Source organism: Malania oleifera, chromosome 10 (genome assembly GCF_029873635.1).
Source record: "Malania oleifera isolate guangnan ecotype guangnan chromosome 10, ASM2987363v1, whole genome shotgun sequence".
NCBI classification, from domain to species: Eukaryota; Viridiplantae; Streptophyta; class Magnoliopsida; order Santalales; family Ximeniaceae; genus Malania; species Malania oleifera.
The window spans coordinates 28,320,550-28,576,016 of NC_080426.1; the positions used below are offsets into that span (position 1 = coordinate 28,320,550).

Genomic DNA, 255,467 nt, shown 5'->3' on the forward strand with positions numbered 1-255,467 from the left:
AACTAAATACAGCTGTGTGGCAACATTAAGATTTAAAGTGCTTATACATATACAGTACATTTCATAACTCTAGAAATAATCATAATATTATACTGAATGATCATGTACTTTCATATTTGTTAATAAATCATAACATATATAAGCATCTGTTATCACTGTAATAACATACATAAAAACATCTGTTGTAACTGTAGTACTGAAAATATACTCAGGATGAATAGCTAGCTAATGTCATGTATTATCCCCTATGACGGGTTGTGCAGCCTGAAGGCGGGACCCGACAATGGTTGGCCGACCACTGCCGGATCAAATATGTCTGTAAGTACGATGGGCCCGCCACACCCTGGTCCAGACTGCCAGGTGGACGTCCACACTCTACTGAAAGTCACATCGACTATCCATCTCCCATCCGCTCGTGGGACGGTTAGCACTAATCTGACGTAGATATCTGATCTACACATATAGCTACGGTATCGAGCCCTGAACTGAACTAAACTAACATCCTGATTGTAATAACATATAATACATGAACATACATAATATCATCACGGCCTCGTGCCGAAAACATAGATACGACCTCATGCCAAAATCATACATATGGCCTCGTGCCAAAATCATAATAAATACGGTCTCGTGCCGATAACATAATAAATACGGCCTCGAGCCAAAACATAAATACGGCCTCATGCCGATAACATACATGTGGCCTCGCACCAAAATCGTTTCAGGTATTTATATTCTGAAAGCAACTCATTGATCATATATTCATCAAACTTAGTATAGCATAATTCGTTTTTTCAAAATACTTGAAAATATGCTTTGCTCGTAAAATCATTCATATCATGATTCGCTTCACATAAAAATAATGTTCATGCCACACATGTGCTGTTAAGTCTTACTTCATATTTTAAAATCATCATTTCTGGCATCTTATACATACATATACATTTTCATCACAATAGCAGTATTTTCCAATCATACATTTTGATATGTAATATACAAAGATAGCATAGGCTTTTCTGAAAATAAATGTGCTCATAATTAATAATAATATGCATGGAAAATTACTGCTTTAGTTTATTCCCTTACCTGGCTACTGAGAAAGCCCCCAAAATATCCTAGGCTAACCCCCGTATGACTTCCTGATCAACACCTTGAAACTCAAAACTCCCAGTATTAAACATCAATATTTTCATGCGTACGTCAATTTATATAACTACCATAAAGTCTAATTTGACTTAAAAACCTTACCTCAACTCTGGGATGATTTCCAACTTCGTTTCCCCAACGATCCGCTCCGGCAAACTTGTAGGGAACTTCGCCAGGAGCGTCGTGGTAGCCTCAGATCTTCGATCCGGCGTAAAACTAGGCCAAAATCGAAGAGAGAGAGTGAGAGGGCCAAAGAGGAGAGAGAGAATGAGAGAGAGGAAGCTTCAAATGAAATAAAAATCGGATTTTTCACATATATATATTTATAGACAGCGGAATTCGTCGACGAGCCCGATCTTCGTCGACGAGTTCTTCATAAATTTCGTCGACGAGACCCTGTATTCGTCGACGAAATTCAGGCTGCCTCCGAACCCCTCTCGGCATTTTCTCATCGATGAAGCCCTGTGTTCGTCGATGAAATTCCTAAAGACTTCGTCGACGAAACCCTGTGTTCGTCGATGAACTCAGGCAATCTCTTAAAAATTATTTTATTCCCCAAATGCAATGTCTACGACCTCCTTCTGTTTTTGTCTCTATTTCCCTCTCTCTTTATTACTCAATTTCCAATTTAAATTTGGGTCATTACACAACCGGTGTTAAGTCCGCCTACGGGCCGCACAACCTTGTTATGAGGGGTTAAATCATGATGTACAGTTTTCCATGGTTTCATCACAGATATTTTTATGTATATAGATTTAAAAAACAACATCAGATATTTTATAGTACTCGAATTATGAATAAATAGTACTCAGAGATGTCAATTGTATTTTTAAACTATATAAGTGTACGATGTATTATGAGATGTTTTACCAGCTAAATTTAGTTTCAATTATTTGTTAGTATAATATGTTTGTAAGCTTAGTTGTCACATACTAGTAATAGCATATTTCCTCTTATTGAGCGTTATCTTATCTTAGTGATTTAATATTTTTCAGGTGATCTAGTTAGACGAGCGGATCAGGCTCGCAGATAAAGAGAGCAAGTACACTACCCTATTTGTAGGGTAAGTTTTAATAGGAGATTGTATTTTTGAGTAGTAACCAAGAGTTTTGGGTATATGATATTGGGATGATGTGTAATTATGTAATTATGTTTTGGGGAAAAACTAGATTCTAGTATTATAAATGTGGGTGTATGTTTTTTATGTTTTCCACTATTTAGGTATGTAATATGAGTAGGGTTTCCTCAGTGCTCACTTGGGGCCTAGGAGGTTATAGCAGACAATTCAAGGGTATCAGAGTAAATAAAAAAAATGGTATTTTTGGGTCATTACATATAAGATCAAGCGAGATGGCAACAATCAGGTGGAGCGATATAGTGCAAGACTGGTGGTGAAAGGGTATGCTCAGAAAGAAGGTATTGATTTTAACGAGATATTTTCTCCAGTTGTTAGACTTACTACTATCAAAACTGCATTGGTTATGTGTGTTGTGTGACAACCCGAATGAAATGGAATTTAAATAATAAAGAGGAAGGGAAATGGGAACAGTAAAAGAAGGAGGAAGTCGACTTCGTCGACGAATGTGAAGCGTTTTTCGACGACATTGCATTTTGGAGGGAAAAACCAAAGGGAGTCATCAGGGCTTCGTCAACGAATACAGGAGATTCGTCGACGAAGGCTTAAGAGAATTAGTTGACGAAGACTGAATTTCGTTGACAAAGAAATACCGAGAGAGTTTTGAGCCGACTAAATTTCATCGACGAGGAAATTTTATCAATTAATTTGGTGGTGCTGGATATGCATAGGTTTGACATTATCTTTGGCATGAATTGGGTAGCAGTTAATTCTGCTATTATAGACTGTTGTGCAAGGGAAGTTATATTCAGACCTCCAAGGAAACCAGAATTTAGATTTACAGGGTCGCGAATGCAGTCCTTACCTTAGATGGTCTCAGCTGTTTAGGCAAGGAGACTGCTCCAAGATGGCTGTTTGGGATGCGTGGTTTTTGTGAAGGAAATGTTAGAAAATGAATTGAAGCTTATCAATACGCCTGTGGTGAAAGAATTTACAGACGTGTTCCCGGATGAATTACCAGGTTTGCCACCTGATCGAGAGATAGATTTTCCCATAGATCTACTTCTAGGTACAATGCCTATCTCTAAAGCACCGTACCTAATGGCGCCAATAGAGTTGGCAGAATTGAAAGACCAGTTACAGGACTTGCTTGATAAAGGTTTCATACGATCTAGTGTATTGTCGTGGGGAACTCCAGTACTATTTGTGAATAAGAAAGACAGGTCTATAAGGATGCGCATAGATTAAAGAGAGATTGATAAAGTTACAATTAAGAATAAGTATCCTCTACCCTGTATCGATGATTTGTTTGACCAGCTCCAGGGTACACGGGTGTATTCCAAGATCGATCTCAGGTTAGGCTATCATCAGGTAAAGGTGAGAGCGGAAGATGTATCGAAGAAGGCTTTCAGGACCAGGTATGGGCATTACGAGTTTCTTGTTATGCCATTTGGTCTGATGAATGTTCCTGCGGTATTTATGGACTTGATGATAAAGTCTTCCACCAATACCTAGATCAATTTATTGTTTTTTTTATTGATGATGTACTGGTTTATTCGAGGAATCATGAGGAGCATGAAATACATTTGAGGTAGGTTTTGCAGATGCTCAGGGAAAAGAAGTTGTATGCAAAGTTCAGCAAATGTGACTTCTGGCTCGAGAAAGTTGTGTTTTTAGGGCATGTTATCTTAGGAGACAGAATTTCTGTAGATCCTAGCAAGATTGAGGCGGTAGTGAACTGGGCTAGATTGAGGAACGTCCAGGAGATTAGGAGTTTCTTGGGGTTAGCTGGTTATTATCGTCGTTTTGTCAAGGGGTTCTCAGCTTTATCAGGGCCTCTAACACGATTGACAAAGAAGAATGCTAGATTTGAATGGAACGACAGCCGTGAGTAGAGTTTTCAGGAGCTGAAGCAGAGGTTAGTCACGGCGCCGGTATTGATCATCTCGTATGGGGTTGAGGGCTATACTATCTACAGTGATGCGTCCTTGAAGGGACTTGACTGTGTGTTGATGCAGCATGGCAAGGTAGTGGCGTATGCGTTTAGACAATTGAAAGAATATGAAAAGAACTACCCTACCCACGATCTTGAATTGGCTGTAGTGGTACACACATTGAAATTTTGGAGGCATTATCTGTACGGTGAGTAGTGCGAGATTTTTTTTTCCGACCACAAGAGTTTAAAATATTTCTGCCCAGAAGGAATTGAATATGAGACATAGAAGGTGGTTAGAGTTGATTAAAGATTTTGATTGTACTATTAGTTACCACCCAGGGAAAGCAAACGTGGTAGCTGATGCACTGAACAGGGAAGTCTGGAGTATCAGCGTTAGTAGCTATGGAGGTCCAGCGTCCGATCATGATGGATCTAGAGAGACTTGGCATTGAATTGATAGAGAGTAATACTCCAGTATGTATCGCCAGCCTAGTGGTATAGCCTACTCTGCAGGAAATAATTAAAGCTACCCAGAAAGAAGATCCAAAATTGGTAGAGGTAATGGACAGAGTGCAGAGTAGTCAGGGAGAGGAATTCTACATTTTAGATGACGGAGCTTTACGATTCCGTTCCAGACTGTGTGTTCCTGTTGAGGCTGATATCAGGAGGACTATTTTAGATGAGGCTCACAGATCTTTGTATATAGTTCATCCCAGAAGTACGAAAATGTACAGGGATCTGCGAGAGTTTTACTAGTGGAGTGGAATGAAGAGGGAGATTGTCGAGTATGTAGCCTAGTGCTTGACGTGCCAACAGGTAAAAGCTGAGCACCAAAGACCAGCGGATCAGTTGCAGCCACTATTTATCCCAGAGTGGAAGTGGGATCATATATCCATAAACTTTGTTTCAGGGCTGCCGTCGACATCGCATGGTCAGAATGTGATTTGGGTGATAGTAGATCGGTTGACTAAGCCCATTTTCTCCCTATCAAGATTAGCTATTCCCTCAGCCGATTGGCAGAGATTTACGTTCAGGAGATAGTTCGTTCTCATGGGGTGCCTGTATCTATTGTATCAGATCGAGACCCGCAATTCATGACACGATTTTAGAGGAGCTTGCAAGAAGCTCTGGGGTCTCAGTTATCGTTTAGTATGACATTTCATCCTCAGTTAGACGGACAAACTGAGAGGATGATATAGACACTAAAAGATATGCTCCGAGCATGTGTTTTAAACCTTGGGGGTAGTTGGACACAGTTCATGCTACTAGTGGAGTTCGCGTATAATAACAGTTATGAGTCCAGTATTGGCATGGCACCATTTAAGGCACTGTACGGTAGGAGATGTTGATCTCCTTTATATTGGGACGAGATAGGTGAATGGCGAGTTGTGGGGCCAGAGCTGGTACGACAGGCGTACGATAAGGTACGACTCATCAAGGAAAGAATCAGTGCAGCTCTGAGTCGACAGAAGAGTTATGCTGACAATCACCGCAGGAATTTGGAGTTCGATGTGGGTGATCGCGTATTTTTGAAGATAGCTTCGTTAAAAGAAGTTATGAGATTTGGTAGGAAGGGTAAGCTTAGACCTAGGTTTATCGGTCCATTTGAGATTTTAGAGAAAGTGGGGCCAGTGGCTTATAGGCTAGCTTTGCCACCCACATTATCCAGAATTCACAACGTATTCCATGTATCTATGTTGAGGAAATACGTCCTAGATCCTTCTCATATTATCAGCTATAGTGAGTTAAAGCTCAGTGACTCACTAGTCTATGAGGAGATACCAGTGCAGATTCTGGATAGGAGCGAACAGGAACTACATAGTAAGAAGATTCCTCTGGTAAAAGTTCTATGGAGGAATCATGCGATAGAAGAGGCTTGTTGGGAGCTCGAGGAGCAGATCAGATAGAAATATCCACAATTATTTCAGGAAGTTTAAATGTAATTAGAAAATGTGAGTAAATATGTAGTTTTCTTTTGCAGGTACATGTAATGTTTAGTAGTAAGAGGTATTTTGGTATGTGTAATCTCCCAGAACTTGAGTTGTAACCACGATATCCTCCACCATAAGTGAGGGTAAGTAATAAAGTAAGCAGACCATTTTTGCCTAATAAGGGATGATGAATTATGTGAATAGTAAATTTCGAGGATGAAATTTTATAAGGAGGAGAGAATGTGACAACCTGAATAAAATGGAATTTAAATAATAAAGAGGAAGGGAAATGGGAACAGTAACAGAAGGAGGAAGTCGACTTCGTCGACGAATGCGAAGCGTTTGTCGACGACATTGCATTTTGGAGGGAAAAACCAAAGGGAGTCATCAGGGCTTCGTCGACAAATATAGGGGATTCATCGACGAGGGCTTAAGAGAATTTGTCAACGAAGACTGAATTTCATCGACGAAGAAATACCGAGAGAGTTTTGAGTTGACTGAATTTCGTTGACGAGGACTGGATTTTGTCGACGAAATTATTGAAGGATTCGTCAATGAATTACGTGGCTCGTCGACGAATCCAATTCTATAAATAGAAAAATCCAGATTTTTAACTTCATTATTAAGCAATCTTCGCCCTCTCTCTCTCCTCTTCGGCTCTTTCTCTCTCTATCTCATCAATTTTGGGCCAATTTTACTGCAGATCGACAATCTGAAGTCACCACGACGCTCCTGGGGAAGTTTTCTCCAAATCTGCCAGAGTGGATCGTTGGTGAAAGTAAGTTGGAAATCATCTATAAGTTGAGGTAAGGCTTTTTAAGCTAAATTTGGTCTTACGACAGTTATAGGAAATGATGTACATGTAAAAATATTGAAGTTTAATACTGAAAGTTTTCAATTTCAGGGGTATTGATCAGGAAACCCTACGGGTGTGAGATTAGACTTTATAGGGGCTCTTCTCAGTAGTTAGGTAAGGGAATAAACTAAAGCAGTCATTTTCATACAAATTATTATTATTTATAAGAAAAGTTATTTTCTAGAAAGCATGTATAATAGCTACAGATTACGAAGGAAAATGTATGTTTGAGAAAATACTATTATCTGTTGAAATGTGTATATATATGTATGAGATGCCAGGAAATATGATTTTAAAATGTAATGTATGGTTTTATACAGCAAATGTGTGGCATGAATATTATTTTATATGGAAAATGTTATGATATGATAATGATATGAATGTAGTATGATTTGAGAAGTTATGAAAGTATACAGTACATTATCGTTCTAACAAATATATGATTAAATGATTATTTTCAGAATGATGCATTTATATATGATTTCGGCGCAAGGTCGTATATATGTATGATTCCTGCGCAAAGTCGTATTTATGTATGATTTCGGCGCAAGGCCGTATGTATGTATGATTTTGGCGTAAGGTCGTATTATGTATGATTTTGGCACAAGACCGTATTTATGAAATGTTCGGCACAAGGCCGTAATTATGAAAGATGCTATATTATCATGTACTAAATGTTATCAGAACCCAGATGTTAGTTTAGTTTAGTTTCAGGAGCTCGGTACCGTAACTATATAGATTAGATATCTATGTTCAGATTAGTGCAAACCACTTTACGAGGGGGTGGGAGATGGATAGTCGGTGTAGCTTTCAGTGTAGAGTTGTAGACGTCCACCTAGCAGTTCGGACCAGGGTGTGGCGGGCCCATCATACTTACAGACATATTTGATTCGGCAGTGGTTGGCCAGCCATTGTCGGGTCCCGCTTTCGGGTTGCACAACCCGTCATAGGGGGTAATACATGATATTAGCTAGCTATTCATCCTGGGTATATTTTCAGTATTACAGTTATAGCAGATGTTTTATGTACGTTATGAGTTATTAGCAAATATGAAAATGTATGATTATTCAGTATGATATAATGAATGTTTTCCGATTTATGAAATGTACTGTATATGTATAATTGCATTAAATATTCAAGTTGTCACACAACTGTATTTAGTTTATTTTCCCTTACTAAAAAATGTCTCACCTTCTAACTAAATATATTTTTCAGGAGACCCTGAGTGACCAGCGGGTCATAGCCGCTGTTGAGTTAGGGATATTACCCTGATAGGAGGGCAAGATTTTTGTACTAGGGTCAGAATTATTTTTTATTTGACCATAGAGTTATTTTGATGTTTATAAGGATGTATAAAAATACAGTTTTATGATGTGTAGTAAACTCTGGTATTATGCTTGATGGATGGATGATTTAAATTTTATGATTGCTGCTACTTAGGTTTCCACTGTGATTGATAGGTGTCCCCCTTACCCACGGGTTCGGGTTGACTTTTCCATTGATTATATTACATTTTATGTTAAGAAATTGAGGTTATTACATCTTGTGTTCGATTTATATTTTAAACAATTAGATGTTAAAATTGCTTTTCTTCATGGAGAACTTGAAGAAAATATTTACATACTCTAACTAGAAGTTTTGAAGAAAAAGGAAAAGAAAACTTAGTTTGCAAGTCAACCAAATCTCTGTACGGCTTAAAAAAGGTGCCAAGATATTGGTACAAGAGATTTGATTCCTTCATAATTAGCCTCAGATACAACAAACTCGATTCAGACCATTGTATGTACTACAAGAGATTTGGTAATAATGATTTCATTATTTTGCTGTTGTATGTGGGTGATATGTTGGTTGTAGGCCCTAACAAAGAAAGAGTCCAAGAATTGAAGGCACAATTGGTTAGGAAGTTTGATATGAAGGATTTGGGACCAGCAAACAAGAATTTAGTGATGCAAATTAATTGAGATAAAAAAGATAAGAAGCTTTGGCTTTCTCAAAAGAATTATTTGAAGAAAATCTTGCAACGCTTCAACATACACGATTGTAAGCCAATTTCTATCCCACTCCCTGTCAATTATAAGTTATCCTCAAGTATGTATCATAGCAATGAAGCAAAGAGGATGGAAATGTCTTGAGTACCGTATGCATCATTAGGGGGAAGCCTAATGTACGCTATGATTTGTACGAAACCGGATATTGCTTAGGTAATCAATACGGTCAGTCGGTTCATGGTGAATCGTAATAGAGAGCATTGGAATGCTATGAAGAGGGTCCTAAGATACATCAAAGGGACCTCAGATGCTGCATTATGTTACGAAGGATCGAAATTCATTGTTAGGGGATACGTTGACTCAGATTTTGCAGGTGATCTTAACAAAAGAAAATTCACTACAGGTTATGTGTTTACTATTGCAGGAGAAGCAGTAAGCTAGGTATCAAAGTTGCAGACTGTTGTGGCATTGTCTACGACTGAAGCTGCATATGTGGCAACTACGCAGGCTTACAAGAAGGCAATCTGGATTAAAAGACTATTGAAAGAACTCGAGCACAATCAAGAGAAAATTTCTCTATATTGTGACAATTAGAGTACCTTGCATATTACAAGAATTCGGATTTTCATTCTAAGACAAAACACATCAGAGTACAATATCACTTCATTCAAGAAGTTGTGGAGGAAGGAAGTGTGGACATGCAAAAGATTCACACCAAAGGCAACCTAGCAGATGTCATGACAAAACCAATCAATGCTGACAAGTTCATATGGTGTAGATCCTCTTATGGCCTAATAGAAATGTAAGTGGCATGGAAATGGCAAGACCAGAAAGGATGAAAAAAATGTATGAAAATGACTTGAAGTGGGAGAATATTGAATTGTAAAGTCACTAGCATTCAAAGTCCAATATGGTGGTTGTACTATTCATTTGGTCATTGCACTAATCATATGGTGGCTGCACTATTCATATGATGGTTGTACTATTCATATGGTGGCTACACTATTCATTTTATGGCTTTGAAAAAGAGACTTACAAACCCTTATAAATAGGATAGTGGTGGAGAAGGAAAAAAAAATCATCCCAAGCATCTCCAACTCCAGCTTAAAAAAGAGAAAAATCAAGTATTCTCCTGAATAGTGTCCCTATTGTAGCATGTGTTTTAGTTTCTCCTTTTTCTTAGGGAGATTTGCATACTCCTAATTCAAAAGAGAGAGAGAGAGTTATCATTGTTTTCTTCTTGTAATTAGAGAGAAGTTGTATCATCATTTTCATAGTGGATTCCTTCTACTTTACCTGTGGTTTTTCCCTCGATTTGTTTGGGAATTTTCCACATAAATCTTGGTGTCAATTCCTGCTTTCTCATTTCCTATTTTAGTTGTGCGATATTGTTCCTACCTATTCAATTTCCTAACATTTGTTTTATTATCCCAATTTCAGAAGATTTTAATATGTATAAAAATAACGTGAATCAAATAAAATGATGGCATGAATTTAAAATATAATTAAAATAAAAATACACATAAAGTTTGTAGAATTTTGAAAAAATAATAATAAGTTATTTAAAAATATTTTTATTAACATTCAAATTTCATGTGGAATAAGTTTGTTTTTTGTAACACTAAAAAATGAGTTTTAGTATATAATAAAGTAAAAATCATTATAATAATTTTTATTTTATTATAATTCTTAATTCCTATTTTTGTGTTTTTCTTATTTAAATCATATATTTTTAATTGTTACCGTTCAAGTTTTAATTCAACTTGTTAATTTTTTTTTTTAGCATTGAATTTCAATTTTTAGTTTTAGTGTGAGTTGTCATTACTTTATTGGATTAACTTATGAATAACATGATAGGTTCGATCTACCTAATAATTTCTCCACTCAGAAAGGTATGATCCCGACTTTCTAAGCGTGGTCTTATGCTTACTCACATGAGCGGGCCGCGTTGAGTTGTCGCGACTAGGGTGTGAGTCAAACTTACTCACTAGCTATTTAGACTCGACTTGTTCTCTAACTCGATTCAATTTGATTCTATTCGAGTTTGAGTTGAGTTTAAACTACTTGAATATTTTAACGAGTCGAATTTGAGTTCAATAATAGTACGTAAGTCGATTTTCAAGCCTAATTGAGCTTTTTAATTTTATTATTTTTACATTACATATGTCATATAATATATATATATATATATATATATATATATATTTAGTATTAGTTGAGTCAATTTCGAGCTTTATGAACATTTTTTTTTTTTTTAAGAAAAAGCCGAAAGCCACCCACATAGCGGGTCCGTTTCAAGTTTATTAATAACTCTTACTTATGGCGGAGAAATATTGTAAAAAAAAAAAAGGACACTTGGGGCTTAGATAATAACCAATAAAACACCACATGCATCAACCTAAACAAAAGAAGAAAACAAACGTATACCAAAATAAAAAATAAACTAACTAAACACACTCATATAAGTCATATTCATCTTATCTAATCTATACAAACATTTGATAATTCTAGAACGTTTACTACTATTTATAAACAAACTATTTCTGCTCATGTCAACTTGTCGAACCAAAGTATCTGTCACTTTATTCCCTTTTCTATACAAATGATTTATAGAAAAATATACTTCCTCCGATAAACCATTAAGCTGCTCTTAAAAATTTCACATTCGAGCTTTATAAACTTGTAGCTCAATCGAATTTGAGTTTAACAATTAAGAAATTAATTGAGTTCAAATTGAATTTCGAACTTAAAATACTTGAGCTAATATACCCCGACAAGTGGATAAATGATTTCCAAGTTTGCACACGCACATTGTTGTGGTTGAGAAGGAGGTGGGCTGGCTTTCTCAGCGCGCAGGGAAACATCAGCATTGAGCAGCGAAAGAGATTTCAGATGTTGACTCGGAGGAAGGATACGCAACGGAACCTCAAAACCTCATAAAGTAAAATTGAATGCATGCTGAAAACAGAGGAAAACGGATACACGTATCAACGCGTGTGAATTGAAGTTCCAACCACTCTGCTGCGAGTAATTAAAACAGGGCTGGCACTCTCTGTCGCCCCTTGACAGCACCTACGAGGATGAGTCGGTGAATTTAATTGAAAGCATGCGGTGCTGTCCCGGAAGCAATGCCATTGGAAACGAATTTAGAAATTAATTGAAGTGCCAAAAGAAGTCAACATGCGAGCTTCAGTTGGTATATGTTAAATTTGAAAAGTTAAAAATTGATGCAGGAGATATCAGAGCAGTGAAAGGCAAAACTATAATCCAAGGACAAATATCAGTGGTGAAGTTTTTGCTAATACGTGGTTTGAGGAGATGAGGCTGTGATACAATTTTTATAATCATGAGTAGCTGTAAAATAAATTTATAATAATCTGTTTTGTTTTCTATTTTATTTTACCAGCTCTTGTATATAAAATAGCTGGTATGTATTCAGTTTTTTACATGCTCTATATTCGGTCAAGCACGAATGGAATTCCGGTTCACTTCTTGATTCATTCAATAAAATCAGACAGTGTACTCAGTTTTTTACATGGTATCAGAGCTTCGATTTAGAGCTTGGGCTAGCTTAGAATCAATGATTTCCTAACCAATTTTCTTTTCATTTTTCTGTAAGAACCCAAAATATGAAAAATGGGTTTAAATATTAAGAGAGGGGCAAAATTAGAAATTGCCGCGTCAAAGGACTATAAAAAGAAATTTCATTTGCTTCCTCATTAAGAAATCTCAAATATTTCTCTCTCTCTCTCTCTCTCTCTAAACCTCTCCCTACTCCTTCTCTCTAGAATTCTTCGCCGATCGTTGACGGAATCGGAAAACGGAAGCTACCACGAGGATCGTGGAAGGATTCTCTACAACTTCTACGGATCGGAATCTCGTTTTAGAGATTTTCGGGTTTCGGCATAAAATCGAGGTAAGACTCGGTTTTCAATTCTAATCTGGTAGATTTATAGGTAACTGTCATGTGAACATATTCTGTACTGTGATTTGTAGGTTTTGGAACTCGGTTCGCTGTTTAGGGACCTTGGAGTTCGAGATTTGCTTACGGGGTTAAAGTAAGGGGAACTATATTTATATTAGTTATTTTTTAAATCGGACTTGGTGGAACTGTGATCCACGGTCCTATGTGTGTTTTGACTACTCATTTGGGGGATCTAACGAAAAAAACTATGGGTTTTTCATTATTATAGTTTTGGGAAAAAGGGGGCGACAGGCTAAATCCTGGATTTTGTTTGAAAATCGAGTATATGTGTGATTTATACTGTGATATTGGGATGGCCGTGCCTTGACTTGTTTAAACTGTATTTGTTTGGAAAACCATGATTTAGATTACCAAATGAGTGTAGTTTGTTTGGTTATATAAGCATGCATGTGTGTGTGATAAGTTGAAATGCTAGTAGGAACGCGGTTTCGAAATTGTTCCAGGTACTGAGAGTGTCCGGCTCTATATACGAGGGTGTGTTATCTCCTGCCATGTAGGCAAGAGTGTCTGGCTCTATATCCGAGGGTGTGTTATCTCCTGCCATGTAGGCAAGAGTGTCCGGCTCTATATCCGAGGGTGTGAGCCTATTTCGGCAGATTAGGCCGAAGGGTGTGGATCCACCAGTTTAGCGCTGGTACGATGCCATGGGAGTCGAGGACTAGTCATGTGCCAGTGGCACCGTGTTCGTGGGTTGGCTACGGACCAACGCCATATGTCGCGGGCCGGCTTCAGGCCGAAGAGTGTGACGACACTGAGAATTACTGATCATGTGTATGTATTGTGACGAGGTTGCATATAAATGGTCGTCATATATGTGCGTGTATGCACTGTGTAAATTAGTACTGAAATGCATTTAACTGTGTGTATGTTGTATCATGATAACACTCAAATGCCACACACCGATATAACTTGTGTTCTTCCTTACTGAGAGGTGTCTCACCCCTACTGTACATACATTTTTACAGGTCCTTCGAGTAACCGAAACTAGCGTCCTGGTATAGGGAGCGTAGTGTCTAGTGTACTGCGTTAGCACTTGGGTAAGTGTTAGGACTGTAGTTTTGTTGGGTTGCCATTTTGAGTTGTATTTGGGCACCCAGTTTGTACGTTTTGTTATAGTCATGTTTTGCTCTTGTATAGACTCTAGTATGGTACTGCATATGTTGATATAGAATGACTTTTTCTGCTACGTATATGATTATGATTGGATGTGTTTAGGGTGCCTGAAACCCCACGGGGTCAGGCCCTCATCCAGTGTACTGTATCTGTGTTGATTTGTATGATACAGGGACAAGTTAGGTTACAATTTTCATCCCTAGGTCCCATTTCCGGGTTCGGGGCGTGACATTTTCTGCTTGAATTTTCAATCAAGTTCTGGAGCATAATTCATGGCATCCTCCGAATCAAATGATCAAACAAATCGTATTACTCCACTGACCACTGAGACCAGTTCTTCAAATCTATATTTTCTCAATTCAAATGAAAATCCAGGTAATATCTTGGTTACACAACCACTGCTTGGAATGAAGAATTATCACTCTTGGTCAAGGGCTATGATATTAGCTCTCACTGCAAAGAGGAAGATGGGTTTCATTAATAGCAAAATTGCTGAGCCAAGTCCAGAATCTCCTCTTTATGAAGATTGGTTAAGCTGCAACACAATGGTGGTTTCATGGATGATCAATTCCATTCATGTTGATGTCTCGAGTAGCATAATGTACTGTCAAACTGCCAGAGAAATGTGGCTTGAATTGCAACAACTTTTTTCACAAGGTAGTTGTAACGACCCGAATCAAATGGTAGTTAAATAATAAAAGAAAAGGGATATGGAAACCAGAAACAAAAGAAGTTCGTCGACGACATTGAACTTTGGAAGGACTAACGGAAAAATGGGGGATCAGCAGGACTTCGTCAACGAATACAGGGGATTCGTCGACGAAGGTTTAAGAGAATTCGTCGACGAACACAGGGGCTCATCGACGAGAAAATACCAAGAGGGGTTTTGAGGCAGCCTGAATTTCGTCGACGAATACAGGGTCTCGTCGATGAAATTTGTGAAGGACTCGTCGACGAAATCCTCTGTTTTATATATACGAAAATCCGGATAATTTAATCTTCTCAAAGAAGCGAACACTCTCTCTCTCTTCCCCCTTCGGCTCACTCTCTCTCTCTCTCTTTTTTCGTTTTTGGGCTATTTTTACGTCGGATCGACAATCCAAAGTCACCACGACTGTAACGACCCGAATAAAATGGTAGTTAAAGAATAATAAAGAGAGGGAAATGGAGACTGGAAACAGAAGGATTGAATTCTGGACGGGCTAAAAGAAAAGAAGTAAGGGGGAGTTCAGTAGGATTTAATCGACGAATACAGGGGATTTGTCGACGAAGGTTTCAGAGATTTCGTCAACGAACACAGGGCTTCGTCGACGAGAAAATGCCGAGAGGGGTTTTTGAGCCAACTGAATTTTGTCGATGAAGGGTGGATTTCATCAACAAAATTTGTGAAGAACTCGTCAATGAAGGTCGGACTCGTCGATGAATTCAGCCGTCCTATAAGTATGAAAAATCCGGATAATTTGGCTTTTTAAAGAAGCCAATGCTCCCTCTCTCTCTCTCTCCCTTTCAGCTCACTCTCTCTCTCTTCGTTTTTGGGCTATTTTTACGCCGGATCAACAATCCGAAGTCACCACGACGCTCCTGGCGGAGTTCTCTCCAAATCTGTTGGAGCGGATCGTAGGAGAAAGCTAGTTGGAAATCATCCCAGAGTTGAGATAAAATTTTTTAAGTCATATTTGGTCTTACGCTAGTTATAAGAAATGTTGTGCGCATAAAAATACTGAAGGTTAATACTGGGGGTTTTCAGTTTCGGAGTATTGGTCAGGGAACCCCTCAGGTGTTAAACTTGAATGCTTTTGGGTGAAAACTTTCTACCCAATATTTGGGTTTTTGACAGTTGAGAAAAATATTGTATGCTTCAAAATACTGAACTTTAATTCTAGGATTTTTCATTTTCAGGGGTTGAGTTAGAAACCCTGCGGGTGCGGGGCAGTTTTATTAGGGGCTTTCCAGGAATCAAGTGAGGGGATAAACTAAACTAGTACTGTTTTGGAAAATGCTTATATATATAGTTATCATTTGATTTATGGAAAATGTATATAATTTTATATATATATGTCTTATATTTGCAAAATACTGTGAAAATGATCGTATGTTGAATGTGTGGAAAATTTACTGTGTGGCATGAGTAAAAATGTTGTGAAAGGTTGTTTTTTGGGAATGTGGATGAGATGGATTTTATAATGGAAAACCGGCGTATGGGCCGAGATGTTTTCATATATATATATATAGATGTGATTTGCCGGTGTACGGGTTAGAAGTGTGCTGCCATCGCCCCTGGTGTACGGACCAGTTTGGGTAGACCCATCGGACCTACGGACTAGACTATTGACTTGGCAGTGGTCGGCCAACCATTGTCAGATCCCGCCTTTGGGCCACACAACCCAGTCATGTGGGGGTAATACATGACAATAGTCAGCTAACCTACCAGGATTGTTTTATGTTATTATTATTATGACATGAGTTGAGATATGTTATGAAAATGCAGTATGTTCTACCATGTTGATTTATATATATATATATATATATATATATGTTTTCCCATATTTGATGAAACAGTACTAAATGTGTTATATATGATATATGTCGAACACGAATTACTCATGTTGCCACACACTAGTATTAGTTTATTTCCCTTACTGAGAGGTGTCTCACCCCTAAATCTTATATATTTTTTAGGAGCCCCTGATAGGAGAGCAGGAAAAGCCCCGCTGATCTAGAGTAGTGTTTGCCCTCTTTGAAAGGGTAAGTTTTTTGTAGGGACAGTTAGGATTTTTGTGAGAATTGTTCCTAGATTTATTTTTGGGATGTATATATACTAAGAGATAGTGTTTGTAGTACTCTAGTATGATGTATTGCACCTTATGATGAGATGTATATGATTTTATACTTTCTGTTGCGTAGGCTTCTGCTGTATGTTCTGATGTATCCCTAGTACCGACGGGTCCAGGTGGATTGTGACATGCTGAGTTGTGATGTTTGATGTTGGTATTATTATTATTATTATTATTAATATATATATAAGTGAAAAATGAGCGGGTCGTGACAACAACACTCCTAGTGGAGTTCTCTCCAAATCTGCTGGAGCGGATCGTGGGAGAAAGCTAGTTGGAAATCATCCCAAAGTTGAGATAAGACTTTTTAAGCCATATTTGGTCTTGCATTAGTTATAAGAAATGTTGTGCGCATGAAAATACTGAAGTTTAATACTAGAGGTTTTCAGTTTCAGGGTATTGGTCAGGGAACCCCTCAGGTGTTAAACTTGAATGCTTTTGGGTAAAAACTTTCTACTCAATATTTGGGTTTTTGGCAGTTGAGGAAAATATTGTATGCTTCGAAATACTGAACTTTAATTTTGAGATTTTTCATTTTCAGGGTGTTGAGTTAGGAACCCTGCGGGTGCAGGGCAGTTTTATTATGGGTTTTTCAGGAATCAGGCAAGGGGATAAACTAAGCTAGTTTCTGTTTTTGAGAAAATGCTTATATAGATATACTTATCATTTGATTTATGGAAGACGTATATGTTTACATATATATGTTTTATATTTTCAAAATACTGTGAAAATGATCGTATGTTGAATATGTGGAAAATCTGTTGTGTGGCATGAGTAAAAATGTTGAGAAATACTGTTTTCTGGGAATGTGGATGATATGGATTTTTATGATGGAAAATCAGTGTACGGGCCAAGATTTTTATGTGATTTTCCGGCATACGGGCCGTGCTATGTGACTGTGATTTGCCAGCGTACAGGCCGTGCTATGTGACTGTGATTTGCTGGCGTACGGGCCGTGCTATGTGACTGTGATTTTCCGATGTACGGGTCGTGCTATGTGACTGTAATTTGCCGACGTACGGGTCGTGCTATGAGATATGATTTGCCGGGGTACAGGCCGTGCTATGTGATTACTGTTTGCCAGCGTACGGGCTGTGTCATGTGTAGTTGGCGTACGGACCGAGCTATGATAAAATGTGTAATACCGGCGTACGGGCCGATGATTTTCATGATACATGTATATATGTGAAATGATATGATTGATGTGAAAATAAATGATATGAGATATTTATGTATCACAATTTTAGTATATGTATATGATATCACAACCTGGTTGGCTTGGTCTAGGCTAGCACTTGCACAGTACCGTTGCTATGTGTCCATGGTCCTCGTGATCATGATATTTGTGTTAACACCGTTGTACAGAGTGGTGTGAGATTGGATGGTCGATGTGGTTATTTTCAAGAAGTGTGCTATTATCGCCCCTGGTGTACGGACCAGTCTAGGTAGACTCATCTGACCTACAGACTAGACTATTGATTTGGCAGTGGTCGGTCAACCATTGTCAGGTCCCGCCTTCGGGCCATACAACCCAGTCATGTGGGGGTAATACATGACAACAGTCAGCTAACCTACCATGATGGTTTTTATGATATTATTATTATAATATGAGATGAGATATGTTTATGAAATGCAGTATGTTCTGCCATGTTTTGATGTACTTATGTTTTCCCAGATTTAATAAACAGTATTGAATGTGCTATGTATGGTATATGTAAAACACATAATACCCATGTTGCCACACACTAGTATTAGTTTATTTCCCTTACTGAGAGGTGTCTCACCCCTAAATTTCATCAACTTTTCAGGAGCCCAAATAGGAAAGCGGGAAAAGCCCCGCTGACATAGTGTGGATTATCAGCCCTTTTTGGAAGAGTAAGTTTTTGGTAGGGACAGTTGGGTTTTTATGGGAATTGTCACTAGATTCCATTTTTGGAGTGTATATACGGAGAGATAGTGATTGTAATACTCTGGTATGTTGTATTGCACATTATGATGAGATGTATATGATTTTATACTTTCTGCTGCGTAGGCTTCTGCTATATATTCTGATGTATCCCTAGTACCCACGGGTCCAGGTAGATTATGACCTGCTGAGTTAAAATGTGAGATGTGTGATGTTGATTTTTATTTTTATTTTTTAAAATATGTGAACTATGAGCAGGTCGTGACAGTTACTGAGTATTATACAAGATTCAAGAAACTATGGGATCAGCTGCTAAATTTAGAGCCATTACCAGAGTGTACATGTGGAGCCATCAAAGCTTTAAATGTTTCTCACGACAAGACTTATGCTATGAGATTTTTGATGGGTTTGAATGAGAATTTTGAGAATATAAGGACTCAAATTCTGATGCAAGAGCCTTTTCCTTCGATTAGCAAGATTTATGCCTTGGTTCTTCCAAAAGAGTCTCACAAGAATGTAGTACATGGAAGATTTTATACTGCAAAGCCTGATTCAGTGGCAATGTATTCAAATTTGAAGGGAAGTAACTTTGGTAATTTTACTTGGAACAATGGAAATAATAAAAATGAGAGACTTTTATGCACTCACTGCAATATGCTTGGACATACGATTGATAAATGTTACAAATTACATGGTTATCCACCAACATATAAACCTAAAGGAAGACCAAGTGCTAATCAGGTTATCTACAATTCTAGAACAGCACCTGAGAATGTTTCGATTCAATGTCCCATTTCTAAAACTCAGTGTGAGAAATTATTGACATTCCTCAATGCTGGATGTAACTCTGGTAAAAATCATCTTGCAGCCAATGTGAGTACTAGTAATGGATTGACTAGTTTGGTTTCTGGAGCTATTGATATGTGTTCATCTGCTGGTGTTACTGCTACTACTGATGTGTCAGCCATTACATCTTATCCTCAAACTCCTAACAATTACCTTGAAACCATGTCTGGTATTGTTTCTAATCTTTCTTTCAATCCAAATTTAACTCATTCCATTTTTTTAGCCAAACTGGTTAATAAAACTTGTTTTGAATCTGCTAAGTGGGTTCTAGACACAGGTGCTACTGACCATATAGTACATTCTGTGTCTTGTTTCAGCACTATAATTGCTACATTGAATTCTCATGTGAATTTTCCAAATGGTGAGGTAGCCTTAGTCACACATGTTGGGACTGTTAAAATTAATGAAAACCTCACCTTATATAATGTTCTTTGTGTTCCATCGTTCAGTTTTAATCTCATATCAGTTAGTCAACTTGCTAAATCTATTCAGTGTTGCCTTATTTTCTTTGGTAACTTGTGTTTCATCCAGGACCTTGCTCATTGGAGCACACTTGGTCTGGGTAAAGAGAGCAATGGTCTATAGCTGCTGGAAGATAGCAAGTCAGTTTCTTCTTCTGTTTCAACTGTTTCTTCTGCTAATAAAATTCAGCCACATATATGGCATTTGAGGTTGGGGCATCCATCAAATGCTAAGTTGAATTTACTCAAGTCAAATAATGTACAGATTGGTGATTCAAATGAAGATTTCTTTTGTGATGTTTGTCCTCTTGCCAAACAAAAAAGATTACCATTTAATGCAAGTTTACATATTTCCAACAATTGTTTTGATTTGATCCATTGTGATTTGTGGGGTCCATTTTTTGTATCTACCATTGACTCTTGCAGATATTTTCTCACTATAGTGGATGATTGCTCTAGATGTACATGGGTTTATTTTTTGAAACACAAATCACAAACTCAGTCCATATTAGAACAATTTTGTACTATGGTTGAAACTCAATTTTCTAGGAAAGTAAAAATCATTAGAACTGATCATGGAACTGAATTCATCATGAGTGATTTTTTTCCCAAAAAGGGAATTTTACATTATTTAAGCTGTATTGAAACCCCTCAGCAAAATGCAATTGTAGAGAGGAAACATCAACATATTTTAAATGTAGTAAGGTCACTCATGTTTCATTCCCATTTACCTTTACATCTTTGGGGACATTGTGTGTTAACTGCTATATATTTTATTAATAGAATTCCTAGTACACCTCTTTCTCACAAAACCCCTTATGAGATTCTTTATGGCAGTCTTCCTTCCTATGATCATTTAAGAATTTTTGGCTGTCTCTGTTATGCATCTACTCTTGCACATAATAGATCCAAATTTGCAGCAAGAGCAAGGAGGTGTGTCTTTCTAGGTTAACCTTTTGGCATAAAAGGTTACAAGGTTTTAGATTTATGTACAAATGCAGTTTTCATATCTAGAAATGTGGTTTTTCATGAACACATATTTCCTTTTGTTGATGGTAAAGCCCCAATTTCAGACCCATTTACTTCAATTCCTTAAGTTGATGATCTTACATCTTCCAGCTCAGGTAATAGATTTTTTGTCACTCCTCTTAATATACAAGATGAGTCTATTGCTTGTTCAGATTTTGTTCATGATCCTATTCCAGTTCAGGTTTCTCCTCTCCACTCAGATTCATTTCCTACAGTTTCTGATCCTACTATTCCTACAGTTCCTATTTCAGCCACATTTGAATCTGCTTCTCCATCAGTTCATGAATTACCATCAGCACCTCTCAGAAGATCATCTCGACAATCCACTAAACCAATTTACTTACAGGATTATGCTTGTGCTACTACTCATGCTATTTCTCATCCTTCTGGTGCACCTTATGATGTGGTTGATGGGCTCATTTATTCACACCTGGAGCCTTGCTATGAGTCATATTTGTTGACAGTCAGCATCATCACCTCAAGAGCCACAATCATTTTTTTCAAGCTGTTAAAGATCCTCTTTGGAGAGTTGCAATGGACAAAGGAATTCAAGCTCTAGAACATAATCATACTTGGGAGTTGACCACTTTACCTCCTAGTAAAACTCCTATTGGGTGTAAGTGGGTATATAAAATTAAATTGAATGTTGATGGAACAATGGACAGATATAAGGCAAGACTTGTGGCTAAAGGGTACACACAAAGGGAAGGCATTGATTTTCTTGAGACATTCTCTCCTGTTGCTAAGACAGTCACTGTTCGAGTTCTTCTTGCTTTGGCAGCTGTTAGATGTTGGCCTATTCACCAATTAGACATTAATAATGCATTTTTACATGGGGATTTAGATGAAGAAGTGTACATGTCATTGCCTCCTAGTTTTCACAGCAAGGGGGGGACTTCAATTGCTTCTTCTTCCTCACATTCAGCTCCTCTTGTTGTTTGTAAGCTACTTAAGTCTCTTTATGGTTTGAGACAAGCTTCAAGGCAATGGTATACGAAACTATCAAACATTATTCAGCAACTTGGTTTTGTGCAGTCCAGTGCTGATAATTCTCTCTTTATTCATGCTAAAGGTTCTTTGTTTACAGCTTTATTGGTCTATGTGGATGATATGGTAATCACAGGAAATGATCCCACTTGTGTAGCAACTTTGAAATCTGTTTTGGATGCTAAATTTGGAATTAAGGATCTTGGCTCACTTAAGTTCTTCTTAGGACTTGAAATTGCTAGAAGCAAGAAGGGAGTAAGCTTAAACCAAAGAAAGTTTGCTTTAGAAATTTTAAAGGAAACAAGCATGATGGGTTGTAAGCCTGCCAAATCTCCAATGGAACAACAGTTGAAGCTATCAAACGACAGTGGTGAACTTCTATCAGATTCAAGCAAGTATAAAAGGCTCATAGGTAAATTGATGTATATGACACTCAGCAGACCTGATATCACATATGCTGTGAACGGGCTAAGTCAATTTTTAGCCAAGCCAAGAGTTCCTCATATGCAAGCTGCAGCAAGAGTCTTGCAATATATTAAAGGAACACCTAGACAAGGGATTTTTTTCCCTAGTGATTCAGATTTACAATTAAAAGCATATTGTGATGCTGATTGGACAGGATGTCCAGATACAAGAAGATCTTTTACTAGATATTGTGTTTTTCTTGGAAATGCCTTGATATCATGGAGATCAAAGAAACAATCAATGGTGTCAAGATCTTCAGCTGAAGCTGAATATAGATCCATGGCAAGCACTACTTGTGAAGTAACTTGGATTTTATTTTTATTAAAAGATTTGCAAGTGAAGCATGAGAAATCAATTTTGCTCTACTGTGATAACCAGGCAGCATTGCAAATTGCTGCAAATCCAGTGTTTCATGAGAGATCAAAGCACATAGAAGCAGATTGTCACATTGTTAGAAACAGAGTTTTAGATGGTACAATTAAGACCTTTTATGTTGCATCCAAGAATCAATAAGCAAATATTTTTACTAAAACACTTGGTGCAGACAACTATATTGGAATGGTTAAGAAGTAGGGATTGATTAATATTTTTACTCATCAAATTGAATATCCAGAGTATATCATGGATGATCCAGCAGCAAGAGCCTTGCTCTTGAGGAGGGGTGTTAAATTTGACAAGTTAAAAACTGATGCTGGAGATATCAGAGCAATGAAAGGCAAGAATATAATCCAAGAACAGAATATCAATGATGAAGTTTTTTGCTAACACGTGGCTTGAGGAGATGAGGCTGTGATATAATTCTTGTAACCATGAGTAGCTATAAAATAAACTTATAACATTTTTTTTCCCTCCAAAAGGAGTGGGAATCTGTTTTGTTTTCTATTTTATTTTACCAGCTCTTGTATATAAAATAGCTGGTATATATTCAGTTTTTTACATGCTCTTTATTCAGTTAAGCACGAATGGAATTCTGGTTCACTTCTTGATTCATTCAATAAAATCAGAGAGTGAATTCAGTTTTTTACGGTATAAAAGAATGAGGTATAAAAGGTCCAAAAGTCCCATCGAGCTGCATCTGATTTGATTTGGGAACTTTGGATTCAACTTAGATTTTGGGGTTTAGCAAAATTTAACATCCATATCTAAGTTTGGAATCCAGATTCAAACACAACCTTAAAGTTTCAATTCCAACTTCGGGTGAGATCCCTGGAATGAAGAGCTATAACCCCAAGTCCAACCATAGCTTACCCAAATACAAAACTTCAAGAACCTGTGGAGGGACTGCTTAAGCATGTGGAGGAGGAGGAGGAGGTGGAGAGATCGTACTGCAGTTGGGTGTGCATTAAACATGATCATAAATGAGGATAGCGAAAGGGGATGGGGTATTCTTCTACTTCTGCCAATTAATTAAGACATGTGATTTCCCATTGCCAGCCTTGGATCAAAAAACTTTTACCCACAAAATTTGGGTACGTAGGTGACAAACACATGAAGCAGCCATATACATATATACACGCTTCTCACATTTCCTACTGTGCACTCTGTAGCTACATCTTGATTATTTTCTATTTAAAGGTTTCAAAGGTTGAGGGAAACTTCAGGACTACTGCATTTATGCACACACACACGCACACAGATAGATTGATAATACGGTGAGATTGAGCTCAAGCTAGCTTGCTTGCAACATGCGTCGATCCACAATCAATAATCCGACTTCCTTCTTCTCCATACTCCCGCCGGAATCCAACCAGGTAACTTACATTCAGCATCTCACATTTGGGGGATCATTGAACATGAAATTGAGGCTCAGTTCGAATTAAGAATTTTGTTTGAAAAAAAAAAGGAAGAAAAATAAAGAAAAAATTCATTTTTTATCATATTTTCTTTTACACTAACTATTATTAAGGATGAAAATTTGTTTTAATATGATTAAAAACTAGAAAAAATCCATTATTAATGATGTGTAAAGTTAAAATTTTGTTCATGCATTGATATATTTTAAATTTTTATTTTCTTTTTTACCTTTCTTGAAAATCAAACTTGAAAATGTAGATTCCTTGATATTTTTCTTTTCTTTCTCTTACATTTTTCGGGTTTCAAACCGAGCCTAAGAAAAACTGTCATCGATCTTGTGTTTCTACAGTCTCTTTTCCACTAGCTTCTTTGGATCTTTTCTTCTTCTTCCCCGTTGGAGGTTCACTTGGCTTGACCATACAATGGGAAATAACCCTTCTCTCTCGTCCCGCGGATACCTCCGAATACATAAGAGCCTCAATTTCTAACCTTTAATATTTTCTGTGCAACAATGTCACTTTCAGGTACTTTTCGAAGAAAATTCAGGTGGTCGAAAGGTTGTGCTAAATAGGACTCAAAAGCTGAATTGCCTCACCTATGACATGGTATTTATGCATTCATGCGTTCAACTTAATTGATTGTAAAGCCGAGCCGCTATGTAGGTGGCTTCTGACTCTTTTCAAAATAAAAAATATGTGTGAAGCCTTTTCATATTCTCTAGTCCTTATTTTTATTTATTTTTCAAATTCCAAATGGAGTCTAAAGGCTTGCCCGAAACTTGAGAAATATGTAGGAAAGCAAATGAAAATATGAATCAATCAACTTCTTCATGTTTAGTTACCAAGACGAGTGAGAATATAATAAAATACATAGCAAATTAATGAATAAAAATTTTGGAAATATAATAGAAAGAAAAATATTTACGTAAGATTAAAAAAAACATAAATACATATCAGAAACTGAAGTGTGGAAGGACCACTGTCCTTAAAACTGATTTCGCGCGCCGAATATTTCTCAGTGCACATATTCACTACACACATGACCTCCAAGATTACTCAACCGATTCGATTTTGTGTGCACTCACAAACACTAGAGTTATAGGAGATGTAGTGTCATTTAACTGTCTAACAAAATATAAATCTCAAGAAAAAGTAGAAGATGAAGTTATTTTAAAAAAAGAAAACCGTATCTTGAAATGAAGCTGAATCACAGTTTATATAGGTAAAATTAAATCTAACTTTTGGCATCATAAATATGGAAACGGTTAAAGTAGTAGTTAATATTTTAAAAGCAAGAAGAAATTGAGGGAAGTGTAAGAGCAACTCTTTCCCTTTTGGCCTTTTAATTTCCTGCTTAAATTGCGTTCTTAGATGATCAGAATGAGGACTATTAATTGACAGGTCTGTTGGGGTATCTGCAGATTTCTAAAATTTCAAAGGCTTTGAAAGAGTACGAGGAAGATCGATCGGTCAAAGTTGTGATCTTGAAGGTAGTACCCTACCATTAATATTTGCAAATTGGCAGTAGATTTTGTATAAATTCTACTTTAATTCAAATAGGATTAAAGCTATATGAAATAATTATACCTTTATATCGAATTATGCATTTGTTTTCTGTCATCTGTATTATTCTGAGTATTTTATTAAAGCAATTGTTCTACAATGAAGGGAAAAGGAAAAGCATTTTGTGCTGGGGGAGATGTTCTTAGTGTTGTGAGCTGTTCTACTATGGGTAATATTTATCTTTTTTAATTTGCTGTGTGTCACCAATATGAATTTGCTCGTGTAAATCAGTAAGAACAAACCCATGACTGTTTTTTTCATGTTTACAGAGTAAGTATCAATTAAAGTAGCTGCTTAATTCTTACTTCTTAATATGTTAAATGAATTTTTGCATCAGGGCATTGGAGCTTTGCAGCAATCTACTACAAGAAACAACTTCTCCTAGACTATTTAATTGGTACATATAAAAAGCCCTTGGTAAGAATATACCGCCTTACGGGTCTGTTCATTTGCAGAAAATAATTTTTTAACTTATACTCTTTGTAATTTGGAAAAAAAATAGAAATGGAATTTCTATTAAAGCATGGTTCTAATTTCTTTTTATTTCTCTCTTTAAAGTTAATTTGTCTCCTCTTTATTTTCATACATCTGTATGAGTATTGCTTTCGTCCTAATTAGTATAGTAATTATTTTGTCAAAGGTTTCGCTCATCAATGGAATCGTAATGGGGGGAGGTGCTGGACTATCCCTGCATGGCAGATTTCGGATTGTCACCGAGAACACTGTACTCATCGATTCTTTCTTGATGCTCTTTTATTCATAATCCCCTTGTCTAACCTAGCTTTTCCCGTTCCATCTAGGGTTTAATTGATAGTAAAATTATGTTTTGTCAAATATGTTACCACAACAATTGAAAATTATATAGTATGATTTTTAATTTTTTTACCACTGAAATCTTTAAGCAACTTAACTTATAAGCATTAATATACTTTGGTATGTAAACTTACATATGTGCAGATATTTGCCATGCCAGAGGCATCAATAGGGCTTTTTCCAGATGTTGGTGCATCACATTTCCTTTCCAGGCTGCCTGGCTCTTTTGGTAACATTTATTTTCAAGTCCTATTATAACTTCTGCTTCAAATATTAATTGTTGACACTTCATGGGAGGATAAAAAAGAAGAAGAAGGAGAAGAAGAAGATGAAAGATGAAGCATAAGCAGTGTTTGTTCCATGTCATATTCATATAACTCTTGCTGATTGCCATGCAGGAGAATATCTAGGGCTTACTGGTGCTAAAATAGGTGGATCAGAAATGCTTGCATGTGGGCTTGCCACACATTTTGTTCTTTCAAAGGTACTTCATAATTTGGAACCTAATTTTAGAAGTTTGAAGAAAGTTCAATATACTTATCCGGCGTTTGTAAAATTAAGTGTTAAGTGTTGAACACTGAATTTAAATATGATTTTATAAATTATTTATGAATTAAAGTTGAATCGATCATCCAATTCAAATTTTGATTTATTTTAACTTTTAAGTATCTAATATATAAATACGTGTTGCTTTTTTATTTTAACCTTTTTAATGCTCACGAACATAAATGTTTGATAAAATAATAAATAATTGTATCAGGTAAAGTTTTTAATTTAACATATATATTTTTTTCTTGTCATTTAGTGAGTTATTAATTATAAATAAAAAATATACTTTATTGTAGTATAAAAATAAAATTTATTATTTTAATTTTAATCATTTGGGTATTGAGTTGTTTGTCATTTTCTTTTTTCAATAAGAAATAAAATTAGAAAAGAGACTTCTAAATCCAAACTAGGTATGTTTTCATGTCTCATTCTATTGGAGGAATTTTAAAAAAATTTAGAATTGCAATCAAATACCCTAATATCTAATCGGTTCACTCACTTGGTCCCTGTTTGGGAGCACTTAAAAAATAAGTGTTTATAGCACTTATCACTTAAAATAAGTACTTTTACAAACAAAAAAAAAAAAAGTTGATGTTTGACTTATATTATAAAAAACACTCACTGTAAAAAGTGCTTTTTTAAAATCGTTTTTTTTAGAACTATTTAAATCAATTTTGAAAAGCAATCTAAGATAGCTTTTTGACCACTTATAAGTAACACTGTTCATAGACAGGGTCAATTTTATAAATATAAGAAAATTTACTGTCTATTTTATAATATAAAAAAACACTAGAAGATAATTATATACTTTTTATTATGTATTATAATATATTAATTATTAATGAAATATAATTCAATTTTGGAATGAAGAAGAAGAGTCATCCATTAATCCAAATTAGTATTAAAAATTTAAAATATTAATTTAATTAATTATATTATTTTAACATAAATTTATATGATAATCATATGATACAAATATAAATTAAAATAAGATTATTTTTAATTAAAAAATAATATTATATTGTTTTTACTTAATACAAATTTTAAATGCTAATTGAAAATAGGTAACAAAATTATTAATTAAGTTTTTAATTACAAATTAACCATATATTATTTTATTATGTGTTATAACCTATTAATTTTTTATATAATATAATTAAATTCTTAAATGAATAAAAAGAACCATCTATAAACTAAAAATTTTTGTTTAGTTATTAATACTATTTTTAACATAAATCAATGTGATAATCATATGTTATAAATATACATTAATAATAAGATTATTGTTAATTAATAAATAATAATATCATTATTATTTCAACTTGTAGAAAATATTTAAATTTTAATTAAAAATTTAATATAATTATCATTTAAATTTCTAATTATAAAAATATTAATACTTTTATTTAAAAATAACTATATATTATTTTACTATCTCATTATTATAATTCAATTCTGGATTGAACAAGAACTATTGATTAATTTAAATTGATATTAAATAAATTAAAATTTTGAATTTAGTTAGTAATATTGTTTTTATCATAATTTAATATGATAATAGTATGTTATAAATATTAAATATACGTTAATAACAAGATTATTATTATTTAAAAAATAATAATCTTGCATTATTTTCAATCAAAAATATTTAAATTTTAATTATAAGTAACTAAAATAATTATTAATCAAATTTTTAATTAGAAAATATTAATATTTATAATTTAAAATATGTTTTAAAAATAATCATATAGTACCATATAATAAAAGTAAGTATCCAAATACCATTTATTTTAAACACAATCAAATATCACTTATAACTTTGAGCATTTTTTGCAATTCAATACTTATTATCAATTCTTATTAAATTTAGTATTTTTTTTTTCTTTCTAAAAACCACTTCTTTATAAGCGATTCCAAACGATTCTTAGTGAACCAATTCAGACATAACCTTTATTTAGAAGTCATTCAGATTAAATAAAAGACTCTTTAATTAGAATGGGTACCAGTTAATTAGTTTTTATTTATTTTTAATTAGAATGGGTATCAATTAATTAGATTTTTTTTTATTTCTAAGTACTAATTTCTTAATTTGTCTTTGCAGGACCTTCATTTGTTGGAAAATGCACTATGTGAGGTGACATCTTCCAATATTTCAATCATCTCTAATATGATTGATAGATTTACACATAAAGTATCTTTGAAACAAGATAGTGCTTATGCAAGGTAGCAAATTGTGCCTTCATCAATAGTATTAAATTTATGTATATTTTACTTCTTTTTATAGAAATTGGGTTCGACCGTAAATTGGCCGACTACCTTCGGGACACTTAGTACTATTATCCTATCTAGGATTTTACACTCATAAGCTTTTTTTCTCGCAAAAAATCGAAATGGGTGTGCTTGAATTTATGGATTGACTTAGAATTTGCCCTTAGACTACCCTTGTGAGTAATCTTTTGGTAAACTTTATTGACTTATAAACCGTGCGATGGATTGGTGATGAAACAGATTGGACGTTATTAACAAATGTTTCTCAAGAAAAACAGTTGAAGAAATATTAGAATCCCTCGTAAGTGTACTTAATAAAAATTGTGACGTTACTTGATTTCTTAGAAAGTGTTAGCTATGATATATTAATTTCACTTTTTTTTGTAGGAGAATGAGGTAAAAAATGGAGCCCAAAAATGGCTTATTGCAGCAATAAGTTCCCTAAAATCAGCTTCTCCAATGAGCCTTAAAGTTACTCTTAGAGTGGTAAGAAAGTTATAAGTCCTCATCCCTTTTATACTTAGTCCCGATGAATTTGTAAATTTTGTCTTATTATTCAAAAAAAAAATAGATATCAATGATTTTTCATGGTGTGTAATTATGATTTTATTTTTTGATAGTAACTTTTTTTTTTGTTATTTTTTATTAGATTAGAGAAGGGCGAAAGGAAAGGCTAAAAGAATGTTTAATTCGAGATTATATTATCAGTAGCCACATGTTACGAAGAACTATCAACGGTGATTTCTATGAGGGCGCAAGAGCAATGCTGATTGAGAAAGACAAAAATCCTAAGGTAATTGAAAAAATAAAATTAGGTATTTCATTCAATTAAGGAAAAACTCCAGGGTAAAACTTATAACTCATGTGACAAAAGTATGAAAAATGTTTCGTTGGTTAGAGGTGAAGTTTGAATCTCACAACGGAGGATGAATTAAAAGGAGGTCCATCGCTGCTAGTCAAACCCGAAATGGGCTCAAATACTATTATTTACAAATATATATATATATATATATATATAATGAATATTATTTCATCTAATGGCATATTATCAACAAAAAAAAAAAGCAGAAGGTATTTCATGTACTTACCCTTTTCTATTTTATCAGTGGGAGCCTTCAAAACTAGAGCTAGTTAGCAAGGAAATGGTGGATCGGTGTTTTGTTGCTCCTGAAGATGATCATTGGGAAAATATGCATTTTCCTTATAGAGCTTGTCCAAGCAACATGTACAGACCAAGACTCTAAGCTTGTTTTTGAGTATGGTGCAAAGAAAAAGAAACAATGCTTGATTTTGTTCGAAGTTAATTTGATATTTAAATAGTAGTGAGGTACACGACCTAAGAGGAATACTCTATTACGTGCGTTTTCTATATGTATTTACGGATAAAACATTTGCACGAGAGTTCATTTATGTATGACATACATGGTAGAGGCGACCACATCGATCCAAAGATATTTTTTAGATTCTTATACGACCACTCTTAGGCTTTCAAAAGATATCTCTGGGGGAGCATTAGTATGCTGGAGCAGATCCCATGCCCAAGTGTGGGTCCGCTTCTCACCTAAACTTGTCTAGGATTCTTTCGAGAGAGTCTTTCGAAAAACTCATCATTTTTTGTGTTATAAATACTCATGTTGAATTTATAAAATAACATGGAATAAAAAGTGTGCTTTCATGTTTTCATTTACTAAGATGGAGATTTAAAGGGTAATTGAGTTCTTCATATTGTGCATTGTAAGAGTTTTTTTTTTTTTGGGTATAACTTGCATCTACTCCCAAAAGCTTGACTTGCATATTTCAATATCTTAATATCAATACATACATGTGCTTTCAATATACAAACTCTCAATCCATTCAATTTTGCTATCGCAACCAATGCAAAAGGTCCACTAATTTGAGCGGTCCACTGGTTCACCGCAAAGATGTCAAAAGTTAGGCATGCAAATGTGGCTCAACAATATATCACAATTAGTATGAGTTGACTTATAAGCACTTTATAACAAAACATCACTTTTAATTTTCTGTCATTTTCTTTTATGTTCATTTAAAAACACACACACACACACACAAATTTGTTCTTGACTCTCAAAATAATAAGGACAAGCTTGCATATTGAATCTCTTCAAGATCACGAAGCAAAGTAATACATCCCTTAATTAGGACATCCTAATTATTAGAGATAAGAAATTGCGCATTGGAGCTCTTGGGTTTGAACCTTGAGAGTAGGTGGGAAGAGGTAGGGAACATGAGATGGGTTACCTCCTATTGTTTAATCCAAATTGAGCTTATGATAGACCCAAAAAAATCTCTTTTTTCTAAGATGAAAACGAAACTCTCTTCTTATTTTGCATTTTTCTACTTCTTTCTTTGCTTCGCTAAAATGTTCTTACACACTACACAAATGTGACTAAATAATAAAGAGGGATTCTTTTGTTTCACTTAAATAGGTGTTAACATCTCTTTTTTGTCTTGCAACCCAATGAAAAGGGAACACTTTTTTTACTTTGCATTTCTCTATTTCTTTCTTTGCTTTAGTAACTTGTTCTTACACACTACACAAATGTGATTAAATAATAAAGAAGGTTGGTTAGGGTTGATTGTTTCACTTAAATAGGCATTAACATCTCTATTTTTTATTTTTATTTTTTGTCTTGCAACTTTCATTTTCCTTCAATATAAAATAATTAACAAATGTGCATAAACATATTACTTTAAAAGTAGGGGAACTCAAATATTCCATCAATGAATACGACAACAAATATTTAATTTTTTTAGTGAATATATTTTAATAAATCATAAATTTAAATTTAAAAATAAATGTATATGAAGGGCAGAACTTCTTGTTGTTTTATAATCAAGTGACATACAGTTGCCATCTTAAAATCATATAATATATCAAAAAATAGTGAGGAATGGAACTACAAATAATATCATTTTTGTTCTATCATCAACTCATTGTGTTTTGTGAGTCTGTTATAGTCTTGTAGACACTAGTTGACTTGTAGTGAGTCTACTTGTGTTTTGCTCAAATATGTTATAACCTATTCCAAGAACATTTCGCACATTGTAACACAATTTCCAAACAAAAGATTATCACGTTAAAGTTTTATAATCATCAAAGCAATATAAATATATGAATTAATCACCAAGAATGCATAAACACATTAATATGTCAATACCTCAACATGTCTAGAGATACAACATTCACAATACTTATAGTACACTTCAACAACAAAGTATCCAAATGGGTACTAAAGAGGGTTGAAATAAAATGATTTTTATGGTGAAAAACAACTTAATTGTGGAGCCAATGAGGGAGCTCAATTTGATTTGTGGACATTCTGGCAGTAGCATGTAGATTAACTTGTTCTAAAAAAAAACATAGTATGAGCTAGGGGTTTAAATGATGATTTCATATTCAGACCAATCAGCTTGGGAAGCCATAAGGCAAAGGAGTCAGATAGAGCAATGTAGTCTAGTTTAAGCAAGTACAACCAACACACTCTTTTATCTACCGATTGGCAGCATTGAACAAGCTTTTGACTAAGGACAAAATCCTTTCTTGGGGTAACATAACTTATGCTGATTGTGTTTTATGTAAGGATCTCATGGAGACTAGAGATCATTTATTATTTGAATGTAAGGTTGGGAGGACTATTTAGGATAATTCTTTGGAGGGCATCATCTTTAATATCAGTAGCCATAAATGGGAGGATACTTTGAAGTGGATTGATGAGATGCATGGTTGTTTGAGGTAGAAGGTCAACAAAATATGGGCAACCATTGTATATTCTTTATGAAAACTTAGGAATGATGTAGTTTTTAGGAGAGACAATGAGGGATTAGATAATTTGATAGACAAGACTATTGTTGAGATTAGAAGATACGGTGTGAAGTAGTGTTGTTGTAAAGTTTTGCAGTTTGTATTTGTATATTATCCTGCTTGGATTATATGAAGCTTATTGCTTACCCAAAAAAAAAAACTTGTTCTCAAAAAATAAGCCCTTGCAAGTATATGCTTTTCAAGTCAATAATTGCTTGAATTCAATATTAAAGGATTTCAGTAAGTTAAAAAGAAACTTTTCGAGAGGTTGTTGACGATTGTTAGAACCTTAAAAAGAGAAAACAAGATTTTGTGATAATGCAAGTGTAATGACTAATATTGAGGATGAACAATGATGAAAGTACAACTAAAAGCAACATTTTACAATTTAGTGCACTATTAATGATAGTAACAGTTGTCATCTATGTTATTGGTAATTGTTTATATTTTCTTCTCACTTAAAATATTTGTTAAGACAATATTATTTTTGAAAATAAATCTTACGAGAGGTGTTAGTAATGAAATTAATTTTTGAATGGTAGTGAGTTGATGATCAAAATGTATATTTATGAAATAAGTTATATATATATATATATATATATATATATATATATATATATATATGTAAAAGGGAATAATTGATTGAGGGATCATGCATGTGTACGTAAGATGTATAATGGTTGTGATAGTCTCCATAAATGTTTTTAGAATACCATAATATGCTCCTCACATCTCTATGAAGAAGAACACTCCTCCAAATAGTAAGAATAATCTTTATTATCAAAGTCCCTCCCTAAGTTAATTCTCCATTGCAATTACCATGCAAATTCCTAAGCTAAAATTATCCTCTCTCATCATCACAAAAGTGTTAACAAAACTTTTGTACATACGTATGTTATTATTCATATTACACTCTCGGTACCTAGAAAATGCACCATTCACATACCTTCTAGGTTTTGAAATTGACCCATCAATTCCTCGTATTTTAAAAAATATCTATGCCTACTTTATAAGAAATGAGTTGCAAAAATCATATTGTCGTTACTTAATTATTTTCTCCATGGACTAATCCTCAAAAGCATTTACATCCATGTTTAAAAATAAAAATTGAAATTTTCACTTAAAATAGTGTATTATATATATATATATATATGTATATATATATTTTTGCAGGACCAGATAATTGTTTCCAAGTGTGTGCTAGAAATAAAGTAGGCTTTGTTTGTAAATAGTTAGAAATTGAGGGATATAATTGGAATGTATTTTTTTCATTACATATACTAGTATAAATACTAATGTACTGTGCATTAACTTTACTTTTCGATCATTCTGGAATATACAATTTCTTTGTTTCTTTACATGGTATCAGAGAGCTCTCCCCCCAGCTCTCGCCAATGCCTCGCTCTGTTTATGTCGTGTCTCGTTACTCATTTGGTTTCTCACGTCCTCTGAGCTCTGATTTTCTCGGAAAATCAGTTCTCCCTGCTGCCGAGTGCTCCAAAACCAACTACCGGCTGCTGCTAGCTCACACGCTCCGAACTCGACCTTTTTAGAAGCACTTTGGCTAAGTTCTTAAGGGGCTTACAGAGGTCACAATTGGAGTATCTTCCGGTGATATTTTCATCTGCTTCGCAGTGTTTATCGCCGAAATGAGGAGAAGTTGAGCGATAACTCGGCGTTTTCTTGGGATATATTGGAGTTTCTGCATCATCAAGGACGGTAATAGTTCCCTAGGCCTCCCGCGTGTATCACCGGTTGCGATCTTCAGTTACGCAGTTTTCGTCTTCACTTCGCAGCAATTTTCTTCTTTGCCGGCATAGTTTTGATTTAATCGTCGGAGTCGAGAACTTTGATTTTCTTGAAGGCGGTGAGAAATTTCCTGGAATTTTAGTTTCAGATCTGTAGACACCCAATTTTAACTTGGTCGTTCCGACAAGAACTGGCATAATTGAAGTTGACTTTGTTCCTGCGAATGAGAGGAGTTCCGGTTATTTTCAAAAATAAGTCCCGGTTTATTATCAAAAATGAGTCTTGATTTATTGTCAAATGAGTGCCAGTTGTTTTAAGAAATAAAAAAGTAAGTCTTTTCGTTTTTAAATTAAGTCTTTAATCTTTAAATTAGGGCTTTTAATCTTTTAAAATTGAATCTCTTAAATTTTGAAATTTGATTTCAATTAATCCTTTTACTTTATTGAGTCCCTACAAATTGAGTCCCTTTTATTTTTGGAATCATTTTATTAAATTGAGTTCGGTCCGTCCATTGCCAGGAATCAAGTGTTTAAAACTTGAGACTTTTTGGGGAGGCAGAAATTGGGCAACAAAAAATAAATAATAAGAAATTCAAAAAAAAAAAGGAAAAAGCATGTGAATGATTCCTCCTTAACAAAAAACACGTGTAGGGAATAAGGGAATATTTTTTTGTTGCAATTTTTTTTTTTTAATTGCTGCTTCCCGCGGGCCATGCGCGCCCATTTTCACCACACCTAAGCTCTCTATAAAGAGAGAGTCTCGGCGCACAAAAAAAAAAATAGCAGGAGGGGGGATTCCATCAGCGCTATTCATTAACCACCTTTCCTCTCTCCATCCTCGCTTCTTTCACCCTGTATATCCTCTCCCTCTCAGATCTTCCATCTCCCATTCTCTCAACTTCTACTTCCCCCGCTCTCCCTCTCATTCTCACGCTCTCCCTCCACTGTTCACCATCATCCTCACCACAGCCACACGCAGATCTGGCCACCATCCAACGACCTCATTGGCACCCGAACACAGAGCTCCCTTCTCACCGGAATCAAGGCAAACCAGCGACTCCAAGTATATCCCAGTCTCCTCACTCGGTTTTTCTCTCACGATCTCTCATCTGTCTCGCATGCAACCACCCCTTCCACCTCTTATAGCCTGAGAACCTTCATCACAGCCAAGACACTGCCATCTCACCCTCGCGGCTCTCTCCCCATTAACTTCGGCCAGTTGAATTTGTTAACACACCTTCACATTAACACATATATCTACACATTCTCACTCACACACTGATACGCACCTTTACACGCACCCACTCTCCCCGCATCACCTCACAGCTGTCGTGCACTCAGCCACGGAGCATCCTCCGATCACTCGCACACGGAACATACTCTTGCAGATCCCACTCTCCTACCCTCTATTCTTTTTTCTCACACACTCTCTTTCCCTCATCCCTCTCCCCTGCAACCCATCTCCTCGCAAGCCCCCTTTCTGATCCTCTCGCCGGTATTATCACCGGAGCTCAGTCATCCGCCCACCATCACCCTCACGGCCTCCACTCTCTCGGATCTCACTCTCCCTCACCCCTCCGTGCTCTTCGACACCATCCTCCCATCATCAGCCACATCCACCTCCACCCACGCGCTCAAACTCGTTTCCACCTCACGAGCCGCTAGCAACAACGACAAATGCACCATCAAAGTCTCGGCCATGCACCACCACAATTCCCCACAGTCATAACCACCAACTTGCAAGCCACCACCCTCTTCCCTTTCTCATATCATAGCCGCGGCCGCCGCATCGCCAACCTCCAGCTCTAGCTAAGTGAGTACAACCATCAAAAGAAAAAAGAAAGCATCTGTAGTCATTCTTCCATACCCGAAGTTGTCGAACCATCGTGGACGCCGTCTTCTCAAATCTTTGCAACTCCGAACAACGTCTCTGGTGGATCGCTACCCACCATTCTTCACTCACGACCAACAAACACAGTAGCTTCGGCAACCCACAGTTCACGCATAGAACATGTGATACCTCGTGAAAGAAAAACTTAAAAAAGATTAGATGTTACTACTCATATCAATAAGATACAGCTTTCTTTTTGGGAGTTTTCCCATAAGAACTTCACGGTTAAGTGTGCTTGACTTAGAGTAATATTGGGATGGATGGGAAGTTTTCTTAAGAAGTGTGTAAGTGAGGACAAAACATACTGAAAAGGACACGCGTTGGTCTGTGGGTTTAGTCATTAGTCCGATAAGGCCCGCCCCCTGTTGTCTGGTCTAGGTGGAGGAAGAGAGATGCAGTGCTCCCTGACAAATCTAGGTTGAGGCGTTACACAATGGTATCAGAGCCATTACCCAACCGAAAGTGTGATGAGATTCACTTTTCCTGGGTTTGAAAATGTGGGTTCTCAATGAGGACGTTGCGTTCTGTAAGTGGGGGAGAATGTGATACCCCAAGAAAGGCTTAAAAAGTATTAGATGTTACTACTCATATCAACAAGGTGCATCTTTCTTTTCGGGAGTCTTCCCATAAGAACTTCATGGTTAAGCGTGCTTGACTTGGAGTAATCTTGGGATGGGTGACCTTTTGGGAAGTTTTCTCCGGAAGTGTAAGTGAGGACAAAACACACTGAAAATGACACGTGTTGGTTTGTGGGGCCAGTCATTAGTATGATAAGGTCCACCCCCTGTTATCAAGTCCAGGTGGAGGAGGATAGACGCAGTGCTCCCTGACAAACCCAGGTTGGGATGTTACAAAACAGCTCACGTCAATAGAGCCTCAACAACTCCAAACATAGTCCTCCTGCAGCCACCATCCTCTGTTTCCGGCAGTAGCTTCTTCACACCGGCCACTGGGAAACCTGTCACCCATCTCCTCTATGCACGGCTACCCACCACCAATAGCTTTGACCTCACTGTCGCTCCTAGTCGTCTGAACATAGCCTTCCCTTTTGCTGTGAGTCTCCTGCACACACACCTTTACAGCTACTGTTACACACACTCTTATACATACACAATATGCATACCATGAACACACCAAGCACACAACACAACCCGATAGCTTATTCTCTACACAACACAGTTTGGGAGCTTATTATGTTCACAGCACATCCCAAGAGCTTATTCTGTACATAGTACATTAACCCCTATTTCTATTCACAGCACACCACCCACTACGAGAAACAAACTGAGAGCTAGGTATACTCTGTGTTTTTTTTTTTTTGACTCTCTGATTACTGTGTTTTGTTGAATTGATGTGGATGATGGGTATCTGTTATGTGCCTATGGTCTTTCAAAATCTCAGTTCCTTTATACGTGTTCTTGGATTTCAAATCTCTACCACCTACTTGATAAAATGCTTGAACTAGACTTGTCTGATTATGTTTCTTTGGTTTCTATAGTGTTTGGCATTTTGGGTGCTTGTGCTTGTTCGGGTTTACTAGAATTGCTGCATCATATTTTAGTATGGTGGTCTTGATTGGGTTGGGAATGAGTAGTATAGTTTACAATGCCTCTATTGATGCTTTCAGAAAATGTGTTGATTCATATGCACTAATAATGTGGGAATTTGTCCAATGCATGTAAACTGTTTGATGAAATGCTAGAGAGAAATGTTGAGTTGTGGAGTTTGAGTTTGGCGTCACTTACACACATTCATGCACACCCTAGTCTTTACACACACTCATGTACACATTTACACTCACAACCATATGCATTTTCACATACCCACGTGCATATATACATACATCCATGCATGCGCACATGCATCATCATCCAAGACATTATTCAATCATGCATGTAAGCATATGTTATAACGACCCGAAGAATAATGGTATTTAAATAATAAAAAGAAAGGAAAATGAAAATCAGAAACAGAAGAAACGTTGCATTTTGGAAAGGATAATCCCGAGGAATTTTTCAGCTTCTTGTCGATGAATACAGGGGACTCGTCAACGAAGGTATAACAGGAGCTCGTCGATGAGGATAGGATTCGTCGACGAGAAGATACCAAGAGAGGATTTTTGGAAACCTGAAATTCATCGACGAGAGTTGAAGTTCGTCGATGAACTTTCTATAAGACTCGTCGACGAGGTGACATGGCTTGTCGACGAATCCCGCAGTATGAATAGGGTTAAACGAGAATTTTCAGTCATTTTCGTGTGCCGAATCTCTCTCTCTCTCTCCTCATACGGTTTCTCCTCCTTCTCACTAAGATTTTGGGTCGGATTTCCGCCGATTCAACGATCTGAAGCCACCACGACGCTCCTGGGAAAGTTTTCTACATGTCTGCCGGAGCAGATCGTCGGTGAGGCTGAGTTGGAAATCATCCCAAATTCAGAGTAAGACTTTCTACTCAGTCTTTTGTTAATTGACAGTTCTAGGAAGTGATATACGCATAGAAATACTAAACTTTAGTTCTGGGGAATGCTGTTTCTAGGGTGTTGAACGAAGAACCCTGTGGGTGCGGGATAGATTTTCTTAGAGGCTTTTCAAGAATTGGGTAAGGGGATAAAGTAAGCTAGTTCTTTAAAGAAAATGTATGTATATATATACCATTTGATTTCATAAAAGTAAATTTGTCTATATATATGATTTATATTTGAAAAAACACTGTTGAAAATGATGGTACGTTGAATATATGAAAAACTTGTTCAGTGTGGCATGAGTAGAAATTGTTATAAAATACTGTTTTCTGGGAATGTGTTAATGATAAGGATTTTTATAATGGAAAACTGGGGTATGAGCCAAGATTTTTATATGTTTTACTGGCGTACGAGTCATGTTATGTGTATGATTTGCCAACGTACGGGCTGAGCTATGTATATGATTTGCCGGCGTACGGGCCGAGCTATGGATGTAGTTTGCCAGCGTACGAGCTATGCTATGATATGATTTTCCAGCGTACGGTCCGAGCTATGGATGTGATTTGCCAGCATACGGGCTGTGCTATGATATGATTTGTCAGCTTATAGGCCGAGCTATGGTAAAATGTGTAATACCGGCGTACGGGCCGATGATTTTCATGATAAACGTAAATATGCAAAATGATATGATTGATCTGATAATTAATGATATGAGATATCCATGTATCACAGTTTCAGTATATGTTATATGATATCAGAACCTGGTTGGCTTGGTCTAGGCTAGCACTTGCACGATACTGTTGCTATGTGTCCATGGTCATCATGATCATGATATCTGCGTTAACGCCGCTGTACGGAGTGGTGTGAGATTGGATAGTCGATGTGGTTTTTAAGAAATGTGTGAGCGCCCTTGGTGTATGAACTAGGTCAGGCAGACCCATCAGACTTATAAACTGTACTTTTGACTTGGCAGTTGTCAGTCAACCATTGTCAGGTCCTGCCTTCGGGCCACACAACCCAGTCATGTGGGGGTAATACATGACAACAGCCAGCTAACCTACCACGAATGTTTTTGTATTATTATTATTATATGATATGAAATATGTTTATGAAAATGTAGTATGTTCTACCATGTTTTGATGATATATATGTTTTCCCAGATTTGATAAAACAGTTACTGAATATGTTTTGTATGGTATATGTATAACACGGAATACTCATGTTGTTACACACTGGTATTAGTTTATTTACCTTACTGAGAGGTGTCTCACCCCAAAATTTTATAAACTTTTCAGGAGCCTCAGATAGGAGAGCGGGAAAAGCCCCGCTGATCTAGTGTTGTTTGTCTACCCTCTTTGAAGAGTAAGTTTTAGTAGGGACAGTTGGATTTTGTGAGAAATGTCCTTAAATTTTGTTTTTTGGATGTATATACTGAAATACAATGGATATAATGACTCTGGTATTTATGATAATGTGATAAATGTTTTCGTATTTATAATATTATGATTGTATGTTTCCTGCTGCTTAGGCTTTCGTTAAGTGTTCTGATGTATCCTTAGTACCCACAGGTCCGGGCAAATTATGATCTACTGAGTTGAGTTTTGTGATTTTATAATATTAAAAAAATGTGAAAATTAAGCAGGTCGTCACAGTGTGGTATCAGAGCCTAGGTTGCTAGGTTCTGTAGACATTAGAATGCAGCGGAAACAATACCAGAGTTTAGGAAATGATTTGAGGTTTTGTTCTACAATCTAGAGGCATGATTTTCGTGGTAGTTTCTGTGTTTTTCCTGGGGTGACAATTTCAGGAAAACCATAGCAAGTTATTATCGGGTTGTGTTCCTCGAATGTAGGACTGGGGATTAGAAATAAGTTAGAAATGTTAAGATAAGTGGTGAGGATAGGTGGGTAAATTATGAGGATAGGATTATTGAGTTGCAACTGCTATATTTCAAGATGGATCCAGGAGGAAATAGTGTCCATGCAAGTGGCAATGATGGAGCAGGACCATCAAGTGCAGCTGGGACTGACTCTGACGTGGTATTACGTAGTGTCACTCAGCAAGTTATGGCTGAGATCGCTAGAAGCTCGAGGGAGCAGAGTGGTCCATCTACAAGCCATGGGTGCACTATAGAAAAGTTTACGAAGATGAATTCTCCAGCGTTCTCAAGTGGAGTTGATCCTGCAGCCGCTGAGAACTAAATGCAAGAGACTGAGAAAGTCTTGGCTGTGTTGCAATGTACTGAGGAACAGAGGGTTCTCTTTGCCACCTATAGACTGATAGGAGAGGCCGAGAGGTGGTGGACTGTGGTAAGACTATTGGAGCAGCAGAGGGTGACTCCGATAGCCATGACATGTAACCGGTTTAAAGAATTGTTCTTTGATAGATATTTTCCAGCTACTGTCAGGGGTTTGTGACTGTTGTAAAAGAGATGTCAGATAATGAATTGAAACTTGCTAGCACGCCTGTAGTAAAGGAGTTTACAGATGTTTTCCTAGAGGAGTTACCAGGCTTGCCACCCGATCATGAGGTAGATTTCCCTATTGATCTACCTTCTGGTACAGCGCCAATTTCTAAAGTACCTTATCGGATGGCGCCAGCAGAATTGGCAGAATTGAAAAATCAATTATAAGATCTGCTTGATAAGGGCTTCATACGACCTAGTGTATCTCCATGGGGAGCTCCAATTTTATTTATGAAGAAGAAGGACGGGACTATGAGGATGTATATGGACTATAGGGAGATTAATAAAGTGACAATCAAGAACAAGTATCCTCTATCCCGTATCGACGATTTGTTTGGCCAGCTCCAGGGTACACGGGTGTATTCGAAGATTGACCTCAGATTCGGCTACCATCAGGTAAAAGTGAAAGCAGAAGACGTCTCGAAGATGGCCTTCAGGACCAGGTACGAGCATTATGAGTTTCTTGTTATGTTGTTTGATTTGACAAATGCTCATGCAGTATTTATGGACTTGATGAAAAAAGTCTTTCACCAATACCTAAACCAATTTGTTGTTGTTTTTATTGATGATGTACTGGTCTATTCGAGGAGCTATGAGGAGTATGAGACGCACTTGAGGTAGGTTTTCCAGACACTTTGGGAAAAGAAGCTGCACACCAAGTTCAGTAAATGTGAATTCTGACTTGAGAAGGTCGTGTTCTTGGGGCATGTTGTATTTAGAGACGGTATTCATGTGGATCCTAGCAAGATTAAGGAGGTAGTGAATTGGGTTAGATCGAGAAATGTCCAAGAGATTAGGAGTTTCTTGGGGCTAGCTGGCTATTACCGCCGTTTCGTTTAGGGATTCTTAACTTTATCAGGACCTTTGACACGAATGACGAGGAAGAATGTCAGATTTGAGTGGGACGACAACTATGAGCAGAGTTTTCAAGAACTAAAATAACGATTAGTCACAGCACCAGTATTGGTTATCCCATCAGGGGGTGAGGGGTATGTCATTTACAGTGATGCATCTTTGAAGGGACTTGATTGTGTATTGATGTAGCATGCACGTTCATTCTTATCCATGCGTACATATATTCATACATTACATCATATCATTATTCATTCACGCATATGCATGCCCATTCACGCCATACATGCATGTTCATTCTTATCCATGCATACACATGCATTACATCATGTCATTATTCATTCATGCACGCATGCATATGCATGTTCATTCACATCATGCATGCATGTTCATTCTTATCCTTGCATACATATATTCATGCATTACATCATATCATTATTCATTCATGCATGCATGCATATGCGTGCCCATTCATGCCATGCATGCATGTTCATTCTCATTCATGCATACACATGCATTACATCATGTCATTATTCATTCATGCATGCATGCATATGCATGCCCATTCACGCCATGCATGCATGTTCGTTCTCATCCATGCATACATATATTCATGCATTACATCATATCATTATTCAATCATGCATGCATGCATATGCATGCCCATTCACACGCCATACATGTATGTGTTCATTCTCATATATGCATGCCCATTTACACGCCATACATGTATGTGTTCATTCTCATCTATGCATACACATGCATTACATCATGTCTTTATTCATTCATGCATGTATGCATATGCAAGCCCGCTCACACACCATATCCATGCGTACACATATTCATGCATTCATGCTTATACATACATCTTGCACCACCCACACAGAAGGCAACGCGTGTTGACTTGTTGGTCTTAACAAGACCTTAAACAGGTTGACCCTTCCCCTTTGACCGATTTTCTCCCCGAACCAATTACGTCCTCTGAACTGGTATGAAACCGATTTAGTCTTTTATTTTATTTTATATTTAAACTTTTGAAAACCCATAAAAATTCATAAAAATTTTAGAAAAAAACACAAAAAATTTAGAAAACTCGAGAAATTTTCAAAAATATTTTTGGGACTTGATTTTCATTATTTTTGCTTTATTGTCTTTTTGTTATCTTAAAAGTTTGGGAAAATGTGAAAAAATATTTTAAAAATCACCAAAATCCTAAAAAATTTGAAAACATGTTTTTGAGGTCCAAAAAAATGTTTTCATCCTAAATAAGTACAAAAACCTACCAAAATAGTATTTTCTTACTTTGAAAAACTACGAAATTTTAAAATCTCGAAAGTATATTTTTGTACTATTTTCTCAATTTTTCGATCCTGATGATTTAGAAGGGAGGCATGAGCTCTTCGAAGCACGATATGCCCTAGCTCTGAGGGAATACTTATATAGTATTTTATTTTGTACATTTTCTTCACACTTTTTGAAAGAAAGTAAAATAAGAAGGCTTATTAAATTTATTTTGGGATAATTTTCAATTAATTAGGTACCGTTCGTAAGAACAGACGCGTAGGGGGTGCTAAAACGTTCCCCTCGCGTAACCAAACTCTTAAACCCGACTCTGGTAGCGTATACCGATTCTACCCTTAATTGGGTAGTAATCAAGTGTTCTACCACACTCCAAAAGGTTAATGGCGACTCTATTACACTTTGTTTTTTCATGAAAATCACATTTTCAAAATCACACAACTTTTCCAGTTTGCGTACCCCGGTGCAACACACTTGGTGTTTTCGCCCTGCGCAAAAGGACATCGCGACAACTTGGCGACTCCGCTGGGGATTTAAAGAGTCGAACCAATGATTAATTGATGATTATTCCAATTTCAAATCGAATAAGCCTTTTGATTACTCCACTATATTTTGCACATAGTGTTAATATTTGATTGTTATGATGTACAAATGTGTCATATCTTTAATTGATTCTTGTTTCCATAGTTGTTTGAGTAAGCATGTTAATTGTGAATATTTTCCACATTCTTTGAATAAGCATGTTGAATTGTAAATATTTGCTTTCATACTTTTGAATAAGCATGTGAATACCTATGTGAATATTTGTTGTCATAGTTGCTTGTATAAGCATATGAGTATTTTAGTGTAAATGTGAATATTTGTTTGAAATAGCATGTGAATAAATGTGGGGATTGTGGATTTAGGTTGAGCTTATGAATTCACACACTTTCACCAGCCTTCTATACGGGCTTCACCCTTTAGGAATAAAAAGAAGCATAGTACCATTAGCCCACATGGTACATGGTCCTTGGGGGCGCGCGAACCACTCTACTCAGTTTGAACTTTGTCTGGACCCCTATGGGGTAGGATTGAATTTTCAATCTGGGAACCTATTATTTATAGGGATTGGAGCCTACCCACACATGATTGTCCAAGATCCCTTGCCTAGGGTAGAGCCTCTAAGAACCTCGTGTATATCTAGACCTATCCTGCGTTTGGAACAGGAGCCACATCCTTCCCTACTAGTTGTAATCCATGTCTATTGTACATATGGTTGACAAATGTTTTGTGTTGTGTTTTACGTTCTGCATCCATTTAGGCATTCATATCATGTAGCCAATGTTTTGAGAAAAAACCCAATTTATTTATGAAAAAGTCAAATTTTATTTCCTAATGTACCCTGCCATAGGGAAAATGGATCATTCATAGGATCATTAATGGATAAGGTTTTTCTCGGAACTCTAGCCAAATGATTATTTAGGTTGCATTACATGCATATATGCATGCATGTTCTTCTCCAATAGGCCGGTAATCACATTCCATTTTCCTATAAAATCAGGCCAAATCAAAATCCAGAATTCCAACATTGAGCCCACCTCTACCCACCCTTACAACACCAGAAGTAAAGCAAAGATCATGGCAGAATAGTTAGAAGGTAGAGTCCTGGGCATAGAATGAGGGCTAGAAGAGTTGAATAATAAGATGAGTAAACTTCTGGACCTACTAATGGATAAGGGTAAAGTTGTGCAACTACAAGATGATTCAGACCCCGCACATCCTTCGGGGTTCACCACGGTCCATGAGAAAACATTGACACAACCTCTAGTTGCCATAGAAAACCCCCTACCGAGCAGTGCTTCATTCATTCCTACTCCACCAATGCCAGGAATTCCAGCGATTGGAGTACCCCCGATAATGATAACAGATGCGGGGGCAAGCAGAATCGCAACTATGCGTCACTGTGACGTGCTTGAAGAGTGGTTGAGAGCCATTAAAGGATCTAATTCATCCAGTTCAGTTGATCCGACAAACCTCTGCCTAGTACCAAAGATCACACTACCACCAAAGTTCAAAGTACCAAACTTTGAAAAGTTTGACGGGAGTCGGTGTCCACGAACCCATCTCCGATTGTATTGTCAAGCAACGAAGGCCTACTCTGACAATGAGAAACTGATGATGCACTGTTTCTAGAGCAGTCTAACTAGTACGACAGCTAGATGGTATATCCACCAAGACAGGACGCGGATTCGCATATGGGTAGATCTAGCCAACACTTTCGTAGCTTAATACCGTCATGTTATGGAAATGGCGCCAGATTGGATGACCCTACTAGAGATGGAAAAGAGGCCCACAAAGACCTTTAGAGAATACGCCTACAGGTGAAGAGACATGGCAATTCAAAAGGACCCCCCAGTAGGTGATCGGAAATCCATCACGTTGTTTGTGAGTACATTAAAAGACCCTTACCGTGGACCTCTTCGGGGAGCAACTCCCCATGATTTCATGGATATTGTGGCCCCAAGAGGACGAATTGAGGCCGACATCAAGGCAGGCTGGGTCAAGGATGGTAATGCTGAGACTAGTCAAAGCAATGAGTGGACTAACGAGATGAAAGACGAGGAAGCCCACATGATTCAAGGGCGTTATTACCAAGGCAGTCGGAATAGGGGGTCAACAAGAATTTTTTTTGCCTAACCCACCATTAATCAGGTAGTTCATGCAGGCACAAGACCCCAACTCATTCCCTCCGGGCCTACGCTCACACAACAAAATGTTCAAACGCAGGGTAGGGGTCCTAATAGGATCGATCCAATTCCTATATCCTATTCGGAATTGTTCCCCCAATTGCTTGAAAGAAAGCTCATCTCGGTTATCCCCAAAGTAGATGTACGACACCCCCTAACACAGTGGTACGACTCGGATGCTCGCTGCGCATATCATTCTAATTCTCCGGGCCACACCGTTGACCAATGTTGGACATTTAAGCACAATGTACAATCGTTGAGGGACGCTGGTTGTTTGGCTTTTGATGATAAATAGTCATGAATTCAGAATGATCCTCTACCCAATCACAAGGAAGGAAATGATTAGCATGTCGGAAGAAACTGAAGCCAAGCAGAAAGAGAGTATCAGCCATGGTACAAGGAATAGCCTGAATGGAGGGGTTTACCTCTTTAAAGCAGGAGTGGAAACACAAAATTGACAGACTATTAACTATCCAATCCACTTTATATGGTGTTTTTGTCTTCTTTATTTCTTTATTTACATTTTCTCTTTGTAATTCTATGACATTTTCGTCTCAGAGAATTTCGTCCCCATCAATGAAATGAAGTTATGCACTTTCGTATATCATTTGCATCATGAGTTCAACTGCAAAATTTTGTTTGCTCATGTTTTATGCGGGAATAAGGAAAGTAACATTGCTAGTATTCATGAGCCAAGAAGAGATGTTGATTTTGAAAATTTAACCCAAAGGCGAAAGAAGAGGAGGATGGAATAATTGTCCTTACCTCATTGAATACAAATGTTATAAAGGAGTAGTTTACTCTCGAAGGAACTCAATGAAATGATTGTGCTATTCCAACAATTTCATGTCAGTTCACTACTTTTGTTTTGTTCAAATGACAGATGGTCATCCTTGGCCGACTAGTTTTCCCAAGAGGAACCAAATACCGAATTACCATTTGTTAAATCCTTTAAGCCCGCATCTCAAGCTAGTTTCTTCAAAAGTCATTTTCCAAAATTTAACTGGGTTTGGGATTGCAAAGGTCTGACAAATCATATGAGACAGCAATTGGTTACCTAAGATGATGGCAGGCCATTTTTCGGCTATCTAGAAAGAAAAGTGGAGAAAAGAAGTACCCTTTGCTAGCCCTATTGAGCTTAAAATATCTAATTTCTTGGCTAACCTGTCAAAGGATCACACCCCACACTGTGGCAATTTGATAAAAAAAAATAGTCCCGAATGGAGTTCAAATGAAAATGAAGTTAAGATTCCTTCATGAAAAAAAGAAAAATAAAAAATGCAATAAAAGAAGAAAAAAGGAAAAAAAGGAAAAAAAAAAAAGAAGAAGCAAAAAACTGAAGAAGGAAACAAGAGACATAATTCATATCTGATATGTGACTAATGATTACCCTTGATAGGATTGATAATTTTGAGTCTTATTATACCCTTTTCTTTTTTTTAACCATTATCCATAGCCTACATTATGGTCCAAATGAAAGACCTGACTAGATTGGCGTATACATTGTTGTCTCAAATGAATTGTGAGACTCAATGTTGAGTCTGAACTACGTAATGACCTGATTCTGAAAAGGTACGTAGGCAGCTTGTTCATATAAACAAGTTCGGTCAAAATCTTGTAAAAGCCTCACCACAAACTGAGGCAGAAAACGCCATTATGGGTTGGGATTTTTGAGCCCTAGTTTCCCTTTTCTTCTAAAAACTTGTGTCCTAAACCTACGTTTCGTCCTGAGTCTTTAAGACCATCTTTAGATCAAAACATAGGCTGAACTTGACTAAACTAGGGGCAACAGTTAAGCAAAGGAAGATTCCCCAGTAGTTGCACAGCAAAACAAGACAAAGGAAAAGAAGCATCTCTTGGTAAAACTGGGCCAGTCGGTAAAAGGTGAAAATCAACTATTTAGCCTAATGGATTAAAATCGATGTCATATGGCTTTTGAATACTAGCATAATTTTTTTCCTCAAAATAGCATGTAAACTTGGTAAAACATCTATCTTGCATATGACCTCTTGATTAAGCAAATTGATGTCCTAAATACATGATCATTCATCATGCCAAAAGAGGTTTCAGCTGGTATAAACCTTCCCTGTTTGAAGCGGCATTTTGAACATAGCAAAACATTCATTCTATGCAGCTTGATATCCAAAATGCGTGACCATTCATCCCCAAAATCCTTTCATCCTTTAAAAAGCTCGAAAAGTGGATTGGGCAGTTAAAAAAGTATCCCGCAAAGCTTGCCGATTTTCTGGGAGCCGATTCAAAGACTTCCCTAGCCAATCCCAGTGCCTTCACATCAGAGTAAAATTTGAAACATAGCCAAGAGGGGTTACAGAGGTATTTAACTGGGGCAAATTTCCATGTTAAGTTTCATTATAGCCAATCCCGGTGTTTGCACATCAGAGTAGAAGTTGAAAGTTTGGCCAAGGTCCATGACAAATGAACGTATTTACTTATATTCCAAAAACTTTCACTCCATTCTTTCTTATTCCTTATGCGAACAAAACGAGTCATAAATGTTCAGAAAATTACAAAATAGAAATTTAGTAATAATAATTCATGAATTTAGTTGTTAGGTAGTGTTTGGTGTGTAATATCTTTTGGTGCATTATCATGATTGTTTGGGTAACAAAATTTAATATGGCTTAATATTCATCGGAACAAAAATTACCACAAAACATGAACATTTCATTCCCATCCTTTCATATGGGTAAATTTTAGAGTTTTTTCCCTTTTTATTATTATTTTTTTAAAATAATATATTAAATAATACCCTGTTCGGGAAAATTATTCCCAGAATGACGCTCATGCAATCTCGCTGCTTGGTCCAGTGAGATTTAAAGGGTCAAGCAAATCAGGTGTTGACATGTGTCAAAGCAAATATCGCTGGACCAAGCAGTGAGATTTACCTGGGAAATGGAATGCCCGATCGGTGTGTGACGCGTGGCAAATCTTGTTGCTTGGTCCGGCGAGATTTGCCTAGACACCCTTCAACTCCTCCTTTCTCCTTCACTTCCCTTGCGAACGCACGGTCACAACAGAGAGAGCAGAGAGTCTGGAAGGGAGGAGGATGGTAGCAGCAACAGGCTAGCAGGTGGCCGTTCATCATGGCAAGTGACCGTTCGGCGAAGCAGGTGACCATTCGGGAGCTCGAGTAAGCTATAAAAGGGGAGAAATGGGGTATGTATTTCTTACCCTAAATCTATTTTGTTTTCATTGATTATTCTTGATTAATTTGAATTGGCTTTGAAGATTTGTTATTATGGATTCATAATTTAGTATTTTGCTTTCGATTTATTGTTTGGAAGCTACATCTGGAACCCCCATCGGAGGTAAGGTTTTTATTTCATTATTTGTATTTTATCAAATTAAAATTGTTATATATTGATTTATTAAATATTGTTGGTTAATTTGCTTTATAACTACAACAATAGTACAATTTTTTTAAATTATTAGCATATAAAAAAAATGTGATTTTGCTACTAAAATTTTTATAATTCTTATTTTTTATTCACTTAATGATCAATTAATTTGTTTTCTAAATTTTGAATAAATTTAAATTTTATTATTTGTTGGCACTTCTAGATCTAATTTTTTTTCAAAAGTTATGTTATTATTTATCTAAATGAATGTGTTTTATTTGCTAATATTATTTGCAGGTACTACACTTTTATTGATAATTTTATTATTTTGCGCAATAATTATAGTGGTAAAATGATTTGGTTGTCAAAAATTAATGGTGTGTTAAAAAATTGATTTGATTTTGAGTAGTGGATTTGGCCAAGAAAATATGCATCATAATATATAATTTTTAATTAAAAAATAACAATATGAATTATATTGACTATTAAAATAATAATTAAAAATGGTGAAATATTATTAAAAAATTTCACAATCATATGTTAATTCACTATATGATATTTATACATGCAAGCTTACCAAATACATCTATACATACACATACTCACATACTTATACATGTATACAAATATACATATGCAAACTCACATTCACGTGCACATATATGTACTGTTGTTAATTAGAAAGTAATAATGTGAATTATATTAAGTAGAAAATAATAATCAAAACTTCATTTCATTTGTTATATGTGCTATGTGTAATTTAATTGTCAAGTATGTTGTAATCTAGTATTTTAAATTTGGTATTAGAAAAAAATGAATTTTTTATTGGATTTTAATTGAAAATGAATTGTTGTTTCGATTCACATTGTGCGTTTGGATTTTGTATTTAATTTTTCTGTATATTGTCCATTTTATTTTATTTTTTGCATTCCATATTTAAAATGAATTATTGTTTGGGCATGTTACTGTGTAGCTTAGATTCATTTTTTTTTTGGCAATATATATGTTGAAATTCTTGGACAATACTGTCATTTAATTATTTTGGGATTTAATCTAAATAATAGTACCAATATTAACATAAATTTAAAACATATGCATCATAATATATATTTTTTAACTAAAAAATAACAATATGAATTATATTAACTGTAAAAATAATAATTAAAAATGCTGAAATATTATTAATAAAATTTACAATCATATGTTAATTTACTATATGATATGCATTCTTATTAATTAGAAAGTAATAATGTGAATTATATTAAGTAGAAATTAATTTACTTTTGATAATTTTTTTTTTAAATTGTTAAATAAATTATATATATTTAAAATAAAGTAAAAATTAATAAAATCACAAACGTAATATAGAAAAGAAAAACTAGATGTACCTGGCAAAATACTTGTTGGCCTTTGAGAAATTGCTAACTTGAATAAATGACGTAAATCGTGAGAAGAGACAACTATTTTCATGATGCAAGAGACAACTTTCAGTTATTTTAGAAAGATTAAGGTTCAAGAGTTTAGAAATAAACTCATATTATGAAATATCTTTTATACAAACATGTAGGTTAAATTTTCTAACCAATTCTAACTTGAGAATCACACACCCAAGATGCGTAAGCCACAACTAAAAAGGCGCAAAAATCTTTTCTTTTTTTTTTTTGTAAAAATGCTTTGGCCTCAGCATGTAATGTGTCGCCCTTTTTCGAATATGACATTTTAGATTGAGCTTCAATGCGTTTTAAGCATACCTTGCGTTGAGCCAAGCCTCAAGGCGAGCCTCGATTGAGCCTTTTAAAATATTGAAAAATACTATGAATAAAAATTAATAACGAATGTACAGTTCAATATACTGCGTGGGCATGATTAATCTGGAACGTCAACTGCATGATTGATGCAATATTGTGAAATGCATGCTGGTAGTTGATTAGGAGTGCATGCTGATTGAACTGAATGCCACCTACATGATTGATGCAGTGACTCGTGAATTGCATGTAGTAGAAACTCAATGCAGGATGGGAAAATGTTCTATTTATAGATGGCATGCTGCCGAATTTTTTATAAAATTTTTCCCACCCAAAATATTCAAAGTGTGTAAACCATGTGCCGAATGATTAACAAATGTTGCATGTTGGACTTTATTTTTTAAAGGATTACTGCATAATTAATGAGTCATGATTATAGTTGATTAACTTACCATAAATGAAAAGAGTTGTTATGTCATGCGCTTACATATACAATTTTGTTTTTCGTAGGTCTTTTCTATTTCTTGAGGGTCGATTTAAATGATAGGAAGTTCAAGTAGTGTTCCACTGATGATGTTGTTGTATATATGAGGGAAATTATCACTGGAATAGAAGGTGTTAGTTATAGTACTCAATCGGTTCAACTAATTCGAATTAGTCATAGGTGTAAATTAAATAAATTGTATTCGAAAATATACAAATATTTGCATATTGATCTAGATTAATATGCATTGCGGGTGGCCGCAAGATACCCTATGCGAGGGTTCAATGATACAATCCTCTATAATGTTTTCCCGTAACTGATGATTACGGTATGCGCATTATGTTGGATGCACATTGTGTAGATCCAACATATTTAACTATGCAGTTATATGTCGAAACCATTCCTGGCATGGGTGTCATCGTAGATAGGCAGACGAGGATGTCTGTTGAGCATGCGGTTGAAGCAGAGGAAAACACTCAACAAACCTGTCATTATGGTATGACTGCATAAGAAGGTATTGAACTATACACGAGTGTAGAGGTTGGTGGGATGCCTGTTGTGGATTTCAACGAATGTCCGGGAACGTCATTCAAGTCGTCGACGTACGAAAGACATGTTCTTTGCACGGATGATTAGGAAGGTTGCGAAGAAGTTCTGGCAGAAGGTCCAGGATCCCTGTTCGCAATGGCGAACAACACGTTATACGTTGAGATGAATATTACGAACGATGTTAATTTCAATATGAATGAGACATGTACGAGCAGGAAACAAGTGAAAGGTTAAATGAGTGTCCCGATGATGTGAACCTAAACCCCCATGAAAAAGAATAATGCCACATACGACACCCAGTTTATGGACGAACCTCCAATGTATGGTCAAATTGACGTAGATGCTGCAAATTTGTCACGTGATGAGGAGCTTCCTATACGGGTGACTCGTTAGGATGAATAGTCTGAGTTGAGTATAGGGATGCTATTTGGGACGAAGGATCAGTTGATAGAAGCAGTGCGAATATATCACGCTCGAACCCACCATGACTTCCATGTTGTGTGGTATATCCCAGTGTTATGGGTTGCTAGGTGTAAGGAGTTCGATTGCGGATGGAGAGTGTGTGCAATGTATCAGATAAAACACCGATTATTCGAAATCACCTAATATGGTGGTCCGCACACGTGTTTGAATGAACTTCTCTCAAAGAACCATAGCCAAATCACATTGTCCTTCATTGCTAAGGAGATAGTGAATATGATAAGAGGAGATACGTTGACATCAATCGCCACATTAAAAGAGTTCATAAATCGTCGCTTCGGCTATTCGTTCTCATATAAGAAGGTTTGGTTGGGCAAACAGAAGGTAATTGCCCAAGTATTCGACGATTGGGAGATGTCCTATCAAACTTTGCCGAAGTGGATAGAAGCAATGTGCGCGTACAATCCTGGTACTATAGTCAAGTTGAGGTAGACTCCTATACCAGGTAGCAAGAACACCACAACATTTGTATATGTATTTTGGTCGTTTGTAGCATCTATTCAGGGTTTTTGTCACTGCCCTCCCGTTATATGTGTGGACGGGACACACTTGTATGGTAAGTACAAGGACAAACTCCTAATTGCGACATGCCCGGATGCAAATAGAAAAATATTTTCCCTTGTATTTGTTATTATCCAAGAGGAAAGCCTAGACACATGGAATTGGTTTTTGTGTTGTCTTCGTTCCATTACTGATAGGGACGAAATTTGCCTTATATCAGATCGGCATCTAGGAATTCTCGGTGCAATGCAACGCAATTCTGATTGGCAACCACCACGTGCCCACCACCGATTCTAACTTCAACACGTGGTCAGAAACTTTAATATGAAAGTACGGAGTGTCAATCTTAAGCGTATGACTAAGTGAGCGGGAAGGGAGCATCAGGTAAAAAAATTTGACAAGTGGATGAAGAGGATATTCAATGAGGGTGGAGAACTAGTAAAGTCATTTTTCGATTAGATCCCTCCTCATATGTGGACTCAATGCCACGACGGTGGAAGAAGGTATGGGAACATTACCACTAAACTTGTGGAATGTTTCAACGACGTCCTTAAAGGAGCTCGTAGCCTCCCAAAAATGGCCTTTGTGCAACTAACATTTTATCGCGATGCACATTATTTCAATATTCGACGGGAGGCTACTCATAACGCAATATCTAAAGGAAATGCATTCACTCTACATATCCTGCTAGCGATGGAAAAAAGGAAGCTGAAGGCGACCGGACATCGAGTCACGACGTTCAACCGGTCTAAGGGTAGTTTTAGCATCACAACCGCGCAATTGGGGCCACATAAAGGAAACAACGTCCAAACTTTGAGCATTCAGGGTAGACGCGAATGATTATATGGAAAGTAGCAAGCTTTAAACTTTCCCTGTTCCTACCTTCTCGCTGCATGTGTAGAGACACGGCTGAACGTTGTCCAGTATGTTGAGTCATGTTGGAGCACTGTGGAGCACTACGTGACATATGCCGCTGATTTTCATCCAATTATGCACGAGGCGTATTGGCCAACATCCTCATTGCCGACTTTGCAGGCAAATTTTGCATGTGCTCGACATAAAGATCGGCCTAGGAGCTCATGTATATACAATGAGATGGACGCAAGAGAAGGTAGGAAGAAGATCACGTGTAGCATATGTCATCAAGAATGACATAACCGCACAAGGTGTCCGAGAAGGACACAACTTGGGGATGTAGCTAGGGCCGTATGATGCCAGTGTCTTGACAACGGGCGATAAGCACCGGTCCAGCCGAGCGTGGGCTGATAGTCATGCCAACCCCTCATACTACTGAGGAAGCACGTAGTTAGTCCAACACCAGATTGATGCAGACGCCCACATCATTAGATGTATATGCGATGCGGGCTTCTACGAGATATATCATATAGGCCATATCCCGTTGGATTGACATTTAGTGACTGCTTTTATAGAGTGATGGAGATTGGAGATGCATACGTTCCACCTACCGCATGGGGAGGCAACTATCACCCTACAGGACGTTATGGTTTTCTTCAAGCTACCGATTGATGGGAGGCCCGTCACTGGTCATACTACTAGGCCAGTAGAGGAGGACCCTGCAGCCGGTCAGGGTGGAGCACTGCGCCATATGTGCAAGTGATTGTTAGGGGTGGTGCCACCTGCTAGTGAGTTGGTTGGTGCCTACATCCGCATGTGATTTCTTGAGGGGGAGATGTTTCGCCAGCTCTTGGTAGATGCAGATGCGCATATTGTAGTGTGCCACGGATAAGCCCACCTGTTGCGTTTGATATGTGGGACGCTGTTTTGCGACCTTTCGGGGAATTATGCTCATCTAATGTTCCTTCCACTCCTTGCGGACTTGACAAAGATTCGCTCGTATAGTTGAGGGTCCGTGACATTTGCGTGGCTTTATAGGGAGATGTGCTGCACTGTCTGTAATGACTCGAGGAATAATGGTATTTAAATAATAAAGAGGGAGGGAAATGGAAACAGTAACCGAAGGAAGCATCCGACTTCGTTTACAAACGCAAAGCGTTCGTCGACGACATTGCACTTTGAGAGTAATATGTGAGGAATTTAATCAAAGGCTCGTTGACGAATACAGGGGATTCGTCGACCAGGATAATACAGGATCTCATCGATGAGGGTATGTTTCGTCGAGAGAAAATACCAAGAGGATTTTTGGGTGACTCTGAGTTTCGTCGACGAAGGGGAGAGTTCATCGACGAATTTCCTGTTGACTTCGTCGACGAGGTGACGTGGCTCGTTTATGAAGCCCAGTGTATAAATAGGGCCAACTTTCATTTTTGGCTGAAATCTTGCGCGAACAGTCCTCTCTCTCTCTCTCTCCTCTACACCTCTCCTACCTTCTCTCAACAATCTCGGGCCATATTTCCACTGGTTTGATGATCTGAAGCCACCATGACGCTCTTGGGAAAGTTCTCTGCAAGTCTGCCGGAGCGGATCGTCGGTGGGGCTGAGTTGGAAACCATCCCAAATTCAGGGTAAGACTTTCTACTCAGTATTTGGTTTCTTGACAGTTGTAGAAAGTGTAGTATGCGTAGAAATATTAAACTTTAGTTTTGGGAAATGCCGTTTTCAGGGTGTTGAACAGGGAACCCTGCGGGTGTAGGACATATTTTCTTAGGGGATTTTCAATAATCAAGTAAGGGGATAAACTAAATTAGATGTTTTTATGAAAATTATAAATATGATTTTATAGCATTTGATTTCAGAGATATATATATATATATATATGTCTTATATTTGGGAAATACTATTGAAAATGATGGTATATTGAATATACGAAAAACCTGTTTAGTGTGGCATGAGTAGAAATTATTATGAAATACTGTTTTCTGGGAATGTGTTAAAGATACGGATTTTTATAATGGAAAACTGGCGTACAGGCTGAGATTTTTATATGTTTGTCGGCGTACGGGCCGAACTATGTGCATGATTTGCTGGCGTACGAGCCGAGCTATGAATATGATTTGCCAACGTACAGGCTGAGCTATGTATATGATTTTTCAGTGTACGGGCCGAGTTATGGATATGATTTGCCAACGTACGGGCTGAGCCATGTACATGATTTGCCGGCGTACGGGTCGAACTATGGTAAAATGTGAAATATCGACATACGGGCTGATGATTTTCATGATATACGTATATATACAAAATGATATGATTGATTTGATAATTAATGGTATGAAATATCCATGTATCACAGTTTCAGTATATGCTATATGATATCAGAACCTTGTTGGCTTGGTCCAGGCTAGCACTTGCACGGTACCAATGCTATGTGTTCATGATTTATCATGATATTTGTGTTAACACCGTTGTACGGAGTGGTGTGAGATTGGATGGTCGATGTGGTTTTGAGAAGTGTGTGAGCGCCCCTAGTGTACGGACCAGGTCTGGCAGACCCATCGGACTTACAGACTGTACTCTTAACTTTTTAGTGGTCGGTCAACCATTGTCAGGTGCTGCCTTCGGGTCACACAACCCAGTCATGTGGGGGTAATACATGGCAACAGTCAGCTAACCTACCATGATTGTTTTTGTATTATTATTATATGAGATGAGTTATGCTATGAGAATACAGTATGTTCTGTCATGTTTTGATCTTACATGTTTTCCCATAAATGTTATATATACAGTTTTACTGGTTATGTTTATGATTATATGTGTACCACAGAAATGCTCATGTTGCCACACACTAGTGTTAGTTTACTTCCCTTACTGAGAGGTGTCTCACCCCAAAATTTTATAAACATATCAAGAGTCCCTGATAGGAGAGCGGGTAAAGCCTCGCCGATCTAGTACGGTTGATCTGCCCTTCCAGAAGGGTAAGTGTTTTGATAGGGTCGGATGGATTTTTGTAGAAATGTCTCTAGGTTTTTCTTTTGGGATGTATATACTTAAATACAGTGGATGTAGTGACTATAGTTTTAAGATGGATGGTTCTACATTTATATGATAGTATGATTGTATGTTTCTTGGTGCTTAGGCTTTCGTTATCTGTTCTGATGTATCCATGGTACCCATAGGTCCAGGTGAATTATAATCTGTTGAGTTTTGTGATAATGGTTTTATTATTATGGAAAAAAAAAGGTGAAAATTAAGCAGGTCGTTACACGGCCGACTAGTCGCGGCAGGAGATCTCAGGCCCACTCCGCTTACTACATGTTTGGGTCTAAGGGAGACTCGCATCCTTAGCTTCTACACGTTGTGGTGTCCTGCGTATTGAGAGGGACGAGCACGGTTATCCAATTGACCTAGTCCCACTTGTATTCCGGTTAGTAACTTCATTTACAATGCATTCGTGCTATGAGTACTATGAATACTAATATGTAGTACTTACTAGTTTACGTTTTATTTTGTACAAAAGGAGGGATGAGTTGAGGGTGCTGTCGGTTGCGCAACACATGTTGCTCGGGTACAGGTTCGAGTTGGACATGCACCGGGAGCATAAGGTATAGTCCGATTAAAGTGTAACATATCATCGTTTTTTTCTACTAGATACGTATAGTTTGCTTACCTTTTACTTATTTTATATACAAATTTTATGGAAGCCCTACACGAATGATATTATAGTTGACCTACCCCCTGATTATGCGGTCGGGCGTAACCTATGGATAGCCCAAGTGCCACTCATATGCTTTTATATTATCGAGTGGTATCTCTCTTACCGAGTTATGCGGCAATTTGGCTATTGGCAGTGCATTCTCGATCGCTTCTTGACGTCGGAGGTAGATGTACATAGGGAGGACCTCCATGACATTGATGGACACGGTCGAGGGATCATGGACTAAGGGACTAAGCACGAGAGGTACGTGACCAAATGGCAGCATCGACAAGAGTACATTATACCAGGAGTGGCGGAGGATGGTCCGATGCGTTCAGATGACCCGTATTTTATTTAGTATAGGTCCATCACACGACGCTTCATCGATAGGACCACTGCGATATATTTGAGCCTCATAGAAACACTTTAACTCACACCTACTTTTTAAATTTGTACGTTACGATATCAAACGACTAACAAATTTTTTTTGTATAATATAGGCTGACATACTACACGACGTTGATCTACTTTCTTCAGATCCTACTGTTTAGAGTTTAGCGAGAGCTATATTAGACCTTGTCCACGAGGATGACCGATGGATCCATATACCTCGGTAGGCCCTGCCTCCACGAGGAGGTTGACTAGCTCCAGTACGAGGAGGTTGAGCAACTTCCTCCAGTCGTCCATTGAGTCCAACCTTCTCTTCGCCCGTTGTACAAGTGGACTACGTATTCAGCCCGTCCACATCGTATGCGGCTTTGACAAGGGTCCGTATTGTGGGTCCGTGAAGTAGACAGGCAGACGCCCCATATGACTCTGCTGCCACCCCATTGATGTCATACCTATTAGATGACATTCTCGATGCAAAGGAGGTGGATGCACCCGCTATGCCGGCTCTGTTTCGTCCAGAGCCTTCATATGCGTTGTCTCCCTATCTGCTTCGCATAGATATAGATGATTTAGTACCTATTGGCGGAGATGTTGGACGTACAACACATTGACGAGACAAGACACCAGACGTAGATGAGCAGCCAGGAGAGGGCAGACGCAGACGGAAGCCACCCCGAAACCAAAGACGACCTCCATGTGGGTGGCCGCCGACTCTTCCTAGAAACAGAACAGTTAGAGTTCAGACAATGTGATAGAAACAGTTAGCAAATTTTGAGGACGAAATTTTGTAAGGAGGGGAGATTGTAGTAACTCAAAAAATAAAAAATAAAAATCTTAGAGGAGATACTTTTAGATATTTATATATAAATATCTTAGAAGAGATATTTTTAGATTAATTAAGTGTTAAGTTATGTTTATTATATAACTCTCTCTCTCTCTCTCTCTCTCTCTCTCTCTCTCTCTCTCTTTCTCTCTCTCTCTCTCTCTCTCCCTTTCTATAAACTGTGAATTCACTATCTCTTTCTCTAAGATCTCGGGTGGCTCGTTACCCGAAATAACGATCCAACATTACAACATAGATCAGCGGGTGAATCTCTACAAGTCATACTAAGTAGAATCTTGATTTGCGGATTTCTGGGTTTTTACCCTAAAGTTGAGGTAAGGGTTAAAACGAGCATAGTGACTTGTAGATCTGTACTAAATAGGGTGATATTGATGAATGATATTTCGGTTTTAGGATTTGAGAATCCCTGTGGCTATTTCGAGCTGTTTGGAGTTGTGTTTCGGTATTTGGGAACAGGTAATGGGATTTGTTTATATTAGTTATTTTTAAAATCTGATCGGGTAGAACTATAGGTTATGTTTATATGAATGTTTTGGTTACTTGTTTGGAAAATTTCAAAGGTGATATTGCCGATTTTTCGGGTGTGTGATTTTCGGGGAAATTAGGGTTTCGTGTATCTTTTCTATTTCTTTTGGAAAATCGTTTATTTGAATAAAACTAAAGTATAGAGATGACCGTACCTTTATTCTATGTTAAATTGTATTTCCGGATCAATTATCATATGATTGTTTAATTATCCAAATAGGTATGGCAGGAGAGGATATTTTGTGATGATTGAGTTATGATGTGTTTGAAATGGAATATTGGAACTGGAGTTCCAAACTATTTTAAGGAATGGTGGTTACTGACATGTCAGTTTCATTACCGTGGGGTCAATAATGATATGTCGGTTTGACTATGTGGGGTTGTGACATTCTGGGTTAATACTGTGGGGTCGTAAGACATGCGGGGTTAATACCGATGGTCATAAATTGCCGGTTTATGCCAAAGAGTGTGAAAACACTTGATTTGTGCCGGTTCAATACCGTGGGTCAATAATGACATGCCGGTTTTCCAGATTATAGTTACTAAAATGTCGGTTCAATACTGTGGGGTAAATAATAACATGCCGGTTTGTCGGATAATATTGAGGGTTGTGGAATGCCGGTTCAGTACAATGGGTCAATAATGACATGTTGGTTTGTCGAATTATGGTTACTAAAATGCCGATTCAATACAGTGGGGTTAATAATGACATGCCGGTTTGCTGGATAATATCGAGGGATGTGGAATGCCGGTTCAATACCGTGGGTCAAAAATGACATGCCGGTTTGCCGAATTATACAGATGATTGTGAAATATACTGGAACCATTTGTGAAAATACTGGAAATGTGAAATGCTTTGTTTCTTATTGGAATAACACTCATATGCCCACACACTGATATGCCCACACACTGATATAACCTGATTCTCCCTTACTAAGAAATGTCTCGCCCCAATCATACAAATCTGTTTCAGGTCCTTCAGGTAGTCGGACCTAACATTCTAGAGGCTTCTGGAGCGTAGTATTCTATTAGTTTTTGTAAGTACTGTTGTGAGTACTGAACTGTAGCCGGGATGTCATTTTGGATTATGTTGGATGCCTTGGGTTGATGTTTTGTATTATGACAGATTTAGTACTCTGGTATGAATGAATGTAATTGGTTGAAATATGTTTCGTTGCGTTAGTGGTTGTGAGTAGGGTATCCGCGAGCCTTATCGGGTTGGACCCTCATATTTATTGGTATCATGGATGTTTGTATGATACAGATATAGGTTAGGTTCTCATATCACATCTAGGGGCCCACTTTCGGGATTCGGGGTGTGACAACAGAGATGTTCAAAATATCAAATTTTGATTAGATAAATTTTCACCATTTGCTCTATAGGTCAAAACTTTCAAATATTTCTTTAAATCTTTCGAATTTGGGTTAAATCTAAGTAATTTAAAAATAAATTTGTTCATGGTCAACCTAAAGTTAATTTGAAGTATCAAGCAAGATGCATCAACTTGCTCATCATACTAATATGATGACAACTAGCTAGCTTCCTTAATTCCCTCGGTCTATCAATCGAAACTTACGTAGCACCCTCCACAAAGGTCCCATTGGGGTTCCAAGGATCATACGACATGTGCAGCATTATAATCCCTGTGTTTGGTAAGGATCTCTTTTGTAAAGGTTTAAATGAAAGATTGAAGCGAAAAAGAAAGGAAAGTGATGCCGTCTAACACGATAACAACTACACCACAACATCCAATGACAACACAGTGACATAATAAGGATTAAATAGTCTCCAAGGTGTATAGTCTGAAGGTAGGTTGGAGCTTTCAACTTTTCTAAACAATTAAGAGAAAAAGAAGCATATATATAGGTGCTAAAAACAACAAATAAAATAAGATCAAAACTGAATGTAATTATCTGAACAAGACGGATTAAACACCCAAAAAATGTTTTGATCAAAGCCACTGCTGATGATCTCCACTAGTACACTTTAGCCATTAATTAGTTATATCTTTAGAAAAAAAAAAAAAAAGAATAAGGGAAATGATAGTTAGGAAAGAAGAAAGTGAGGTTGCAAGGATAGTACAACTACACGTGATACTCAAGCTGAGATAGTGAGACTGGAGCATTTTCTTGTAATAAGCATATAATGACTGCTACGTGGCTCATTCCTATTGAAAGTTGGTCATTGTACTTGATTAAGGATCAACTAAAGTAAAATATATTAAAACAAAATAATCTATCCATCTGTTGCCTTTTCCTGTTACAGGCTCACATTTTAGAAATTTCATTAAAACATTATTTGACAAACAAATAATGCTTGTATGAAATTCATAGTGGTGACGTCAAATAAGTACCACGAATTCTACATGCACAAATTGTATAATCTACTACAATCAAGAAAAATAAATATGTGACTTTGAATTCCTTTTGTGCCTTACAAAGAACCTTGACATAGTATACAAATACTTTTTTTGAGATTGAGTGTTGAGTGCGTTTAATTTAATTATTAGGAGCTATAAGGTTTTTCTAGTTGTATATTTATTTTTCCCTCCATCAACTATCCCAAGTCCTAATTTGAAAATTACTTTTAAGCTCAAGAGTACTGTATACTAAAATTTCAAATATCGTCTTCAATCTAACTGCAACTCTTTAGATAATATAAACTAAATAATCGTTTGAAATGTTCATGTAGAAGTGTTGAATTTAATAAGTGTTGATAATAATTGTTGGATTGGAGAAGCCTTGAAAATTATAAGTGACGCTTGATTGTATTTAAATAAGTGTTATTATAGTTTTAAATATAATTTAAATTATAATTATTAAGATTTTTAGTTAACAATTTTAATAATAATTATTTTTAATTAATATTTAAATATTTTATACTAAATAAAATACTATAAGATTTCCCTTTTTAATTAAAAATAATCTTGTTATTAGTATATATTTATAATGTATGACTGCTATATTAATTTATGATAAAAATAAAAATTTTTAATTAAATTTAAAAATTAAATTTATTCAATGTAAAAATTTAAATTAATAAATGATTCTTGCTCAAAAAACTTAATTCATTATTATTATTATTATAATGAAAAAATAAAAAAGGAGAACATAAAATAAATTAAATTAAAATATTGAATGCACAGTAAAACTCGCTACTTTGTCCAACGAGATTTAAACAAATTTTACTGTACCAAGCAGCAAGATTCAAATGGTAACCTAATCGAGTGTTGACGCGTGGCAAACAAATCTCGCTACTTGATCCAGCGAGATTTGCCTGAAAAATAAGCTAGCTTGAAGTGTAGCAAACCTCACTGGATCAAGTAGTGAGATTACGTGAGTTGGGTATTATTTAAAAATAACAATAAACTAGGAAAAAACACGTAAATTTTATGGGTATTCAATTTCTATTAAAATCCTACTATCAAGACCAAATTACCCTCCCTTGACATCATTAATGTTCATGTAATATAATATTATTACATACCATACTTATATTTAAAATAATAAGTTATTAATAAAAACTAAGGTATTGTTATTACTATTATAGATATTATTATGTTACAATAAATGTAATACAATGACTAAAATATAAAAACGATGTCACCATGGTTAGTTTTATTAGTTGAATTTTACGTGTTCATTGTTTTTCAATTTGCAATTGTTGAAAATTTTAGAACATATATTTAATTAGATACAATTCTTAGTAGGTTTTCACATTGATAATGTAACTATTTTTCACACATTGTTCATATTTATATTCGTCACCCTTATGAAATAATTAACCTTTTATCGAGAATTATAAAAATATTTTACACATGATTATTTTCTAGTAATCATGTGCAATGCACATGACATATTTGTAATATAGAAACACACCGTAAGATTATTTTCAGACAATTTATATGCTTTTAAAGCTATAGCGAATAATTAATTATTTATTTAGTAAGGAAAATCATCAAAGCACTAATTCCTTATAAAGAGGGTCTAATTTATATGATACGTAAACTTTTATTTACTTTTAATTTTATTTATTTTATTTTCATCTACCATCATACTTGAAAGCATTGATCACATGTCTTAAATTTAAATTATTGTAAATTTATATAAAATTTAATATTGTTTCATGTTGTATTTTTTTTCAAATTTACATAAATTTAAAATTAAGACTCAAATTCTAAGCTCCTGATTAAAAGTCAAACTTATTAATCTTATTTTCTAAGGATTTGCTTGGTATCATTGTTGTTTTTTGTTTTTGTTTTTGTATAGTGAAGAAACAGATTATAAAAACACGTTCGTTTATGTTTGTTAATTTTCTGTTGTTTATGAAAAAACTGAAAATCAAATTTTATAATTTTAGTTATTTTGATAACCTTGTTGCTTGAAATTTTAATATCCATAAATAATATTTTTGGATTAAATCATTTATTTTATGCACTTTAAAAATAAAATTTTTAACAAAGATTATATAAATTCAAATATAATTAAAATAAAAATATTCATAATTTTCAAAAAATGATAGTAAAGTCAATTATAAAATATTTTTAAGCCAATTACAAAATATTTTGACTATTTTTTAATTGTCACACCCAATAAAATTTTCATTGTAAAGTAAACTTTGAAAATATAAAAATAAAATAAAATAATTATAATAGTTTTTATTTTTATTGTAGTATTTTTAATGTGTATTATTTTATAATTTTATAACTTTAATCATGTTTTTTTAATATTATTTGATTTGAAGATGAAAATGTATTTTTTAATTTATTTTAATTTTATAAATATTAACCAAACATAATAGTATTTTTGATTTTTAGCTTATGTTTTTGGTTTTTTCATTTCTAATTTTGGTTTCTCTAATTTTTTTGCCAGTAATATCAAATAATAATGTAATTAATTAATGTAACTGTATTAAAAATTTATTTAGCATGCAAGGATAAAATAAAAACAAGAAATTAATATAAATATATATATATATATATATTCACCATATAAATTTTGGATCCATTATTTTCCCGTTCTATTGCATTGACAATTTAACAATCTATAACACAAAAATACCAAAACAAAACCAAAAATTTACTTGGCGCGCAAGTGCCCACCAAAAGCCCTAGGGTTTTAGCGTCTGAAACTCTCTGGTCTCCTCCATTTCCGGGTCGGAACAGAGCACCGATAATCCTGCCTTGCTGCTCTTCTCGAACTCAACTATTCACTCTGCTCCACACAGCCATTGCTCTTCAATGGAATCCTCATGAACCCCTCATCAATTTCAGCCCCGAATCCCTGTTTGAATCCACCCATGGCTCTTCCTTCTGGCCTCCGCATAACCGCCACTTCACTCCTGCGTCGCCGCTTCCCAGTGCTTTTTGCTCCGTCCCATTTTTCAAAACTCCGTCCCGGCATCTCGGAGTTGCGTTTCCTCACCGTCTCTCGTCCCTCTCGGACCCGCCCAGTGACGAAAGTCAGGCGCAGAGTAGAGCCGGCCAGGGAGGATGGGGAAGAAGGTAACGGGAGTTTGGCCCTAAAGGACCCAAGTGGAAAAGATGGACGGATTGTATCATCAGAGCTTCACAAAGAGGCCACCGAAGCGTACATGGCGTATGCAATGTCGGTGTTGCTTGGACGCGCGCTGCCTGATGTTCGAGATGGCTTGAAGCCGGTGCACCGGCGGATCCTGTATGTTCTCAGTTCATCTTTTCTCACTTGCTCTGTTTGATTGTTGAGAAAATGTAGGATGAGTAAGGAAATCAGCAATTAGAAATTTAGATTTGTTTGGGTCTGTTGGGTACTATTTCTGCTTTTATTTAGCAAAGTTACAATGCCTTAGTTTTTTTGTTTGTTTTTGATTGCAAAAGAAGATGTCTTTATTAGAGAAAGAAGAATGTAGAAGAAGGAGAACAAGAAATCCTCCAAAACAGAAGAAAGAAGAGAAAATAAAAATAAAACAAAACTCAAACAATCGGACTAACAAAGCCAAGCAATCCCGTTTAGTATCCAAAAACCTCGCTTCTTCAAAACAACCAGCAAAAACATACCAAAGCGAGGCCAACTAATGAATCTTCTCTCATGCTAAGGATTTGTTCAACATTTTTTTTTTTTTTTCATAAATATACGAGCATTTCTTTCAATCTATAAGCCCCACAGAACTGCAAAAACCACACATCTGCAAAGCATGAGCATACTTCCTTTTACCAAAACCAGCCAGAGAAGTGGCCAACAAATCCTCCACCGACTTCGAAGAAACCCAATTTTTTCCCAAAAACCAAAAAAAATCTTATTCCATGTATCCCAAGCAAATGAGCAGTGCAAAAACAAATGAGACACTGTTTCAAAACTGTCACGGCAAAGAAAACATATATCAAGAGAAAGTGCCTTTGAAAGTCTCATACTCTTTAACAGATTCTTGGTGTTAACTCTATTAATAACAACCAACCAAATAAAAGCTTTGATCTTTGAGAACTTTGACCTTCCAATAATTCTATGGAGCAGAAAGGAAATAATAGCATAAATCAAGTAGTCACAAAAGGATTTGCAAGAATAAGCCCCCGAAGAGCCTAAAGACCAAGAATGCCTATCCACCCAAAGGAAGGACAAGAAGTCCTCAATAACATCAACAATGCCTTTGTTTACCCTTTATTTCTATTATTTAGTTGTGGCAAAAATCGAAAATCCAATCTCTGCTGTTGTGCCTGATAGCATACTTTTTTTAATAAATTAAATCCTTTATGTACAAAGTTTTAATTAAAAAGGAAATATTAGCATAAATCAAGTAGTCACAAAAAGGTTTGCAAGAATAAGCCCCCAAAGAGCCTAAAGACCAAGAACGCCTACCCACCCAAAGGAAGGACTAGAAATCCCCAAAAAACATCAACAATGCCTTTGTTTACCTTTATTTCTGTTATTGATTTTCAGTATTTTAGTTGTGGCAAAAATTGAAAACCAATCTCTGCTGTTGTGCCTGATACCATACTTTATTTTATATTTAGAATTCACTTTTGTGAATTAAATCCTTTATGTACAAAGTTTTAATTAAAATAAAAATAAAATAACCACTTGAATTTAAAATGTAATTAAAATTAATGTACCCATAAAAATAAAAAAAATTGAAAAAAAAATAAAATTCATTAACAAATATATTTAAAAATACAATGAAAGTAAAATATCATAAAATTTCAAAAAAATTGAAAAATAATAAAATTCATTGAAAGAAAATATTTTTTCAAATTTTAATTGTTAGGTAGGATTGATTTTTCTTGTAGCACTAGAAGTGAGTTTCAAATGTAATAATCAATTAAAACATTATAATTTAAAATTTATTTTTGTTATAATATTTTTAATTTGTGTCATTTTGCATTTTAATTATTTAATCATATTTTTAATTGTTATTTGCTTCAAGTACAAGATCGAACATGAGTTCAATTAGGTTTTTAGTTTGTTGAAGTTTTGGAAATATTAACAGAGCAAGTTACTAGTTTTCATTTTTAGTTTCTATCTTTCTTTGGTTTTAAGTTTTCATTTTCATAATTTTTGACAGTGATACCAAATAATCCCTTAATTACTTAGAAGCGATGGGAGCATGTATGCTGCCATAGGAAAATGTTTTATTATTGCAATCTATTGCCTCCATTCACTATCATGCTAAGGAATGAAAGGACATGTAAGCTGCTGTTGGAAAATGTTTTATTTTTCCGATCTGTTGCCACCACTTGTTACCATATTATTGAGAATCTTCGCACAAAACCTATTTTTTCTTTGAAACTACTTTTGGCTTATATGACAAGATTTTGACAGTGTGTTAGTAGATGGTGTGAATGGAATATGATATTATAGTATTGTGTCACAGGCGTGCAGTTTTCCAAGGCCATAAGGAACCACGCTTGCCTTGAACTACTTAAAGTGTGATGGAGTCGCGCTTGTGTGGCACAAGACTACACCAAGTCTTGCCTAGTCACACTCATCGTCATCCGTGGAAACACTCCATGTCCAACCTAGGAGTCAAGTCTCATGACTTGGGAGCCCTTGTCCCAACTAAAGTTGTCACCAAGGAACCAAGATTCAAATTGTATGGGAGTTGAACTCGCATTCCGCTAGCATTGAGGATAACTCTCATCCCTATAGCTCAATCCTCATGTCAGAGTACTTATCACTTACCATCCACTAGTGGGAGCTGAGGGAAGTAACACCTTCCACTATTCAAGTTGGACACACAAAGGATTAACATCCCTCAATAGTCCAATTGGGTTTAAGATGACACTGCCCAACAATACAGCCGACGACCAAGAAGGGCGAACATCAACCTCATTCTCAAATGGATTGGACCCTCATTCTCAAATGGATTGTCCATGGGGCTCTCAATCCCACACGAAAGTCCAAGACACTCCTTGGGGATGTCAAGAGCCCATCCTTGAGCCCTTTTTAGGGTGCTCACTTTGTACCTAATAGGATACAGGGGGTGGTAGGCCGCTCACTTGGTGTTCCCCAAAAGTAAATTCTCTAAAGCATTCTCGTTCACATAATGAGTGACCACTAGGGATCTAATGATCATGCTTCTTAAGCTCTGGAACGCCACCATAAGTAACCATGTGATCCACCACAACGTCATAGAGACATACTGTATCCATTCCCATGACATCTCCATAATCGAATCCGTGTTAACCAAAGTTTGCCAAAGCCATGTGTCAGTCGCACACTGTAAAACCGTGATACATTGCTGGTTGCTGTATCTTTAAAATAATGTATTCAATTGTAGTTTGTTTGGAGAATCCATTACAAATGGTTATTATATTGACATAGTAGTATTGTTTGTTCACTTACTATAGTGGAAACAAAAACATCATGAATATAATTCAATATTTACCTTCTTCCATTCCTTCTTATTTTAAAGTGAATTAGTGGTTGATTGTTTAAAATAAAAAAAAAAAATAGGAAATGTTCTTTTCCAAAGTTTATTCTATTCTGGTTGTACATTTGGTACATTTCAAGGAATTTTATTTGTGCAAGCTATAAGTTCTTCATCACTTTGCTGTATTACATTTTTAGGTTCTTTATAGCGAGGAATATTGGTATTGATGATTGTTTACATAGATATGCATCAATTTATGAATGTTAAAAAATCATCAAGAGAATGCTGCATAATAAACACCAGCAGAGCCAGTCAATGACTGGTTATATGGTGGTGATCTTTGCAGGAACAATTAGTGGTGTAATCAGTTTTATTTGGTTCGGTTATTGGTAAAATAGAACACTGAACCGAAATTTTCTTTTTTGAAATTTCATGAACCTACACTGAACTGTAAACTGTCAGTTTATAAAAAACCAAACTGCTAGTTTTCTGGTTCGATTCAGTTAAGCTTTGGTTTTTAAAATTTTTGTACTGTAATAAACTTTGGATAAGCAAACCTAGGGCTGTTGGCCTACATGGGCTTGCAGCATAGGCCCAAAATATGGGCTGGTTTTGTAAAGCTGAAGAGAGGGGAGTTGGTATTTATAGGAAGAGAAACTTATTCCCTTCCCGTGTGCAACTGATGTGGGACAAAAAGATGGTGTGTCTGGAAGGCAGGGCAGGCGGGCAGCAGCAGCAGTGCAAGTGTGCAACACAACCTTCCCATTCTGCTTGAGAGAATCAGACAGCAGCTTTTTGTGATTATCCCACATTGACAATCTTGCAGCTGCAGCAGCCACACCATCACTATATAATGCCACATTGCCACCCCAGCATTCTTATATTAATTCACTATAAATGGATGGTGCTGCTGTAGTATTTTATTATTAAGGGCATTAAGCATTTTGATTTGTAATTAAAATATTAAATAATTATAAATATGAATGTACAACAACTCTAAATATTAGTATTATATAAAATTATACAATTATAATTTATTAATTTGCTTTTGTTTCTTTGGTTTGGTTTTGGACCAAAACCGTAACGAAAATTTTTTATCTTTCAAAACCAAAACCGAAACTGAAACTGCAAACCAAAAGACCAAACTGAGATGTGTTTCGGTTCGATTTCGATCTGGTTTTCAGTTTTTCAGTAATTTTTGTACACCCCTAGGCACAATGGTGCAAGGTTCCCTCCCTCCAACTCCATGCATGATCAGCTATACTAGGATGAGAAATTTATTATTAGGAACATGACTCTGCATCCATTTATGAATTGTCCTTAGTAGGGCCTTGATAGTTCAAAATGACAGTTCAATCATTTATTTGTGCTGCAAGTAGAGTGCGCTTATGTAATATGCAGTAATTTTTATGAAAAAATCTTCTAATTCGGTTCAACCGTGAAACAAAGTGCAACAACACGAGGACCCAAGAAAAAGGCTTAGGTCCCACTGCATGAGGTTGACTATATAAATTCTTGCTAAATTAAAAATCTTTTCCTGCTATCTCAAGCCATTTTTTTGGCCGATCTCCCCATCCTGCTACCTGTAGCAAAGCGTATAGGCAACAGAATCTTTATACTTTTAATAAGAATTTCATTTTTTGGCACAAGCTGTTCTTCAATAGTTGTTTTATAGTTTTTTTTTTATGTTTGAGGATATCTTATCCTGCTTTTTGTACTCATTCTTTTCTTCTCCCAATATAATTCTTTGTTCCCCCTAAAAAAACACTTTACACTTTGGTGTAACAAAGCACTAGAGTATCACTTTTGTGACTGCCTTAATTCACCCAATTTACAATTTGATTCAAATATTTTGTTTTTACTTTCTCTGACTTCATTGAAGGATCCTTCTTGCTTTAGTTAGTAATGAAGATTTTTTTTTTCTTGAGTGCAAATAAGACTGATGAGTAAGGTATATGGTAGGAGTAAATGTTAGATGATGAAAAAAATTATTTTAAAAAAGATGATGAATAAAATGCACATTACATACCGATATTACTTACTGAGATCAGCTTGTGATAATTTTCAACAGTGCAGCTAATCAATATTATACCTCTCTACATCATTTTATTTTAATTATTATTTCTTATTTAAGCAGAATAACTGTTAGGTCATGTTTCTCATACTAAAATTTGACAACAGATTTGCAATGCATGAATTGGGCTTATCATCACGAAAACCTTACAAGAAATGTGCAAGAGTTGTTGGGGAGGTATGATCTAACATAGAAGCTTTTTTTCTATTAAATGAAGATTTCATATATGGTTTGCAGTGGACCACTTTTGATGTCATGTTTATGCTTATAAATTGCTTCAGTTTTAATCCTTCTTATTGCAGGTTCTTGGTAAATTTCACCCTCATGGGGACAGTGCTGTTTATGATTCCTTGGTGCGAATGGCACAGGTAAGTACTGGTTATGATTTGCAGTTCTTTTTAGAAGGTAAAACTGTTGGAGACATATAATAGAAGGAAAAATATTTTCTAATAATATTAATATTAAATAAAAATATATATACTTATTAGAAGCTGAGGCGTGGAAGGACCACTGTCCTTAAAGCCAATTTTGTGTTTATGGAGAACGTTTCTCAGTGCATATAGTGACTGCATGCACGACCTGCAAGATAACTAAGCTGGCTCGATTTTATGTGTACTCACAAATACTAGAGCTATAGGAGATGTAGTGTCATTTAGTTACCCAACAAAATATAAATCTCACGAAAGAGTAGAAGATAAAGTTATTTCGAAGAAGAAAAAACATATCTTGAAGTGAAGCTAGATCAAAGTTTATATAGGTAAAATAAAGTATAACTTCTAATCATTAATATGAAACCGTTAAGGTAGTAGTTAACATTCTAAAAACATTAAAACTAATATTTTAAAATTTTGACGTATATTTAATTAAAATAAAACCGAAAGATATTAAACAGATATATATATTTTTAAATTTGAAACATCCAACATTAATATGGTAATACCAACAAAAACATAGACCCCTATTGAATCTAAGTCTATCATTTTCAATTCATAACAATATATGGCTAGTTTTACTTCTTGTAACTTGTGACTGTTTTAAAGTTGTGGACATGATTACCTGGCTAGTTGCAGCCATTATGGATGTTACATGATGAGTTGCGGATATTGTAGGCAAACAACAACTAACAACAACCAAGCCTCAAGTCCCACCAAGTGGGGTCGGTTAATGTTATTTTGCACGATATGGGGCAACATGCTTGGATAGTTGCATTTTTGCCAGCTCTTTATTTAATACCTCAGTCCAAATTCTATTTCTCCCCCTTCTACAAAATCATAAAACATCAATGAAATTTCTCTTTTGTTGTAGACTGATATTTGGTCTATCTTGCAAGTACTCAAATGATCGTATTTGTTCTTCATTTATCTTATTTTGTACAGGTGTTATGCCTATTTTATCCTAGATGTGTTCATTCCATAATTTTATTTTAGAGTAATACCCCTAATTTATCTTAACATTTCTCATTGTGCTATATTTGCCTTTTCAATATGGTGTTGTTTTTAGTTGGACATCCTGACCCATGTACCATAGTTGGCGAAAACTGTCAAAAATGTCTTTTCCTTTCATTTTAAAGGTATTCTATGATCACATGACACACCTAAAACACTTATCCACTGTATCCGGCATGCTCTTGCTCAATGTTTCGCGTGCATAACAGATTCAAGGTACTAAATCCGACTATTAGGAATTTGTTGACCATCAAATTAAAAAGTTTCTCCATTTTTTTCTCCTAGAATTATAGAATTGCATTCCATATATTCTTACTTCTAATTATCTCGAAACCTTTAGGCTAACTTGGATTCTACTACTTGTTTTGCAAAAGAACATATACTAAGAAAACCTTATTTTGGATATGGCTAATAAGTTCCTCCATAATTAAAGTAAAAAGATAAAAATTTGAAGTAGACACTTTGTGCATCGGTATTGTGATGGGAAATTCTCTAAATTCTCCTTTTACTGGCAATTACCCCATTGTACGCATCTTTGGTAATGTCTATGTACATGCTAGTCTGCTACCTAATCCCTTCTTTTTTAGAACCCATCATACAACCTTGGAAATTCCCTAAGTACCTAGGCTTTCTCTAGGTCAATATAAATCATTTGCGTTTTCCTATTCCTTTTAGAAACCCCTTTTTTTAGACTTATTTTTTGTTTGATATGTCTATTCCAAAGTTTCATTGCATATCTTGTAAGTTTTATTCCGTGACAGTTTTTACAATTTTGAATATCTTCTCTATTTTAATATATAAGTACTATGTTTTTCATCTATTCATTTGGTATTTGTTAGTCCTTATAGTTTTGTTAAATAGACTAGTCAACTATATCATCCATAATGTTTTAAAAATTTTCAAACTTAAATACAACTTTTCCATTTCACTTGTACAATAGTATGGGTTTTATTAGTCTCATGGGTCCATCCAATTTGTAATAATAACCCCCCTATTACATAGAAAATGCCCTTTGATTCCAACAAACTATAGTTACACATACTATATATATAATTTTTTGTGAATAATTATGGAAATATTTTTTTTTATTTTTTATTGTAGCCATGCCTAATTTTTTAGAACTTTTTTTATATCAATTTTTTAAAATTAGAACTTAGGCTAGCTATGTACTTGCAGTAGGGATCAAGCCACCTATAGTTCTTATCTATGCTTTTATCAACATGAGTCAACCATTCAATCACTAAAATTCTAGAATATATTCCTAAAATTTCGATGGAGGAATTTAAATGAATCAAGAACTCATGTTTAAAAAATTTTATGTTTGAGTTTTAAAAGTGCAATTCAATTTAGAGTTGGAGAGTGGAAACTATTTAAATTGTAGTTGGATTTAACACCCAAAAACTAATTTTGAGTCAAAAGAATTCTATTTTAATTATAGTTGGGTTTAGCACCTACAATAATGTTTGGAATCGCAAAAGTCAAACTATCATGCTATCTAGTTAACATTAGTATAGAATCAACATTCAAGCCACTTTTTGGTTCATTAGTATCACTAAGATCATTATGGGTGAATGCATAAACCCCATCATTAAAATCATTGTTACCATCATCATCATTATATCAAATGCATTAGTATATTAAATATATGCATACATCCTCAACCTGAATTTTTTATGTTTGATGTTTGAACCGCTTAATGATTGATCTAAAAATAAACTTTTGAGTCTATAATTTTGTTAATATTAGATAAATCAAATCACTTCCTAAATTGTTCATTCCTTGTACAATTTATAGGGGATATGCACCAAGCCCACAATATGAGTAATTTAATAATAAAAATAAAAGTAAAATGTGTCGTAGGATCTTATAATCCTACCATGATCCAACTACCATATTCAAATCCTACCAAATTGCAATTCTTAAGTTTTTCTCCATAATTCTAATTTTGATTCTACTCCACCCTTGGTTTCATCAATCAAGACAATATCATTTACAAACAAAATAGACCATGGAATCTCATTTTGGGTACTCATAGTAAGTTCATCCATCACTAGTGTAAAAAGATAAGGGCTCATAGTAGATCCTTGTTGTATGACTATTGTGATAGGAAATTCTCTAGTCGCCCTGCTTATAGTCCTAATGCTAGTCATACTCTATTGTACATAGCCTTAAAGAATATGTAGTAGGCATTATGATGTCATTAAGGGCATGTACGTTAGAGCAATGACTTGTGTTCAGATTATAGGCTTTTTGGTGCATTTGGAATCAGATTTTTGGATTTTTTTGGGGAGTGTTATTCATGTCCTTTTTATTCAAACATTATACCTTTTGATGTGCTAAGGAGGCGAAGATTCTTGGAGGTGCACTACTTTGGATGGGATTGTAACTCTAGATTCATCAATGGCTGCTGCAATTTAAAGTGCACACAAAACATGTGTGGAATTGATATTGGTTTTTATATTTGCCATTTTGAGTGGTACTGCTGCTATTTCTTTTTATGTTATATGGTCTTTAAGTGTCAAACTTTTCTTCAATCATGGTGGGGTTGTTTTTTCTTATTAGATTCTTGCCATCATTAATTATTTGGAAACTTACATTATTGTTGCTGTTTTTTTTTTTTTTAAGGATTTCTCTCTACGGTGCCCACTGATTCAGGGGCACGGGAATTTTGGTTCAATTGATGCTGATCCCCCAGCTGCCATGCGTTACACAGAGTGCAGACTGGAAGTATGTATCTTCTTTGTAGGCATTACGAATGTGTTTATTGCTAAGAAAAGAAATAAAATGTTATATTTCTAAATATCTTCTATTTATTAATTTATCTTTTCTGAAGTGAAGTTTCCAGAGGTGTTTTTTTACTGTCTCAACTTCGGCACTTAAAATTTCTGCTTATTTCTAGGATTTTTTTTTCCCTCAAGAGACCAGTCATATTGCTGTCTCTGATATGTGGCCACTTGAAAATTAGTTTGTTTATTTGCATCGGATGCTGTACTGAATTGTTGTTATATGATATCCCCCTGTATTCATGATGCTTGGGGGTGATCATGTTTCCTTGACATGCTAATATTTGGTTCATTCATGCACAAAATGTAGTTTCATGTATTTCCAAGCCTGAGAAGCATGCTATATTGCTGTAGATAATGTACTATATTTGTTGATTATTCCTTTACTTCAAGGTCGCAAAAGGAAGCAGTCATGTGGAGAAATGCTTATTTGTTTCAGGCTTATTTTTGCAGGCTCTAACAGAAGCTATGCTATTGGCTGATTTAGAACAAGACACTGTCAGTATTTCGTCTTAGCTCGAATCACCATTAATAATGAAATCACTTTTCACTTTTTACCAATTTCATCATCTGTAATGCACTTTAATTGGTTACAGGTTGATCTTGTTCCAAATTTTGATAATTCACAAAAAGAACCTTCACTTCTACCTGCACGGGTCCCAACTTTATTGTTGAATGGTTCTTCTGGAATTGCGGTGATTCCATCTTAGTGTTTTTAAGAGTAACTTGGTGTTCATATTTTTTAATGCTAGAGTTGAGCAAAATGATTAGTAACTTCTTGTGTTGATGCTCTGTATTTCAGGTAGGAATGGCAACAAACATTCCTCCTCATAATCTTGGAGAGTTGGTGGATGCATTGTCTGTGTTGATTCATAATTCAGAGGCCACGGTATCTGTCTAATCCTTGGTTTTCATGTGAATGGTTTCTTGATGGGAAATGCTACAATTGATGGATCATCATTCTATTCGATTGTGTTATTTATGACCATGTTTTTTTTCTTAGTGGTTCATGTCCATAAAATTATTTGCCCCTCAATGTTCAAAATTCTTCTCGCTTGCTCTTAAGCCTCAAAGCATAGGACTTGTGCCAATTCCTTTGATTACTCTTGGGTTTTGGGCCTGGACAAGGGGTGAAGACATGTAAAGATAGGAAGAAAGCTCTTATGCTAATATATTTCTCTACTTTTTTTTTTAAAATATTTTGTGGACGGAGAGAAGTAGAAGGGCATTTGAGGTTATTGAACTCAAAAATAATTATAGGAAGCCCTGGCAGGAGCCTCCCCCCTTGCCTTGCAGTCTTATTCGCCTTCATCACCAAAAATCTCAGGTTTGCTCAACGGTGACATTCACTAGGCTTGAATCATCTTCTGTTGAAGGGTCAAATTAAGCTCTTCTCTAAGTTCTCTCTTGAAGGCTTGAAGTTTTTGGGTTTTGCTTAACGATGGGTCTCTCTCTCTCTCTCTCAACAACCCTCTCACTCTTGCACGAAATCAACCATGGCTGTGCTAGCAGTAGATGATGATAAAGTGTTTGGTGCAATTTGAAGGTAAATCCTTCAATCTGAGTCTAGAGAAGGAGTGGGAAACCCCATATTCGTGTGTGTGCTCGAGAACAAGGTTTCTCAAAATAGGTGGATTAAGTTTCAAAGGAGGCAGCTTCATGGGTTGTTGATGAATTGTTAACTTCCGTTTTGCTCAGTAGGGAAATATTCACAAAGGAAATCTTTTTTGCTGGATGGCGATTAGATGGACGAGGGTGGGAAAGTTTTTGGAGCTAGGGTTGAGGGGGAAAGGGAAGAATTTTTTGGTGTTCGGTCCTGGAGATGTAAATGGTATTGATTGGCGATGCTTTGTGAATGTGTTTTGTGATTTTGCTAAAGTAGTTTCATCCCAAGCTTGAAGGAGCAGGCGCTGCAAGCTCGCCAGCTCCCAAACTTTGGAGGCAGGTGGTTTCCAGAGGGAAGGTAAGTGAAGGTTGTGCAACAGTACAAAATCAGAGAACTTCTGTTTTTGATTGGGGAAGATTTGTGTTTGAAGGAATCTGGAGCGACGACTCTAGTTGCTTGTCCAGAGGAGATTATCCATGATGAGGCCCAATGCAAGGTTGTGAACATCCAGACGCCGCCCATGCCTGGTCCTATCATCGATTTGGACCATTTCCCTGGCCAATCATAGAAGTCAGATAAGGGGGAGGTAGACATACAGCCAGTTAGCAAATTCCAAACTCCCTTTATAGTTCTTCAAGACAAAAACAAAAAGGGATTCAGCATTTAGTGGGTCATCAAGATGATTTTAGTATGGTTTCACGATCAGGTTGAAAAGAAATTGACAATAATAACAAAAGCATCAGATCAGTGGTTGATTTGGGTTTCACATAGGGGTTAGAGGCTAGTACATCCAGGAGAAATGGAAAATAGAATGCGATTGGGTACAAAATATGATGTTTCAGGTTTTAATTCTGAAAAATTTAAGGGTCCTAAGGTTTACACTCGTTGGAAGGCTGCTCCAATGGGGGCAGAAATGAAGAAATTATATGAAGAGAAGAGAGAGATATCAGTGAGATAAGGCCAAAGAATATATGAGGAGATTCTGCAGGGGAGTTGAGTATCTTGGAAGATGCATTAGATGAGAGGAAGGATATAGAAAATATAAGGAATTTGCAAAGGAAAAGAGGTTAAGAAATGGGGAGATTTTTCAGATAATGATGTGATGACTTAAGTGAGCTTGAGTATGATGGGGATTTCTTGTTGGATGAGATTCAAGAACAATATGGTTTATGTTTCTGATTCCTGAGATGATCTCGGGGACCTATGATATGTTCATCTAGCTCTGCTGGAAGGATTGGAAGGGGTTTCTATTTTTGAAAACAGTGGACTGGGCAATAACATGCAGTGCAATGGTGGATTTTTGCCTACACCGGTGGAGGTGGTTCCTAAGAAGGATTTAGAAGCCCAAGAGATATTGGATAAATTGGATTTAAAAATGTGTGATTTTGGAGGAATGGAAGTGCATTTTGTTGGGATGGAGTTTTCTTGCTTAATAGCTCTTTTTTGCTTTATTATTTTTTTCTCTCTCTTTTATTTCTATATTGTATTTTCTATTTTAATTTTTGGGGCGGATTTCTTGTTTACTTACGTTGTAACTTCTCTTTTTCTCAATCTAATACACTTTCTTCTATTATAAGAAAAGCATAAAATTAATTATTTATAATAATATTATTTTATTTCAACTTAGCAAAATGTGTGTAATCTAATTTCATGATAATCCGTTGTGATGCACTTAATGCCTTAAATTTGTTCACACACAGTTGGTCCCAAGTTTGAGTAAAGGGGGAGGGTTGCATTAGGTAGTTGACAATGAACATAAAACTTGTGAAGTCTCTGTGACTTGAATCCTTGTTGATTAAGCATTGGGGCGCCCCCTACGAGCGATGCATTGCACTTATAGCACATCTTTGTAGTGAAAAATGGATAAGGGTGGGCTAGGCCATTGCCTTGAGGTGACACTCCTTGTTAGCACCTGGGTGTGGTGTCAAATATGCTAAGGTTCCTGCTTCATTTTGGAGATGGGTGGGTAAATAATTTAGTTCAGGAGACTAGGGCTAGACTTGGAACATGGAATGTAGGGACACTTATTGGTAAAAACATGGTGATGGTTGACAACAATGATTATAAGAAAAATTAACATAATCTACCTTAAAAAAACTAAGTGGGTCTGAAATTGAACAATCCAGAGTTTAAACTTTGTTACGTTAAAATGAAAAAACAATAGAATAGGGTAAGATTATTGTAGACGTAGACTTGAAAGATAATGTTGTAGATGTGAAAAGAGTAGAGGAGGGGATAGAATCATAAAAATCAAGATGGCCTCAGGTTAAGAGACAATAAATACCATTGGTGCTTATGCTTCTCAAATAGGCTTAGCAGAAAATCCTAAAGGGGCATTTTTTCATAACATCTTTCTATATTCTTGGTAAAGTGATGCCCATGACATCTCTTTCCCAAATTTGTTTGGGCAGGGGAATCCTATGTGGTAGGCATCAAAACATTCATGGGAGAGAAAGATTCCTGTTAAACATGGGAATCTCATTCTCATCCTCCCCTGTTGATAAATTTTATGGGAATCTTATTTTTTGGATCCAAATTGGCCATGATATTTGGCAAGTTGGACAACAATGCCCCTTATAACCTAGTATTATAACACTATTATTATATTTAGAATAATAAATTATTAATAAAATGAAAGTAATATTATTATTGTGTTATAATAATATAATTTAATTATTAATATTTACACACCATATTACCTTAATTATTTTGGTTAATTGGATTATTTAAGTGTTAATTTTTTTAATAAAAAAATTATGATTGTTGAGAATTATATGACATGGATTTAATTAAGTATATATTTTTAGAATTTTTTATGTTGAAAATATAATTATTCCTCATATATTGGGTACACACATGTCAAGGGCATAATGGTCATCTTTTTGAAATGACTACTAGGATTCCCATTTTCAGCCAAACATTGACATTGGAATCTTGTGCACAATGCAAGCCAAACCAAAATATTACCTTAGGATAGACATCCCATTCTTGGGAATGAGATTCTCGGTGATGTCATTCCATGGGAATATTTTTGATTTTGCGAACCAAATGGCTCCTAAAGACAATTTTAGGAAGATATGGCTCGTATTATACAAGTGATATTAGGGACTGAGAAAATATTCATAATAGTTGATTTGAATGAACACATTGGAAAGGACAATAAAGGTTATGAGGGGATATATGGAGGACATGGATATGGGATTAAAAAAATTATTTTAGTGATATGATCTTAGAGTTTGCCATGTCCTATGATCTTACTACAGTGAATCATGCTTTAAGCAGAGAGAACACTTCATAATCTTCAAGAGTGGACAAATAAAAGCCAAATAGATTTTTTTCTATACTTGGAGGGCAGATTATTTATAAGGATTGTAAAGCATCCTAGGTTAAAGTTTAGCTACACAACATGGAGTTCTAGGCGGTGGAGCCTAAAGGGAGGAAATATTATAAAGTTTAAAGATAATATGATCAAAGAAAGTGATTAGACAATAGGGGATATTGTAGACGCAAACACTCTATTAGAAAGATAGAAAAGAGATTTTAGGTGAATCTAGAGGAAGATTTCCGGCTGGTAAAGGAACTTGGTAGTGGGATCAATATGTCCAAAAATCTGTAAAAACAAAAAGAATTTGGCATAAAAAATGACAACAATATAGAAACATGAAAAACTTTGAAAAGTATAAAGAAACAAGAAAATATGCAAAAAAGGCCGTTTAGTGAAGCTAAGTAGAGCATATAATAATTTGTATGCTTGATTAGATGCAAAAAAAGGGGGTAAGACCGTAAGAGACATATTTAAACTTGCTAGAGTTAGAGAAAGAAAGAGTAAGAACATAGGTAATGTAAAGTGTATTAAAATGAGGATGGTAGTGTCTTGATTAAAAAAGAAGACGCAGAGAAAGATGACAAAGTTACTTTAATAAGCTATTTAATGAAAACCAAGTTGAAGGCTTAAACTTAAATTTGACAAATGAGGAAAAAGAAAAATTGAGATTTATTCACAAAAATAGAGTTAATGAAGTTAAGTTTGTATAAAAAAAATGAAAAATGGAAAAGTTGTAGGTTTTGATGGCATCCCAATTGAAGTTTGGAAATGCCTTGGTGATAATAGAATTTATGATTAACTAATTTATTTAACACAATTATAAAAACTAAGTAATTGCTAGTTAGGTGAAGGGAAAACATTTCAATGCCTATATACAAAATAAAGGAGATAATTTAAAATTGTTGTAACTATTGTGAAATTGAACTTATGAGTCATACAATGAAATTGTTAGGAAGGGTAATTGGACAAATATTAAGCTTAGAAATGAGATCATAGGAAATCAATTTGGTTTTATGCCGGGGAAATTGACTATAGAAGCTATATGTCTTATAAGGAGATTGATGGAGAAGTTTAAGGAAAAGAAGAGAGACTTGCATATGGTTTTTATTGACTTAGAGAAAGCGTATGATAGAGCACTTAGGAAAGTTCTATGGTAGGTTTTATAAAAAAATGGAGTATGTAGCATATTGATCTCTAAGGATATGTACAATAGAGTAATGACTAGCACTAGAACTATAGGTGGAGAGTCTAGGGAATTTCCGAGCAGCATTTGTGTACATCAAGGTTATGCTTTAAGTTCTTATATTTTGTGCACTACTAATGGATGAACTTACTAGGAGTATCCATAATGAGGCTCCATGGTCTGTGTCGTTGGCAAATGATATTGTATTAATTGATGAAACTAGGGACAGAGTAGAATCTAACTTAGAATTATAGTGAGAAGCTTTAGAATCTAGAGGTTTTAGGATAAGTGAAAACAAGATAGAATACGTGAAATGTAATTTAGTCATGGTAGGAAGAATATTGGAGAAACGATTAAACTTTACGGTCAAGAAATTAATAGTACTACGAGATTTCAATACCTTGGATCTATTATGTAAGATGAAGGAGAAATTGAAAAAGATGTTATAGATAGAGTTAAAGCAATGTGGGTAAAATGGAGAAGTGCTTCGGGTATGTTATGTGATCATAGAATACCTTTAAAATTAATAGGGAGGTTTTATAGGATGGCTATAAGATCAGCTATGCTATGGATTAGAATGTTGGGCAACTAAGAAACAACTTATCTAAAACGTAAAAGTTGTCGAAGTGAGAATACCGTGGTGGATGAGTGGTATAATGGTAATAGATAAATTAAGGAATGAACATAATCGTGGTAAGTTATGCATGTACCAAAATATAGGGAGGGGGGCTTAAGGCTTGGTTTGTTGTTGTGGCGTATCCTTATGCTAATTTTTTTTCAGTACTTCAATTGGCGAAATATTCGTCCCATTTGAATATGAACAGTTATTGTTTCATGTATTTTCTGAAATGGGGCACAATTTGAGTATCTGAAACCTTGTCAGGCAAAAATTTAAGGCCAAGCCTATCTGGTTAAAGAACTTAAAACATGTATCTGTATTATTGTTTTTGAAAATGAAAACAAGGTATCATATTGTGCATTTTTTATGCTCAAAAATGCATTTGGTTAGTTGTTTTCAGAATTGCCTCAGGAAATGAAAACTGTGGAACTGCGTTTGGCTATTGTTATTCAGAAGTGGTTATACCCAGTGTTTTCATTGTATTCAGAAAATTGCTGAGAACACAAGAAACGCATTAAAATCATTTACTGAAAAACTTATATTTTCTAGTGGTGTTTTTGGATATTTTTCCAAACAGAAATGCTACATTTACTTTCTATTTCTAAATGTTACTCTTTTATCTACCTACTGCTTTGTGGTTATTGTACTGGGTATATGGTACAATTATTTAAAGTAGTAGGTAAGAAAAAGTGTGATGTTTGGGAGGTAAGTGTAGCATTATTCTTTTCCAATTTTTTTTTTTTTTTAAATAACTGCAAATTTTGTATAATTTTTGTATTCCATGTTTCTAGATACTGAAAACTGTATCCAAATGTTAACCAAATGAGCCTAAATTACCACATTTCCAGCTTGAATTTGCGTTATATTCAATTTTAAAAATCTCCAAATTCAACTGAATGCTCTTTCTGGTGGGCCATGGGGTATGCATGGTTCTTGTTGATCCATCATGCATGAGGTTAAGCCGGTGATTTTATGCTGTGACTAATTAGTGGAGTTAAATTTGCCTCTGCTTCTATCTCTGCTCAGATTAGACTTTCTTTAGCGTGAAATATAATTTTATGGAACTTTAAATTATCTAGGGAATTGTATGAAGGTTTGATTTTTCAAAGTCAAGTTCCCTTGTTTTGTTTCCAAATCCTCACAGGTATATTTCTTTGTAACAGCTGCAAGAATTGTTGGAATACATGCCTGGACCTGACTTTCCAACTGGAGGACTAATTATGGGTAATGTTGGGTAGGTAAAAATTTTCCTAGCTTGGTCCATTACACAGACATCCACATGCCTTGGGTTGGTTAAATTTTCTCTCATATTAATTACTTAGGCACAAACTTGCGTGACCTTGAATGGTGTGGCTGGGTAGCTTATTTAGTATTGGTTTTCGTCTTATCTTGTTCAGATCTTGTAATGTCAAATCTATTTTTAATGTCACAGCATTCACTTTTGACAAATAGTAAGGATGTCTGTGCTACTGGCAATAGATTTTTGTATTAATCATTTTTGTTGTTCAAATTGACTAGTAGGCCTTCCTCTGCTACTGAATTTAGGACTCTTCTATCTGAATGAGTGTGGGAGAAAGATAACTTGGAAGTTTTTTGCAATTATGTATTTGCACTTTTCTTGTTTGTATCTTAAACTTGCATGTATTTTTGTATTAGTAGCTTATTTGCACAGAACATAAATGGTGAAAGAAATGGATCTTTTAACTCGTTTGACTGCTTTGCTCAATTTATAACTTGCTTCTATTCTGCTGCTGTAATTGATCTTGACATTGTTCTTTATATATGTTCATCTGGTCAAGCATCATGGAGGCATATCGAACTGGACGTGGACGCATTATAGTCCGAGGAAAAGTTGATGTTGAATTACTTGATGCAAAAAGCAAGCGTACTGCAATTATTATAAAGGAGGTAAGGTCTTGTTCCTTTAAGTGGATTTTTTATTGTATATGCTCATATGTTGTTATCTTGCCAAGTTATGAAAAAGGTGGAATTTGAAGATATTTCACTTTTCTGATTATGAATGGAACAGATTCCATATCAGACAAATAAAGCCTCACTTGTTGAGAAAATTGCCGAGCTTGTGGAATCTAAGGTATTTCTTTGGTGAATTGTAGATGGCATTATTTTAAAACTATTAAATTTATGTCTATCTTCCTCAAAACCTATTTGGTAATTGTCATTTTTTATTATTATGAGCAGCCTCTCCAAAAATGGGGGTAAGGTTTGCCGACAGCCACCTCTCCCAGACCCCACTCAAAGTGGGAGCCTTGTGCACTGGGTATGGCCTTTATGAGATTATGGGTGGTCCAAAGCTGATTTGTTTTAGGTTGCAATACTTCGTGTGTGGTAAATCGCTCTTGAGGGCTTTCTGTGTTCTGTTCCTGTATGTGTGTTTAAGGTTGGTCAGTTGATTGCTTTACTAAAATATGGCATCTAAATGTGTGCTATTGTTCTGCACCATGCAGCCAACTGCCAGTACTTTGGGTTAGTGCTTATTGCCTCAACTTTCTGATGTCCTGTAGAAAGTTGTTGTTGCCGAAGATGTATTATACAATATGGCAGCTTAACCTGCCTACTGCTAGCTCGCTTTTTCTGCATGACGAGTTCCTCTTTGAATTGTCTCAAATAGCATGAAATTTGTGATTTAGGCATGGACGTTCTATCAAGTTGTTAGTCATGTTTATTATTTTGATGACATTTCTTTATTGGAGACGTGTATTTTTTTTTTTTTTAATCTATTTAGAAGTTATCGACTTGAGAGGGAGAGCGCAAGGAAGAAGATCTGCAAGGGAGAGGCAGCAGCTCCAAGGTGGGAGGAGGCGGCGGCAGTGGTGGCAATGGCAGAGCTCCAATAGTGCTGGGGAAAGAAAAGATGGAGATGGAGAAAGCAGATGGGTATCGCATCACTCCAGCAAAAGGGAGAGGGAGGGAGGGGGAGAATTTCTTAAAATTACAACAATGCCACTGAAATTCAGCTCATTACAAAAATGTGATAGCCTATGTACAGTGCCACTTTTAAGCTGCCAAAAAGCGATCTTTGATGGCTTTTCAATATTCAATGAAAATTTTCTTTAAAAATGGTTCTACAAAAGCATTTTTTGCAATAAGCACTTGTTAGAGGACAAGCCAAACGCCACTTTTCTTTTTTTTTTCTTTTTTTAAAATAAAAGTGCTTAATTTAAGTGATAAGTGCCGTAAGCACTTGTTTTAAGTGCTCCTGAACCCCCCGCCGGGGGGGGGGGGGGTGGCGGCTTCAAAGTAGGGGTTGTTTGGGCATAGACTTGTTTAGCCCAAACTCCGTTACCTGATTTTCATGATAAGGCTAGTGCCCAAGGGCAATAGGCTGGATTTGTAGGGGTAAAAGAACCCTGAGGCAGTACTTGTATGAGCCTCTTTGCACCTTTTTTCTAGCAAAACCCTAATAGTCTCTTGCCTCTCATAGTGAGAGGGTCCAAAAGAACCAAACTATTTGTGAGCATATCGGTAGTTTGGCTCAGTAAGAGCTTGCGAGTTCGTTTGTTTACATAATGAACAAGCTTAAGCAAGCATATTCATGCTTGGTTTGAGCTCAGCTGGTTTGCGGTCCTATTGACAACACTTGCTTTGTATGCAGTTCCTAAAAGTAGCCTAGGCTCGTAAGTTGGAAAATCTTCCAGCACCATAAGCTAAGTTCATAGGTAAGGATTCAATGTTCTTCATAGGACCAACTAGAAGTATCACTTTGCTTCAAAGTAATCCTAAAAAAAGCAGCTGAACCTCATTTGCTTCACTGAAAAAGGATGACGTAATCATCTAAGAGCAAGTGAGAAATGGTTAACAATATTACTCTCACATTACTTTATTTTTTATTTTTTTGGTAACAAGAGAAGAGATTTCATTAATTAGAGTAGAATCTACAAATAGGAGTGTAGGACAGCTCCTGTCAAAATTCTAGAATAAACTAGAAGAAATAAACTAAGAAACAAATAAAGACTAGGAAAATATATTGGTACACCAGATTCTCGGTTGTTTTCTTCCCAAATGTCCATATTTTATTATCTTTGGTGAGTTCTAAAACTCCAATTTATTTGATATATTGTTGGTCGATAGAGTAGTGATTTTCTGACTAGGTGATTGCAGATTTGTCATGCAATATTTTTGCTGTTGGTGCTGTGTCTGGACTACAGTTTATACTTATACGTTCCAATTATATTTTCTGCTTTTGCTGCAGAGTTTAGAAGGCATAAGTGATATCCGCGATGAAAGTGATCGTGCTGGGATGCGTATAGTCATTGAGGTAAGAATAATGCTTAGTTCTTTTGTCTTTTTCCCCATTTGTTAAAGACAAAGATGCTCATCATTTTATGCAGTATGGAGATGTTATGGAGCACAAAGTTTTTGATTATTTATGTCAGTAACTAAATTTATTAGTTCATTTTCCAGCTTAAGCGAGGATCAGATCCATCGATTGTTCTGAACAATCTCTATCGCCTCACTGCTCTTCAGTCAAGTTTTAGCTGCAACATGGTGGGGTGAGTAGTTCCTGGAATCTAGACTAGTAGTATCTTTTAGGATTTTATAAATCCAGAACATGATTAAAAATTTAGACTTTAAACTTCTAACAAGTTAATAGTGATGTGGCTAAACATTTCCAACATTAATTGGCAAGTTGGCTGTGATAGCGAAGGCCATAACTTGGTTCTTGAGTTTTGTAGCTGCATTTAGATTTCAAGCACTTCATTTATTTTCTGTATTCCCCTTTTACCCTCTCTTATCTCAACACATGTACTTTTTTATTATAGGCAAAATAAGCAGAGCGCTATCCATACACATGGGTTGTACAAATAACAATGCATAACTATGCTCATGTTTGCACCCATGTACATGGGTAATATTTAACAACGCATGGCTATGCTCAATGCTCATGTTTGACTAAAAATCAATGAGCGAAATTATGAAGGGGATATTTTTCTATATTTAAAAAGTACAGCATGTTCAAGAGAGAAGCATTTTGTTTTTATATAAATTATTACTTTCCTTCAAAGGATCTTAGATTTTACTCCAGTGCTAAATCAAGGAATTACAGTTGGGGTAGGCTAAATAATATATATAAACAATTTATTGATAAATTTTTACTGTAATTATTTTATCTTAATCAATAGATTAATAATATTTAATGAGAATAAAATTCAATAAAAAATTAAAGTATCTTTAATGGCAATTTGGCATGATGACAACTATAAGTCATTTACCCAATTGCCCCTATGTTGGGAGCATGGATTTTAGGGTTGAATTTGTATTTGGATTTGTGTGAATTTAAATGAAATGTCATATAAAATTGTATTCTATTTCCCAATGTGCACAGAAATCATGTTCAAACCCGAAATTCATGTCCCAAAGGACCCAAACACAATCTCAAAGTTCTATGGTTAAGGATATGATTCACAATTTCACATTATTATATGAAAAAAGGAGAAAACAATGAATGATCAACCTACCAAAAATTCACAATGGACGGTAGTACATCATGTCAACATTACACATACAAATAAACATGCATATTATTATATTAATGTAATAATAAATTAACATTGTACAATGTAGAAGTATAAATAAACAAGTGGAGGGAGGGGGGCAATGGGCAGCAACTTTATAAACTAAAGGTAAAAAAATTGTTGGAAGTAGGTCCTTAATCAAATGTGGGGTCACCTGCATAATTTCATTAAGTGGCAGCAACATGCTGCTTGGTTGTTTGGCTATATAAGGACAATGGGACAAGAGGTGCTAATTGAGCAACAAACATGAGAGTATGATGGCTGTAGAAAAGCCAAAAGCTGCATAAAATTGTTAATTTAGAATGCATATATCTCAAAATGTGGCTGGATTGGAAAACTGCTTTTGTTTTCAAGAGTACAATTTCTTCAGCCTTTTGGAACTCCATTGAAATCTTTGAGGGGGCATTTGGTGACTCAAATAGCATCACCTTGTGATCTCGCTTATCTTGTGATTTCATTGCCATCGGTTAAAGATCACTATATTTAGTGTGCAAAATTTTAGCAATCATAAATCACCACCTAAAAATACTTAATATATTTGGGATGTCATGTAAATCTAATGTCGTTGGCTATGTAACACTAATACTACCCCTATAAATCTTTAGTGAAATGATTTTTTTAATTAAATTTAATTATTAGTATTATTTTTATTTTTATTTCCTTTATTTATTATTGTGTTGAATCCTATTTTATCTTATTATTTTGTATTTTGTTATTAATCATATTTCATATGATATATTGTTTGACATCATTTTGGTATCGGATCAATTACTCTCTTGACCCAAAAATAAAAAGAACCTGTCCCGCCTCGGCAATAGTGATCTGCGATTCCTGTCACTGTTGGCCTCCCGACACGACATTAAGTTTCTCACTGCCACATCTTCTCTTGTTGCTGCCGGTGTCCCATTCATCAAGCTTCAAGTCTTCAGATTTGCTAAGGGAAAAAATTTCCATTTTTCACGGTGCACTTTAAGAGGATCATTCTTGATCCGATACAAGCTGAAGTCATGGATCAAATTCTTGAAAGTTCTTTGGCAGCAATTGGAGAGATCTATTGGATGCAACCTTCGAGCTATTTTATCAAATTATCTCAAAAACCCACAATTAATCGAAATCCTCTTTCATCTTTCATCTACTTTGACTCAAATTCCTCTTTTTTTTTTTTCCTTTTACTTCTACTTCTAAAGGTTTTTTTTTTTTGCTTCTACTTCTCAAAGTTTCTTTTCTTTTCTTTTGTTTTTTCTTTCTTTTCTTTCATTTTTTCTTTATTCTATTCTTTCCTTTTTGGTTTTGTTTTCTCACCAACCAAATTGATCCCCTCTCTAAACTTTCTTTCTTTCATTTCTTTTCCTTTATTTTCTCCCAAAGACCCAAACAAATTCAAGGATTCTTGTTTCTTTGGCCCTAAAATCATGAAGAAGCAATAAATATTTTATGGGTTGAGAAATCTTGTTTCTTCAATATTCGTGGATTTTGAATCTTGAATTTTGATTGAAGAATTCTTGCAGTCTCTCGTTGCTGAAATATTCTTTAAATGATTTTCGATAGCAGCATCAAATTTCTTGCGGCAAAGGGTACCTACTGTAATATTTTCAAGTTGTTGCCATTTCCTTTTTAGTTTTTGTCACCGATGAGATCTTCTCCTTTCTTATTTTATTTCTTTTCTATTATTATTATTATTAAAAAAATTTCTAATAGTTGGTTAGTAGTGGAGATTTTGTGTTTATGATTTGTAAGCTTAGTATATGCATTTTTGTGTTTTAGTGTTTTTCATTTGCAAGTTTTGGAATATACAAAATTTTTCAAAAAATGCTATTGCATGGTTTTTTTTTTTTAAATTGTGTGCTTTATTTATTTATTTATTTTTTTGCATTTGTATTAAAAATTGTGTGTGTAGTTTCTACTAGTTGTAGGTGTGATTTAGAAAATTGTCTGTGAAAAAAAAATGCAAATGTGTATTTTGCCTGTGTAACACAAATTCTTTGTACACATAGCTAATACTAAGCCCGGATAAAGGAGCAGGGTTGTGTTAGGTATCTGACAGCCAATGTAAAACTTTGTCAGATCTTATTAACATGAATTCTTACCAAATTCAACTAGGTCAAGGGAATAGACTTGGTCAATATAAAAAAGGTGAGGATAAATAAGTTAGAACAGGAAACTAAGATTAGATTAGCAACTTGGAATATAGGTACTCTTACGGGAAAAAAGTTCCTCGGACCTCGCATACGCGGGAGCTTTGTGCACCGAGCTGCCCTTTTACAAGAAAAAAACATGGAATTAGTGGAAATAATGTTTAGGAGGAAAATTAACTTAGTCTACCTTCAAGAGACGAAATGGGTAGAAGATAAAGCTAGAGAAATTGAAAAATCAGGTTTTAAACTTTGGTACATTGGTATAGAGAAACATAAAAATGGGGTGGGTATTATTGATAACGAAGATAACGTAGTAGATGTTAAAAGAATAGGGGCTAGGATCATAAAAATTAGGATAGCTTTAGGCTTGGAGGTAGTGAATGCCATTAGTGCGTGTGCTCCCCAAATAGGATTAGCTAAAAATCTTAAAAAACAAATTTGGGAAGATATGGACAATATTTTACAAGGGATATTTTTTAATGCATTGTATTGTGTGAGTAGTTTTTACTAGTGGTAGGGTGTAACTCAGAAAACTATCTTTGTGAAATACGTTTGCTTAAAAAAAAAAAAAAGGCAAATGTGTACTTCGGCTGTGTAACACAAAGTCTTTGTACAAACAGCCGGTCCCAAGCCCGGATAAAGGAGCAAGATTGTGTTAGGTAGCTGACAGCCAACATAGAACTTTGTCAGATCTTTTTATCATGAATTCTTACCAAAACCATCTAGATCAAAGGAATAGACCGGATCAGTATAACAGGGATAGGGTTAATAAGTTCGTACAAGAAACGAAAATAAGGTTAACAACTTGGAATATAGGGACTATTATGGGGAAAAAAGTATGGAAATAATAGAAATAATGTTTAGAAGGAAAATTAATTTAGTTTGCCTTCAAGAGACGAAATGGGTAGGAGAGAGTCTGGGAAATTGAAAAGTCAGGATTTAAACTTTGGTACATTGGCAAAGAGAAACATAAAAACAGGGTGGGTATTATTGTAAATAGAGACCTAAAAGATAATGTAGTACATGTTAAAAGAATAGGACATAGGATCATTACAATCAAGTTAGTTTTAGGCCTAGAGATAGTGAATGTCATTAGTGCATATGCTTCCCAAATAGGCTTAGCAGAAAATCTGAATCGATAATTTTGGGAAGATATGGATGGTATTTTACAAGGGATCTTGATGTCTGAAAAGGCATTCAGAGGAGCTGATTTGGATGGTCACATTGGGAAGGATAATATAGGGTATGAGAAGATACATGGATGCAATGGATATGGAGATAAAAATGAGTCCAGTGATACAATATTTAGATTTCTCCATGTCTCACGATTTGGTTATATTGAATACTTGCTTTATAAAAGAGAAGAACACTTAATAACTTTCAAGAGTGTGTACAATAAAAGCCAAATAGATTTCTTTTTAACTAAAAACAGGGACCATCTATCTTGTAAGGATTGTAAAGTTATCCAAGGTGAAAGTTTGGCTACACAACATATAATCTTAGTATTCAATATACATATTAAAGAATGGAATAGGAGTAGTATAAATCAACACAAGAGGACTACATGGTGGAACTTGAAGGGAGATAATATAATATAATTGAAAAATAAAATGAACAAAGAGTGTGATTGGACAATGGAGGATAAGGTTGATGCAAATACTATTTGGAATAAAATGGCGAATTCTATCATAAGAATAGCAAAAGAGGGTTTAGGTGAGTCCAAAAGAAGATACTTGGGTAGTAAAGAAAGTTGGTGGTGGGATCAAGAAGTCCAAAAAGCCGTTAAGGCAAAAAGAAATTGGAATAAGATATGGCAAAATTGTAGAAATATAGAAAATTTTGAAAAATATAAAGAAGCAAGAAAAAAAATGCAAAAAGGCTGTCAATGAAGCTAAACTTAGAGCTTATGATTCTTTATATATTAAGCTAGATACAAAAAAAGGAGAAAAATACATTTATAGACTTGCTAGAGCTAGAGAAAGAAAATGTAAAGATTTAGGTTTTGTAAAATGTATAAAGGACGAGAATGATACTGTTTTAATTAGAGAAGAAGACATAAAAGAAAGGTGGCGGAGTTGTTCAATCAAAATCAAAATGAAAGATTGAACTTGGAAGTGACAAATGAAGAGAAGATTAAAAACAGGAGATTTATTCATAAAATTGGAGTCCTTGAAGTTATATGACATTAAAAAGATGAAAAATGGGACATTTATAGGACTTGATAAAATACCAAGTGAAGTTTGGAAATGTTTAAGGGATAAAAGAGTTATTTGGTTAACTAATCTATTCAATAATATTATAAAAACCAAGAAAATGGCAAAAGAATGGAGGAAAAGTACGTTAGTACCTTTGTATAAAAACAAAGAAGACATTCAAAACTGTAATAACTATAGTGGAATTAAGATTATGAGTCATACGATGAAATTATGGGAAAGGGTAATTGAACATAGAATAAGATTAGAAATGAAAAAATTTGAAAATCAGTTTGGTTTTATGCATGGAAGATCAACAACGCAAGCTATTTATCTTTTAAGAAGTTTAATGGAAAAGTTTAGGGAAACAAAGAGGGATTTGCATATGGTTTTTATTAATCTAGAGATAGCTTCTGATAGAGTACCTAGGGAAGTTCTTTGGTGGGTCTTAGAAAAGAAAGGAGTTTGTAGTAGATATATAGAGGTCATTAAAGATATATATGATAGAGTAATTGATGAACTAACTAAGAATATCCAAAATGAGACCCCATAGTGTATGTTGTTTGCAGATAATATCGTGTTGATTGATAATAGTAGGAGTGGGGTGGAATCTAAGCTAAAGCTTCGGAGAGCCACATTAGAGTCTAAAGGGGTTAGGATTAATAGGAATAAGACTGAATATGTGAAATGTAATTTCGGTAATTTAAGGAGTAGCAATAGAGAGAAGATGAAATTGGATAATCAAGAGATTAATAGCCTTGATAGATTTAGATTTCTTGGATCTATTATGCAAGGTGAAGGGGAAATCGAAGAAGATGTAGTACATAAAATTAATACATGTTGGAATGGAATGTGTTAGGAGTGTTGTGTGATCGTAGCATACCTTTAAAGTTAAAAGGAAAGTTTTATAAGATGGCTATAAGACCAGCTATGCTTTGTGGTTCTGAATGCTGGGCAACTAAGAAACAACATATACAAAGAATGAAAGTTGCTAAGATGCGTATGTTAAGATGGATTAGTGGTTTAATATTAAAGGATAAAGTAAGAATCAACATGTAGAATTATTAGATATCTGTCAGCCTTTATTAGAGGCTGATCTTTAGGAGATTTACAGCTAATAAATCAGTTGATTTGTTAGCTATTTTTGGTTCCAAGATCCGAGGGATTTGGGTAGCATGTTACCCAATTCTCTAGATAGTCTTTCCTATTTTACCGCTTTCCATTATAAATAGGATATTCTATTTTTAGTAGGTTGTAAATATCCCTAGTAATTAGAGGAGAATTATCATCTATTTAAAGGGAATGTAATCTTTTTCCTAAGTTAGTGGAATATTCAGTTTTCTTTTCTACATTTCAAGATGGTATCAAAGCATCTTTTGAACCTTAATCTTCCCATATGACCAAATACGGTATGGTCACCGGGAGACGCGACTCCACCTTTTCAGTCTCAGACGTCACCACCAATCAGGAAACCATGGTCTCAGGCAACAACAGTAGTTCATATAGTAGCCTCATGCCCATTAGAGGACATGAACTTAATGGGAATAACTATCTCCAATGGTCCCATCTCGTGGTGATGTTTATATGTGGAAAGGGAAAGGATGATTATCTCTCAGAAGTTGCAGCTCAACCAAGCAAGGATGATGCGAAGTTCAAAACATGGAAATCGGAAAATAATATGGTCATGTCATGGCTCATTAATTCCATAACAAATGACATTGGAAAAAATTTTCTTCTCTATGGAACAGCGAAGGAGATTTGGGAAGCGACCAAGGAAATGTATTCTAAAAATGAGAATACATCTGAATTATTCAATGTGGAAAGTGTTCTCCATGACTTACGCCAAGAAGATTTGATAGTGACACTATACTTTAGCACCCTCAACTGCTACTGGCAACAGTTGGACTTATTCGAGGAGCACTATTGGAGCTGTCCCGAAGATGGAATCAAGTCTAAACAAATTGTTGAAAAGAAAAGAATATACAAATTTCTGATTGGATTAAATAAAAATCTTGATAAAGTACGAGGAAGAATCCGAGGATCCAAACCATTGCCAAACATCCGAGAAGCGTTTTCAGAAGTTCGCCGAGAGGAGAGTTGAAAGAAGATAATGATGGACCCTCAAGATTCTACAACAAACCTGGAGAGTTTAGCCCTTGCAGTTTGAAGAAATTCATATAACAGCAGTGACAGTAGACCGAAGGAAGGGATGTTGTGGTGTAACCATTGCCGACATCCTAGTCACACCAAGGACACCTATTAGAAAATCCCTGGTAAACCCACAGATTGGAAACCTTCTCGCTTTGCCAATGACAGAGAAGGACAAGGAAATTTCGTTTTGGTAGATGAAAAACCAACACCACTCGAGCCCAGTCTCTTAAGCAAGGAGCAACTAGAATTATTGCAGAAAATGTTCAGTCAATCTTCAACAGCCCCTTCTACTGTGATTTGTATTGGTTCTTTGGCACACAAAGGCAATTTTTTAGGTGCTCTTAATGTTAAAAAGGAGAAGCGAGGTCCATGGATTAAAGACTCAGTAGCATTGGACCATATGACTGGAGATGGAAATTTTTTTACTATTTATAGTCTCTTTTATGAAAATTTAATAGTTAGGATGGTAGATGGTTCACTCTCAAATGTGGCTGGTATAGGTTCTGTTAAAATTTCAAAGAATCTAACACTCAACTCAGCTCTATTAGTGCCAAATTTGGATTGCAATTTATTGTCTATTAGTAAACTCACTTGAGATCTCAATTGTGTTACTAAATTTTCCCAAATATGTGTGAATTTCTGGTCTTGGATTCAGGGAAGACTATTGGCAGTGCTAAGATGTGTTTGGGGCTCTATCTTCTCGAGGTTAATGATCCTCCTCAAGGAACAACTCACAAATATCGATTGTTTAGTGTCTAGAAGTCAAGTTATTTTTTTGTCATTCTTTCTAATAATGATAGTGCAATCATGTTGTGGCATTATAGGTTAGGACATCCAAATTTCTTGTGTCTCGAGAAATTCTTTCCTTCATTATTCAATAATAAGAATCCAGATGATTTTTAGTGTAAGATGTGTCAATTTTCAAAACATGTTCGCAACTCTTATCCCACCCGACCCTTCAAAGCATCCCAACCCTTGTCAATGATTCATAGTGATGTGTGGGGGCCATCTAGGATCAAGAATATTACTGGATCTCACTGTTTTATATCTTTTATAGATGATCACACAAGACTTACCTGGATATTCCTCATGAAAGAAAAGTCAGAGGTAGGTTAGATTTTCAAAAATTTTAACATCATGATCCAAGCACAATTCTAAGCAAAAATACAGATTGTGAAAACTGATAATGCCAAAGAATATTTCAAATACATTCTTGATGATTATCTCTAAAGTCAAGGTATAATACACCAAAGTTACTGTGTTGACGTTCCTTAGCAAAATGGAATTGCCAAAAATAAAAATCGGCACCTACTAGATGTTGCCCGCTCCCTCATGTTCTCTACACATGTACCGAAACACTTTTGGGGTGAAGCCATTCTCACTGCATCGTACCTCATAAATAGGATGCCCTCTCGCGTTCTCAAATTCCAAACTCCCTGTCAAACTCTACTTCAATCCTTTCCCAATACTCAACTCGTCTCCACTATTCCCTTCAAAGTATTCAGGTGCTCAGCTTTTGTTCATGTTCATAGTCAACACTAGGGTAAACTTGATCCTAGAGCCCTTAAGTGCATTTTTCTCGAGTACTTTCCAAACCAGAAGGGTTATAAATGCTATTCACCAGCTATTAAAAGATATTATCACTCCATGGATGTCACCTTTTTTGAGCAACAACCATACTACCCCAAATCTGAAATTCAAGGGGAGATTACACAGGAATTCCAACTTTGGGATATTGAAGAGTTATCTCACCCTTCTTTTGATTCTGGACCTTCTCACCTATCACAAATTTTTGAATCTATTCCAACTACTGACTCCATTTCTCCTTCACATACCTTCTTAGAATCTCCTGTGAAACATCAACATCTGGACACTATTCAAGCAACAAAAAATGATGAGTTGATTACCTATTCACGGAGGAGAAGAAACCAAAAGGATGTAGAACAACAAGCATCCCTTAAGAAAATCAAAGAGTTTGATATGAGCCCTAGATCAAGTGAAAATCCACTAGGTAACTCTAATCCTGAGACTTCCCATAATGAGTTAACTAATGATGATAGTGATTGTCCTATTGCTGAGAAAAGGTGTGAGATCATGCACAAAACACCCAATACACACTTTGTGTCATATCAGGGGTTGTCATCGAATTTTAGATCTTTTGTTTCCAACCTCGACAAAATCCAAGTTCCTAATTACATACAAGAGGCTCTTGGTACACCCGAATGGAAGTCTATTGTTTGGGAAGAAATCAGTGCACTAGAAAAGAATGGAACATGGGAGATCACAAAATTACCAACTGGAAAACGTCCAGTAGGTTGCAAATGGATATTCACTGTGAAATACAATGAAGATGGAAGTGTTAACCGATTCAAAGCTCGGCTGGCAACAAAGGCATTCACTCAATCATATGGAATCGACTACGAAGAGACATTTGCCCCTGTAGCCAAGTTAAATACGGTGCTGGTCCTCTTTATCTTTGGCAGCAAATTTACATTGGCCTCTTCACCAACTAGATGCCCAGAATGCCTTCCTCAATGGAGACCTAGTTGAAGAAGTCTACATGAAAATTCCTCCTGGATTTGAGACACAAGCTGCACACAACAAAGTCTACAAACTTAGAAAATATTTATATGGGCTCAAGCAATCCCCAAGAGCCTAGTTCGAGAGATTCACAAAGGTAGTCAGGAGGTATGTCTATTCTCAATGTCAATCAGATCATACACTATTTGTTAAATACTCTCCTGAAGGAAAAATTTCTATCCTTATTGTATATGTGGATGACATCATTCTAACGGGAGATTATGAGGAGGAAATGAGTAGTCTCAAAAGTCTTCTAGCTAAAAAATTTGAAATCAAGGACCTTGGGAATCTCAAATACTTCCTAGGCATGGAAGTGGCACGGTCAAGGAAGGGAATCTTTGTCTCCCAAAGGAAATATGTTCTAGATCTTTTGAAAGAGACTGGGATGCTTGGATGCAAGCCAACAGATACTCCTATGGATTCAACAACCAAGCTAAGAGCCAAGGAAGACAATGCACCAGTGTATAAAGGTAGATATCAATGACTAATTGGAAAACTTATATATTTGTCTCACACCTGATCTGATATTGGCTTCTATGTCAGTATGGTGAGTCAATTCATGAACAATCCCAAGGAAGAACATATGGAGGCAGTTTATAGAATCCTACGATATGTGAAGCTCACGCTAGGTAAAGGATTATTTTTTGAGAAGAATCAAAGAAGAGATATTGAAGTATTCAATGATGCAGATTGTGCAGGATCAATACATGATCGAAGGTCGACTTCTGGGTACGACACATATGTGGGGGGAAACCTAGTTACATGGCGAAGTAAGAAGCAATCGGTTGTGTCAAGAAGCAGTGCAGAAGTTGATTTCAGGGCAATGGCACACGACATCTGTGAAGGAATATGGCTAAGAAGGTTTCTAAAGGAATTAAAGATTTCAGGTGAAGAACCCATGAAGATGTTTTGTGACAATTAGTCAGCCATTAGCATTGCAAAGAACCCAGTGCATCATGATAGAACAAAACATGTGGAGATTGATCGACATTTCATAAAATAAAAAATAGTGGAAGGAATAATCAATTTGTTGTATGTGCCTACATGTCTCCAAACAGCCGATATCCTTACCAAGGCTTTGCTAGGAATGAATTTTGATGATATGAATTCCAAGCTGGGCCTAATCAATATTTACAGCCCAACTTAAGGGGAGTGTAGAATTATTAGATATATGTCATCCTTTACTAGGGGCTGATCTTTAGGAGATTTACTGCTAACAAATCAGTTGATTTGTTAGCTATTTTTGGTTCCACGATCCTAGGGATTTAGGTTGCTTGTTGTCCGATCCTGTAGATAGTCTTTCTTGTTTTAGTGCTTTCCACTTTAAATAGGATATTCTATTTTCAGTAGGTTGTAAATATCCCTAGTAATTAGATGAGAATTATCATCTATTTAAAGGGAATGTAATCTTTTTCATAAGTTAGTGGAATATTCAGTTTTCTTTTCCAAATTGCAAAAATTTAGGCATTGCACTAGTTGAAAACCAGATAGGGAGGGGTGACTTAAATGGTTTGGACATTTAAAAAGCAAGCCTAGTAGAGCACCTGTGAGGAGGAGTGAGTTAGTTATGATTTTTAGCATGAAAAGGGGTAGGGGTAGGCCTAAATTTACTTGGAATGAGGTAGTGGGGAAAGGTTTAATAGCACTTAATCTAATAGAGGAAAATGCTTTGGTTCAGGTGAATTGGTGGAAAAGGATTCATGTAGCCAACTCCACCTAGTGGGACTTAGGGCTTGCTGTTGTTGTTGCTATTGTTGTACCTATGTCTAAAAAGACATTCACAAGAGCTAATTTGAATGGTCACATTGGAAAGGATAATATAGGATATGAGAGGATACATGGAGGCCATGGATATGGAGATAAAAATGAGGTCGGTGATACAATCTTAGATTTTGCCATGTCATACAATTTGGTTATATTGAATACTTGCTTTATGAAAAGAGATGAACACTTAACAGCTTTCAGGAGTGGGTATAGTAAAAGCCAAATAGATTTATTTTTAACTAAGAATGGGGATCGCCTATCTTGTAAGATTGTATAGTTATTCCAAGTGAAAGTTTGGCTACACAACATGGAGTCTTAGGATTAGATATACACATTAAAAAATGGATGAGATGAAGTAGCATAAATCGAGCAAGAGAACTAGATGATGGAACTTGAAGGGAGATAATATAGTAAAATTCAAGATAAAATGAACAAAGAGTGTGACTGGATAGTAGGGGATAAGGTTGATGCAAATACTGTTTGGAATAGAATGACAAATTCTATCGTAAGGATAGCAAAGAGGTTTTAATTGAGTCTAAAGGAAGATGCTCAGGTAGTAAAGAAAATTGGTGGTGGGATCAAGAAGTCCAAAAAGCCATTAAGACAAAAATAAATTGATATAAAATATGGCAAAATTGTAGACATATAGAAAATCTTGAAAAATATAAAGAAGCAAGAAAAAATGCAAAAAAAACACTATTAGTGAAGCTAAACATAGAGTTTATGATACTTTATATACTAAACTAGATACAAAAGAAGGAGAAAAAGATATTATAAACTTACTAGAGTTAGAGAAAGAAAATGCAAAGATTTAGATGATGTAAAATGTATAAAGACGAGAATGATAATGTCTTAATTAGAGAAGAAGACATAAACGAGAGGTGACAGAGATACTTTGATAAGTTGTTTAATGAAAACCAAAATGAAAGGTTGAACTTGGAAGTGACAAATAAGGAGAAGACTAAAACTAGAAGATTTATTCGCAAAATTAGAGTCCTTGACGTTGAGGTGGCACTAAAAATGATGAAAAGTGGGAAATCTATTGGACCAGATAAAATACTAGTTGTTGTTTGGAAATGTTTAGGAGATAAAGGAACTATTTGATTAACTAATCTATTCGGCACTATTATAAAAACCAAGAAAATTCCAGAAGCATGGGGGAAAGTACGTTAGTACTTGTGTAAAAAAAAAGGCAATATTCAAAATTGTAATAACTATCGTGGAATTAAGATTATGAATCATACGATGAAATTATGGAAAGGGTAATTGAATATAGAATAAGATTAGAAACAAAGCTTTTAGAAAATCAATTTGGTTTTATTCTTGGGAGATAAAAAACAGAAGCTATTTATTTTTTAAGAAGTTTAATGGAAAAGTTTAGGGAAAAGAAGAGGGTTTGCATATGATTTTATTGATCTAGAGAAAGCTTATGATAGAGTACGTAGGAGAGTTCTTTGGTTGGTCTTAGAAAAGAAGGGAGTTTGTAGTAGATATACATAAGTCATTAAGGATATATATATTAGAGTAGTGACTAGGAGTTGAATATAGAGATTTCCAATCACAGTAAGTGTGTATCAAGGTTCTACTTGAGCCTTTATCTTTTTACTTTAGTAATTGATGAACTGACTAAGAATATCTAAAATGAGATCCCTTGGTGTATGTTATTTGCAGATCATATTGTATTGATTGATGATAGTAGGAGCGAAGTGGAATCTAAGTTAGAACTTTGCAGAGCCACATTAGAGTCTAAAGGGTTCAGAAAGTAGGAAAAAGACAAAATATATGAAATGTAATTTTAGTGATGCAAGGAGTAAGCAATAGAGAGAAGATTAAACTTGATAATCAAGAGATTAATAACACTAATATATTTAGGTATCTTGGATCTATTAAGCAAGCTGAAGGGGAAATTGAAGAAGATGTAGTGCATAGAATTAAAAAAGGTTGGATAAAATAGAGGAGTGTGTCAGGTGTGTTGTGTGATCGTAGAATACCCTTAAACTAAAAAGGAAAGTTTTATAAGACGACCATAAGGCCAGCTATGGTTTATCGTTCAGAATGTTGGGCAACTAAGAAACATGTACAAAAAATAAAAGTTGCTGAGATGTGAATGTTAAGGTGGATGAGTGGTTTAACATTAAAAGATAAAGTAAGAAATGAACACATACGTAATAATTTAGTCATAGCACCAGTTGAAACAAGATAAAGGAGGGGCGGCTTAGATGGTTTGGGCATTTGAGACATATGCCTAGTAGAGCACCTGTAAGGAGTGAGTTAGTTATTGTGTCTGACATGAAAAGGGGTTGGGGTAGGCTTAAAATAACTTGGAATAAGGTAGTGTGGCAGGATTTAAAGGCCCTTAATCTAATAGTGGAAGACCTCTTGATCAAGTGAATTGACAGAAAAGGATTCATGTAGCTGACCTCACCTGGTGGGACTTAAGGCCTGTTGTTGTTGTTGTTGTTCTAGAGAATTGAAGGATTAGGCATCATTGGTGAGCGGCATAACCGAAACCATTTGAATGGTGTTTGTTAACCTCAAGTCATTTTGGAAAGTTGATTATGATCCCTAGTGTTTGGATTCTGTGAAATCCATTTCAGTTTCCATTCTTCATTGTAATTAGTTTTTATTTATCCCACATTTTAATTCCAATTCAATCGTATGGAATGGAATTGTGATTCTTGCCAGGGTTATAAAAAGAATTAAAAAAATCATTTTGCTCCTCTATCCTAAAATACTAGCACGCACAAATAGACATGTATTTTTAAACATATTCCTTAACACGTGTGCAAGCTGGAGGGTGCTTTGTCACTTCAATCTCTCATCCAACGTATTTTCTTGTACTCTGCAAAGCTGTTTGCTATTACAGTACAGAATAGCACCCTTAAACTCTCTCTTTTTCTCTCCCTCCTTCCCAGCTTACCTTGATCAATTAGCTCAAAAAAACAATAAATCTGCCAATGTGAAGTTATGTGGAACCTCCTAATATGGGAATGCCGAGAAGTTATCAATAGCTGAAACAACCCTGTTAAAGCTTGATATACATTGTTGGCCCAAAACCTAGTAGCTTGAGCTTTTAGGTAAAGTGGTTGTCTAACATAGCTGGTTATTAGGAGGTCTTGGGTTCTAGTCTCTTTGCCCGCATTTATTATGTGGTTTTTTAAAAAATTATTGTGTTCCCTATCTTGGGTGTTATTTATTGTGTGTTTATCTCTCCACGTGCTGTCGGGCTGCATGTGCAGGGGAGTGTTAAAGCTTGATATACATTATTGGCTCACAACCTAATAGCTTAAGCTTTTAGGTAAAGTGGTTGTCTATCAGACCCATTATGAGAAGTTTCGCCCTATTTGCAACTACTACTTTCTTTGATGAAAATGCAGTACATATTTTATTAGTGTTATTAGCTACTGAGATGAAATGAGAGTTTTAGCCAATCACTTTTATATTTTTTCTTTGAAGTATTCTTGTTGGTTGTGCAAATTTGATAGAATGGAGTGACAAAAAATCAATGTGATAAGTGTCTTGTCAAGCAAAAAATTTGCAAGTTGGAGTCATTAGATGATGGAACCTTCAATCTCGTTTAAATGTATTTACCAGTAGAATACAGAGTTTTGCATGGAACTTCGAAACAGTTGGTAGAGATAACAATGGATGCTTTAGAACTAAAATAATGCAAACGAATTACATAAATATTTTAAGTGTTTAGAATTAAAATATTGTTGATATTTAGAACTAAAATATTTACAGTCCCATTTTCTCATTTGGATCCAAAGAATTTGGAAAATTGTAAATCCAAACTGGTAGACTGCTGCAGTTTTAACCCAAGTTATGTTCTTGAGAGTGGTTGAAATCTTGAAGATATGCCCCTGTGGATGCAAAATTTTGCAGTTGGTTTGGAAGATCTAATGAATTACTAGTACAACATATCTCTTCCTTTATTCTTAATTATTGTAGAGATAATGGCATCCTGCACATCTGCATTTGTTTCCATTTGAACAACTGCTTGCATCGTCCCTACTCCCCCAGCATAAATGATGCATCTGAATACCATTATTATGATGTGTGTTATATTGTGCTATTTATTCATCTCATTCACAGTATTCTCAGTGGACAACCTAAACAGATGGGTTTGAAGGAGTTGCTTCAGGTGACAGCTTACATGCCTTCTCTCTCCTCTTCTCTGTGATTCTTGTCTCTTTCCTTTTTGTTGCACTTATTATTCTCGACTGCCTTGATTTGTTTTGTAATATGTCATAGTTCTTTTAAGTTAAGCTTTTTCTAAAATGTAATATTCTGCCAGGAAAAGCATCCAGAATGAGTCTTACCATTTTTCATTTGAAGCTTCCAAGCATAATTGCAGAAAACTATTCAACTCAATTGAAAACACCTGCCATCTAGTACTTTGTTTCTGTTGGCCTTCTGCATTGTACCAAAAGTGTAGGATATAAAAACTGGATAGGGGAAGCGTAGCATTGGGAAGCTCTAATATTTCACCAACATTTGCCATTAGTTTGTTACGTTGATTTTATTGTGGAAAATGCTAGTGTCAGTGATGTGGAGTTTTTAAAGTGTGTTGCAAATTGATTTGTTGGCAGCTTACAATGCTGTTGGTTCTAAAGCATCTTTGTTTTGATGGGTGGTTATAGATGAGCTATTGCAGTGACGCTTTTGCACCTGCGTGGTGTGATCTACAGTATGATTTCATTCATGTAGTTGGCTCACCAAGACACTAATTTGTTTGCTCTCACCTTTCTTGCCAATCCATCTAATTAGCTATCAGTGGACTTGCACTTTTTGGAGCTCTGTCTTTGGGTGAATCCTTCCACCCTTTCTTTTGTATTTTCCAGTCCTTAATTAAAATCTTTTTCAGCGGCTTAATGAGAATTTATATAAAAAGTTGCCTTACAAGCTACAGTGAGCTGCTAACTCTAATTGATATCTTGCTTTGGTTTTGGATTGCTGAGATTTAAAAAGAGAAGCATTTAGATATTGGTGTGCATTCTTGTGCGACCAATTTGTGAATTTCCTGAATTTGATGCAATTCATGGTTTGCTTAAGTTACTATCCTGCTAAATTGATCATCTATTTATGTTAAAGGCATTATATATGTTTTGTGACAAAACAGCTTCTGTAACATCTGCACTAAGCATTAATTTTGCGATTATAATGTATTTCCATTTTTTCCCCTTTCCTTTTTAACAGGCATTCTTAGACTTTAGATGCTCTGTTATTGAAAGGCGCACGAGGTTTAAGCTCTCGCAAGCACAAGAAAGAAGACTTGTTGTTCAGGTATACCTGAATGGCTACTTGTTGAAGTTGTCTTTATGGAAGAATGTAAATAGGTGCTGGATGATGCCCCATGAAATTGAATGAGTTGATGAAATGGTTTCTATTGCATGGGGCATCCAATCAATTAATGAGTTAATTCCTGCATTCTCACCATGGTTTATGTATGTTCTATTTGAACTAAGGGTATCATAGTGGGGCTTGATAACTTGGATGGAGTAATTGGCATAATTAGAAAAGCTTCAACCAATGCAAAAGCATCAGCCGATTTGAGAAATGGTAAGACACTGCTATTCTTTTCTGCCTATGAAGCCCTGCTGATTGCATACTTCCTTTGATCGAGAAACTAATTTTGGGACCAACTTGATTTCAAGTTATTTTTTTTCTGGGTTAAGTTCTGTACTCTTCTGTTTGCATGTTTTTTGTCACATCAATGGGGTGTGCTCTTGGTGTTGTTCATTTCTTTCTTGCTAGCATCCATCTTGTATTTGTTATTGAAGTGAAAATTATGGAAGTTTGAAACAGAAAAATGGAATATTTGATGGTGAAGTATATTTCTAAAACTTGAAGCTCAATCAAAAAAGAAATAAGAAATCCTCAAAACGTTTAAAATAAAATGTTAAGCATAAGGAACCGAAAGAATTAAACAGTGCTGGCAGAACTCCTGTATGAAAATTTGTAATGAGAAGAATACTTTGTAGATGTTGATAATCCAATGCTAGTTTTCTTTCAATATTTGTGAATGTTGAAAGAATTAAACAGTGCTGGCAGAACTCTTGTATGAAAATTTGTAATGAGAAGAATACTTTGTAGATGTTGATAATCCAATGCTAGTTTTCTTTCAATATTTGTGAATGTTCTGCATACTCCTATGTCTCATGGTGTATAAGATATGAGATAAGTAGTGGGCCTAGTGGCACATGGTGGGTTTGATGCCTGAAGGCTAAAGGAAGATCTTGAAATTTCTTAGACACAATGAGAAGATGATTTTTAAGAAATGTGATTCAGAAGACACGAAGAGAGTAAGAACAGCAAAAGATAGTGTACTTGGAGAACCCTTGGGATTTCCAAGATGAACAGCTGATGAAGAGCTTTTTGTGGGGTATTATGATGCTGTGAGTTGGCTGAGAATAACCTATTTAAATGAGTTTTTACCTGTACTACTATTTAATTCTAACCTTTTAATAAAATTCATCTCAACCACCTGTTAGAACTACTTGATTAATTCAAAAACACCTTGAAATCCAAATTAGTTTATTCCAATCAGTGTTTTAAAAGGCTCAATTGAAGCTCGTTAATATGTAAATAAAATTTATTTAGATAAACTAATTTATCACTTATGTTGTTCAATTAATCTATGTAAATAAAATTTATTGAGATAAACTAATTTATTACTTCTATTGTTCTATTAATCAATTATTCTTACTTCTATCATCTCTATGCTTTTAAGTTTTGAGTGTAAATGGGCGTAGCTGAGCAGAAAAGATGTTATTTTTTTTTGAAAATGCATGATAATGATGTGCAAACTTCACACAATCCATACTTTGTTACAGGAAATTTGTTTTTTTTTTCCTTGGAAAATCAGCTTTTAGGAAGTTCGATTTTTTTTTTAATGGAAAATATCAAGTTCATTACTTTGGTTTGGTTCAGGTTCCAATACCTTTGGACTGAACCAAACTAGTTGGTTCGGTTTTGGTTGTTGCACTGGTTTGGCTTGGTTTGGTTTATAATCCCAAAAAATTGAAAAAATTTCAGTTTCATAATTTTCACCTCAGAATCAACTTAACCAACTGATTGCACACCCCTATTTGAAGCTTCATGTGAATATCGTGGTGGAAACTGTAGCAGTTGTATCTATTTGTGACACTTCCCTACATGACATGGTCTAGAAGACATATGAAGAGGGATAGAGTGGAAAAAGATAGAATATTTGGAGACCTCTTGGGACTTCCAAGATGAGCAGCTAATGAAAGCTAGGGATGTAAATGTGGCATATTTGGATGGGAGGGGGATAACTGGAACCTGCCTTGCCAAGAATCATCTGCCCTGCCTACTGCCCTGAATCTACCTTGAAGAAATTTGTGTCACCATCCTGGCCTCATTAAGGGATTCGTCTCCGCCAGGGCTCTGAATCTGCCCCACCAACTATAAGAAAATACAAATTTTTGGAAAAAAACTATGCATTTATGTTATTAAAATAAAATAGATCATCTTATTTTAATATAGTCATGTTTTTATAAAACATAACCTTTATGGTAGAACTATAAAAAATAAAAATAATATGTTTTGAAGCTATGAACAATTGAATGAAGATACTATATTTATATATACACACACACCCATATATATATATACATGCATGAATATGTTTGTTTGTTCATTTATTATATTTCGTGCAGAGGGATGGTTTTGGTTAATTGTAGTGATATTTGGGGCAGGGCAGATTTAGGGTAGGAAAATACATTTCCCACTTGTTGCCCCTTAGCAGCCTTGGATCACAAAATTAGTTCCAGCCACTGCTCTTAATACATTTAGGAACAACTAAATCTGTGCTATAGGGGCAGATCAGTGTGGGATATCCACCAACTCAAATACATTACATCCCTAATGAAAACAAACTAAACTTTTCTTAAGGTATTATGATGCTGTGAGTTGGAAAACACTAACCTACTAAAACAGGTTCTTTTCCCTACTCCTATTTAATCCTAGCGTTTCAAAAGCAGGGCTTTCATGTTGACTATGGCCCTTTACAGGCTTAATACCAATGATTTGTTGTAGTTGACGAGGCCTTATAAGGCTATTAGCCCGGATATCAGCCTGCACCGCTTGTTTCTTCATTGTTTGGTGGCTAAGCGGCTTTGAGTCATTTTGTTTTCAATTTTTAATGAGACCTCAACTCAGTGCTACCTTGGATTGTTGACACCTTGTTGGTGTGGTATAGATGTTGGGAGAAGCAAGGAGTGGCTGGCCTTATGGAGATGTGTTGTCTTCTAAGGCTACAAATAAATATTAGTGACATACAAAAGTAAATTGGGTAGATATATATATAGTAGACCTATGTTTTGATTTTTCAGTTTGGTTTACATGCAAAACTGAAACTGAAACCAAAACTTGATTTTGAAAAATTTTGAAACCAAAACAGCATCGATTTTTAAAATTTTCAAAACCGAAACCGGAAAACTGGACCAAGCAGTGTAATGGTTTAGTTTTGGATTGTGTTTTGGTTTTTCAGTAGTATTTGTACGCCCCTAGGTGGGTGGTGTGCTGGTCAAGAACGGAAGGAGGGTTGGGTCTAGGGAATTCGGTGTCTAAACATTGCCTTGATGAGTAAATGGTTATGGAGGTTTGCTTTAGAGGAGAACTCTCGTTGGCATAAAGTAATTAAAAATAAATTTGGCTTACAGAAAACAATGAATTTTTTTAAGCCCTCAGTAGATCATCTCCCATGTTTTTAGTCCGAGTGTAGCTAAAGAGCTAGGCATGACAAGAAGAAAGAAAACTATGTGGAAATGCAGATTTTTGGCGAGCTTCTTTGAACCGGGCAATACTTGCCCCTTTGCTGCTTTCTCCAGGACTTGGACCAGATTTAGCAGAGAAAGTCTCAACCAAGCCACCTTGGCGTTGTCAGCATTCTGATTCCCAAAAAATGCAACAAAAGTTGTATGCCTGTATTTGCAATTATATTTTATTATGGCTAAAATTTGGGTAGGGTTTATTGGTTTCTTCCTTATATTTAAGGTATTGTTGTTCTTCCACCCAAACCTACACATTTAAGCTTGATACATATTTGAGTGAGGATTTAGTTTCAAATTAATTTAACACGTTCATGTGTGTGTGTGTGTGTGTGTGTATACATGTGTTTATATACATATGTGCGGTTGCCTTATATTTTGTTATGGCTAAAACACAACATATTTTAAAGTACAAATGCATGTAATTTTTTTTCCCTATTTGATGAAAAGCTACATATTTTATGATGTACAACAAGTAGCGAAAAATAATAAATTCATGTCTGAGACTTGAGTAGTTCGATCTTGATATTATTCACGAATTATTTAGAACTATTTAGGATTAATCGGTACTATTGTTGCCTTCCCTCTTTCCACAGTGCATCTATCAGCTCATTCATTTCCTTTAACGATTTTTTTTTTTTTTTGGGGTGAGATTTCTATTTATTCATGAATATCAAGGAAAGAGAGGTCGATGAAACTACCACATTACATTTTATATTGAACCACGTTGTTCTTTCCAATAGGGAGGTTGAGGGACTGTTGGAGGGTGATTCTTTAGGACTGTTCACTACAGAATATCCCCTCTTGCACTGGAGCCACGTTATTTGAAAAGTTAAGTTTTCTTGGAAAATTTGGGCCTTTATATGCGCTATGATTCTGAAATATGAATAGGATTAGCTGGCCTGATTTGCTTCAGAAAAGAAGGCTCTACATATCTCTTGGCACTGACACGTGTGTCATGTGCTGGGTGTTTAACAATGAGTGCTCACCTGTTTGTGCATTGTAAGGTGGCAACTCAGCTATGGGACGCCCTTTTGTCTCATTTTAGCAATGACTGGGTGGCGCTGCAGGACTTGGGTATCTATTTCTTGTGAGGTTTAGAGGTTTTGGCTCAAGCAGAGATGACAGCTCTATTGAATGGTGCTGTATTCGCTATCGATAGACTCTATGAACCGAGCGGAAAGTGGAATTTTTAAGAGTTTCTCAAATTGTCCCCATTTCTTATGGGACATAGTGGTGTTCCTGGGTTCTTATAGGGTCCACTCTTGGGTTTCTTCTGGGGGCTTGTTGCTGCCCAACCTTCAAAGGGATTGGAAGCCAGCTCTATTGTTATCTTTCAGTTTTGTTGTTGTACTGTTCTTGAGGACATCTTGCCCCTTCTTTTGTACATCAATTCAATCTTTAATAAAACTTCTCTTAATTTAAAAAAAAAAAAAAATATGTTGAAGGAATTAGTGCTTTTCCATTTCTGTTTATGCAGAGTACAGTTTGTCTGAAAAGCAAGCTGATGCTATATTGGACATAAACTTAAGAAAGCTCACACTTCTTGAGGTGCGTGCTGGCCATGCCAATTGCTTTTTCATTTTTTTCCGGATGGATTCTTTACATTTTGTTTTTGGAATTTTTGCAAACACTCCCCATGGTAAGAAATGTTGCATTCTTATCATGCAGAGAAAGAAGTTTGTTGATGAAGATAAGGCCTTGATGGATCAGATTTCCAATTTACAGGAACTTCTGTCTAGCAAAAACAACATACTCCAGGTAAAATTTTCTGGTGAAGGCCTTTTGATATTTTTGTTTGTATAGTGAGGCAGTGGACTGCTGGACATGATTTTCATTTAGCATGGGTAAGTCTTTTTCTGCTGTTTTCCTCCCACCTTTGGTTTGGGAGAATAAGAAAGGCATGTCGTCATCCATTTCTTCCTTGGCTTCCACCTTTTCCTTTTCTTTCCCTTCTATCTGACATTAAGGTTTTTGTTAGCATTCATTGTCTGTTCAACCCATTCTAGTCTTGCTAGAGCAGCCTTTTCCTTTATCTATTGACTTTTGATTTAGGAGTTTGTTCCTGACTCTACCATTTTATATTATAAGGCATGACTGATGTTTTTATTTTTAAAGGAAATTTATCCTTATAATGAGGCATTTTCATTTATCACAATGCACCTGCATCCATGTTCAGTTGTAATTTTGTTGGCATCCTTGAAGCCTCCAAATTTATGGATGATTTGGATACTTTTGGATTATGTTGGGGAATTAGTATTTCTGTTATCTTGTTTGCACTCTTAGTTCTAACTTCTAATAAAAATACATCATATACCTTTTTGTGTTAGTTTTGTGAATCTTTGATTTTAATGCTTCTCACAGTAATTGTTTTGTTGAATTTTTTTGTCTGGAGATTTTCAAAAGTTTACAATTTGTATGTGTTATTCCTTGGATATTCTTCCTGAATATGCTCAATCAACTCAGCATCACTTTGATTGGGATAGAAAATTGCATGATTCTGATTGCTATTTTTTGTTTACAATGAATTTATGATTAGGAAAACTCTTGTACATTTAAGTTCTTCGTAACCTACTTATTGAATTGGCTCAATATTTTGCTGATACTAGTGTCTGTTGGGAAAGCTGCTGAATTATCTCTCTTTTGACCCTCCCTACTATATGTCATATATGCTGCAGTCTTGAATAAATTCCTGTTAATATCAATGCCAGGAAATTAAAAACGTAAATCTAGTAAATACGATGTCAAAAATATGAACACCCATTTCCAGGCCTATAAAATGTTCATATCAGAAGGGTTATATCCATTGACAAATTTTGAAGAGTTTAATCATATATAATCTCTTAATCATCCCATCAAATAAGTAGAAGACTCATTAATCTGTGAAACATTATCCCACCATAATGTTATGTGCTTCCATTCCCAACAAATAAAATTCCCATGTAACCACTCAAGATCAAGCCACAAGCATAGACATGCATATACATATGTGCACAAACACAAATGGTTATTCAAGAAGAAATGGTAAAGGAAAGATCAATTCACTAAGTCTTTTATAGGTGACTCAAGCTTTTCAGGAAAGGAGTGTTTAAGCTACCAAAATAAATATTTTTGGATGGCTCCTTCAATCTATGCAAGGACAGCTCAAAGTCCTCAAAGACTCAGATGCTTTTTTGGTTCTTCTCATTCTCTCCAACCAAATGTTTGGAAAAATAAAATACAGCAAGGTAGAAAACAGAACAAATGCTTTTTTGGTTCTTTTAATCCTCGCCAACCAAATGTTCTGAAAAATAAAATACAGCAAGGTAGATAAAAGAAATGGATGGACAGTCTTTCCTTTCCTCTCCCCTCTCTCCTGTCTTATAGCCCTTGGATTTGTCTGGCTTGTGTTCAATGATGGCTCCTGCTCGCCATGAAAGAAGGTGGCTTTCATCAGACTGACCAGATCTGAGGGAAATATTTTGATCTGCATTTAGAAAGAGTAGGGAGGGTGGTTTCCTTTTGTTGTTTGAAATGAATCCCCTTTGCTGTCCTTGGGGTAGGATTTCTTTGGTGGCAGCACAGTGGTTCATCGATGGTCTGTCCTGGGTGTTTGGGTTGGTGGAAAGAGTTTCTTTCGTAAAATAAGATATGGAAGGTGGATTGTTAGATGGTTATTAGGAAGGAAGAGTTCTTGGAGTTAGGGTTAGGCTGGAATTGGTAAAGGTTTTCTATTTTCATCCCAGGTGGTGCTTGTGATGAAGGGTGGTGGAGTTTAGTGCATTGGGGCAGATTCTGTAAATGATGATAGCTGTATGGTGACTGGAAGTTCTGGTGCAGGAAAGTGAGCTCCTCAATCTTGGAAGGAGGTTGTATGGCTAGGGAAAGAACAGTTTTATGTAATGTGTGGCGTGAATCTGCAGCAACAGTAAATCCAAATTGATGCGGGATAGTCAGAATGTCAAGCTGAAGAGGTAGGCTTCCAGCCTTCAACAGAAGTGGCTAGGGTTTTGCAGGAGGCTACCTTGGAGGCGGCTAGGGTTTTCTCTGGTGGCTACCCAGGGATTGAAGGTGAGGTGGTCTGAGCGTGGGTCTCTTGCCCATCATGTTAGATCTGGCCCATTTGTTGGGCAACTCTTCAATTCAGGGCTGGACTGGGCTCAAGTATCTGTCCAGTTGGGACTTAATGAGAGTCACTGTGCTCAGGATAATATAAAGTGAAATGGGCCTCCATTTCAGGCCCAATTATCCGAAGAGGCACTTTGAGCATTTTAAGAAGGGCTCTTTGAAGCAGTTTCATTGTAAACCTTAGGTCCAGCAAGTTGGACCAGTAGTAATGAGGCCAAGAGATAAAGTTACATTTTAAATGAGCAGCCTATGGATTCTTCTCTTTTATCAGAGCAGGCTCAAGTCCAGCCTTCTGCTTCGCAGCTGGATAAAGACCAGACAGCTATCTTCTCTTCATTGGAAAGAGACTTCAATCCAAATAGGCTTGAAGGTCAATAGACGGTGAAAGCTAGAATTGAATCTTTTGATTCTGGAAGTATGATTGATGTAGCTGCACCTTAAGTGGGAGAGCAATCTTGTGCAAAAAGAGAACTTCAAGTGGATCTCCAGTGATGGCTGTTGAAAAGCAGTGTATTACAAGGATTTTTAAGCAGGGGTGGACAAGACTGATTGGAAAAATGATGATTCAGGTGAGAAAAATTTCGGAACAAGAACCAAATCTGATAATTTTAGGGCCAGAAGATTTATACTTGTTGTGAGACAATTAGATGGACATGGAAATGAGGAAAATATTTGAAAAGAAGTGAGGGCATTCTTGTGAGACAATGCCAAACTTCTTTAGGAGAGATACTGAGGGCAAGTTATGTATTGTGGAAGATCCAAATGATAAGGGTGTAACTAGTTAGAGGACTAGCCAATGTAAGGAGAAGAAGAAATGAGGGATCTCTTGGATAATGGTAGTGAGGACCTAAGTGGGTTTGATTGTTATGGGGGTTTGCTTTTGAATGATGTTCCAGAACAATATGGATATGATTTTGGCTTTTTGGTTTACGTAGAGATTTATTGTATGTTCATCTGTTTCCAATATGAGGATTGAATTCTGCTTACCCTTGTGGAGGAGATATAAGGGAAGGATTTAGAAAAGCACAGCGTTGAATGGATAAGATGGGTTTGCAGCTGTCTGATCTTGGAGGAAACTAAGTGTGACTTGATGGTGGTAAAAGTAAGGCAAAGATGGGTAGGGGGAGCAACCTAATTTGAAGTGCTTGATGAACTATGATGGTAGGATTTAAAAGGGGTTTTCTTGGTTAATTTTTTTTATCTTTTTGCTTTCTTTCTTTGCTTACTTTGATTTCTAAAATTCTAGTAGGTCTTCCTGTCCTCGCTTAGTTTGTAATTTCTCTTCTCTATTGATTACATTTTTTTCATAATACGCAAAAAAGAATACGACAAGGTATCGAAGCCTTGTCCTTCTTTCTGTGCTTATCTTCACAGCCTCTGTACTAGCGAAACAAGAGGGTTCAAATCATGGTTTTAAATTGCAGTTGTGGGTAGCTTAACGTAGTGGTAACGGGTGTAACAGGAAGTGGGGGCAGTGGATGTTCCATAATGGGAAGCAGGTGTGATGGCCATGAATTTTTTCAAGCACACACAACCTTGTGCATGTTATTGTACTTGCATGTTTTGGGCTTTCAATCCTTCTTAGAACGAGTTTGTGTATTTTGGATCCTTCAGTTCAACGAAGTTGTTTGGTAAGGGCAAGAAATTTGCATTTGTTTTAAACCACCATTTAAAGAAAAATTGCATGTTTGTGTGTGTATTATACTTTCTCATTATTCTTATGTGTGATAAAATCTTGTGTGAATAAATTAATTAATAAAACAAAATGCATTATGTACTCCATTAATCTATTAGACACATAAGACATACAAATAATTCAAATATTCAATAAGTAGAAAAGAAAAGAAGGTTGAAGTTGAAAAATATAGAACATAAATATCAAATTGCTAATCTATCTAAATAAAATATTTTCATAACAAGTTTGTATTTTCAAATTGTTAAGTAATGCATCTCTTGTGAGTATTTGAAAAAAATAGTTAATTTTATGTCATTATCATCCTCATATTAATATTTTTTCCCTCTCTCGCTTCATGGTATATTGAGAATGATTTTTGAAAGGGGGAAAACAAAAGTGAGAAGAAAAAATAAAAAATAAGAAAAAATTATTTTGGCATAATTGTCCTGCAGTGGGCACGTAACGGCCGTAGCTGCCTTTATGTAATGGTTGTGGTCCGTGACAGCCACCACGACCGTGATTTTTCTTCCTACTGATTTCGTGGTGTGCAATGATATCTGGAACCCAAAAAACAATTATGTAATGGCAATACATAGCGGTCGCAGCTGTTACTTAAAACCATGGCCCTAATAGTATGCAGCATGGTCCTATTGTTCTCATACAAATTTTTTATTTTGCAAATATAGCTTCTTTGGCTTGCAGTTTCTACCCTTGTTGTCCTCTTCCTTTGTGCTCGCGAGTTGCGATCTTGGTGGATTTTTTTTTTTTTTTCGTTGTTTAACTTAATTCTCTTACTAGAACTTCGCTTACCTTGTTTCTCCTTTTTCTCCCTTCACCCTTCCCTCTACTTGCTATAAACCCTAGATCTCATTTCCCCCCTTTCTTTCTTCTGCCCGACTTTGCTTCTTTGCCTTTAGCTCGTTGTACTAGAGGGGGACATCTATTTCTTTGGTTTTTGACCATGGTTGACATGAAATGAACCTAATGATTTAGACAAAGATTTTCAACCTAGTTATCAAAGGCTACTAACATCCTTATGCTAATGGAATAATGCAAAGGATGAAGAACCTCTATTTTCCTAGAGCTCAAGGAGTTCAATTGGTTCCTTCTAGATTGGGAAAAGTTTTGGTGAGGAGAAGAGACGAACCCATGACAACATTGTGGTTTCGTTAAACGAGGAACGAGGACAAGACTATGTCGCTGCAATTGAACACGAACAAATATGGAAAGCATCTTGTTTTATTGAAGACCAATAGTGGGGGTTTGGGAAATTTGGTCTTTCTTGAAGGGGTGGTGAGGTATCGCCTTTGTAGTAACTAAACTGGGCTGTCGTGTGCTTCTCCTCTCTAAACGGAAGTCCAAGTTCACTGTGCATAGAAGACCAATCTTGCACATCTTGCACTTAGGGAGGGAAAAGATGCTAATCTCTCTTGAATGAGCCATTGAAGCTAACCGACTTTGAATGAGTCAATATTAGTTTGTTATTGTCCCTAATATAGGAAACTTGTTGAAGCTAAACTTGTTGACTAGTCGCAAGGCACACGTGTTAGGGAAGATAACTGGAGCCATGCCCGTCCGTGAGGATATTTGGGAAGAGATGTAGCGCTTCTCAATTTGAATCTCCTAGCGAGAGGCAATCAGGCCCAAACACTTCTCATCTTTTATGGATTTTGGGGTGGGCCTTTAGGGGCTAATCCCTTAGTCTTCTTGCCTCCGAGATTATTTTGCTAGCCTAACCTAACTCTTTTTGGTTGTTCAAACTCTACAAAAATCCAGCCAAGACAATAGAATAGCTTGTTTCGGGAGACTACCCTTGTGCAGGACCCCCCTATTGGCAGCAACAGCTTGTGAAGTAGAGGAAGTTCTAGAACTAGGATCTCCAAATCATAGGCTGCTTTCAACAATTCGATTTTGTTTCTAGCACCCCAAAACTGCTAAGAGGCTTTGCAAGTCAGCCCCAACCTAGAGTATTTGCAAGATAGCCCTAGTTTTCAAATGTTGAATGGTTTGGACCTAGATAGCTCCCATTTAAGGAGAAGGTTTTTGATTGGGTTTTCCAAAAGGTGAAATGGTAGCAAAGCCATTGGTGTGTCTTTCAATGGTTTTGAAGATAGGACTCTGGGATTGTTCAAATAGTTTGAAAAAAGAGAGGAGAGCAGGCACAAACTAATTTTGAAAAAACTTTGGGCAACAATAAAACTCTGGACATCAGCAGGGAGTTAAAACATTTGGAATGTTTCATAAAAAAAATCGCAATAAAATGGGAAGATGCTTAGACATAGTGGAGGCAAGTAGTAGTCGGGGTTGTATTGTTTAATCATGTTAAGGAAACTCATATCTTGGAACATAAGGGGGCTCCACGACAATTCTAAAAGGAGTACAATCAAGTCTTTTCTTAAGAATTGGGGAGGTGACATTGTTTGCTTGCAGGAAATTAAAGTGGAGATGATGGACCCATTTTTAGTCATATATCTTTGGGACTAGAAGGCTTGCGGTTGGGTCTCCCTTGGTGCTGAAGATAGTGCATGGGGCATTTTGGTTTTGTGGAATCTTAATGTTGTGGCTTTGCTAGATCACTCCATTAATTCCTACTCAGTCCTATGTCTGTTTGTTTAAAAATTTGGACAACTTTTCATGGATTCTCACGAGGTTTACATCCTAGGTGAAGGATCCTTTAGACATATTTTTTGCACTCAGCTTTTGGACATTAGAAGCTAGAAGGACGCTCCTTGGATTATTGGAGGAGATTTCAATGTGGTGGTTTATCCTCGTGAAAGAAGTGAGGTTGGCTCATAGAACAATTGTGTGAGAGAGTTTTTGGATTTCATCAATGTGAATGCCCTCATCAATCTTCTGCTCATTGGTGGCATTTTCACATGGTCCAACTCTAGAGAGTTGCCTTCCTTCTTAAGGATTGACAATTTTTTAATTTCAGTGGAGGGGAAACTCACTTCCCCAAAGCAACTCAGAGCCTTCTTCCTAGGCCTATCTTAGGTCACTTCCTTATTCTCATTCTCATAGGAGGAGTTAAATGTGGGCCAATTCCTTTTCTCTTTGGGAACATGTGGTTCAAATCAAATGCGGTGTTATTAGGGATCTTGTTAAAACTTGGTGCTCCATACTTCAGATCAAGGGGAATGCTATCTTTGTGCTAGCATCAAAAGTGAAGAAGTTGAAAGGAAAGCTAGAGATGTGGAAGAGAAGCACCTTCAGAAATATTAAAAAAAAAGAAAAAGATTGCTATTCTTAGTGGCATCAAGGAACTTGATGGGCCAGAGCTAGGTCAAGGGCTTAATGCCAATGGAAGGGCTAGAAGAGTGTCACTCAGGAAAGAATCAACTAGGGTTATTAGCCTCGAAGAAATTTCGTGGAGATAGAAACCTAGAGCTTAGGAGGGCAGCAGAATACTATATTCTTTCATTGGATGATGCCCACAGTAGATTGAACCCCTTATATAGCATTGAAATTGGGGAGAACACGTTGGAAGAGGAAGAGGAAACAAAAGTGTTATTTCGGAAGTCATTGGGTAGCACCAGCATACCTTTTTGGCTGGTCGGTTGACAGAGCATGGATGCTGCCTCTATTGAAAACAAGGTTGTGGATTCCTATTGGAAGCGAGGAAAAGTGGCGTGCAGTGCAAGCTTGATATGGAGAATGCCTTTGATCACATCAGTTGGGATTTTTTTTTTGTTTTTTGTTTTTGGAGAATGGAGTTTGGGGAGCGTTGATGCAAATAGTCACTTAATGGATCAATACTCCAAGTTTTTTTTGTGCGTATAAATGGCTGTCCATTAGATTTCTTTTGCTCCTTCAAAGGCTCGAGACAAGGGGATCCCTTGTTGTCCTACTTATTTATCAAGGTGATGGAGGTGCTGCGCCTTTGTTGAAGAAAGCTACTAAAGGAGGACTCTTAAATGTCTAAGAGTGGGCAAGAATGAGAGGTGCATGGAAGTGTCACATGTTTTGTTTGTGGATGATACTTTCATTTTTTTTGTGAAGGCAAGCCTCTCCAAATACTTAATCTTCAATGCACTTTTGCAGGGTTTGAGGCTGTCTTAGGCTTGAAAGTAAATCTTTGAAAAAGAGCTTATCCCTATTGACGATCGCACAAGAGGGCCTTTCCTTTTTGGCCTTTGGGGTTGTAAGATGGTAGCTTTCCCCATTAATTATAGGGCTCCCTCTAGGAGACGAATTCAATAATAGAGGAATGTGGGACCTCATTATTGAGAACTTCAAAAAATGTTTGGCAGGATAGAAAATGAGCTTCTTGTCAAAAAATTGGTAGACTCACTCTTATCAAGAGGTCCTTGACGATTTCCCGTCTATTCCATGGCTCTCCTTCCTTTATCGACTTCAGTTTCCTAAAGACTAGAAGGAATTTAAAGAAGGGCTCCTCTAGGGGAGCTTGGGAGGAGAAATTTAAATTTCATCTTGTCAAATGGGCATATGGTCAAACAAGCTATTTGTTAGGGAGAATTGGGTTTGAAATCCCTCCACACTTTCGACAAAGCCCTTGGGAAATGGTTGTGGAGGCCCATGAAGGAGAAAAATGGTCTTTGGGAATCATTGTTTTAGATATGGGCTTGAGCATAATGAATGGAGCACCCAAGTTGGTAGAGGAACATAGGGTGTAATGGTGTATGGGTTTGGAAATTCATTTTTGGGATGATGTTTTCCCTTTCATCATATTTCAAGTGAGGAATGGGGACATTATTTACTTTTGGCATGATGTGTGGCACTTTGGAGGGCCTCTAAGTATTTTCTTTCGCGCCATCTACGACTTAACCTGCAATAAGGAAGCCCTCATCAGCCATCAACTACAAATCTCGGATCAAAGGATAATCTATGAAATGTGGCAGATTAGGATTTGCATCATCTCACTGATTTCTACAACAATCTCTGCTTCTTTGAGCCCGAAGCATTCCCAATCAACTAAAATGGACTTTAGATGGAAATTGGGCTTTCACGGTCAAATCTTTGTACAGGTAACTCTCTCCAGTGGGATCGAACTGCCACAACTATGGATTCACATTTGGAAGATAGCTGCCCCTACAAAGGCTGCTTTTCTTGCGTGGGAGGCAACACATGGAAAGATTTTAATTGTTGCCTATAGGCTTTTTCTTTGCATGGCTGATGCAGAGTCAGTAGAGCACATCCTCCTTCATTGCTCCTGGACTAGGAACCTTTGGAATATGGCTCTGACCTTGATTGGACAATAATGGGCTACTGTCCCTCTGTGTGGAGGGGTTTTATGGCCTTTGAAAGAGATTCAGGAAACCATGAGAAGAGAAAGGCTTTGTCTCTCATCCCTTTTGCAATATTCTGTTGTGTTTGGAAAGAATGGAACAAGAGAGGGTTTAAAATTTCAACTACACTGCTTCAGATTAGTTAATTACAGTGAGTTGCTGTCGTTTCCAGCTGGCATAATGGGTTTGTGGTGAATGATCACAATGTAATTCTAGATTTCTGTGACACCTTGCTGGGTTGTTTACTGCATTTGTTGGCATCCTGACATACCCTTGATGCTTGTTTAATAAGGTTCCTTTTACTGATAAAAAAAAGATTCAGCATGATTCATTTAATCCTACAAAGAGAATAGAGTAATTCCTTCAACTTCCTGGCAATTCGGTGTTGGAGCAACAATTGATTGATTTTCATCTCCGTCCAGCTTTTGTTAGTCAAATTTTGAACACAACTTCTACTCCTATAATTAAACAATATAAGAGTGGGCTTCTACACAACTAACCAAGAAGAAAAATTTGATTCTGTTGTAGGTGGTGCGATTATTAAAATATTTTTTGTTCTTATACATAGGACATGTGGTAAGAGTGCTCTCTTGTAGACATGTGGATAGTAGCATGGTCTTAAATTTCCATGAAATTGTTGGAAATTTTGATTTCCATCCCCCTTGAAATTGAAATGGCAGTTGTTTTACATAATTTTTGTTGAAATTTCAGGTAACATTGAAAATTTATTGGAATCTCAAAATTTTAGGGAAAATTGTTGAAATTTTGCTGTAGAATGAAATTTCCTCGGAATTCGAATGAGAGATTTAGGAGTGAAGTGAAAATTTCTCTTAATTTATCTGTTTTTTGTTTTTATTGAAACAAAAAGATTATTAGAAGGGCTTTTGAAATTATATGAAAAAACTTACAACAATATTTTATCTAACCATTCATGTCTAAATTATCATTATTTATTTAATTAATAATATTTAAATGATTTTAGGAATTTCATTTGTATTAACTAAATTGTTAATGCACATTATTTTTGAAATATGCTTGATAAACGTGTTATATTACAACTTTTTCACCTCATACACAATGGAGATTTATTTAACTTGTCATATATTTGTGCTAAAACTTATATTATTACGTCTATTAACCATTTCTAAATTTTCATAAAAAAATTTCATGCTTGAAATCTTATTAAAGGGAAAAAGTCATTCGATTCTTTCTTGATGAATTTCCACACTTTTACATCGTATGGTCCTCTACTAGCTTGAGTAACCCAATTGTTATGCTCTAACCCATATTTGGAAGCAATGACTACTTGCCAAAGGTGGTCTTTCTCTTTTATGAATCTCCACAACCATTTCCAATGAAGGGCTTTATTGAAAGTGTGAAGGGACTTCAACCCGAACCCTCCTAAGTGTATAGGTTGTTTAACCATATCCGATTTGACAAGATGGAATTTGAATTCTGCCCCCACACTCCCCCATAAGAACCTCCTGTGAATTCCTTCAAGTCTCTTAGCAATTGAAGTTGAAAGAGCAAAATGGGTGATGAAATGGATGGGAAGGTTTGTCAAGGTACTTATAGAATGCGTAAGTTCGCCACCTTTAGATAAGGAGTTACTTTTCCATCCTGCCAATCTTTTTTTGAACTTCTCAGCTCTCAATAATAGGGTCCACTCTCCTTGATCTTTGAATTTGGCTCTAGGATGGAGCCCAAGATAAGTAATGAGGAAAGCTCCCATTCTTGCATCCTAGAACACCAGCAAGGGAAGGGCCTCTTGTGCTGTCGCCAATTGGAATAAGTACACTTTTTCCAAGTTTTACTTTCAAGCCCGAGACGGTCTCAAACCTTGCCAAAATGCATCGCTTATTGAGAATTTAAAGGGGGATGCCTTCTTAGAAAATGATGGTATCATCTGCCGACAAAAGATGTGACACTTCAATGGATCTTCCTTTGTTGCCCACTTTGAGACAATTAAGAAGCCCTTATGTAGCAGCTTTCTTTAGCATGAGGCTTAGCACCTCCATCACAAGGAACAAGAAGGGAGACAAGGGATTCCCTTATCTCAAACCTTTAGAGGAGCGAAAGAAACCTAATGGACAACTATTTATGAACATTGAGAAGCTTGGAGTATTGTTGCATTGAGCGATCCAAGTGTACCAATGCTCCCCCCCAAAGCCCAATTTTTTTAGAAGGTGCTAAAGGAAGTTCCAATTGAAGTGGTCAAAGGTTTTCTCCACGTTGAGCTTGCACACCCCACCACTTTTTCCTTCCTTCTGATGAGAATCCACAACTTCATTAGCAATAATGGCAGCATTCATGATCTATCTTCCACCCACAAAGGCATGATGGAATTGTCCAATGACTTCTGAAATGACTCTTTTGTTCTCGTAGTGAGAACTTTGGAAAGGATCTTATAAATGCTTCCCACCAAGATGATTGGACGAAAATCCTTGATATTGACAATTTCTATTTTCTTTGGAATCAAGGTTGAAATGGTGGCGTTAATGATGGTTACAAATCTACCTGATCTAGACAACAACAACAACAAAACCAAGCCTTAGTCCCACTAGGTGGGGTCTGTTATATGAATCCTTTTCCGCCATATCCGATCATGGACCGTTTCTTTTGATAGATTCAGGGATATTAAATCCTTATTTGCTATCTCTTCCCAACTTATTTTAGGTCTACCCCTATCCCTTCTACTGCTCCCCACAGTAACTAACTCACTCTTCCTCACAGGTGCACTATGTGGCCTATATTGCAAGTGTCCATACCATCTGAGTCATTCCTCCCTTATTTTTTTATAGGAGCTACACCTAACTTACCACGAATATGTTCATTCCTTAATTTATCTTTCAATGTTATATCACTCATCCATCTAAGCATTCTCATCTCGGCAACTTTTACTTTTTGGATATTATGTTTTTTCGTCGCCCAACATAATATTTGCAATATTTGTGTAATTTAGGGGTTTGTTTGTAATTCATGTTGTTTTAGGGATATATGTGAAATTTCATTTATAGAGGCTTTCTTATTAGTAGTGTGCGAAAGTTCTTCCTGGTGCAGACAGTTGATGTCATGGTTCGAAATCGCGGTCGCGGGTAACGTCGCGAAACGGTCGCGGGTGTAGCGGGTCGCGGGAGACGCGCGTGTTACGTAACGGGAAGCGGGCGTAACGGTCGTGAATTTTTTTCACACATGCACAACCATGCCAAAATTAAAAAATAAGCATGAAATCCATTAATACATGATTTTTAATGAATTTTGCAGGCTTTCATTCACCCTACAAATGCTTTTTAATAGGCATTATGATTTTTATATTAATTTTAGTGCGCTGTTTACAAAAAAAAGCATATTTTTTTATAGTTTACATTAGTTTAATGAGTAAAAAGATGTAGAAATGTAAGAATCAATTAATTAAAGTCATAAAGTTACTAAAAATGAATCAATACTCAATAGACTTAATACTCAATATACACATTACAGTGATTACATATACATGAATTTAAAAAGTGATTAATATCAAATATCAATAAATAGTTGAAAATACATGAATACAATATTATAAATTTATAACATAACACATGTCACCACCAAAAAGAATGACGTGGAGGGTCTTCATAATTTGCATCTGTATCTTGAGATTGGGATGGGAAATTATCTCCCCATCCTTGTGGAAATACATAGTTAAATGAACCCAAGTTTGCGTCATTTTGTTGTTGCTCTTGAAAATGTACTGGTGATGAAAATTCTCCTGAATAATGTCTATAAGTTGGGGCAGGGGCTGGCTCTGGGTAGTGTGTAGAAGAAGACTCACTAGATCCTGAGATTCCTATTCCACTGGGATAAAAATGTGAGTCACGAGATGCATAATGTGGATATGCTGGATGAGATCCATATGATTGTGATGATGAACCATCTAAACCAAAGTCGCCAAAACTACGAACCACACCATATGAATCTTCAGTAGAATCGCTAGGGTCACCACGAGCACTCCTTCTCCTGGGTTGTGAAGATTGGTTCCCTGGAGGAATACTCAAGTCATAATTTTCAGGTATGTCATGTAGTCCATAAGGATCAGAAGGATATATATCCTTTCCAAATGATGTCCCTGTATCATATCCATAATTATATTCTACACCGCCGCCTCCACCACCACCACTGCCACCCCCCCCCAACCCCAGCTCCAGCACCACTATTACCATCATCATCACTTGGTGGGCTTAAACCAAGATTGTCATCACTTTGTGTGCGTTCAGGACTTGAACTTGAATCATCATGCGCGTTTATTGGTGGTTGATCACCTCCTTCTGTAGTACCACCAACCTCTTCATTTAACCAATTTGAATTGTCCTGACCGTCGAGTAGTGGTGTCTCTCTCTCCTCTAACCATTGACTTAAAGGATCATCTTCTTCGAAAATGTAGTCCAAATTGATAGGATTGAAACCCTCTTCAATTTCTCGTTGGCTTCTTCTCATTGTACGTCTTAACTTTAACCTCATGTTGTAATGTACGAAAACAAGTTTTTGTAGTCTCATGTACTTTAATCTATTTCTTGTTTTCGTATGGATGAGGCTAAAGGTGCTCCAATTACGCTCACAGTTCGAAGCTGATGTGGTCTGGCTAAGAACTTTAATTGCTATTCTTTGGAGCTCAGGAGCACACAAGCCATAATGAATCCACCATTCAGCTGCATGAATAATTAAAAAGAGTTTTATGTTAGTATAGCGTATTTCAAAAGTCAAATTTGAACACAAAGAGAGAAAATAGAGTAATTCTCTATTATTTAGCTATATAGCCATATTTACTAGGATTTGTTTGTTTTACTGCCCTTTGAGCCAACGGGGTTCCAAAAGTCTCCTGCTTATCTCGATATAGCAACAACTAAAAAAGGATGATTGTGAAATATAATTAATTAATTAGATATATTAATAATTATTCTTAAAAGTATTATTAAATACTAGAACAATTCATTATTCAATTTAATGGAACCAATACTTACTTGATTAATAGCCCGAATTTGAGTATCTATATCGGGTACCAACTTGGTTATCACTTTTTTAACTCCATCCATGACTTCTCTAGCAACTTCAGGAGAGGGTGGGGCACCATAAAGAAATTATGGGTTCAAAAAATACCCTACAATTAAATTTAGAAACATATTAATCAATAGTTTTCTAATGCAACCATGCATAATTTAAAAGTTAAAATAATAAGAAATTGTATTTGATTTACACTTACCAGCAGCGTGCAAATCTTGGTGCAACTGAAAACTTCACCGGTTGTCAATAATTTTCCAATAGTCTTTGTAAAACCGGCAATCTTTTTGAATGGCCAACTTCGCCCTATCAATTGCCTCGTATATGAAGCCCATGGTTGGTTTTTCATCACCATCAACCAATTTAAGAACTTTCACCAAGGGTTCTTGCACTTTAATTATATCAGAGGCCTTTTGCCAAAACTCTTTGCCTAAGATAATTTTCTTTGAATCATATGCTGGGCCTGATTTTGCCATTCCAAACCTTGAGTTTTTCCAAGCATCAAATGTAAACATTTCCCTTAGTGCTTGTTTATGCCTGACAATAGTCTCCAAAGCAATGAAATTTGTGGCAAATCGAGTGATGGCAGGGCGAAGTAACTCTTTATTATTTGTGAATTTCTTCATGAAATTCACTGTCCATGTGTGGTTGTAAATAAATGAGGTTATTGTTCTTGCATCTTCTAAGACCTTCTTCACGTTACTTTTCTTACCAATATCTTCAAGAATAAGGTCTATGCAATGAGCTGCACATGCTGTCCAATAGAGATTGGGCCTCTTCTGCATTAATAATTTTCCTCCTGCCTTCATTGCAGCTTCATTATCAGTCACTACTTGGACAACATTCTCTTCTCCAATTTCTTCAACCACCTCATCCATTAATCTGAAATGAAATTATAAATTCAATAATTACTACTATTTAATTAAAAACATGCAAGTCCATAATACTATTTGCATATACAATTAAAATTAGAAAATTACCTGAAATAATATTCAGCTGTTCTGCTTGGCACATCAGAGGCATCAACTGATTTATGAAACACGGTGCCTCTATCGCAATAAACTAAAAAGTTTATAATGTGTTTTCTAGTTGGTCCTGACCAACCATCACACATAAGTGTTACACCTCTTTCCTTCCAAATTCCAGCAAAAGAAGCTATATAATTTTTCATTTCTTGATACTCTTGCTCCAAATAAATTTCAGATATCTCATAGGGTGATGGACCCTTCACCCCCTTTCCAAACTCTACAGCAATATCAAGCATAGGCTGCATAAATGGAGAGTCAGCTACATTCGCTGGAATCCGATTATAAATTAGGAATTTTCCAACCGCTTTTTCTAATTTACTTCTTAAACCTTTCAGTAACTTTGTGTTGAGTTTTGGTTGTTTCGCACTCTTGCTTCTTTCTAAAATAGGATCCATTGCCTTTAGTCTAGCTTCAGGGGCATCAGGATTGATCCATTGTCGTCCACTACCTCCAGCTTCTCGACCACTATAAGATCGAGCTCCTGCTCTATTGAAACCACTGGTAGCACCACTGCCAGAGCCACCTCCCTCTTCATAAATATTACCCCTTCCAGTTGTTCTTGCTCGAAATCTTTGTCTCTCTTCCCATTGTTGTTGTGATCGCATGCTTTCTTGTCGAGCAAATCTCATACTTTCTTCTTCCAAGTCTTCTTCATCGCTCAAATTCTCAAAATCTCCTCTAATTTGGGCTTCTGCTTCTTCTTGCCTTTTTTGTTTATCTCTTTTCTTCTCAGCATACTGTTGTAGATGTTTCATCATTTGTTCTCTTACTTGTGTGGTCACATTTGAGCATCTAGCTACTTGACCCTTTTTATGTGCCAAGTGTTGTTTCAAGCGTGTAATGCCCCCTTTGATTATCTTCCCACATAACTTACACATAATAACATGTCTATTACCGTCTACCGCAGTACCAAAATGCCATCCAATATCTTCACTAGGTAAGTTTTCATTTCCTCTATCACGTGACATATTGATAGACTTAATTTGATGATCTCTACACAAAATATAAAGAAAATACACAGTTACAACCTTCCTACAATGACAGGAATAATATAATTAGTAATTTAGTAAATATTAAATAATAAGTACTAAATAGTCCTAATTTTAAATACTTATTACGTAAAAATAAGTATAATATTTGATTAAAAATAATAAGTAATGTTTATTATTTTTATATATAAATAAACAAAATTATAAAATATTAGATATTTTATTACAAAAAAAATATATTCCTTTATCTTTAAAAAGATATTTTCATTATTTTTTATAGCTTGATTTTATTTTCATTTATAACTATAAGAAATTAACAGGTGAAAAAGATTTTTGCTCTACTTTCATATACATCATAGCATCACAAATAGAGATCCATACATTACAAATTGACTATTTAATTTTTTAAACATTTTCTCAGTATATGGATTAAAATATGAGATTTTTTATTACAAAAAAATATATTCCTTTATCTTTAAAAAGGTATTTTCATTATTTTTTTAACTTGATTTTATTTTTATTTATAACTATAAGAAATTAACATTGTAATTTTAAAGGTGGAAAAAACTTGCTCTACTTTTATATACATCACAGCATCACTAATAGAGATCCGTACAGTATAAATTTTCTATTTAATTTTTTAAGCATTTTCTCAGTTTATGGATTAAAATAAATTTTTTCTACAAATTCCAGTAGTAAACTAGTAATTAGCAAAAATCTGAATTATTAATATATTAACTATTAGGTTAAAATGTTTTTTATTAAGTTATCAATTTTTACTTTATTTGATAACTGAAAAACAAAAAATTGATCATGTAACGATTTATTTTACCTAATTTTAAATTTAACGTCAAAATGATATTTTAAAACTTAAAAAATATTTATAAATAGGAAATATGTGATAAAACTAAATTTTCCTAATTACCTTTTAAAAAATATAAGACAATTAAAATATTTATAAATTAAGAAAATTTTATTTTACATAATTATTACTATTTTTTGATTTTTTACTCTATTAAATTACTCTTTTTTTAATTCAATTTAACAAACATAATTTACAACAAATTATAATTAAAAAAAAAACATAATAAAAAGTTTAAGATGTGGGATATTTCTGATCTTTGAAAAGAAAAAAAAAACAAGAGCTGCATCTATAGGCAAGGCATAAGACTAGAAAAGAGTATTTTTTGTACTAATGTTGTATCTTGGAAGTCTGTAACCATAATACTATTAGTCTATTTCTAACGGTGTCAGCTTTCAAAAAATGTTAATGCGATACCATATAAATGAAATTGATATTGTATATGAATATAATAATTTACAACAAAAAAAATGCTGTTAGGGGAAATAATTATGCAAAATGTTGTTTTACTCACAAATATAAAATAGCATAGAAATAGAACATGAGAAATTGTCCACTCCATATTTTTGGAATGCCATGTCATAGTCATTTATTTTAAAATAATATATATTTTATATGCAATGAAACCAAAAGGAAAGAAAGAATACGTAAAGAATGAATAAAAGTATGTTAATCAAAACAGAATATGACATGCTTAAATTGTTTAGGAACCAATTTGCATATTAAATGAATCTGAAATTTTAAAGCTTTTTACTCTATTAAATTACTCTTTTTTTTTTTTAATTCAATTTAACAAACATTACTTACAATAAATTATAATTTTAAAAAAAAACATAATAAAATATTTAAGATGTGGTTGTGGGTGTTGAGTGTTATTGAAATAAAGCTTATCTCATACGCGAGATGAGCAGAGGGCAGAGAGTCTGAGACTCTGAGTGAGACCGAGAGAGGGGAGGCGACTCGGAGGATGGAGGAGCCTCGAAGCCTCGAAGCTTCGTGCGACGACTGGCGGAGGGCTGGCTGGTGGCTGCGAGTGTGACGACGCTGATGACTGGTAGAGGGCTGGCTGGTGGCGGCGAGTGCGACGACTGGCGGTGGCGGATAAAGCTGCCTTCGGCCACTCTCAAGCTTCGAAGAACTTTGTTAGGTTCAGGATTCAGGAAACGAAGGCTGCGAAGATGAGTAACTCAGGCTTCAAAGGAGTGAAGGCGTGAAGCCTTCTTATAGCTTCAGCGGCTCGGCCAACAAAACTGCAAGTAAGTATTTTTGTTCTTTGAATGTTAGATTTAGGTAGATTGAATGGTAGATGGGTGCTTGGGACTCGGGAAAGGGGGAAAGGAACGCTGCGCAGCAGAAAGCAGATTCTGCAAGTTGTCGGTATGTAACGGTCCGTAACGGACTGTTACGGAGTGTAACGTAGGGGTAACGGCTGTTACGGACCGTTACGGAGACGTAACGGCCGTTACGGCTGTGAATTTTTTCCGAACCGCATTATCGGCCCGGATCGGTTTCGGAGCCCTTGATTTACGTTACGTATCGGCCGTTACGTTACGTAACGGCCGTTATTTAAAACCATGGTTGATGTTCAATTTTAATTTAGTTGTGAGTGTAAGTTCCCCCTGGTATCTCCTCTCTCCTCCCTTCCTTCCTCTCTTCTTTTTCTTCTTATTTCTACCATGGCTGCAGATCATTGATGCTGCCCCTGCTCATGATCCTTGATACCATTAGAATAGTAGTCTTTATTGCATGGATATTTCCAAGGTGCTTTTGTTCCACACCTTTATCTTTTCAACCCCTTCAGCTTTGATGCTGACACATAACTAACTTCCCCCTTTATATGAAGCATGGTCCACCAGAGTTTGAGGTCGCCAAAGCCATTGTGCTTTGGCCACATGTTCTTGAATTGAAAAAGGGTCTTCCCCGATTTAATCCCTCTGTGTCAATGTGAATTCCGAGATGGGCCTAGGAAGGAGGCTCTAGTTTTGGGAGTGAGAACCCACAAAAAGTTATACAGAATTTTAAGCAAACACGAGACCTGAATTGAATCATTCTGCAACTTCACAGCATTAAGATTCCACCAAATAAGAATTCCTCCTGCACTACCCTTAGTATTAATGGAGATCAGCCACATGCATCTAGGCCCCATATATCTCTTACTAAGAGCTGATTCATTGTCTCCACCTTGGTTCCTTGCAAGAAAACAATATCGATGCTCCAATCTTTGAGAAAGGACTTGATTAAAATTCTTTTAGATTTGTTGTTTAGCCCCCTCACATTCCAAGATATGAGTTTTCTTGACATGTTTTAACAATGTAACCCCAGCTTCTTCTTGCTTCTGCCATATCTGAGCATCCTTTCATTTTATCATAGTTTACTGAACATCCCAAGTTTTTAAACTCCCTATTGGTGGTGTCAAATTTTTGGTTGCTGCCAAAAGATTTTTTAGAGTTAGTTTGTGCCTATTTTGGTGTTCTGGTTCTGGATTGTCCTCTACAGCACGAGTTTCTGTTAACAAAGAGGGAGGGTCTTGCAGAGGGAGACTACTCCCCAAAGCAATCCACCTTTTCTGCTGTCTTGTTCGAACCTTCATGGAGTTTGAATGGCTTGAAGGAGTTGGGCTGGGCTGTTGTAAAAGTCTTTTGGCTGGGAGACCAAAGGGAGAAGGCCCCATGTTCGAATTGCCAAAGCCCACCCCCTTTTCAATGGAGGAGAAGTGCTTTGGCTGACTATCTTTGGCCCAAGGGATTCAAATTTATAGGTTCGGCTATTCTTTCCGACAACACTCGCGAATGAGCACGTGTCTAGTCGTCTACCCCGAAGTCTTCCAAGCAAATTATGAACTAGACAAACTCCTTTGAGCTCCAGGAAAATGGACATTTATCTAACTTTTCAGTATTCCTTGAGCTTGATGATGTTGGTGCTCTCGCCTTCAATAACCAGGTTAAAGGTCTTTCTCTCAACCATCCCTGCTTGTTTTGCATTGGCCATGGTTGAAAGCTAAAGGAAAGGAAGTCTGAACAGTGAGAGAAAGTCGAGGAATCAAAGTTGGGTGGAAGAAAGAAAGAGGGGAAAAGAGATCTAGGGTTTGCAGCCAGAAAAGGAGAGAGTGGATGGAGGAAGGGGTGAAGAGGAGAGGTCAAGTAGTATTCCAAGGTTAGGTTAATCAGCGAAAGAAGATCTGCCATGGTTGTGAGCTCAGAGGAAGGATGGGGAGCATCACAACGAGAATCATCCTTTTTATTAAAAGGTATCCCACAATCACAAAAGATATTGTTCGTTCTTGGTGTTCCTTCACAGTGGCACTATTGTGGCTTGTGAGGTTCAATTAGTTTTTAGCTGCCTCAAACATGCATTCATACCAAGCTACATTGATTCTGTTTAAGAGGCAGCTGGGGTGCAGTAAGAAGGCTTTTTGGTATTTGTTATAGTTATCAAGATCTAATGTCTCATTGTTTCAAGTCCTTTTTGTTGTTTGTCAAATTGTTAAAAGAATTTGTCAATTTTTTGAACTGGTTATGGCCTGTTTGTTGCTAGCATAAAATACAACCGAGGGAAAAAATATGTTGCCAACAGTGTTTACATTGCAAGCATTTCGTTGTGAAACATCCTTTTCTATTGCTGACAAGTTCTTTCTTTGTTGGTGTACTGTCTGTACTGTTCTTTTCAATTGAATATTTTTTCAATGCACCACAGCTTGGAACCTTTGTTATGTCTCTCCTTGTGGAAAGAACCCTATTTTTTTTCAATTTTTTCTTAAGTACTACGATAACGCTATCTTTTTTATCGCTGTAATGCCAAGAGATATTTTATTCTTGTACTGATTAGAATGTTTTTTATTCTCCATTTGAATCTGTCCTATTTTCCTATTATTTATGTAATTTGTTAGAAGACTGCATTTGATTTCTTGTTGTAATGCTTTTTTAGCTTGTGAGTTTGTCACTCATCTCCTTTCACCATTTAGCTAATAGAACAAGAAGCAACTGAATTAAAGAATAAGTTTTCTACCCCAAGGCGTTCAATGCTGGAGGATTCTGATGGTGCTCAATTCGAAGAAATTGATGTTATTCCAAATGAAGAAATGTTACTGGTACTTTAATGAAGCACTGTTTTAAATGAGATCTGTTCCCTTTTTATGGTCTGTTATTCAAGTGGTGTTGACATTCATTCACTGTTTCTTGTTGTAATTTCAGGCATTTAGTGAGAAGGGTTATGTTAAGCGGATGAAGCCTAACACCTTTAATCTTCAAAATCGCGGAACAATTGGAAAATCTGTTGGCAAATTGAGAGTAAATGATATGATGTCAGACTTCCTTGTTTGTCATACCCATGATCATATTCTTTATTTCAGGTACATATAATTTATCTCCATCGTTGGACAAGATGTCAGACTTCCTTATTTGTAATGTCTGTTATCATACTCTTTCTTTATTTCAGCTATTTATAATTTACTTCCATGATAAAATTCAGTTTCCCCTTCAGTTCTGATTGTTCTATTTGACGTATTTTTCCTTTTAACTTTCTCGAAAACTCTTTGTTAGGGGTTGCAAATGCATGCAAGTATATATATATATTCCATAATTTATACATATAACATTTATTTATATATATTTTCAGGTTTTGAACCTTTATTTTAGTCAGAATCCTCTATTGATTGATCATCTTTGGTTATCATCTCATGTTGACGATTTTTACTGAATTCATTTCAAGCACTGCAGCTGTTGGTTATAGGAACATTGGTACTGTAAAAGATACACTTTCCCTTTGTGTTACATGAGCCACACTTATTCAGTCTGGCTTTAAGGTATTATGAAGACTTCACCTGTAGGGCTGAGGTGATTGCATCCCATGGCTGTGACTATTATCTCCTCAACCACGCTTATTCAGTCTTTTTATGGCTGTCACTAATTGAGGTCCTCTATCTCTGCATTTCTAGGTTTTTTAACGGTGTGTAAACAATATTTTAACATTATGTTAAGGTCAACAATGTATGTAAAGGCACCTCAAGGGAATAAGAACATCTAACAAGGATAATTCAGCCAACAAGAATTGTCCTTGGTACCTCCTGCTAAGTGCTAACCAGGGCTCTGATATTCTGTTAAGTTGCCACTTGTTCCCAAAAGCTTTAACTATTTGGTTGTGGGCCAAAAGTGTATACTAAGCCTTAATACTGTATATGCTAAATGTTTATCAAGCTTTAGATTGGAATCCACCCTAAAAAGCTTATAAGCCTTTGGAATGATGTGATTGTTTCCTTGCTTTTGCCTCTGGAAATTTGTTTGGTCATCTGTATTTAGATGAAAATAAACTGTGCATCTAATTATTTCTAATTTCATGATTTTTTGGGGGAACTTCCACTGTACTCTGTATATTTTTTTGTAACACAGCTATTTTGATAGTGGTATGAGCTGACGATGAGCTAATTTTGCAGTGATAAGGGAATAGTGTACTCAGCTCGTGCGTTTAAAATTCCAGAATGCACTCGAGCTGCTGCTGGTACACCACTGGTCCAGGTATGCAGTTTTTTCTGTCCCCTGCTTTTCAGGAGCATTTTTAGTCTGCCTAATTGTTTTCTTCATCATTTTTTATGTTAAACCAGGTTTTATCATTATCTGATGGTGAGAGAATAACTTCTGTCATTCCTGTGAGCGGATTTTCTGAAGATCAGTATCTTCTAATGCTTACAGGAAATGGCTACATCAAGAAAGTATCTTTGAATTCGTTCTCATCAATCAGATCGACAGGAATCATAGCAATTCAATTGGTTTGTCATCTTCTTTCCTCCTATTGTTTTGGTGTTCCCAGAAATGCCTCATTAATGAACTTGACAGGTTCCTGGTGATGAGCTAAAATGGGTTCGTCTTTGCACAAATGATGATGTTGTTGCCATGGCTTCACAAAATGGAATGGTTATTCTGAGTTCTTGCGAGATTGTAAGTTCTCTTGTTGTGCTTATCATCATATATGTCATCTTTTCAAATGCTGTTTCAGCTGCAAGAGAATATATATATATATATATATATATTGAAATTAGAAATCCATATGCAAAAGTTTATGTACTTCTATGAAGATTAAGGTGAACTTTTTTAATAAAATTTTAAATAAAAATTTCCAATGCAAATCATTGATTTTAAATAAATATTTTTTTTATTACATGTATTATTATGAAAATATATATTTATTTTTTGATTGGAAAAAAGAGAATTCATTAAAAGGGAACCAAGCATGTTCCACCCATTTACAAGCAGAGGAGAGAAAAAATAAATAAAAACAAAAGAAACCAATTAGCAGTGACAGTGAATCCAAGAGATTGAAAATTTAATGTGTCCAGCATTTACTGCTCACTAAACCAGGAGGAAAGCATAAGAGCTATCTGTCCCATTGGATTGTGAGAGAACTAGCAGTTGCTTCATGAGCTCTGGCATTTCTTTATCTCCACGTAACTTGAAAGACGGTGAGAGGGGTCAAGGAAGAGGTAGTTTTGGATACCCTTTCAAGCCTGAATTTTCTTTCTCACATATTGAGTGGCCTAGGGGCAGCGGAGCAGATGGTGGACAACAGTTTCAGCATTAACTTTGCAGAGAAAGCATTTGTTGACCAAGGTGAAACCCCTTCTCTGAACATTTCCGAGTATAAGAATCTTCCCGAAAGCTGCCTCCCAAGCAAGATTAGCAACTTTGGTTGGTGCAAGAGTTTCCCAAATGGCTTTCCAAGGGAAATCAGGTCTGGCCTCCGAGCACCTGTCCAGCTGCTTGTTGAAGGAGCTGACCATGAAGTAACCTTTTCTAGTGAGCTTCCATTAGGGCACGTTCAGAATTATCCTACTGGGGAAGTTTATATAGAGGCAGCCATAAAATTCAGCGACAGCATCATGCTCTTGACATGAGCACTTCGAGCAAAAAGGGGTGTTCTAGGATGCCCGTTGATGGAATTTTCCAAAGCATCTTTGTTACAGGTGAGGTTAAAGATTGTAGGGAATTGAAAGCTTAGGGGGGATAGATCGCACCAACACTCATGCTGAAAGGAAGGTGTTGTTCTCAACATGGATTAGAGTGAAGAAATCCTTCCATTCTTCCTATTAGAGTGAAGAAATCCTTCCATCCTTCCTAATTGATTCCCAAACAGTTACCCATAGAACTGCTTCAGATTATTGGAAATCCACTTGTGGTGATCAAGGCCGTTTTTAATGCAATGTTCCACTTGTGTTTTTGATGGAGTGAGTTTAACACCATTAAAGAGGAAGTTGGGCTTTTGACTGGCCATTTTTTTCCAAAGTTTTCAATACGCCCAATCATCCTAGGTGGCAGCTTGTACAAATTCCTTTTCAAGGTCCTTGCAGCTAGGGACAAATGTGCAATTTCAGAATTTATTGGGAAACACCAACATGCCTTTGTTGCAGGTAGACAGATCATGGATTCTAGACCTGGCGAAGCAGATTGGACCGAATAATCCATGGCGGTTTAGGTGGATTATCGGGTGAGAATATTACAATCCATATCCGACTCTATTAAGTTGCGGATTTATGGCAGTTCAGATTTGATAATCCGTGGTGGATGGCGGATAATCTGTCATTTTCATCCATAATATAATTTTTTTTACCATCCAATGAACTTGAAGTTTTTTTTTTAAAAATATATAATTTGGTAATTGTTAACATTTAATAACCAATCACAAAATTATATACATTTTTAAAAATTTTTCAGGACATGAATTAGCAGATTTTGTTTTGATCACGAGAAAATTGAGTATTTGGGCTTGAGTTTGAATGTGGGCATGGAGCAGACTCAGAGGCATATACAATAGTGCAAGAGTTGGCAGTTTGGGACTAAGCATTGACCAATAGAGGTTATGCTAATTAAATTGATTCCTAGTTTGCAAGAGTTGGCAGTGTGGGACTAGGCATTGGCAAATAGAGGTTATTCTAATTAAATTGATGCCTAATATACATGGACATATGGGATTATTAGTTGTCAGCGGATAGATGGTTATCCATCGGATATAATCCTAAATCTGCCAATCGACTCATTTAGAGGCGGATAAAAAAAGTTCAAACCATATTCGGTTCATTTAATGTGCGGATCAGTTGTGAATCAGTTTAAGTATGTTGGATTCGGTTCGGATCAATGGATTTTTATCCATTTTTCTAGGTCTAATGAATGCCGCTTTAATTACAAATGAAGTTGTGGATGGCTACATTTTCAATAACGCCCTTTTGAGGAAATGGCTTTAGAGATTCATGATAGAAGAATCACTTCTGGAGGTAGTCATTGCTACCAAGTATGGCCTCCATCATGATGGCTGGGCCTCAAAAGGGTTGAAGGAAGCCCAAGGTACAGGTGTTTGGAGTGGAGGTACACTAGGAGAGGATGGGAGAAATACTTCTCTTGTTTACTTTCAAGTAGGGAACGGGAAATGTATGTTCCTTATGAATGATACTTGGTGTGGCAAGTCCCAGCTCAGCACTATTTACTCTTCTTTCTTCAAGCTAGCATGTGACGAAGATGCCCTCATTTGCCAGCACTAGGCGTTCAATAATTAGGGGATGTTAGCTTTTTGATTGGGAGTTTTATACTAGCAGATCTGTACAGAAGCCTTTACAAAATCTAGTGTCTGACCACCTCCAATGAGCCCAGATGGGTTGCAACAGCTTCCCTTAGAAACTCATTTATACAAGTCCTCCTTTTCCCTAAAATTTTCCATTAAACTACTTAAAAGATAAATAGTTTCTATTGTTGATCTCCCAGGCATAAAATCAAATTGATTTTTTGAAATCTTTGTTTCTAATCTTATTCTATCTTCAATTCCACGATAGTTCATAATCTTAATTCCGCAATAGGTTATAGTTTTGAATGTCGCTTTGTTTTTATATAGAGGTACTAACGTACTTTTCCTCCATTCTTCTGACGTTTTATTGGTTTATAACATTATTGAATAGATGTTAACCAAAAAATTCCTTTATCCCCTAAACATTTCCAAACTTGAATTAGATTTTATCTGGTCCTATAGATTTCCCACTTTTCATCTTTTTTAATGCCATATTAACTAAACGGGCCTTGAGTTTTCAATAGCGAGTAATGTTGAATTGAATTCATATATTTGAAAGATAACAAAATTAAGGTATTATTATGTTCCAAATCATTTTTATTTGTGTGAGTGATGTATTTTCCACTAACATTATTTTTGTTAGCAAGTGGATTAGCTGTGGAAATTGGAATTTTAGAGGTTGTTCCTTGCATCGAGTGTCATGGCGAAGGAGAGAATCGTGTCTTCCATTAAAAAGAGCCACATTGTGCCAGATTTCATCTCCCCATCCTATCCATTTCCACAATCCTACATTCCTATATCATAAGTCTTTCGAACATCTTTCGTTATCCACTCATTAGCTTGAAGCCCATACTTGGAAGCTACAATCTTACTCCTTAAGTTCTTCTTTTCAACCATGAAGCACCAAATGCACTTACTAAGAAATGAGAAGGGATTTATTGAAGTTGGTGAGAGATTTACTTTCCAAGCCCCAAGTTTCAAAAATTATTTAACTACCACTTAGCTAAGTTGTACTTAACCTCATCCCCGAAATTACTGCACACTAATCTCTTTTGGGGTGTGCTCCATACTCTTTGCACTGATCTAGGGATGGGAAAGAGGGGCATAGAAGTACACGGGCAGATTGGCCATTATACTGTTAGTGACAGGTAGTCTTCCTCCCTCAAAAAGGATTTGCTCTTCCAAGCAGCTGGTTTTTTCCTTAAAATTTTCAAGCCCCCTTCCCTCCAACCCAGGGAAAAAAGGAGAATCCCAATGTGTCATCAATGTGTCAACTTAAATCGACAATATGCTCAATTGACGCCCCACAAAAGTTCATGTTATCATCAACAAAAGTTTGTGCAAAATTTTCAGGCATTCACTCTGATACCTCTTTCTCACCAAAGCCCTTAATAAGGTAGATGATAATGGTGTAGACCAATATTACACTAAGGATCTCCATGATTAAGATAAACAACAAGGTTGAGAGAGGATTCCCTGCCTATGACCTTTGATAGATTTGAAGAAGCCTCTGGGTTGCGATTTACAATGGCTGAAAAGCTTAGGGAAGAGATGCACTTTTTAGTCCGTCTGCACCATTTCTCACCAAAACCCGTTTATCCATTATATATAGGAGGAAGTCCCACGAAACATGGGTGAAGACTCTCTTGATGTCTAGCTTGTAGATAATCCCATGTCTTCACTCTTTATGTGGGTGTCAACCACTTTATTTGTAACAAAAGCAGCATCCGGATTTGTTGCCATTCAATTACAGCAAATTGATATGGATAAATAACTTCTCTCATCACCTTTTTCATCCCAGAAGCGAGCATTTATGGAATGAGCTAGTAGGCAATCTCATCAAGGCCAATAGGATTGAAATATTTGATATTGGTGGCACCACCATTTTAGGTCCACAACTACAGAGGTTGTTTAAGGCTGTCCACAAAGTCCCCTATTGCATAGAAATCTTAAAAAATCATCACATGCAAACATGCTTTTTGACAACTTCCCATTTGTTTCCCAGAAAGCCATAGTGAAGCTGTTCTGCGCTGGATATTTATTACATGGCAATTCTATAGGGAAGTCAGAACCTTTTATGAAATATTCATAATTTTCTTATGGTTTGTGCATTCGGTCCCCTTCTATGCGAGGTGCCAAGGCTTGAAAATGTGCAAATAGCATGAATTTTATGAATGCTACAATAAGTGGGTCAACTCGGGCACTCTGATAGTTCGGGCCAAGTTTGGCCAACTCACGACAGGTTAGTTGAGTTAGAAAAAGAGTTGATGATAATCCATTTTCTTAGAGAGATATTTCTTGACCAGGTGAGGTGGATCAATATCCTTCTAAGATGCACATGATCCTCCTTATTCCACTACCACAAAGATTCTTCCTTGTCCAAGCACTATATGGCCTAAGTTGCGCCACAGTATGAAGCAAAATATTTATGTAGGGCTCATAAGTTTTAAGGACCATGCAAGATGGTCAGGTATTGATATTGCTTGCATCAATATGAATACGAACATTTTTCTTATAAATGTAGGATAGTTTCATATCTTGACCTATTCTGTTTTTAAAATTTTTTTTAATGGTAAAGTTGCTGATTTATATCACACCTTCTGTGAGAAAAAAATTGAAGATTCCCTTGTTTAATTGTTTCTTGTGATCCTTACAACATGTTTATGTGACCCCTGGTAATTTTTATTATGATACTGTTCTCAATATATTGAAGCTTCCTATGTATGTTTCTTTTTGTTAAAGCTTGATATACATTGTTGGCCCACAACCATTAGCTTAAGCTTTTAGGTAAAGTGGTAATCTAACATGGTGTTTGAGCTGATTACCAGGAGGTCCTAGGTTCTAGTCTTGTTGCCTCCATTTATTGTGTGTGTTTAAAAAATATTATTGTGTCCCCCATCATGGGTGTTATTTATTGTGTGTTTATCTTTCTCAATGCTGTTGGGCTACACATGCGGGGGAGTGTTAAAGCTTGATATACATTGTTGGCCCACAACCTAATAGCATAAGCATTTAGGTAAAGTGGTAATCTAACAACTTTAACCAATTTTCTCATTACTTTCTTGGTCATCGTGAGCTCAGGTTCGAGCGCTAGGAAGAAATACAAGGGGTTCTGTTGCCATGAGGCTAAAAGAAGGGGACAAAATGGCATGCATGGATATAATACCTGCAGCCATCTGGAAAGACTTGGAAAGGGCATCAGCATCTTCCCAAAGAGGGTAATTTAGTAGCCATTTTATTGGATGCTTTCCACTTTATTGTGTTTTATTAGAAATAGTAGTATAAACTCTGCTCCGATTTGTATAGTTATATGTTCATTGCTGTATCACACTTGAATGGAATTTTAGCCTTATCTCACTGTCCAATTTGCTAAAGGTGAGTAATCTATCTGTCTTTGTGGTTCCTTGTAAGGAACCTGGCTGTGCCTTTGAAAAATTGTCTTTGATGTTGTTAGGCTTGCCTTTGCACTTGTTTTCATCTTCAAAACCTTCCCACTTTTTGGCATTGTATTCTAGTGCTACTGGTTTATTTTAAAGCAGTTTTTCTATTATACGCTTGAATATCATTTTCCTCATATCTTGGAACAGTGAAAAGGGTTCCAGTGGTCCGTGGTTGCTATTTGTGTCAGAGAGTGGTTTTGGGAAGCGCGTTCCCCTCAGCAGTTTCCGCCTATCATCTTTGAACAGGGTTGGTTTAATAGGCTACAAGGTATGTTGGATATTGTGATACTTTTCTTATTCACAAAATCAGTTGAGATGTTATTTTGTTCATATTGATTTATTTCTACGATAACATTTTTCTGCTCTCTATCTCAGTTTTCATTAGAGGATCGCTTGGCTGCTGTGTTTGTGGTTGGATTCTCGTTGGCAGGTAATCTTATAATTTCAGTGCATAGAGGTAGTTTTTTGGCAATAATTTGAGCTTTGTTTAATTCTTAAATCATGCTTAAAATCATGCTCCTGCGTGTATTTAACAGAAGATGGTGAAAGCGATGAACAAGTGCTTCTAGTAAGCCAAAGTGGGACAGTAAATAGAATTAAGGTTCGTGACATTTCTATACAGTCACGTTACGCAAGGTGAGGATGAGCAAACTTTTATTGTTGGTTTATTCTTCTATATTTTGTACTATATAGGGTTTCCTACTGAAAATTTTTGCTTTTACTCGGGAGAAGTTAATTCATGAAAGGAATGTTTTGTTTATTTAGATTTGAATGACTTCAGATTTTACGATATGGCTACTTATTATTTGAATTTAGTTGGCTCATTTGAATTTGTGATGGCAGGAGTACTCACTGTTTTCCTCATTGGAAGATATTAGTTTTTGATTAATGTTTTACGGTTGTGTCATGCTGGAAACTGTTTGCTCTGAACTCGTTGTATGAACAGTAACAGAAGTGCAGGACTTGGGAATTAATAAGGGAAATTGATTACAGTTGACTGAAATATCTTTGATTGTTTAAAATGTTGGCATTAGACATTGTGGTTTGTAGAGGTTTGCTCTGATATGAATATGATATTTTACCTTTTTTTTTCTTTTGTTTTGATTTGTAGATTCAGATATATTAAGAATATGCACTACGTTGGTTTTAAAATAATGCACAAATATTAGGCTGTTAACTTCCTATTTGAAATGGAGGCTTAGGGCTTAAGTTTCTCTACTTTCAACAAAGCCCTTCTTGGGAGATAGCTTTGGTGTTTCATGAAGGAAAGGGCCACACTTCTAGAGGGGAATCATCACTTCAAAATATGAACTTTAGCATAATGGTTGGTCCATTAGAGTTGGAAGAGGAGCTTTTGGGGTTGGATTTTGGAAATTCACCAGGAAAGGTTGGGATGATTTCTTCCATATCAGTTCTCAATGATGATTTCTTTTGGCCTGACATTTGGTGCAGCCAATATCCCCTCAGTTTAAAATTTCCTTCCATTTTCAATTTGACCTCAATAAGGATGCTCTAATCGGTTGGAACCTTCAAATTACAGTATAAAAGAACTTTTAGAATGTTCCCTTGAAATGTCTTCCATTGGAAAATTCCCCATATTGCAGATTTATATGGCAGCTTTGCAAATTTCAATATAGAATACTATTGATCCCATGTGGGGCCTGGATAAAAATGGTAGATTTATGGTCTGATCTTATTATAAGAATCTCACTCCCTTGGTTGCAATCAGCAGCAACTTCCCCTTGAAAATCATCTGGAAATTAGCAGCCCCCACAAAGGTTGCTTTCTTGGCGTGGGAGGCAACTCTTGTATTCTTAGTCTTACTTTGATAACCTGCAAAAAAGGGGACTGCCCCTTGTTAATTGGTGCTTCTTGTGTTTGAGTAATGCTGAATCTGTGGATAACATCCTCTTGCACTGCTCCTGGACCAGGAACTTTTTGTACTTGGCCCCTTCTATGGTCAGGCAGTGGTGGGTTATCGCCAGAAGAATAGAATAAGAGTTATGGGACTGCAAAGGTATCAGATCCTGCAAGGAAAGGACAAAGCTTTGTCTCTCGTTCCCTTTGCCATTTTTGGTTTGTGGAGGAAAAGATATAGGAGAACTTTTGAATTTAAAGACCACTGGATTGCTAGTGTGACAAGCTTATACTGGGTGTTTTTAATGACACTCTCGTAATTCTCGACTTTTATGACACCCTGCAATGGATGGTGATTTCCTTTAGTTGTATGTACTTGTGTGGCATACCCTTGATGTCGTTTAATGAATTTTCTTTACTGAAACAAAAAACTATGGCACACAGAAATTTACTTTTTCCCTCTTTTCTGTACCAGTCCTAATTTCCATGTAAGACCACAATTATCTATAAACTGAATGAACGCTCACTCTTGAGATGTTGAATGTGGAGGGAGCGATATCCGACAATTCCTTAGCCCACTAACAACCAAGAAAAAGAATGTTAACCTGGAAAAAAAAAAAAAGGAAAAAGAAATAGATGGTTAAAGCAGATTCACCCTCAGCTTTAAAAAGTATCAAGATTTCCTCCCTTTTGAAAATTGTCAATAATCAACATTTTTCCTGAGTTGCTTCTGAGCCCAGAGTTGACTTTGGTTGGGCCTCCATGTTCCAAGACTGCCTTTCAAGGAAATTTTCCATTATTCTAGTCCACCTTTCAATTTAGTTATAAAAAAAAAAATTCAGTCTAAAGTTGCGCCTTTTAGCTGGTTTCCATCTAATTTCTATTCTCTACCTAGTACCTACATTGGCCATATTCTTTTACAAAAGTGAAGAAATTTGAGATAGAATCTAGTTCCCGGTCTTGATCATGTGGCATGCCATTTCATCACCTATATGCACTAGATTGGTTTTAGAGCACTCTTTTCTTTAGCTAAGTTTGCACAAATCAGGGAATTTCATCAGAAATTCCTCCGGCCTTTCTAATCCACTCTTTTCTTTAGCTAAGTTTCCCAGGAAGGGTTTTATTAAAATGAATGAGGAACTTGATTCCTAGACCTCCTAGATTTAGATGTTGTCACTACCTTTCACTTATTAAGGTGATACTTGAACTCGTCTCTTATACTGTTCCACTCCCATAGGAACCCCTTTTGCATATCCTCATGTCTCTTTGCAACCAAGCTTGGTCTTGGAAGAGGGACATAAAGTAGACTTGCAGATTTGAAAGTGTGCTACTTAAAGAATCTGCTTCCCCTATTTTGCAGATAACTCCTTTTCCACTCAACAAATTTCTTTTGGAAATCTTCTGCAATTGGTTCTTAAATAGATTTTCCTTAAATTTGGCTCTCAAGAATCAGCTAAGTGAACCTAATTTACAACTCACTGAACCCTGAATGTTTGCCAGAAACTTTCCTGCATCCCATCTCCCAGGGAGATTCTTTAAAAACCAAGTTTTTTATTTGCTCTGAACTTAATGTTTCTTAAGGACAAAAACATATATGTGTTCACTCTTCATGGGTTTTTTTAGGTTATTATCAAACTGCCACCTTAATTTTGGTCACTCACAATTTGCCTCATGGACCAATCAATTAGATTCACATAGCTCTGATGCATATTTGATATGTCCTACTATGTATAATTCCACACTTCTGGATAAATATGCATTGGCTTACTGTAAAACAGATAGGGGAAACACTTTTAAAATAGCAAGATGCATTTCATATTTAAAATTTCATTCAACTCTACTCCACAATAAATAATGGTGTCATCCACAAAAGCAAGATGAGCCTTCTTTTCCCGTTCGTTCTGAAAATCCTGAAAATCCTGCAAGAAGTCCCTGGTCTGCTGCTCTAGTAAGTTTCTGGCTGAGAAGCCTGTATCAAAATGAACAGAAGGAAGAAATGAAGTTGTCCTTGGGTGTTGGCGGTTTTTATTCCCTATGAGAGAGGTGGAGATGGAAGCGATACTGCAGAGGAACATCCTGGACTTTTTCAAGAACTCTTTGCTGGATCTGCCAGTCAGAGGTGTTGTTCACATTGTAGTTTGGGGAGAATCCTGCCTTGTCTTTAGTAGATTGGTTCTTGGTTTGATTCGATTGGAAGGAGCACTGACCCAGTGCTTTACAGAAACTTCTTCCTAGGCTGGTTTTTATCATCACCCTTTCTTGTTGGAGATGCGGTTCTGAGAGACTCAATACCTCTTTAGTTTGAATACTTGTGGCTTGAGGCATAAGGATTTAACGAGTGAGTGACAAAAGGGTGGCAAGGGATAAGCATAAAGGACATGGTAGATATATGGTGATTTTTTAATTGAAGGGGCCCCAAGACAGAGAGATGAAACCAAGATTGAGGACCACTGCATTAAACTTTCATGAACTTGTCAATATCCCTCAATATTTTCAAATTCCACCAACTTCAAAATCGAAATGGCAGTTGGTTTCCTTCTTACAAGTTTTCCATCAAAATTTCGATGAATCATCCAAACTTTATTGAGATCTCAAAAATTTTAGGAAATTTGTCATAATTTTAACTAAATAAAATTTCTTTCAATTTAAAATCTGATATTCAAAGCCCAAATTGAAATTCCTGTCTTAATTAATCTTTTTTTATTTATTAAAACTAAATGTTATTACAAACAAGGATATCTATTATATTGAAATTGTATAAAAATTTAAATTTTATATTAGTTTCAACATTTTATTTGACCATTTAGGTGAAAATTATCTTTGTTTGTAAAATAAATGATGTAAAACTAAATTTATTTATGAATTTAATTTATGTTAATTTAATGTCTAATATGATTATTATATTACTGTGTCGCAGCTCATACATCACATGCAGGTCATTGATGTATTTTATTTATAATATTTTAGTTCTGAAATTTTGCATTATTTTGTTTATTAAAAATTTCTAAATTCATAAAGAATTCCAGCTTTACTATTTATTTCCATAATTTTTTAAAACTAAAATTGAAATCATTGACTTGAAGGTTGAAATTTCGATAATTTTGTAGCCTCAACATTTTAGTTAATTAAAATTTGCGACCTTGTAAGTCAAGAACTCTTTGGCTAAAGGGAAGTTAAAACATGAAATACTTTCAGAGTTGTTGACATAAGCTCAAGGGGCTATGGGCTGGACTTTGGTTTTGGGTTGCCACCATCCTAGTGACTGTTGCAACCATCTCTGACTCTTTGAGAATTCCCTCGCTCCTGTATCATCAATATTGTTGCCATTGAAAAATGGGCAATTAAGAAAAAACATATTCAAAAGTAAAAGTTGTCAAAATGAGAACGCTAAGGTGGATGAGTGCTATAAAGTTAAAAAGTGAAACATATTTTTGGCATATTTTTGGTAAGTTGAGCTGGTTATTGTCAATGGCAGTAGAATGTGTTGGGGTAGAGATCTAAAACTTGGAATGAGTTAATGATAAAGATTTAATAGTCCTTATATTATTGGAGGAAATTGCCAACTTGTTGGAAAAGGATTCATGTAGCCAACCCTGCATAGTGGGACTTAAGGCTTGGTTTATTGTTGTTGTTGCTGTTGTAGAGCATATTACAGGTATCATAGGTAGTGGGGGCACGTGGACAATATCTTGGTGCCTTCTCATGCCACTATTGATTTTTTGTCATCTTCACATTCTTAAGGCCATTGTCATCATGCCAAGCAACTTGCCTTCTGCTGTTGATGATGTGTTCATTTGCTGCCAGGTAAACTATGTTGCTTTTCCGAGCTGAATCCATGCATTTATGAGATATTCCTAAGCTTTTCATATAGTACTGTCTCAATTCTCTACAACATATGGGCGATAAAATATTTTTAGAATCAAGAAAACATAATGATTTTCGTCTCTATTTTCAGTCATCCATTGATGTCTTGCAATGGGTTTATCCAATTTTTTCTTATCAACGTATCTTTTTTCTTGGTATCTTTGATTAGTCTGGTGCTTATTCTTATGGATTGTTGTGTTGTAATAAAAAAAAGTATACGGAAAGAAATTTATTTATTTTTTTTGTATTGAATTTATATTTTTATTTTAACTACTAATCATATTTTTATCCTATTTTATCATGTCATGCTAATTTCAGCTCTACTTTCCCAGAGTATTTTTTTCCAAGTGTAAAAAAATTTCTCATTTTTTATGTATTTTTTGGCTCCTCCTTTTTGTCCAATCCTTTTGCCTGGATCAGTATAGTCTTGGTGACAGCCCTACTGTTCCTGTTCAAAGACTGCCCGTTTTTGGTGCCAAATCTTACATTTGACTGCCAATCCTGATCACTCAAAGCCTTTGCAGTGTTCTTGAAATGGAAATCATTGTACTTCCTCATTTAATGCTTCATTATTTTTACCACTGGGCGTCCTCGCTACACTTGACATCGTGTGGGCTTTTAATCTGCTGTATAGTTTCCTTTGGATTTCTGCTTTGCTACTTAATTTGCCATTCTGCATAAGTTTGGGGATCAGTCTTGACAGGGTGTTGCAGATATTCCAATAAACATTGGGTTGGCACGTTGGACTATTTATCTGTAGTGTGTGCCTATGGAGAAATGATCTACAGATTCAGCTGTATGCTTAAGATTTTGTCAACAATTGCTTATGACTGAAATACTGTAGCTTCAGGTAATTTGTTGATGAAGCCCTTTGTTAATTCTTCACGTGATTTTTGTGTGAATAGGTATGGTTCCAAGGTTCCCATCCCCTGGTTATTATCTTGGTGACCCAAAAATATAACTTTGGAGATGCACACTTATAGAACGTGTGAACTGTATTAGCCAAATGAGAGCAAGGCCGGTGTTCTTGTGGACCTGGCTACCGTATGATCACTGCATTATTATTCCTTTTCTCCTGATAACAAAAGAAAGATATATTAAAAAAGGGAATATACAAACTAGATGAGGATATGAAATCGTAAAAACAAAATTAATAACAACGACGACAACAAACAACAATAACAAGGCATAAGTCCCACTAAGTGGGGTTGGCTGTATGAATCCTTTTCTACCTATCCACTCACTCAGGTCATTTTCGTTGACTAACTCGAGCTATTAAATCTTTTCTCACCATCTCATTCCAATTAATTTTAGGTCTTCCCCTCTCTCTTACTGGTGCATAACTTGGCTTACGTTGTAAGTGCTCAAACAATCTAAGTTGTCTCTCCCTTATCTTATCTCTATTAGTGTTATGCTCAACTTATTGCAAACATATTTGTTTTTATCCTTTAACTTTACACCACTCTTCCACCTTAACACGTGCATTTCAACCGCTTTTACTTTTTGAATATGTTGTTTCTTAGTTGCCTAACATTTTGATGCATATAGCTTAGCTGGTCTTATAGCTGTCTTGTAAAATTTTTCATTTAATTTTAGTGGTGCTTTGCGATTGCACATTTGCACATTACACCTGTAGCAATCCACCATTTTACCCGGCCTACTTTAATTCTATGTATTACATCCTTATCAATTTCTCCCTCCGCTTGCATAATAGATCCAAGATATCAAAATCTACTAGTGTTATTGAGTTCTTGATCATCAAGTTTAATCTTATCTTCAATATTGCTCCTTACACGCAGAAATTGCATTTCGTATATTCTGTCATGTTCTACTTATCGTAAGCCTTTAGACTCACACTGTTCAACCTGCTAATTTATATTTTACCTCACTCCTGCTTTCAACAATCAAAACAATATCATCTGCAAACAGCATACACCATAAGATCTTGTCTTGGATATTCCTTGTAAGGTCATCAATTACTAAATCGAACAAATAGGGGCTTAAAGTGAAGCCATGCACATATTGTGATTGGAAATTCTCTAAATTCTCCTCCTACTATCCTAACGCTAGTTGTTAATCCATCATACATATAAGGATAATATCTGTATATTTGTTGCATACTCCATATTTTTGTAAAATCCACTAAAGAACTATCTTAAGTACCCTATCGTATGCTTTCTCTAGGTCAATAAAAGTCATATGCAAGTCTTGCTAACACCAATCGTTACTCTATCATACATATAAGAATAACATTACTATATTTGTTGCATACTCGATACTTTTCTAAAACCCACCAAAGAATTTTTCTAGATACCCTATCATATGCTTTCTCTAGGTCAATGAAAACCATATGCATGTCTTGCTTCTTTTTCTTGAACTTTTCAATTAATCTCTTTAGTAAATAGATAACTTTTGTTGTCGATCTCCCAAGAATAAAACCAAATTGATTCTCTAGACCCTCATTTCTATTCTTATTCTTTAGAAATGATGGTCTTGGGAAAAAGGAAAAAAAAAAAAATCTAGAAAACCTCTCTTGAAGCCCTTCCCATCACACAATTAACTGAGCACTTCAAATTTGTTAATTCCCTCAGTCTCTTCTTCGCCCTAGATTTACCATCAAATTGGACTTCATTTCCTCCACAATCAGATAATCATAAATTCAGCTTATCCAACAAAACCTAGGTTTTAAAATCCTTCCCAGAAGACCTTAGAGGACGTCCGTCTTCTGCACCGACTGGTGCGGTCAATTTTTTTCACTGATTCTTTTTCTGCTGTAAGATGTATCTGTATGCCTGTGTCCAAACCACTGAGGTTGTCAGTAATAATTAATTCTCGTCTATCCAAGCCTTTCACCCATTTGTTGATTTTGTTGAGATTGTTCCAATGGTACTGCCAAAATTTGGGAAGTTATACTGCCCCCTTCTAATAAGCAAATGGTGGCCATGATATATGTATGCACAACATTATGAGAACCATTGAGATTTTGTGACTTAAAAACAGTCAATTCTTTAGGCCTTTGAGTGGAAATCTTGACGCCAGTTTTTATGAGTTGGCTTATTGCATAGAATCATGATTGGGCAGCCAGCATACTGCAACCATGAATTATTGGCTGGAAAAAGAGAAAAAAATAAAATAAAAGTGAGGCTCCTGCCTAAATGCTTAAATTCTGATTTAACTAGTGGTGTTTGCTTTAATCTTTTTCCGGAGGCTTGGTGAAAGTTTTGAAGTGAGTTAGACAATTTTGTTCATTTTTATATCGATAATGGAAATTGTCTAAAATTGATATTTGAAAGCTTCTGCCTTCTGCTGCTGTAATGTGTATTCATTATTTATTGTGTTTTAGGGGAGTTATTCTCATGCGGCTTGAGCACACTGGAAAGATTCAATCAGTTTCCTTGATCTCAGCAACTGAAACTGAAACTGATGAACTCGAAGCGGAAGCTGCAGTTGATCATCACCCTGATAAAGCCGCTGTACAGTAAGCGTTCGCACCATGTTTATCCTGAATTGCTGCGGCACAATGGTAGCGTCCCATGGTACATGGGATGTCAGTTTTGTTAATGCCAATCACATACTTTTTTATTTATTTTAACTTTGCAAGTATGTATAGAAGGGAGGTCAGAACCATGATTATTAGTTTGGTTCAGGAAATGTATGATCTATTTATATACGGTGTTGTATTTTAGGGTAAGAAATGGAACAAATAGCTATGATAATTTAGTTTTACGAGTGGTGGGTTTAAAAACTCATCCTCAATGGATTGCTTTCCTCAATTGTATGATTCAAGCATTTTTAGTTTCGGTCAATGTCCGGGCTGAAATTTTATTAGACAATTTATTTTTTTATTTTTTTATTTAAAAAAAGTGGGTGGCACTTCTATTTATTTATTAATATACTCACATTTTTTGCGGAGGAATACCGTGGTTACGTGATAAAACAAAATGGAGAATACAGAAAAATCCTTTCAAAAAAAACCAACACTAGCAACTAAATTAAATTAGGATAATAAAATTAAATATAACTAACAAAGAAGATAAAAATATAAATACAATCAAAATCAAATTAAAATACATCAAACGAAATTCTAGAGTTGAACTAAGGATGAATGGAAATGAGATCCGATTTATAGAAATTGTTTTGGGAAGTGAAATGTGGTTGGGATGGTTGTATTTGTTAGGATGGGAAGGGAGAAGAACTATGCAAAATTGCTGTGAGAGTTACATAATGGGATGTAGTGCATATTTCATTTTCTTTTTTACCCCTCTTTACATCAAATATTTTCAAAAATAAAATTTATCTATTTATAATTAAATTTTTTTAAAAAATTACAATGCTAATGATTCTAAAAATTAAAATTTTGTTCATTAGTATGTATTTGTATTATTTTCTTTTGCTTTTTTTTTTTTTTATAATTAAACATAAAATATGATTTTCGAAAGAAGGCAGATGAATTTAATATTTCAAAATGAAATGTTCGACATCCCAATCTCCTAAGTTGCGCTCATGTCCCAAGCATTGATTCATTCTTTCTGGCATTAATACTGTGTCTTGAACTTGTAAAAGCCTGTCGATGCCATTAAAAAAATTTCTATGTCATGTTTTACGGAGTGCAGAGCATTTGGGGAGTAAAGAAAGTGATTATGCACTCTTCCCTGAAAGCTATCAGCCTTACTTCAAAACCTTTCTTGCTGTTCCTGAATGTCTGGCATCTGTTAATGAACAGCCTGGTATAAATAAGTTGGTGTCATAAAAGATGCAAGAATTAATAATAAAATAACAAAAAAATAAATGAATATGAGATAGAGATTTTATGTGATTTTGATATACCTATTCTATGGGCGGATTGGATCAAAGCTTTGCTATTTTAGGAGGAATTATAATATGATATGGATATGACCTTATACAAAATGTCTTTCCTTATTTCTTTTATTGTTGTTTCAACTTATATATTTTTCTCCTTCTTTTCCTACTCCATTGGCTTTGTGAGGGGAGGTATTTATAATCTTCGCAAGCTAGCTAATGCTAACTTTATTAGTGCAAACATATGAGATAGGTTCTTAATGATATGAATTAGTGCAGACATATAGGGTAGGTTTGTAGGGATATGAATTAGTGCTGACATATAAGGCAGGTTCATAGGGATATGAAAATATGGACAAGATATAGATGAATGACAGTCACACTCATCCATTCATAACACTCCTCCTCGACTGTTACTCATACATTAACTCTTTCTGTTAAGATCTTTACAATGCCTCATTTCGATAAGATTAACTAATTTTTTGAATATTGTAGTAGGTAAAACTTTGGTGAACAAATCTGTTAGATTATTTCTTGATTGGATCTGCTAAACATCTATATCACAATTCTTGTGGAGTTAATGTGTATAGAAGAATTTTGAAGAGATATGTTTTATTCTATCACCTTTTATGTATTCTCCTCTTAGTTGAGTTATGTTGGAATATTTTTGATTGATTGAAGATCATAATTTTCTTGGATATGAGAGATCATTGATCTGACCCACATGTATTCTCTACTAGCTTCATAGGTAGTTAGTATTTTAGAATGATTGGAGGATATTGTTGTAATTGTCTGTTTTATTCTCAAATAGCATTAATTGTGTTTAATTTCATTCTAGTGTCATCGAGTAGGAGCAGAGTTATATCTTGTTAGTAGATTTACAGCAAATGTAATATCGCGTCATGTACACTTTGTCAGATACATCAAAGAGCCGACAACACTTAAATGTGACACTTCAGGACCAAGTAATTTCTACCCCTCATCATGAGGCCGAAATTGATCTTTCTTAACATAATCATATCATCATTGGAGACCTCAAAAGATGAATTTTATCTATATATAAAATTGCCTTAATACCTTTTCGGTATATTTAGATCAAGAATTCTACCATTTATATGTTCAATATGTAGGCCAGGACAATATTTTGTCTTTCTTAAATCTTTTATCTCAAATTCCACCATTAGCAATTTTAGTGAGCTCTTTAGGAGTCCCAACTAATTTCAAATTATCAACATAAACAACAATTATAGCAAATATGGATTCTAATAAAAACACATGGACAAATTGGATCTTTTATGAATCCTTCTTTCACAAGATACTCAATTGATTATACCGCATGCATCCATATTACTTTAACCATATAAGGAACGATGAAGTTTAATTGAAAATAAATTTGTGGATTTTGCTTCAGGCAATTTAAATCATTCAGGTATTTTTCATATAAATTTCACTATCTAATGATTCATGTTGTTACTACGTTCATATGACAAATGCTTAGTTGTTCAGTGACTGCTAGCCTAATTAGGAATCTGAAAGTGATTCCATCCATTACGGGAGAATATGTTTACTCATAATCAATATTGGGTTTCTACGAGAAACCTTGTGCCACAAGCTTGCTTTATATTAAGTAATTTCATTATTTTCATTTCGCTTACGCACAAATACCCATTTGTATCCAACGAATTGGACATCTTCTGGTGTCTGGACTACAAGTCTAAAACTTCTCTTTCTTGATAGAGAGTTTAATTCTAATGTGATAGCCTCTTTTCATTTTAATCAATCACTTCTATATCGACATTCATTAATAGGTTTAGGTTCAAGATCCTCACTGGTAGTGTCATCATTACTTCTGGTAATGTTAGTAGCTACTACAAATGTGTTGTTGGCAACAACTTTATTTCTATTTCACATTTCTCATGTATAATGAACTGAGATCTCATTATTATTTCTAGGTACCTGTCACTTTTCAAGGGACGTCTCTTCAGGAAATTCCTCTTCAAAAGGTTCCATAATAAGATTTTTCATTTTCAGGAGAAACGGGTTTGTAAATGTCGAATGGATCATCCACCTCTATAACTTCTTTTGGAGTGTTTACAGATTTGAATTTTCTCCTTCTAGAGTTTTATCTTTTGCACCAACAGGCCTTCCACACTTAACTTGCGGTTTTGGTTCATTAGTCATCTATTGTCCTTTAGGGACATCAATTTGTGCTGGAATATTTGCAGTAGGTATATGAGATTTTAATATGGCCTTGGTATCTGCAAAAGAATCTGGTAATTGATTTGTAATGCCTTGTAAATGTATAATCTTTTGAACTTCAAATTCACTTTGATTTGTGTGAGAATCTAAATGAGATAAACTTATGACATTCCATGTGATTTCATTTTGTGTTTCAGACACTAATTTTTCTCCCGCTAATGTAGGGAATATTATTTCATTAAAATGACAATTAATTTCCTTTAAGAGCATAACAATACATATGAAATCATTTGATAAAAGAATCTTATTCTTTTAATGGATGACTATGTCAATTTTTTAATGATTCTTCACATCATTACATCTCGAGGATGTACAAGATAATCATGTTAAAGTGTAAATAACTTTGGGTTATTGTACTTCTAGTGCAAGATATTATATAATTTTATTGCTATTTTAATCTTTAGATAATACAGTCCAAAAGATAAAGTTTTCAATTTTGTAAAATCTATTTCTTCTCATAAACAATAGAAGTAATATAAAGAAATTATGACTACCTTCATTTGTAGTTTCAATATGATATCCATTAAGTTTTAAATTTTTAAATCTTAAAAGATATCTTCTGGATATGATAGAATATAAAGTTTCATTGATTTGTTATAAAGTACCATTGGGTAATTTTATATTAACTCTTCTAAAGTCTTTAATCAAATTTGTAGAAATAGATATTGTATTGACATTTATTGAAAATATATTCAAGTAATGAAAATATTTTCTAATCTCAAAGATTTGTGTGTGTTGTAGTTTTATTAGTTAAACAAACTTTTTCCCTAAAATTGATCAAAGCAATGATAAATTCAAACATAATATTGCTCACTTTGCATCATTGTTTGATTTGTAAGAAAATCAGCAACATTTATTTTTACTTCTTTACTATTTTCTTTTTCATTTATAGAGGTTTGGTATAGATCTACCAAGTGTTTGGGCGTATGACAGGTACGCGACCAATGACCATTTTACTCAGCATCTATAGCATTCATTTTCATGATGCGTATCATTAGCATCCTTATTCTGGGGTTTATCCCTCTTCTGAGGGATCGTAACCTCATGTCTCGATATCAGCGGTTATTTTAATCATAGCCACAACCATACCCACGACCATACCTTTGTCCTCATCCTTGACCACGAAATGTGTTCATATTCACTTCAGAGAATAGGGTCGAACCAGTTGCACGAGTTTGGTAATATTTTATCAAAAACTCATTATTTTGCTCAGCAACATGACATGATATGAATTCAGAATATTTATTAAATTTCCTATCCCTATATTGCTGTTGCATGAGCATATTAGCGGAATGGAAAGTAGTAAAAATCTTTTCAAGTATGTCTTCGTCAATAATATTTTCACCACATAATTTTAACTTTGAGACAATTTTATGTAGAGTTGAGTTATATTTACTAATTGTTTTAAAATCTTACAACTTCAAGTGCAACCATCCATATCGAGCTTTTGATAAAATCTAATGGTCGAATATGTCACGCCCCGAACCCGGAAATGGGACCTAGGGGTGAAAATTGTAACCTAACATGTCCATGTATCATACAAATCATCACAGATACAGTACACTGGATGAGGGTCCGATCCCGTGGGGTTCCCAAACACTCTAAACACATCCAATCATAATCATATACGCAGCGGAAAAAGTCATTCTACATCAACGTATGCAGTACCATACCAGAGTCTATATAAAAGTAGAACATGGCTCTAACAAAATGTACAAACTGGGTGCCCAAATACAACTCAAAATGGCAACCCAACAAAACTACAGTCCTAACACTTACCCAAGCGCTAACGCAGTATACCAGCCACTACGCTCCCTACACTAGGACGCTAGTTCCAGTTACCCAAAGGACCTGTAAAAAATGTACGTACAGTAGGGGTGAGACACCTCTCAGTAAGGAAGAGCACAGGTTATATCGGGGTGTGACATTTGAGTGTTATCATGATACAACATACACGCAGTTAAATACATTTCAGTACTAATTTATATAGTGCATACACGCACACATACGGCGGCCATTTATACTCAGTCCCGTCACAATACATACACATGATCAATAATCCTCAGTGTCGTCACACTCTTCGGCTCGAAGCAGGCCCGCGACATACGGTGTTGGCCCGTAGCCAACTAGCGAACACGGCGCCACCGGCATATGGCTAGTCCCCGACTCTCATGGCATCGTACCGGCACTAAACTGGAGGATCCACACCCTTCGGCCTGATCTACCGGAATAGGCTCACGCCCTTGGATATAGATTCGGACACTCTTGCCTACATGGCAGGCGATAACACATTCTCGGATATAGAGCTGGATACTCTCAATACCTAGAACAATTTCGGAACCGCGTTCCTACTAGCATTTCAACATATCACATACACATGCATGCTCATATAACCAAATAAACCACACTCATTTGGTAATCTAAATCTTGGTTTTCTAAACAAAATACAGTTTAAACAAAGTCAAGGCACAGCCATCCCAATATCTCAGTATAAATCACACATATACTCGGTTTTCAACAAAACCCGGGATTCAGCCCGTCGCCCCCTTTTTCCCAAAACTGTAATAATGAAAAACCCATAATTTTTTCCGTTAGATCCCCCCAAATGAGTAGCCAAAACACACACAGGACAATGGACCACAGTTCCACCGAGTCCGATTTCAAAAATAACCAATATAAACATAGTTCCCCTTATCTTAACCCCATAAGCAAATCCCGAACTCCAAGGTCCCTAAACAGCGAATCGAGTTCCAAAACCTACAAATCATAGTACAGAATATGTTCACAAGACAGTTACCTACAAATTTACCTAATCAGAATTGAAAACCGAGCCTTACCTCGATTTTACGCCGAAACCCGAAAATCTCTGAAACGAGATTCCGATCCGTAGAAGTTGTAGAGAATCCTTCCACGATCCTCGTGGTATCTTTCGTTTCCCGATTCCGTCAATGATCGGCAAAGAATTCTAAAGAGAAAGAGTAGGGAGAGGTTTAGAGAGAGAGAGAGAGAGAGAGAGAGAGAGAGAGAAATATTTGAGATTTCTTAATGAAGAAGCAAAAGAAATTTTCTTTTATAGCCCTTTGACCCGGAAATTTCCAATTTTGCCCCTTTCTTAATATTTAAGCCCATTTTTCATATTTTGAGTTCTTACAGAATATATCTTTTTAAAATTTTACATAAGATAAGTGGGTCTTTAACAATAAAGTATTCAGTCTTTAATTCTTCCTCTAGTTAGAGAGACAACAATTATAAGAGAAAAGAATTATTAATTAGATGGGCGTTAAATATAAAATAAAAGAGGCAAATACATTTGAGCTCATGCATGATTATATATATAATAATATATAATATTTTCTTAATAAACTACTCAATCCATTCACCTTCCACACACCATCATATATACATGCATGAGGAAGATCATGACTTTTACACAATCTTGCAGGGATGTGGTATTTCCATCTAATATAGTATTTTTTAAATTCATTGTATTTTGATGGATTTTGACATCAAGAATATACGACATACAATTATTGTGTTTTGATGTCAAGTAGAACATATTTAATTTTACTTATGTTTGACATGTAAATAAATTAACAATAAGACAATTTTTAGAAACAAAATGTAAAAGCTGAAATAAAAATGCAATAATAATATTATTTTCACCCTTTTGGGGGCACTTAAATATGTTTTTTTAGGAATATTATTTTATTTTTCTCAATTTGTACTCTTCAGGAGTATGATCCTAATTTATAATATTAAATTGGGTAATAATTTAACACCTCTTCCAGAGGTTAAATATACTATTTCATATGGAAAATAAATGTTTCACCTTTTCAGGAGGTTGATTTGAACATCTCTTCGGGAGGTTAAAAATATACCCTCTTCAGGAGGTAAATATCTAATATTTCTTCTAGGGATTAAATATATAGATGGGGAATTTAAATATATAGCATCTCTTCTAGAGATTAGATATATATCCTCTTCTGGAGGACTATCTCTTCGAAATATTAAACATATATACGAAAAAATTATATATATATATATATATATATATATATATATAGCCTCTTTAGGACGATTATCTTACCATCTCTTCTGAAGATTGGTACTCTTGAAAAAAACATATTCTCTTCCGAAAAATATTATATTTTTGTGGAGTAAAACTTACAAGAAATGAATAAATTAAATAAGAATTAAAGAAATAACTCAGATGGTTAGAGTCTCGTTCTGATAACGTGTTATAAAATTATGTAAAAATTAATAATAAAATAAATAGAGATGAGCATAAAAATAAATGAAGACGAGACAAAGATTTTACATAGTTCGGATATACCTACTCCATGAGCAGATTGGATCAAAGTTTTACTATTTCGGGAGGAATTACAATATGATATGGATATGACCTCATGCAAAATATATCTACTTATTTCTTTTATATCCTCTCATCTTTCTTTCTACTTCTCTCTTTCTCTCTTCTTCTTTTCCTACTTCACTGGTTATGTGGGAGGAGGTATTTATAACCTTCACAAGCCAGCTAATACTAACTTTATTAGTACAAACATACGAGATAGGTTCAAAGGGATATGAATTAGTGCAGACATATAGGGTAGGTTCATAGGGATATGAATTAGTGCAGACATATAGGACAAGTTCATAGGGATATGAAAAGGTGGACAAGATATGGATGAATGACAACCACACTCATCCATTCATAATAGTTGGGTAATTATCTAATAATTAGACAATTTAATTTGTATTTTGAAGATACTTCTAAACTTAAAAATAATTTCAAAGCCCAAGTGTAGGGTTTAATTGATGAAGATAAATAGTATGTAAAATAAAGAGTCATCAAAAGACCATTAGAAAAATGGGCGGATGTGACCTAAGACTTAGTTAAGGACGAGATTTAAGGGAGTAACTCCGGATTGAAGTAAGGAAATGAATTAAAGTTTGCTTTGAAATTTAAAAAGTAAAAAATTTCTAATTTGAAGATTTAATTTATCAAATTTTAAAAAACTACATAGCTGTAATTATATTATTTTCATTTCAAAAAAATAAATGCAATAATAAATATTCAATAAAATTGAAGAATTAAAAGATCTAGCCAATAAAAATTTAATTTAAAATTTTAAAAATTTTAAAAATTCTTGTTTGAGTAATATTTATTGTTTTTTGAGTTTAATTTGATTCATGCATTATTTAATTTCTAAATTTAACTTGATTTTTCACCAAATTTAGTCCAACATAGCTAGAATTATATTATTATTTTTTAAAGACGCCTGTAAATAAATAACCAACATAATCAAAGAATTAAAAAGCTCATTCAATAAAATTTAATTTTAATTTTAATTCAGCCAAGAAATATAAGTTCAGATTTGTTCATTAATTACTCATATTATTACTATTAATTTTTTTCAGTATTAATTTTTTCCCTTTTTATATACTATCAGAATAAATTCAAAGATGAATGTATTTCCTAAATTTTATTTCAAGAAAAATAAAATTATAGAACTCAATTATCTTTTTAAAATTGCACCTTTAACCATGAACAATTTATAGAACTTAATAATTCGATTTCAAAATATTCAAGCACTAAAAATGTGTAAAAATCATTATAAAATAAAAAAAAAATGTACAGTAATATACTCTTCCTGTTACTTTATTACAATTATAATTTTAACACTTGACAATTATGGTATTACACATCTAAGATTATATATATATTTTACAAACATGTATAATAACATATAACCAAAAGAATGGAAGATTTAAAAAAAAAAAAAAAATCAGCCAATAAAATTCTAATCTAAAATTAAAAAAGTAAAAAATCTCTGATTTGTGTGAAATTATTTTTTTTAGTCTAACTTGATTCCCATATCATTTAATAGAATAGTTAAAAAAATCTTTAATTTGTGTAAAATTTAATTTTTTTTTAAACTAACTTGATTCCCAAATCATTGAATAGAATCCAATTGTTACACTAATCAACTTAGACTTTCAAAATATACTTTATGCATATTCATTCTAATCCACCACATTTAACCAAATTGCAATTAAGTGCATGATTATAGGTACTCGTTCTAGTATAGATCCCACGCAATGCACAATAATATCAAACTAAACATTTTTTCTCTTGTAAAGTTCATTATTCTTTTTTCGTATTCCAAATCCTCTCATCCCAAGATCAAAATTCTAAATTGAATTAAAATTTTAACAAAACACAAGATGGTGCTCTATTAAATCGCTAAGAACTTGGCACTTGGGCAAGTGTCACTTGTACAACTAAAACCCCAAATTAAGATTTCGAATATTTTTGAATTTTCCTGAAGAGCCACAATGATTAAATTTCAGTTATTATGGTTATTAGGATACAACTAGCATAAACTAAATGTTAGCTTACAAGTTTTTGATGAAGAGAGATTAAATCAGTTAAAATTTGTCTCCCTCTTGTTCTTTTTCTAGCCAAATCAGAACTATTCGTGTTTTGTCCTAGAATCTTTTCCAGCATTGTTGGGGCAATTGAGGACATCAATGGAAGAATAGTCCCAAAAGCATGATCATGTCTCAACGGTTATTTTATGAAAGTAAATCAAAGAGGTTGTTAATTTCTAATTTTTAATTTTCATTTCTCTAATTTTGACAATAATACCAAAGAGTCCCTTAATTTGTCAATTTCAAACCCAAACACCAACCCCTCAACTTCTTTCTTTTTCCAGGCTTGCAATACTACTAATCTCAAAATCAATGAATAGGATTGATACCTGGTTGTCCTCGAACATCAAACTTTCACTCCTATACGAAAAGTTGCTGAGGTTTGCCCACTGTACGGCTATCCTGCAGTGGCATGGCAAGCGGGGTGGTTCGGGCTACACAACAAACAGCTTGATGTATCCACACGACCATCCACCAGAAAGAAGAAAAACTGACAACAGGAGGAACTATGCACATTTCACTGGCTGAACAATAGCCAAATGCAAAATGACAACACCAAGCTGCTAAAGATCAATTTCTACAAACCCCACATTCATTGTTAGACCAATACAGACTGCAGATGTCGGTGCTCTCTTGCCAAACAATCTTTAATTAAAGAAAATTTTGTGGAGTCATTCAGCTTCAAGGGCAGCAATCTCGTATCTGACTTCTTCTAAATGTTCATTTATGGTTGTCACAGCATCCTGCACGCCTCTGATGGCTTCTTTGAGAGCATTATCGTACTCTGCGTCTGTCTCTGCCTCTTCAGTTCCAGCAGCCTCTGTTATCTCACGAACATGCACACACTCATGCTCCGTTGGGTTCTTAAACCTGCAATTCTCATGGCTCACCAGCCGTTCAGATGGGCGCCCTGCCTTCTTCAATACCTGAATAGTTGCCGTCTTTATGATAAAGAGAGATATTGGTCAGAAAACAGCACGAGAAAATTTAGGGCCTACTCAATATGTACATTTTCAATTTTCTAAAGAGCTAAAAAAATGCACCCTGTTTTCTAGTTTCAGCATTTATATGGAGAATTTGGAAGAAAAAAAAATTTTTGTTTTCCCTATACAAAATGTTGGACAACTTGAAAATGGCACTTTTATTATTCTTTATAAAATTATTATTAATGGAAAATAGAAACAGTTTTCCACAACCAAATTGGTCCTCATATTTCCATTAAAAAGTCAACTCAAAAAAATAGAAAATTTACCATGTATGAAACTTGCCAATGTGTGAAAATTGAAAAAAAAAATTATAATATAACTACCAAGAATATTAATTACTACAAAAATGAAATTCAGCAGCAATTTACTGAAAGTCTTTAAACTTCTGAAAATGTCAAGATTCTGAAGAATCACTTAGACATAACTGCCGACTGCTGAGACTGGATTATGGGCCTTCAGGGCAGCAATCTTACGTCCTGGCCCCCAAACTTAAGGCCAGAGTTCAAGTATCCCCTTTGGCAAGTCCGAGGGGTTGGGAGGGCTCACAGATAGGTAGTTCCAAGACGACAGCTCTCTTCAACAGCCATTGCACAGCCACCACAAGAGAGGTGAGGAAGATACAACAGGCATCGCCATGTGTACAAGAAAAATAATAATAGCTTTGTGATAGCTAAAGATGTTAGAATTCATTAAAGACGCTAATGGGAAGCCATCTCAAGAACAGCCAATAAAAAAAGATAACAATAAGGGAGTTCACATCAAAGAAGTGATTCCATGTGTAGAGATCTGGTGTCAAAGTCCCAGAGCTCTACAAAAGTGAGGCGTGTATCAAATGAGTTCCTTTAAATTTCTAAAGAGACTGCTTTTTCCTTCAAAAGCCCTCCTATTCCTCTCCTCCCTCTAGATGCACCAAACTCGCATAGTAACCTTCACACCATAGAGCTGCATTCCCTCCCCCCCCGCCCCACCCCACGTGTCATGGTCCGACTATTTTCACACCCTTGTAAAGGGCCGTGCGGCGCTAGCTAAAGCACTCTTGTTTAACTAGCCAGCCTATCATTTACCAACATTCATCCACGAAGCACTTTTATTAACATTCATTCGGATAGCAGCGGAAACAGTGATATTCATGAAAGTCGTGGTAAGCAAACAGTAAACATTGAAGCAAACGTAATTCACTAAAATCCTCCGTTGACATGGTGTACTTAGCGAGGGTGGCAAGTAGGCTAAGCACGTTGACAATTGCTAGTGAGTTTTACAATGACTGATGAACACTCACCCTCCCCTAAAGAGGTTTTTATGTAATTATCATCTTGGCACTAGGAAACATCAAAGTGACCAAAGAGTCATACTGCCTTATTTGGCTTACAAAGACTCTACTAGCAGAAAATAACCCTACACTAGTATTTACATGATGGAAACCCATCCTAAGCACACAAGATGAGCAGTCACATGCAAGCATAATGCCCTGAACAAGCTTAACTCGTGACATTCTCCCCCACTTATGCGGTCGACGTCCTCATAGACTTTTGGCAGTACGTACACTTCAAATTTTTCCACGAACGATTGAATATCTTCCGCAGAAATCTAGCTGATTTCTTTGTCATCAAGGTATTTCCACTTCACTAGGAAATTCTGCCGCTGCTTCCTTGAGGATGTGAACTTTCTGTCTGCAAGGATCTCTTCAACGTCATGTTTGTCAGGTTGCACTGTCTTCAACTCTGCTCTATTGGACTAACTTCTGCTCAGGTCATCGATGTTGGCGTTGAATGGCTTGAGGCAGCTGACATGAAACTGTGGTCTTCTCCCCTTATCTGCCCACTTCTTCTTCTGCTAAGAAGCTTTCTCCAAATAGGCTTGGGCAAACTCTGTATTCTGTCTCCCTTCACTGGTCAAGATGTACGCCCTGGGACTCTTTTATCTGTACGGCTCACCAACTGTGTGAGGTAACAGCGGCAGCTGGCCTATAACAAGCTCAAAAGGGCTCTTGTTGGTCGTTGAGCGCCTTTGGGCATTGCCACAGAATGGAGCCACATCAAGTAATTGCACGCCATTCTTTTGGTTGTCGTTGACACAATGCCACAAGTACTCATCTAGTAGCTCTCTGAATCTCTTCATTTGTCCGTCTGTTTGTCGATGATTACTCGAAGAGATGTCAAGATGTGACCTAAATATCCTGAAAAACTCTGTCAAGAAGTTGTCAGTGAACATTAAATCTTGGTCACAAATAATAACTTGGGGAACACCCCAATGTTTCACAACAGTCACAAGGAACAATTGTGTCGTCTCCTCTGCCAAACAGTACTTTGGTGCGGTCATGAAAGTATCATACTTCTTCCGCTCCCCCTTGTCTTGTTGGCAAGTGAAACAAGTTTTGGTATAATCAACCACATCATCCCACGTGTGCGGCCAATAATACCTCCCCAGTAGTCCTGTCATTGGAGTCATTCTCCGCGAATACCCCTTAACGAACTTCCTGCAGTATCTAGTAAGGCCAAGAAAGGAACGCAACTCCTTCACTATCGTGGGGATCTTCCGTTCTTAAATCATCCTTGCCTTCTCCATACCCCTCCGGATACGACCTTGTTCAACCACTTGACCAAGGAATTTGTTGCTCCGCCAAGCGAAAGAGAAATTCTCCTTCTTCACATCCAGACTGTTTCCCCTCAGCTTGTCGAACACCTTCCATAGATGCTCTTCATGTTTCCTTTGAAACAACACCGATGCTCCCAACGGTGTTTTGGAAGGGCGAACACATCCCGCTTCCAATTCATCAAGCTGTTTCCCCAACTCTACTATCTCTCGAGGCGCAATCCAACATGGCCCTTTAGCAGGTGGTTTCACTCCTGATAACAACTCGATCTCATGCTCCACAGTCCGTTGTGAAGGCAAATTGTGAGGCAGCTTATCCAACAACACCTCCTTGTACTCATCCAACACCGTTTGGATGGTCGTAGGCTCCATCTCTTGGCCTACTTCTTTGTCTACCACCACCGTGGCTAGACGTGTCTGCTCACCCTGACCCAATCCCTCATTGAGTTGTATGGCTGAAAGGGACTTCCCGTCGTCTCCTTTCGTTGCAACGACTTGCACCATGCACGAGTGATCTCCCATCAGACACAGGGAACCAGCCGAAGGCATCAGCACTGCCCTCGTTCCCTTTAGGAACTCCATTCCTAGAATGACTGGAAAGTCATCCAATGGCACCGCTGTGAAATTCACATGACCTTCCCACTGTCCAAGTTTCATAGTAACTTGCTTGGCTACTCCCAGAGTAGGCTGAGCTACAGAGTTAACTGCTTTCATGCGTCCCGTCTCCTTCTCTAAGGATAAGTTGAGTCTCCAAGCTTCTGGTTGCGAAACAAAGTTATGGGTAGCCCTGCTATCCACCATAGCGCGGGTGCTCTTCCTATTGATTCTCAAGTCCACAAACATTAGCCCTCTGGCTCGTGTAATATTTGGGGCTTTCACCTGCTTTTCCAATGCGCTCACCTGCCGCATTGCACCCATCCTCGGGGTCTCATCTTCTTCCCCATCGTCTTCCAGTGCCTATTCGACAATGGAAGCCTGTAAAGTATTAAGTGATGCTTTGTGAGGGCACTCAAAAACTCTATGAGGACCTCGACACAAGAAACACTCAAGTTTACCCTTTCCCTTGGGTGTGTTGAACCCTCGAGACAACAAAGCTTCCTTTGAGGTTGATGCTTTATAGTTGGCTCCCCCACTCTTGGGTTTGCCTTTCTTGAAAGACTTTCCATTGTTTCCCTCTCCGCTAGATCCTTTGGACGAAGTGGTATTCTCCCCAGCGTAGTCAGTCAAGCGTTCTGCAGCAACTTGTGTGGTAGGCAAGTCTTGAACTCTTTGTCTATGAAGTTCAGTCCTTGCCCACGGTTTCATCCCCTCTAGAAAATTATACAACTAGTCCTTCTCCGACATATCCCGAATATCGAACATCAAAGAAAAAAATTGTTTCACCTATTCGCTGATCGACCCTGTATGCTTGAGATCTCTCAGTTTTCTCCTTGCATTATACTCAACATTCTCAGGAAAGAATTGGGCCTTGAGCTCTCTCTTCAAGTCCACCCAACCATCAATTACACAACTTCCATTTTCAATTTCTCTGTACTTGGTTCCCCACCATAGGTTTGGCATCACCAATCAAGTACATGGTCGCAGTATCCACCTTTGCCTGTTCTGAGGCCATCCTCACAATGCGAAAGTACTGCTCCACATCAAACAAGAAGTTCTCTAACTCCTTGGCATCTCGGGCACCCCCATACGTCCTGGATTCTGGTACCTTGGTCTTGCTAACTCCCGGAGTGTCGGAGTTCCCCATAGCAAGAACCATCAGATTCACCTTTGCATCCAGATCAGCCATCCGCGACTGCAAAGTTTCAACTATGTGGCGAAAGTCCTCTGACATGTCGCCTATCAAACCTGCTTGATGTTTTTGTGATCCCATCACCTTATCAACAAGTTCTCTCATCTGAGCCACCTCCGCGGCTATAGTGTTGGTTGTTGTCTCAACCTGTACTTCCAGCACGCTGATCCTCTCAGCAGTGTTTGGTGTCATGGTCACTTACCAAAGCTTCCCAAATCCAACAACGAAGGCAATCGAATTCACGTAGCAACTCAACCTTGGGCTCTCACCAAGTGTCACCGACTTGACTCTGATACCAAGTGTCACGGTCCGACTATTTTCACACCCTTGTGAAGAGTCGTGCGGCACTAGCTAAAGTACTCTTGTTTAACTAGCGAGCCTATCGTTTACCAACATTCATCCACGAAGCACTTTCATTAACATTCATTCAGATAGCAGCGGAAACAGTAATCAATTCATGAAAGTCGTGGTAAGCAAGCAGTAAACATTGAAGCAAACGTAATTCATTAACAAATCCTTCATTGACATGGTGTACTTAGTGAGGGAGGCAAGTAGGCTAAGCACGTTGACGATTGCTAGTGAGTTTTACAATGACTAATGAACACTCACCCTCCCCTAAAGAGGTTTTTACGTAATTATCATCCTGGCACTAGGAAACATCAAAGTGACCGAGGAGTCATACTGTCTTATTTGGCTTACAAAGACTCTACTAACAGAAAATAACCCTACACTAGTATTTACATGATGGAAACCCATCCTAAGCACATGAGATAAGCGGTCACAGGCAAGCATAATGCCCTGAACAAGCTTAGCTCGTGACACCACACATGCACACCCCCAAAGCATAACCCGAAAAATTTTATGCCAATTCCAGATCAAGCTCTAGAATTTGCAAGCTACAGGGCAGTGCATACGAGGCGATTTTTTTGTTTTCTCCATATACCCCCTGCACATGAAGCACCAATATGTCACACCACTCTTGGCATTATCTGTCAAAAGGATTGCCTCCCAAGAAGCATTTCACAAGAAAAAAGAAAGGGCAAAAGACATTGTCCTCCACTGAGGTTCACCAAAAAGGCACAAACCTCCCATAGCATTTCAAATATTCTAGCAACCTACCTTGACATTAGATTCTAGGGAAAATTATACCCCCTCCATTAGTTCACAGTGGCCCAACAGAAAAACACACCTACTCCTTTGGGGTTTGCCCAAAAGATGTGTACCTGATGTTTCAAAATTTCTAGAGACAAGACAGGTAGTCCACTGTCAAGTAGCCAAATGAATTTTGAGTCCTGCATAAATGTTTTTCTGGTAGACCATTTGCCCTTTAGTGCTCTTGACATAATTATAGTAAAAGAGAAGACACCGCTTTCTTGGAGTGCCATGGTTCCCTTCTTTCACTCCCTCTTATCTTTATAAAGAAAAATATTCCTCAACCTCCAATATGTGTCAAATACCTAAAATACCATGCCAGATGTCAATCCAAGTCTGAACGCAGCGTTATATTCAAGGAATGGTCATGACACGCCACTGAATCAGGGTATTTATACACTTGAATGTTAATGGATCCATAATGGGCTTTGGATCTAACAATTAAAAAAAAAAAAAGTGCAGCCGGTGCACAAAATGTACCCCTTAAATGGCTACTAAAATGAACAATTTTTATGGGCTGTTCTTGTGAACAAAAGTGAGTAACGATTTTAAGGGTTATATGGTTCACCTAGCTCCAGTGTCTCACAGGAACTAAAGTTGCATTTACTACTAACTTACGCTTCTTTGTTTTATATCTGAAAATTGATGGCCAAACCAAGGAGGTTAACTGTAGTTTTGGATATTTTCTCGTGTGTTATAGAGGGAAAACAGGGCGCTTGGGACTTGGTATCGTCTATTATTGAGTTCACTAGTAACAATTCTGTGAATACATCTACAGGTAAAGTCCATTTGAGTGTTTCTTCAAATACAAACCCCGTACTTTGTTGATTTTGTTACTCTGCCACCTAATGCTTGTATTTCTGATCCTGCTAATGCTTGTATTTCTGAGGCTTTTGCACTGCATTTCCACAATTTGCATGGTGTTAGGCACAAACATGACTGCTGTAGGTTATGAACTTGTTGCTGATGTGCATTCTAGATCTAAAGAATTCATTGTTGGTGATACTGTCACAGTCTGCATCCGCCTTGAATGAATGTTATCCCAAGATCACATTCATCCATGGGACATTCCCCATTATTAGGAAACTCTGATCTAATGCATATTTACTTGATTTGTCTAATCCAATGATTGATATTAATCTCATTTTCAACATGGATAATTTGACATCTTATCAAGGCACCTTTGAGCCTCTACTTTGTTTTCTAGTACCTGTGCAGGACCTGCAGGTTCTGCAGTACCTCAGGCACCATCCGTTCCACAGTAGCAAAGACCAAGAACATATTAGTTGATTAGTTTGTTCTGATGGAGGTTTTTACTGATGAGGGAAAGATAGCTCTGCTTCAGATGCTACGTGGATTCCCAAGGACAATCATCACAAGTTTGATCCTATCTCTTCGAGTGATATTTGCAATCCATCTCTCTGGAGTCAAGTTCCTTTCAACTGAGGGAGTATGATGAAGGACTACACGTCCAGCCTTTTAAGCATTTTTAAGACATGCAAATTTAGGAAATCTGGGCTTTTAGACTAATTTAGGAAATTCATTTATTTTTGACACCCTAATACTTTGAGATTATATGATTTTTTTTGATTATTTATCCTTTTAAGGTTCCTTATTTCGTTTATAAATGTAGCTTTATGGATGTGAGGGCTGATTGATATGGATAAACAACAACAAACCAAGCCTAAAGTCTCACTAGGTGGGGTCGGCTACATGAATCCTTTTTCACAAGTTACACAATTGTGGGCAGTTTGCTTTGACAATTTAAGGGCTACTAAATTCTTACTATCTTATTCCACGTTATTTTAGGTCTACCCCTATACCTTCTACAGCCACTAATAGTAACTAGCTCAACACCCCTACTGGTGTGCTATTTGGCCAACATTGCAAATGCCCAAACCATCTGACCCACCCCTCCTTTACCTTTAGTGCTATGCCTAACTTACCACGGATTTGGATGATCAACTGAATTTTCCTAAGGTCTTTTGTTTTACATCTCTCACATCACTGGCTGATCGGTTGTCACTCTCCCTCATGACTACTTCACCCCTACTCCCTTCCCTTCTCTCACCTCCCTTACTCTCTTCCACTTTTGCTCACTTTCTTTCTCCTTTTTCTCTTCACTCACTATCCAAAATCAAATGCTCACTAACGAATCTACCGTAGTGACCAAATTTAAAGACTGCTCATAGAGGTTAAATAAACAAGTCTAATTATTATCTAGGGAAGAACACTCACAAGTATCATTCCCCACAACCTTGGCAGTCTAGTGACACAATATGCTTGTCACAACTTTAAATTTCATACTATTCCACAATCAGAAAAGATGCAATATGCAAGCAAGATAAGTTTTATTTTTTTTGGGTTTTTTTTTTTTTTTTTTTTTTTTTTTTTTTAATTCCCTTCTTTAGGTATTCTCTTGAGATCTTAAGATATTTTCTTAAGATTCTGGTCAATGCAGTTGAATTCAGTTTTCAATTAACAATCAGAAAATACAGAATTTGATCATCCCTTGTTTTTATACTCTCTCGGGAACAAAGAGCTGTTCTATAATTTTAAAATACCCAGGCAATCATTGCTTGACATGTCTTTAGGGTTAAGGATTTACTCCCTATTGAAGCTTAGATTCACTCTTCCATCAAGCATTATATGCAGCATAATCTGATAGCTGTGGTTGCTAGGGAAGGTAATCAATCAAGAAGCAAATAAGCGTATTTAACAAGGGAAATATTTATTAGAAGGGCATCTGAATTTTACAGAGGTAATGTAGCAATATTTGATTTGTGAGACAAGTAAAAGAAATGAACAGCATAAACAAATAAAGAGGACTTCCCTGGTCCCTTGTAAAAAGAATCTGATGCTCAGAACTAAACATCAAAACACATTATACGTGTTAATGGTTATTTTAGTTACTAAGATTATTAGTGTGTTAGTGTTATGTTAATGTGTGAAAGTTAGTAAAGGTAATATGGTCATTGGCATGTATTTGACATATACTATAAATAGAGGGAGAGACCTATCACTGTGTTAGGTCTTTCATTTTACCTAATTATTCAACATGTTATCAGAACAACATCCGACCTAAACCCTAAGCTCAAACGAAAACCAAATCATAAACCTCAAACCTGCTGCTGTAGAAGGATAATCTGCTCCACCAAATACCAGAAGCAAAGTTCAGTAGCTTCCAAAAAATACTGTAGTCACCATAAAAATCCTGGATGCTGTTGTCCTTTCAAAAACTCAAAGAGACACCTTATATTTTCGCAAAAATAACCAGAGACACCCTCAGAACCTGCCGATCTGCTGCCCTGTGAAATTTCAGAGACAGACAGTGCCCTATGCGCTGCCAGATGCCAGTGAGAAGCCAGCAGCTCCAACCCCACGCGTCGGTGCGTGAGAGTGTTTTGAGCAGCAAGATTTCCCGCTCCCATATTTTTTCCATAATGTTCTACATACCTCCATACATCATAATATCAAGTTGTTCGTCATGTATTTTGTTCAAAAAAATCAACTTTTTCAATCATTCACTTGGAGCACTCTGATAAAGGTTGTTTGGTACCGCTGGAGCTGTGTGCTGGTTTCTTGGGGCTGTGCATAAGTTTTTTGGTGCTGTGGAAGCCTTATGCTGAAAGCACTCTGTTACCAATTGTTCATGGTTGTTCCAATTGTTCTGGTGCTGTGTGTTGGTTTCTTGAGGCTGTGTCTAAGTTTCTTGGTGCTATGGAAGCCTTGTGCTGATTTATTTGTGACTCATTCATGGTAGATCACCTGGTTCGTGGTTGTTCCAATTATTCCAGAAATTAATCTTGTTATCACTCATCTAAGTTTGTGTATTGGAATGGAGTTTGCAAATCCCGAGTATGGTTCCGTCGTCAGTCACTTGTTTCAGTTAACCGCATACAACGACTATCTCAGAGGAGTATTCAAGGTTTCTACAGTATCAATTGTCTCAACAAGCATCTTCTCACATCACATATTTTTGCTCAAAAAAGAAATCCTGGTATTGCATCCGCTCTTCTCTTAGCATAAAGATGAATTAGATAACTTCATGCACAACTTCAACATCTCCTACCAACGTTCTGTATGTCATCTGGTATCTCATCCACTAGTCCTTGGGTTATTGACTGCTGCCATTGACCATATGACAAGTGCAACCAACTTCTTTTCTGCCTTTCAATATCCTAAAAATATACCTCAAGTTACCCTTCTTGATGAGCCCACTACTACAATTAAGGGGATATGAACAGTAAATCATGCTCCCTCCAGCTCTCTTTCTTCTATTTTGTACATAGCTAAATCCCCTTTCAATCTCATGTTAGTAAGCTTAGAAAGTCACTAAATTGTTCTATAACATTTTTTCCTTATTTTGTGGTTATTCAGGATTTGAAGATGAGGAAGACAATTAGCATGGGACATGAGGCTCGAAGGCCTTACTACTTTGAGTCGTTCTCTCCTCCCATTGCTTGCACAGCCGCAGCTACCCCACTTCAAATCCAATGTCACTTTGGTCATCCGCCCCTGGACAAGTTGAAATAGCTAATTCGTACCTTGAGTTTTGTGTCTAATCTTGAGTACGAGTCTTGTCAATTAGGAAAAAATTTCATGTTCCCTTTGCTTCCAGGGTCAACAAAGGGGTGATTGGTCCTTTCATGCTTATCCATTCTGATTTTGGGGGTCCTAGTAATGTCACATTGAAGTTGGGGTTTTGATACTTCGTTATATTTGTTAATGACTATCCAAGATAACTTGATTGTTTTTAATGAAAGGTCGTTCTAAGTTGTTTATTATCTTTTGTGCCTTATGTTCTCAAATAAAGACTCAATTTGATACACCGATTAGGATACTTCATAGTGATAATGCTAAAGAGAGGGGTACTTTAGTACCCAATTCATTACCTATATGACTAATTCTAGTATGATCCATCAATCATCTTGTGCTCACAGTCCACAAGAAAATGGAGTTGTAAAGCAGAAAAATAGACATATTTTCGAAGTGAATCACACCCTATTGTATCAAGTGAATCACACCCTATAGCTTGCTCCTTTATCAATAAAATGTCATCCTATGTCCTTCTTGGTAAAATCCCTATTCAATTATCTAACCAATCTTCCCTAAGGCTCCTTTATTCTCCCTTCTTCCTCGTATATTCAGTTGTGTGTCCTTTCTCCATCAATTACCTCTAAGAACAGAAAAGTTGGATCCTCATGCTATCAATTGTATTTTTTTGGGCTATTTATATACACAAAAAGGATATCGATGTTATATCCCTACCTTACATCGATTCTTTGTCTCAATTGATGTCACATTTTTTGAGTTTGCACCATACTATCATGATTCCTTTGAGTTCTTTTGACCTTGATGAATCCCTTCCTCTGTCTTGCCTTCCAAATCCTGTCCTAGTATCTGTGTTTAATTCTCCCACATCTTCATCTAAGTTGAGTCCTTCTCCTCACTTGGATCATCCCAGTTTGCAAGATACACATAGTGACATAAGAAGGAAAGCCTCCTCCAGCTCTACTTCTACGCCTCTAATTCCCTCGTCAAATGATCTTATTTCCCATGTTGTTGATCCTCCTATGACTATTCGAAAAGGTAAACACACTTGTACCCAACATCCAATCTCTAATTTTGTTTGCTATGATTTCTTGTCACCCTCACATTGTTGTTTTCTTAGTGTTATTAGTTATATCTTATATTGCTCTTCCAAAATCTATTTCTGAAGCCCTGTTCCATTTTGGGTGAAGGAGTGCAATGATTGAAGAGATGCGTGCACTACATGAGAATGATACTTGGAATGTGGTACCTCTTCCTCCTAATAACTTATAAGTATGTGATTGCTTGTTGCTGGGTGTACAATGTGAAAGTCAATCCTGATGGTTCTATGGCTCCTTTGAAGACCCGTTTTGTTGCTAAGGGATATACTCAGGTGTACGATTTGGATTATTAAGACACGTTCTCTTCGGTCACTAAACTTGTCTCAATATGATTGTTTGTCTCCTTAGCCACTACTTGTCATTGGCCTCTACATCAATTAGATGTGAAGAATGCTTTCCTACATGGTAATCTTCAAGAGGATGTGTATATATGGAGCAGCCACTTGGGTTTGTTGCTCAAAAGGAGTCAGGCTCCGTGTTTCAGCTTTAGAAATCATTATACAGATTAAAACAATCTCCCAGAGCATGATTTGGCTGATTTAGTGTTGTAATGCTTGAGTTCAGCCTCTGATGGTGTGAAGTAGATCACTCTGTATTTTATTATCGTACTCCATTTGGCAGGATTTTGCTTATTATGTATGTGGGTGACATTGTGATCATTGGTGACGATGATCAAGGCATCCAAGAAAGCTTTTCCTATAAAGTAAGTTTTAGACCAAGGATTTGGGACCATTGAAGTACTTGGGTATTGAAGTATCAAGATCTTGTACGGGAACCGTCTTGTTACAAAGGAAGTATTTTCTTGATCTTTAAGAGGAGATGGGGTTGTCGGGATCCAAACATGTTGATACACCCATGGATCGCAACAATATGTTAGCGTCGAACATGGGTAATTTGTTGCCTAACCCAAGACCATACTAGAGACTAGTTGGAAAGTTGAATTATTTCATAGTCACTCGACCAAACATTTCTTTTAGAACAAGTGTCGTGAGCCAGTTTCTCGATTCTCTTAGAAAAAGTCATTGGAATGCAATTATTTGCATCTTGAGATATCTCAAAGGTGCACCTTGAAGAGGTCTCTTATATCAATATCAAGGGCACACTAATATTCACGGATATATAGATGCAGATTGGGTCGGATCACCTTCCAACAAAAGATCCATAAAAGATATTGTATCTTCGTTGGTGGTAATTTGGTTTCCTAAAAGAGTAAAACAAACTGTAGTGGCCAAGTCAAGTGCTAAGTCAGAGTATTGGCTGAAAAACATGTTGAAAGAATTAGGTTTCCCACGTTCTCATTTCATGGAGTTGATGTGAATAATCAAACTGCTATTCTTATTGCCACCAACTCGGTCTTCCATGAGCAGACAAAGCACATTGAATTTGATTGACACTTTGTTCAAGAGAAGCTTGTGCAAAAGCTTATTACAATCACTTATGTGAAGTCTGGTATGCAGCTTACTGACTTGTTTACTAAAGCTTTGTGGGGTATTTGTGTTAAATTCATTTTTAAAAAGCTAGGAGCATATGTTACCTATGCTCCAGCTGGAGGGGGCTGTTAATGGTTATTTTAGTTATCTAGCATTATTAGTGTGTTAGTGTTATGTTAATGAGTGAGTTAGTGGGGTAATATGGTCATTGGCATGTACTTGACATACATTATAAATAAAGGGAGAGACCTATCATTGTGTTAGGGCTTCCATTTTACCCAATTATTCAACAATATGAACAAGGAGTGAAATTACTAAAAATCACTGCAAATGAAGAGGAACACATACCAAATGTAATTTCTCCTTTTCCTGTGCTTGAACAGCTCTGAGCAAGTGAGCTAGATCATCCCGGCAGCAATCAGGTTTCAGAAATAGAGATTCCATTTCAAGGACCTGTCCTAATGCAAAAGCAGAAAAATTCAGTTAATGTGTTGGTAGAAAACTGGGGAAAGAATGCAAAAGTAATGCCAACGATCATGTGTCAAACCTGTTTTGAGCAATCATTGAACTCCACAGTAATCTCACTGCAGAGTTGTTGGTAAGCAGAATCCCCTCCTGTAACCATATACTCAGCAAACCCCCTGCCAAAATAATGTAAAGAATAGCAATCAAATTCAGTCACATTTCTAAACAAATCCATTTAGGACAGTCCCTATAGTTGAGTGAACCTCATGAATAATGCTTGGCAACATCATCCATGGACACATTAAGATTCCAGTGGCAGTATCAAGATATTTTTTTCTCAAGCACAATAGACATGCTTCACAGGAAATTTAAAGGAGGCTTTCAGAAATTGCTGCCATTTACAGTCAATATCATGAACTTGATGATAAATATTCAGTAACATAGAAGAATATCAAGAATATAACTGATGATTATGGGGAGAGAAGGGAAGGGGTAGAGATAGTACTAAAGAGGGTTTTATGAATATTTTTAACTGAAATCAGGGGTTTAGGTGATGCTAATAAGTGTAGGCCGGATGAAAAAGGTATCTTGAGAGTGTCCGGTGATATTGTTTCGTTGCAGGAAACTAAGCTTCAAGCGGTTGATAGGAGTCTCACTAGGAGAATTTGGATGTGTAGTTTAAGGAGGTCTTGTATAGTGACTCTCAGACAGATGTTCATGGTAGGGCATATCTATATCTTAAAACAAAAGAAATCAATGTTAAGTTGGTAGATAAAACATATTCTAAAAATATTCTATCAAAAAAGTCTCTAAAAAATTACACCAAAATGGGATTCAATGATCTACATATTGGTTGTGTTCAAATAGGACTTAAACCATGGGTAAAAAGTGGACTAAATAATTCTCTCCTCTTGATTCTTAGAGATGATCGTATTCCAGATTACAAACAATCTATCATAGGAATGGCAGAAACATCTTTAACAAATGGACCAGTATATTTTAAGTGCTATCCTAATTTTATAATAGGAATAAATGCTGATGACCACAAAGAATGTTTAGTATTAGATATCCAAACCCACAATTATATATTCCGACATGGCTCTTCGCCATACAAACTAATTTTTAGAGTTCATTACAGAATAATGAAATCAGGAATAATTCCCTCATTTTTGCCAAACACCTCCAGGGCAAACAATATGCCATGAAGCAACAAGTCAGAGCCATACAATGGTTACAAGAGTTTTACATTAGGATGAAATTGATTTACCAAAACAATGGCTTAAACCAAAAGTTTCTATCCCTAGATTAGAGGCACCAAGTAGAAATTTTGGAGGATTTATTGAATACAACAATGGAGATCTAGGTATTACATTCCAACAAAACAATAGACTTTCAGATGTTGAGTCAATAGATGGCTTCCAGTCAGCACAACCTTCTCTTTGTAGAACAAGATCTTACTCCATACCTAGAACTAGAAGAATGACATCTGAAATTGAACAATCCCGTCCTTCGAGCTCCTCATCTAAACAAGATACTTCTGAACAAATGAAAGGTATAAGGATAGAAAACCAAGTAGCTCGACCAGTTTTTAAAGAACAAAATTTTTCCTCTCCAACTAAGTCCCAAATGTATGAAATAAATGTTATTGAACAATATACTTTCATGATATATAAGAAAAGGTTAAATAAGGACTTTTACTTAGAAAGAAATAAAACTCTGAGCAAACAATTTTTCAAAAAAATATTCTCCAAAAAAGATTGGCAAATACTAAAAAGAGTGTTCTGATGAAATGAACAAAAGACGAGAATCTTAGATTTTGTGAATGATTTTGCAACAGAATAAAAAATTGTGGCGCAATTGATCAGACCAAAAAGACATAAAAGTGATAAAACAGCTGCCAGCACAATAAAAAATACTCACCCGCCAGCAGAGAAAATTTGTTTTAAATACAAGAATAATGAAGTAGGAGGAGTTGTAAAAACTGAATTCGAAAATCCAAATATATCAGCCACCCAACAACAGGTTGAGATACTTGTAAAGCAAAACAATTTCTCAAATGAATATCTCACTACAATAGGAGAACAACTTGATGGAATGGAAATTCGCCTGGACCATCTGGTGACCTCCCCTTCCTTTAAAATGTCTATTCCAAAGTACCAACAAAATCAGCCATCCTATAGTTTTCCAAGTTCAACCGCCTTTTCAATGCTAGAATCAATTTTTGGGGAAAATCGAAAAGATAAAGAGAAAGTAAAATTGAAATAATACGTCCCAGAAGAAAAGTTAAAAAAGAAACTTAATTTTCCTGACCCTTCATATCTTAAACGATGTTTCAATGATGATGATATTCTTAATGAGATGGTAGAAAAATTGGCAAAGTAAAAAAGGAAACAAAACCAACCTACCCAGTATCAAAAGTTGAAGAACAAATACATGGCATAGAAGAACAAAGTAAACCATCCTCCTCAAAACAATTTAACACTTTAGATGAACAAGTTAGCAACTTTCAGAAAAGCTCAAAATTTTCTGACCCTTAATCATTTTCCGAAGAAATCTCTAACCTTGAAAAACAAGTAGGAATGGCAACTCTTAATCCAATAGGATTCACAAATTGCATTGATAACACCACAATACCAATCTCTCAAACAAAGTATTATTATTCTAAACCACCTCCTCCGGATTTACAATATGAAGAGCCCATTCCATACAAGGCATATTCGGGCAATATGTGCTACCAATGGAACATAGATGGACTCCCTGAGTACCAAACCGTTAACATTTGCAAACAGATGTTCATGGTAGGGCATATCTATGTCTTGAAACAAAAACAATCAGTCCCGGAAGCGGTCAAAGATTTAGTAATTGGTTTGAAGGAAAATTATATTCATGGTGGTTTAACTATCTAACTGACGAACAAAAACATGAGATAATCTTTGCCTAAAAAATTGGATGAAAATGGTAGAATGATTTTCAACAATTATGGATAATCTGAGTACGCAGGGATAACTGCTCTTACTCATTCAATTATGCTCCATTTTGTTGGAAGTCCCTCACTTTTCGAAGAAATACAAACCGAATTTCTCCAAAATCTCAGATGTAGAAAATTATCTGATTTCATATATTACAAAGATACGTTCTTAACAAGGGTTTTATTGAAAGAAGTTTACGATGCAAAGTATTAGAAAGATAGGTTCATTAGTGGTCTACCTACTTTGTTTGCCAATATGGTAAGGAAAAAGATGACTGAATGTAAAAATGCCGACTCTTACAAGCAAATGGATCTAAGAAAATGGACTTATGGTGACATAATACATGTGATCAAATCTAATAGGAATAGAAGTCTGTAATGATTTGAGATTCAAAAATCTTCTTAAGAAACAAAGATTAACAATAACAAAAAGAAACGAAATAGGAAATTGGTGCAAACAATTTGGGTTCGAAAAGCTACCCCAACACAACAATAAAAGGTCAAAGAAAAAAAGACAAACTCATCAAAACCAAGAGCTTATAAAAAATATAAAAAAAGAAAAAGTTAACCCCAAAAATTCACGAAACTGATAGAAAGATCAAATGATCCTCCTAAGGGGAAAAAGAAAAAAGGAAAATGTTACATTTGTGGAAATAAAGATCATTTTGCTAATAATGTAAAATTAAAAAACAATTAAACAATCCCGACATAGAAGAAGAAGTTAAAAACAAAATTCTCACACTTTTGGACAATCAGTCTAAATCCTCCTTCAATGAAATTAAGTTTGAAAGTGAAAAACGAAGTTTTAATAATGGAATCAGAATCTTCCTCTTCGCGGTCCTCAGAATCAAAAGGAAGCTGTTGTGGTAAAGAATTATGTTTTGTAACAAACAAGTTAATGTACTTGAAAAATAAGATTATAAATTGTTCTTAGAAATGGTAAATAGTATTGAAAATCCTTATCATAAAGAAATGTTCTTGAGAAAGCTAAAAGGCCCAAAAGAGTCACTATAGAAGACCTCCAACAAGAAATTAATCATGTAAAAGAAGAAATTAATCATATATAACAAGAAATTAAATTGTTCAAACACGTTACAAATGATTTAAAAGGGCAAAAGATAAAACTTTCATCTGAATTTGATAGTGATGATTCAATAGGAGAAAAGGAAAATAATGAATCCATATTTGATAAAGAACAAGACACCTTTGTAAATCTAATGAACAAGGTAGCAATACAAAAATGGTTATGTGAAATAGAATTAAGAATAAAATCTAGCTTCTCTCAAAGATTTATTGCTTTAATAGATTCAGGAGCTAATCTAAATTTAAGAGAAGGATTGATCCCCACCAAGTATTTTGAAAAAACTTTTGAGGCTCTGTACGGAGCAAACAAACAAAGATTGCAAATACAATACAAGGTTCCTATTGCACGAATCTGCAATCAAGGAGTTTGTTTCAAAACAAGTTTTATATTGTTAAAACAACCACTCATCCAGTAAGCCTAGGATTACCATTCTTAAATCAACTCCATTCCAAATAACAAACGAAGAAATTTTAACAAAGTTTGGAGAAGAAGAAATAATAACTAAATTTTATTTTGAACCAATAGAGAAGCATCTAAATCTTTTAAAAAACCAATATATAATCTGTGAAAAAGAAAAACAATTAAACTTCCTCAAGGAAGACTTAACCAACTCCGCCTTTGATGTACTTAAATGTCCTAATATTTTCACACACAACCGGTCCCAAGCCCGGGTTAAGGAGGAGGGTTGCGTTAGGTAGCTGACAGCCAGCGTAAAATTTGTCAGATCACTATGATATGAATCCTTACCGAATATTTGCTGGGGCGTCCCCTATGAGCGACGCGTTGCACTTGAACCACCCGGGTGTAGCGAAAAGTGGGCGAGGGTGGGCTAGGTCGTCGCCTCAAAGCGACGCACCGTGTCGGCGCCCGGGTACGGTGTCAAATATGCGAGGGTTCCTACATCATTCTGGACGTGGGCAGGTAAAGACGTTAGTTCAGGAAACTAGGATTAGATTAGCAACTTGGAATATATGGACACTTACGGGTAAAAGCATGGAAATTGTGGATACAATGATTAGAAGAAGAATTAATATAATTTGCCTTCAAGAAACTAAGTGGGTGGGGGAGAAAGCTAGAGAAATCGATAAATCAGGTTTTAAACTTTGGTACACTGGAAAAGAAAAACATAAGAATGGAGTAAGCATTATTATAGACAAAAACTTAAAAGATAGTGTTGTGGATGTAACTAGAGTAAGGGATAGAATTATAAAAATCAAAATGGTATTAGGACAAGAGATAATAAATATCATTAGTGCTTATGCTCCTCAAGTTGGCTTAGCAGAAAATCTTAAGAGACAATTTTGGGAAGATATGGATAGTATTATACAAGGCATACCAGGGACTGAGAAAATATTTATAGGAGGAGATCTGAATGGACACGTTGGAAGAGATAATAAAAATTATGAAAGGATACATAGAGGATATGGATATGGAGACAAAAATGAGTCTAGGGAGATGATCTTAGACTTTGCTATGTCATATGATTTTAGTATAATGACTACTTGCTTTAAGAAGAGAGAAGAACACTTAATAACCTTTAAAAGTGGACAAAATAGAAGTCAAATAGATTTTTTTTTAACTAGGAGGGTAGATCGTGTATCATGCAAGGATTGTAAAGTTATTCCAGGTGAAAGTCTAACCACACAACATAGAGTCTTAGTGTTAGATATATGCACTAAAAATGGAAGAAAAAGGATAAAATAAACCAGTGTAGGAGAACTAGACGGTAGAACCTAAAAGGAGAAAATATAATAAAATTTAAAAATAAAATGATCAAATATGGGGATTAGACCTTAGAGGATGGGATAGATTCAAATACTCTTTGGAATAGATTAGCTAGCTCTATATAAAAGATAGCAAAAGAGATTTTAGGCAAATCAAGGGGAAGATTCTCAAATAGCAAAGAAAGTTGGTGGTGGGATAAAGATGTACAAAAAATCATAAAGACAAAAAGAATTTGGTATAAAACGTGGCAAAAATGTAGAAACAGTGATAACTTTGAAAAATATAAGGAGGCAAGAAAAAATGCAAAAAGGGCTATTAGTGAAGCTAAATATAGATCATTTAATAGTTTGTATGATAGATTAGGTACAAAAGAAGGGGAAAGAGATATATTTAAACTTGCAAAAGCTAGAGAAAGGAAGAACAAGGACTTAGGAAATGTAAAATGTATAAAAAGTGAGGATGATATTGTCTTGGTTAAGGACGAAGATATTAAAGAAAAATGGCGAAGTTACTTTAGTAAGTTGTTTAAAGAAAACCAAATAGAAGGCTTAAATTTAGAATTGTCAAATGAGGAAAAGACTAAAAATATAAGATTTATTCGAAAAATTAGAGTTAACGAAGTTAAGTTTGCACTAAAAAAGATGAAAAATGGGAAAGCTATGGGACCAGATAACATCCCAATTGAAGTTTGGAAATGCTTGGGTGATAACGGAATTATATGGTTAACTAATTTATTTAATACAATTGTAAAAACTAAGAAAATGCCAGATGAATGGAGGAAAAGCACTTTAATACCTATATACAAAAATAAAGGAGATATTCAAAATTGTAATAACTATCGTGGAATTAAACTTATGAGTCATACGATGAAACTATGGGAAAGAGTAGTTGAACAAAGATTAAGGTTAGAAACGAAGATCTCAGAAAATCAATTTGGTTTTATGCCTAGGAGATCTACCACAGAAGCTATTTATCTTTTAAGAAGATTAATGGAAAAGTTTAGGGAAAAGAAGAGGGACTTGCATATGATATTTATTGACCTTGAGAAAGCATATGATAGGATACCCAGGGAAGTTCTATGGTGGGTTTTAGAAAAAAAGGGTGTATGTTGTAGGTATATTGATGTCATTAAGGATATGTACGATGGAGTAATGACTAGTGTAAAGATTATAGATGGAGAAACTAGAGAATTTCCAATTACCATAGGTGTACATCAAGGATCTGCTTTGAGTCCTTATCTTTTTGCTTTAGTGATGGACCAATTGACTAAGAGTATTCAAAAGGAGGTTCCATGGTGTATGTTGTTTGCAGATGATATTGTATTAATTGACGAAACTAGGGATGGAGTAGAGGCTGAGTTAGAATTATGGAGAGAAACCTTGGAATCTAGAGGCTTTAAGATAAGTAGAAATAAAACAGAATATATGAAATGTAATTTTAGTAATGATAGGAGGAATATTGGAGACAAAGTTAAACTTGATGATGAAGAAATAAATAGCACTTGTAGATTTCGATACCTTGGATCTATTATGCTAGCTGAAGGAGAAATTGAAGATGATGTAATGCATAGAGTTAAAGCAAGTTGGGTAAAATGGAGAAGTTCTTCAAGTGTTCTATGTGATCATAGAATACCCTTAAAATTGAAAGGGAAGTTTTATAGGACAGCTATAAGACCAACTATGCTATATGGATCAGAATGTTGGGCGACGAAGAAACATAGTATCCAAAAAGTAAAAGTTGCCGAGATGAGGATGCTTAGATGGATGAGTGATATAACATTGAAAGATAAATTAAGGAATGAACATATTCGTGGTAAGTTAGGTATAGCTCCTATAGAAGATAAGATAAAGGAAGGATGACTCAGATGGTATGGACACTTGCAACGTAGGCCTTATAGTGCACCTGTGAGGAAGAGTGACTTAGTTACTGTGGGGGGCAGTAGAAGGGGTAGGGGTAGACCTAAAATAACTTGGGAGGAGATAGTGAGTAAGGATTTAATATCTTTGAATCTATCAAAAGAAATGGTCCATGATCGCATAAATTGGTGGAAAAGGATTCATATAGCGGACCCCACTTAGTGGGACTAAGGCTTGGTTTTGTTGTTTTTGTTGTTAAGGAAGACTTAACCTTTGAAAAAATAAAAAGGGGACTAGAAAGTGATCCAATCAAAAGAAAAAAACTTTGAATTAGAACAAGAAATACAACAAGAAATTTGTTCTGACCTCCTAAATGTCTTTTGGTAAAGGAAGAAACATATAATTGATCTACCTAATGAACAATATTCCTCAGATAAGAGTATCCCAACAAAAGCAAGACCCATCCAAATGTCCTCACAAACATTAGATTATGCAAAGAAAGAAATATAAGAACTATTAGATAAAAATCTAATTTGCAAATCAAGATCGCCCCGGAGTTATGCTGCCTTTTATGTTCAAAAGCCTCAAAAATTGAACGAGGAGCACCTCATCTTGTGATCAATTACAAACTATTAAACAAAGCCTTAAAATGGGTAAGATACCCAAATTCTAAACAAGGCTAATCTAATCAAAAGGGTTTACAATGCAAAAGTATTTTCTAAATTTGATATGAAATTTAGATTTTGGCAAATCCAAGTCTCAAAAAAAGCTAAGTACAAGATGGCCTTCACAGTTCCATTCGACCAATATGAATTGAATGTCATGTAGTTTAAAAAATGCCCCCAGTGAGTTTCAGAAAATAATGAATGACATTTTTAATCCATATACTCACTTTACAATAGTTTATATTGATGATGTCCTTGTATTTTCAGAAAATATTGACCAACATTTTAAACAATTTATAAGAATTATCAAAGAAAACAGGTTAGTGGTCTCCGCCAAGAAAACAGTTTTATTCCAAACAAGAATGAGGTTCCTCAGACATAATATTGAAAATGGAACAATTACTCCAATAAATAGAAGCATAGAATTTGTTGACAAGTTTCCAAATGAGATAAAGGATAAAAAACAATTGTAGAGGTTTTTGGGATGCTTAAATTATATCTCTAAATATTATAAGGATTTGAGAATTGTTTGTAAACCATTATTTGCAAGATTAAAAAAGAATCCTCCTAACTGGACCAAGGAGCATACCGATGTTGTGATAACAATAAAAACTCAAGTAAATTGTTTACCCTATATGAATATTTGTGATCCAAATGCTTTCAAAATAATTGAAACAGATGCAAGTGATCTAGGATATGGTGGAAAGTCAAGAATGGTTAGGAGCGACTAGTAAAGTTTTATTCCGGTGTTGGGAATGAAACACAAAAAAGGTATTCAACGGTTAAAAAGGAAATTCTAGCAATTGTTCTTTTTATTGCCAAGTTTCAAGATCTTTTAAACCAAAAATTTCGTTTAAGAATTGACTGTAAGTCTGCACAATCCGTATTAACCAAAGATGTGAAGAACCTGGCCTCTAAGCATATCTTTGCTAGATAGCAAGCTCTTCTCAGTCTATTTGATTTTGATATTGAGCCCATAAAAGGGGATAATAATCATCTCCCAGATTTTCTAACCAGGGAATTTTTGCAAGGAATTTCATAATGGAATCCTCCTCAAGGCAGGTCGGTTCAACCAAGTATGCCAGCAAGAATTCTCCTAACAATATCAGAGGAACAATTTCTCCAACAATGCAAAAAAAAAAATTTGTCCCTCTCCCCGATCAGAGGATTCATCCTCAAACAATATCAGAAAAACAATTTCTCCAGTAGGCTGGCCTGTAACAATATCTTCGACAAAACAAACAATATCCTTGACAAAGTCAAAAACAATGTCTCCTAAAAGCCCTTCCCCCCAGGCTAGTTCTAGGCCTTTACTGACTATTGAAATAGCTAATCATTTCTCTCCACTAAAAGAAAGTTTCCCAACAATTTCTTCAAATTTTCAAAAACAATCTTTTAAATCAGCTCTCGAGAAGGATACTCCATCCTCCACCTCTGTCAAACCATCTTCATCATCTCCCAACCAACCATCTAATAACCATCCTTATTTTCAAAAGGATTATTTTCAAAAAAAAAAAAATTTGCCATTGAGGATGCCTTATCCGAGAATGATTTGGATCCAAGGAATTTTGCCAAGAAAATGATAAGACTACAAGTTTCATAGGATCCTTGAAGATCCAAAGAAAACTCAAATGTTTTAGGAGTTTATTCTGGTTGATATCAAATCAGTTAAAATTGTTGAACATGTTGACAAGGATAACCCTATGAAGATTGCATTTTAAAAATTCAAGATCAACAAGATAATCTCCTTATCTTCTTGGGGTGATCCAATTTGCAAAAGAATATTTTCAATAGATTTTGAACCACAATATTTTAATTATTGGAATTACAAGGATGTTTGGTATAAAGCAATCCTATTCCAAAACAATACCTTCTCATTTTCTTGGTTTATTTATTTCGAGAAAGAATTCTCTAGAAGAGTTCCAGTTTGGTTCCATGATTGGTGGGACAATTTCAATCCAATCCAACATATCATGCCTAAAAAGATAAGAGAAAATTTAATTTCTGGATCAACAATCTAAGCCTCCCTAACGAATGGCTTGATTTCTATATGATTATACCAAGCTCATGGAGCTTCTTTTAATTCCATAATCCATATAGAGCCTTCATTAACTTATACACTTTATGCTCATTGCCCAAGTTTCACATAACCAGGAGGTCAATCGATAAATACCTCTTCTTTCAAATCTCCATAAGGAATGCTGATTTTACGTCCAACTGGACGATAGGCCATGAGTTTTGAGCTGTCAATGCAATCACCAATATGATTGTGTCATGCCTTGCAACTGGAGCAAACAATTCTTTATAATCAACACCAAACTCCTTCTTGTAGTCCTTAGCCACCAAGCGTGCCTTGTGCTTGTCAACTTCACCATTCTCCTTCAGCTTTGTCTTGTAAATCCACTTTACACCAATTGTTTAATGCCCTTTTGGAAGATCACATAGCTCCCAAGTATCATTTCTTTCAATGGCTGTAATTTCAGCATCCATAGCCTTTCTCCATTTTGATTCTTTGACAGCCACTTTGAAAGTGGTAGGATCACAATCTGAAAACAGAGCAAAATGTGTAAGTGGGTCATCACCTTGGTCAACTCCGGTTACCTCATAATCAATCATCCACGCTGGTCTTCTTCGAACACGTTGAGGCCTTTGTGATTCAACTGCAAGTGGGCTTTGATCAGCTACTGAAACATTTTGAGTGGCTTCCTGTTCTTGCTCATTCTCCATAGGCTGCTGCCCTTTCTCATCATCATCAAAATCTGCTGGAATATTTTGTTTAACACTATTTTCATTCCATGACCAGGTGCCTTTTTCATCAAAAACCACATCATGGCTGATAACTATTGTCATGGTGCCAGGATTGTATAACTTATAAGCTTTTGATTTATCACTAACATCAAGAAAAATGCATATTTCTCCCTTGTTATCTAGCTTCATCCTCTTCTCATCTGGTATATGGGCATAGGCAATACAGCCAAAAATTTGGAAATGATCTACAGCAGATTTCCTTCCGCTCCATGCTTCTTCCGGTGTCATATTTTGAACAGCATGTGTGGGACTTTTGTTCAATATATGAATGCTCCAATTAACTGCTTCAAGCCAAAAACATTTTGGAATGCCATTCACTGCCAAAAAGCTTCGCACCATATTCAAAATAGTGTGATTCTTCCCCTCGCATACACCATTCTGTTGGGGTGTATAAGCTGTTGTAAGTTGTCTCCTGATTCCATGGTTCTCACAAAAATTTGCAAATTCATGTGAGCTATATTCTCCACCACGATCCATGCGAAGAACTTTTATTGGGTTGCCAACCTCTTTCTCAACAAGCGCTTTATAGCATTAAAAAGCTACAAAGGCTTCAGATTTTCCTTGCAAAAAATAAACCCATATTTTACAACTATAATCATCAATGAAGGTAATTATATATCTTTTACCTCCATCAGAATGTGGTGTTATTGGCCTGCAAATGTCGAAATGAACAAGCTCCAATGCCTTCTTCGCTCTCCAACATTTTCATTGTGGGAATTGATTGCAGTATTGTTTGCTAACAACACATTCTTCACAAACTTGAGAAGGAGCTGTAATTTGAGGAAGACCCGTCACCATGTTCTTCTGTTGTAGTGTTTTTAATCCACCAAAATTCAGATGCCAATGGCGGAAGTGCCATAGCCATGCCCAATCCTTCAATTTCACTGAGAAGCATGAATGAGTGGTGTGGTGGAGATAAAGTGGGAACATACGATTCGCCGTCACGTCAACTTGAGCAATTAAGCCCAACTTTGCATCTTGAATCTGACATACTCCATCTTTGATAGAAATCTCATATCCCTTTTCTTGCAACTAACCCACACTAAGCAAGTTGGTCTTTAATTCTGGTACAAAAAGAACATTAGCGATAGTGTGGGTGGAATTTCCTTTGGTTTGGATTGTTTCCTTTCCTTTTCCCATAACAACAAACATGGAATTGTTACCAAATTTAACAGAGCTGCGAAAAGATTCACCCAAGTCAAAGAATGCCTCCTTATCTCTGCACATGTGGTTGCTGTATCCAGAATCTAAAATTTAAATACCACATGTTTTGTTGAGTTTCTTCCGTGACACACCATCAAAAGAAACACCTCTTCTTCTCTTTCTGCAAAGTTAGTTTTTTCTCCACTTTGTCTGTTCAAATTAGTTTGACATTCTGACTTATATTGGCCATACCTATGACATTTGTAACATTCAACATTGGACTTGTCTGCTGACTTTGGTCTATAAGTTGTTAAGTGGTGGCCGCCACATCCTCTACCTCTTCCTTGAAATTGACTCTCTTGATGCTAATGATTTCGTTGTTGGTTCCCACGATCATTGTTGTTTCTGCCTCCTCTACCTTGACCTCTGCCTCTACCTCGTCCTCTATCAGCTCCACTGGGTGTAGAGTTATTTTCTAATAAGGCCTTCAATGCTTGTTCTTCTTTCTCCTGCTGGTCAATTTTTGGCTCATGAACCAACAAAGAACTTCGTAATTCATTAATTGAAAGTTCACCAACACATTAGCTTCTTCTATAGAACAAACAACAAAATTAAATTTTGGTGTCAAGGATCGAAGAATCTTCTCAACAATGGTAAAATCCTCTGTTTTGTCGTCATGGATCCGCATCTTGTTAACAATTTCCACCGTTCTTGAAAAATAGTTTGTAACTGACTCTCCTGATTTCATTCAAAGCATTTCGAACTCCGAACAAAGTGCTTGAAGATGCTGCCTCTTAGCCCTTGTTGTACCTTGGTACTTCTTCTTCATGGAATCCCAAATATGCTCGATGGTGTCCTTGCAAAGAATGGCTTCCAAGATTGAGCGATCAATAGCTTGGAAGAGATAAGTCTTTGCTTTAAGATCCTTCAACTTCAGCCCTTCAAGCTTCGTCTTTTGCGCATATGTCTGCACAGCACCTTCTGCTGGTTCTGCTACTCCAGAAACAACAACCATCCAATATTCTTTGGACCTCAAGAAGTTCTCCATAAGCGCTCCAATGGTCATAGTGACCATCAAAGCGTGAAATGGCTGGCTGAACAAAACTTTCGGAAGCCATCAATTGCACTTTTTACTCTCCTCAAAACCACACTCTGATACCACTATTAGAAACAAAAATTTGCAAGATGGAAGCTTTTACACAATAACAGTAGAGAAAGGACAGGATGTACCTTTTTTGCATTACTTCATTGATCAACAAACAGCCTATATAAAGGCTAATACATAACTGATAATAACATAAAAATGGGCACTACCCAGCGTTCAAAACAAACTTCTATTGACTAGTGTAGACACCCTATTTTTGCCCAAGCCAAATATGACAAAGGCGCCATATTTATTATTATTATTATTATTATTATTATTATTATTATTACTGGGACATTCTCATTATTTTTAATATTATTATGGTTATTACCTTATTATTATTTTATTATTATTGTTAGTATTTTTATTATCATTACTATTATTATTATTATTATCATTTTTATTATTCCTATAGTTTTTATTACTTTAATATTATTATTATTATTATTATTTATTATTATTATCATTATTATTTTTATCATTTTTATTATTATTATTATTGACAAAAGAACAAAAATAAAGGGACACACATTAGGGTTTCCTGGGGCGTTTGTGGCTTATAAGAGGCACGCATTGCAGCAAGGAAACGTGGGCGGAGCCAAGCAAAAAAAGGAAAAGAAAAGCCTAACTCTCTCAATTTCTCTGGCTCTCTCCTATCTCTCTCTCTCTCTCTCTCTCTGCAACAGCAGCGGCGCCCTCTTTCATCCTCAGCCATCACCTATCCTGCTGCAACAACGGCCACCCTACGCACAGCTCCGTCGCCCTCCCGAGTATCTCTGTCAGCCACAACCCAGCCAAGCCCAGCAATCACATCGTCGGCGACACCGCTCACAGCCAGCGTACCTCACGACACAACCCCGCCTCCCTCTCGGCCCTCCATTCTCTTCCTTCTCCTACAACTCCGTGCGCCATCTTCATCCACACAGGCCACCACGCCGGTAAGCAACCGGCCGCACAGCAATGAAGCAGCCCCGCTCTCATCCTTGCTGCCAGTACACCACTCCAGTGACACCAGTGGCTACGGCTTACCCACAGAACACCCGGGAAGGTTCTGAACCTCCAGCCTGCACCAGCAACCTCTGCTCCCCTCCTCCACGCAGGCCTGCAGCCCAGCCGAGACCAGCGGCTTTCATCCCCAGTCTCCGCTGCAATTCCAGCCACCTCTGCTGCTGAAGCCATCGCCCCAGTGACTTTCTCCGGCAGCACCCAGCTAAGCTTCTGCATGCCTACACTTACCACACGCACGCACTCACTCACACCCTCACACACACACACGCATGCACTTACTCACACCCTCATACACACTCGCTGCACACACTGTTGTACACACAACACACACAAATATATATTTATTTTACTGTTAGTGTTAATATATACATACATATATATACATATATATTTTATATTGACCGTATTAGTATTATTGTTGTATTTGCCATGATTATTGTGGTATTTTATTGTTAAAGCTTTTGTTATTGTCATATTTGTATGTATTATATAGAGTTTTTATGTTTTCATTGTTGTTATTAATTTCAATGTATACATGTCCCTATTTAGGGTGTATATTGTTTATATTGTTACGAATAATTGCTAATTATGTTAAGCAGTTTATATATTTTTTTTATTTCATGATTTAACATTGTTATTATAAGTTGCATTTCATCGTTGTGATAGTTGTTTAAATTTCTTTTGTGGTACACTAATTGGTTTGTCTTCATTGTTGTAGGATTTCTTTTCTTCGCGGAGGTAAGATTTTTATTGTTTAATATTTAAATGTAATACTTTTTGTTGCCGTTTTTTTTTTTTTTAGTGCGTAATATTCAAGTTGTAATATTTAGGGCTTTGGCTAATCATTACGTAGGTTTCTCATTATTAATATGGTAGGTTATCATTAATGTATTATTAATATTTATTATGGTAAGTTATCATTAGGGTATCATTGTTATGTAGAAAGGTACTTTACTATTATGGTATTTTATTAAGTATTGTGGTAGATTACTATTATGGCAGTATATATGATATTATGGCATTTCCGTGTTATTATATGTCTAGTATTTTGGCGCATTATGATGTTCTTATTATGGTATCTAGTATAATATCATTACCATGTTTAACATATAGGGTACTACTTGATATGGTATCTTTAAGATATTTAGTATTACCTATTAGGGTATTTTTAGTACTTTTAATATATAAGGTATTACTTTTTATAGTATCTTTAGTATTGTAATATATATAGTATTTTATTACCTATTTTGACATTTGAAATATTTTAGTAGATAGGTGTTATTATTAATATTATATGTATTGTGATAGTTTAACATCTTAACTTATTATCCTATTAATATATATTAAAACCTCTCATACTAGTATTTTCCTATAAAAATTTTCTATACAATTTCAAATTTTGGGAGTGTATTTTCTTAAATATTTTCTCAATTTTTATCCCTATGATTGCAATTAATGAAATAGTACGAGCTCTTTCGGGCTTCACGTACCTTCAATTCTGAGGGAATATATATATACATATATATATTTATTACGTATATTCTTGTATGATTTATTTATTTACTTATTTATTTATTTTGCATGTGTATTTGTAAATTCACTAAAAGGGAGTAATTTTAAATACTTTTTAAATTAATTTAGGGATAATTTCAAATTAATTAGATACCGTTCGTAAGAATGGGCATGTAGGGGGTGCTCATACCTTCCCCGCACGTAATCGAACTCCCGACCCCGGCTTTGGTAACGTAGACCGAATCTACCCTTAATTAAGTAGTAATCATGTGTTCTAATCACACTAAAAGGTTAGTGGTGACTCCATTCATGTTTTTCCCGAAAATTTAAACCACAATTTTTTATTTCGCCACCTGAGGCACACGCGCTTCAAGACGTCGCGACAACTAGGTAAACAGAAACAAACTCATTGACAATCCTAAAGGCTAGAACAACCGAAACGTGCAAATTACTAATTTTCTCAACAAAAACTACAAGAAAAACCAAAAGCTGGCAACATAGACAAAACAAATTGCAGCTACATGTTTTCACACTACATCACAAAAAGGGCATCCCCAGGCCATAAGACTCCACACTTTGTGAGGGTAAGAGGACGGTCATTACAGTGTACGCAGCCTTACCCTTACTTTTATGTAGAAAGACTATTTCCTTAGACTCAAACCCATGACCAACCGGTCACAAACGAGCAACCAAGGCCCACCCTCATTTCACACTACATCACGAGGAAAGTTATTTTCTTAATATATGATGAATAAAGCAGGAGACAGAAATGATACCATATAACCCCAACCAACCCACTTGTCAATCCTGCCCTCTATTTTCCCCTCCAAACTCCCAAGCATGGGACAGTGGAATCAATACACAAACCACAGGCCTCTAGCCACAAACGCCCATTAACTTTATACTGGATTGCCCAAATTTTAGAATTAACAATAACATCCTCATCCTATGGCTATTACAATCCATTGAGGAAACAAAAATACATTCATGCGAGCCGTTTGGCTGCCTAGAAAAGGTAAGCAAATAAATTAATATAAAGTTATTGAATCCTTAATTTTCTATCATTTGAGACCACAGAAGACAAATTACCCACTCAACTCAACGAAATGCAGCAAAATTTTGGCATACTTTAATTGCAACCTTCACCAAACAAAACAATTAATCAAATATCATGTGTGCGTTTGCGTACCTTCGCAGTTTTGCATAAGCTTCGGCTCTCCGCTGCTGAACTGCAAGAAATCTGCGGAGCAAGTGGAGGATTTTGGAGGAATCGGAGGAAGACTCGACGTCCATGGCGTCTGAAAGGGTAACCTTCTTCTCGAAATCTTCCATTCTCTACTCGAGCATGCGCCGTCAACCATCTTCTGCGCGGGTTCGGACCTGTCCTTGTAAGCGAAGGAGGAGCCAGCTGGCAACAAGGTGCGGTAGCGGTCGCCCAGACTCGTACGGTTCCTTTTTTTTATATTTTTTTTTTTTTTTACAGAAAAATTATAACTATGAATGTTAACTTAACATAAAATAACTTTTTAATAATAAAATTATAATTTCATGTTGTTTCTAATTTAATGGTAAAACTATAATAAAATAGCCTTAATAGTAAAATTATACTTAAAAATGATTTTAAAAGCTACATCTCACACTTGCCATTGTTTCAAATATTATGTCAATAGCAGTAAAAATACAACCTTATTTTGTGACAATTTAAATCAACAGAGTCCTCTAATTGAGTTTTATACATTGAAATATTTTCTAAAATATATGATTTTATGAGTTTTCAAAATTTTTCATTTATGAATTTTCTAAAACATTCATGATAAGTATTTAATATTACGTGAGTTTGTCCCACATTAGAAAAAGTGAAAAAGGAAATGTCATTAATAAATGATAAGGTGGAATAATCCCTTAAAGTTGGTTTAGAAAAAGTGTAAGTGTGTACTTTAATGCACCCTAGGACTGTGACCAGGTCGACGCCTAATGCGATTAGGTCGAATCTACTTAACGATTTGAACAGATGCAACCTTTCGAAAAAGACATAATTCTGTTTATTTAAGACTGTGACCAGGTCGACGTCTAATGCGATTATGTTGAATCTATTTAGCGATTTGAACAGATGCAACCTTTCGAAAAAGACATAATTCTGTTTATTTAAAGACAAAATTAACTCTACAAAATATACAAAAATTTATCATTCTCTCCTTCTCTTTCTTACATAAAGCTTTTACAAATTATATTTTTTTCAAATTTTGATTCTATTTTCTGCAGAAATAGAATTCCTAAAAATTTGTTCAGATTATTTTAAGAGTATTTGTGATCAGTTTTTCGTTTGTATATAACGCAAACTGATATTAGATTATATTTTGGATTTCATTGTATTCTAAAAACGTATTTGCTAACTCAATACACACTGATCTGGTGGAGGCAAATAACGTTTTAAGGAAAATGACATTATACCGTGCTTTGAAACATTTCTAATCTATATTATTTTCCTATCTTATTCTCACACTATGAAACTTAATATTCTTTGACTTTGGATTTGCACAATTAGCTAAAGTTTTAAATATCGTAAATAAAAATTCATAAGTTTAGCCAACAAGGATTTCTTATAATGTTGTTGCTCTTGAGGATAGCCTAGTCTTTTTTCAGATATAGTGAAAGACGTAGAATTTGTTGGACTTAGGATAAAGAATATGTTGTTTTCTTTTTTTGACTACTTGGGAACACATAAGAAAAGGAGGATCAATAGTTGATCGATATAAAATGGCTTAAATATCATCCATTAAGACCCTCATTTATATTTTTGGCTATTTGGCATAGACTAAGACGGTTTTGTATCGGGATTTGTGTAAATTTCAATTAAGTATAATACCAAATTATATTAAATTGTGAAAAAATTTAGTCAAATCCAAATCCAAAACTTGAAATTCATACTCCCAGATGCGCATCAAGATAAAATTAGCTCTACTAATTGTATGTATACCATAACTCACTTGAGACCAAAAATTATTTTTTTCTATTAGAAAATAGGGCAAAAGACACAAACCTTGCCTGAGATTTGGCAAAAAAACAACAACTTTTCCTAAAATTTTAAAAATGTCACAAATTTCCTTAGAAATTTGCCAAAAAATCACAAATTTCTTCTCAAGAAATTTGTCTTTTTGTAAAATATAAGAGAGATTTATATCTTTTTGACAAATTTTAGAAAAAATATTTGAGATTTTTTAAACCTTAGGAGAAGAAACACATTTGAAAATTTTAGAATTATCATCTTTGATCAAAGGCCTTCTTCCCTAAGAGTGTTGCTTAAAAAATTTTGTTCGATATAAGATGTAGATGCTCATGTTTAGAAAGATCTTATTATTTTATTTTCTTTGCTTGTTGGTTCACTTTGCTAACATGGTTGAAGTTTATCCTCGACTCTAATGTGCCATATATTTCCCTTATTATCTTAATATACATATCTTCTTACCTTTCTTTCAACAAAAAAACTATACTTTATCTTGTTTTATAACTTTTTAAAAGGGCAAAATGACGTTGACCGTTAAAAAAGTCAAGTCATTATGTAAGGGTCTATTTAACATCATTGTTGTTTTCTATTTTCTATTTCTCAATAATGAAGAAACTGATTATAAAAAGATATTTGTTTAGGGCTTGTTTGGTATTATTTTTGTTTTCTATTCTATTTGGTATTGTTGTTGTTTTCTAATTTTTGTTTCCATTTTCTCACAATAAAGTAGATTATAAAAATGTATTTGTTTTGTTGTTAGTTTTCTATTTCTATTGTCAGTTTTAAGCTATTTTTCAAAAAAATAAAAAATAAAATTTTATGATTTTTTAGCTGTTTTGGCAACCTGTTGCCAAAAATTTTAATATCCAAAAAAAAAAATTTTGGATTAATTTATTCATTTTATACACTTTTACATTAAAATCAAAATTAAATGATCATGTGATCTCAAATATAATTACAATAAAAATAGACATAAATTTCAAAAAATAATAAAAAGCCAATTACCACATGCTTTCACTATTTTTCAATTGTCATGTCTAATAAAATTTGAAGTAAAATTTAAAAATAGAACAATTAAAAAAATAATTATAATAAATTTTATTTTTATTATGGTAATTTTTTCAATGTGTATTATTTGTAATTTTATTGTTTTAATCATATTACTATAATATTATTTGATTTAAAGATGAAAATTAGCATTTTTTAATTAAGTTCTTAATTTGTATTAATTTTATAAATGTTAACCAAGTTTTTAGTTTTTAGTTTCTGCTTCTAGTTTTTTATTTTTGTTTTTAATTTTTAATTTCTCTAATTTTTGACAATGATACCAAACGGCCCCTTATGTTGTCAGTTTTATGTTTTTGTTGTCATTTTTCAAGTATTTGTCAAAAAACTGAAAACCAGATTTTATAATTTTCAGTTGTGTTTGGTAACCTATTGCTAGAAATTTTAATATCTAGAAATGATTTTTGTATTAAATTATTCATTTTATATGATTTTAAATTAAAATCAAAATTAAATGATCTTACGAATTTAAATATAATTAAAAGAAAAATATACATAAATTTCAAAAACTAATAATAAAGACAATTGCAAAATACTTTTACTATTTCTCAATTGTCATGTCCGATAAAATTTTTATTGTAAAGTAAATTTTAAAAGTAGAACAATTAAGTAAGATAATTATAATAAATTTTATTTTTGTTATAGTGATTTTTTTAATGTGCATTATTTGTAATTTTATTATTTTAATTATATTTTTATAAAATTATTTTATTTAAAGATGAAAATGAGTATTTTTAATTAAGTTTTTAATTTATATTGTTTTTATAAATGTTAACCAAATAGTTTGTCTGTTTCTAGTTTTTAGTTTTCGTTTCTAGTTTTCGATTTTCATTTATCTAATTTTTGAGAATGATACCAAACAGCTCCTAAGTTTATTGAAAAATGTTGAACAATGCAAACCCCTAATAACATGATCTCCACCTAGCAGTACCTAACTAGGCTTTGCAGCATGAGTCTCATACTACAAAACCCAGTTAGGCACTACCATGTGGATCCTAATCATCACAAGCCCATATTTCATAGCATAAATGTCTCATACTACAAAACCCTGTTAGCTATTGCCATGTGGGCCCATATCATCACAAGCTCATATTGCATAGCATAACTAAAATTTATTAGTGAATAAATTAAATTACTAAAATGACTAGTGTTGAATTGTTTTATGAGATTAGAGGACATTTTGATAATTCATTTGAACATCCATCTATTACCCATAAAAGGATTTCTTTCATTAAGCATCAATAAGTTTGTGTTTTTTACATACAAATATATATATATATATTAGAGAAAGGTGCTTGATTAATCATTTTTGTAAAAGTGATTTTAATTATGACTTAATTAAAATGCATTACATCTTGACGATTGTATAGCATAATGTTTTATTTGAATTGACACCATTTTCGTTCTTTCACTCACATGTTTCACATACCACTAAAGCATGGGGAACATCGAACACGTTTGCATATCACGATTATCGCCGTGGTGCACCACCACCATTCATCACCCACCACCACTACCCACTGTCTTGCACCATTGGCTGCCACCACCAACTGCAACAACCCAGCACCACTTAGGCTTCGATGCTTCATGCATTCATATTTACGTACCAAATACAACGGATACACTACAATAATTTGAATGCTAAAACAAGTTTCGACCAAGGGCATCATTTCTCGTGTCAATACATGGGCTTCATGCATGATGCAGGTATATTTATATTCCAAACACAAGGATTTTTTTGTAATAATCTTGATTTGAGGACCAAATTATCCTGCAAGTTATATATTCCTTGTTTAGTATTGCTTAATGAGCACCATACTAAATGCAGACTCGTTGAGATTAGGGTTATCGTAGAGATGACACTTCAAAAGTGAACAATGTTAAGTTGTCATTAATCAGTAATGTCAAATATGAAAACAACTACATGAATTCAGTGCTACAACTTAAACACACATGTTGAACTGTTAATCTCATTTAATATTTAAAAATCTACACTAGAGGCTAACACTAGAAGGAATATATAGGAGGATAAGATGGGTTTTACAAAAGACCAGGAGAAACTGTTTTATATCAAACCGCAAAAGAGGCTAATGTCTATTACCTTAAAATTTATTATAATTTGTTAATAAATACCTGTTAATCAATATGATGCGCAAGGGATCTGTTTGACTCATACCTAAACCACCACATCAATGGCGTCTCCCATAAAAGAGGACTGAAATTTGCTGTACTTACAAAACCAGCTCGAATAGGATGTTATGAACAATAAAAAACTGGAAGGCAGTGCCCTCTGCCTTGTAACTCACCTTGCTAGCCATGAAAAGTTAAAAAATATTAAGGTAAGAAAAAAAACACGTCAGGAAGAGGAAAAAGCACATTAGACATGCATGGAACTCAACTTTAAATAGGTTTATAGATGTCAACAAAGTTGAAGTTCAGGCATTTCGAAACTTCAAACACCATAAAGTTTAAACACGGGAAAAGATGATGATCTGCTTATCAAACAATAGCCCACGGACATCCCCGGAATGCCATACAATAGCTGTATTAGATGCTGAGGGATGAACAGAACATAGTTTAATATTATGGAATGCGAAATATTTGGTTTTATAACAATATCATAGGATACTATAATTACACAGGCGCAAAACTTGAAACAAGCAAAATGTCTGCTTGCTTATTTCATACATGTAAACAACTGGAGTACACAAATAATAAACAATACAGGAAAAGCGCACTACAATCTCTTGCAGCCTCCTCCAAATTTTCATTATTTTGCATGCTCTCCCTCACAGGGTGGTGTGGTGTGGTGTGGTGTGTTAGGGTGGAAACATGCACAGACGATCAAGGAAGCCTAATAGCTCTCGCAGGGGAAGTGGTATGTTAGGGTGGAAACATGCACAGATTGGAAAACCAAGAGCTAGAATCGAACATATTTCATGAAGGAAATCCTTCCAGATCAGAGTTTGGCATTGTAAAATTGTAAGTGGTGCTGGAGTCTCAAACATATGCCCTCATCTGCAACTACCTAGAAAATATTTAAGAAAGATAACAGAAAAATAAATAAATTAACGATGCAATGGTCCTATTGACAACATTCTCAAGCATTAATAAAACCAGGATATTCTTGATGTACTTTGAATTCAATTGAATAAAGAATGAAAATAAAGTAAAGCATCTCTCACCAGCAAGGGCAGTGTTGACCCAAGTCGCATACATCCCGTGATCTTTAATTCTGTAAATACATATTATCACAATTAAAGGGAAAAAAAACAAATTTTAGGTGGAAGATTGAAAAGGATTCAGTTGTTTATGATATAATTGATTAGAGAGAATGAAAAGTGGCTAAGGAATGACACAATTTGAAGGGGAAAAAAACATTTACACTTCAAAGATTTGGGCTTGAGAAATGGTGACAAAACCCCAAAAAATGAAAAAGAATTAAGGCAATCTTGCAGTAGAAAAAGCAACCACGTGTAGATTTTTACTTACAAATATAAATCCTCTGTGTCAATTTCATGAAACATATTAATGTAAAATCGGAAGCCATCAGGGCTTATATCTCTGCATAGTAAACCTGGAAAGAATATTCATTGGTAAATTTAGACTCAGCAGTGACAGTATTACTATTTTAAAAAATGTTTGAGCAACACCATACCTTTGCTCTCAGCACTTAAAAGATGCTCCTTGGCCATAGCTGGAGCAATCCCTAGTGTCATTGCAGCATCACTTGCACTTACACCCTTTTGGAGGGCATCAGGCTTTAGCACAAGGGATTTTATTCTAGCAAAAACCTACATTTCACAGAATAATTTTATTGCAAGGGGAATCATTTTCTCATATCAAATTTGCAACACATGCAGATGATGGTGACAAACAGGGAAAAAAACATATTTAGAGCAACCAGTAAGTGCTCACATTGTGCACAATTCAACACAAATGCACAAGGATGCTGAGACTAAAAGCTAAATTGCCTGTTCTCCCACATCCTATTCATGCATCAAGATTTAGCAGGATAGACGATGAATCATGTAGTAGATGAAGGCCTCCTTCTTGCTCTTATTCATCCCTTATTCATGTAATCTTAAATATCAATTGGGAAAAAAAATATGCTGTCATTTAACATGAAGAAAATTCTGTGAACATAGTTTTTCAGGTTGTACTCTTTAAGTGTCCCACATAGCTTGTCCAGAGAACTCCTGATCCAAGGAACTCCGCCAGAGAAAAGGCAGCTCTCCATATAACCTCAAAAAAATTCAAAAGCAAAAGATTTTTCTGAACAAATTATTTTTGTTTTGAATACCCTATAATCCATCACAGTATTGATAATATAAGCAAGGTCAGATCATGATCACAATATCTAAGGCAAACTGGGGGGAAAAGAAAGGGGTAGGGGAAAGGAAGTTCACCAGGGGAGATGGGGGAAGAAAAGTGTAGGGAAAAGGAAGTTCACAAGTGCCACAAAATATATTGACAGATCACAAATACAAACTGCCAATAACAGTGGGCATCACTCAGCTTTCAATGGTATAGCGTGATTAAATGATGCATAAAGACAATCTAAATTAGCTCAGTCAGTCCACAACAAGGTTCCATTACTCCCAAAAGATCAAAAGAAATGAAAAAGCAATACGTTTGTTTGAAACAAAAATGGGCATACAGTAGAGGAATGATGATTCTCAGATTTTGGCCCTTTACTCTTTTAGTTTATAATTATAACTTAGGCCAGTATGAAATAACTACACCAAAATTTAGGCAATATCCAATTATACCTACACATCTTTGGAGCTAAATTTTTAATCCTATTGTAACAACATAGGGTCCTAGTACTAGATATAGATACCAAAAATTGGAAGAGAGAGAGTAATATAAATCAACATGAGAGGAAAAGGTGGTGGAGCTTGAAGGGAGAAAATATAGTAAAACTCAAAGATAAAATGATCAAAGAGTGAGTTTGGACAATAGGGGGTAAGGTAGATGTGAATAATGTTTGGGATAAGATGGATAACTCAATCATAAAGATAGCAAAAAGATTTTAAGCGAGTCCAAAGGAAGATACTCAAGTAGTAAAAATGGTCGTGAGGTTACGTAGTCCAAAAAGCCATTAAGACAAAAAGAAACCAGTATAAAATATGGCAAAGTTGTAGAAATAAAGAAAACTTTGAAAAGCATAAAGAGGCAAGAAAAAGTGCAAAAGGGACTATTAGTGAAGCTAAACATAGAATTTATGATACTTTATATACAAGACTAGATACAAAAGAAGGATAAAGAGACATTTACAAACTTGCTAGAGCTAGAGAAAGAAAATGCAAAGATTTAGATAATGTAAAATGTATAAAAGACGAGAATGATAACAAACCAATTGAAGTTTGGAAATGTTTAGGAGATAAAGGAAATATATGGTTAACTACTAGGTGGGGTCGGCTATATGAATCTTTTTCCGCCAATTTATGCGATCATGGACCATTTCTTTTGACAGATTTAGGGCTGCTAAATCCTTACTCACTATCTCCTTTCAAGTTATTTTAAGTCTACCCCTACCCCTTCTACTGCCCCCCCAATAACTAACTCATCTTCCTCACTGGCGCACTATGTGGCTTACGTTGCAAGTGTCCATACCATCTGAGTCGTCCTTCCCTTATTTTATCTTCTATAGGAGCTACACCTAACTTATCGCAAATATATTTATTTCTTAATTTATCTTTCAGTGTTATACCACTCATCCATCTAAGCATTCTCATCTCGGCAACTTTTACTTTTTGGATATTCGGTTTCTTCATCGCCCAACATTTTGATTCATATAGCATAGCTAGTCTTATAGCCATCCTATAAAACTTCCCTTTTAATTTTAAGGGTATTTTATGATCACAAAGCACACTTGAAGCACTTCTCCATTTTACCGAACCTGTTTTAACTCTATATATTACATCATCTTCAATTTCTCCTTCGGTGTGCATAATAGATCCAAAGTATCGAAATCAACAGGTGCTATTTATTTCATCATCTTCAAGTTTAACTTTGTCTCTAATACCATTACTGAAATTACATTTCATATATTCTATCTTTTTTCTAATTATCCTAAAGCCTCTAGATTCCAAAACTTCTCTCCATAATTCTAACTCAACCTCTACTCCGCCACTAGTTTCATCAATTAATACAATATCATCTACAAACAACTTACACCATGGAACTTTATTTTGAATACTTTTAGTCAATTGGTCCATCACTAAAGCAAAAAAATAAGGGCTCAAAGCAGATCCTTGATGTATACCTATAGTGATTGGAAATTCTCTAGTTTCTCCATCTATAGTCTCTTACACTAGTCATTACTCCACCGTACATTTCCTTAATGACATTAGTATACCTACTACATACACCCTTTTTTTCTAAAACCCACCATAAACTTCCCTAAGTATCTTATCATATGCTTTCTCTAGGTTAATAAGTATCTTATGCAAGTCCCTCTTTTTCTTCCTAAACTTTTCCATTAATCTTATTAAAAAAATATATAGCTTCTGTGGTAGATCTCTCAGGTATAAAACCAAATTTATTTTTTGAGACCTTCGTTTCTAACCTTAACCTTTGTTCAACTATCCTTTCCCATAGTTACATCGTATAACTCATAAGTTTAATTCCACGATAATTATTACAATTTTGAATATCTCCTTTTTTTTTGTATATAGGTATTAATGTGTTTTTCCTCCATTCATCTAGCATTTTCTTAGTTGTTATAATTGTATTAAATAAATTAGTTAACCATATAAGGAATGGAGGAAAAAGTATGTTAATACCTTTATACAAAAACAAAGGCGATACTCAAAATTGTAATACCTATCATGCAAATAAGATTATGAGTCATACAATGAAACAATGGGAAAGGCTTATTGAACAAAGAATAAGACTAGAAACGAGGGTTTTAAAGAATCAATTTGATTTTATGCCTAAAAAATCAACAACAAAAGTTACTTCACTTTTAAGAAGATTATTGGAAAAGTTTAGCGAAAAGAAGAGGGACTTGTATATAGTTTTTATTGACATAAAGAAAGCATATCATAGTCTCCCTAGAAAAGATTTTTGGTGAGTCTAAGAAAAAGAAAGGGGCGTGCAGTAAATATAATGAGGTCATTAAGGATACGTATGGAGTAATGACTAGATTTAAGACCATAGGAGGGGAGTATAGAGTTTACTAAGCACAATAAGTGTACATTCAGGTTCTACTTTGAATACTCATCATTTTACTATAGTGATTAATGAACTTAGTAGGAATATCCAAAACAAGATCCCTTGATGCGTATTGTTTGCAGATGATATCATCTAAATTGATGAAAGTAGGAGTGTGGTGGAATATAAGAACTTTGGAGAACATTTTTAGAGTATAAAGGTTTTAGGATAAGTAGGAATAAGAGAGAAAATATGAAATGTAATTTTAGTAACATAAGGAGGTGTAGTGGTGAGAAAACTAAACTTGATAACAAGAAATTAATAGCAATTGAAGATTTCGATATCTTGGATTTATTATGCAAGCAAAACGAGAAATTGAAGAGGCTGTAATACATAAAATTTAAATAGGTTGGGTACAATGGAAGAGTGCATCATGTGCAAAAAGTAAAATTTGTTGAAATTCAAACATTAAGGTGGATGAGTGGAACAACATTTAAAGATAAATTAAGGAATGAACATATACACAATAATCTAGGCATAACACCAGTCGAAGACAAGATAAGGGAGGGGCAACTTAGATTGTTTGGGCATTTGAAACACAGGCCTAGAAGCACACCTATGAGGAGTGAGTGAGTTATTGTTTCTGACATGAAAAGGGGTTGGGCTAGACCTAAAATAACTTAGAATGAGAATGTTAAAAAGGATTTAATAGCTCTTAATTTAGTAGAAAAAAATGCTCTCCATCGAGTGAATTGGCATAAAAGAATTCATGTAGCTGCCAACCCTACCTAGTGGGACTTTAGGCTTGTTGTTGTTATTGTCGTATTGTGACAACAATTTACAATGAATGTTCATGAAAAAAAAATATTGGCTAAAGTTGTATTAAGAGAGTATATTGTACACGATGTGCACCATGGTACAAGATCTGCTGCGTAATATACATCATCATAGGCCAATAGAAACTATTTTATTTTGTCAATGTCATTTAAAACATAATTTTTTTAAAAATCATCCATGGTTGGTAATCTAAGCATAGCACAAGTAGAAAATAAGTTTAGGGTGGTTAAGATGGTTTGGACACTGGCACCATAGACCAACTAATGTTGCAGTGAGGAAGGATGATTTAGTTATTAAAGGCAGTAGGTGAATGAGGAATAGACATGGAATTAACTCGGACAGAGATATTCACCAAGGATTGACAGGCGACTGCCCAAAGTCCCAAAGCCTTCTAATCACACTAAACTGTTCTTAGTCTACTGTCGAATGTGCACCTATAGAAAAGACATAAGTGAGCTTCCTATCTTCATCTACTTTATATTTGTAAAAGAAATTACCATTTTCATCAATACATGACTCAAGAAATTCAATAAGCAATTCGACATCAAAGCCTTTAATTACTTTCTGGTGATCTCTTCTATTGTTTCTTATGTCTTTTTCCGTAAACCCAATTATCACAGCCACCAGCCATAAGTTCCACTACAGCCATTTATTTTGAGGTGCCAACTGCCAATGTTAGCACCAGTGAGACAATCGATCAAACACCTCATGAATATTAAAACTTGATGAAAACAAAGCATTGAATTAATCTTGTAAGGGATGGCCATTGTATGACTATATGCCTATGTTCTTCAAATAACTTAACTTCCTAATCAGATTTCAATTCCTTCCTCACACGAAGCATTTGCAGGACAATTTTCTCATCGCATTGATGAACTCTGGTTTTTCTCTTCCTGCATCCTCGTTTTTGGGAGTTCGTCCCTTCTTTGTGACAAACAAAGTGTTGTTCATGGACAGCACACATTGTTTTGCCTCAACTATGCAGAGTTCTTCAACTCCTAATAATTCCACTCACTCGAACAAACACCAAACCCAGCTCAATGTGCATATGTAAAATAGAAAGCCTTCACAGCTTCATAGAATTCAAATATTTATCCAAATTTAGGCTTCATCTCTTCAGGTGTGCTAGGAATTGCAAGATTTACTGCATGTGTTGCATGGTTGACAGGGTTAACTTCTATGGCATATGAACATTATATGCCACCCATATTCAGCTGAGATAGGCATTCTTCAACAATTATCTCAAATCATTCCATTGAATCACTAGCCACTTCCATAGAATTTGGGCATGATGTGCTAACAATCATCTTCAACATGCATCAGCTCATGGTGGCTTGTAGAGAGGCATAAAGGTCGAGACAGAAAATGACTGCAACTTGGCAGGACAGAAATGCCACTGAGCATGCGCAAGGAAATGATGCAGGGTGTTCTCCTCCCACCCAGACCAAAGAAAGTCTCTCATGATTTTCTTAATCCTACTGACTACCCTCAAAGGAATTCTCAAATTGTAGACAAGAAATAAAGGAGAATACTAGCAAGCAAATCCTGAACGAGGGTAATAAGCACACCTAGAGAAAATAAAGCACCCATCCACCCACCCATCCAACCTCCAACCTCTTAGACACCTCCTCCACCACAGGATCCCAAAACCCTACCACTCTAGGATTACCAGCTCGAGGCACACCTAGATAAATCAGGGGCCAAGCAAGAATACTGCACCCAACTAAAGAGGACAATTCCAAAGGTCTAGAAATATCCAAATTAATACTAGCTAACCCTCTCTTCCATAAATTTATTTTTAAACCAGATACCTTCTCAATCAATCGCAAAGTTTTTTGTTCTTGCTATTGAAACATTTTATATGCCTTTTCTTATTTTATAGGGACAGCATCTCTCAGGAAAAGCTAACTAGAAGACACCTATTCCAGTAGTGTTCTTTGTTTGGATATGAATTTAGGATGAGCTTTCTTTTGCTAAGGTAAAACTTTATCAAAGAACAACCAAATGAACAATGGGGCATGCAAAAGTATCCAAACACTAACACAAATGACAAAAATGTAAAAATTGCATCCCAAGAGAAAAAAAAGAAGAAATATTAACAAGTGAAGAGGTTAATGTAGCCGAAAGGAAAAGTGATTTGAGGACAAATTCTTGTGATTTGCAGGTGCAAACAGAAAATAAACTTAACACTCACAATAGAGAAATCATCAAAATGCATCTTCTCTATTTCAATACATTCTTACAACAACATAACTGATCAACACAAAACAACTGAGGGAGAAAGAGAATAAATTACCTCATTGTCACTATGGGACTTATTCTGGATGACCATGACTCCACTATCAAACTTCCGAAGCATTACTGGACTGTCAAACAAAATATAATGTAAGTATATAGCACATCCACACATGAGCTTAATTCAGATAAAATCTTCATAAACAACTGGTGAATGGTCATTATTAGTCTCCATGTTTTGTATTTAAACTCTTGGTATGAAGACTAGAATGGAACATGACAAGATTGAAGAGAAATGACATGCATACACATCAAACTTTTCCCAAATAGAACATGCTCGCAACAAATCTTCTGGCGAGATTAACTCTGTATAAATGGGGGGAAACCAAATTATCAGTTTCACCTTCTATGAAAGCTTTCAAGAAATCAAATAACAAATGGACAAAAATGGAACTCATAAAAGAAACAAGAAACAAAAAGAACTGTACAAGGGGGAGAAAGAAGCACCTGTGCCTCGGGCACGATTGAAAAGACAATAAACATCGATAAGATTAATCATCCCTCCAGCTCTCTCTAGAGGAATTTTGATGAAATCTGCCAACTAGCCAAAACAAAATACAGAGACAAAATAAGATCAGTAAGCAAAGATGTTTCCACAAACAGCACTTTTAGGTCGTAAACACCAAGAGAGACTGATAACTAATCTTCGGAATATACACACACAGCAATAAGAGAAAGAGAGAGAGCCCAAGATGAAAGAAGTGAATGTCATAACACATGTTCGAAGCCCTTTACTATCCAGATGATGTAAGGCGGGGAGAGGAGGGGAGAGAGATAATGATCACAATTAAGGTTCCAAACTTCCAATTACTCAATCATCAAAAACTGATTGTTCAAATACCAAACCCTATTTAGAACAATACCCAAACAGACATGCTAATGTTCTAGAAACATGCATTATTTCTCCTGATGAAACCTTAAATACAGCATCACCATGGCAACTTGCCTCATTGTTTAAACAATTAAATATTACATGACTACAAGTGAAGAAAATAACTATAGTACATGACAATACATAAGCTGCATATGCTCTGACCTTTCATCATAGCTATTCTCCTCAGTTTTTTGGTAGTTTACCCAACAGCAGTTAATTTGTAGAATATGACGCATGGTTCTATCCATTAAAAAAGGATAAGTTGGTAACTAAATTTAAATTATCATATTTTGATCTGGTAAAAATTTTCGATGTCATGAAAGTAAGAACAAGAGAATGCCACAGGTTTTAGAGCAAATTTTTTTTTTTTTTTAATCAGCAAACCCATGTACAAACAACAAAATTCTTACCTGCTCTGCAGGGTGTCAAAAAAGTCAAGACTTAAAAGGGAGTCAACTAAAGACAGACCGCTATGCCATCAAGTAACATTATTAATCTATTGGTCTTTAAAAACATGTAGGGGTATCGCTGTTCCTTCAAAAGCTCTCTTATTCCTTTCTCTCTTGTTATGGGTTGAGCATTTCACAACTTGTGAAGGGCCATACAGCACTAGCTAAAGCACTCTTGCTTAGCTAGTCAACCAAAGATCACCACAGTTTACCACAAGAACACATTCACAGCAGTTAAATGAAAAGTAAGCAGAAACAGTAAACAATTCATGAAAACAAATGGTAAGCAAGTGGTAAACATGGAAACAACATAATTCATTAACAACACCCCCGTAGCAATGTTTGTTTAGCAGGGGGAGGCAAGTAGACAACACGTTTAACAAATGCTGGTGAGTAGGGTTGAACTCGGTTTTATTTGGTTCGGTTGTGGCCTAAACTGACAACCAAACCGAATTGCTTGGTTTATAAAAATTTCAAACCCAAACTGAACTGTAAACCATCAGCTCGAGAAAAAACCAAATCGCCAGTTAAGTGGTTTGGTTCGGTTATTTTTTAATTACAAAAATTAACTCCACAAAAGCCTAGACTTGCAAAATCTTTAATCTTGGCCCATGTTAGTCTAGACCCAACTTAATAGAAGGCCTGTGACTTTTGGATACAGCAAGGCAAGGAGCAAGCACTGCAGGGACATTTATAGGAAGTGGAAGAAGCAAAGAACACTCAGAATAGAGAGCTGAGATTGAGCCATTGCGGCTGCTATTGGCATCCAAATGAGAGGAATAACAAGGACCTCTACCCATCTCTCTCTCTCTCTCTCTCTCTCTCTCTCTCTCTCTCTAAGAGGAAAATATGGAGGATTGGACAATGGACACTTCCGACTACAAGAGTCGGAACTGTGGCGTAACGATCAGAGCAAAGGTTGAACTTGTTTCAATGAAAAAGGGATTCATTGGATACTGTGTAATATATACAAATATAATATTTTATTGATTATTTCAACTTTTTTGGTTTTTCAGTTTGATTCAGCCTTCAAAATTGAAACTGAAACCAACAACGAAACCAAAAATTTCTGTTTTTGAGAATTGAAACTGAAACTGACGACCGGAAACCAAACCAAAATTGATTTTGGTTCACTTTCGGTTTGATTTTTGGTCTTTCGATAAATTTTGTACAACCCTACTAGTGAGTTTTACAAGATTAATGAACAACCACCCTCCCCTAAAAAGCTTTATATGCTATTTTAGCTCTGGCACTAGGAAACATCAAATTGTCTGAGGAATTATATTCCCCTTTTGGACTAAAGTCTTACACCTACTCAAAACATAAAACCCATACTAGTATTTACATGATGGTAACCCATTCCATGCACATAAGACAAGCAGTCACAAGCAAACATAATGCCCTGAACAAGCTTGGCTCATGACACCTCCACACCAACCAAAATATGAGAAGGGGAATGAGGGACAATGCTTTCTTCCTCCCTTACTAGCTCAGATTGCTTTTCAAGTCCACACTCTCCTCCCACTCTTCTAGTGATAGCCTAGTGATGTCTAATTGAGGAAATGACCAGGTCCCTTAGGGCTCTGGTCCAGGAACAGTGCAAGAGGATGTGATCAATAGTTTCCGCACTTTCTAAACACAAGAAGCACCTGTTTACAAGGGGCAGACCCCTTTGAAGGTTATCCATGGTAAGAATTTTTCCGAGAGTTGCCTCCCACGCAAAGAAAGCAACTTTAGTGGGGCTGCCATGAAGATGCCAGGGAAGTGAGTTTCCTATAAAAAGATCTGACCATGAAGATGCCGTTATTGTCCAAGGTCAAGTTGGGATATTTGTGGTGTTATGGCACATGATTTTGTATAAGCAATCAAAAAAGTAAGCAATTTGCTCCATTTCTTGATCCAAACCATTCCAAATCAAAGGAACGTTTCAAAAGCTACCCTGGTCAGAAGTTCGCAGATAATTATTGATGAGGGTATTGGGCATCCTTGTCACAAGCCAAACTGAAGATGGAAAGGAATTTGGTAATAAGGAGGGATTGACTGCACCAAATATCACTAAAGGGAGATTGACAGCACCAAATATCATGCCACAAGAAAACATTATCCCCATTACCCACTTAGAAATTGATGTAAAGGAAGAAATTCTCCCAACCATTTCTGATGAATTTCCAGACTCCAATATGATGTGGTCCTCTCTTGGCTTTAGTGATCCAACCGTAAAAGACCTGTTTTGGAGCAATAACTTCCCTCCAAACATTATCCTTCTCCCTCATGAATCTCCAAAGCCATTTTACAAGGAGAGCTTTATTGAAAGTAGAGAGAGATTTTAGCCCTAAACCTCCATGTCTAAGAGGTTGTTTAACAACCCCTCTTTTACCAAATCAAATCTGGAAAACCACCCCGAAACTCCCCCAAGGAATCTCCTTTGATATGAATTTCCTCTAATCTTTCGGCAACCAAGCAAGGGTTAGGGATAAGCGGCAAGTAATAGAATGGGAAATTAGATAGATAGAGTGCCCTTTACAAGGGTAAGTCTCCACCGTTAGACAGATAAGTAAACTGATGAACCAACTCATTGAATCCTTCTTCAGTCTTGATCTTCTGTTCTTTATCTTATTGGATAATTAAAAGTAAGCTGTCCTACTAGAAATGATATAAAGCTCAGATAAAATAACAAAATCCAATCATTATGCAGCATGCAATTCCTAACCTACCACAGAAAAATAAATTTCCATTTGGCACAATTTTACACTAAAATAGGTGGCAACCTTCCTCTGTCCAATACTGCACAGACGGCTGAATGGATTCTTCACCCAACAGGATTTCAGTCCCTTCACACATGGAATTATATTTGCCCCATTTTTTCCTCAATTTGAATTTCAAAAAGGTTCAAAAAGGAAATAATAAACCAACATCATTTTTGCTGAATTCTGAAATGCTGACTGGGCTACCCTGATTTTTGGTAATTTCAGAAATTTTGACTGAAACTTTAGAATCCTCCACAGAATTTTTGGTTGTTTGTTTATGCAGGTCCGAAGTTTAATGATATTTACATAAATTATACTGATACTGAAGCAGCTGAAATAAAATGACATTTAAAAAATAAGATAGAATGATAAAGTTGCCACCATAGCTTGTGTGATTTTTGTACTTATCAAATATGATAATGATAACACATGTACACCTATACTCAATATTTGGAAATTATATTAGATGGAGTTAAAATTACACACAACAAAAACTCAGAATTTTGGCAACAACAGGAATATGAGCTATGACTTCAAACCACCAAGAAATTCCAGTAGAACTGAATGTGTGAATGGTATTTGTAAACATTTTCAAAGAATAATTTTGATGGTTAAATGATTTTGTAACGGTTATGTAATGCTCTAATTGTTTCACATGCCTAGCAATATGCAACTTATATGCCCTAAATACTTGTCATAGTTATATTTTTCAACTTACTCTAGTCCTGAACTATGCATAATTATCCATATTAACATCCCAACATATCATTCAAATTTCCAATTGCTACAAGTTTCCACCGTTGAAATCGAGATCAAACTGGGCGCTTCCACCAAAATTTCCATAGGACTGTCAAACTTCCTACCGAAATCAAATGCAAATTGAATCCTCCTTCCAAATTCTAATGCTCAACCAACTTCCCTGTTTGTTTAAGGAACCATGAAAGATCATGTCAATATGTATATAATTTTTACAAGTCAAACAGAACCCCAAGAAAACTAAGAAATTTGAAACATTCTTTTATCAAAAAGCGTTCCATTTTGTGACTTTTTTTTTATTTTGTAATTTATTATAAGAGAAAAGAATTATATTAACAACAAATGATGGGGATCAACATGCCCAACCTATGTCATTTTTAGATGTTGTGACACGTCGACGGCCTCCCGATGTCCAAATTTCCTTTGCTGATATGCTGACACGTGGACGACCCCCCTAATGTCCACATTTCCTTTGCCGACATGATGACACAAAGACAACCTTGCGATGTCCACATCGGTTCATAATTGTTTGTAGATTTTGAATGGATTATTTGAAGACTTGTTTTGAAGACTTTTCAGCGTGAGAAAGACCCAAGTAGAGATGCCAAAGCAAGTCCAAGTTCAAGACCCATGAAGGCCCCACACGGTCATGTGGGCCCCACGCAGCTCCATTAGGCCCCACACGGAATTGGACCTCCCTTTAACTTTTGTTTTGTATTTAATATGTAATCTTACAAGACAACTTGCTTGCATGTGCTTGTCCTTAGTAAGTAGTGTGTTAGCAAGTTGTGCTTAGTATTTAAAATGTCTAGTAAGTTGGAGTGTTGTAAGTTGTGTGAGTATTTATTATGTCTAGTAAATTGGTGTCTTTATTATTTGTGTCTCTCATGCTTGTGTGGGAATTGTTAGTTGTTTAATGTCTTTGTCCCCCCATGCTAGCTATATATATACCCCTTCAATGTAAGAACTATGTGTAGAGAAAGAAAAGTATAGTTATTGAATTAAAAAGGTTTTTCCTTTGTGAAGCTTGTTAAGCTTTGTCCAATCCTTGTGATTGTGTAGTGAGAGGCTACGTCGTTCTCCTCGAAGATCAGGTGCAGAGATACCACTATTCTATCCAACGACTCTATCCCTATCCCACTTTCACGATTTCCCTCCATCACCCACACGGCCACCACCAAGTTACACCCAGGGCCAACAATTCACCATTCCATTGTAGCATACATATTACATTTCAAAGTTCGCACGAAGGACTTCAAGAGAGTTCTATCTTGTGTAGAATATCGTCAAGTCAACCATCATTTTGATTGGTTAATTCAGCATTCATTTGGATCATTACATACTTACAGCAGTGCCACTTCCTCTTCATTACATTGCTGCGTTTGTCTCGGTGTTATAAAGCTTGTTCCAAGGAATTTTCTGGCATGGTCTAAGATTTGTGTTGAACAACTTCAAGTCATCATAACAATTCTCTTGTTAATTTTAGTACTTGTGTTTGAATCCTTGCTATATATTGTAAACTCTTGCTTATATTGAAGCCTTTGCTGAAAATCTGAAATTCCATATTTGATAAGCCCTTTGAATCCATAGATTGCAATATTGATACTTGCTAGTTTAAAATCAATTGTGGAAATATTGCTTGTTGACAATATAACTTAAATTTTGAATAACAAATTTGTTGCATATAACTTGATTCCTTTGTGAAAGAACTCTTGGGACTTATATCTGAATAGCTTCATACACCGTTTAAAAATTCAACAACATGTGAAATGAAGCTTGATTTATTGTGTTTATGTTTAGTTAATTGAGTTCTTAAATCAAAGTGTCTTGATTGTATGTGCTTGTGTGAGGGTTGAAACCATAGGACTAGGCCACCCTTCCCCATCCTACATCAACAAACCAAATAGTGCAATATGGGGAGAACAAAATGTCCTAACAAGAACCAAACAAAAAGAACCAGAAAATTTGCATAAGCACTGGCTCCCAACATTGAACAAGATTAGGTAGTGGCAAAACCCAAAATAATGGGGCCAGAGAGAGGCCAAGATGAGTGTCCCATACCGCAACAAACCCGGAGGTTCTGCAATCTTGAAGGTTCTCACATTCCTTTCAATCCATCAGGTCAAAAAAAGAGCAAAAACCACACTAAGACGTGACACTTCTCCTTCATGCTCTTTCCAAAACAATATCACCAAACAAAACGTCGCTCACAGCCTAAGGTGGCACCCAGGCTCCACAAAAACAATAAAAGAGCACTCCAAAGATGGGTAGCAACCTTAGAAATATGTAAGCACTCGTTACATTGGACTTGCAGCACATCAGGCACATGTTAGGACTGAGAGTCAGGTAACACCTTCTGATCTATAGTAAATTGTTTGTGTTAATATTGTTCAAACTCACAAGTCTAGATAAAAGTATGAACTCACCACAAGCTCTCATCTCCCCTCCTCAACAAAAAAAAATGATTAACAATATTGACTATTGAGTTAAGCGGTAAGCTTGTCAACCTCTCTTTCATCAAGATTCCCAAAAAAGTGGAAACCTTTAGAAGGAAAGCCCCTCTCAGAAGAAAAAAAAAAAAAGCAATGATAGATGTATTGTGAAGGGAGGAAAGTTTAAACAAGCGAGGAGCCATCAACTCCAATGAACCCTCGCCAACCTCGCCCACCATAGATCCTCTCAAAAACGAACCATGTTGGCGTTACCCACTTTGAAACGAGTGAAAAGGAAGAAAAGATTAGACATGAGAAATGAACTTCTAGGGGCTGGCGTGAGAAACAATGCCACTTCCTCTAAAGCGCCACCAATTTGGATGAATTGTATACTTTTAATCACCTTGTACCATAAGGAGTTTCCCTTTAAGGGGAAACTCCACAACAATTTTCCAATTAAAAAGATGTTTATGGAAACAAAATTCTTGAGTCCACGCCCTTCCCCTGATTTCAATCTACTGAAAACCCCCAGTTAACAAGGTGATATCTCCTATTCTCCAAAAAACCTGACCAAAGAGAATCATGCAACACCCTCTCAAGAATCCTAGCCAAACTCTTGGCCACTCTAAAAAGAGGTCAAGTAAATAGGGATGTTAGAGAGGGCAGCACTAATGAGAGTGGTACGGGAAAAGTACCCCCTTTCCAAACCGACCCACCCCCCAACCCTCTGGACCACAAGATCCAAAAAATGCACAAAATTAGATTTCCTCCAAGAGAAATGCCTAGATAGAAAGCAGCCATTCCACAACAACACAACTGCCAAGACCGAAACCCCTTCAAATCCCTACTCCTCACATTGATGCCGCTACCATACTCATTGACAAGTTGAGCCTTAATCTCGAAATTGTTTAGAAGATCTAGAACAAGATAAGAGCCTTCTGAAATTTCTTAGCACCACATCATAATCTCATTGGCAAATTCAAGACGAGAGACCTCCACCTTCCACCTCATCCCAGTCCTTGCCAATCAGTAGTCAGCTAAGAACCCCAAGTACTATGCCTGTGAGAGCATGTGAAAGCATCCTAGTCAAGGCATCAGCCACTAAGGTGAGCGCAAATGGGGGCAGCAGGTCCCCTCACCTAAGCCATCAAGAAGCCCTAAACCACTCTCTAGGATACCCATTGACAACAACAAAAATGATAGTCAAGCCTAGTCACCTTCCTATCCATCTCTTCCACACATCCCTAAAACATTTTCCTACACATCATGTGCAATTCACCCTATAATTAGCCTTCTCGAAGTTCAGCTCAATGATAAGCCCCTTCTTGGCCCTCCTTCTCACATCCTCTACCACCTCATTGGATTGGTCACCAAAACTGCATCCAATTTTGTCCATCTTTAATGAAGGCAGAATGAGGCAGACTAAGTTGTGGTCATCATCTCTCCCAAAACCTCTCTCAACCTCTTAGATAAAACTTTAGATGGAATCCTATAAGTAGTATAGGCCTAAAATCCCACAATGCTTCTCCAATTCTCTCGTGCAAGTCCCCTTGTAATTTTATACAACCTTAATTAGAAGATTACAGCACGTCTTCTTAAATGGCCATGGAAGCCCATTTGCTGGAGCATTGCACGTTGAGGAATTGTATTGTTTCAAGTCAAACCTCTTGCAAAGCTTATCCATCAAGCTATCGAAGAACTGCTTTCGATTATCAGTAATGATGAACCATGGAACATCATACCAATAGATCTGTGCATTTGAATAAACTAAATATAGGACACACTACAACGACCAAATAAATATGTACTTATATAAGAAAAAATAACCCTAGGTATAGTAATTCATTGCACCTTATAGTCCATGAAGCTAGTCTATCACACAATATTTGGCAACATTTAGCATAGATTTCAAAATTCAGACAGTAGAAAAATAAAATTGCTGGTGAATTCAAAAAATAGCATTTACTTTGGTTGGGTTTAAGGAAACATCAAGTTGTTCAATTTTTTTATTTTTTACTCTAGTAGTTTTTTGTTTTACTTTTTTTTCATTTTTCTCTAGGAGAATTTATTTTCCTCCGAGTATTTACTCCCCTCTTCGTCTTACGATGAGTTGTTTTACATCCCTTTAATGCCAAGTACAAACTAATAACAGCCATGTTTATGGCACCAACCATATAAGTCTCAAATGGGGATGCAAAAGATGATAAACAATTTTCCATTGGCTACTAATGGTTATTCCATTAAGCAGTGAAATCCTGTTCAAACAAAGGAGAAGGATTATGCTCCCACTCTTGCAAGAACAGACTAACAAGGTCAGCTACCTAGTTAAACTTCATAACTAAATACCTCAGTTCCCTTCTACCTTAAAAAAACCAAGGAGATACACTTCAATTTCCCTACTTCCTTCAAATGTTCAGGTCTTGGAGTGCACATTACAAATAATCTTCTCAAGCAAGCAAGGTTCTTAATTATAGAAATGAGCAAGCATGGTCAAGATACAACCAGACCCTGCAAGCCTATGTACAGTTTTTTTTCCCCATAATTGCATGTGCACAGGCTCTCAATTTTTACATACTAAATGCATTTCAAGCAAAATATCAAGATATGTTGACATTGCCAATCAACTATCACAACCAGTGAAGGCTTGTGCCCCTTTTAAATAAAGGCCTACACCATTTTAATTTGAGAAAAGACTCACTACTGTTAAGGAACACGTCACTCAAATAACTAAGGGAAGAAACACAAATATGCTAAAGATCCCTTAGAAGCATCAACTTCAGATGCTGACATAACAAATTTTTGGCACTGGAAAATCCAATTTTAATGATATCAAGACAATTTTTGTACAAGCTCATGTTGTAAGTTCACTGCGCATTTTTACAAGTGAATACTAAAGCTAGCCATGGGAACATATTATTGCAAGATACCAATTATGCTTACCATGTTTCCAAAAACAAATAAGACTAAACTTTCAGGCTTCCATGCTTTCAAATAAAGGTCAATCATCAACACAAAACAAAAAAAAAATAGAACCTGACGGGACAACTGTTGGTGATATAAAGCACCAGCTGACTCTTTTGTGACAGGGGATGCAATACCAACACTCAATAACCAATCTTGCATCTCTTGATTTGAACCCATCTCCTCATCGTTTGTTGCACTGGCTTGGTTATTCGAGCCTGATAAGAGTTTAAGCCTCATTTTCTCTGCTAGCATCACCATCTCTTTAGCCTTACTCTGTAATGCCCAAGCACTTTTAATACTTAAAACAGGCTAAAATCTCAATAAAGAACCTGTTAAAAATTATTAAGTGTTATATTCCACTAAGCCACTAAAAAACCTTGCTATACAATCTGGTTAACCAGTAGACAAATACATGGAAATTATTGAAAAAAGATTAATGGCAGTTTATATGTATAAAATTAAAGCTGCCAAACTGCCAAACTAATTGACTCACACTCTCTTTTTCTAACACATAGCAACAAGGTTTTGGCAAATAATTTACAAATATAAATTATTGGTTTGGGAACTTTCATTTTACCACATAAGGTATGATGCTGAAAATAATAAGGTACAATAGTGCATAAATAGACTTTCCACATACATCCTTACACAATTGAGGAGTTAACACTCTAGTTGTATTTGACTGCACAGTGGAATGCAAATGGAAACAGAAATGGGGATAAAAGCCCATTTAGGATGGGTTCCGAGTACAGTACAAATGCCAACACACATCAATTTAGTGGGGAGTGACTGTTGATCCAAAAAATAAATTTTGGAGGAAGCTCCAATAACCAGCATCCTCCAAAAGTCAATTTGAAATTCAAAATCAACTTCCAACTTTAAAAATATGACTTATTAATTAATTAAGTTGTCAAATGCTAAACCTAAAGCTAATTTGCATTACGGAATTGCTTAACTGGAAACTGTCTGAAATGGACACTAAGTATGTGACGGGTAATTCCTTTCCTGTCCACATTCCATTCCATGCGACAATGAAACGTTCAAATGCAAACCTTTATTTTATTATTTTATTGGATAGTTAGCACTCTTTCTTGTCAAATAACTAAAATTTGCCAGAGCATATTTTCCAAAAAACAAAAATTACCAACAAAAACGAAACATTTTTCAAAGAATAGAAAGAAAAGAAAAGAAAAAGGACGCAAAATTGACCTGACCACCACCTGAGAAGAATGTAGAACAGGCAAGAGGGCAAATGTTGCATTCAATGTGAAGGAGATCATATGTTAATAATATTAGCACACACGAGGGACAGTACATGCATACCATGAGAGCATTCAAGTCCTGAAAGGCGTCCTGTAAATTCTTATCGGTACTCTCCCACATCTCCTGCTCCTTCCTCAGTATCCCTGAAACCCCGACCACCGGCAACCTAATCCCACCACTACTCGATCCATCCGCCGTCGATCCACTGCTCCCGATTCCACTCGCGCTCTCCCAAGCCCTTCCCCGCCACGCCTCCCAGAGCTTGTGCAAGAACAAATCGAGGTCCATCTTCCCCCTAATTGCGAGCGTGATCACCGTCGATCTCGATCCTCTCTCTTCAACCCGCCCCTCCGGCGTCGCCGACACCTGGAGGCGGACTCTAGGGCTGGAAAACATGCTCTTGATGGACTTCTTGGGGGAAAATACGTGGGTAACGGCGGCAAGAGGGATCGACGACGCGGCCGCGGCGGCGCCGGCCGATTGATCGATCCATATGAGTCGGTGGGTGGTGAGGATGAGGAGGCCGGACTTAAAGAGTGGGAAGTTAGGGTTTTCTTCGCAGTCGAGGTCGACGGAGGAGAGAATCGAGCACTCTATCTCGCTTGGGCGCAGAACTGGGCGGCCACTGCCGGTGAGTTCCGCTGCCGGAAGCCATTTTCCGGCCATCCAGCCGTTATGCAGTTGGAGCCAGTGTGAGCTCGGTTGGATTGTAGTCGAGGAATTTTTCCCTTCACTATCTGCCAAGTCAATGCTTTAAAAAAATAATAAATTTATTGGCATTACAAAATTTTCAATAAAATGAAATTCATGTCAAGATGTGCACTATATAAAAGATTTACGCAAAATTCTTATGTTAATAAATATATATATATTTATATATAGATTTTTCAAAATACTATATGTGAGATTAATTATATGAATTATTTTTTATTAATTTATACAAATATAAATAATTTTATTTGACAAATTCAATACTATAGATTTTTCAAAATATTATAATAATATTAACAAATAAAAATTAAAGTTAGATCAATTATATGAATTATTTCTTATTAATTTATATAAAATAAATAATTTTATTTGACAAATTTAATACTGTTAAATTTTTAACCATTTTCTTAATTTAAATTATTTTAAATTTATCCCTATGCCTGTTATTGCTCATTACAACAATTAACTCGTATTTCTTTATTGACATAGTATATGACCTATATTGCAAATGTTCAAATTATCTTAGTCATTACATTACAACAAATTCATCTTAACATTCTCTTCTCAACAACTTTTACTTCTTGAATATGCCGAAGAAAGATGATCACTGTACCATTAATATATATTTACCCACTATATGAAGAGTAATTATATTTTTAACATAAAAATTTACTAAAACTATATACCTATATAAAATTCTTAACAATCATAAAATTAAAGAAATCAACACTTAAATACTACAATTAATCAAAATAATTGAGATAGTATGGTGTCTAAATATTAATAATTAAATTAATATATTATTATAACCCAATAATAACATTACTTTTATTTCATTAATATTTCATTATTTTAAATATAATAATATAATAATACATGATTATAGGAGCAATGCCTACCAACTCACTTAAGTAATAAGCGTAATGTGATCCAAAAAATAAAATTCTCATGAAAATGTGATTTTCAAAGAAATAAATTGAAATTATGTGTCCATATTTTGTGAAAATTTTTCATTCTCATGCATGTTAAGATGCATGTAGTAGGACTCTCATGCTCGGACAAAGGTATGAAGGAAATGCTATAAATATTAAATTCTCGAAAATATTGAAAAATAGCATCACATTCCCAATAATATTAAAAGATGTCGCAAACCAAATACCCCTTTAAATTTCTCTCACTCACGTGTAATTAAAAGTGTACTTGAATCGAGACAAGTCGACCCATTAGGATACTTGAACTCAACTTTACTCGAAAAATATTGAATTCAAAACTCAAACTATTACAAAATTATTAAACTCTAACTTGATTTAATTGCAAAATCTTAAAATTCGAGCGCAATCGATTAACCTCGATTTGAATAAAGTATATATAATATTATTATATAAATGATACTGTGATTTTTTGTGTAATCCCAAGAGGGAGGTGAATTTGATATTTTAAAATTTATGTCACTTTTTTCCCTATTTTTTAAACATAGCCAGTTTATCTCAAGCTTAGGGTTTTTCAGTCAATCTCAAATCTCACAAATATTTGAGTATGCAAATATTTAACACATATGCAATAATCACAACAAATTAAATATAAACATACAAGTGTTGTAGAGACCCGAATTCGGAAAAATAAATAAATAAATGAGAAAAGAAGAGAAGGGAAGGGAAGGTAAAAAAGGGATTTCAGCAGGCTTCGTCGACGAGTCGCCTGTGTTCGTCGACGAAGGCCCTTCAGTGGTTCATGACCGAATTTCAGTGCATCGTCGATGAAGAGATCCAAAACTACCAAAAATATCAGACTTAGAGTTCGTCGACGAAGTCCTTCGTTTGTCAACGAATAGTCTTCATAGTTCGTTGATGAAGTCCTTCGTTCATCGACAAACGGTCTTCAGTAGTTCGTCGATGAAGGCGCCATTCGTCGACGAATTTGACCGAGTCAAAGGGTCTATAAATAGAAGTTTTGTTTTCTTCTTTATTAAGAAACATAATTTCTCTCTCTCTCTCTAACCCGCACCCACACTCTCTCTCTCTACGATTTCTCGCCGCTCGTTGACAGATTCGACGACCAAAAGTTACTACGAGGGTCTAGGGAAGATTCTCTATAAGTTTAGTGGAACAGATCTTTGATATGAGCTTTTCAGGTGTTACTCAAAAATCAGGGTAAGTAGGTTATTTTAAGGCTTTATGGTTGTCGTGAATTATAGAAAAACCTAGGAAATGATTAATGGTTGCTGATTTAGAGTTTGTGTTGATTTTTTTGGGAAAATTGTGGTTGCAGAATTTTGAACTGCAAACATCGTAGGGCGTGGAGTTTGGTCTTTCTAGTGGGCTTTCTTGTAAGTTAGGTAAGGGGAGTTGTCTTACATTAATTACTTTTGAAATCTAAACCAGTTAGACTATATTTTATGGTTTCGAGAAAATTAGGGTTTTGAGGTATGGTCTCCATTTTTCTTTAAATTTATATATTCTTATTATATTAAAGGTTGGAGATACTTGAACCCTTGTTTTTAAATTAAATGATATTTTCCAAACCATTTATCATATTATAGCATATTTAATCAAATGAGTGTGACATGAGATGGTAAATGTGACTAAACTGAACTGACGAAATATCTATATGAGATATAGGAACTGGAGTTCCAAATTGTTTTCAGGAATTGTGGAAAACGAGATGTCTGTTTAAGACCAAGGGCTGTGAATGCTTGGTAATGCCGATGAATGAATGAGTTTATGAAAAATACTGATATTGCTGACACGCTTTATGGAATGAAACAAGGTTACTGTGTTTTCATTATAAATTGTATATATGATGTATGAACCAACTAAGGAACTGGTTACTATGGGAACACGGTACCATTGCTAGTGGGTAATACAGTGCAACCACACCTTATAGGTAAGGGTGGTATCTGAAAATTTGATTGGCGACTGGCTCTGGTGTTGATCCATGGTGGGGTTGACCAAGGCAAACTTATAACATTGAAGTGATTAGACTAGTGGGCTGCCAGAGCTAGATCGGGTTTACGAACCGCACAACCCGTACCATTGGGGAAGTAAATGGTGTTCGTGTGATGTTCCAAGGCAGGAAGGAGTTCGATATGCATATACATGATTAAAAACAAAATAGGCAAAGTTACAACTTTGAGTACCAAGCAGAGGAATTTTATAGTGTATGGGCCTATATCCTACCCCAACCTCAGGAACTCTCGTTGTTAATGAGCCGCACTATCTTTTGCAGGATTTATATACATATCTTCTATATTACAAGGTTGAGAATGTTTTAAATAGGTAATTCATTTCAGTTAAACTTACTATTGTCTTCTGTTGGAATAAAGTCATATGATCACACACTAATGTAATCTGATCCACCTTACTGAGAAGTGTCTCATCCCAATATACAAATCTTATTTCAGGTCTTGTAGGAAATCGGACCTAGCATTCTAGTGGGTTATGGACCATAGTGGTTTGTGAGTTTTGTAAGTACTCGTGTAAGTACTGGACTATGGTCAAGTCATTTTTCGGGTTGTAATAGATACATTGGAAGTATTTATGTAATAGTATTGACTTTGAACTCTGGTATGATATTTTGAGAATGAAACTTTTTCCTTACTTTATTTTATGTTGTTTATGGAAAGGGCAATTGTGAACCCTTCAGGGTCGGACCCTCTTATATGGTATCAGAGAGTATTTTTGTTTTATGTTATGTTTTTTACCACTTCGAGCCCACATGGCGGGTCAAGGTGTTACAGTTGGTATCAGAGCTAACTAGGTTATTAAGTATTGTAGACTTTGTTAGACGAGGATAGAAGGTCATACCAGAGTATAGGAAGATAGGAACAAGTGGAATGGGAATGTTGAGTTTTGCTTCGTAAACCTAGAGATAGAAATCCATTGACGGACTTCTGTGTTTTTCTAAATTAGTCGATGGGTTTAAAAAATCACGGCAATCCATTGACGATTTTGTTTCCTAGTGGAGGGGCGGAACTTGAGTCAAAATTAGAGTATTAAGCTGGTAGAGTATGTTGTCATTAGGGACGATAAGTTATTAAAGTAAATCTTATGGTATTGTAGTTGTAGCAGATATGTAAGGTACTAAGATTCTAAAAAATTTTCTCAATTGTCTCTTTAAGATGGAGTATAGGGATAATACTGCCAACACTAGACACAGTAGCAGCAAGGGAGCTGCCAATGAGGGTGGCAGTCACTCTATAGTAGCATTTCAGGACTTTGCCCAACAATTTACAGCGGAGGTTACGCAGAATGCTAGGAGGTAGGACCGTCCCACGGCTGAGCTGGGAGGTTCTATTGATCAATTTTCCAGACTGAAGCTCCCTGCCTTCACAGGGAGAACAGACCTGATCCGAGCAGAGAATTGGATTCGGGAGATCGAAAAATCTTGACTATTTTATGTTGCACAGATGAGCAGAAGGTGCTCTATGCAGCGTTGTTAACTAGAGAAGCCAAAAGATGGTGGGAATCGGTGAAGCTGCTTAAGGCACGGAGATTAGTGTCGGTGGCGATGACATAGGGCTATTTGAGAGAGGTGTTCTTTGAGCGGTACTTTCCGACCACGGTCAAGAATGCGAAGATGGAAGAGTTTATAATCCTGACTTAGGGGCAGCTGACAGTACAAAAATATGCCGTCAGATTCATGAAGTTGTCTCGTTTTGCTCTATTTATGGTACCGGATGAGGTGAGGAAAGCTTGGAAGTTTGATAGGGGTATGAAGAAGGAGATTCGAAAGCAAATGGCGATACTGCAGATTCAGGACTTTGCTACGTTGGTGGATAAGGCCACCGTGGCAGAGGAGAGCCTGCAGGATGATACAGAGGTTCATATTCCAAAGAAATGGCCAACACCTTCTTGGAGGAAGTATGGGCACAACAGAGGCCAGCATCGGGATACAGAGGCTAGGGCATTTCAGGGTACCACATCACACCTTGTTTGCCCTAGGTGTGGCAAGTGGCATTTGGGAGAATGCAGGGACAGACCAGGTGTCTATTACCGGTGTGGTCAGCCCAAACATAAGATGTGAGAGTGTTGTACACCGTCGAATTTTCCACCTCCATAGCAGCAGTATCGAGGTGGTAGCCAGGCACCACATGGAAACTACTAGAGGGGTATGACTCAAGCAAGGGTATATTCTTTAACTCTTGGCGATGCTGAGAACACTAGTAACGTGGTGACAGGTACTATTTCCATTTTGTTAAATAGTGCGACTGTATTATTTGATTCGGGTGCAACACATTCCTTCATTTCTCGGGAATTCATTAAATGGTGCGGGGTAGAACCACAGTCGTTAGATGTTGAGTTAGAAGTGGTCACACTGACAGGGGCAGGGATAGTGTGTAATAAAGTAATCCAAGACTGTCCAATAAAGATTCAGGGGAGAAGGATACCTGCTAGTTTATTTATATTTGATATGCATGGCTTTGATCTTGTCCTGTGTATGGATTGGTTAGCGGCCAGTTATGCGAGTATTGACTACCATAGGAAGGAGGTAGTGTTCCGACCTCCTGGGGAGTCGGAGTTTATATTTGTTGGTTCATGTGTGCGCTCTACACCATGAATCCTTTCGGCTATGCAGACAAGGAGATTACTTCTAGAAGGATGCCAGGGTTATTTAGCATTTATAAAAGAGACACCGAGGGAGAAACATAAATTGGAGGATATCCCTGTGGTGAGGGAGTTCTTAGATGTTTTTCAAGAGGATTTGCCGGGATTGCCTCCTGATCGTGATGTGGAGTTTGCTATAGAGTTGACTCCAGGAACGGCACCAATTTCAAAAGCTCCATATCGTATGGTTCAGCAGAATAGAGGGAATTGAAGGAGTAGCTACAAGAGCTACTAGATAAGGGTTACATACGACTGAGTGTTTCACCCTAAGGAGCACCGGTATTATTTGTAAATAATAAAGTTGGGTTAATAAAGATGTACATTGACTATAGAGAGATTAACAATATAATAACCCGAAAAAAAAAATTAAAAAAATTAATTAATTATTTAATTAAAAAAATTAAAATTAAAAGTAATTATTGATTAGCTAATCAGTTAAATATTATTAAATTAATGTATTAAATAAACAAATAAAGAAAATAGAAAAAAATATATTTAATTAAAATTATTTATTAGTAATTAATTAGTTAAACATTATTAACTTGAAATAATTAATGTAATTAAAATGATGATTATATATATATATATATATATATATATATATATATATATATATATGTAAGTTAAGTTAAAGTAAAAGTAAGTTAAAAAAAAAAAAACCTTAAGGAAGCCTGAAGCTTCCTGCGTAGTTCTGCATTCATCTTTTAGGTTTCATCTCTCTTTCACTATCTCTGTCTGCGTCTACGTCTGCGTCTCCTCTCTCTCTTCCCTTATTTCTCGATGGATATTTAACTGATCGGGAAACGAAAGGTGTCATTGGATTCCTAGCTCCGCTACCGACATTTCTACTAGAGCAGATTTTTCATAGGAACGACTTAGGCACTGCTCCAGAGAAAAGGTTATTTTTCTCTAATTTCTCAATTTTTGGTTAAATCTGCTGTTGAATCGAGGATCAGGCACTACCATGGGGTCCTAATCGTCATTGTCGTCATTTTGACGTAGGTAATTTTTCAATTGGGGTTTTCTAAACCCTACTCCAAAGCGAGAGTGGGATTTGGAAAATTTGACAATTTGGCTAAATTTAAGGGTATATTTATTTATTTAGGAATCATAGCCCTACGAAATATTTAAATAATATTTTATTCAGGAATAATTTATTGGAGTTAGAAATTTTTGATTCAGAGTTCGGGTGAACGCTGCAGATATTTTTTGGAGTCCCTGTTGGCGTAGTTCAAGAAACCAGGTAAGGGTGAAATTTATATATTAAATCAGGTTTTTCATAAATTAAAAATGAATATGTGTTATTTATGTATATATGTTTTTTTATGTGGGTTTAAAATGTCAGTCATGAAATTTATGTTTTCTGAACTTAGGATTGTCGATATAGTTATGTATGTATGAAAGTAAACAAACGAAAGTGAAAGGAATTTTCTAAAGAATTATGTAAGAAATGAAGTGTATTTTGAGCATGTAAATGTTAAATGTGAGTTGGCTTATTTTATGAGAAATATGTATGAATTTTACTACTAAATTGTGTGGCATGAGAATCTGTGCAAATTATATGTTAAATGTATGAGATGCAGGCTAAATAAGTAAAGCAATGAAAACAAAATATGATATGGACAATGTTACCTGTGTATGTTAAATGCAACCATGTAAATGTAAGACAGCTGAAAGACAGCCATGTTAGCAGATCTAGCACGTTTTTAAGTAGACTAACCGATGATGGCTAAAGACCAGCTGTAGTATGAAGTAATGAAATGAAATGTTATGCAATGAAATGACGATAAAATGACAACGAAATGAAATGACAAAGGTAAATGATGTAAATGGGAAAGAGTCACTTAAAGTGAAACGAAATGCAAAGTTAAGTTATGAAGAGGAATGAATGTGCATGAATGTATAATGACAGAAAAGAATGATGTATTATGATAATAGAAGTATGTATGTACGTAGAACATGTTACGATTGGGCGAGGCGTACCTTTCGCCTGAGGGCTTGCTGAGTAAAGCGAGTGCACTAATAGCTTCAGATGTGGCAGTAGCTGCATAACGCACTAGGGCAGAGGGAACCTACTTGTATGGGCGGGTAGAATTCCCTATCCTTAGGGTCTTTGCCAATAAACTATTGTTGAACACAGGAGTACGAGATCAGTTTAACACTTGAGGGCTTACCGAGTAAGGTGAGTGCCCTAGTATGCTTAAATCGTGACCTTCGGGTTGCTAAATGTATCAGAGCAGAGGGGTGCTACTTGTACGTAGGGGTGTACAAAATTTACCAAAAAATCGAGGACCGAACCGAAACCGAACCACTTGAAGCTTTGGTTCAGTTTTTCGATTTCGATCATCGATTGCGGTTTTGAATTTATAAAAAACAAATTCTTGGTTTCAATTTCACTCAAAAACCGAACCGTAAAAATCGAAAATCGAAAACCGATTATAATTTTAAAATAATTATATCCTGTGGGAAAAATAATTATACCCTATGGAATATATTATTTTTTTAATTTGACTTTGTCTTGCACTTCCTCAGGAGTAGGGAAGAATTTTATAAAGGAGGCATGAGAACCGAAGCTTCCCATTTTGGCCATGTGGGATGAGTGCTATTGGGAAGAACTAAACTAGTAGCACTGTAGCAGTCTACCATCATGCGCTGGGGGCCTTCCCTTTCCTTCCAACCCACTCTAACTTTCTAAATTAAAAAGCCAACAGTTATCTTCTCTCCCATCTTCTTCCTTTTACGATTGAGCAAAAACTATAATTAGGAATAGCCATAGATAGATCATCCATGGCCGAACCAGTCGCAGCAGGCAAAGCAGTACTCCACATAGCAATGTTCCCATGGCTGGCCTTTGGCCACCTCATCCTGTAAAGACCCGAACATTTAAAAGGATTAAAATAATTTAGAAAAAAAATATAAATAAAATAACAGATAAATAAATAAAAGTAATGACATGGGAAAAAGAAAAAAAATTAAAAATAAAAAATAAAAAATAAAAATTTAAAGAAATTAAATTAAATTAAGATAAATTAAATAATTAAAAAATTAGTAATTAAATTAAACGTTATTACATTGAAAAAAAAAACTAAAAACTAAATGAAATAAGATATATATATATATATATATGTATAAGTTAAAGTTATATATATATATATATATATATATATATAAAAAATATATCTGTAAAGTTAAAAAGTTAAAAGAAGATAAGAAGGAGGAAAGAAAGAAGAAGAAAGAAGAAAGAAGAAGAAGGAGATGAAGTCAAAGGAGTCAGGACGCCCCCCCCCCTCTCTGCAAATCTCCTACGTGTCTCCATGTTCGTCTCCGCCTCCCTCTCTCTCCTTCTCTCAATTACTCGGCGAGTTTGCGACGGATCGGGAAACGGAAGGTGTCATTAAAATCCTAATTCCGCTGCCAACATTTCTATTAGAGCAGATTGTTCATGGGAACGGTTTAGGCACTGCTCCTGGGGAAAGATAATTTTTCCCCATTTTCTCAATTTCGCCGTTAATATGTGGTTAAATTGACAAACGGACACCATCACAGGGTCCTAGTCGTCGTCATCGTCATTTTGACGTAGGTACTTTGTCAATTGGGATTTTCTAGGCCCTACTCCAAAGCGAGAGTGGGATTTGAGAATTTAGCTAAATTGAAGGATATTATTATTTATTTAGGAATTATGGCCCTAGGAAGTATTAAATTAATATTTTATTCATGAATAATTTATTGGAATTAGGAATTTAATTTCAAGGTGGGGTTGAGCGCCGCAGGTATTTTTCGGAGTCCCTGTTGGCGTAGTTCAAGAAATCAGGTAAGGGAAAAAATATATATATTAAATTAGAATTTTTATGAATTTAATGAAAAAATAAATTGTGTTATATGTACGTGTAATTTTTTAGTATGGGTAAAATGTCAACTGTTTAAATTATATTTTTTTCGAGTTTATGGCTGTTTATTAGATATGTATGTGTGAATATGAACTGATGAAAGTAGAAAAATATTTTCAGAATATTTATATAAGACATGAAAGGTATTTTTAATATATAAATATTAAATATTGGTTGGCTTATTTTACAGGCAGTGTATGAATTTTACTGTTAAATTGTGTGGCATGAGAATCTATGCAAATATATGTTAAATGTATGAGATGTAGGCTAAGTAAGTAAAACCATGAAAATAAAATATGATATGGACAATGTTGCCTGTGTGTGTTAATGCAATCATGTAAACAGCTGAAAAATACTGGGTAAACAGCTGAAAGATGCTGGGTAAAACAGCTAAAAGTGGCTGGGTAAATGTATCACAGCTAAAAGTGGCTACATAAATGTGTCACAGCTGAAAGTGGCTGGGTAAATGTGTCACAGCTAAAAGTGGCTGGGTAAATGTAAAACAGCTGAAAGATGCTGGGTAAAACAGCTGAAAGATGTTGGGTATGAAATGAAATGAAATAAAAAGGGAAATGAATGAAATGGAAATGAAATGTAAAATGTGAACAATGTAATGGGAAAGAGTCACTTAAAGTGAAACGAAATGCAACGTTAAGTTATAAACAGGAATGAATGTGCATGAATGTATAATGACAGAAAAGAATTATGTATTATGATAATCGAAGTATGTATGTACGTAGAACATGTTACGATTGGGCGAGGCGTATCTTTCGCCTAAGGGCTTGCTCAGTAAGGCGAGTGCCCTAGTAACTACAAATGTGGCAGTAGCCGCATAACGTACTAGGGCAGAGGGAACCTACTTGTATGGGCGGGTAGATTTCCCTATCCTTAGGGCCTTTGCCGATAAGCTATTGCTGAACGGTGTGAGTACGAGATTAATCTAACACTTGAGGGCTTACTGAGTAAGGTGAGTGCCCTAGTATGCTTTAGCTGCGACCTTTGGGTTGCCTAAGTATCAGAGCAGAGGGGTGCTACTTGTATGGGCGGGTAATCACCCCTATCCTCGGGTAATCTCGTGGGTTAAACATTTGCATGTGTTTGATTAGGATCAGGGAATGATTTCAAAAATTATGTTAAGGATTTTCAAATGTTAAATATTATGTTGATTATAAACTCATGTTGGCCACACACTGCTTTAATATATGGTTTCTTCCCTTACTGAGATGTGTCTCACTCGAATATAAATTTTTTTTTTTTTCAAGATTTCATCGAGATCGAGCTTATAGAGCTCGAGGTTCTATAACATTATTGGGAAATAGTAAAAGAAAATGGTATATTTTTATTTTAATTATGGGATGCAAATATTTATGCCTTATGTCCTTATATTTTAAGTCTGTGGAGAAAAGAAAGTTGTGAACATACTGAAATGTTTTGGAGATATATGTAATTATGGAAATGCAGGTGTTGGATGATTTATTATAGATTATAATTAGAATTAGTAAACTCTGGTATTATGTTATATGGAGATTATGATCATGTTTTTCTGCTGCGTATGTTTTGGAATATGATTTATGAAGATATGATCAGGTATAACGCACCAGACCCGGGTTTAAGGGTTTGGGGCGTTACACATCCCCTTCGTGGAGCTCGCCAATCTCCTCGCCCAAAAGGGCCACAGCATCTCCTTCATCTCCACCTCACGAAACATCCAACGCCTCCCCAATAAACCTCCCTAGAACCCCACCACCCACCTCATTACCTTCGTCCCCCTCCCCCTCCCTCGTATCCCCGACCTCCCCGCTGATGCTAAAGCCACCATGGACCTCCCTCTCCACCAAGTCCACCTCCTCAAATCTGCCCACGACCTCCTCCCCGAACCACTCGCCCGTTTCCTTGAATCCTCTTCTTCGAACTGGATCATTTATGACTTTGCCCCTCACTAGCTCCCCCAAATCACCGCCGATCTCGGAATTTCCCACGTCTTCTTTAGTATTTTTGCCTCCTAGTTTGCCGCCTTCGCTGGTCTGGTCACCTCCTACCTCGATGGCCACCCCATCCGGACAAAACCCGAACACTTCACCATCCGGTAGCAGCCTGCTGCTACCACAGGTCCACAGCAATGACAACATGCATCTTCTTTTCCGACGCTCACGCCCACAGCCACACCAACGCCGACGCACCTCCTGCTTCCTCCCAAGTCCCACCCTACACTCCATGTCGATGCAGCGACACTTACGAGTCATGCCCACGCCAGTCGCCAACGCCCACATCTCCACGCCGGCAGTCACACACAGCAAGTTCAGCAACACAGCTCACGAGTCACACCCACATTATCTTTGGTGCTCTAGCCATCCCACATCGGTTGGAAATGGGAAGAAAGAAGTTTCCCCACCCTATTTATTGAAGTTGGATCTACTCATCCTCTTCAGTGCTGGGCTTTGCAGGCAAAGCCTTGGCCCAGTTGGAATATAATATAGGAGGCTGCAGGCTGTAGCCTTTGGCTTTAAGTAACTTTGTTAGTTCAAAATTTAGTTAAACCGAATTAACCGAACCGAACCGTAAAACATACGATTTGGTTTGGTTTTAAACCGACGATATACGGTTTGGTTTCGGTTCAGCAGTTTTGAAAACCGAGAGGTTCGGTTTGGTTGACAGTTTTGGCAATAACCGAACCGTGTACACCCCTACTTGTATGGGCGGGTAATCACCCCTATCCTCAGGTAATCTCGTGGGTTAAATATTTGCATGTGATTGTTTAGGTTTAGAAAACGATTTCAATGTTATATGATGATTTGCAAATGAAATAAAATGATATCTATTTAACTCATGTTAGCCACACACTGTTTTAATATATTGTTTCTTCTCTTACTGAGATGTGTCTCACCCGAATATGAATTCATTTTTTTCAGGATTTCTCAGGATCGAGCTTTGAGAGCTCGAGATTTTATAACATTTTTGGAAGATATAAGAGAAAGGGTATATTTTTATATTAATTCTGATATGTATGTTTTATGTTTTTTGTCTTTATGTTTTAAATCAGTTATGAAAGGATAGTTGTGAAACTTACTGGTATTAGTAGATAATGTTTTGGAAACATGTATATATTTGAATACTGGTGAATGATTAATTTATTATGTTTGGTAGTTAGAATTAGTAAACTCTGGTATTATGTTATGTGGAGACTATGGTTATGTTTTCCGCTGCGTATATTATGAATTATGATTTATCAGGATTTTATCAGGTATGACACGTCGGAACCGGGTTTAAAGGTTCGGGGCGTTTCAAACAAGGTGACAGTGAAGAACAAATACCTGTTACCCCAAATAGATGATCTATTCAACCAACTATAGGGCAGTGGGCACACAAGTTTTCTCTAAGATCGATCTGCGATCCGGGTATCATCAGTTGAAGGTGAAATCGGAAAACATACCAAAGATTGCATTGCAAACTAGGTATGGCCACTATGAATTTCTAGTTATGTCTTTCAAATTGACCAATGCTTTTGCAGCATTTATGGACTTGATGAATAGGGTCTTCCACGAGTATCTAGATCAATTCATGGTCGTTTTCATTGACGACATCCTGGTTTGTTCAAGGAGTCCCGAGTATCATGCAATTCATTTGAGGTTGGTACTTCAGGTACTCAGGGAGAAGAAATTGTTTGCGAAGTTTAAAAAGTGCAATTTCTAGTTAAAGCAAGTGGCATTCCTGGGGCATGTAATATCCGGAGAAAGGGTATTAGGGGACCCGAGTAAGATAGAAGTGGTAGTGGGCTGGACAAGACTAAAGAATATTCAGGAAGTTAGGAGTTTTTTGGGTCTTGCAGGATACTACTGACGATTCGTAATAGGGTTCTCTAGACTATCAGGTCCATTAACACAACTCATGAGGAAGAATGTAAAGTTTGAATGAATTGATGAGTGTAAGCTGAGTTTTCAGGAACTGAAGCAGCGGCTGGTTACTGCACTAGTTTTGACCATTCCATCAGGGGATGGTGGAATTGTAATCTTCAGTGATGCATCTAAGAAGGGTATCGAGTGTGTTCTAATGCAATAAGGAAAGGTAATTGCTTATACTTCTCGTCAACTCAAGGAGTACGAGAAGAACTACATGACACACGATATGGAATTAGCCTCGGTAGTGTATGCATTAAAGATCTGAAAGGTGCAAGATTTTAATCAATCATAAAAGTCTTAAGTACTTTTTCACCCAAAAGGAGCTGAACATGAGGTGGAGGAGATTGTTGGAGCTAATTAATGACTACGATTGTACCATTAGTTACCACCTAGGAAAAGCTAATGTGGTAGCTGATGCTCTAAGTCGTAAGTCAGTGGATGCGTCAGTCTCAGTAGTGGATGTTCAGCATTAGATTGGTATGGACCTGGAAAGGTTAGGCATGGAGTTAGTGGAAGGAAATCATCAGGCTTCCATTACTAGCTTGGTGATGCGGCCGACCTTACGAGATAGGATCAGAACAGCTGAGACGAAAGATTCAGAGCTGTTAGAGGTTATGGAGGGAGTGCAGAATGGGTTGAAACTGGATTTCAACATCTCAAATGATGGGATGTTGAGATTCCATACCAGGATCTGCATACAAAATGATGCCAAGATCAAGCGGGTCATTCTAGAAGAGGCACATCGTTCGTGCTACACAATACATCTAGGAAGTACGAAAATGTACAGGGATTTGCGGGAATCTTTCTGGTGGTCTAATATGAAAAAAGAGATTGCTCATTTCATAGAGCGGTGTCTGACATGCGAGCAAGTGAAGGCCGAGCACCAAAGGCCAGCAGGACCGTTGCAACCACTTCTTATATCATGCCCTGAACCCGAAAATGGGATCGAGGGGTGAAAATGTAATCTAACCTGTCCTTGTATCATACAAATCATCCCAGATACAATACAACGAATGAGGGTCCGACCCCGTGGGGTTACTAGGCACCCTATACACACCCAAAGATATGCAGCAGAAATAAGGTCTTTCTATACAAACATGGTACCATACCAGAGTCTATATAAGAGTAGAAATAAGGCTCTATCATACTACGTAAAACCGGGTGCCCAACATATCTCAAAACGGCAACCCACAAAACACAAGTCCTAGCACTTACCCAAGCGCTACTCGCAGTACATCGGCCACTGCGCTCCCAACACAAGGACGCTAGTTATGGTTACTCGAAGGACCTGAAAAATATGTACATACAGCAGGGGTGAGACACTTCTCAGTAAGGAAGAATGCAGGTTATATCGGTGTTTGACATTTCAGTGTTATAATGACGCAACACATATACAGTTAAATGCAATTCCAGTACTAATTTTATAACAGTGTATACACGCACACACACATGACAAGCAATCCCGGTGTTGTCACACCCTTCGGCCCGAAGCCGGCCTGCGACATATGGCCTTGGTCCGTAGCTAACCCACGAAACATGGCGCCACCGGCACATGGCTAATCCTGGACTCCCATCACATCGTACCGACGCTAAATTGGTGGATTCATACCCTTCGGTGATCAGACGGTAAGGCTCACGCCCTTGGATATAGAGTCAGATACTTTTGTCAAACATGGCCAACGATTTCATACGCCCTCAAATATAGATCCAGACACTCTCGATACTTGGAACAAATTCGGAACCCCGTTCCTACTTGCATTTCAACCAAACACAACATAAACACGCATGCTCATATAACCAAACAAACCACACCCATTTGGTAATTTAAAATCATGGTTTTCCAAACACATACCGTTTAACACAAGTCAAGGCACGGCCATCCCTATAACACAGTATAAATCAACATATACATTCGATTTTCAACAAAACCAAGGATATAGCCCGTCGCCCCCTTTTTCCCAAAACTGTAATCTTGAAAAACCCATAGTTTTCCCCATTAGATCCCCCCAAATAAGCAACCAAACCACACACAGGACCGTGAACCATAGTTCTACCGAGTCCAATTTCAAAAATAACCTACATAAATAGATTCCCCTTACCTTCCCCCCAATGACAAATTCCAAACTCTAAGGCTCCTAAACAGCGAACCAAATTCCAAAACCTACAAATCCCAGTACAAAAGATACTCACAAGATTGTTCTCTACCAAACTACAAGATTAGAATTGAAAACCGAGCCTTACCTCGATTTTACACCAAAACCCAAAAAAAGCCGAATCGAAATTCGATCTGTAGAACTTGTAGAGAACCCTTCCACGATCCTCGTGGTAACTTTGGATCGTCAAATCAGATAATGAGCGGCGAAGAAATCTAGAGAGATGGAGAGTAAGAAGAGTTTCTAGAGAGATAGAGAGAGAAAATGAGATTTCTTAGTTGAGAAGTAATGAAAATGGATATTTATAGTACCCTTGACTCAGCAGTTCTCGTCGATGAATTGCGTCATCGTCGATGAGATCATGACCGCGTCGACGAGCCTAGGATTTCTGGTTTTTCGAAACCCCTCGGCTTCTCCTCGTTGACAAGCCCTGAATTTCGTCACACTTCACAATACCTCTCGGCTTCTCCTTTTCGACGAACACCTGCTCCTCGTCGATGAGAAATATGAGGCCTTCGTCGACGAACTTTGACTCTGTCGACGAAGCCTGTTTAATTACCTTTTTACCCTTCTCTTCATTAGTTAAACCCACCTATCATGGTTTGGGTTCTTATAGTCTCCCCTCCTTACAAAAATTTCGTCCTCGAAATTTGCCATCTCTCATTCACAAATTCATACATACAATCAAAAACTCACACATACACTCAACTCTAGAGAAAAATTGATGATTACTACAACGCAACCCCATCATAACACATACATACATACCCTCACTTATGGCAGAGGAATAACGTGGTTACAAACATAAACCGTCTCATGAGTTCACAATAACATACAGTCCCAATGACTAACCACCTATCCTAACCCAAAGTAGAGAAATGTACACATACTCATAACAACTACGGATACTTCCGGCATATTTCCATTTCCAGTTCCCAAAGTAGAGAAATGTACACATGCTCAGAACAACTGCGGATACTTCCGGCGTATTTCTATTTCCAGTTCCCAAGAAGCTTCCTCAACCTCGTGGTTTCGCCACAATACCTTCACTAACGATATCTCTTTAGTACGAAGCTTCTGAACTTTACAGTCTAAAACCTTAACAGGTATCTCCTCATACGCTAAAGTATCACCAAATTCCAAATCATCGTAATTGATAACATGTGATGGATCCAGCATGTATCTCCTCAACATAGACACATGAAACACATCATAGACCCTCGAAAGTGCTAGGGGTAGTGCAATCCTGTAGGCTACCGGACCCACTCACTCAAGAACCTCGAATGGTCTGATGTACCTCGGGCTCAAATTGTCCTTCCTCCCAAATCTCATCACTCCTTTCATCGGAACGATACGTAGAAATATCTTACCACCCACCTTGAACTCTAACTCACGGCGGCAAACATCTGCGTAACTCTTCTGCAGATTCTGAGCTGATTTAATCGTCTCCCAGATCAAACCCACCTTTTTAGATGCCTGCAGCACAAGTTCAGGTCCTAACACCTGACGTTCACCAACCTCATCCCAAAACAGAGGAGATCGACACCTCCGACCATACAGGGCCTCGAATGGTGTCATCCCGATACTAGCCCGGAAGCTGTTGTTATAGGCAAACTCTACTAGTGGCATAAATTGTAACCAGCTACCACCAAAGTCTAACACACAAGCTCGCAACATATCTTCCAAAATCTGTATCGTCCTCTCCAATTATCCATTAGTATGGGGGTGGAATGCTGCACTGAAATTAAGCTTCGTCCCCAGTGCCTCCTACAGGCTCATCCAGAATTGAAAAGTAAACCTCGAGTCTCGATCTAACACAATGGACACCGGTACTACGTGCATCCTAACAATCTCATGTACGTACAAGTCTGCTAGCCTACTCAGAGGATAGCTAACCTTCATCAGTATGAAATGAGCAGATTTCATCAATCTATCCATGATCACCCAAATAGCATTCTGCCCGTGAAGTGCTGGCGGTAATCCGGTAACGAAATCCATGGAGATACGCTCCCATTTCCACACTGGAATAGGCAAAGGTTGCAACGGCCCTGCTGGTCTCTGATATTCTGCTTTCACCTGCTGACACGTCAGACACTACTCCACGAACTGAGCAATCCGTCCCTTCATACCACTCCACCAGAAGGACTCGCCCAAATCCCGATACATCTTTGTGCTACCCGGGTGTACCGTATATAAGCCTCCTCCAGAATCGTCCTTCTAATCTCGTCATCAGTTGGAACACACAGCCTGGTCCCAAACCTCAACACACCTCCCTCAGAGATGTTAAACTCTGTAGCCAGTCCCTACTGTACCTTTTCTATAACCTTCGCCAACTCTGTATCACTAGCCTGTGCGGCCTTTATACACTCAAACAAAGTCGGTTGGACCACCAGACTAGTAAGATAAGCCTGATGATCACCACACACTAACTCTATACTTGAGCTCTCAAAATCCCATCTGATATGATGCTGAGCTACGACTATAGATACAGCCATAGGCGCAAGTCCCGACTTCCGACTCAATGCATCAACCACCACGTTCGCTTTTCCCTGGTGATAACTGATGGTGCAATCGTAGTCCTTGATCAACTTAAGCCACCGTCTCTGCCTAATATTCAACTACTTCTGCGTGAAAAAGTATCTAAGGCTCTTATGGTCAGTGAAGATCTCACATAACACACCATATAGATAGTGTCGCCAGATCTTCAGTGCATGCACAATAGTAGCCAACTCCAGATCATGCGTAGGGTAATTCTTCTCGTATTCCTTCAGTTGTTGAGAAGCATATGCTATTACTTTGTCCTGCTGCATAAGCACACATCCCAAACCTTTCAGAGACGTGTCGCTATAAATCACAAACCCACCATCCCTCAAAGGAATGATTAAAACCAGAGCACTAACTAGTTGGTGCTTCAATGCTTGAAAACACTGCTCGCAATCATTGGTCCATTCAAACTCCACCCCCTTCCTGGTCAATCGAGTTAGAGGCCCAGATAATTTAGAAAAACCTTCCACAAACTGACGATAGTAACCCGCCAGTCCTAGAAAACTCTGAACCTCCTGCACATTCTTCGGCCTCACCCAGTCAATCACAACTTCAATCTTGCTAGGATTGACTGATATATCATCACCAGTCACCACATAACCTAAGAATGCCACCTGATTCAACCAGAATTCACACTTCTTTAGTTTAGCATACAACTTCTTCTCCTGCAGAATCTGTAATATTAACCTCAGATGACTCTCATGCTCTTCCGAACTCCTCGAGTATACCAGAATATCGTCAATGAATACCACCACGAACTGGTCCAGATACTCATGAAAAACCCTGTTCATCAAGTCCATGAACATTGCCGAAGCATTCATCAACCCAAAAGGCATAACCAAAAACTCGTAATGGCCATATCTGGTTCAGAGAGCAGTCTTCGCTACATCCTCAAATCTAACCCTCACCTGATGATATCCTGACCACAAGTCGATCTTCGAAAAGACCTGCGTCCCCTGCAGCTAATCAAAGAGATCATCTGTACGAGGTAAAGGATAGCGATTCTTCACAGTCACCTTGTTAATCTCGCAATAATCAATGCACATCCGCATTGACCCGTGTTTCTTTTTCACAAACAGTATTGGAGCTCCCCAGGGTGAAACACTAGGTCGAATGAAACCCCTGTTCAGTAATTCCTACAACTGCTCCTTTAACTCCTGAAGTTTCGCTGGAGCCATCCGGTACAGAGCTTTAGAGATCAGTGTCATGTCAGGCAGCAACTCTATCGCAAACTCCACCTCATGATCGAGAGGTAAACCGAGTAAATTGTCTAGAAACACCTCCGGGAACTCACTAACTACCCGAATATCCTCGAGCCTCCACTCATCCCTCGGCGGTTCCTTCACACAAGCTAGGTACCCTTGACATCCGTCTAGGAGTAGCCTCCTCACCTATAGTGCCGATAGAATCTGTGGCGTCGAGCGCACACACAATCCCACAAATTCATACTCCTGCTCCCTAGGAGGTATGAAAACTACTACCTTCCTACGACAGTCAATTACAGCATAACTGGAGAACAACCAATCCATCCCCATAATGACATCAAACCCCGACATGTCGTATACTACAAGGTTCGCAGGTAGCAGCTTCCCCTGAATTACCACTAGGTAGTCTTCCAACATCTACCTACAAAATGATATACTCTCAGATGGTGTAGTAATAGATAATACCTCGTCCATGACTTGAGTCTCAACCCCACATAGTTTAACAAAACTGACAGATACAAAAGAATGGGTCACACCTAAATCAAACAAAACAGAAGCTTTATTTGAAAGCAATAATAAGGTACCTATCACTACGTTCCCTACATGTTCAGCATCCGCTGGAGTAAGAGAGTATACTCTAGCCAAAGTTGTATTCGTATAAACGGTTCCCCGAGGTGTCTGATTACTACCCCGGTTCACACTAGATGCAGGCATATCTCTCTTCGGTGCATGACAATCGCGAAATATGTGACATGACTGGCCACAGTTGTAGTAGTTACCCCCAAATGACTGACAGTCACCCTTGTCTCATCTGTGGCATCTAGTACAACGACCACTAGTCTAGCTCCCCTGAGAACCCTGGCGCTCGGTATTCTGATGGTAACCCGAACCATTGCTCTTCTTCTTCCATGATCCCTGACGAGATCCAAACTAAAACCAGAAGGTGCTGGCCTCTTCCTTGATTCCTGATCCACCTCATCCTCTCGGATACTGGTCTTAATCACCGTGGCTTTATCCACCAACACCGAGAACTCATAGATCTGAAGAATACCCAATAGCCTGCAGATATCCTTCCTTAGGCCCTTCTTAAATCTCCAAGTCTTCTCATACTCGCTCGAGATCAAACACAGCGCAAAGCGAGATAGCTCTATGTACCGAGTCGCATACTCCTGCACCATCATACTCCCCTAAGTCAAAGCAGAAAATTCATCCACCTTCGCATCACATACAGAAGCCAAGAAGTATCTGTCAAAGAACACCTCCTTGAAATGGCTCCACGTCATCTCCTCAGGACCGCCCCTCTACTTCTCCAGCAAATTCACTGCAGTTCACCATCGACCCACCTCCCAGGTAGCTAGAAGGTAGCATAGAGGACTCGCTGCATATCCGTGCAGTGCAGGACCTCCAAGATCCTCTCAGTCATTTCCACCAAATCCTCTGTTATTGTTGGGTCATATCCCCCAGAGAATGTCGGAGGATGCATGCGTGTGAACCTTTCAATGGTGCACCCAGCATCAGTAGGAGAGCGTTCGCGTCTTCTCACACTCCGCCCGATCTCCCGCAAAACCTACCTCGTCAAACCTCGAGGTACAGAAGGAGGCTCATCACTCGCAGTCTCCTCAGAGCCACTTCTCAGGACATTATCCTTGGGCTCCATTCTGAAACACAATAGGAATCTATCAGTATCCCTACAACACATACAAACGTATAGTTAACACAATTATCTATCCCTAATCATGTTAACTATTCCCTTATAGGTCCAGGTCTGTCCTATCACACCGACACGAAAGTCATCAATGGTCTGCCATGCTTTTACTAGAATTGTCATTCTAGGAAAAACACGGAATACTGCTAAAAAATGCCAATCTAGCAACTGAACAACCCTTAACCAACTCTACCCATATCCAACATTTTATACTCTGGTATGTACTCACAGCTAAGCCTAACCAAGTCTACAAGTCCTAACAACCTAACTAACTCTGATACCAAGCTGTCACGCCCTAAACCCGAAAATGAGACCCAGGGGTGAAAATGTAATCTAACCTATCCTTGTATTATACAAATCATCCTAGATACAGTACAATGAATGAGGGTTCGACCCCGTGGGTTTATCAGGCACCTTATACACACCCAAAGATATGCAATGGAAATAAGGTCTTTCCATACAAACATGGTACATACCAGAGTCTATACAAGAGCAGAAACAAGGCTTTATCATACTACGTACAACCGGGTGCCCAACATATCTCAAAATGGCAAGCCACAAAGCACAAGTCCTAGCACTTACCCATGCGCTACCCGCAATACACCGGCCACTACGCTCCCGACACAATGACACTAGTTCCGGTTACTCGAAGGACCTAAAAAATATGTACGTACAGCAGGGGTGAGACACCTCTCATTAAGGAAGAATGTAGGTTATATCAGTTTGTGGCATTTCAATGTTATCACGACACAACACAATACAGTTAAATGTAATTCTAGTACTAATTTTATAACAATGCATACACACACACACACACACACACACACACACACATGATCAAGCAATCTCGGTGTCGTTACACCCTTCATCCAGAAGCCGGCCTGTGACATACAGCATTGGCTCATAGCCAACCCACGAAACACGGCACCACTGGCACATGGCTAGTCCCTGACTCCCATGGCATCGTACCGGCGCTAAATTGGTGGATCCACACCCTTTGATGATCATTCGGTAAGGCTTACGCCCTTGGATATAGAGCTGGACACTTTTGTCAAACATGGCTAGCAATTTCATACGCCCTCAGATATAGAGCCAGACACTCTCAGTACTTGGAACAAATTTGGAACCCCATTCCTACTCGCATTTCAACCAAACACAACATAAACATGCATGCTCATATAACCAAACAAACCATACCCATTTGGTAATCTAAAATCATGGTTTTCCAAACACATACAGTTTAACACAAGTCAAGGCACAACCATCCCTATAACACAGTATAAATCAACATATACATTCGGTTTTCAACAAAACTAGGGATGCAGCCCGTCGCCCCCTTTTTCCCAAAACTATAATCATGAAAAACCCATAGTTTTCCCCATTAGATCCCCCCAAATGAGTAGCCAAAACACACACAGGACCGTGAACCACAGTTCTACTGAGTCCAATTTAAAAAATAACCGACATAAACAGATTCCCCTTACCTTTCCCCCAATGACAAATCCCGAACTCAAAGGCTCTTAAACAGCAAACCAAGTTCCAAAACCTACAAATCCCAGTATAGAAGATACTCACAAGACTGTTCTCCACCAAACTATTAGATCATAATTGAAAATAGAGCCTTACCTCAATTTTACACCAAAACCCGAAAAGAGTCGAATCAAAAATCCAATCTGTAGAACCCTTCCACGATCCTCATGGTAACTTTGGATCATCAAGTCATACGATGAACGGCGAAGAAATCTAAAGAGATGGAGAGTAGGAAGAGTTTCTAGAGAGATAGAGAGAGAAAATGAGATTTCTTAGCTGAGAAGTAATGAAAATGGATATTTATAGTACCCTTGACTCAGCAGTTCTCGTCGACGAATTGTGTTCTCGTTAATGAAACCTTATAGTCTTCTCATTTATGAGACCATGACCTCGTAGACGAGCCTGGGATTTCTGATTTTTCGAAACCCCTCAGCTTTTCCTCGTTGACGAGCCCTGAATTTCATCGCACTTCACAATACCTCTCGGCTTCTCCTCGTCGATGAACACCTGCTCTTCGTTGACGAGAAATATAAGGCCTTCGTCGATGAACTTTGATTTTGTCAACAAAGTCTGTTTAATTACCTTTTTACCCCTCTCTTCCTTAGTTAAACCCACCTATCATGGTTCAAGTTCTTACATCTTATCCCTATACGGCGCTTTCGAAATCGGCGTTGTCCCTGGAACTAGATCAATAGTAAACTCTACCCCATGATCAAGAGGTAGTCCCACTAAATCCTCGGGAAATTCTACCCAAGTCTACCCCACGATCAATAGTAAACTCTACCCCAGTCTCTGTATCATACAATCATCCATGATACTACACATTATAAGGGTCCGACCCCATAGGGTTCACGTATACCCTATCCATCATCACATACACAGTATATATGCAGTAGAAAATTCAACCTATTACATCATATTACCATACTAGAGTCTATACAAACAGGGTCTAATTCCCCAAAATACACACATACCCCGAGTGTCTACATAACCCAAAATGACAACCCAACCAAGGATCAATACTTACACAAGTACTTTTATACCGCTAACCAGCCACCATGCTCCTAAAACGCTAGAACGTTAGTGTCGGCCACTCAAAGGACCTAAAAAATATTTGTATGATAGGGGTGAGACACCTCTTGGTAAGGGAGAAACATGTTGTATCAATGTATGGATAGATGAGTGTTATTTCAATAATAAAACATAAACATTTCACAATTCCATTATTTTCACAAAATAATTCTAGTATACATCTCATAAAACCTCAGTCTAGTGTCGTCACACTCTTCGGCCTAAGCCGGCCGCACGACAGGACACCCCTGATAACCTAGCGTAGCCTAAGCCCCACAACGTTCAACTGGTGCAAACATGATACAATTTGATACCCTTCAGTGACCAACTAGAATCATAGGTGGTATTGCACACCCTCGACCTTAATCTAGATATCGCCTCCCACGGAATTATTCCGGCACGCCTCATATCTTAGCCTTTGGGTTTTAACCGGCACACTTTGATTGTCCTAGGCCTTTGATTTTATCCGACTCAACATTTTCACAAAACCTGGAACATTTTGGAACTCATGTTCCTATATCTCATTTCAAATACTCACAGTCTACGGTAGTTAACCGACACGCTTTTCCACAAAATACATCATTCATAGCCTACTATAGTTAACCGGCACGCTATTTCACAAAACATATCATTCAATATATATATATATATATCAGCTCATTCCACACTTATTTGGGTAAACGAACAATCTCATATCAGGTATTCTAAAAATATAATTTAAAATAATCAAAAGTACGGTCATCTCTATATTATAGTTTAACCAAATATAAAGTTTTCTAATAGAAACAAAGATGATACACGAAACCCCCAATTTTTCCAAAAATTGTAAACCCGAAAATTTCATAATTTCATCTAATAGATTTTCCCAAATAAGTAGCCAAAACATTCATAATATTGTAAATTATAGTTTTACTGATTTAGATTACAAAAATAACTGATATAAACAAAAACCCCTTAGCTTTCTCAAAAATCAAAACACGAACTTAATCGATCCAAAACAACGACACAGGACCCCCAAAACCTAAAAATCGAAGAACAATACTTCAATATATTCATAACTACTACAAATCTGTCGAACCAAAAATGAAATCGAACCCTTATCTCAATTTTGGGAGAAAACCCAAAAATCCTCAAAACGAAATTCTAATCCGCTATAAATGTAGAAATTCTCCTCCTGATTCACGTGGTAATGTCGGATCGTTGATTCAGGTAACAGATAACTCGAAACCCTAGAGAGAGAGAGAGATTCAAGTTATAGAGAGAGAGAGAGAGAGAGAGAGAGAGAGATTTGAGTTTTTTTAGCAATGAAGAAATGAAAAATGATATCTATAGCCCCTTTGATCTGGTCCAATTCAACAATGAGACGGCGCCTTCGTTAACAAACCATCTACGCATTTCATCGACGAACTAGTTCCTTCGGCGATGAACCCTATTCCGATATTTTACAACTTGTTTGGTATCTCTTCATTGACGAGGCTTTGAATTTCGGTGATGAACAATATGAGGGTCTTCATCGATGAGAACAATGGCTTCGTCGACGAAGCCTGCTAATTTGACCTTTTTAACCTTTACTTATTTATTTAATTTGGACTTCTTGGGTCGGGTTCTTACATTGTTATAATTTATTCCATCCTTACTGAGAAGTGTCTCACCCCAGCGAATTATTAACTTTTCAGGTCTTTTTGGAAATCGAGCTTAGCCAGCTCTAGAGCAAGGTTTAGTTTTTGGTAATTGTGAGTGGTTATAAGATATGAAGTATTTAAAAGTTAGGTTTAATTCCTGATTATGTAATATAAAGTGAATAGATACACTTTTTGGGATGTATAGTATAGAACTCTGATATTTTAATGGAGACTGTTTAATTATTTCCGCTACATGAATGGTATAAATTGTAGTGACCCGAAGAATTATGGTATTTAAATAATGAAAGAAGGAGGAAAAGGAAATTGTATTTGGAATATTTAAACAGGGTCTCGTCGATGAAAAAAGGGCGTTCATCAACAAACACACTTGAGGGGATCGTCGATGGGGACACGTGTCTCATCGACGAGAAGATACCGAGAGACTATATTCAGTTTTGAAATTCGTCGACAAGGAATAGGTGTTCGTCGACGAACTTCCTTCATGACCTCGTTGACAAAGTGACATGTCTCGTTGACGAAGGCCAGTATATAAATAGCCCTAAACTCGGATTTTAGCACAGATTATTCAATAAAATCATATTTTCTCTCTCCTCTTCTGTTTGTCTCCCTTCTCTCTAAGATTCTGGGTCTATTCTTTGCCGGATCGACAATTCGAAGCCGCCACGACACTCCTGGGGAAGTTCGCTTCAAGTTTGCTAGAGTGGATCTGTCATAACCCAAGAAAATTTATCAAGACCTCATTGACAAACACAGGGGATTCGTCGACGAGGGTATATGAGGATCTCGTCGACGAAGACGTGTCTCATCGACGAAGACGTGTCTCATCGACGAAGACGTGTCTCGTCTACAAGAAGATACCGAGAGGCTATTTTTCCAAGTTCTGAATTTCATTGTCGAGGAGATAGCATTCGTCGATGAACCTTTTCTTGATCTTGTCGACAAAGCCCAGGGTATAAATAGTGTTAAACTTGAATTTTTACACAGAAAATTCAGTGGAAACACACACTCTCTCTTTCCTCTATGGTTCCTCCCTCTTCTCTCTTTGATTATGGTTCCGTTAGTCGCAGGATCGACGATCTAAGGTCACCACGATGCTCCTGGGAAAGTTTTCTCCAAGTCTGCCGGAGCGGATCGTTGGTGGTACGAAGTTGAATTTCATCCCAAATTCAGAGTAAGGTTTTTATGCCATATTTGGCTTTTTGGAAGTTATAGGAAATGTAGTAGTCGAAGAAATAGTGATATTTTATTCTGAAAAATGTTGTTTTCAGGGTGTTGAGTAGAGAACCCTGTGGGTGTAGGACCCATCATAGTAGGGGTCCTTAGTAGGAATCGGGTAAGGGAAATATGTTATACTAGGCAATTTTATTATGATTCAGTACAAATCATATGTCTTTAGCAAATTGTTATTCAAACCATATATACAGTTTTTAGAGCCTGATAATATTGATATTTAGTTATGTGGCATGAGTTTAATATTAGATCAGTACAGGGTTTATATAATTTTCAGAATACCATAATTTATAATATACGTACAAAAATTTGTATTTTATAGTATTTTCAGAATACTATGTTATACAAACCTTAGAACCATAACATTCAACTACTACAGTTAATCAGATATTTCAGTTATTCAGTTATGTAGATATCTCAGATATTCAATTATTACAATTTATTCAGATCAATTTATATAATGTTATGGTTATTTCATTTGTTACAAAATCATGGTAAAAGCAGTATTTTAGAAATATCAATTGTTTATATATAGTATCAGACCCTGATGGACCATATTCAGCCAGGAGAGCACGGTACCATAGCTATATTCAGTTCAGAGTGCAACCATTACTCAGATAGTATGTGGTATTCAGAAGTCGATTATGCCTATGTTGTGGACAGACTCCCCATCAGATATGGGTTGAGGGGGCTGATCTGAATGTCGGAGTTCAGTTGACTTACCCTAGTCGGCCAGCCAGGTTAGGTCCCGCCTTTGAGTTGCACAACCCTGTTATGAGGGGTTAAATCATGACTTTCAGCTATCCATCCAGGGAATCTTTTCAGTTATTATTTATGTGTATTATCATATTTTCATAAAATAGTCATACCTATAGATATTAGCAGTATTATGAATAAATATTTAGGAAAATCAGTTTATGTTAAGCAACATAGGTATGATTTATATTGCAAATAAGTTTACGGGTTTGACTCAACTTTGTTATTTATGGTATTTTCTAAGTCAGACTGTATTAGCATGTAGCTCACTTGCCACACACTAGCAATAGCATATTTCGTCTTACCGAGCATTGTCTCATCCCAATAAACTGACATTTTTCAGGTGATCTAGTTAGGCGAGCAGATCAGGCTCGCAGGTAGAGGGGCTACAGTGCTGCCCTGTCAGTAGGGTGAGTCTTTTGGAGAAGAGAGTATTTTTGTGTAGCCCTTGTTCAGTTGTATATGTGTATTTTGAGAGCATTTTAGCACTCTGGTATTGTGTATTTGTGATTATGATAATATGAACTCAGCTTCTCGCTGTTTAGGTTGATGGTTAGATTTAAACTAGAAGGTATCAGAGTAGTGTAAATTATAGTATAGTATATAAGTAATTTAAAAAAAAAATAAAATTAGAAGGTACAAGAACATTGGTAGGGCTAGCTTGGACTTCATCCCAAGTTTAGGGTAAGGCTTTTTATTTAGTGTTTGACTTTCCTACAGTTGTAGAAAATATAGTAGTCGAGGAAATACTGAAATTTTGTTATGGGAGATGTCGTTTTTAGGGTGTTGAACGGAAAACCCCGCAGGTATAAGACTAAACTTTTTAGGGGCTTTTCAGAAGTCAGGTAAGGGGATAAACTAAGTCAATCTTTTCATGAAAATATATGTATAATTTTTTAGCATTTAATTTGAAAAAAATAAGTATATCGTAGAATTATGTTTGGGAAATACTGTTGTAAATAAGGACATGATTTAAATATGAATAATACTTATTTTGTGTGGCATGAGTAAAACTTACCATGAAATACTATGTTTTCAAAATAAGTATGGTTCACTGCTTCCAGTAAAATGTTAAAATGATACAAAGTTTTTATATGATATGTCGGCGTATGAGCTGAGGTTTTTATATATATTGGCATACGGACCGAGGTTTTTATATGATATATCGGCTTACGAGCCGAGATTTTTATATGATATACCGGTGTACGGGCCGAGGCTTCTCTATGATATGTCGGCATATGGGTCGAGGATTTTATATGATATGTAATATCGGCGTACGGGCTGTGACTTATAAAATACAAAATGCCAGCGTAAGGGCTAAAGATTTTCACGTTATGTTATGCAAAATGATATGATGATATTAACTTGACAATTATTATTATGAAATAGCCATGTATCACTATTTGGGAGTATGTTATATGTTATCAGAACCTGGTTGGCTTGATTTAGGCTTTCACGAGCACGGTACCGTAGCTATATGATCACGATCATGATATGTTAGTGCTACCACTAGCCATACGGGACAGTAGGAGAATGGCAGTCGATGTGGTTTATTGTAGTGTTGGCGCCTTTGGTATAAGGACCAGTAGAGGCAGACCCATCGTACTTATAGACTTTTGCTTTTGATTTGGCAGTGGTTGGTCAGCCATTGTCGGGTCTCGTCTTCAAGTCGCACAACCCAGTCATGTGGGGGTAAGACATGACACCAGCCAACTAACCATCCAGGATGTTTTCTATGTATTATTATATGAGATGAATTATATTTATGGAAATTCAATATGTTTTACCACGTTATGATTATATATGTTTTTCCCAGATATGACACAGATAGTTCTATCAAGTATGTTTATGTACTTTTATATGTATAACACTAAAATACTTATGTTGTCACACACTGATATTAGTTTATTTTCCCTTACTGAGAGGTGTCTCACCCCAAATTATATAAACATTTTAGGAGCCTTAGATAGGAGAGCGGATAGAGCTCCGCAGTGATAGTATTTAGTTGATCTACCCTATTTGAAAGGTAAGTGCTTTGCTAGGGTCAGACGGATTTTTGGGTTGCCACCCTAGGACTCTTTTTTGTTATTTTGGATTGCGTGTATTCATATGATGGATGTAGTAAACACTAGTATTGTGTTATTTGGACAATTTAATATGTATGTGATTTTACGTTTCCTGTTGCTTATGAATCAATGTCGTATTTCAGGTGTACCCCTGGTACCATGGGTCCAGGTGGATTATGAATCACCACGACTATTATATTGGATATTATAAAAAAAAATATATGGTAAAATAAGCAGGTTGTTACATAAATGGTATCAAAGATAGGTGAATGGAACACATAACACCTCAGGCCCCACTTGGTGGGTTCGGGGCATTACACTGTTACCCAAACCAGAATTCGGGTTTTAAATTCTTTGAACCACTTAAGTTCCCAGACTTGAAGCCAGACCCGGCCTGAACCCAAACTCGGGTTCGAATCCTTCAGCACCCACTGAATACCCAAACCCTTAAACCATACCTAAGCCCCAAATTAGAATCCCAAACCCATTTTCAAAATAAACCCGAGACCCAACCCATTTTATTTTAAAACCTCCGAGCCTGGGTGTGAGTGTTAAAGTCAAGGCCCATTTCCCATTTTAAAAGACCAACTCAAGCCCATTTTCATTTCAAATTTTAACCAAAAGCCCAAAAACCCTTTTTAAAGCTCGTAAGCCTATTATAACTTTTAAAACCAAAGCCCATTTTCAAGTCACCCTTGGCTCATTTTTAAAATTCAACCCAAACCTTGTTTTAAAAATGTAACTAGGCCAACCTGTTTTAAAATTACCCTAGCCTACAACCTGTTTTCAAAAAACCAGCCCACAACCAATTTTTAAATCAGGCTCGTTGACCTTATAGGTCAGATCTCGATTTGATTATGACAAATTCCTTGGTACCTAATGTTCGATGAGTTTGTGTGCAGGATCAATTATAGGTTTCTATATGATGCACATGGACTTGAAGAAAAGAAAGACTTGGAATATTTATCTGTTGTATTTCTATTTTAACTGGGTCTATAATATTTAAGGCATTATGGTTTGAAATAATTAATGTATATCATACATGATATGATAGGTAAGCTTAAAAAGACTTAGAATGACCTTAGGACCCACATACATGCATAAACAAATGTGCTTATATGAATTGGGTTAATGTATAAGGGGATTAGAACCAAAATGCATTAAACATGCATGTTCGGTCGATCGAATCAAAATGTATAAAAGCATTTGATCGACCGAACCAGTCAGAGGTCAACGTTTTGACCATAGTACGGTCGACCGAACCTTGCCAAATTCATACAGCTTGGTCGACCGAACTTTCACCGGGTTAATGATTTGACCCCTCGGTTGATCGACCAGAAATATATGGGCAATGCCCTAGTCGACCAAACCCCCACATGGGAAATGTCAACCACCCGGTTGACCGAACCTCCTAGTTTAAAATGACTTGGTCGACTGAATCGCGCGAATTTGGAAAATCGCCCTTGAACCATGCAAGTCCGGTCGACCATCCTTTCAGTTCAAATTTCTCCCGGTCGACCGAACCTAGCCACTTGGTCAACTGAACCTTAAATTCGATCGACCGGTGCTCTCAGGTTGGCGAGAATTACCGAGGTTAAAATACGGTTAAAATTTATTAACCTTAGTTAAAATTTTTCTAAAATGACTAATATGTCCTGAACGGTTATAATTTTGGGAAATTCTATATATACCCCCTCATTTGCAAAAATTAGTGTGAGATTAGTACACATAATTATCAAATATCCTCTGAATTTCAAAAAGCCTATTTTTCATATTCAAGCTTCATACTCTCATTCTTACTCATCCATATTGCAAATACCACTTAATAAGAGTGTTCTTGTGTTCATTTCGCCAAGCTTAAACTCCTTCTTGCATGTTTTGATTGAGATTTATTTTTCGTAGAAAGTAAGCTTTAAGTTTTTCTATGTGACTTCGTTTTAAGTCTTCTGTAGGAAAACTTCTTTGAGCTTGTGAGTTTTGCATATTCATTGCAATACTCAAGAGTTCACATTGCGTTTTGGTTATGAAATAATATTTTACAAACCAATTTCAAATATATTTTGAGATTTATTTTGAGAAAAATATTTGTTGAAGGTATTTGAAGTGTGCTTGAAGATAAATACTATTTTACCAACCTATTTCAAATATCTCTTGTGCTGATCTTTGAGAAATATTTTGAGATATTTGCTTATGTGTTAAAGATCTTTGTTGCTATATCTTTTAATTAAATATTATCATCTTGACACAAAGATCAAATAATTTTTACAAACCATTTTTTAATATCTCTTGTGGTTTATTTTGAGAAAATATTTGTTGAGATATTTGAAGTGTTCTTGTGATCTTTGTTGCTGCATTGTGATTGAGACTATTATTTTGACATAAAGATCCTATTGCCTACACTCTCACGCACTAATTGCAATATTTGCATAAATCTTTGAGAGTAGACACTAAGACTACATTGAACTTATCATATCTTATCATTTGGTAGTGTGTATTGATTTGTGATATTATGCATAGTGGTACATATCTGCTTGTGTAAGAAACATGTCCTTATACGCAAAATTTCATATTCGTTGTATTCCAGGCGTGGGCCTAAAGAGGGAGACTAGCCATGTTGAATAGTCCCGGATTGGTTTAGATCTGATTAGGAAAGTTAGGTGCATCATCCTGGTAAAGTGTAGGTTGAAGTCAACCCTGTGAATTGACCTGGTTGTAAATGGTGTTGCTCCACCCGTTAAGTGAGCTTATAGTGTAATCTTTGTGCCGGTGAGCCATGGCAGGGGCATAGGCACAGTTGGCTGAACCCCGATAACATATCGTGTGTATGTTTATATTTTCGCAATTTATATTCCTTCGCGTGTATGTTATTGTGTGAATGATGCACATGATTTAAATTTTTAGATATTATACTTATCTGCGCATTTGGGATTGCATAAACAAACTCTAGGCCGTGTAATATTGCAAATGTTTGATCAAGCCTAGAGAGAAATTTTAAATACCCAATTCACCCCCCTTTTGGGAATACACCAAAGCCAACAAGGCCCAGAGGCCGTTTTGAAGAGTCTTAACCCTCGGGCCCCATTTTACAGAGTTTTAAACCAACCTATTTTAAAAACCAAGCCCAACCCATTTGTTTTTCAAACAAAAGCCAGAAGGCCCAATCTCCCTAGCCCACACATGACCGGGGTCACGTGATTCACTCGGGTTTACCTGAGTCCACAACTCACATTGGGTTGACTCATGTTAGTCAACCCTCCCTCACTCACTCACTAGGTGAAGACGAGTTGACTCGTCTTCACCACTGATCCTAAAACCAAATCCTAAATCACACCAACCAACCAAACCCTAACCAGCAGCATTCAAAAATCACACAATCAACCCAACACCATCAGAAACAACCTATATTTTGATTAACATCGAGTAACAGATCATACCCTAAAAAGAAAACATAATAAGATGAAGAAAACTTATCTTGCCCGAACGCTCTCAGAATTTGAAACCTTCTCTCGAATCTCACCTCTATCTTCTCCTTTGGAGCATCCTTTTGGGCTCGCCGTTTGCGCTAGTGTCATCGGGGTACTATGAGTTTTGTCTAGATCTGACCATGGGAACCAGAAGAAGAGAAGTGCTATCATTTAGGGTTCCAAAAATTTATTGAGAAGGAAAGTTGAGTCTTCGGGGAAAGCTTTTACGATTTCAGAACTTTAAAATTTTAGGGTGTCGAAATTCAGAATTCCCTGAGAGATGGTGTAGAGATCGTTAAAGAAAAGGCAAAAAAGGAGGATTGAGAAAGAAGGAGTGGTAGGTTTCGGATTGTAAAGAGATTGAGAGACTGAGAAAGGAGAGAGATTGAGGGAGTTGCAGAAGGAGGAAACCCTAGGGTTTAATCCGTGAGGAAGGAGAAAATGGAGAAGGGAGAGAGAGAGAGAGAGAGAGAGAGAGAGAGAGAGAGAGAGAGAGAGAGAGAGAGAGAGAGAGAGAGAGAGAGTCTTCAAAGAGAGATTGGAAAAAATGAAGCAGAAAGAAAAAAAGTGGGTTTAAGTATCTTAGGTCCTAAGGCCGTCGGATTTCAACACGTGGTGCCTGCTAGTCCGTTCGATCAAAGACCACGTGGACTCTCAAGAATCGCTGGATTTGTGTTTCCTGTGAACGCATCAAATCCTGCCACGTCATAGATCCGTGTGTACTCTATTTTCCACCACGTGATTGAAGATCCTCCGAATGGTGAGGATTCAACTGTGTCAACGATCCATGCACGCCTCCCCTCCACCGTCGGATTGCCATTCCTCATCAATGGTTAAGATGACCCCGGGTCTAGTGATCCCTCGAGCTTTGCCCCTCCACGTGCTAGATGACACGTGGGTCACCTATTCCCCATGCACACAGAGAGACGCATGTTCCCTCTCAGGCGTTGGATCTTCGTCTTTAATGGATGCTCAGGATCACACCACCACATTGATCCTCAACTGCACCTGCTCATCCACCCGAAGATGGACACGTGTCGCAATGGCCCTGACTCGGCCTTAAATTGGTTCTCTCCCGAACCGGTCAATGTTTGACCAGTTTTCTCCCCCTTTGAACCGATTTCACACTAGTTCTTCTTATTTTATTTATTTCCTTTGTTTTAATAATTTAAATAATTCAAATAACCTCAATAAAAATCATAAAAATACTAAAAAATTTAGAACAATTATAAAAAAATTCTAAAAAAATATTTTAAGGTTAGAAAATCATTTTGGCACTTGAAAAATCATAAAAAACTACCAAAAATTCAAAAATTTCTCTAGGTTAGAAAATCACTTTTTGTACTTGGAAAAATCATAAAAAAATTAACAAGAATTCTAAAAAATCATAAAAATTCAGAAAACTAAGGAAAAAGTTTTAAAAATATTTTCGAGACTTGATTTTCCTCATTTTGCTTAATTGTCTTTGTGTTATTTAAAATTCAGGAAAAATTACAAAAAATCATAAAAATGAATTTTGAGGTTAGAAAAATGTTTTTGTACTTATAAAAATCACCAAAAATCTATAAAAATCAGAAAAAATATTTTCGAGGTCTATAAAATTGTTTTCATCCCGAATGAGTCTAAAAAACCTTTTAGGATAGTATTTCCCTACTTAAAAATTTTCTATTGGATTTCAAAAGACTCGGAAGTTTATTTTGTTCCCTATTCTCCCAATTTTCCCATCCCGATAATTTCAAAGGGAGGCATGAGCTATTTGGAGTACGATATGTCCCGGTTATGAGGGAATACTTATATAGTATTTTATTTTGGGCATTTATTTACACTTTTTGAAAGGGAGTAATTTCAAAGGCTTATTGAATTTATTTTGGGATATTTAGATTAATTAGGTACCGTTCGTAAGAACGGGAGCGTAGGGGGTGCTAATACCTTCCCCTTACGTAATCGAACTCCTGAACCCGACTCTGGTGACGTAGACTAATTCTACCCTTATTTGGGTAGTAATCTAGTGTTCTAATCACAATCCAAAAGGTTAGTGGCGAATCTGTTACACCAATGTTTTTTCCATGAAAATACCATTTTTTTTAAAACCCACCTTTATCCAAGTTTGCGTCCGGGAATGTTGCGACAATGTGTATGGCTTTTTATGTGTGTGTGTATGTGTGTGTTTTTTTTTTTTCAATTACACTTTCTTTTGGAGATTTATATAGAAAAAGTGATTAATTAGAGTACATTACCTCACTACTTCTCATAAGCAGCATGACTCTGCGCGAAAAATAAATGCAAAAGGATTGAAGCGAGGGAAGGAGGAAGAGAGAGAGTGGTGTACCCATAGGCACTTTAAAATGAAAGCTTGAACCCTAGTTTTAATGGTGGTTGGATATCAAGAAGGTGGTGCTGGAAGGATGAATCTTTGACGCTTTGCTTAAAGTACAATTCAATGTAATTGTCCCCTATTCCCAACTTTAGTCTACTGCCTCAAGTTAACTAATAAATATAGTACAAGTTATACCAAGTCTATGAAATCATCTCTCTTTGCAAGTGCATAAAACCTATGGAATATTAGGGCTTTTGGTGCCTCAATGCAAAAAATCTTGTCTCAAACTTCTCAAATGTACTTCTTAGGAATAAGAAAAAGTCCAAAGCTAACTATAAGCATTGTCATCCCTAAAGTGTTTCCAAAGAAAATTCATGCAAACTTAAGGTATGGCCTATGTCTTTGTAGAAATTTTGACCTTGTCATTGGTATAAATTGGAAAGTATTAAATGTTGAACATTTGTAAGAGCATTTGGTTGCAAATATGCTAGCATAAAAAGAGAGGCCTTTGCTTCATTGTGGTATACTCACATGAACTTTAATAGGAATTCATGCTAACCAATGAAATTTAGGCCTTTAATGCTCTACTTGTTCAACTTCTCCAGAGGCACCTCTCTCTCTCTCTCTCTCTCTCACACACGCACACACACACACACACACACACACACACTCACAAATACCACGAGCTTATTGTTCTTTAAGGCATTAGTTTAAGTAAAAAATACTTTTGAAGAATTGTCCTTGTTGTATGGAACAAAAAGGGTGCATTGCAGCTCTTTAAAATCAATATGTACATATATCAATCATGCTAGACTGGCGGATATCTAAGAATAACCACAATAATATGTTATTAAGCTAATTTAATGCTAATTTAACCATATTATACTAATCATGTTAGAAGATATTTGAGAGAAAAAGAGTTTGAAACCTTGATTGGCTAGGTATCTTTATCATAGAAAGCTATCATAGGTCATATATTATGCAAATTATCTATTTTTTGAGGTTATAAATTACTATATACTAGAAAGATTTAAATAGAGGTTCTCATTTTAAATTGTACCCCAAATCTCATTAAGAACCATTGGCTTGTTGGCTAGACTAGCAAAAACACTCATGGTAAGTTTCTCTTATTTTTTTTTTTTGTCTCTTCTCATTTTTAAAAGTAAATTATATAAAAAAATGAAAGAGAGAGAAGTTAATACTCTAAAGGACTTGGCAATCAAAAGAATTAATCTAATAAAACAAAAGAGAAAACATATTAAACAATTATCCAAAGAGATTTATCATAAAAAAGTTGAAGAAAGAATTCAAACACCTAAGATCAAAAGCAAAATTGATCAATACAAAGAAAAATTGAAAATGGAGTTGTTCAAACCTACCTAATGCATTTTGGTCAAGAAATAAACATATGGTACAACTACCATATGTAAAAGATTTTACTAAAGACAAAATACCTACAAAAGCAAGACCAATACAAATGAATCATGAGTTATTAGAATATTGTAAAAGGAAATTAGATATCTGGTAGACAAAAAATTAATAAGGAAGAGTAAATCTCCTTGGAATTGCTCTGCTTTCTACGTTCAAAATCAAGCTGAATTAGAAAGAGGAGCCCCTAGACTTGTAATAAACTACAAACCTTTAAACAAAGGATTTGGTATCCAATACCTAATAAAAAGGATTTGTTAAATAGGCGTTGTACAACCATTGTTTATTCAAAATTTGATATGAAGTCAGGATTTTGACAAATATAGATTGCTGAAGAAGATAAATACAAAACTGTTTTTACGGTCCCCTTTGACCATTATGAATGGAATGTAATGCCCTTTGAGTTAAAGAGTGCTCCATCTGAATTTCAAAACCCTATGAATGAAATTTTCAATCTTTATACAAAATTTACAATTATATACATTGATGACGTCTTTGTATACTCTGAATCAATATAACAACATTTTAACTATTTAAACATTTTCTATGAAGTTATTAAAAGAAATGGTCTGGTTGTCTCACAACCAAAAATCAAATTATTCTAAGTTAACATTAGAATTTTAGGTCATATCATTTATCAAAACACTATTACCCCAATCCAACGATCATTAGAATTTGCAAATAAGTTTCCAGATGAAATTAAAGACAAAAATCAACTTCAAAGATTTTTGAGATGCCTCAATTATGTTGCATACTTTATTCCTAATATCAGAATTTTACTCAAACCATTATTTAGAAGGTTGAAAAAGAATCCACCCACGTGGAGTGAAGAACATACGCAAGTTGTAATCAAAGTTAAAAATTTAGTCAAAAGTTTACCACGCCTTAGTCTTCCTGACCCAAAAGCTTTTATGATTGTAGAAACAGATGCCTCTGATGTTGGATTTGGAGGTATTCTTAAACAAAGATTAGATTCAAAAGAAACTCTTGTTAGGTTTCATTCAGGTGTCTGGTCAGGACCTCAAGTAAATTACTGAACAGTTAAAAAAGAGATTTTGTCAATAGTTTTATGTATTCAAAAGTTTCAAGACGATTTATTTAACAAGGAATTTTTACTTCGAGTTGATTGCAAGAGTGCAAAAGACATTTTAGAAAAAGATGTTAAAATTTTGGTTTCAATACATATTTTCCCCGATGGCAAGCCATTCTTTCTGTTTTTGATTTCCAAATTGAATTTATCAAAGGTTTTTCAAATTTAATTCCAAATTTTTTAATAAGAGACTTTTTACAGGGGAAAAAATGGTTAGAAGACAGAAAGCCAATGACTATTATTCAAAAGACATTACCCCTTCAAAAGCCTCACCATCATGATCTTCAGAAGTTATTAAGCTACTCACCCCTCATAAGACTAGAAAATTTGCATGTCAAAGGCAATATGTTATTAAGCTAACATAGGTTATATATTATGCAAATTATTCAGATTGACAAATAACTAAATTTCATCTTTAATATTCAGTTTCAAACTTAAAATCTTTTCATAAATTAATCTCATCTTTACAATAATATTTCTTGAAAAATATCTTGAAGAACAAATATTGCAATCAACTCATAACAATTCAGTTTTTCTTTTCAGATTATAACATAATTGAATTTCTCAAGATTTCTGTCAGTTGAGCAATAAAACAATTTAGATTTCAGAGTTGTATCAAAAACTCAATCAACCAATCAATACGTTAATGAACTTTGATATTTATCAATCAATGTACTCCCTTTAATCAAGGTTTTCGCAATTCTCAATGACAAATTAATTTCCAACAATTAAGTAAGCATCCATGCAATTTATATATGCAGAAAATTAAAGAGAGTAGGGTAAGGAGAGTGACATCGTATTTTACAAGGTTCGGTCCAAGACCTACGTCTTTGCCCTAAGCAAACCACTGTGAGGATTTCCCTTTCTAACTTTTTTATTAGGCCAAAGTTATAACCTCTCTAATGAGAATCCCCTCTCGTTATTCCAACGATCCAATTACCTGAAACCGTCAACAAATCTCTCTAGTAAGAATCTCCTCTCGTTAGTCCAACGATTCAATAACCTTAACTATAAAAAATTAACAAGAAACGATTTTGATATGAACCCACAAGCTCCTATTGCACACGATGATCTGCACATGCCAAGCGGACCCATCACAAAAGCTAGAGCCAAGAAGGTCAAGGAGGCTATGCAAGGACTAATCAAGAAGTTGCTTGAGCAATAGTCAATGAGGGCCATGGACACTAAAGAAAAAGATTTTCTTGAAGAGCCTAAGATGCTAAATTGTCTAAAGGCGTATGAAGTTGGAACATTAAGCCAATAAGGGCTGTTTGGGAAATTTTTATGGATTAAATAGTGGGTCAATTGTGTTGATTAAGCATGACATGTGACTCGCACATGTTTTATTAAATGACATAACACATGACATGTGACTTGCACATGTTTCATTAAATGACATGACATGCTTAAGGTTATGTGAGATTATTTATTTGGCCAGATTGATGTCATAGCTTATTTTTATTGGCCGAACTGATGTCATGGGTTTCTTTTATTTTTTATAAGTAGTTAACTCTCTATTATATTAAAGGATGATTATTTTTGGCTAAATACAATTACAAGTGAGGTTTATTTCTCTTCAAGTTCTTCATTGAACTTTCATCGAACTTATCAAAGGTGCTACCTTTGTGGCGTTCATCCATTAATTTGATATTCTTAGTTTGTGCTTCACGTCAAACAATAGGTCAAGGATCTACTGCCATGTTGAATCTTATTTTGGATTTGGGGTTTTGATAAATTTGATTTGGGGTCTCCAGACGTTCATTCTTGGGGTTCCGTATCAGATTTGGTGTATAATGACACTCTCAAAAGAGTTGATTAGTACAATTGAATGCACAATAAATATGCTGCAATTAAATATCAATATAGAAAGAATTGAAGTTCATAAATTTATCACCGGGTTATTTCTTATATTTGAATTTCTCAGTAATTAAGCAATGAACCATGTGATTTGATCAGCAAGAACTTTAGCAGAGTTATTTGCAATAAGGTTTTGAAAAGTATGAACAATATAGTTTGATTGCTGATTGTAATTATTGGTGTGTGAAATCTTTAGATTTTCCCATATATTTATAGATGGAAAAAGCTTTTATTTCGTGTTCCCCAAGTTGCTATGAGTATTTCCCAAGTTATTATAAAATTTAGGGTCTAAGTAATCAAATTTTGGAAACTTTTATTCACTATTTAAATTTAACCGTTATGAAATTTAGTCAACTAGACTATCAAGGTTAGTCACCTAATCTTTTAAAATCTAGCGAAATTTCAAAGTTAAAATGTGATCAGTCACCTGAACTCATAGGGTCAGTTGACTAGGCCTATTATGTTTTTCCAATTTATTTTAGCATAAAAATGTTAGTCACGTGATCGTGCAGTAACATATGTTTTTACAAATTTGTTTCAAGAATTTTCTTCACTTTTATACTTGTCATATTACCTTGAGACTTTTGAAAATATTTTTTCGAGATTTTCAAAATTTGGTCTTTAAGTCAATAATGAAACATAAGAGCTTCAATGTATCCATTTCGACATTAAATGAAATACTTACATAAGACTTCTTAAAACTTAAAACATTTAAGCACCAAGTCTTCATGTTTGTTTTTCTTTGAGTTCAATTTTGTCTTTAAACTTTAATATACTTTAAGTTTCATCAGATTTTTCTATCTTTGAATCCAAACTTTAAATATACTTTAAACTTCATCAATTTTTTCTATTTTTGAATCCAAGCTTTAAATATACTTTAAGCTTTCATTTGACCATCTGTCTTTGGAGTATAAATTTTCAATAAAACTTGTGAACACTTGATCTTGAATTCATATACTTGATTCCCGAAATATCATCACTTAACCGAAACATGTTAAGTTCCCTTGATTTGTTATCATTAAAATAAAATTCGTAAGTTTTGTTAAGCCAACAATATATTTCAACTTAGGAATCGTTCGGTATCACTGTAAAAAAATTATAGAAACGACAACCAAAAAGAAAAACAAAATACTAGAAACACAAATTAAAAATAAAAAACCAACAACCTATTTGGCTAGTATTTATTAAATTAAAACATATTAAAAATTTAATTAAAAATACTTGTTTTTATCTTTAAATAAGATAATATTATAAAAATATGATTAAACTAATAAAATTACAAAATAATACATATTAAAAAAATATTACAATAAAAATTAAAATTATTATAATCATTTTACTTAATTGCTATATTTTCAAAATTTACTTTATGACAAAAATTTTATTACACATAACAATTGAAAAATAGTAAAAATATTATGTAATTGACTTGATTATTATTTTTAAAATATATGGATGTTTTTATTTTAATTATATTTAAATTCATATAGCCAGTTTATTTCATTTCAAGTTGAAAGTGTATATCAAAAAACTATTTTTAGACATTAAAATTTATGATAGTAAGTTGCTAAAATAACTTCAAATAAAAAATTTAATTTTAAATTTGTTCACAAATAGTTTAAAATCGACAACAAAAATAAAATACTTACAACATAAATAAATACGTTTTTATAATCTATTTATTTACAAAAATGGAAATAGAAAACTGAAAAATATTAAACCCTTAAATTTTCAGTACAAGTAGCTTTTTTAGGGACCGTTTGGTATCACTATTAAAAATTAAAGAAACGAAAACCATAAATAAAAACAAAAAATCAGAAATAAAAACTAAAAGCCACTAGCAATCTGTTTGGTTAACATTTATAAAATAAATATAAATTAAAATTTAATTAAAAATAATTATTTTCATATTTAAATAAAATATTATTATAAAAATATGATTAAAATAAGAAAATTACAAATAATGCATATTAAAAAAACTGCTACACTAAAAATAAAATTTCTTGTAATTATTTTATTTAATTATTTTACTTTTAAATTTTACTTTACGATAAAATTTAATTTTATTGGACACTATTTTGTAA

The 255,467-nt window shown here is 36.0% G+C and overlaps 4 protein-coding genes across 5 annotated transcripts; 2 read left to right on the forward strand and 2 right to left on the reverse strand.

The window, feature by feature from the left end:
• The first annotated feature begins 24,015 nt into the window (after nucleotides 1-24,015).
• LOC131166346 (3-hydroxyisobutyryl-CoA hydrolase 1-like) lies at nucleotides 24,016-31,238 on the forward strand. Its single transcript, XM_058124812.1, has 13 exons — nucleotides 24,016-24,312; nucleotides 24,880-24,960; nucleotides 25,776-25,844; nucleotides 26,023-26,086; nucleotides 26,255-26,334; nucleotides 26,558-26,641; nucleotides 26,875-26,959; nucleotides 27,129-27,214; nucleotides 29,381-29,502; nucleotides 29,788-29,848; nucleotides 29,935-30,033; nucleotides 30,197-30,340; nucleotides 30,654-31,238. Exons 1-13 carry the CDS (start codon nucleotides 24,247-24,249, stop codon nucleotides 30,789-30,791), a joined length of 1,179 nt encoding a protein of 392 aa, XP_057980795.1. The 5' UTR covers nucleotides 24,016-24,246; the 3' UTR covers nucleotides 30,792-31,238.
• A 34,066-nt stretch (nucleotides 31,239-65,304) lies between these two features.
• Nucleotides 65,305-147,681, forward strand: LOC131166806 (DNA gyrase subunit A, chloroplastic/mitochondrial). The gene is made up of 27 exons (XM_058125392.1): nucleotides 65,305-65,913; nucleotides 71,261-71,330; nucleotides 71,456-71,521; nucleotides 75,224-75,325; nucleotides 75,835-75,879; nucleotides 75,978-76,076; nucleotides 76,184-76,270; nucleotides 83,278-83,348; nucleotides 83,914-84,022; nucleotides 84,144-84,206; nucleotides 86,325-86,390; nucleotides 86,537-86,625; nucleotides 102,566-102,614; nucleotides 103,670-103,756; nucleotides 103,939-104,032; nucleotides 108,746-108,816; nucleotides 108,937-109,026; nucleotides 130,168-130,293; nucleotides 130,397-130,554; nucleotides 131,635-131,716; nucleotides 131,803-131,967; nucleotides 132,035-132,136; nucleotides 137,829-137,965; nucleotides 138,335-138,455; nucleotides 138,563-138,617; nucleotides 138,724-138,823; nucleotides 147,252-147,681. Exons 1-27 carry the CDS (start codon nucleotides 65,489-65,491, stop codon nucleotides 147,388-147,390), a joined length of 2,868 nt encoding a protein of 955 aa, XP_057981375.1. The 5' UTR covers nucleotides 65,305-65,488; the 3' UTR covers nucleotides 147,391-147,681.
• A 10,016-nt stretch (nucleotides 147,682-157,697) lies between these two features.
• Nucleotides 157,698-188,813, reverse strand: LOC131165749 (uncharacterized). The gene is made up of 4 exons (XM_058123778.1): nucleotides 188,570-188,813; nucleotides 171,550-171,643; nucleotides 171,351-171,455; nucleotides 157,698-158,340 (listed from the first exon to the last, which is right to left on the reverse strand). The coding sequence occupies exons 1-4, from the start codon at nucleotides 188,710-188,712 to the stop codon at nucleotides 158,071-158,073; spliced, it is 612 nt and encodes a 203-aa protein (XP_057979761.1). The 5' UTR covers nucleotides 188,713-188,813; the 3' UTR covers nucleotides 157,698-158,070.
• A 3,931-nt stretch (nucleotides 188,814-192,744) lies between these two features.
• LOC131166168 (vacuolar protein sorting-associated protein 36) lies at nucleotides 192,745-214,025 on the reverse strand. 2 transcript variants are annotated; one of them, XM_058124483.1, is made up of 9 exons: nucleotides 213,288-214,022; nucleotides 212,034-212,237; nucleotides 202,190-202,283; nucleotides 201,991-202,048; nucleotides 201,744-201,813; nucleotides 195,108-195,243; nucleotides 194,942-195,026; nucleotides 194,635-194,684; nucleotides 192,745-192,999 (listed from the first exon to the last, which is right to left on the reverse strand). In XM_058124483.1, the coding sequence occupies exons 1-9, from the start codon at nucleotides 213,891-213,893 to the stop codon at nucleotides 192,950-192,952; spliced, it is 1,353 nt and encodes a 450-aa protein (XP_057980466.1). In that variant the 5' UTR covers nucleotides 213,894-214,022; the 3' UTR covers nucleotides 192,745-192,949. The 2 variants fall into 2 exon arrangements, with proteins under 2 accessions (XP_057980466.1, XP_057980467.1); XM_058124484.1 differs by lacking the exon at nucleotides 192,745-192,999 and adding an exon at nucleotides 194,012-194,477 and having other exon boundaries at nucleotides 213,288-214,025.
• Nucleotides 214,026-255,467: the final 41,442 nt, after the last annotated feature.

What these genes read in the sequence shown, in the direction of transcription:
- LOC131166346 (XM_058124812.1), top strand. Translation starts at nt 24,247, where the DNA reads ATGCGTCGATCCACAATCAATAATCCGACTTCCTTCTTCTCCATACTC. An exon ending in TGTGAGCTGTTCTACTATGG is followed by an intron (nt 26,087 to 26,254) that starts GTAATATTTATC and finishes TTTTTGCATCAG; the next exon opens with GGCATTGGAGCTTTGCAGCA. An exon ending in GTACATATAAAAAGCCCTTG is followed by an intron (nt 26,335 to 26,557) that starts GTAAGAATATAC and finishes ATTTTGTCAAAG; the next exon opens with GTTTCGCTCATCAATGGAAT.
- LOC131166806 (XM_058125392.1), top strand. Translation starts at nt 65,489, where the DNA reads ATGAACCCCTCATCAATTTCAGCCCCGAATCCCTGTTTGAATCCACCC. An exon ending in CCTTGGTGCGAATGGCACAG is followed by an intron (nt 71,522 to 75,223) that starts GTAAGTACTGGT and finishes TTTTTTTTTAAG; the next exon opens with GATTTCTCTCTACGGTGCCC. An exon ending in TTGGTTTAATAGGCTACAAG is followed by an intron (nt 138,456 to 138,562) that starts GTATGTTGGATA and finishes TCTCTATCTCAG; the next exon opens with TTTTCATTAGAGGATCGCTT.
- LOC131165749 (XM_058123778.1), bottom strand. Translation starts at nt 188,712, where the DNA reads ATGGAAGATTTCGAGAAGAAGGTTACCCTTTCAGACGCCATGGACGTC. An exon ending in TCAATGATTGCTCAAAACAG is followed by an intron (nt 171,456 to 171,549) that starts GTTTGACACATG and finishes GCATTAGGACAG; the next exon opens with GTCCTTGAAATGGAATCTCT. An exon ending in AAAAGGAGAAATTACATTTG is followed by an intron (nt 158,341 to 171,350) that starts GTATGTGTTCCT and finishes TTTATCATAAAG; the next exon opens with ACGGCAACTATTCAGGTATT.
- LOC131166168 (XM_058124483.1), bottom strand. Translation starts at nt 213,893, where the DNA reads ATGGCCGGAAAATGGCTTCCGGCAGCGGAACTCACCGGCAGTGGCCGC. An exon ending in ATTTGGGAAAAGTTTGATGT is followed by an intron (nt 201,814 to 201,990) that starts GTATGCATGTCA and finishes TTTGTTTGACAG; the next exon opens with TCCAGTAATGCTTCGGAAGT. An exon ending in AGTCCCATAGTGACAATGAG is followed by an intron (nt 195,244 to 201,743) that starts GTAATTTATTCT and finishes TGTGAAATGTAG; the next exon opens with GTTTTTGCTAGAATAAAATC.